Genomic DNA, 288,358 nt, shown 5'->3' with positions numbered 1-288,358 from the left:
TTCGGTGTGAGCCAAGACTCCATGTTGAAGACCGTATTTTGACGTATAAAGGTATACTTTTATAAATTGTGACTCGTTTTGAGAGTTGTCTCATTGTCACATATGACATCTTATCTATCTGTGGCTCAACCCGAAACGAGACGGGATAAAAAGGGATAAAAAACACACTTTTTTAATATATTTATAATGGGCTTAATATGAGTCAGAAAAGAGTAGAATAGTCGGTCGCGTTGGGGTATAAGCGTGACGCGGAATTGCCGATTTTTTTGTAAGCGTGACACGTGATAGTCAAATGATTGTGTCGTGAAAACGAGAAATAAAGTATAGCGGGACACGGAAAATTAAAAAAAAATGAGAACTGCATAGTATAAGCGGGATACGGGAATCTGATAAAGCAGTAAGCGGGATCAGGGATCAGACCCCCCCCCCCCTCCCAATGAGACCCCAGAATAAGATATTTTTTTTATCTCATCCTATTGTTACAGTCATGCCTTCAATAACAAATGTATCCCATGCATGCATTTTTATAGACGAAAGACCTTATGGATATTTGGGGTTCTTTGACATGCTGAATCTAACCTTGTATCCAGTTTGGGGATTTTTACCAAGTTACCGAAATAGCCCACATAGAGGTCCAAAGGGTCTAAGATCATCAAACATGAATTGTAGCATGCATGTTGTGTACAATTACCCAAATGTGCATTGTTTGACCTCTGTGGTAGTATCCACTCGCGGATCTAGAAATTTTTATAAGGTGTCCAATGACTACCTAAGAGGGGGCCCGCTCCAGTGATTCTATATAAAAGTAACCAAATGTTTTCCAAACGGGGGCAACCCCCTGTCCCCCTAAATCCTCCTCTGGTATCGAGCTGTTCATTACGGATATTTTTTTTGTATCAAGGTGCTCTACTTCACGTACCAACGCAAACAAAAAAGTTCGCCCACACCTTACATTTCATGTTATAATGACTGTGGATAATTTATGTCACATACCGTTTCACCTTATACAGTTAAAATCATACAAGCAACAATCGAGTCAAGAACATTTGTTCTACCAAAACTGTCTTTTTCAGAATATGGAAATTGAAGCAGTTGAGGGTACAACTGGGGAAAGTTAATCTTTTATAAGCTTTTCTGTCACCATTGCGTTTCAAGATGCATATTTCTCTGTTCACAAGTGTATTTATTGCGTGAAAGATAACGTCCTCAAATAAACTCGTCTCTATTTTACACAGACTGCACTTAAACTCCGCAATATCAATCTTTGACTTCAAAAAAATACAGAAATATCTTTTAATTTTTTTTTTCAAATCAAGGAAAAACGTAATTTGAAGAATACAATATGACATTTTGAGAAGCGTTTTTGTTACAAGTTTGAAAAGCTATATATTTGATAAAGAATGAATGAGGAGTTTGTATTTCAATTTGAAAATGCATTTATCATAAATTCTAAAGTCATCAACTAAGTTTTTTCATTTGTTTCAAGTGCATTTATCACATAATTTTACAATAAAAATTCCTCGCATCTTCGAAAATTCCACATCAGAAATGACTGCACTAACAGTGATAATTCATCGCATCTGTAGTTAAAATGGATCGCTTTCAAAAATCGATATGCTATATTATGTTGCTTTTATAACACTTATTAATAGAGATTTCCAATAAAATGACATACGTACCTAACTCGACGTACGCACGTAACGGGACCGGTTATTGCTAACCAATAAATTTTGTTAAATGCGTTACTCAAATTTTAACTAAGCATTCCTAAACTATGAAATCCATTCATAATAAATTTTATCAATATCAAATATTTCTAAGATGATGGAAAACGAAAGAAATCATGATTTTTATATATCACGTGATTATTGAGATTCCCGCCTAAACTTCACTGTCATAAGACCACGTATATATACGTATCTTTACCTATCATACGATTCATTTGAGTTTTCTTTCATGGTTTTGACAATGACTTTGATTTTCAGATATACTTATCTTTGCAAAATTTAATGAACCTTTTATTATTTGATATTTGTATTGATTTTGTTTGTCGTTATCAGATAGATTTTTCTTTTCGATTTTTAATGTTTTACAATATTTAATTTCCGTGGGTATTAATTTATATAGATTTTGTCGTAATTTCAGAAAAAAATGAACTCAAAATGTTAATCAGAACGTGTCTCTGTTAAAGTTGATAACTGGGATTGCATCATACTTTATTAAGTATCATTTCAAACGTTCTCTTCTTCTGCACTTAATCTCCTCAATTTACAACTTCTAAAAAAAAATTCAACAGGAAAAACGTACGTCAACGGGAAGTGAATATTTAAAAAAAAACCATTAATACAGGTCATGTACTTCTTTAAATTTTAATATTTGACATATACTTTTCTTTCAAATGAAAGTCAACGAACATTAAAAAAAAGGAAATTGTAGTTGATAATAATGTGTGTAAATAAATGTGTACACCAATTCGTTATATAAATTGTAATTTGGAAGGTGTACTTGATTAGCAAGTGATGACTAATAATCTGCATTGACCACTGTGGATAGTAAACTATCAACTTATCATAGTACATAGTAATTGGCTAAAAATATCCTGTACCCAAGTATTTCTGATTAAAAGTGGATGAGAATGTCTATTTACATAGTTGTTACATTTTTGAGACAACTATAATGTCACTTCAGTCTTTACGGGAATTTTCTTTTTACTCGTATTCATCCGATTCTAAAGCTATCGCACATATTGATTGAGTTAGCGAAAATTTTAAGTTTCAATTTTTGTCTCGCTTTGGAGGTATATATAGATATATATATATATATATATATATATATATATACAACTCGTCTAAACATCAACCCAACAATGTTAGATCTGTAAATTTGCTTTCGCAAATTTTTGGTTCTTCCCTCGCCGGGATTCGAACCCATGCTACTGTGATATCGTGACACCAAATCGCCTGCACTGCAGCCGTCCCGCTAGACCACACGACCACCTGGGCTCTCAAAAAAAGAGCTTTCGGTGGCCATATGTTACCTTTCCACGTCAGTTTTAATCTAGCGGCGTACTACAGTACATGATATATAAGGCATGAAGATGTTATTGTTACATATATACATTTGTAAGTGACAACTATGCGACAGATCCAATGACAGGATCACCAGTGAAGGTGTTACACGACTGAAAAAAAAAATTTATATTCATGATTATATACTTGTATATGGGATTGACTGGTAGCAGGCTAGCCTCGAATACAAATTCAATTATTTTGTTGGACCCTCTGATCGAATGACTTTAAGACTGTATTTTTCGGCTTCTCCACCAAGCATGATGCATTCACGAGCAAGAGCAGGTATTGGTTTACTCGTAAAAAGACTAGTGTGTCTTGATAGTGGTTACACTCTCTTGTTACCTAGCATATGAAAATGCGACTCTTAATTGTCGGGCATGTTTAGAAAGGTATATGTATTTATCATTATAATTAATTTTCATCATCCTCAATATATATGTAATATTTGTCGCTGGATATAAGACATACATCAGTATCATCATCATCATCATAAGTACTATAGCTTGAGGCTTAATCTTCGTCGTAAGTACATGTATTATATACAGCTGTAGGCTTCTTCGTCGTTAGTATAACGTGAGGCTTAATTCGTATCTAATATTTTAGCCAGATTATGTCGAGAACTTATTTTACGCATGCATCTCTATGATACATAGTTTTTATAAATATCCAAGTTAAAGCCAATGGAGATCGTTTATCAAATGACCATGTCACAATTAAAACAGATAGAAAGGGATTGACTCGTGAGACTGAAACGAAGCATAAAACAGCTAGCCATTTCTAGTATTTCCAAATAAGATCCATGTACCGAAATGATAGTATCCACAGCTGCTGAACACTATCTTAAAAACAACTACAACTAATAAATAAAGAATAATTATCCCGTTTATAATATTGATCAACTATGTCGTACTGTTACACCATTGTCCTAGTATGGATGTGACTGTCCCAAGTCAGGAACCTTTAATTCAGTGCTTATCGTTTGTTGTTGTGTTTTCGTTGATTTTTTTTAACATTAATTTGGCTGTTAGTTTTAGTTGTTTTACATTTGTCATTTTGTGGCCTCTTATAGCTGACTATGTTGTATGGACTTTTCTCATTGTTGAAAGCCCTTCGTTTGACTATAGTTGTTAAAATTTCTGTGTCATTTGGTCTCTTGTGAAGAGTTGTCTCATTGACGATCATACTACATCTTGTTTTTTGTACATCACAAATTAAGAATAAAACATTCATAGACAGTCTGGAAAAGCGAGACCTTTTGTCATGTCAAAAGTACAGAGTATCTGTAGGACCATTAGAGGTCATAACTGTTTAGCAGATTTTATGTATTGCCCATGTGTCCATTAGATTACACGTCAGTATCACATTTCTGTATTCAGTGAGCTACTTAATCACGGGAAAAAAATCCAATTCAGTATGTAGTCTTCAACTTTAAAATCACATGCGAGATGCCTAATGTTCAGACATTGTTGTTTTTAAAAAGTATTTATCAAAGTCAAACGACAATCATTTAAGTTTTTTTTTCGTGCAATACAATTTGTGATCATGGCCGGATCCAAGATATTTGAAAGAGGGTGTAGTTTTCTATAATTGAATTTATACTGACGAGCGGAGCGATGCAAAAAACAATTTGGACAATTATACGCTAAAAATGATATGGATTTTAAAACTTATTTAGCGATCGAAAAGGGGGAGTACGCCCTCTACCCCTGTATCCTCGGATGCAAGTTTAGGTATACTTAAACAAAAACCTCGCCCCATAATTTGGTATAGGAAAAAGACGAAAAAGTACTTTTGAAAAATATATCATTGATATGAATTTCTGCCCACATCAAATTATCTTCAATTAAATTATAGAAAAATATTATTTTGTTTTAAAAGTCGAGTACACCTTTTACATTCGGGTGTGTTGGAATCTACTTTAAACGTTAAATCTTTTTAAAACAATAAAAAGGCAACCTTCTCGCTTCGGAATTCGTTATTTTAATATTTGCATGCTAAATTTCGTCTTGGTAGTTTTTAAAATTCATAATTTGAGAAGAACTAAAATATGGGTCAAGTGAAATGACAAGAAATGATGGGTGTGTTTGATTACAAGTTGCTAATTTACTTGTTCCATTATATTATTTGTGTCAATAAAATCATTCAAAGTTTAATGACAAAATATTTAAAGAGTAAAACAATTAGTTGGGGTTGATTTTTACTGACGGTATATTCCAGCAAACAATGCATGTTCAAAGAGCAAAACATGCATGCAGTGTATGCTCCCCTCCGTCATGCTTCAATGCAGTAGGACGAAATACGTTGAGTTAGGTCGGTTATGTCGAGTAAAGTCATTTTATTGGAAATCTCTATTTGAACTTTAATGCTATGCTTGTACATAATAAAGACGTATCACAATGAAAATATGTAAAAACTTTCCTTCAAATCAATTAATTTGGTATTTTCAAAACGTAAACAAATACAGTTTTCCCATGATCCTTTATTCTACAATAGACATACCCGCATATGACAGTGAAAATGAACTAGCTGGATTCGCACTTTATATACACTGCAAATTATAATTTGTACAACATTACAACTTGTACACAACATATACATGGTTATCAAAGCTTGTACACAAGAAAAAAGGGGTGACATATTTTTTGGTGACGGTTTATATCTTATATGCTATGAAATGTTATGTGAAATTTGGCTGTAGTAATGGACAGAATACAATTCTGCGCATTTTTTTCTGTGCATTTTTAACAAAGATAAATAAAGGGAAAACAATGGTGGTATATAACACCTCAAATTCGACACTTCAAATCGTATAATTTCTACTTTAACTCGAAATTTGAAATTTGAACTTTTCAAATCGCGAAATTTTTACTCGTAAATATAACACCAAAATGACGCCATTACATGACAGGAACACAGTACAAATACATGCAGAAACATTTAGGACAAAGAATTACGCAAATAAACAATATTCAATAAAGTACTTTCGACAACGAAATAACAGAAACACTGAAGTGAACAAAAACAAAAAGACAATGCAACACACACTGAAACAAACTATACGATAACAGTTGCAATTTTCCTGACTTGGTACAGGATAATTTTTTAAAGAAAAAATAGGGATTGAACCTGGTTTTGTGGTTAGCCAAACCCCGCGTTTTAATGGCAATATTATATATAATATTAAAATGACAACATTACATGACAGGACTACAGTACAAATAAATGCAAGAACATTCAGGACAAAGAAATACACAAATAAACATTACAATAGGACAATTACGACATGCTAATAGTTATCAAAGGCACCAGGATTATTATTTAACACGCCATACATGCGTCTCGTCTACATAAGGCTCACCAGTGACGCTTACATCAAAGTAGTAAAGAAAGCAAAAAAGTACAAAGTTGAAGATCATTGGTGACCCAAAATTCTCAAAAGGGGTAAATAAAGTCGAAGTAAGCAACTATAGGTCATCTTACGGTCTTCAACAATGACCAAAACCAATTCCGCATAGACGTTACGCACGATATTGCGTCTCAAATAGTAACGTCAAAGTACGTTTTACGGCGAATAATGATTATTGGGAATATTTTGTTTATTTCGCTTACAATTTTTGTTTTGTACATCAATATGGATATTTCTTAATGTTTGGTTGTACTGAATATGCATGAAATATTTCCCACTGAAAGTAACGTAAGCAACAAACAACAAAATATATATCGTATTTGGGTAATGCATTAGTTTATATGAAATGAGAAGATATATACGGTATGATGAGTGCCAATGAGACAACTCTTTACCATAAACCAATTGACATAAAACGTAATAAAATGCAATGTTTGGATCCGAAAAGGAAGAATTAAGATATATATATATATTGTTTTAATGAAAAAAAAGTTTGTCGTGAATAACAAGTTAAACGAGTCTTGCTTATAAAATTCACTTTACTTTCTTTAATATCGGAAAAACTATAGATAAGAAATGAAACGATTATCAGAAAAAAAAAGGTTAATTATATTCATCTCCCAGGTTTACAAGCTTTGTATGATATGGAGAGGTATATATATATAACCACGCTTCGGGCCCTATTTTATTTTGACTTTCATATTTATATGAATCTTGTTGCAGAGAAATAACAAAAAATCGAAGTTTAACGTTTCCCAAATTTGAAAATTTGAAAAAGATGATTTTGTATCCTCTCGTAATACACATTTTTTTTAAACTTAAGAACCTCACCAAAACGAAAAACCCCAGTCATTGAATTTTTTTTTATACTGTGTGATCTTGTTAATAGTAACTGACTATCAGGAAAATTCTATCTGAGGAAATATATACAGATGATCCACCATAAATAGCGTCCCAAATCGACAACGCTGAAAACGTATTAAAATCGTTCAGTGGACAAGCTTGAAAGAAATTTCATTTCTTTGAAAACGAAGTCGTTTTGACTAAGCAAGTTATCAAAATGTGTTTAGCTGTTTTGTAATGTTTAAGTACAATTACGAAAAAGCACTATTTGGCATGCAACAAATCTAAATTTTTAAATAAATAACGTCGAAAATGACAGTTTATTTGTAAAAAGCGGCGAAATCCGACATTGGACATCTTGCAAGACATTTGCTTGAAGCCGTTGCATTTTTATATGTGGTGTGAGTGCTGCAAAAATTGGATTTTGATATGGTCTATCTATGTACTTTTGTGAGCATAATTTACACAAACGAAATTTCATGTAATCTTATATTTTAAAACCTATAAATTTTGATAACTTAACATTTTCCTAAATCTGACCATAATGAACACTATTTGTTTTTGCCAAAAAAATAGCATTGATCGTAACAGGAACGCATATTCAGTAATATGGTAATACTTTAATAATAAAGCATATCATGCATTCGAATTTTCGCGGATATAACACTGTTTTGAAGAACACAAACACCCCTGCTAAAGTTATTATGCGTATAGTCTGTTACGTCTGACACGCATATTTTTGATGTTTTGTTAACATGTTGTCCTTATCTTAGACTATTGTAAAATATGATAAAACAATTTGCAGTTTTTTTTCTCGAAAAAGTATTTACGTGTCTAGTCTATGGATATAAATTTTATATAACTTTGACAGTTCTGATTTAATAGAAAAGCTGTTTATTAGTGTGGACTGGTTGATTACACGGTATTGACGCAATAACGTGCGTAACGTCATAGCAATCTTATGAATTCAAATTCGCTTACAGGTCCAAAAGCAATGCTGCTGATATTTTGGTGTAAGAACGGTACTAATGATATTAAAGCACATTTATTTGAATTTAGGAGGTTGTATTCACTCGTACCTTTTACCTTTTTATAAGATCAATTGTAATAACTGCTAAAGCCCTTGGAGAAAATCAGGTTTTGCATTACACTTATAACATGTGAAGTCATCCCTTGTGTACTCATACGTCTGGAACATATACATGACTGTCAAAGAGTTTTTGTTTGTATTGTTGTTTAGATTTGAGCAGCTATTAAAGTGGAAACATGGATTATCCTTTTTGGCGTTACAAGAGCGGATTATTTCTTTCCACCAGAAAATATCTACATGACAAGGCGGGCAAAGCAATATGTTGTAATAAAAAAATTGTGAACACGTTTACAAAAACCGTGTTTTCGAATATTTAGTGATAACGGAAAGGCTCGATTAATCTTCTACCATTTTTCACATATGTCATCTTCGCTAGCCAATGGAGAGGAGGAGATCGGATCGTAATCCTTGGCTAGCGAAGATGCACATATGTATACTCGACCAATAAACTTTTTGATATTTTGCAACAAGGCAAATGTACTTTTTTTGTTACAAAATCTAATGATTGATTTGTTTTATTTGGACGTTTTATTCTATATTTATTGGATAAAAACAATTATATCACCATCAGAAAATGAAACAAAATTAATTTTAACATTTAATTTCATATCTATTTCACGTATTAATGGATAAAATTAATTATTTAACTATCAGAAAATGAAAAAATAATACATTATTACTTGTAGCAACTAGCAAAACTACTACAAAAGACAATCAGAAAGCACTAGTCGAAGGAAAACAAAATATATACTATTGAAAAGAACGACGAAACGACAATGAGTCTATAAAAAAGACTAGTATACAGAAAAATACACCGATAACGATATAAGGAAGGTGTAGCGGCGGAGTTTCAGATCATGTTCTATTAGTGCTCCTTTCATGGTGTATTGCGCAGAAGACTTTATAAATATGTTTAACTTGTATCTGATCTTTTTTGCTTTGAGCAAATAAGATATGTTTAAACTAAGCATATTCATAATAGTGAACCTTATCATAATGGCGTACATAAAACTTACCGAATGGATGTCATCTATTGTGCTATTGAAATCTTCACTTTAAAAATTTTTTGTAAGTCAACATAAGGGAAGTCATTTTGCCGCAGTGTTTTAGATAGAGAACTACTAAGTACCGATTGTTTTGTAGAATATGAAGTCTAAGTACTAGAAATAAGACATTTATCATTAAATATGACAGATCAAATTGTATTTGAACAAGAAAGAGTAACACGATGGGTGCCACTAATGGAATATGAACCGCTGATTTTTGGCCGGGTTCGTGTGGATCAATCTTTAATTCCTATGTAGTACCTCATAGCTCTTCATGAGGTAATGTGTTGTACATCTTTGCCAGTAATATCCCCGCCGAAAATTGGCATGAATATGAAGTCCACTTTGGGTTTTTAGCATTTGCAAATTGTACGATTATACTTTGCTTAGACTTCTGTCTATGATGTAAGGGATTAACACGTTGTGGTATAGTATATCATAGAGGACATAATTAGATCAAAATACATCATCAATATAACATACAATCAACTATTTATAAGATTATTTAAAATTAACACCAAAAATGTTCATTTCATCGGAAATCAAATTTGATTATATATATCGTTACTTGGCGTAACTGCAAAGCATTCAGAACAATTGAAGGGTAAATATTAAAATGGTAAAAAAAATGGTAAACATCTTACTTATAAATTATAAACAATGTTGCATTTATAATAATTGTTGTATCTTATGCGTTTACCTGCGTACTAAATATGACTTCAATCACTGATAGGTCGCTTTTATCTATCGGTCATGGAGTCCCTTCACATCTTTCATAGAATATGTTTATATTCTAAAATGTCATTGATCTTCCGTTTCTTAAGTCAAATTCTTTGGAACATACTTCATCCTTTCCATCTGGATTCGTTTTATATGCATTAACGTCATAAGTGGAATTGTTCTCTGTTGCATTGTCTTTTGTCGTTGTAACTTTCGGTTCTTTCATCCCTCTCATGAACAGTTGTGCATCCTCCTTATTTGGATATATGTAATTTTCTTGGAGGTCAAGATAAATTGGAACGTTATTCGTGTCTTTTGTTTCAGAAAGTATTTCCACTTGCTCATAGTCCCCTGTGTCAATGTATTCGTAGTCACTGTCCCCATTTCCTTCTGATAGTGTTTCTTTGCTTATACTTTCAATTTCGTAAACGTTTTCATAGCTGTTTTCGGTAACAGCTTCAAAACTACTTTGACAGCTTTTAACATCTATCTTTTCTCTTTGTGTAATGTTGTGTTCGATCTTTGGGGTAACAAATTTTCCTTTTTGTCGTCGATTATACCACGCATAAAAACATACCATTAAAATGACAACTACTAACACGTTGAATATTGTCGGTATTAACCACCAATTAGGAAGGTATTTGTGTTCATCCAAACCTACACAAATTATAAATATAAAAGAATCTTACATTTATAAAAAAGAAGATGTGGTATGATTTCTAATGAAACAAATCTCCACAAGAGACCAAAATGACACAGACATTAACATCTATAGGTAACCGTAAGGCCTTCAACAATAAGCAAAGCCCATACCACATAGTCAGCTATAAAAGGCCCCGAAATGAATTTGTTCTATTTGCATATAATTGTTTTTAGATAATTGATCTAGTTTTTGTATACTATTAGCTCAAAAGAATATAGTTTATATTTCTATTTGTTTATTTCTTGGTATTTGTACATGTATGATGTAAATCATTAATTGTAGATGGGGTAAAATTGAATAATAACATCTGTTGCACAACTAAGTGAAATTAATGGAATTAGTAGAAGACGTCAGTGATATACATGTGAAAAGTCATAAATTCTCCAAAGATATATAACCACAATATAGTAAGTCTTTAATATCTAATGGCAACCATGGAAATCAATACGATGTCAGAAAAGTTGCTGTTGATTGAAAAACAAACATCTAATTTTGTACATATAATAAAGATCTACCTTAAACAAAAGAATTCCCCATTAGACAAACACATAAGTAACCACTGGCCAGATTTAAATATAACTCAACATAGAAAGATAGGAAAACAGATTTTAAGATGATGAAAAGACAAATGAATGTAAAGAATAGTAACGATTGCGCATTCCCACCAAAAGCCGTTTGTAAACTCCGTGATGGTCATCAGTTCCTGTTCCGCTAATGAAAATCCCCCAAGTTAATCTTTCTAACATCCAATGAGTCTTACCAAGTGACAAGCCCAATGAGCAATAAATAAATGATACTCAGTATTCAGTTTGTTACGCTTACCGGTGTCCTATAGCCATTCTTCCCCCATGCCAAATTTTCCGGGGGGAAAGACTGGATCGATCCAATATTTCCCCCCGGAAAAATTGGCATGATCCTACTTTTCCCCCTCAGCGTTATGGGGGGAAAACCAGGATCAGGCCAATTTTCCCCCCACAGTTAGCGTGAGAAGCTAAATTTTCCGCCTTGTAATATAACGTCGGCGACGTCACGGTAAGAACTTTTTATGAAAAAAAAAGAATAGTCACTTTTCTTCTATCAGTTTATAGTTACCAAAGCTTCATCGTACGACTATACATTTGATAGGTATTTATAGAGATATATATGTTATATTTATACACAAGAAACACAATCTGATGTGATGATCACATCCATTCTCTTTCGTGAACCCTTGGTATCATTAACTAGATGAATACAATTACTTTAACCACTTATGGTCAAGTAGTAGATTTTCCCCAGGACAGACGTCTATGATGTCTCCAAAGTAATATGGTGAAATGACTTCACATGATAAATCATGCAAAGTATCATTACTAAGTAATAGAACTCACCAAAAGCACGGATAGAGATGCATACTCGTCGACTTAAAGCTTTAATTCAGGAGAAGAAGTCCGATACGGATGAAACTTAATCCAACCCAGAGAAGATATGAACACCCTCTCTAGCCAGTACGGGAGACGTAGAAGTACAAGGACTAACCACAGTATAGTTTGAGCTGTACAAGATCTACAAAAAAAATCCAACCTGCCCTACAGATGCATAGGGTCGAACACTTTCCAGCACTCATGATACAAATTCGACGTGGTAGTAAGTAATTAAAGGCCGCTGGTACCGTACGGCATTTCACAATGAGAAACCATCATAAATCATAGTCGGCTAAAATGCCCCGACCATAAAATTGTGAAAAAATTGAAACAAAACTAACGGACTTATTTATAAGAAAATAATTTACGAAAAAAAACATGACCGACATGAAACGACAACAATCACTGTCACATGTTCCTGGCTTTGGAATAACACATAAATAATGTGGCGGCCTTAAACTCAACCCTCTTCCAACCGCAAGAAAAACTGTAAAATATCATCGGCAATTGACTTCACTAAAATGTTAGTACGGTGCACCATAATCACTTACATAAAAACAATAGACACAAAGCACCGAAATGAAAGTAAAAAGTATTCGCTTTTTACACTGAAAGGTATTTCAAAGCTAGTAAAAATGTAGTCTAGTCGGACTAGGGGACAAAGACAGAATGGTAAACATGTAAACAGACTGTTGAATATGTAGACAGACTTGTGGACATATAGACAGACAGATTGACAGACTGATAAAATCGTAGACAGACTTGTGTAAATTTGAATGAACAACAAATTTGTATACAACTAAATATAATTCTAACACTGTTCGGTTTAATTTCCAGACATGCATATACATATATTGAAATCTATATCATCGGGGGGGGGGGGGGAGATTGGCATGGGGGAAAGTTACTATATGTATAAGTATTGTCAACTTTCCGCAGGGAAAGAATGACAATGATCCAAAATCTCCCCGGGGGAAACATTGGCTCATGCCAGTCTTTCCCCCGGGGGGAAACTGGCATGGGGGAAGAATGGCTATATAACACCGGCATGTTGTCTTTTGACAAATGTATTTTCAAATGCTCAATTGTTTTATCTATATTTTTAATCACAAAGCCAAAAATGAATTAAACAATAATTGATGCAAGCTATACTTTATTGTAGTTTTAACATGGGTTGGCATTATATTCGTGATTATTTTTGCCCGAACGATAGTGAACAGTTTTGCATCCTCCTTATTCGAATATATGTCATTTTCTTGGAGGTCAAGATATATTAGCACGTTATGCATGTCTTTTGTTTCAGAAAGTATTTCCACTTGCTCATAGTTCTTTGTGTCAATCTGTTCATAGCAACTGTCCCTTTTTCCTTCTGAAAGTGTTTGTTTGCTAATATTTTCAATTTCGTAAACGTTTTCATAGCTGTTTTCAGTAACAGTTACAATCTCAAAAGAAACAATCATTTACAAAAAAGCACAAAAACATCTATCAAATAAAAAAACACATTAATTGCTTCGCGTGTCTGACGTCAGAAAATGTAAACGTTACATATGAATTTCAATGTCTATTCAAAACAATTATAATTTCACATTGGGAATGGTGGTATACAGGGTTAAAAAATCAGAAATTATGTAGAATTAATTTCAGAAATAAACCGAGATTTAAAATTGTCCAGAAGTTCTTTAGAACTATTAAGAATCCACATATGGTTAATACCATTACGCGAGTAAAATAATTATGTCGTTTGTCGTTCAAAGTATTTTCAAATTAATAATAGAACAATAACATAATGTCATATAATATAACAATAACATAATGTCATATGATAGAACAATAACATAATGACGGGATCTTTTAAAGTACAGAGTCACGTTATAAGAACCAAAGAAACACAAAAAGTCGCATATATACAAAACACAACAGCAAAAAAGAACGATAATACAAACACATTGACAGGATGTATAAGTACCGACCCACGTCAAATAGATATCACACAAAACAAACCAAACAGTAAAAGTTATATAAATAATAGAACAAAGACAAATGAAAGAACAATACAACACGTTGTTAAGATGATAAACAACGTCAGTACGCAAAATCTATACATCAAGACCATCATTTATTATTTGTGAAGTTGATACGGAATATTTATCAACAAGGTCAAGGTACCTTCCGATGAACGTTTTTAGAAAAAGGACGAAACTTTCTTTGACAAACCCCTGCTTCGTCAACTTTCTGCTCAGACACACTGGTAACGTTTTACAACATTTGAATAGGAGCTGCACGCTCTTGAATATCGAATAAGTTGGGAAATGTATATCCCATATGCAGGTGAAGTTGGTATATTGCTACTAAGGTGGGAGACATTTATAATTTCAAAATTAAAATCGTCTCGTTTGTTATAGATTCTCGTACTGAGATGACTGTATATGTCAAATTCGAGATATAAGTCTAAAAATGAGGTGGAGGAAGCCGTGTCTGTTGTTGCTTTAATTTCTAGTTCTGGGGATATATTAATGGAACCCAATCAGAAAAGTTCGGATTGTTAATGGAAAGAACATCATCAAAGGATGTATTATAAACTGTATTTGGTTTGTTTTCCTGTGTTTCCTCTAAATAATCTCGTCTATTGAAATATAATTACTCTGCAGGGTATGATGTAAAATCTAAAGTATGCGTTCGTTTGACGTGCTTAAAAAGTTGTTGGTCGAAACACGTCAAAGCACAGAATAGTCAGTGTTCTTAAGTCTTTGGAAATTGTTAAGTTTTGCTCTCAAACGGTTCAATATAACTAATTGAACTGACTGTTGGAAAACCATCGACAATCGAAGATCTCACGTTATCAAACATACTTCCCGTTTGAATGGTTTTACACTAGTAATTTTGGGGCCCTTTATAGCTTGTTGTTCGGTGTGAGCTAAGGCTCCGTGTTGAAGGCCGTACTTTAACCTATAATGGTTTACTTTTTAACTTGTTATTTGTATGGAGAGTTGTCTCATTGGCACTCACACCACATCTTCCTATATCTATTAAAGAACATAAATAAAGAAAAACAATGATGGGTTTTCCTGCTTTCTACAGTCACATAATGATAATATGATATATCTTTGCATGCATATCATTTATTGACAAAACATTTATATATATAATACATGTTTATCCTGTTTAACAAAAATAAGTAAAGAAGCATACCTGGAATCCGAAATTCTGCTTTGCACATAACTTCTCCTAAGTCATTTGCAACTTTTGCTCCATAGTCGTTGAAGTCATCTCTTCCGATTCCAGAAATGATAAGCTGTAGTGTATACCCCTCCATTTGAACTTGGACACCATACGATATGGTCATTGTAACGTAAGACAGGTTTGTCGTCTGGTATTTATTCGGGTCACTTCTTATTTGTTCAGTTGATTTATACCATTTAATAGTACTTATGAAAGGAAAGCTGTGCAATTGTACTGTAACCTCAGCGGATCCATTCTTCACATTTACAAAACTATTTGTACAAACTGGTTTTCCTGTCAAAATACATTCACAAATTCCTGTCAAGACAGGTCAAAATAGGTCGAGGTAAATTCAAAGTCAGTACTTCCTAGTGAACGAAGTCCAAAAAATTAAAGTGAAAACAAAACACTAGATAAATTGCATGTGACCGAGGTGCTTTACTGGTTTAATTCCATAAGGAACAGTCAATACTGAATGCTTTAAAGTCAAGGATGCATAAGAACCAAGAAGAGTTGAGATATATAACCAAAAAAGAGCAGACTTAAAGATATAGCCAAATTCACCTAAGGTAAACTTTGTCTAAGGGAGTTGAAATCTAAGATTTTAAATAATTTATTACTAAAGGACTACGAAACTGATAATATCTTTGGGGACTGAAAGCAGCAGTATCAAACAAGTGCTGTAAAAAATTAAAACAACGCGATATAACGTGCATGCATCCGAAGCGGTTTTCTAGATTTGCCTTCACCAGGAACGATCAAAGCCAAAAATGAGTAAGAACTAAAACATGTGAAGAGCTTTATAACCATCGACTTAAATATGATAACCAAATTCATATATGGTCAACGTCAAGGTTATTAGGTGTTTTCATTTTTCTGGAAAAAGACCTACTGATTTTGTTGTGATTGTTTTTTCTTCTATTCCGCCAAACCCTTTTCTTGCAGTATCTACCTAAACACTGTTTTCTTGTTAGTGTATCTCCTTCGAAACCCCAAAAGATAACGACAAAAAAAAATTGTTATATTTGTTTATTACATCCTTAGATATTTTTCGCTGATTTGGATCGCAGTGATCTGGTGATATCTTATAGAAGCTATCTATCTTTACCAATTTATTTTGTCGTTATGTTTAAATTATAACTAATAAACCGTAACACGTATAAACCTAGAGTCTTTTTTATTTGAGGTTATTGGCTCGTAACTTAGAAAATGAAATCAAAGGACAAGGTAATGTAGACCATTTTGACTTTTGCTTGTTTTTGCATGTTATCTGATGCTTTAAAAGTTATATATATAAGCCCAGGAAAGTTGACCGCGGTATCCCTAGTTTTGACATTTATATCCATTATGTCTATTTTTTTATTCACACATCGTTGTCAATATAATGCAATTGTAAGCGACTGTCATGCTAGCTATTGAACCAGGTTCCATCCGCAACATTTTCTACAGTAGAAAATGTGTGTTCCAAGTTAGAAATATGACAGTTGTTATCCATTCGTTTGATGTGTTGGAGTTTTGATTTTAACTTTTGTTTACTGACTTTCCATTTATAATTTTCTTCGGAGTTCGGTATTTATGTTATTTTACTTTTTGCGAAATGTTGAGCGTCATATGAACTTGAATATGGCAAACCGGAAGCGACCTTGAATGAAACTGAAGTAGTCATTTTTACACTCATTTTATGGAAAAGTATCTAGAAAGCATATTTTTTTTATATAGCCATACATAACCCTATCATTCAGTGAGTTGAGACCGGAAGATACATCATACAAACCGGAAGTAGAAAAATAATGTAAATAAAGCTATCATTTGAGACTGGAAGTAATATTTTTTTTATTTTCGGAAGTTGACAATTATCTCCCTCATTTCTGGCAAAAGTATATAAAAAACATAATTTTTAAATTATTTATGAAGAAACCTTTGATTGGACGCCAGCATTATATTTGATTATATTTCTCTTATATTTGATGTGTTTCCCTCAGTTTTAGTTTGTAACCCGGATTTGTTTTATGCTCAATCGATTTATGAATTTCGAACAGCGGTATACTACTGTTGCCTTTATTTGATTTAACTGGACGTAGCTTCAAGTTCTTATCAATTATTCAGAAAATTAATGTAGAGAGACATACAATCGTTCTCTGGACAATTTGGGTTTTTTTTCTTTAAATTTTCTTTTATAAACGGTCATTTAGGAAAGGCATGTGATTACCGATGTAGTGTGGGTTTTAAACAAATTTATATGGTTGCATAATTTACAAAATATTGGTTTTACCTCGAATATTAAGAAGTATGCTTTTCTTTATCTCGGTAACATGGCCCTTCATCTCTTTCGATGCTGTACAAGTGTATGTTCCAAAATCTTCAGAACTGCAAGGTCCTACCTGAGCGGTTACTACATTTCCAATGACGCTGGAGTTTACCTGTCGTATGACGTTGTCCTTCACACTGTGAATCCAGGGTGACAGTTGGTATGACATGTCACCGGTTAGTCGACACGATAACGTTTTTACGTCGTTGAATTTGCATTCACGTTCATTGTCTATTTGAAGGACTGGTACCTCTAGAAGAAAGTAATGATTTTTTGCAGAGTAAAATGCATAAAGTTTGTGAGTCCGAACCGCCTTTTTAAACATTTATCTTCATCGGGAACGCTCCCACCCAAAAGTTTGAAAGCCAATGATGAACAAATATTTGAGGAACGTTATTACCAAATGGGTCTTATATTGAACCCAAATCCACCAAAGATCAACTTTGTCTCAGAGGGATTCAAATTAAGCTACATGAGATAATGCGCTTCATATGTATAGTAGGGTTTCAAACCAAACAAGTGAATCTGTGAGCTACTGCTCACTAATGATACTCCTGCCTGAATTTAAAAACAGGAAGTTGTTGATTGATGAATCTGAAAACGCTTCACAAGGTTTAAATAGCTGATTCATATTAATTCTGAAATCAAATTGCAGAAATCCTAGTAATGTAGTTCTTGAGAAAGATGCGACGAAATATATTCATGAGACGGACGGATGGACGGACAGACAGAGGTAAACAGTATACCCCCACTTTTTTTTAAAGGCGAGTATAGTTGGCGTGATCAAATAATTAGAGCCAAAATCAGTATGTGTTATTATTGAATTGAAATCATCCAAGGATACATAAGAATGGCTCACTTAATAATTCAAAGTTTGGTTACTATATAGAATGCATCTTTTAAAGCTTGTGTTTCCTATCATGATTTTCTTGACAGATGGTTGCTTCTGACAAGAAAGCAATGACAACTTAGGATTCCTAATAGTAAATTTGAGGACATTCATCTGAAAGTTTAAGTGATGCTACCACGAGTTGGTTTACTGTTATGGAATATCTGTGTCACATTTATGTTCCAAATGTCATAACCACAATCCATTCTCTTTTCCTCGAGTGTTGCATCACTGAAAGCGACTCAGTGTACGTTGTACTTACATGACAGTTGCCACTGGTGCAGCAAGATGTTCTTACCTTAGCTGTATTTGGCAAAACTTTTAGGAATTTTGGTCCTTAATTGTCTTCAACTTCGTACTTTATTTGGCCTTTTTAACTTTTTTGGATTCGAGCGTCACTGATGAGTCTTTTTTAGACGAAACGTGCGTATGGCGTGTATACAAAATTTAGTCCTGGTATCTATGATGAGTTTATTTACCGTTCAGGAACATTTTAGATTGTCTCTAGTTTTGGTAGGGTTCGTGTTGCTCAGTCTTTAGTTTTATATGTAGTGTTTTGTTGACTTATTTGTCTTTAAGTCGTCTTTCGGGTTTGTTTTTTTTTTTTTTTTTTTTTGCCATGGCGATGCCAGTTTCTCTTCGGCTTACAAGTTCAATCTCCAATTAGTATCTTCCTCAATTGTCTTTTTTTATATATACATACAGATTTATTCAAAATGATTAAAAACATATTAGGGGAAAATATAGAAGAATACATCAACCGGAACCAACTGTGCTCTTCGTCTTGTCAACTTGTTTGTTTTATTCATTTGAGACAGATTTCTAAAAATCCCAAAGCTCCTTATTATTTTATTGGATGGGAGCGTCTCACGAAGAATAAGAAGGAGCTATAGCATCATTTATTAACTTTGAACATATAAAAATGATGTTATATCACGCTATATAATTTAGATGACTTATATCCAATCTAACATCAAATAAAGGATACCACAGATATTATTAGTTACATAGTGTGCTAGTGACCTAATACGGTATATATGGGGTCAGTAAATTCCATATGGGGTGAGAGCGAAGCTCGAATCCCCATATGGAATTTACTGACCCCATATATATACCGTATTACGTCACTAACACACTATGTAACGAATTTATCTTACCGACTATCTTAACGTGTAAAATTCAGACTAGTGACCTATCAAAATGAGCAAGTCTTCAATACAGTTAGCATTAAAATGATGCCGACAATGACAACTTATTAGATTTAAATGTGTTTTCTGCATTTATTTCACTTTGTCATCACTTTCTTCGTCTGTTGAAACCTTTAAGATTTTTTTCTCAGTACTGTTTTGTTTTTCTAAAGGGACGTAACACCACTACTAACCGTGTATGAAATAAGCCCCGCCTCCTTATTACCTTATATGGAATATAAAGGGACGTAACTCCACTACTAACCGTGTATGGAATAAGCCCCGCCTCCCAACTAACCTAATATTGAATATACACGGTTTCCACGAGGACGCTTTTAACCAATCATATTCCTAGAAATGTATAGGAGGTAAGATAAAGTTTTATCTTCGCTGACATCGAGAAGTTGACAACGATGGTCTGTTGCGATTAAATGTTACGACAAAAGTGAATAGAACTTTTCAATTGATTTGTAAACTTTCAAATCGCCGAGTTTCATTCCAGCAATCACTACAAATGAACTATCAATCGCTTATTTGATTTTTTTTTTCAGAGCTTGCTGTTCCCATCATGATTTGTTTGATAAAGGGTTACTACGTACTAGGAATCTTTTGGACCATGAATTTTGATTGATAGAGAAGAAACGTGTTACGGACGCCATCGTTTGTTGGCCATTATGGAAGATTTTTGTCAGAAATATGTTCCACTCATAAATCTCATGCATTCTAGTCCTTGATTGAGAACTCTTGAGACCTGTCAACGAAAGTGTACTTACAACGACCAATACGACGAATGCCTCATACATAGCGGAATCTACACTTCCAGAGCACATGCTATCGTCCCCGTCATTTGCTGGGATTCGGGTTGCTTTCTTTGTATGTCTTGTGGACTTTGAGTTGTGTTTCGACGTTTTCCGGTTGTTTTTTGGGTTTTTTTGTTTGTCATGGTGTTTCCCGATATCTTTGGCTTGTTAATTTTGATTGTCCTAATTTTACAATAAGTAATATATTTTTCCTTATTTTACAATTAGTAATATATTTTTCCTTATTTTACCTTTTTCACAAAACTTCCCATTGAAACCAGTCTTGCACATACAAGTAAACCCGTTCACTTCATCCTTACACGTTCCTCCATTAACACAGGGATTAGACTTACAATCATCAACATCTAAATTTAAAAAAAATTGGCTGAAAGTTCAAACAAAAATGAATAACAGTTAGACAAATATAAGATAAATGCAGAACAGAACAGCGCTTTACCTTTTTAATGTATTTATACACTATTCGCTTCAAAATTTTAGAGAAAAATGTTAATCAAGAAATTAAATAAGCGCTTAGGACGCAAAAATAAAATAATATTTGTTATTTTGATATGATTTGATTTAATTTGATTTTGTTTTATGATATGAATATTAACTCTATACAAGCGTCCATACCATGAGGACGGTTCATAATCAACATACTCGCGATAAGCGTTCAAAATTTGAGGACCGTATGGATTCGCCAGACTCTTAGACAAGCGTCTTTACCGTCAGTACGGATCTAAATCGAAAGCCTCGAAACAAGCATCCATACCTTAAGATAGTTTCCTAATCACCTGACTATAGACAAGCTTTCGTACCTTGGGGATAGTTTATAATCGCAAGCTCTAGACAAACGTCTATACTTTATGAACGGCTTTTATTTGCCAAACTCTAAATATGTGTTCTTACTTTAAGGACGCTTTAATCGTCATACGTTAGACAAGCGCTCATACGTTCGAGGTGTATTTAAATACCCAGGCTCTAGTCTTACATCTATACTTTGAGGACGGTTCATAATCTTCAGACCCTCGACAAGCTTCCGTATATTTAGGACAGTTCATAACCTTGCAGACGATTCATACTTGGCATACTCCCGACAAACCATCGAACTTTGGCGACGGTTTATGAATTGCCAGACTCTTAGAGGACGGTTCGTAATTGCACTTGACGTCCGTACCTTTCAACCGTTTATTATTCGTCTGACTCTAGCACAAACTTATATAAGTCCATGTTTGGGACTGAGAAATCTAAAGAGATCACTGAGATCGTATTATAAAGTTGCAAGCACACAACTACATGCCCTGCAAAAGAAGTGTGGCTGAGTTTTGTCGGGCTGTTTTAAAGGAGTTGTGGATTTCTAAAGTGTGATATGGACGAAGACGATGCATAACTACAGAATTGATCACTATGTACATGTAGTGCTACTAATTTGATGTCAGGTGACACAATAAATGTGAAAATATATGAATAAAGGAAGATATAGTGAATGTGTTACTGAGACAACAACCAAACAGCATACAAACCGTAAAAGTCACCGTACCACCTTTAACATTGAGCTTATCCAAGTACGCTTATCTGATGAAATGGACAGCAACAAGTGATGTTTGAAGGGTAAAGGAATTGGGATATTACGGTTGTGGAATGGACAGAAACAGAACAAAAGAGTAGATAGAGGGGATAGAAAGTGGGATAAGCTCAACAAACGAAGAAAAATAACTAGAAGGTTTTATAAGAATGGGTACAGACAAGAGTGGATGGAAAGCTATTGTAGTGTGGTAAAATAACCACTGTTTTTGTTAAGAAAATGTCAGATTCATGCCGTTCATAAAAATATTGAAACACATCATGTTTTGATTTCAGACTACTGAAAAATATAGTCTCCATCGTTTACTTAAATAACACTAGACTCACCATACTGACAGTTTTCTCCAAAATACCCAAGCCTACACATACATGTGAATTTATTTCTTTCGTTTATACACCGTCCTTTATTCTGACAAGGTTCAGAAGCACATTCGTCGATATCTTTAAATATATAAATTCAATAAATTGTATTAATATTTACCGAAGAATTTTATTTTATGAAAGAAGGTCGTATAAACCGACTTATTATTTAACAACAACAAAATATTTTAAGCATTCTAAAATTAAAAAAAAAAGTGTTAAGCAAACCTATTTAAAGACCCATCAACCGAAATTAATCCTTTAAAAAAATAAAAAGAATGCAATGTTCTCCACAGAAAATAGTTCTAGTAAAAACTTGATTTTTTTGTATTCTCGATAAGTTTCATTCTTACCGATTTTTTTCAGTGGTATTTTTTTTAATGGGAACACAAAGTTGTTTTTTGTGATTTGTTAAGTAAGGAAATAAGCAATGTGTATAACCACTTGAAAAAATATGTTTGTTTCTCAGTTTGTCAGCATAAATTATACATAACAATACAAATATACTTAAATATGCAATGCTGCAACGAAATGAATAAAAGCAATACTTGTAAAGTGAATAACGATACCTTGTTCGCACTGAATACCAGAAAATCCAGCGACGCAATTGCAGTAATACCCATTCATTTCATTAATACATGATCCTCCATGTTGACACGGAGTATAGACGCATTCGTTTATATCTATAAAAAAAATAGATATACAACCATAAAATTGAGAATGGAAATTGTGAATGTTTCAAAGAAACAACAACCCGATCATAGAGCAGACAACAGCCGAAGGCCACCAATGGGTCTTCAATGCAGCGAGAAACTCCTCCACCCGGAGGCGTACTTCAACTGGCCCCTAAACTAATACATATACTAGTTCAGTGATAATGGACGTCATACTAAACTCCGAATTATAAACAAGAAACTAAAATTAAAAATGATACAAGACTTGCATATTTACCAGACGAAATTACAATTCGTAAAGGATTAATAAAAGATAATTTACCCTACTTTGTAACATTGGTATAGAGCAGTAATAAAAAAAAAAGATGATTTACTCCTTACCCCACGAATTATAGGTTGTGACGTCAGCATAATCTTTTTCCTTTACATTTCCATTACGACAAGTCCATCTTCCGTTCGTCTGAATACCTTGTTTGATCGGTACATAAAGGTCCGTATCGTTATTTGACATATCTTGCCAAATATCAAATGTGCTGACGCAGTTTGGTTTAGAGCGTCTGTTTACTGGTGTAAAACATATTGCAACTTTGTTTTCATCCGGGTTGTAGAATTCTACAGGAAAATCTAGCAATCTTTCCACTTGGCATGTAAGTTTAACTTTATTCCCTATGATTTTCCATTTTAAGAAAACGTTTCTGCCTCCCAACACCAGTACTGCAAGTATAATATATATTGAATAATGAGAAATTTTTGATATATTCTTTTATAGTACTAATGGGTAGTCGTTAGTGTCAATATCATTGGAATTGTAATGGAATGAAATTAAACGACACCGTGAAAGATGTATGGTCACCGGTGGTATGGTTTAACATGTGTATATTTATAGACTTCACTAGAAAAAACTGAAAATAAACTTTGAAAACAATCAAAACTGTTAAACTTAAATTCACATAATTTAATCATTATCGGATGTATTTGAGATTTTTAAAGTCTGATGTTCCTTTCCATTTTTACTGCCTTCATTTTTGTTATCTATGTGTTTTAAAATTCTCCTGATTTCAATAAAAAATATTTGCATTCTTTTTATATCAAAGTAGAATTTTATAAAACATTACCTATGTGCATGACAGAAAACAAAATCTTCCAATTCAAAACCATTGTACAAATCCAGTTTCCCGCAATGACTAAATTTGTATACTTCAAAGAATTATATACAGCTAATTATGTCCGTTTCTATTTCCTTGCAATACTATTGGATAATTGTTGTGACCTTAATTCTCTGTTCTGTAAACCAATTCAAGACCGTCCTTGTTGGCAGATCATTGGTCGTCCTTCTTAAATTCTTTGAAGAACTTTTTGGTCAAATTCATAGCTTTACAAACTTATATGTGTCAAAGGCTTATCAATACTGTGTGTTTATGATATTTAACTATTATCAATTTATATAGAGTTCTGAAAACTATCATGGTTGATCAATCATGTAAAAGTTCCGATAACTATCATGATTGAACAATAATGTAAAAGTTCCGATATTTATCATGATTGAATAATAATGTAAAAGTTTCGATAGCTATCATGATAGAACAATAATGTAAAAGTTTCGATAGCTATCATGATAGAACAATAATGTAAAAGTTTCGATAACTATCATGACTGATCAATAATGTAAAATTTTAATGATTTGTCAATTATGTAAAAGTTTCGATAACTATAATGTTTGACCAAAAATGTGAGTCTCGATAACAAGAATGATTGAGCAATAATGTAAAAGTTTCGATAACTTCGTGACTGATTTATAATGTAAAAGTTTCGATAACTATAATGATTGATAAGAAAAGTGAAAGTTTCGATAACTATAATGATTGATCAAAAATGTGAAAGTTTCGATAACAGTAATGATTGAGCAATAATGTAAAAGTTCCGATAACTATCGTGACTGAACAATAATGGAAAAGTTCCGATATCTATCATGATTGATCAATAATGTGTAAGTTCCGATAACTATCATGATTTATTTAGTTTAAACATATTTTATTTGCTGAATTAAAGCAAAATGGATTAGACACAAGTAAATCATACTTATGAAGTCTTCTCCATAATACAATATAAAGTTACAGTAATAGTATAATATAATGAACATGCATATAAAACAAACAATTTATACAATATAATACTAGCTTTCATAGGTGAACAAAGAGGATAGAAAGTAAAAAGAGAAAAAGAAAGTTTGAAAAGTCGTATAATTCTGTGACGACGACTTGTGAATTGATGACAATGATGACGTTCCGTGTCAGTAATAATAACGCTCTATCAAGGCATAAGAAATCTTTTTTACCTTTTTATGAAAATTTGAACATGTTTGAAAATTTGAATATTTTGTTCGTTCGAAAGTTCCAAGTGTCCGCAAATTAATAGTTTTGTATCTAAAACAAAGTTTTCAGATAGCCAGTTAAGGTTATGGAATAAGGTTTTTCTACATAATGTGTATTTTGGGCAAACGAAGAAGTAATGGTAGACATCCTCAATATCAGACCCACAATGGCAAGAAGGATCGGATCATCTATAATATTAGCTCTAAATAGGTCATTGTTTAAGAATGAAGCGGAACATCGCAATTGCGTTAAGACTATATTTAATTTCCTTGGGCCGTACAAATAAAACGTTTCAATTTTACATAATAGACTATCGTTTTTTAATTCTTTCTTAAGGGAATACGATACAGTAGCAGGGGCAGATAATAACGATTTCAAAACTGTTCGTGTTGTTTTCGCGACGTTGGTAACCAGAACGTTGTAATTTCGCGATGTTTCTAATAAGAACGTTAACATTTCGCGACGTCGCTTTAAAAGAAGTCATATTTCGCGGAATATTCACTGACGCCATTAATTTCGATTGCGCGAATTTCAAAAAAGTACCTGCTAAAAGAGTGGGCATGCCGTTTCTAAAAGACGGAGAAAACCGCCGAAAAGCAGTGAGATTAAAGAAAATACTTAAGATGTACAAAAATAAATCAAATACAATTTTGCATGACGAAATTGAAGAAATGGTAATAGACACAGAAAAGAGTACTGACTGTATAACATGGAAAGACGGAAGAAGAATTGTGGAGTTTTTTAGTCTGGCACTGAATAACTGCCAAAACTGCACGGCCCAGCGGAATCTGCTCAACGTAGAGAAAGAAAAATTGCACGGAATTGGGGTCTATCTTACTATTCGTTGCTTAAACTGTAACATGCTGAAAAACATTTTACCAATAACACAATTCGGAACAAAACGACCTGCAATAGCTAATTATGAGTATTGGTAGCTGCTTAACGTCCAGCGGCAAATATTTAATTGCACATTTATGACATCCAAATGTTATTTTAATAAAACCGAAAATGAAGTTGTAATATAATATTTCATAGGAAGTACAGCAGCCGGTATAAGAGAATAACATTGAACGATGTCTTTATCTATAGATAAGTTACATAACCTTTTTTACGGCGTATACGTATGAATGTCGGCGTACTTGTTTGTCTAGAAGTAGAGCTATATTTAAAACACTTTGTTCGTCTATCCGATCGTCTAACTATACGACGAGTTTTAACGTGTGTACACTTTCTGATTTGTCTGTCTGTCTGCAATTAGTGTACATTTGCCGATATTTCAATTTTTATCTCTCAATACATTGAAGTACAATAGGGACATGCTTATACAAATAAGTAGACGTGGTATGATTACCAATGAGGCAAATGTCAATCAGAGACCAAATGGCTAAACGACTATAGGACATCGGATGGCCTTCAACAATTAGTAAAACCCATACCGCGTAGTAAGCTATGAAAGGCTCCTACATGACAAATGCAAAACAACTCAAACGGGAAACTTACGGCATGATTTAACTACAAAACAATGAACAAAATACAAATATGATGAACAATACCCAAAGACATAATTTAATTACAAGCCCTTTTAACAGCATGTGAACGGGCGTTTTCTTGTTTTGGTCTATTACATCCAGTTTCATATACAAAAAGAACACAACCAATTAAACAAACTAACGTGTGACAATTCTGCATCTATTTGTAATATTTTGCTTAAATTCAAACCAAAAACGACACCAATGTATTTTTTTTAAATCTTTTTAACGGACTTTTATTGACAGTTTTTCTACATACACATACAACATTATATGTTTTTAAAATATCAATTAAAATCGGCATTTTTTTTATGTACCAATTTCAAGTCCAGAACAGGATGAGACACTCTCTTTATTGATTGAGGCAATAATGGCATGAGTTTAAACTGCACAAAACAGCTCTTATTATAAAACAAGAAGTACTGCTTACAATTTAAATTTGAAAGATGATTATCTTTTGAATGTAAAAAAAAATAAATCAAAGTACGTCGGGACCTTTTAAAGTTGACAATACGTATCGGTTTTGTCATTGTTGAAGGTTATACTGTTGTCAATGTATGGTATCGCCTCACTTAATTTATAGTTGGTTCACATTTTGTCATGTCAATAATGTTGTCTATCCTCTTACAGTACATGAAGCAATTAAGAACTAATGTCGGATGGAGATGCACCTTTATACTTCTATCAGATTTTCTTTTTTTCCCGTACATCTAACAAAGCAATCTGCTAGAATCCTTTTTATAGTCTTTTTTTTATTATGAAAAGGTTCCTGTCCAAATTTCGTTTCGTAAATGTTTAGCACAAATATTTTTCCATTTTATGATTAATCATCTTATAAATTTTTATGATAAGTATCAACGCTTTGAAAAACACTTGACAGCGAACTCGTGTACGGCGGGAATGATTATACGACGTTGTTGCGATTAAAACTTAATTTAACGTAATTTAGCGCCATACTGACAGACGTCGTAAATAATTAAGGTAAATGGCTTTTATTGAAAAAACAAGCACATGGACCCCAATTTTTTTCTTTTGCAATCAATCAAGTACTGTTTCAAGAACACTCGGCCGAAATTTCAGGAAAAAATCAACGATCAAATTTTTTCTGCACTTCCAGAAAGACGCAAAAATATGGTCAATTTCTTTATTTCGGATATAGCAATCTAAATCCGGAACATGATGATTTGATTTAACTTTAAACTTGTTTCAGCATGTTGATGCCATGGATCAAGGGAATATTTTACAAAAAACCCGGTTAACTTATGACTTTTCGTTCAAAAGTATTGTTACTTTCTTTAAAAGTCATAATTTATGAAATTTCAGGGATTTTCTTCCAAATATGCAAATTTCGAACCAAATTATCTCAAAAAGTAAGTCATGAAGGTACTTTTTTCTTTGCATATTTGAAAAGTACACATTGAAATTGACCTTCTATCAAAATTTTAAGAAAAAATCAACGAGGGATCTTTACTGTATCGTATGCCCTTAAATTTAGAAATATAGAATTTTTGGATCAAGTTTATTCCATTCACGTAAAGTAGAGGGAATAAACGATTCAGTAGTAAGGGAAAGTCTACAAAATGGAACAATAATATCATGACCATTTCGCAACGGGTAGTTGGTTGTACTTTGTACACAAGGAGGTACAAGATTACATAGATATTCTGGTGCATGCTTTTGAACTATCATGATTGATCAAAAATGTAAAAGTTTCGATAACTATAATGATTGATCAATTATGTAAAAGTTTCGAAAACTATAATGTTTGTTTAATAATGTAAAAGTTCCGATAACTATCGTGATTGAACAATAATGTAAAAGTTCCGATAGCTATCATGATTGATCAATAGTGTAAAAGTTTCGATAACTATAATGATTGATCAATAATGTAAAAGTTCCGATAACATCATGACTGATCAATAATGTAAAAGTTTCGATAACTATAATGATTGATTAATTATGTAAAAGTTTCGATAACTATCATGACTGATCAATTATGTAAAAGTTCCGATAACTATAATGATTGATCAATTATGTAAAAGTTTCGATAACTATACAGATTGATCAATAATGGAAAAGTTTCGATAACTATAATGATTGATTAATTATGTAAAAGTTTCGATAACTATCATGACTGATCAATTATGTAAAAGTTCCGATAACTATAATGATTGATCAATTATGTAAAAGTTTCGATAACTATACAGATTGATCAATAATGGAAAAGTTTCGATAACTATAATGAACTAAGGCAATAGGCCCTCTAATATGATGTCCACAGAGATAAATTGCTTTTGATGCAACTGTATATACGAGAGCTGCATTCGATAATGAATATCTTTACAGAATTATCTTCTTTTGTCATGCAAAATTATATAACGATTACTAGAACTTCCTGCTATGAAATGATTTGGACATTTATTCCAAGGTTGACGACCGTAGGTCGACGTCCTGTTGATTTATATGACAATGCTATTATAAAAACATTAAATCTGTTAATAAATCTGTTTTGAAATTTAGTCAGGAAGCATAATGTTAGTTGATCCTAATTTAGGTAATTGTTTAAATTAATTGAAACAAGAACTACTTGACACTTTTTCTATAATTACAATAAATAAATTATGCCTGGCGCCTGACCAATTTTTAAAGGACTACACAAAAAATCTTCAGTGTATAAAAATAAATTTTACGATAAAATATTCAGGACTTGTTAAGGAATATTTAAGACTTGCGATAAATTTTACACTTATGATTTTTTGTGAAAATGGCTACGTTTTAAGTTGAATCTTTTATGTTGCACAGAAAGTAAATACAGACTTTTTCTAAACGAGTCACTCCCATGTTTTAGTAGGGTTCGTGTAGGTCTAATCAAAAACAGCACCCGCTATCCAATTGCGAACTGGTTACGTAGGTTACAATTTAAGTCATAAGAAACGAGTGACTGGTGAAAAATAATGTTCTTCCAATTCTTGAACCAATGCATACAAACATCATAAACAGTCTTCTGTTCAATAATTTTTGATTTTTTTCGCATAAATTTCGTATAATCGTCAATTTTTTATTCAATCGGTCAGTGCTGTGAAAATATGGCAGGTAGTAATTAAAGTTCGTGTTTTGAAGCCGAAGTTTAACGATTGTCACCTGTTTGTCAACAATCAACAAAAAATCAACAAAAAAGCATGGAAATTGAGCACTTCCTGGAAGGAAGCAATTAAAATAAAGTAAACTTCTTCTAAATGTGAATAAATTAAAGAATTTTCTTCAGAAAAAGTATATGTACATAAGTTTTATAATGGTAACTATCCATTGAGTTATAATAAAAACATATGCATTATTTTTTTTAATTTGAGGTTTCTTATGACTTTGTCAATTCGTTTTCGACTTATGAGTTTGACAGTATATGGTATCTTCTACCTCTCTTTAAAGATAAAGGGTAAAGTTCTCTTAAATCAGATTTAAACATTAAGAAATTAAGAGGAGGTATGGAATTAATTGAATTTTAGTCACAAATAATAATTAAGATATGACTTAACTAATGTTTTAGATGTATTGTAGCTTTAAATGCGTCCTAGTGATGTATAGGTTTTAAATTATTTGGAAGTTAGTGGCCATATTCTAATCTTTTGAGGGGCCTCGGTGGCCGAGTGGTCTTTATAGTTACATGTACAAGAATAATTGACATTTCCAAGCGAGATAACCCAAGTTGTTTAAGACATTTTTATAAAAACTCTGATGGTTTTAAATTGCTCACCGAGATATAATTTTATTATGACACATGATATCTCGTATATGTATTTAAATTAGGTCTTCATAATTTTGGTAAATTGACATAACTTCTGTTTTGAATGTATCTGTGTTATTCTATTGTTCAATTTTTTTTTATCGATATATATCATGGCCACGGTATATCAAATGCGTCATTTTTATACATTTTTCTGCATCAAATATCTTAAAACACGATAGAACTTTCAATAACAACTGAAAGTGTTTGTCTAAAACAACACATGTAGGGTACATATAACATGTTGTCGTTCTAAAATACATGTATAAATTTGCCACTGGACGCTAAACCCTTATTCGTCAGCATCATCCAATTGGTTCTTTTGTTCTATTACTTAAGCATATGTTGTTTACAAATCATTCTAAAGAAGTAAATGGAATAACTCGAATACAGATATATATATATATGTTTATCTTGAGTTTTAATTCGTTTTATTCCATTTAGTTCATTTCTACAAATGCAGAGGAGAACTGCAGTTGTGCGCTTGTAAACTTCTAGCATTTGTCACCATGTTGAGTACATTGCAATCCGTTACTGTTTCAACCCCACCCCCCCCCCCCCCCCTCGAAATTTTGTTCTGTTTGCACTTTACAATATTTACTGAGCTCAGGGGCGGATCCAGGAATTTATTAGGGGGTGGTCACCTTTTGAAATCTTAAATCAAAATTCTATTTTTTTATGGCCCCTTATAGGAAGATTCTGTTTGCCGCAAATTAAAACACACTTGCATATAGATTCCAAAACAGTTCTGTTTGCTTTTATACGTTCATTCATTGCTTTATCAATAAAACTATTTAAATATCAGTAGTCCTTTGCTCAATGTTTTCAAGAAAAAGTTGAGCTTTTGCTCTAGCTTCAGTATGACTTTTTTTACATGATTTCTCATTAAGTCTTGTACTTGCATGTGCCATATCTGTTAGTGGTTTGCATGATAATGTTCCCAAACTATTAACCCCAAACAGAGAACAGTATATGCAGTAAGCTCCTTCTTGTGAAGGTGAGTACACTAGCCCATCATAGCGATTTAGTCAATTCAGCTGAAACAATCTGTTCTTTCCTGCATATTTTTTTACAGGAAAGTTATAGTTTATTCCAGGTTGGAAATGATTTCTTATCAAATTAAATTTCTCTTCGTTTGTTAATTTACGTGTTGATTGTTTTACAAAACCAATGTCGTTTGTACTTATATATGTAAGTCGGGGTTGTTTCTTTAATCTGATCACTTTTATTCGTATCAATGCTAGGTCCATTACAAGTCGTTGGTACTTCAGAGGGGGCTGATTTGTGGCGTTTCCTGAAGGAAAGAGGGTATAAGTTACTAAAAAATTGAAATGAATGAAACTTTTAGACAAACAGATGATAGAACGGGGGTATTCATTCAATATTTATGTGACTTTAAAACTTTAAATTATTTTTGAATTTTGGCATCACAGTAAAATATATTATTGGTCGAGAAAAGTTATTATACAAACTTTAAAAATTTAGATAAACGTAATGTAAAAAAAGTACAAATTACCTGCTAAAAACATCTAAGATTGAGGACTGTCTCTTAATTTTTACACCTTAACATCAAAGAAATCGACCAAGTAATTAGCGATTGTTGATTACATGTTCATTGTATAAACATACCTGTCAAGGTACATGTATTTAGCCTTAAGGTAAGAAATGACAACTTTATGACTGGTGATTACGATAGACAAATTGATTTGATTTTTCAAAATGTTCAAGGTGCACCATTTTTTGGTACATGGTGCACCACTTTTGCAAACCCAGGGGGTGGTCACCGGCACCGGATGACCACCCCCTGGATCCGCCTCTGGAGCCTCAGCCTCAGCTATCAGATTCAGTGGTTGACAGGAGACCAATGTTTATCGAGGGGTCTAAATAGTGAAAAAGGGGTGTTTCATTTCTGTATTCTTAATCAATTATTATTTTTTCTCTTTTTTTTTTATCATTGCATCGCTCTCTTCTGTCTTTGTCTATTATATATTCTGCGTCTCCATATAGATTCTTGTGTATACAATTAGGGGGTCGAATTTGTGGTTGCTGTTCATTTCTGTATTCTTTAAATTGTTTTGTCACTTTTCTCTACATTCTATTTATTTTACTCAATATTCTTTCTCTATTCTTTATATTTAAGCATCCCAATATATTATACTTACTGGTGTTTATTTTCATTACGACGTGTATCTCTGATTTATATACTGGTTACAAAAGAAGATGACAAATTGGTGTCATTCATAACAATGAAACAGAATCCGCATTATATATGCGACCATTCTTGGATGAAATTAGTATTACTTTAATATTACATTTTTTTAAACCATTTTTATCAATTTTCAATTTCCATTGTCTAAATTTATGTTTCATTGTTCATGCGTTGTTTCCATATACTTTGGCCACTCGTCTTGAGCCTACCCATTTCATCCGATAACACCCCATATTATATAGCAATCAAATTATACTTTTATTGTCATTCATAACTCTTAACAGTCCAATTATACATCCGACCCATTAACAGACCAGGTTTTTAATAACAATTATTTTATGTCATCAAGATACAGATTTTCGTGTAGATTTATCACAAAATGATTCATATATGGTTATATATAACAAACGTAATGCCTGTCTTTTTTTTTTCGATGTTCAAAATGTTGCATTCAACCAACTTGTCATTTTCTGTACATTTTGTGTGTAAAATGTGTATTTTATTGATGAGTAATTATAAATTGTTTATCGAAGCTAGAAAAAAAAAATTACTCCGCTGGATTCAGTACACTGGATTGTTTTGCCAGACATGAATATTTTTTATGATAAAAATATATTTTAAAAGCTATACAATGAAAAATACTACCCATGCAATGATTTTCTCGAGAACTTATTCACAAAGCATCCGTTAGCTAACGGACCCGTTAACATTTCCGTTAAATTTCCGCTAATTTTATTTCGTATTCATTAAGCCTCCATTAATTAACACCCGTTAACGTCTCCGTTAAATGTTCCGTTAAACCCAATAACTAACGGATACTTCAACGTATCCGTTAAACGAGCACTATGCATATGCATACGGATTATTTCAACCCACCATAAAATATGCTACTTTATTCAATACTGATTAGGGGGAAAACCCAAGCGTTAGCAATTTCTTTTGTTTTGAATAAAGCAAAACTGTTAGCTGAATGGCAATTCGTCAAGACCCTAACAATTATTTTTCACCCGTTAGGCAAAACTGTTAACTTTTTTTTTCTTAAACCCCTTGCTCTAATCATTGATCAGATTAGACCACTATTTTATGGAAATATTCTTTATAAAGCACAAAAATGTCAGTTTTCACATATCAGAAGCTAACAAAACCTTTAAATAGACTTATTAAGAAGGGATATAGTTACGATACTGTTTTAGTTTCTTGTGTACTATTTGGAGTTTAATATGGCGTTCATTATCCCTGAACTAGTATATATATTTGTTTAAGGGTCCACTGAGCTGAAGGACGCCTCCGGGTGCGGGAATTTCTCGCTGCATTGAAGACCTTTTGGTGACTTTCTGCTGTTGTCTGCTCTGTGGTATGAGTGCCACTGAAACGACTCTCCATCCATGTAACAATTTAAGCCATTATAGGTCAAGATGCGGCCTTCAACACTGAGCCTTGCTCACACCGAACAGCAAGGTATAAAGGTCAGTCTGGTTAAAAAAATAGACATCAATAACTTTGATAAACCTTTATGGAGTTTTAGAAATTAGAAAAATTTAAACATACATAAGCATGTTTATGACCAATATATAAAATTATAAAATCCATGCAGATCAAAACCTTCAGTGTATTTATTATCATTTTCCCGTATTATACTGATAAATGAACTGAAGTAGTTCACATTTGTATTAAGGGGCCAGCTGAAACCCACCTCCAGGTGCGGAATTTTCTCACTGCGTTGATGAGCCTTTGGAGGCCTTGAGCTGTAATCTGCTTTTTGGTCGGGTTATTGTCCCTTTGACATATTCCCTAGTTCCATTCTCAATTTTAAGCTTTTTTCAAAGTAAATATTCTGATTCAGTCTGATGTTATAGTTTTGAAGTCATCAATAACTTTGTCAAACCTTTCATGGAATTTAAGGCAATTTGAACAGAAGCTTATTTATTACCAACATATATAGGATTAGCGTTGACATCATCTGGAACTTCACCTGTAAGGACTAGTTAATTTTGCTATATGGTTCATCATAAGTTTCAAAATCTGCAGCATCTAGCTTTGTCTCTTAAAAAATAAAAAGAACAAAACTTTAACAAATTCAATCAAAGTACTGAAGTACTGTCTACTCGTATGACATCAATATCTGTTGGGTGAGGACAGGGATCTTCATGTCAGTGCTGTTATACTGACTGTATTTAGCCATCATTATAATCTGGATTGCTATTTGTTATCATATCAGTATAAGAATACCAGTGGTGTAGCAGATCATCATTTCGACCTTATATGCAAAGGTTTATTCATTGAATGCCCACAGTTTATTCTTATCAACATAGTTTATTGTACGAGTAAAGCAGGCACCTTCCTGTATTAATTCGTATTTTTAATGAGCTGGAGTTGTGCAGGCAACAAAATTTCTATATTTTTCAGCTAAATGTTTTAGTCTTCTTCCTATTTTAGTACTCAATATACTATGCAAGTTATTTGGAAACATGCTTTGTTTAAACTCGTTTATCTATTATGTATGTTCAGTTTTAGATTTTTATTAACCGGTCCTATGGACATTTACCTATTATGGTCCAGTATAAATTTGTTTTAGTTAGATTCAGCATATCAAAGAACCCCAATAATCCGATTTTTGATAAATAAAAAAAAATTACCCTTAAGGCCTCAGTGCAATACAGATACACTATAACTATTTCATAGACTAAAGTTAAGATTTTGAAGTTTAAATAATGCCTATCTATAGCATTTTTGAAACCCTTTGAAGTTATATTTATCGAAAAATTAAGTCGGGATATGCTAGTAATTATTCTGCAAAGATTAGGTGACCTTACTTGGTCTGAGCTATGTCAGGAGTTCCGGTTACCCGGTCACTGTATTGTGCAGTATACCTAACATATCGATATACTACCGATTTGATTGGTTAATAGCTATTTTAAAACATAGCATTATCAATTTATTTGAACATTTGGAAAGAAAAAATCGATCAAACTTATTTTAAAAGAGGGACAAAAGATACCAGAGGGACAGTCAAACTCATAGATTGAAAATAAACCGACAACGCCATGGCTAAAAATAAAAAAGACAAACAGACAAATAATAGTACAGAAGACACACCATAGAAAATGCAGACGACATGGTCAATTCACGGCCCATGAGAGATTTGTCTTGTACTAAGAAAGTGAAAATAAGCCTTTAAAAGAGGCATGCGGTTGGTCACTTGTAAATAAACGATTGTTTCTTAATTGTTGGGTCTATCGTTATTTGGGAACTGGGGTTTAATGAATATCTTTTATTGCTTCTGTTAAGTTCATCTGAAGTTTGTTTTTAATAAAGAATCGGGACAATTCAGAGCTAAACAGGATGACACCTCTCATATGTAACTACCTGAATATTTGCATCTATATGTCCTTTAGTTATTTTTTGCTGTTGAGTTCCTGTCTCATTGGCGTATACTCCTTATCTCATATTATTCATACAACTTTGGGGCCCTTTATAGCTTGTTGTTCGGTGTGAGCCAAGGCTCCGTGTTGAAGGCCGTACATTGACCTATAATGGTTTACTTTTATAAATTGTTATTTGGATGGAGAGTTGTCTCATTGGCACTCACACCACATCTTCCTATATCTATAAATTTCGTATGGTGTACCGTATAAAATCGGATCACAAAAATAATAACCCAAAGGGTAATGGAGACTAGTTAAAGAGCTTTTCTTTCTGTCAAAAAAATGTGCAGAGGAGGAATTAGTTCAAACTTGTTAGACAAAGTAAAAGAAAAGCAAAAAAAAGTAATATTTTGTTTTTTATTTTTTCAACACCATCCATTATATTTCAAGTGTATTCAGCTATCAAATTTTAAGACATGTTGCACTCATATGAAAAGATTTACCTTTATTGTTTAGGCAAAATATGCTCCTTATTTGGTCTGTTGTGGAGAGTTGTTCCATTTGCAATTATACCGCGTCTTCTTATGTTTTATCCTAATTAAATTTAGTTCAAGAAAAAGGCCCTGAACAGGACTATATATTAAAAAACGAGAATGTGTACATAGTACACGGATGCCCCACTCGCGCTGTCGTTTTATATCTTTAATGTGCCGTAAAATTGGGATAAAATCTCTAATTTGGCATTAAAATTAAAACGGACGATCGAAAATGGGGCATAAAAACACCTTGATCATTATAATTTAGCGCACAACTCATTCAAAGTAAATTTGGATAGTTGGAAACTTTAATTTTTCAAAGATTACAAGGCACAATTATCTAGTTTGACTTTAGGAAACTGACACTTTTTATTATCTTCGTCGATGTAGGAAGGAGCTTGTTGTTTGCTTCACGTCCAGTGGCAAATATTTAATAAATATCCAATGAATTAGTACAAATATATCTAATAAAAACGCAGACAAAGTAGTACTTTGTCAAGGATGAAGGGCTAGAAATTTACTGTATTAATTTTGTATTTATATTACATATATTTCTCTGTACACTTGAACTTAGTTTTCAGAGAATAAAATATTTAACTATCTAACATGCATAGAGCAAAACACTTTTCATACATGAAGCATCAGGTTTACTGCCCAAATTTTGACAGGATATTTTGTGTGAGCGTATATATACATCAAACTAAGCCAAAAGGATGACATACTTACATTTTTTTTTGTATGTAGGGGGGTCATACCCAGCACAGAGACACTGGGATTATTTGAATACACCTGGATAAGTTTGAAGTCCATCTAATGCCCTTCAACATCCTTAAACATATATACAAAAGATGCATTGCTAATACCAATGATAGGTTAAGCTTGAATTAATGACATGTACAGTATTTAGAGTTGTCAATGCAGGAGGTTTTTTTTATTTACCCCATGAGTTCAAAATGATTTTGGTGTTTTCTTCTGACCAGTTACATTTTAATTAGTAAGCATGCGAAGTTAAACCTCTAATCGCATTTCATATAATCATTGACCAATGATGTCGGAATCATGTGAACCCTACAGACAAGATTATCATGGGGTCAAAACAGAACAAAGTACTGAAGTACTGAACATAGGATGACCGCAAGTTCTTTTGGATGGTCACCAAAAAAAAATAACATCTCTATACCTAAAAGTGAGATGAAGGTACATAGATATATTTTTTTCTGAGACAAGTTCGTGCGTTCATGATGAATAAATGAGAGGGAATTCAACCTCGCCGCAATAACTATTACATTGTAGTGATACAAATGAGTATACTCTGGTTTGTTGTTATATATTATATAAATATTTGTATATAACAGTTACATGTTTATATAATTTCATCCATTTGTATATCTTTCTATTCAACTATTCTATTGATAGTGCCGTGTAAGCGCATGGTGGACACCCTTCTGTAATAATTCAATTTTTCTAATAGATTGGATTTGAGTAGGCATTCATATTTTCTCGCAAAACTTTCCTGTGATATTCTTCATCATGCGTAATCACAAATTTTTCGGTAATTTTGATTTGTTATAATATTGATATATATATTTCCCACGACAAAACATTTTCAAATTATTTGTCTATGTTCTCAAAAATAATTTTTATGCATGTTTTTGGTGAAATTGATGTATAACAAGTGATAAGGAATGTTATTTTGCGTTTAGTTATCAGTCAAAAACGAAAGCCACGTAGGTAGAAATGTCTGTGGCAACAATACACTGAAATGCCCTCACGGTCATTCGATGTAAAAGTCGATTTTACTTAAAGTACTATTTGCACCATTTACTTGAGTGTACTTTTTTGTGGTTTTCGTATTGCTTAGTGACTTACCGGTATGTTATTCACATTCGTTAAACCAAGAACATTTTAAGAAAAACATAATACCGTTGAAAGGTTTTGCATCCGAGTTGACCGAACGATATAAAGGGCGAAACGGTGAACTTCCTTAAAATTATAGCGTATGTGGATAAGAGGAGACATTTTCTTTTGTAATAGGCAACTTAATTTCAGACCACTCGTGCAGGGTGTGTACACTACTATCACAAGCCTATTAAATGAAATAAAACATATAAAAATAGTTAAATGAACAAATTAAACCTAAAACAGATGTAGACTTGATCGGATTGTTTGTTTTCGACTGAGGTTTTCGACGTATTGTATCCGATATTGTCTAGAATGCACAACCGCTGGAAAAAGTTACCACTATTATTATAAAAATGTAAACAAACTCTTTGATCATTGTAGTGTCGAGTCGATTTATAAACCAATGAAAACACCCGACATATCAATTACGTCTTATGTGCATACTAACGCACCCGTTAATAGCGCACCCGTTATCACAATGTTAACGGAAACGTTTGTGAATACCACGTTAAATTTTAACGGACGTACCCGTTAACGTCTCCGTTAAGTTAACGGGTCCGTTAGTTAACGGAGGCTTTGTGAATAAGCTCCCAGCTTAACAGACTTTAGCCAACCCGATTAACATACCAACGGCCCATATAGCCGCATACTCAATATAGTTTAACCGACTTATCCCTCGGTTAATCAAGTGAAGGCCGTGAGGATAATGAAAGGCTTGTTCATAGCAAAATGTCACAAATGTTCCAAAAAATAACAATTGATGTGACTGATTTGAAATTAACAAGAAAATTTATTGAGGTTGAGTGTTCCCCTCGATTGTGAGAGGTCGTGGGTTCGAACCCCGGTCGCCGGTCAATCCAAAGACTTTAGAATTGGCATTTGATGCTTCTCTGCTAAGCACGTACAGTTCATGAATAAGAGCGAAAACTGGTTCGCTCGGAATCTGAAAATAATTTTCCCCGCTAAGATGACATGTCCTCCTGTGGACTGTAATAAAATCAACGGTACCAATTTTGTTGCACCAGATGCGCATTTCGACAAAATATGTCTCTTCAGTGATGCTCGTGGCCAAAATATTTGAAATCCAAAGCTTATATAAAAGATGAAGAGCTATAATCCAAAAGGTCCAAAAAGTATAGTCAAATTCGTGAAAGATAACCTTGTGAACAGAAGCTTGTTAACAGCGGTATACTACTGTTGTCTTTATTTATGATCAAAAACTAGTATCTAGAAGGAAATTTTGTTCAAATTTTGTATCTGTGTATCTGTATTTTACTTATAAAGTCCCTATAAATGGACTTAGTTTTCAGGGGCGGATCCAGCCATTTTAAAAAGGGGGTGTTCCTAACCCAGGACAAAGGGGGGGGGGTTCCAATTACATGTCCCCATTCAAATGCATTGATCGTCCAAAAAAGGGGGGGTTCCAACCCCCGGAACCCCCCTCTGGATCCGCGCCTGGTTTTTCTTCTAGTTAACATTACATACAGTCTACAGTTTATGTTTTTAAAACATTTATTAGATTCATAAACTATCTTGGATTTTTACCAAACTTGGACAGAAGCTTTTTACAATCAAAAGATAGTATCGACAGGAATGATTTAATTGATTGTTTCCTCATTTTTGTTGAGCCTGTGATTAACAGCAAAAGTAGGCGACGGACACTGGGTTCCGCGGAACCCGTGCGAAATTTTTCAGTTGAGACTACTCAAGTCGGATTTGTCACAAGTATAGTGATTACAAATCCTTGGAATTAGTACTATCTGGGACTATTATACTAGTCCCTATTATATGTCTCTGGTAACATCTTACTATACAAATCCTTGCATGGTACTATAACCTGGGAACAGTATGACAATATATATATATGTTCCTGCTATAACACATTTGGTGTTTAACAGTTTGTCATAGTAGAGATATATAAAAAATTAAATTTAGATGTCAAGTCATAGTAAACATTCACAACAACTTTTTGTATATATCTATGGCCATATTACTACATATAACTTACACTTAAATTAAGGCAAATCGGGTCCGAGATCAATAGGGGACGAATATAAGTAAATATGTGCAAACTATATTTCCACTTCCGGTTCATGCACAGGTGAAGGCCAAAAATAGTGTGTGATTATTTTGACAACAAAAGACTAAAAGTGTATATATTGCCGTTATAATTCTTTGATTTTGAAGGTACAGCATGACAACTGTTTTGTTTCATAACTGCAAACGTTAAGCTTTATGCTTAAACTAATGCACATGTTTCTAAAAGTTGCACTTCACTGTTGAAACTGTTCTTAGCCTCTAAATATTTTTTTACTATCATGCTATAGTAAAGTCAATGTTTATTTTTATTTTGATAAAATATTAACTCTAAAAGATAAGAAAAATGCAAATGCTACATACAAACGAATAAGCCACAATTTCATTCATACAGAAAGGCTTATTGTAACGAGAATATTAAGCAAGTTTTCATATAAATTGTGATTGAGATTTTACCATGCTTACTATGACAAATAAGCACAAAATGAATATCAATTTATACTTGATACTGCATTAAAAAAACGGGAGTAGTTGAAAGCTTAAATAGTTAACCTGTTGATAAAAATTGCTGCTAATTTACATCTACATTTGTACTCTGGTATGTTTGATACTCTTAAAATCATGTTTATGGATGTACAAAAATAATAAGCACTGAGAATGTTGGCCTTACAACCATTATGTATCTGTATTAAAATCCTTACACCTTTCTTAGCTTGTATACTGATTGATTTGAACAGAAACACAATTATTACATGACTTTGTTTAAGCAATCATTTCAAATAAATTCACATTGTGCAATTTTTTTTTACTCAGAATGTTTTCAATAAAATACATGTATGCAAAAGACTAGTTTTATTTTGCTCAGTCAAGGAATTAATAAATCATCTGAAAGGAGTTGTCATTAAAAGCCTATTTCAATAGGCCATTTACTGGATACTGTTTTCAGACGACTATGTCATGTGACTTCAATCACCACTTGACAAAAATGTATGCATAGAAATTTCCAACACATGTTGAGCAAAGGGGTGAAATAGTTTTATTTTATACTGCACAAAATATTTGGTAAATTGAAATCTAAAAGGATGGCCATCCTCCCTCAGTGATACGGAAATCATGATAATGTACTTATGGAACATTAATTATTTCTATACTACCCTACAGAATGACGATTATGAAAGTGCTGGAAACTTTTAATAGAGCAGGGATACAGGCACACCTTCTATCTGGTAAATGACATCATAAAGGCGTGCGAAATTGACGATCTTTTTCCGGTGTAAGACATGATTCCAGAAATGACCTATGCACACTACAGTAACCTCAAAAGGAAAGATTCTCATACTCCAAATACTGTTTCTTTGGTTAAATAGAGTTTCACAAAAATTTATCCCCCATAATACTTCCAGTAAATATTCCAATCTGTAGGGATTTATGACTTGTTGATTGCAAGTGAAAGTAATGATAGTCAACAAAGTATAACTATATAGTCTGACATTGATATGTACATTGTACATGTAGTTATAGCCTATGGTCATGATGGTAGAAAAATCCATAAAAAAAAAATCGGGAAAATATTCCCGAATTTTTCATTCTACTAATGAACTCAAAATCGTTAACTTTTTTTTTTTTATGAGACTTTGAATAAAATGTATATTTATCAACATATCAACAAATATAGGAAGGAATTCAACACCAAATCATTTTTAATAATTGTTTGATATGAAAAAAAACGTTACCTGATAAGATCTGATAACAGCATTTCTTTGTTTACATTGAATATGACGTCATAACTTAAATAACGTCACAATATAAATCCCTAACAACAGAACCAATATCAGAAACGTTACGGTATTTCCGTTTATCAACATTTTTTAATAAAAAAATAATTAATGCAGACTTCGTCCCCATTCACAGGTAATGCCTGCCTCATATTAATTGCTTTGAACTCTTAATGACTTAATAAAGATATAAAATAGGAGTTTGTTTTCCTGCATCTATTCATTAGCAAGTTATAAACATCATAACAATTGAATATAAAGTAAACAACACTATGATTTATGTGTTTTAATATTTTTTCATTGTTTCATTGAACCTGTTAAAAGTTAAAATCATTTAATTACCATTCTTACATAATTTGTTTAATTTTTATTTCATTTAAAACATTTTACCAATTTACATTATTTTAAAGGAGCAATTTGGTAAAACAAGGGAAGTAACTTGAAATTTCTATTAAGTGTTGCAGCAATTTGCTAAATTCTTACGTAACATCAGTTTTCTGGTGATAAAAGATGTCAATTAATAGTACAAATGTATGGTTGACACCCAAAATGTAGTGTGAAATGATTATCCAGCTCTTTGATTTACAGGTAAAAATTACCTTCAAAATCAATATTATAGATTGACATTGATGGAAGAAAAAATTGAACCTGACAAATATTTTTGGGTTGAATTTTCATAAAAACTGAAAATTTTAATGGGAGGAACAGGAGATGGCTTAATAATCAGGAAATTTTGACTTAAGCCTTTTATAAGAATCACATGTGCAGTTCATCTCATTTCATGTTTTATTTCTAAAATATCTAAAAGAGGTAACTACACAGGGATGATTCCACTATATAGTTTAGGGCCGCTTAGCGGCCCTTAAATTGGCCAGCGGCCCCAAAAATATGTACATGAAAATGAATTCCCAATTCAGGAAAATAAAATAAAAACCGATATTTCTGGAAAAGTTTCTGTCACCGATTAAGGCAACTATAATTTTTCATAGTTTGTTGTCAAAACGTTTATAAATCCGGATAAGAATGCTGTTTACGATCGCTTTTTATTAACAACGATTTAATTACATTTGTATGTCAACATGTGGCAAACAATTTTAGCAGCCGAATTCAATTGATTAATATGTTATGGGAGTAAGCAGGCTGATAAAAATGGATGTCAAAGCAGACCTTGACAGAAAACAAATTCAAATTTTGATTAACATTGATGGATAAAGTTTAATGGGCGCCAATCTCGTAAAAGCAGATCGCCCAGCAGAGCCGGTTATATAATATGATTAAAACTTGTTTTGTAAAAGAAATTATTTCCTCAAAAAACAAAAGTTTGAGCGTTTTTTGAAAATAATGTTGATGATAGACCATTCATGAAATACGATGTCATCATTATGGAACTATTTTGAAAGTTTTGAAGACTATTCAAATAATTTTAAAGAACACTGGTTCAATGCTTTAAATATCTTATCAATTAAGTATATAAACTTTTGTTATTGCTTTTCTGAATTCGACAATTATAATTGACCAGTTCAATTTGAAATCCATTTGAATCAAGGTAAATTTATAGAGATGACCTGCTGTTGAAAAAATACCTGATGAATGATTTTTTTCAGTGGTTTTATGCTAGCTGAAATATGTTTTTGTAATAGGCCTAGGTAAATATAGCTAAGATGATAAACTAGAGCATCATGTTCAATGATATATTCATGTAATAACGGTAGCCCATCCAGAACTATTCAAAATGTTACAACTTACATGAACATCAGTGTACAGGTTAAACTTAATAATATACATTTTCCGTTTTTACAGGAAAATAATGTTATTTCGTCTTAGATTTTATGCTTAAAAAATTCCCAATGAGAATAAAAATTCCCAATTTGATGTTCAAGGGACCCATTTGAAAACAGCTGGAATCATCCCTGCTACACTCTATGTATGGATTTTTGTCATGTTTGTGTTTGTTTATTTTGTTTATTTGTAAAAAAAAAAAAAAATTATTTCCTTTCAAATGAATATAAACTGCAAAGTCAATATTTATTATACTAAGATTATTATTGTATTTCAAATGTAATAAAAAGTAATAATGATAATGAAATAAGTGAAATGATTGTTAAACCAATCAAATTACAGGATGAATGATGACAGTTCTCCCTAAATTAATCACAAATAAATAAAATAATTTATAGAAAACTGAAGAAATTTGATGTAAACAGTACATGCAGTAGTATAAAAATAGAAAATGAAAGTTAAAATTATAAATTTCTTTACTTCATTTATTTTTTGTTTTACAATTTAAAAACAGATTGAATAAATTCTGTAAAACAAATTATTGCGTCACTTTTTGTTCATTAGATGTACCTTTATTATGTAAAGCTCTGTCTTAAAATCAAATAGTTATACATTGTATATACTCCACTTAAAATGAAACATGAAATATTTTGATTGTTTTTACCCGAATCTGATTCTCTGAATCTACTGTGCCAAATATCTTCATACTTTAACTAAATGTTCCTTTTTGGTCGTTAGGGTATTTAGTTTATAAATTGTATCCAAAGTTTTGATCCTTCATCAAACTAGGTAGCCATGCCTATTAAAGTAGAACATAGGGGTCAAATGTAGTTTTTGGCTTACACAATGTACAAAATGTATATCTCAAAAACTGCAGTAGACAAAGCAAAAGAGACAGAAGTAAAAGTGATGAATAAGTCTAAATCTATCTTCTATGAATTTTCAGACCAATTGGACCACCCATTGTAGGGTTATTGTCCCAAATAGTTTTATTTATGAAATTTTACTGTTTTTACATTGTTCATACTCTTGTATCTGGGATTGGCTAAGCCTATTAGTATTATGCAACTATTCAGATTACATAATTACATTTTACATGTGCAGTTAAATTAGTTTTGAAAATAATATTATCTAGCTACATGTATACATGTGTCAATTAAAACAATGGCAATCGTATCCCTCAGAGCAATTTTGCTCTTTGATTGGTTATTATCTTTCATATTAAAATAGATAGAGAGAAAGTGTAAATTGCAAAAGTAATCATTGCTGAAAGATTTAAGCAAAGAATAACATGTGATTGATTTAGGCTCTTGAGAGCCTCTTGTTCTTCATTATCATTATAAGTCAGACTGTCATTAAATTATAGAAAGCACAAGAAATGATTTTTTCAGTCAACAACAACTCGTGCTACTGGTACACTCCAAAGGTAAATTACAAATGTATGGCATTAAAAAGCATGGTGTTGGGAGGAAAGACACCAAGATAATAAATAAGAAAGGGATTTAATGGAGGGATTACTTCCAGTTCCCTACCAAAATTTGGAACAGTTGCTCAATTTTTATTGTCTGACACCAAGTTTTTATACAACCGCAAAAAAAATATTTTGGGATCGTATAATGGTATGATGTTGTCTGCGTCGTCCAAAGACTCATTGGTTTTCCAGACAATAACTCTAGTTTAAATGAATTGATCTTCAGGAAATTTATTCAGAAGGTTCAATACAAATGTACCACTAATGGAAGGTTGGGATATATTTTGGGGATGCTGGTCCCAACTGTTTAGGAATTAGGGGCCCAAATGGGCCTACATGTAAAACGAGCATTTTTCTAGTTTCAGGATAATAACTTGTGTATAAGCATTTCAATTGCTCTGAAATTGTACAACAATATTTAAAAAAGAAGCTTGTTTGTAGTTTCCAGACAATGACTTGTGTTTAAGTGTATGGATCTATCTGAAATTGTACTACAAGGATTCATACTTCAAAAGGAAAGGATGGGATTGAGTTTCAGGATTTTTGCTCTAAAGGTGGTTTCAATAAGTTAGGGAGGGGGATTTTTTGTTGACAATTTTTTTAAGGGATTCTTTTTTTTTCAAAATTTTTCTGTTTTCAAATTTTGAAAAGTTTCAAGAAGAAATCTTCATTTACACAGTATTGTGCAATAGATTTATTAAATCTTTGACCACATTTATTTTATGACAAAAACCTATAGTATGTCAAAAATTTAGACAGTATCAAGCTTGAATATTGTGACCAAATTTGGCCCAACTGTTCAGGGTTCGACCACTGCGGTAGTATAAAGCTGTGCCATGCGGAGCACCTGTTAACACAGTGTTTGGATTATGAAAATCAGTCCTCACTTTCATTGACTGTATACAGTATATATATCTGTGTTCTAAAATGCATAAATTACAGTATTTTTTTTCTAGGAATACTGCAGCAGCTTTCATGCTGTGTGGAGAGAAAAGGTAGATCATTTTTTCACACACAAGCTTACCTATCTCCCAATACCGTTCTATTGTAACATATCTACAATTAATACAACAGCTCTTATTTCATACCCTACGCTCTACAGATACAAAATCAGATAGTTGAAGAATATTGTACATTGTGTGTACTGGTTTTCTTTTTGAAAATTAAACTAAATAATTGGTCTTTTTGCCATTACCGACCCTCTTTACCTACCATTAACATGCTTTTAAATCCTCTGAAACCCCAAATACATGTAGGTGCATGTTTCATTCAAAGTTTTTTATATGACAACATGTACATGCACATACACTTAAAATGTTTATAATTATACATTTAGCTTTGAGAATTGAAAAGTCAGTTTATTCCCATTCAAACAAAAGTTGATAAGCTTAAGGTTAATGACTTGTCCAAAATACAGGTAACTTTATTGTTATTGTGATATTGTTAAAGTATTGTGGTATTGTTAAAGTACAATATTTCAAGAAATTTATCGATGAAAGTTACAAAATGATATTTAAGTAATAACATTTATCAAGATAGTACTAAGATTGTGCTTGGTGCATGAATCTAGTACAATGTACATGTTCTAATTAATATAAATGATTTATATTTAGGATTAGAGTTATCTTCCTTTGTCCATTACTACAAATTTCCTACCATTGCTTAATACAATGATAGTTAAATTTTAAGTTGGCAGTGCAAAATGAATGCAATATTTACCTTTTAGTGCGGACAAGTGCCTTATTTTTTTACTCACTAGTACTGGGAAATAATATTATGGTCAAGTCATGTAAAAAAATATATGGGACACTTGTGCTGTACATGTACAAAGTACATACACATGTGCATATGTTAATTTGGCATAAATGCTCACACTATTAATCACTGTTTGCTTAAGTTTGATAAATTTACCTAATGAAGTCACTTTGAAGATGTGACAGTGTTTTATTTATTATCATGAAAGTTAAGCTAATAATTAATATTAATGAATCATATCATTGAACACAGCCAATCATCATGCTTCAGTGTTTTTGTACATCTATGTATTGATGCAGGTAATGTGAACAAATTATTAATGAAATCTAACCAGTACTATAATGAACTGCTTAATGCCTAAATGATTTCAGTGAATAGTGGACATAGTGATACAATATAACCAATTATTAACCATATCATGAAGGTTAAGCTATTATTTAATATAAATGAATGAAATCATTGAACACAGCCCATCATCATGCTTCTGTGTTTTTTGGACATCTGTGGAAGAATTCAGTTGCAGGGTGATATGAAAAAATTATTAATGATATCTTTTAAAGAAATCTTACCTGTACTATACTGAACTGCTTTTTGCCTAAATGATTTCATCATAAAACATGTAAAATAATGAACATTTATATAATGAAACAATGTAACCATTGAGAGAACCACAGAGCAGAAATGATAATATAACTTGAGAGAAAATATCATGTGAATAGGTAAAACAATTTGAGTGGAACTGCTTAACAATTTCAATAAACAGACTATCCTAAAGGGAGAAAAAGATGTAAAATAAACTTGTTCTCTCCACCATATACCAAACCTGGTTAAACACAATTTTGAAATATCTATATTGAGAAATTATAACATTTTATCGATAACAAACTATTTCAGATAGCATCATATTCAAGTGCTAAAGCATCACACAAGGTCCCTGGGGAAAACTCAGAAATACTGTCAGAAATTAATATAGAACTTCACCATATAACTACTAATGGTGCGAATTGGTAGTGCCTTTTATATTTTGCAAGCAATTGTTCATGTACATGCTCAAAAATATATTTGATTTTCTATAAGCATATATAATAAGTTTTAACCAAATTTATATAGTTCATTTATTCCAGTGTTACAATGTATTAACATGATCTGCATACAAATTTAAATAAAATTTATACTTTGTTGAACTGTTAATATCATGAAATCCATTTAAATAAGTATCCCTGAGTAGCTATGATTTCAAAGTAACCATGTCTATAAATGTTCAAGAAAAAGTAAAAATGATGGTTTATTCTGCTTTTAGATATATTGGTGGAAGTCAAATGTCCTACGGTTGGTCGTCCGATGAACTTGGTACCACAGGAAGCAAACGGACGAAAATGTCCCACCATAACATCAGTATCACAAGCTGGGACATTAATGATTCTTTGGCGGCTGACTTTGATGGTTCATTATCCGGGCTAGGAAATGACCTGGGATCAGGCACTTATAACATGAGGTATTTTTTAACTATTCCTTGAATTGATATATTTTGACTAGTTGGGATGAATTTATGTATAAGTATTAAAATAAAGAAGATGTAGTATGATTGCCAATGAGACAACTCTCCACAAAAGACCAAATGACACTGAAATTAACAACTATAGGTCACCGTACTCCCTTCAACAATGATCAAAGCCCAAGTCAGCTTTAAAAGACTTATTAAGTAAATTTTAACTTGCTTAACTGCTAAAATTTGGATACTTATAAAGTATATTGGCACAATGTATAATCTTACTGATATCATTATTTTTATGTACAATGTAAAGTCAATATATCCACATATGCTGTAACTAATTCAAATTCTGCCCGTACATTATTACTTGAATTGATCTTTCTGCTTATATTTGTAGCAACATGTTTGGATTGTATTTGTTATTTTATTGAGTCATTGTTTTTAATTTAAATTTGGAACACCATGCATATTGCTTAGATATGGAGATAAAAATTGAAAAATGCAATCAAATCTCTTATGTCAGGTTTTATAGCTTTATTTCAGGTCTCACATCTACTTTTGATAGAACTAACAGCATAGTGCAGGGGGGGGGACATTCTGTAGATCAATCTACCAGGAAGTTAACTAAAGGCCCAGAAATGATCAAATGTCAAACAATTCTAACAAAAAAACAAAAGCGACCTTATATATGTACACTAAAAAACAAATAGGATAGACAGCATCAAACAACACTGAATGGCAGCTTCCTAACTTTGGTCTGAATGTGGCAACATTAAACAATTTTGTTACATATCAGCGAGTTTACAAACCTCCCCTAACCTGAGATGATGGTATAACACTACAACATAGAAACTTACTTTTACATCATTTGAAAAAAGCCTTGTTTCATCAATTCAATAGAAAGCATAAAAAATAATTTACAGTACATATTTGTGTTAAGGGGCCAGTTTAAGCCCCCTCTGTATGTGGGATTTTGTCACTGCATTGAAAACCCATTGGTGGGTTTAGGCTGATTTCTGCTCTTTGATCAGGTTGGTGTCTCTTTGACACATACCCAATTTCCATTCTCAATTTTAAAGACACACAGTCCTTTTAAAGCATACACATGCACCCTTTTACTGAAAACTAGTTCAAAGCCATCTTTAACTTATAAATACATGTAAAGTCCTGTTTCAAGACTTGTGTTTCTCAGAAGTTGTGTTGTATGTTGTTTTATTTCTTTTCAGTGAGGCATTGCTTGCATTACCAGTCTTTAAACAGGAAAACTTGGACACTGGGTAAGATAGTAAGAGTACATAATTATTGATGAGACATTTGTTCACCTTGAGAAAATTAAGTAACATTGTTTTTAAAGTTTATATATGTAAAATATCACTATCATAATTTATCAGAAAATTATTAAATATATGTTTATAATTAGGCTTTTAAGTAGTTATAAACTGAAAATGTCTAAATGATTAATTGCTTTGTTTTGGGTGTGGTGATCACCTGTGATACATCACTTGTATGTACTTGAGCCTAAGGATGGCCAAAGTTTTTCTTAAATATGTGAAATTACCTTTAGTGAAGAAAAAGTATTTTAATGAAATTTCATTTTATCACCATTATTTGATTATCAAGAAAGTTCATTTCATGCAAACCTTGTCTGGCATATTTGAAATCTTATTTTTTTTGTTAAACATACAAACTTTATGTGATGAAATGTACAAAGTAATCCCCAAACATTGATTATTGGATATATGTTTCTGTTTATGTCGGTTTGATGGTATCTGCTTATTGTAAGTCAATGATATGTGATGTGTTGTTGCATCAGTATTAGCACATCTCATATCCACTGAGTTGATCTCCCCAACCCCCCATTTTTAGTCATGGTGGTTTTTGTCTTTATAACCTATGCATAGTTTACATGTTAAAATAAGTCATGGTCTCTTGACCTTGAAACTTTGGCTTAGTTTGAATGTTTCTGATCAGGAAAATTTATGGGGAACTGCTTATTGTAAGTGAATGCTATATAAAGTGTTGTTTTATCAGCATAAGCACATCTCATATCCCCTGAAATTGTAAGTGAATGCTATATAAAGTGTTGTTTTATCAGCATTAGCACATCTCATATCCCCTGAAATAGTAAGTGAATGCTATATAAAGTGTTGTTTTATCAGCATAAGCACATCTCCTATCCCCTGAAATTGTAAGTGAATGCTATATAAAGTGTTGTTTTATCAGCATTAGCACATCTCATATCCCCTGAAATAGTAAGTGAATGCTATATAAAGTGTTGTTTTATCAGCATAAGTACATCTCATATCCCCTGAAATTGTAAGTGAATGCTATATAAAGTGTTGTTTTATCAGCATTAGCACATCTCATATCCCCTGAAATTGTAAGTGAATGCTATATAAAGTGTTGTTTTATCAGCATAAGCACATCTCCTATCCCCTGAAATTGTAAGTGAATGCTATATAAAGTGTTGTTTTATCAGCATTAGCACATCTCATATCCCCTGAAATAGTAAGTGAATGCTATATAAAGTGTTGTTTTATCAGCACAAGCACATCTCCTATCCCCTGAAATTGTAAGTGAATGCTATATAAAGTGTTGTTTTATCAGCATTAGCACATCTCATATCCCCTGAAATTGTAAGTGAATGCTATATAAAGTGTTGTTTTATCAGCATAAGCACATCTCATATCCCCTGAAATTGTAAGTGAATGCTATATAAAGTGTTGTTTTATCAGCATTAGCACATCTCATATCCCCTGAAATTGTAAGTGAATGCTATATAAAGTGTTGTTTTATCAGCATTAGCACATCTCATATCCCCTGAAATTGTAAGTGAATGCTATATAAAGTGTTGTTATATCAGCATTAGCACATCTCATATCCCCTGAAATTGTAAGTCAATGCTATATAAAGTGTTGTTGTATCAGCATTAGCACATCTCATATCACCTGAAATTGTAAGTGAATGCTATATAAAGTGTTGTTGTATCAGCATTAGCACATCTCATATCCCCTGAAATTGTAAGTCAATGCTATATAAAGTGTTGTTGTATCAGCATTAGCACATCTCATATCACCTGAAATTGTAAGTCAATGCTATATAAAGTGTTGTTGTATCAGCATTAGCACATCTCATATCACCTGAAATAGTAAGTGAATGCTATATAAAGTGTTGTTGTATCAGCATTAGCACATCTCATATCACCTGAAATTGTAAGTCAATGCTATATAAAGTGTTGTTGTATCAGCATTAGCACATCTCATATCACCTGAAATTGACTTTTGATGGTTTGGAATATTAACGTATTGTCATTATACTATTTAAATTTTATACAAAATTGTGATTTAACAACAGTGTTGTTTTAGTGATATATTAAATGTACTTATATATTTTTTCAATGAACAGGTTCCAGTATATATTAGGGGCAGCCACATCTCCAGCAGTGAAACTTAATGAAGAAACACTAACCTACCTCAATCAAGGTAATTAACTAACACTGGCCCCAATATCTAAAAAAAAGAATATAGCGGTCAAACTACAGTTTTGGCTAATATCTCTATAACTGTGTGAATTAAAGGAAAACTGACATGGGTTATACTCAGCATAGCAAATTCTCTCTACCTTGAAAATTTGGGACAATCTCCTCCTGTTTTTATACGCCTGTCAAAATTTTGACGGGACGTATTATGGTATACAAATGTCCTGTGTCCGTCTGGCGTAAACATGTCGCACGGTTACTTGAGAACGACTTATCCAAATTTCATGAAACTTAACATAGTTGTTTCTTATGATGGTCAAATGATCTGTATACTTTTTTGGTGAAAATAAGATTAACACTTTTTGAGTTACGGCACTTTGTAACTAAAACAGGGGTGTGTTTTTTTCACATGTCTCACCGTATCTCAAAAACGATTCTTGATTATGGCTTAAAACTTTAAACATTTCTTAGTTATATTAATCTCAATATCTGTATACTTTTTGGTGATGATTCAAAATTTTATTTTTGAGTTATTGAGTATTTTGTAAAAAAGGGGGAGGTTTTTTTTACATGTCGCACCATATCTCAAAAACGATTTCTGATTATTGCTTCAAACTTTATACATGTCTTTGTTATATTAATCTGAAGATCTGTTTACTTTTTGGTGATGATTCAAAATTTCATTTTTGAGTTATTGAGTATTTTGTAAAAAAGGGGGAGGGTTTTTTTACATGTTGTGCCGTATCTCAAAAACAATTTATGATTATTGCTTAAAACTTTACACACTTCTTTGTTATATTAATCTAAAGATCTGTATACTTTTTGGTTTTGATTCAAAATTTTATTTTAGTGATATTTAGTTTTTTGTAAAAAGAAACAGGGTTGGGGGTTTCACATGTCCCGCCGTTTCTAAAAAACAATATATCGTTATTGCTTAAAACTTTCTCAGAAACTATTTATGATTATTGCATAAAACTTCCACACAAGACGTCGGGCGCATCATGCGCTCATGGCGCAGCTGTTTATTGAGTGATGGAGTTGATATGTTGGAAATTTTTAACTTTTTTTTCCATTTCCTTCCCGTTGTCATGATTGTTGCAGAAGTTTGGAGCTAGATTTAAATTGTATATTGCAAAAAAGATCAACATTACAAGATGCATCTACTCTAAAAAAATCCTCCCTGATGAAATAATGATTTTTGGTGTATCAGCCCTGAAAATTTGAGGTAAATCTATAGACCTTTTTTTGAGTTTTAGCCCTTGAAATATATCAATTTTTGTTGAGCCTGCGAATTCGTCACAGAAAGCTCGACATAGGGATAGTGATGCAGCAGCGGCGGCGCAATTAGCTTAATTCTTAAAAGCTTTATATTTTAGAAGGTGAACGACTTGGGTACTTAATACTTTGTATATGGATGCCTTATGTTATGAAGTTTCCGTCAGTCACATGTCCAATGTCCTTGACCTCATTTTTATGGTTCAGTGACTACTTGAAAAAAAAGTTATTTTTTTTGTAATGTTAAATTTTCTTTTATAATAAGTAATAGGATAACTTTGTTTGGTATGTGCATACCTTGCAAGGTCCTCATCCCCACCAGAGAGATTCACTTGACCTCAACCTCATTTCTTGGATCAGTGAACAAGGTTAAGTTTTGGTGGTCAAGTCCATATTGCAGATACTATAAGCAATAGGTCTAGTATATTCGTTGTATAGAAGGACTTTAAGGTGTACATGTCCAACTGGCAGGTGTCATCTGACCTTGACCTCATTTTCATGGTTCAGTGGTTATAGTTTAGTTTTTGTGTTTTTGTCTGTTTTTCTTATACTTTATGCAATAGGTCTACTATATTTGGTGTATGGAATGATTGTAAGGTGTACATTTCTAGCCTGCAGGTGTCATCTGACCTTGACCTCATTTTCATGGTTCAGTGGTCAAAGTTAGGTTTTTGAGTTTTGGTCTTTTTTTTCTCATCTATATGCAATAGGTCAACTATATTTGGTGTATGGAAATATTTTATGATCTATATGTCAGTCGTGTGCAGGTTTTATTTGACCTTGACCTCATTTCATGGTTTATTGATCAGCGATAAGTTTTGAGTTTTGGTCTGTTTTTCTTAAACTTTAAGTAATAGGTCAACTATATTTGTTGTATGGAAAAATTATTAGCTGTACATGCCTGCCTGGCATGGTTCATCTGACCTTGACCTCATTTTCTTGGTTAATGTTAAGTTTATGTGACAGTTGTAATAAAGCTTTGTATTTAAGACTATCAACATAATATCAATGATTAGTAAAGAAGGTGAGACATTTCAGCGTGTGCACTCTTGTTGTGAAAAATATAGGAGGTAAAGTGTTAATTGCAAAATTGATCAGCATGACAAGATCTATTATCCTTGAAAAAGATTAATTATAATAACTGTTTACAGTTGTGTTTAATACGCATCTCCTTTACCAACCATATATGTCTTGAGTAAAACAAGTGTGTATTATGCACAAATCAAATATGATATTTAGTGTTGGTTGTGTTGATAAAACTTTATAAATATTTATATAAAAGTTCTTTTAAGTGTTTTTTTTTGTTTCATTTGTGATAAGTATTCTTTAAACATTTTCACATTTATACAGGACAGTCTTATGAAGTCAAAATGAAGAAACTTGGTGATTTATCAGATTTCCAAGGAAAGTATCTAAAGGTATATTAATAAATGAAATATCTTAAACAGTATCATTGTTACAATGCATGTTAATATAAAGGATAGCCAAAAACATTTAAACACTAAGAAAAACAAATCAAAGAAGAAAGAATGGTTGTCTGAAAATCTGATAGGTCATTTATCAACTTGAATTGTAAGAAAAATTAGAGTTAATTTATTTTGTCACTCTTTAAAATAGTTTTGTGAATACAAAAAAAATATTTATTTTATGGATCCATCCAGTAATTGCTATTAATTAGCACATGCTTGTTTGCCTTGCTAACCCTTTTATTACTCAAGATTTCCACAATATAGTTGTTAAAATAATAAAATAATGTGAATTTTTTACCTTACTTTTTATGCTTTTTAAAAGATTGATATTTTCCTTCTGTAAAATAATGTATAATTTTAGAGTATTATACGAGTTTGTTTCCATGAGAGAAGATTACAATACATGGAAAAAGAACAAATGGAATCTTGGAAACAGACACGACCAGGGGAGAGAATTCTAGAGCTTGGTATGAAATAATAGTCCTAAATAGATATATTTAAATTTTCATCTATGTAGATCCCTGCACAATAAATTTTGATAATTATACCCCTGCTTTAAGAAGAAGGGATAAACAGTTTTATCTCTGTTATCAGTTTGTCCATCCGTCAGTTTGTCCACCCGTCCAATCAATATTTTTTCATTGCATCTTTCTCATTACAAGAATTTCTGATATTTGGTTTCAGGGTTTATAGAACAGTAGAAGTCAGCTATATATGTGATGAGTTTTCAGATTTAACTTTCAACAATTCTTGGAGTGAACTTCTAAATACTGATATTTAAAACATTCTTCTCATTACATTATATTCAATCTAGACAATAAATGTGATAGTTAAATACAATTTAGTTTATTCATTAATTAGAATGTTCTATTTAACAAGATTTTAAGTAATTTATCAGTATTAATCGATTGTTAAATTTGTGTAGATCTTATATGTGAATGGTCCGAATAATTAGAAGGTCCAGAACATTCAAATATTAGATATTTATTATAGGATTGAATTTTCCATCTTTATTTTCAGACATTCCACTATCATATGGTATAATTCATTACAAAAAAGACACACCTAGTTTAAATACAATAGACTTTGTATGGGATCCTACCAAAGAATGTGGTATATATATAAAAGTGCATTGTATAAGTACAGAATTTACTCAGAAGAAGCATGGTGGAGAAAAGGGTGTGCCATTCAGGATACAAGTTGAGACACATACATATGGTGATGAAGATTCTAAGTTGTTACATTGTGCCTCATGTCAGGTCAAAGTGTTCAAGGTATATGGTATAAATTTAAATGTCGTGCCTACAAAAGTAGAATGGCATTATATTATCTATTCTGTTTTATAATTTTGGTTAAATGTAGTTTGTGGTCACATCAAATTGAAAATTACTATGGATTCATTAATTTTCATTGGATACCATTTTTCGTGGTTTTCATTGGTACAGGGGAACCACTTATTTAAATGTTCAACAAAATATAATTTTTTAAAGAAATGTATGTAGACTTTGCTAAAACCACATGCCAAAACCATGAATTTAAATATCTATGAATATGCAAGATTTCTTCAATTCACAAAAATTGGTAACCACGAAAAATATTAATCCCCAGTTGTATACATGATCATTTTGAAGTGAACTGTATAATTTATACACCAATATAGGGTTTTAACCCGGACTTCACAATTAATTGAACTGGAAATGTGATAGTGCTAGTATGCCATTGTGTCCTGTGGACACATATTCTTTTTGAAATTCAAAAAATAGAATGTAAGGAATTGGAAAGTTTACAAGTAGATGAAGTATAATTCATTTTAATTTGGAAAAAAAGTACAGTAGACTTGACTGCCTGTCCTGAGCTGAAAAATTATTTAATGTATGTTGACTTAGACTTTTTAAAACCATTATTTTCATTACAGCCTAAAGGAGCAGACAGAAAACATAAAACAGACAGAGAAAAGATTGATAAATTAAATGAAACAGATAAGGTATGTTGTAGTCTAAATCAGTAAAGTGTATCTGTTTTAAAATAGATATAGGAAGATGTGGTGTGAGTGCCAATGAGACAACTCTCCACCCAAATAACAATTTAAAAAAGTAAACCATTATAGGTCAATATACGACCTTCAACACGGAGCCTTGGCTCACACCGAACAACAAGCTATAAAATGCCCCCAAATTACTAGTGTAAAACCATTCAAACGGTAAAACCAAAAGAATGTGTAAGAAAGTTCCTATTTTTTATCTTTTAAAGAATTGCTGTACATTTAATGAATATATATGGAACCTTTTAAGTTCCTATTTCTCCTATGTATTTTTACCCAAAAAGTAAAAGTTACCTCTTATCTTGTACTTGTTGACATCAACATTGGTTATATTGTCTGCTCTTGACAAAATATCTTAAAATGTGATGTTTATTTTTATTTTAAGATAATGTTACAGAATATATGTATAAAGTACAATAAGTTTCATTATTGTGTCTCTTTTAATGAATAACCTTGAGGTGTTATTTTTAGTTATCCTGTTTCAATGACATTTATTTTGTATCTCCTTTCATTGTTAGTATATTGATTACCAATAGAAATGCAAAACCTAAATTTCACTGGTTCTTCATGTTAGATATAACTTGATAATGAGGAAGAGGCTTTAGCAGCATAACCTAGAGTTATTGGGAGATTTTAGAAATGAAAAACATTACTTAAAAAAGGAAAAACTTTTATACACTAAAGTTGTGCCGAATTTAACTTCTAAATAAAACACATTGTCATTAGGGTTGTACATATAAGAAAATCCCATTTTTTTTATTTAAAAACCATTTCAGTTTATTAAGCTAAGTAACTTCAGATGACAAAAATGAATTGTCCTATAATAAGCTTAAATTGTTTTGTAGTTACTAGTTTTAGAAGTAGCATTCAGATTTATTGTCTTTTAATTGTATTTAGCATCAGGAACTGATACAATTTGTAAAGTATATTCTTTAATTTCTTATTTTTACAGGATAAATATCAGCCTTCCTATGAATGTACAGTATTAACTCAGGTATGTTACCTTTTTACATTATGATTTATTAACAAAATAGTTGTATCACAATGTGAATCTGGTCTCTCGGTCATAAAACTTTACTCAGTACTCATGTGCTCGATAACTTCAAATTTACCATTTTGATTTGTTGAATTCTGAGTTTAAGTACAAAAATCAAACTCCAAAATTCAATGACCAAGAGGGGTGGTCCTGTATTTAACTTAACATTCCCAATATGTAATATGCTATTATAAATCCGGATTCTTTTATATAAATTTTTTCAGTTGTCTAAATATTTGAATCTTTAAGAAAATTATTAAAACTAATTCTGAACATCTGCTTCCATCAGATCAGTGAAAATATTAATTTGTGTTGAATAGATTTGTGCTAGAAAAATAGTACTGATATCTATGTTTAAACATAGCATTGCCCCAAATAACAACCATTACAGTAAATTTGAGTAGACCAAGATCGTAGTTTAAATTGTCTTTATCTAATTGTACCTATGTTTGATTCTTAAGTCGAACTGCATTTCACAACTTTTTAAGAGGAATCTTTATGTAGGGTTTTCTACTGATTAAATAAATGGAATCATGATTTGATAAAAATATAAAAGCTGTAATTCTTCCCATCTTTTGACCTGTAATTTCTTTCAATTTGATTTGTATATTTCAGCTTTTCCACATGAAATATAGTAACACTACATATCACATATCTTTTCTTTACAGATAAATGTAGACCAGATGGCATCCACAATATTACAGCCAGGACCTTCAACACCTAGTAGTAGTGCTGCGCTGGGTGAATCTAGTTTTATTGGAAGAAATGGTTCTTTTGCCAATTTGAGTGAAAGTTTTTCCCAGATCAATACAAATTCACCGTAAGGTTCTTTATATCATTTAATTGTTAATGTACGAAGCAAGTTCAGTGCTTAAATTTTTTTTTATAAAGCAAAACCAGCATAAGAATCATTCTGCAAATTATATGGAACATCATATGTTCTTGTTCAAAAATTATGTGTTAATTTTTTATTATTGTTAATAAAAAGAACTGAACATTAAATTAATATATGTGTATTAAAGGGACACTAAATACATTTGTTAATTATTATTGTAGCACGCCTCCATCAATGTCAGCAGCCTCTTCACCATTCAGATGTAATAGTGAAGAAGACAATGAAAAGAAGGTCAAAAGTCCAGAGATAAAAACATCAAAGGAGAAAAAAATCTTAGATGGGGTTAGTTTGGTAGATTTCTTATGATATGACTTAGACATTGATTAACATTGAATGTTACTTTAGAAAAGGCATGTGTATGTCAAGAAGTGCAGAACCTTTTTTTGTGTGATCAACTCCACCTTCAGATGTAACTCATTGTAGTACAAACTTGAAACTTAACTAAAAGATTGTACACTGATTGAAGTTGTACACTTACTCATGGAATTGTACGAATTTTTCTCATTTCTCATTTTTCCAACTTAATTGAAAAATGATAGGTAATAATAAGAGGGAGGGTATGATCTCAAATGAGATGACAATCCATCAGAAACCAAAAGATTTTACAGAAACTATAGGTTTCCCTGCCATCAAATGCTTCTTCAGAAATTTATCTTACATCATCATATATTTTTTTTTACTTTAGATACCACTGCCATCAGATGCTATAGCAGATACTGTTTCAGCATGGTTACAAGCCAATAGATTTAGCAGTCATGTTAGAGTGTTCCAAAATTTCTCAGGTGTGTATAATAATACCTTTTATTATATACTTAGTAATGAATACAGATAAATTGTATGTGTAATACAATCAATGGCAAGCGTGCTGTATCAGCCACCCGTGATGATATCGATATCAGCACGGTTGCAAAAGCTTTATCACACCTTTAATCTGTATGATGTCACGTCATCGATTGCAGTCACTCAGTTGCAAAGCTTTATCAAATCCCTAATCTGTATGATGTCATGTCAAACCTATAATCTGTATGACGTCATTTCAAAACTCCTTATCTGTATGATGTCATGCACAAGACTGCAAATTAAAGACAGTCCATAGAACTGGTTCAAGGAGATATAAGTGCTAAATCTGTACAAAAACAAAACAAAGATGTGGGTTACTTCACCCAACAAAGTAACGAGGGTACCAAGAAAAGAGTTCTCCAAATGCTGTCACATTTTGCACAACAATCCAATTGTTAAAACAAATCAATGAAAAATTTTACAAGTGTCACATCAAAATATTTATTTCATGATTTGGAAGGAAATAATGTATGAGTGGTGAAAATGATGCATAGGTTTTTAGATAAACAGACAGACTACAGTAAAGTGAAGAAGTACACAATACAGAGGTAATCTCAAATAAGAATGTCATATTAGCAGTTACCAGAAGTGTAACCAGTCAACAAACATATATTTTCAATGACATTGTACTGTAAATTCACAAATTATTGGCTGCATTTATTATTGCATTTTCTCATTTTAGACAAAATGCAATTTTGATTTTTGCTGTTTTATGAAAAGTCCTGTTAAATTCATATAAACCATTTCATAATGCGAGGTTTAATTTATTATACGACCGCAAAAATTGAAAATTTTTTGGTCGTATATTGGTATGACGTTGGCGTCGTCATCGTCCAAAGACATTTGGTTTTCGCACAATAACTTTAGTATAAGTAAACAGAAATCTATGAAATTTTAACATAAGGTTTATGACCATAAAAGGAAGGTTGGGATTGATTTTGGGAGTTTTGGTCCCAACAGTATAGGAATTAGGGGCAAAAAAAGGTCCCAAATAAGCATTTTTCTTGGTTTTCGCACAATAACTTTAGTATAAGTAAATGGAAATCTATGAAATTTTAAGACAAGGTTTATGACCACAAAAGGACGGTTGAGATTGATTTTGGGAGTTTTGGTCCCAACAAGGGTCCAAAATTAAACTTTGTTTGATTTCATCAAAAAATGAATTATTGAGGTTCTTTGATATGCCAAATCTAACCGAGTATTTAGATTCTTAATTTTTGGTCCTATTTTCAAATTGGTCTACATTAAGGTCCAAAGGGTCCAAAATTAAACTTAGTTTGATTTTAACAAAAATTGAATTCTTTGGGTTCTTTGGTATGCTGAATCTAAACATGTACTTAGATTTTTGATTATGGGCCCAATTATCAAATTGGTCCACATTGAGGTTTAAAGGGTCTAGATTGAACATTATTTGATTTCATCAAAAATTAAATTATTGGGGTTCTATGATATGCTGAATCTAACCATGTATTTAGATTTTGAAAATTGGACCATAATAGGTAAATGTCCAATTTAAAATTTTTTATTTTTCAAGTTTAAGTTATTAGACCACATTCATTCTGTGTCATACAACTTTTTCTTTCATTGATATTAAAGGTCCAGATATATTGAGGTTGACAAGAGATGATCTCATACAGATTTGTGGTATAGCAGATGGTATACGACTCAATAATGCCTTACAATCCAAGTAAGTTACAGTATATATAGCATATTATTTTTAAGGGTTGTAAAAGAGGGACGAAAGATACCAGAGGGACTGTCAAACTCATAGATCAAAAATAAACTGACTACACCATGGCCAATTTTATAGCGTACATGCAAAGGTATTGATAAAAGTTTGAATCTGCCAAGATAATAAACACCAAAATATTTAGTATACTTTTTTCAATGAAAATCGCAATTTTACACCCTCTAAAATAACCCGCTATATCCTTTTGATAAAACAAGTCCAGTAAGCTTACCTCATCACATTTAACTTTTTAATAGCTTTCTTTCTTTATCTACTGAGCTTTAAGCTTGTGAAAAAAAATCTTTCTTCTGCACATGTCTTGTCTAAATTATTTATACAACCAAAACCATAAACTTGTCAATCTGTTTTCATGCAAATAGTTAAAAAAAAACTGTGATTCAGATTTACCAAAGTTCCACTTAACAAATTTTGATTTATCTATCTTATTTTTTTAAACAAATGTAAATAGAATGAAACAGAATTCATCTAATGTATGAAATTTACAAACTCTGGAAGGAGTTATGGAAAGACTGATGTCTGATGATCTGTCTGTACAAAATGTACATCTGATTATTAGTTCAACACACATGTAATAAGTGCCCTCGATCCTTTAACTCACATTGGACTTTGATCAAATTTAAGTCAATGGGCTGATGATTATGATCAACGGACTTGTATGTCTTGGAAATGTAAAATGATAATTATGGAGAGTCTTTGTTTTTAAAATGTTAATTGAATTTTTTTTAAACATGCAAAAAGGTCTCAATATATTGCTAAAGTTTGAAAATCAGCAGTGATCAATTAATTTGGGGATGTTATAGCCCTTTGACAGCTGAATAATAACGAAAAAAATCAATAATTTAAATGCTTGTATATATTTGTAAAGGAGCTATAATTGGCTAAAGGACATTTTTTTTTTATTATAGAGCCGTGAGGCCTCGTTTAACAATATTTGTATGTCAAGAAACAGATTCAGGTAAGTTCAGTACATACACAATGTTGGAATTTATGATTAGACAATAACTGTTTTCAGCAAAAAAGATCTGCAATACAAGATGAACAAAAATGTTAATATGACTGAAACCATAAGTAGACCCCTTAAAGACTTGGAAGATTTTGATTTTTTTTTACTGATTTTTGGTTAAGGGAATTAAATACAGTTCATAATTGACACTTTTTACAACCACAACCAAACTTTGAATATTCTGTTGTTACAGGGTTATTTAAGAGGTTGTAATGAAGGGGACAACATAAGTACATGTAACATAGAGAAAACTGATAAAGTGGTCTCTCAATCTAAAAGATGCAATCACTTGTACAATAAATATCCAGCTTAATTTTGAAGCTTTTGGTTATGATGGTAATGGTTGGATATTTGCTGCAGTTATATATCCATTTAAAGAAAATATCTATTCTGATTTTGTTGCTTATGAAAACCAATGCATTAAAATTAAATGGTTCAATATCCAATAAGGATATTTGTTCTAAATTGTGAACACCTGTACAATGATAGTTTAGTCTTATTAATGTGACTTTTGATAATAACATGGATAAATCATCCCTGTTGGAAAATTGTTGATGCAGTTATTAATCTGTTTGAAAAAATTATTTTGTCTGATTTTGTGGATTACGCTTAAAAAATGTTTCTGGAGAAAGAGTTGTCTTTATCATGACAAGGGTGAATATGAATATCAAAATGACATATTTTTGCCAGGTAAGTGATTCCTTCTCTGCAGAGTCTAATGTTATCAGTTTTCCATGCCCTGCACTTGATGCAGTTTCCTTGATATCAGAGTTCAATTGTGACATACTAGCTTTTACTTTTCAGTTTACCATGCCCTGTATTTAGATACATTCACAAGTCAAGAACTAATTGGAAAACTGGCAAAGTTGTACAGTGTATCATCACAACAGATAGCAGAATTATACTGTTCTGGTCCATCAGGGATTTATATACTTATCACAAATGAGGTATGGATTGCATCAATAAAACAGACTGCCACAATATAGATAAATATGCTCAAAGTCGCATTTTAAAACACCAATTAATCAATCAAAATGCATGGGGAGACAGCAGTTTTGGTTAGATGAAATTTGTTTATAATTATATGTTTATCTACACAACATTTATAACTGAAGACTCATTTTATGCCTTGTTCACATGTACATTTAATTTGAATTGAATGCAATCATTTCGCTAATTGCGTTCACACACTCTTCTGTTTTAATTCAAATTGATTCGAATTGGCATATTCGAATAAACCAATTCGCATTAGATTTGCGTTTTTGTTAATACAAATTAAAAGTAATGTCGTTAATACAGTAAAGCGCGCGTATTGCAATTCGAATTACGTTAGGACGTAAAACGTTTCGAATACGAATTAAACTAATTCGAATTAGTTAATGCGTATCTAATTCGAATTACGTGTGAACTCGGCATTAGAAACAAAAGTACAGTAAATTTTTGTTAAACTTGAAGTCAGCCAGACTATAGAAACATTTTGAGATGCCCTTAGTTCGACTGAAACGAAAACCATAAGTTTGACTAAGGAAGGGACACAACTCTTGCTTAGCTTGCTTAGCTTGGTAAGGCTAAAACCTTTAGAAGGTAAAAAATAGTTATACAATAAAACAAAAATCATTATTGAACACATATTTCTTTTTTAGGTTGTTCAGAATTTTAAAGACCAGGCTAGATTTGTAGTTGAAGCCATGAAAGGTATTAAGATTAAAAAATAGTGGATATGTTTAAAACTGAATGTGCTTTCATTACTTTGAACTGTCATTTGATCTCTGGCAGTAATAAAATTGAGAATGAAAACAGGGAATGTGTCAAAGAGGTGACAAGCGGACAAAAGAGCAGAAAACAGCCTAAGAATACCAATGGGTCTTCAATGTAAGAATTCACACACTCAGAGAAGTGCTTCACCTGGCCCCTTAACAAAATGAATACTGGTTCAATGAAATGGATGCCAAACTTCACTGGGAAATATATCAATGAACCAAATAAAAAAAACACAAAAGAAACTATGGCAGGAGGTTCTTAACTTAGGATAGGCGCAAATATGTGGTGAAACATGTTTTTTTGAGATCTCAACCCTTAACATTTTATCATCTGGTTTAAGACCAATCTGTCCATTTGACCCAAAATGACCAGAAATAATAAATGGATGGTCCTTTCATAAACATTTCCCATTTAATTGTGAACAGATAAATACAGTATTTGATTCTGCTACTTTTCAGACATTGACCAAGGGGAAAGTTTTGACACTTCAGGAGATCAGAGGGGATCAGAAATTGAAAGATCCTTTTGCAAACATGGTACAATTGTTGACATAAGGTTCTCAATGGGATCCATAGGAAAAATGTATTTACATATTCTTGTTTGAAAAAATCTGGTTTACCTATGTTAAAGATGAATACCAGACTTTAAGATCTCGTAAACCAGTCCTTGTGACTAAAATTCTTATTCAAATTAATAAAATAAGCATAATTATTTCATTATATCAATACATTATTAACTATCAATTTTTAGGTTTGATTCTGAATATAACAGATTTTAATCTGCTTTGTTTTCTTTTCTTTCAGATGAAAACTCAATGCAGTACAAAATACTACTCAAGGAAATGAGCTGAAAATGTGTAAAATAGTTTGTTGAGGATAAAGACTTCAGACTGTAAAGTGTCACTATTGCCTCTTATGTCACAACTATCACATGTGTTGGGCAGCATACTTGTATCTCTGTTACAGTTATATGTAGCAAGGATTTGTTGTAATGTCTGTATTTACCTGGTATGACACATTGTTTATGATAATGAATACACTTACTGTGTACATGTGTAATATCTGTTATTACCTGGTATGCTACATCGTTAATGATAATGAATACACTTACTGTTAACATGTGTATTTACCTGGTTTGTTACATAGTTTATGATACTGAATACACTTACTATGTATATGTGTAATATCTGTTATTACCTTGTATGTTAAATCGTTAATGGTAATGAATACATTTACTGTTACAGGTATAATCCATTTATAATGGTTATGACAACTTGTATTTTGTTTTCAAACTTATTAAAGGTTCAATGTGTAATTCATCAGATGAAGATTTAAAACAGTTTTGATTTGAAGTAGGTTCTAGCTCTACTGGTGTATGTTTTCTACAATAAACCCAACAGAAAGAAGTGCTAGTTCAGGTTGAAATGTATATCACTATTCCATTCATAAAAAAGTGCTAGTTCAGACTGAGATGTATATATATATAATACAGTTTCTTTGAATCCAGTTTTTGCTCTTTCTGTTTTTATCATTATACTTTCATTTGTTTGCCTTACTTAAATGTATATGTTGTACAGGTTTATTAAGCAGACATCTCATGCTCAGATGTGTATTATATGGTTTCCACTGCTACTATGTCTTAATCTGGCTCTAGATCAGAACTTTTGATATTAAGTTTAGATGAGATTTGTTGTTCTACATTTTTATGCAACAAAATAATTTGTATATTTTTTACACCCGTCACATCTTATCCCATTCTGTTTCCTTGATAAGTACATTTGTAATACAGTTGACTCTCTTTATCTAGAAAATACCACTGCTAATTTTCTATCTCCACCAAGAAGCATGATATGAAGAATTATCACAAAAAGATCAAATAACGAAATAAAAAGAACTAGGCATTGTTTGTTTCTTAGTTGTTTTTTTTTAACATTTTTTCCTTAGGATTTTAGCTGAGTGAATAATTTCTAAAAAATTGTACTGGGTTTTGACATAAATTATGTGTATTGTATTGGTTTGTGATCAAGATGATACAGCAATATAAATGCTTTGGTTAACCTTGGTACTTTTAATTCGGTTCGAGACAAATAAAATTTCAACTCACCAGTATTCAAAATACACATATTTATTTTATATGAGACAAAGTTTAAGACCACTGGAAAATTTCAACATTTGAGTCAACCCAGTACAAGATAATGAGAGTTAAATGTTATAAATGCCTATGTTATTAGATAATCGGAACATCAAGTTCAGATGTTAATTAAATGGATTACACACACTACTGTGTGTTTTAGTTTCCATTCAATAACTTGCATTAACATTGCTCTTTTTACTGTTAATTGAGAAATTATTGCATGCATTTATTATTGCGAATTTTGAAGACTGGACAAAAATGCCAGATTAAAATCATGTTCAAATTAAAATACTTTTAATTTTAGGGTTGTTTAATATCTTTAAAATGATTGAGTTTTATACAATATTAGTTAGTACTGAAAAATTGAGTTCCAATACGGCATTCCATAATACTTATTACAATTATACCATAATTTTTTATTTTTCACATTTTACACAAATAATGAGGGTTTACTTATCCCCATTCATCTGATGAGAGTGGGCAAGTAAATATGGTCCTCTGAGCCCTTCAGGGGTGCAACCTTGCATCAAATCCTGGCACGCCCCTGTCATGTATTAGTTACAAATTTGGCTTGCATTTCATTTCATACTGTTTGAGTTAGAGATCAAGTTTGTTTTTTGTTTCAATTGAACAACTTTTTATGCCCCACCTACGATAGTAGAGGGGCATTATGTTTTCTGGTCTGTGGCTCCGTTCGTCCGTCTGTCCGTTCGTCCGTCCGTTCAGGTTAAAGTTTTTGGTTAAGGTAGTTTTTGATGAAGCTGAAGTCCAATCAACTTGAAACTTAGTAAACTTGTTGCTTATGATATGATCTTTTTAATTTTAAAGCCAAATTAGACTTTTGACCCCAATTTCACGGTCCACTAAACATAGAAAATGAAAGTGGGAGTTTCATGTTAAAGTTTTTGGTCAAGGTAGTTTTTGATAAAATTGAAGTCCAATCAACTTAAAACTTAGTACATATGTTCCCTATAGTATAATCTTTCTAATTTTCATTCCAAATTAGATTATTACCCAATTTCACGGTCCATGGAACATGGTAAAGGATAGTGCGAGTGGGGCATCCGTGTACTTTGGACACATTCTTGTTTAAAAATGTATTGCTATCATTTAAATGTTATTTTCAATTGTTTTTTTTTATGTATCTACACACTTTTGGTACACTGTATTTGGTATATAGTTGTATAGAGATAAGTTGAGATGGAGTGTGCATTGGGTTCTGGTATAGGCCTTCTTTTTATGATATGACAATTTTTTGTTGAAATTATATGATGGTCTTAGCTGTCATCATTATATTTATAGCAGACATAAATTGTTGATAAAGTTTTACAGTAAATTGTATCTCAGAGTCCTTTGCATTACATTTTTTTCCACATGCCATGCAGATTATTCAGTTCGGCCTTGTCAGTTGTAAATATTACAACAGTTACTGTATATTAGGGATATTTCTTCCTTGTTGTTATTATAGTATGATTGAAATAGGGCACAGTTTTATGTTATGTCACATTCTGTACAATTTTTGCTGTTATTTTTTAAATCTTTCTACACTACAATGCATTTTACAGTAAAACATCAGATTAGTTAATTCTGTAGCTATAGTTATATATGTATTAAGCTAATATTTTATGGTTCCAGGATGAGATCTCAAAATACTTGCATTGTAGGAAAACTTAAAAGATGAAGTTTTGTGTTCAAGGGAAGTTTCAAAGCTGAATTTCCAAAATATCATTATCATATTTGATTGTTAAGTTCATATTTATAAAAAAAAATGTCTGGATTTTATAACTTTATATATGAACCGATTCAAATGGTTTATTTTTCCGCCATCATGTGTCATCCATCATCGTTTTCCCACAAAATTTTATAAATTCCTTTTTTGAAAATTTACTTTAGTAAACTATAAAATCACTCCAGGGTAATGTTTGTGTAATAGTGAAATATGTGGAGCAGGATTTGTTTACCCTTCTGAGACACCTTAAGGTTTTTGATGGGGTTTGTGTATCTCAGTCCACAGTTTTCTGGTACAAAACATATTCACTACTATAAATTATGAAATTAAGTTTTTATCTCTGATACTCATTGATGCTATTAATAATATGTCACAACAATGATCCAATTTGTTTTTGTTGGGGATCCTATTGCTCAATCTTTAGTAATCCATGTTGTCTTTTGTTTACTGTTGTTAGTTTATTTTTCGACTTACGAGTTTGAATGACCCTTTGATACCTTTCACCTCTCTTTTACAATTTTATGTTCTACCTACAGAAGTTGTTACCCTTACTCCTCAGTATGATGATCCATCCATCTGTCTTTTTTACTAATATTTAAATAAAATATTCCTCTTGTATATATCTACTACATTAGGTCACTTTTATCTAATTTTATGCTTGAGTGACAATATTTGAAATAGGAATTTTCTATCCCTGATGCTCATTGTGGTTTCTTCTATAAACAATATTATGTCACAACTATTATCCCCTTAAGGTAGATGGTGGATCTAAATTATAAACAATAGATTTGTTTTTCACTTTGCTAAAATGTAGTTTATATCATGCTATTTCAAAAATTAAATTAAAATTAGGGTCATCTTACTTTTTTTAAGCTATGAGTTATTCTAAATTATCAGATTTCGTGTGGGTTATATACAGAAAAAGTCATTTTGTTTACATAAAGAGAAAACTAAACAATAGAGTTTTTCGATAAGATTTGAAAAAATAGCTCCAATAATCTGCTCTAAGAAATAAAAAGAAAATTTAGGTACACTGAACTTGCTTTCTTGCTACATAACAAAGAAGGTAAATTTACTGTTTTTTTTTTTTGTTAAATTATATTTTTGAGTACATGCTGATTATCATATTAATTGTAAAGACATGAAATTTCATCATACAATCATGTGTATTGTAATCCACTAATGTAACAAAAGTTGAAATTTTTGGATATGATTACAAATTTATCTTTTTATCAAAATAAAAGGTGTAACGGTAAGATAAATATCAAATTTATTTTCATTTGAAAGAGAAGTCCAAGAAATAAATTTCTAGAATATTGAAGTGACTACATTTTACACATGTAAGTGAAATATTTTTTAGGGGGATACTTGCTCCCTGTCCAGAAGACTGAATATCTTTCTTTCAGCATCAATATCAAACAAAGACTCCAGGTGATAAATACAGCTTTCTAGAAACCTCTAGATTTTGTTTGTTTGTAATTTGGTAACACTTAATGTTTTTTGTTGTTTTTTAACACATATAACATACAGACATTGTACAGGCTGATAATCATATTGATTGTAAAGACATGAAATACCATCATAAAATCATGTGTATTGTAATTTGTTCATAGATCAGATGGGATATAAGTGTTTTATACAAAAGTCAGATGTTGTTTCTGGCATTTTGTAATAAAGAAAACAAGAGCTTATGAATTGTTGTTTCAATGCCATTATTACAGTCTTGACAATTTAAAAAACTAACTTTATGAAAGTAGATTGAATGGCAACATTTTCATGTGCCTGTCAATAGCCTGGAATGTCAAGCAAGTTGGTTATATCTATGTTTTCATACTTCGACCTTCACAACTTTTCTAACTTCTAGGTGAATAATAGCTTGAAACATTGCATATTTACTTTAGTTTAATGATCAGGACTGTCTATGGACCTCTGGTTGCTGACTTATTGATGTATACCCAATATCTCCTTTATATATGATGTTTTCTTTTATGCGTTTTTTGTCTACTTTTACATACTCTGTGTACTAATAGGAAAACAAGCAAAATAACTAAAAATGTTTAGCCCAAACAGTTATGAAAACATGGTCGTACTTCTTGTCTACAGTTTAGTTCTACAGTTTAGTTTATAGTTACAGTAATATCTATATGGTTTTGCATTGCTTAATTTCACTCTTTATTCAGACAGTTTATTTAGTCTTTAAGTTCGGTTTGGTTGTTAATTGGCAGTCATTTCAAGCTTATTTTACAGTCTGTTCTTATGTGGAACTTTTATCTCACTGTCAAAGGTTAGGAAATGGTAGAACACTCACAAACATGTTTAACCAGCCATATTCTTGTGCACTACCCCTAGCTATGAGCCTGTAATTTAGTTGTTGTCCTTTGGAACTGTCTGTCATATTATTTTTTTTTTGGTCATAAATCAGGACATTGGTTTTCTTATTTGCATTGTTTTACATGTTGTTATGTTGGGGCCTTTTGTAGCAGACTATATGGTTTTGGTTTTGCTCATTTTAAAAGGTTGTACATTACATTATTGCTTACATCCTTGTCATTTGGTCTCTGGTGGAAAGTTGTACCAAGTTACGAATATAACAGTTGTTGTCCAATCGTTTGAAGTGTTTGAGCTTATGATTTTGCCATTTGATTAGGAACTTTCCGATTTGAATTTTCCTCGGAGTTCAGTATTATTGTGATTTAACATTTTGCTTCATCGACAATCATACTTTATCTCTATTTTTATTTACTCATGAGGAATTATAACCCACTGCCTTCACAAACGAAGTTTTGAGATTGATACCTTTACTAAAGCATGAGCATAGTTAACCAGAAAAAAATATTATTTTTTGTTTTGGCGAACTTGAAGACATACAAAGGCATATTAACAAGTAGTCACAAATTCTCAAAATTATATGTTTTAATATGAGGTATAGAATATCACTTCATGGTATGTTATATATTTGTGTGAACATATAAAAATCGTTCTACACCTACCAATAATATCACTATAATGCGCAAAAGGTCCATAATCACATAAGTTATTTGTGGAATTTTGCATAGTATTATTATAATTTTGAAAGAGACTTTAGAAATAAAACATACTGTAGGTCGTTTCCACAAGTACATAATGCCACAAAATAACAGCTAAGGATACTATAAATAAGGAGAATATTTATTCTATTTGTGAAATACTGGGGTTATTTTTTAACAAGAAATCTTCAACAATTTCAACTTTTGTGCTATGCACCTTAAAGATTCCTCCTCCTACTTCAACCAATATGATAGAAACTAATGAAAGTATCTTGCCAATATCTAGAGTAGATTTATCAAGATGCTGTATTGCTAAGATCTTCCCTTGTTGTATATTTGAGAGTTTCCCTTCTTTCAATTTCATTCAGTATTTTTTCAGTGTCTCGATTGAACTTCAAAGCAATCATCATCTAAAACGAGAAGCACATTTATTTTTAAGTGAGGTATAACATAGCTTTTTTGCTCTGTTAGATTTCTGGATTATGTTAACCAATGCTTTGGGCTTAGGTTAGGTAGCAAAAATTGGATTAATCCATGTTCATATATCACATTATATATATATATGTTATAGATAATACAATGTTTTTCTTGTAGAACACACCGAGGGGTGGGTGTCAGGATTGGTCAAATGAAATTAGTTATCAAAGATACCAGGATTATAATTTAGTACGCCAGACCGTAGGGAGGTCTTTCTTTGGGCAATCCTGACTTCCAAGGTATGTTCTATGACAAGAAAAACTTTAAAATATGCATTATCTGACTTATATAGCAAGCACATATGTTCTTTTTTCTTATTAAGAATTAATTTCGAAACTTCGATACAGTAATCATATTTTTTACATCCTTTCAATCTCCACAACCACAATTCCATCCTGCCAAATTAGATTAAAAAAAAGGTATGCCTAATTTCAATAACCGAAATACACAGCCAGTTTCTTTATGCATACCATTCAATTTGATATTTTGAGCTTAATACCAAATCCTTAATAGTTACCTTTAGTTTCAATACAGTGTGTGGACCAATAGCCTGAAAAAAAACATAATTATTTGCTAAGATTATTTTTAAATGTCTGTTATTGAACACAGACTACAAGAGTACAATACAGAGATGTGTTTTGAGGGGATACCCATTTTCAATTGCCATAGTTAACATATTTTCTTAGTTGAAAAAGTGTGATATCAAAACATAGCTGCATGAGAAAAAAAAACCTATTGATTTAATTGTCTTGTCTAAGGTAAACATGACTGAAATCATTGCTTTGGTACCTGCAGCAGCGAAAACATATTAAACTATAATCAAGAAACTTTGATCTGTATATTGATATTTATGTGTACATGACAATCCCTTTTGGGATTCTGTGTCCTGAACTATTTTTGATTTAGCTGCCACCAGAGCGACCAGATCTAAAAATAGGTCCGAACACAGATTAACAAAAGGTATAAGAATACATGATTATCTGATCGTCTTTGAGAAATCAAATTAACTTGTGACCAAAATTTAAATGGAAATATGAAGTTTTAATCATAAGTTAGTTTCAGGACCAAAATACTACCCTTTGCTCTTATATTCTAGTTATATCACCAAATGCAACTTATAACTTGACTATTGGAGTACAGATTATATTAAGTACAATCAAAACCGTATTGTCACTGGCATAATAGTTATATCTCCGAGGTCTCATTGCTACCTTTTAGGGCACAGACAACATAGTACAATGCGGATAACATTCTTTATATCCTTTCAATGTCCATGTCAAGATAATTATTGGGATCTAGCATCTAAAACATTTTTGAAACAACTTTTTTCCCTCAGAAAACGGCAAATTTTGAGAAAATATCTAGATTTGGAACCGTTATCGATTTTTGTCTTATACGCTTTCGCGCATAACAAGTCGACGAACTGCCCGCGAAATATTAAAAATCTTTTGTTTTGGCCCAATTGACCCCAATTTTGCGGGCATCTTCTAGTGGCATGATTGGGATCCAGCATCCAAAACTCAATTGTATAAACAGACATCACATTCATAATTGACAAAACAATACCAGCATACAAACACATAAGTACGTTGTTTTTTTCGTACATTAATTAGGTCCTTTGACCTGTTTTAAATTTGTGCTTTCATGGTCTTTTATAGCTGACTATGCGGTAGTGGCTTTGTGCATTTTAGAAGGCCGTACGGTGACCTATAGTTGTTAATTTCTGTTTTATTTGGTCTCTTGTGGGGAGCAATCATACCACATCTTCTTTTTACTATATTTCCATTTTACAGCATATTGATTATTTTCCTTGAATCCCTTCCATAAAAATGGTAGAAATTGGACCCATCAGATAAGCCAGTTACGCAAGATATCTACATAATTTCTAATCAACTTATAAAATATGCCACATAGGCCAGATATATACATAATCACTAATCAACTAACAAAAAACGTCACATAAGCCAGATTTATACATAATTACTAATCAACTTACAATATATGCCACATAGGCCAGATAAACAAATATAACTATAACAGCGATTACATAAATCCACCATTGATTTCCGGATCCCTAAGAAAAAATACAAATCATTTTAGATCATTTCCCCTCAAAATTGCGAGTAAACTGCTTTATAATCCTTCTCATAAAACGCGTAGACTTGCATTATGTGTTATCTAACGTAGTTTGTTATTTTTCAATTATAATCATGTATATTAAAATATATCATGTATTGTATGTTTCAGTAAAGTAGGAAATAAATTAAAGTGAAAATGTATCTGCCACCCAACAGTTACAACCATCCAAAATGTCGGCTATTATACAGATGTTTTTTTCTCGAACGCTTATTATCAAATTCATTTGAGCACCTGCATTTAATCTGAATGACTGTATGGTATACCTGTCTGTTTGCATTAACTACAAGGAGGACAAAATACTATTTTTTTAAAGCAATAAGTGTCCTTTAAGCACTTGACTATGGTGACTTTTGCATTTATACAACTTTTATATTTGTTAATTGAGATAAATTTAGGAGAGAACTTAAAAAACCAAAATCATTTCATAATTGATATGATTTGGCTTAGGGACTGCATGATAAAAACACAATGAATATTATGGTAGATTATTAACCCATATTATATTCTAATTTGAGCTAGTTTTTCGTATATCTTATGACTATTGCGTATACTTATCGTTTGTTCTGATTTTACCCATACTAGATCGTTTATTAGATAAACAGTTATTGTGTTTTAAAAAAGTCGAATTGTTCATTTTCACATTTGGGTGCACTTGTATTTACCTGTTTTTCAAGCACATGCATGCATTCATCTTAAAATGGAATGTTCATGGTAATATTTGGATTTTAATGTTTCTAAGTTCAATTGTTACATTTGATGTATTCATGAGATATTATTTTCATGCGAGATATATGCAACTTACCACAGATATTATTACAAGATAAAAGTTAATTCCCATAACTAAAATAGCTAAACCCCAAACAGTAATCTTCATGACTCTACAACAACAAAAACAAAAATGTCATATGGAATGAATCATGTGTTCATTGATCTTTGATGATTTACAAAATGAAGAAGAAGAAAAAACGGAATTGTTGTCATCTAACTAGTCGTTAAAATGTTTTACTAAACATATTTCTAAAGTTCTGATCGCCATTTCAATGGTACATAACCTTCACCAATATGTAATGCAGAGTCAATCCGATTTGGATTCTTACAAATTTCGGAGATCTACTTCAAATCTTCAATCACAATTTTTACAATCTTGCTGTAATATCAAAACTTTTTTGATTTTTTTACACTTCCTCATGCTCGATTTACAGATACAATACATCGTCTCGTTCAAACGAACCTTTTCTACGAAAGCGGGAATCATAGATACCAATTGTCTGTTAAGATTTTTGAACAATCATTCTTTGAAAAGACATATATACACCGAGGGCATCAAAATTATCCTGATGAATGTAAATTTAGAAACCGCATGATCGGACGCATGAAATCTATATAGTGGTTGTTTTAATTTTTTGATAATCTTCAGTATTTGCTTGCATCTCTTATATCCCTATGAACTCAAGATAAAAAAAAAATACTGAAACTAGAAGGTCTGCTTTATATATTGCTCTTTTTCTCGATATTGCCACAGATGTAAGACTTTATTCAGAACCTTCTCAATGATAGAAAGATGTATTATCTTAAAAAGTTCATGAATTTCCATTTATCGACGCACCCGACATTGCTAATATTGGAGTTAATGTGATTCCCTCAAATACCAATTGTAACCTTGATTTGGCTCTTCTTGATAGAGATACTAAATACGAAATTTGAACATCGGTTAATTACTATCGCCTACATATATACCCTATTGTCAAACCCGATCTGGCTCCTTTATAAGTTCTTGCGATTCCTCCTGTTACTATTTGTAAACTCGATTTGTCTCTTTCTAATCGATTGAGATTTGAACCTGTTTAAAATTGTTACCATTATCGTACAGTTTAGTAATGACGAGTAAACTCTTTACACTTGATCTGTTAGAAGTGTATTGATTGACACTAAAATATTGGAGAACTTAGTTTGTCCTTTACAAGAGAATTCGAGTACTCATAGCTCGACACTTTTTATTTTTAGCTCACTTGGCCTAAAAGGCCATGTGAGCTTTTCTCATCACTTGGCGTCCGTCGTCGTCGTCGTTAACAATTTTTCAAACATCTTCTCCTCTGAAACTACTGAATGGATTTGAATGAAACTTAAAATGATTGTTCCTTAGATTATCCTGCACAAAGTGTATGCTTCGATTTTTGATCCGTCAAAAAACATGGCCGCCGTTACTTAAAATAGAACATAGGGGTCAAATGCAGTTTTTGGCTTATATCTCAAAAACGGAAGCATCAAGAGCAAATCTGACATGGCGTAAAAATGTTCATTAGGTCAAGATCTATCAGCCCAAAAATTTTCAGATGAATCAAACAAACCATTGTTGGGTTGCTGCCACTTAATTGGTAATTTTAAGGAAATTTTGCAGTTTTTGGTCATTATCTTGAATATTATTATAGATGAAGATAAACTGTAAACAGCAAAAATGATCAGCAAAGTAAGATCTACTATATTTGGTACGTGCGTTCCTTGCAAGGTCCTCATGCCTGTCGGACAGTTTTCACTTGACCTCGACCTCATTTCATGGATCAGTGAACAACGTTAAATTTTCGTAGTCTAGTCCATATCTCAGATACTATAAGCAATAAGTCTAGTAGATTTGGTGTATAGAAGAACTGTAAAGTGTACATGTCCAACTGGCAGGTGTCATCTCACCTTGACCTCATTTTCATGGTTCAGTGGTTATAGTTAAGTTTTTGTGTTTTGGTCTGTTTTTCTTATACTATATGCAATAGGTCTACTAAAATTGGTGTATAGAATGATTGTAAGGTGTACATGTCTAGCTGACAGGTGTCATCTAACCTTGACCTCATTTTCATAATTCAGTGGTCAAAGTTAACTTTTTTAGTTTTGGTCTATTTTTTTAATACTTTATGCATTAGGTCAACTATATTTGGTGTATGAAAATATTTTATGATCTATATGTCGGTTACGCAGGTTTTATTTGAACTTGACCTCATTTTCACAGTCCATTGCTAAGTTTTAAGTGTTTGTGTTTTGGTCTCATTTTCTTTATTTATAAACAGTAAGTCATATATATTTGTAATAATTGAAGAATTGTTAGCTGTACATGTTTGCCTGGCATGGTTCAATATGTTCAATAAGGCATTGTTTACCAGGTGAGCGATTCAGGCTCTTGAGAGCCTCTTGTTTGTCTTGTGTCTTTCTATTATTTTTGTTGTGTTTAGTACCGATCTGATGATTAGAGCTATTTTCAACCAAGTTTTACAATTAGTTCTTGTGTTGCATTGTTACATCACTGTCTTAGTTTAAGGCTTTCAGTGCTAACAAATTTATTAATGCCCATCACCTCCTTTATATGCATGACCCAAGCCAGGAACATGTTATAAAGTGTTTGTCACTGATTGCGTCTGCCATATATATGCCGTTCTTACATTGTTGGTATACTCATAAGGTAGTTGGTTCTTTTATATTTTTCTCGCACTGGTGCTTTTTATATCTTGCGATATGGTATAAATTTTGTTCATTGATTTCCAAAATGTTAGATCTCTAACTGTAATTATTTCCAGTTTTATTCTTTTGGCCCGTGGATAGTTGTCTCATTAGTTATAATGCTACATCTCTTTATTTTTATATGTATACTGAGTTAAAAAGGGTATTATATATGTAAATTAAATATTTAGGAAAATTTATCCTATTTGTAAAGATATTTTATAGCTTGGGGTGTGAGGCAAACACTACTGACTAGTTGTATAATTTTCTGACTTGGTATACTTTTACCTTCCATTTTTAAACTCTCTCATAATAGTTTCACTGCTCGTAAAGTGTAAAACAGGTAGTAAAGCAAACGGAAGTTGTACACTCTGGAGGACATTCAACCAGTTGTTCATTGCATCAAGGTCATTGGTTGCTATGAGAGCCACAATAATTGTTGGTACCATGGCAATAGACCTAGTCAATAAAACCCGTTTCCACTTTGACCATCTTATATTCATAAATCCCTGAAAAAGAATTGAAGCGATATATACTTTTAAAAACTCGAATACTTATATGGCTGGTCTTAAATAGACTTTCATTTTTTATTGGGATGGTTAAAGAAATGAACACTCGTTTGACAAGAATAAATTTTTCCAGCCAAAAAAAAAGTCACCATGCAAATAATATTTCTTAAATGAAAATGTCTCATACTAACCTCCATTACAAACTGCCCTGCATAAGTTCCCTGAAATATTACCATGTAAAATTAATTTCAAAATATTCTGCAGCAAATGAACAGATTGATGTTCTAAAAGAAATATACAAGACTGTATCAAGATATGGAAAGTGATCAGATTTTATCAATATTTTGAACAGTTGACGTAATGTGACATATTATATATACACTTTGCTTTTTTTTAGGAACGTGTGTTTACTTCTAGTTGTCTTTTTTTCTGTCGATGGGTTCAAATGCACCACACATCATATTATATTGTATCGCATATACTATATACTATTGTATCGCATTACTATAATATGTGTGTGTGTGTGCATATGTATTATAATATTAGTATATTGCTACTATACTATCAGACCTGAGACTGCTATAAAACGTAGGACAGGCTCATTTAAAGACTGGCCTTTATCTATATTTGTGCCTTTATTTATATAAATTCATAATCTTAGGGTTAGACAGACAATATTCATTTTCCTCATATCGAATCTATAAATCAAAAACATTTATAAATCAAATATGATATTAAATATCAAAGTTTTAGTATCCAATAAGTATAGTCCAGAACCATGTATCACTTTATTAGTATACGCCCCTTAATGACTTTATACTGTATATTGTAAATGTAAAACTGTGCTATTGATGTGGTCTTGTGATATTATATGAAACCATATATAACAATTATTTAACATTATTATTTCTTGTGACTTCTATTATACTGTACCGTCATTGTAGAACTTTGACCAGCAGACAGGATACCTATTCCCCAAATGATCTTTACACCAAGGCCGTATTGTTCGTATAACCAAATGCCCTAAAATATTGCAGTTTGAAAAGTCTTACAAAATATATCTAAATGATGCATTAAATAGAGTAATCAAGAATTAAACCTTAATTCACAACTGCAATGTTTTCACTGAAATTTCATAGATATCAATCAAAATTATGCGCTTATAATTTACTGCATTGGTTTTAATCATATGTCTTAGTTAATGCAAAAAGATTTCGTTTAAGGTTTATCATAGAAAATATGTATAAATATAATGTACTTGCAGCATTATGTAAACTGGCTTCCTCTCTAAAAGTTGGACCCGAGAAAGCTGCAGCAAATACTGCTAGTACAAACAGATTGATGATAAAGGATACAAACAATGCTATTGCTGAATATATATAAAAACAAATATTGAGCGTATAGATGAGAAGTATTTTATAATAGAGGCACTCAACTGATAGTTATATAAATTGGGTGCAAACAATATCAAAAATATTTATCAAATATATATTATCTGTAATAGTATGTATTAATTTCAATGAACAAAATGTAAAATCACAAAAAAACTGAACTTAGATGAAAATCTAATCGGAAAGTCAATAATCACATGGCAAAATCAAATAACAAAACACATCAAAAACGAATGGACAAGAACTGTCATATTCCTGACTTGGTACAGGCATTTTCAAATGTAGAAAATGGTGGATTAAACCTGGTTTTATAGCGCTAACCCTCTCACTTTGATGACAGTCTCATCAAATGCCGTTATATTTACAATGATGCGTGAACTAAACAGACATAATAAATAAAATAGTCAAAATATGGGTACAGCATGTATTTTCTGACATACCACGCAATTGAAACCAACTGTGTGAAGTTGTTTTTAATCTTTTGAAATAGTGCGATTATTGTGCAAAATAAAGATATACAGATATCTACTACTGAATATAAGGCTTGCTTAGAAAACGTCATCTAGAGATCATTCGTTTACGTAATAGGGATCTGGGTTGGCTATATATACTTATGTTAAACATATATCGTGTATAAAGATTCCACTTTGTTTAAGATTTGTAATTTAGGGAATTAATTTACCTGATTCTATACTGTTGTACTTGATTGCCTCGGCCACCTCATGTTTGTCAGTTCTGTCAATATTCCTTGTCTACAAAAACAAAGTTTTACTTTAATAATTTCATGAAAAGTTCCAAACTTAATTCAAACATAATATATACTTTTAAATACATTTTTGTACTAATAATTAAAAAAAAATCAAAATTGATAGCCTGTCAAGACCGTCACAATCATGATAATTATTTAGACTAAAAATGTGAAAATAATTGTAAATCTTAGAATCTTATTCCATATAGTCGTGTGAATTTTAAGATTATCTATACGTAACTTTTTGTGGTGATGAACCATTTATGTGATCCGCAGTCTGTGGCGTCCTAATGTACTATTATATTGTTTGTTTATTTCTTTGTGCTGAGTGTTCTTGCGTTTGTTTATACTATCATCTATTGTTGTCATTTCATCGAAATTTGTAACATTTCCGTGTAAGCGGGAGGTTTGGCCATTGAACCAGGCTCAATCCACTTTTTTTCTAAAAATATCCAGTACCAAGTCCGGGAATGTGGTTGTTGTTATCAAATATTCCATTTTTATGCATGTTGGCGTTTGTTTTGTTGCAGTTGTTTTCCTCTCATCGTTGATGTGTTCTCCTCATTTTTAGTTTGTGACCCGGATTTTTTTTCTCTTAATAATTTTATGACTTTTGAACAGTGGTATACTACTGTTGTCTGTATTTAATGATGAATGGTTGTGCGTACTTATACTTAAGTTTTTTTTCTAGTTTTTCTAGTTTTTTATTGAAATTTCTATGGATTTACTAAAATTAATGGAATTTTTTTATTTTTACAATGTATCTATCTTAGAATTATTTATCATAACATACTAAAACTAAAGCACTATGGAGATATATATTGTGTGGCATGATGACTGCTCCCACAATTCCTACTAACTGTACAATGGAGTCCTTGTCACAATTCTCGCACCATGGAAACCACATTCCAATTAGAATGTCTCCTTGGTTTGGCATAATTTTCACATACTAAAGGAATAATGAAATGTATAATTGCAAGTCAAAATCATTTTCTCTGTAAAAGGTTGAACTATATTGTCTATTGTTAAGGGAAATCGTTTGCAAGATGAATAGAGTATTCGAATTAAAAACGGCCGAGTATTGGATCTTTTGCCATCCACATTTTTTGAACATATTTTTACGAAATTGACAGATATTCTTACTGCAAAACTAACTTTAAAAGAGGGACGAAAAATACCAAAGGGACAGTCAAACTCATAAATCTAAAACAAACTGACAACGCAATGGCTAAAAATTAAAAAGACAAACAAACAACAGCACACACGACACAGCATAGAAAACTAAAGAATAAACAACACGAACCCCACCAAAAAACTAGGGGTGATCTCAGGTGCTCCGGAAGGGTAAGCAGATCCTGCTCCACATGCGGCACCCGTCGTGTTGCTTATGTGATAACAAATCCTGTAAATGGTCTAATTCGGTAGGTCACATTCATGAAAGGGAAGGGGATTGTAGTTACGACGTAAGGAACATATCCGATATCATTTGTGAAACGGTTATTCCATAACGGTCAAACAACTCGTGATGGAGTCCGTAAAATTTACGAAGGGATGATTTCAACTTCACCATTTGGAACTCTTGGTTTAATAGCTTCCTTGTGAGCAGCAACCCTCTATCAAGAAAATCATGATAGGAAATGCAAGCACGGGAATATCCTATCAACTGGGAGATATATACCCCGTATGCAGGTGCTGCTGGAATGTTGCTACTTAGAAATGGAATGTTCACAATTGGAAAGCTGAAATCATCTCTTTTGTCGTAAAGTTTTGTTTTCAACCGATCCTCATTGTCAATTTCTAGATGTAAGGCCGACGTAACTGTATCTGTAGTATCCTTTATCTCTAGCTCGATTGGATAGATGCGTTCCACATAGTCACCAAATTTTGAATTATTTAGTGAAAGAACATCATCTATATAGCGAAAAGTAGAGTTAAAGGATATTGCTAACTTCTTATCTTTCTTCCTGAGAAGTTCCTGTATGAAGTCAGCCTCATAATAATAAAGAAACAAGTCAGCAAGGAGAGGGGCACAATTCGTTCCCATTGGAATGCCGATAGTCTGTTGAAAAACACGTCCTCCTAACGTAACAAATATGTCAATCAAGAAATCAAGCATCTTGATAATATCAGTTTCAGAGAATTTTTTGTTCGAATCAGAGTGATCCTTTACAAAGTAGGATTTATCCCTGCCCAAGACAAGATATTTGTATCTACGTTGGCGATTCTTTTTTACGAAGCAAAGCAATACCAACTCTTTCAATTTGTCTTTTAGTTTGGAATGTGGAATACTAGTGTACAGAGTAGAAAAGTCAAATGTTGTAATACTGTTACAAGATGAAAGAGAGTTAGATTGTATGTTCTCTAAAAGATCTTTGGAATTTTTAAGTATCCACATCTGATTCACGCCCCTCTAGAATAGGCAGTTTCACAATAACTCTGAAGCCCGTCTTTGATTGCTGATAAAATAGATGTTAATAATTTAGAAAGAGGTTTCGTGTAGCTTCCAGTAAAAATAAATAACATTGTAAAGTGCCTGTATTATGATCGTAGATGTTACATGAAATCCTTTTTTTTGTTCTTTGTTTACACTACTATTCCCAATGATCAACTGATAGATCGACTTCACTGCCTCATTTAACACAGCTCCTTTATTTTTTAATTGGAATCGTAGTTATAAATTTCTTGTTTCGAGTTATAATAGTAGAACCACACTGCTTCAATCAAAAAATATACTGAAGATGATATTATCAAAATGCTGGAGTTTTCGATTGACATTATATTTGTTGAGTTTGGATGATTAATATTTAAACAGACAGTCGGTAGTCCAATGGGTACGATTTGTGCACACCTCCTGGTCGATTTTTTTTTTGTACTGCATAAAACAGAATTCACGCAGAACCTTCTATAGAGACAAACAGAAAAAGCACCTTTCTTTAATTAAATTCTTTAATATTGTTTTCAGATATATTGATGAGGTCCCTTCACTGAATAACTCATATTTCAGTCAGTACTAACATCTGATATATCTCAGTGAACTTGAAATTAAGAATACTACTCATACTAGAAAGGCTGCTGCATACCTTGATCTTTTCCTCAAAGTTATTGTGAAACTGCCTATTCTAGAGGTGTCGTGAATCAGATGTGGATACTTAAAAATTCCAAAGATCTTTTAGAGTACATACAATCTAACTCTCTTTCGTCTTGTAATAGTATTAAAACATTTGACTTTTCTACACTTTATACAATTATTCCATATTCCAAATTAAAAGACAAATTGAAAGAGTTTGTATTGCCTTGTTTCATAAAAAAAGAATACCCAACGAAGATACAAGTATCTTGTCTTAGGAAGGGCTAAATCCTACTTTGTAAAGGATCACTCTGATTCAAACAATAAAATTGAGAATGGAAATGGGGAATGTGCCAAAGAGACAACAACACGACCATAGAAAAAAACAATAGCAGAAGGTCACCAACAGGTTTTCAATGTAGCGAGAAATTCCAGCACCCGGAGGCGTGAAACTTACAAAATCAAAATGCTTGATTTCTTGATTGACAACATATTTGTTACGTTAGGAGGACGTGTTTTTCAACAGACTATCGGCATTCCAATGGGAACGAATTGTGCCCCTCTCCTTGCTGACTTGTTTCTTTATTATTATGAGGCTGACTTCATACAGGAACTTCTCAGGAAGAAAGATAAGAAGTTAGTAATATCCGTTAACTCTACGTTCCGCTATATAGATGATGTTCTTTCACTAAATAATTCAAAATTTGGTGACTATGTCGAACGCATCTATCCCATTGAACTAAAGATAAAGGATACAACAGATACAGTCAAGTCGGACTCATATCTTGACTTACGTCTAGAAATTGACAATGAGGGTCGATTGAAAACAAAACTTTACGACAAAAGATATGATTTCAGCTCTTCAGTTGTGAACTTTCCATTTCTAAGTATCAACATTCCAGCAGCACCTGCATACGGTGTATACATCTTCCAGTTGATAGGATATTCCCGTGCTTGCATTTCCTATCATGATTTTCTTGATAGAAGGTTGTTGCTCACAAGGAAGCTATTAAATCAAGAATTCCAAATGGTGAAGTTGAAATCATCTCTTCATAAATTTTACGGACGCCATCACGAGTTGTTTGACCGTTATGGAATAACCGTTTCACAAATGATATCGGATATGTTCCTTACGTCGTAACTACAATCCCCTTCCCTTTCATAAATGTGACCTACCGAATTAGACTATTTACCGGATTTGTTATCTCATAAGCAACACGACGGGTGCCACATGTGGAGCAGGATCTGCTTACCCTACCGGAGCACCTGAGATCACCCCTAGTTTTTGGTGGGGTTCGTGTTGTTTATTCTTTATTTTTCTATGTTGTGTCATGTGTACTATTGTTTGTCTGTTTGTCCTTTTCATTTTTAGCCATGGCGTTGTCAGTTCATTTTCGATTTATGAGTTTGACTGTCCCTCTTTGACACAGATGGACGACTGTGCACTAAAATCTATGACGAAAGGGACGATTTCAACTTCCCAATTATCAATTTACAATTTTTCAGCAGTAACATACCCTCTGTCCCATAGTATGGTGTTTACATATCTCGGTTGATACGTTATGTTCGTGCATGCTCACACTATGTGGCCTTCATATACAGCAGATTTATGAGAAGGAAATATCAAAATGAAACTTCATAAATTAAATGGACACCACCACGAATTGGTTGATCTATACGATGTGTCCTTGTCTAAACTAACTTGCGACATTCTTACCACGTCTTATATTAGGGTTTAACAACTTCATTAGCTGATCTGCTAAGTACCTAATGTGGCCTATTCCCGAAAGTGACTGTTTTGCTGATTGTGAATTTGCATTGTTATCATACGTGTCTCGGTATTTATACATCCAACATTCATGTATTTAGTTATGATGTTCTTTTTGAAACTCTGGTAGGATATTGTGTTATGACTGTTTTATTTCCATTTTTAGTTTCTATATGTTTGCCGTAGTTAAGATAAATAATCAGCTAATTGATTCAGATCATTTTTTTTCTTTTAAACAACTATATGCAGAGGATTAATTTGTTTTTACACAGTTTTGATTTAGAAGTAGCACCTACTATATGGATGGAAAACACAAAAAATATACCAGTTCTAACACAATTCTATATTAATATTCAGAAAATACATGAAATAACATCTTTATAAACTTGATGCAATTGTATGTTCTATTTTTAGAGATTTACATAAACTCATCGTAGATACCAGGACTAAAAAATATCACTTACGCCAGACGCACGTTTCGTCTACAAAAGACTCATCAGTGACTCTCGAATGAAAAAATGTTCAAAAGGACAAATAAATTACGAAGTTGAAGAGCATTGAGGACCAAAAATTTCTAAAAGTTTTGCCAAATACAGCTAAGGTAATATATTCCGGAGGTAGAAAAGCCTTAGTATTACAAAAATCCCGCAAAGTTTTGTTAATAGTTAATTTATCATTATGAACATATCAATGATAACTCAAGTCAACACAAAAGTGCTGACTACTGGGCTTACATAAACTCATCATAGATACCAGGACTAAATTTAGTATATACGCCAGACGCGCGTTTCGTCTACAAAAGACTCATCAGTGACGCTCGAATCCAAAAACGTTGTCGAATCAAAAAAAGTTATGATGTCACTTTTTGTGGCGTTGAAACTTTCGTGTGTGACGCACTATATAGTTGATGTGTTTCTCTCTCTTTTTGTTTGTGACACGGATTTGATTAAACTTAATCGATTTATGACTATTGAACAGTGGTATACTACTGTTGCCATTATTTCCTGCTCTTCTTCTCTTTGATATTAACAAATATTACTTACAATATAGAGAAATGTTACAGCCATTGTTGTGATGAGAGCGCCAAAGAAGGCTTCTAATTTCCTCAGCCCTGCACTTTCCAGAAATAGAAATGTGAAGGTATCAACACCAGTTATTAACACACCTGCCCATATAGGTATTCTGAAATAAAAATTTGTAAAATGAATAAAAGGACATACGTGTTAAAAATTAATAAAACGCTAACCAAGCACACAAAGACGCCTAGAGGTGAGCATATTTTGGTTGAGACATATGATCATGTAGGTACTGCAATATGATTATTTGTAACTGCACATCGTGGATAACAGGTTTTTTCGTAATAAATCACATTTTATGTGGAATTCTGTGAATTGATATATTATTTCAATTATAACTGTAGTATTATGTGCTGCTAACTATAGTTCCGTGTTCTGTCAAACTTAGCTTTTATATCTCGAGCTGCTAATTGTAGTATCATTTTTTGCTGATAATAATAAATTATGTGCTGCAGCAGACTGCTAATTGTAGTAGTATGCGCTTCTAATATTTATCAGCACTTACAGAGTTAATAGTTCCTCTATTTCGCTAATGGTAATACATTGTAATGCTGATTCCTTCATAAGAGTGTAAATTCATCCATTGATATGTGTATTTAAGCAATCAAAATAGCTAACAATATGTCTTATATGTAAATTAAAACGATTATCATTAAATAAATAAAATCATTGCTTACTTGTGATTGGATAATAGATTTAAAGCAATAGCTGATCCTATGACTTCTTGTATATCGCTTCCAACGATGGCGATTTCTACCATTAACCACAAAGTAATACGAGGAAACATTGGATATTCTAGATGACACACTTGTGCTAGATTCATACCTGAAAAGTTCATATACAAAATGTTCTTACTCATTGAAGTCAAGCTTATACTACTATTTCCATATACTAGTAGTAGTCTCAGTATGGTGCGTATCAATTTGTTTATTTGAGTCATGGCATTTCTTAATATTGATAAAATGAGGTGTGATTTACTCAGTCAGAGAGAAAGACAACAACCCTTTGATACAAGAAGTCAAACATCTAGGTAGAGGCCAACATACGCGCTATTCAACAGCAGACAAGTGGATTTTCTTATGAAGTAAATTTTGTTTGTTGACAGTCTCATGATTTTCAAGTATCTTACAATCTTTACCGAGATATACATCGTACACTGTAATAAGATCACATTTAGTATTAACATGAAATCACTATATAATTAATTAGGTATTATACAGCAAAATTGTGTCGATCATACCTGTAACGCATCCTAATCTTGCTGCCAAAAGTTGAAGTATCAGCCCGAGTACTGTGGACCACATTAACACCCATATCAACTGAAACAATTAACAATTCTATAAATAACTAAAACACATAGTAAGTGATATTCTTCCTTCGGCTTTTAATTTAGTAACTTGGTTATTAACAATACACAGAATGAATTGTATATAAATAGTAACATAACCAAAATACAAACTCCGAGGTAAATTCAATCATACGGCAAAATCAAAAGCTTAAACACATCATACGAATCGTTAACAACTGTTATATTACAGACTTGGTACAGGCATTTTCTTGTGTATAAAACGTCGGATTAAACCTGGGTTTGAAGTTTGCTTTACCTCTCACGTGTATGACAGTCGGACAAATTGCATTATATTTTGACAACATTATGTGAACAAAACAAACAGACATAATAGGTAAAAATGTCAAAAAAAGGGGTACAGCAGTCAACATAGTGTTAAAATCCTAATCATTATCAAAACAAACAAATTTGTCAGCAAAGAAAAACAAAATTTTAAAAGGCATATACAAAGCACATTAACAAAAACGATGACAAGAATACAAACATTAACCATAGCACATTCACACAATGACAGCTAGGATGTATAAGTACCGAGCCACGTATAATGGATATTACTAAACAATGAACTAAACAGTAAAAGTAATAATTTACACAAAGACAAATAAAATAATACTATAAAACGTTATTAAATTGAGAAACAACGTCAGTATCAAGAATCTATACTTCAAGACCGTCCTGTTTTATTTGTGAAGTTGATACTGAATGTATATAAACAAGATCTTGGTATCTGCAGATGAACTTTTTTTTTAGAAAAAGGACTAGACGTCTTTGACAAACCCCTGGTTAATAAACTTTCTTATTAGACACTGTTGATGTAAGTAGCAGCTGCAAGCTCTTAAATACCGAATGAGTTGGGAAATGTATATCCCATATATAGGTGAAGTTGGTATATTGCTACTAAGGTTGGGGTGATTAAACTCGTCTCGTTTATCATAGATTTTGGTACTTGGATGACCGCTTATGTCAAATTCGAGTTATAATTAATAACATTATGTATGATCTTTTGCGATATGTATTGAAGGGTTTCTATAGAAGTTCTACAAATTCTACAAAAAATGAGTTAGCTTTAAAATCATAACATTTTTTCAATTAACCAGATATTATGCGACAAAATGGTTGCCTAAGTACCAAACTCATACATAATAGAAACTTCTTAATAATATAATATATACAGTTGCTTACTTTTAAATTATGCGCGTTGTCTCATAAGCAAAAATACCACATCTTTCTGATATTTATATAAAACTGCTTGCTTACTCGCGGTTATGTATCAGTGCTATACAATAGTTAATACATGTATATTTAAGTATTTTGATAGAAAATACCATTTTACCTTGTATTTAGCAATAGCACCAGCTTGTAAATCAGATTCTATGTTACCTGGATCAAGGTATGCTATACTCATTAGAAACCCCGGTCCTGTAAAGGCCCACAATTTCTTAAAACTGAAAGATTTCTGAAAAAAAAAAAACACATTTAAAAAAAAAGATGATTACATTATAACTATATATTCAGATCTTTAAACAAAACAAACCTTATGTATTGTTAAAAACTAAAAACTCACCAATAAAACAACGTTTAATTCAAAAGAAATCAAATGTGTACACGTTCTAGTCAATTTTATCAACGTGTGTGTTTTAGTTGTTTTGTTTATGCTTCCATTGATATTAAATTTAAAAAAAGGCTTTTGATAGCATAAATAAAAATACATGTATTTCGAACGGGCTTAGCACTACAGAATTTTTTATGGGTCCTCATATACAGTGTAATTATACAAATGCGATTAAGTAGGAAATTTTACTATTTCAACATTGGTTTTATATTATTATGCTTCCATTGATACTTAAAAAAACATGTAATAGCATAAATAGCATAAATAGAACTATACGGGCTTGGCATTACAAAATTGCTGATGGGAGCTGATATACGATGTATTTATACAATTGCTGATATCTTCTTAATAGATGTCAAGATATTTCATACTGTATGATTTCTTTACAGTGAACTTAAATCATATATTATAGTCTTTTATAATTTTATATAAGAAATTGTGGGCTCTCTATTTTTTTTATATATATAGTCTGCACCTAATGTAATGTTGCACAGTTAATGATTGAGAGATGAGACTTTAAAATGAAACATAGAACTGAAAAGTGAATCATGTTAACGTACTGACTCAAAGACCTTGAGATCTAAACATAAACTTTTGAGAATATGTGAGAGTTTTAGGATTTTGTCAATGCTTGTCTTAAACTACTTACATCCTTTGTTACAGGTATTTTGACCTGTCCTGGAGTTATTTCAAATCCTTTTGAAGCTTCATAATCATTTGCAGGGTTTTGCACATCTAATGAACTTATATAATTATTAGCATATATTTCGTTCACTATCGGAGTTCTATCCTCTTCTGCCATGCTGAATCTTAAACTTTTCAGCTAACGCAATATCTGTAAAAGAGATGGATTTCAGTTTTTCAGCTAGTAATATTTTCCGAGCAATTTGTATTCATATAGTTTTTAACCGGTCCGTCCGTCAACCATTTTGGTTTCCTGGTGTTAGAATGGATAATTGTTATATAATTACTTGGATAATAGGTCATAATAACTGAAATCCGAGTATTTTTTATTTTGTAATAAATAACATGAAAGTCCAAAACAATAACAGAAAAGAATCATTCAGGTATAAAAGTATCAAAATATGGTAAAAGGTCTTCCCATCTATTAGGGAAAAGTGGTCGTGACATTTTAGTATCAAATGAAAATCATTGTTTTATTTAATTCTCTGCAGTTATTTCACAAAAAGAAAGAGAGATAGCATGCCTGGTACACATAAAAAAAAGAAGATGTGGAATATATGATTGCCAAATGAGACAACTCTCCACAAGAGACCAAAAGACAGAAAAATTAACATGTATATTAAAATAAACAATACTAAAACTTTTAAACTAGGGTGAGCACATACAAGTTAATCACTATATTTGCAAGAGTTGATTTGCATCGTCGTCGATGAAAGATATAATGTACGTATGTATCTCTTCTTAGGAAAAACGTCATCTTCATATGATAACCCTCAATCTACAACACATGTCGCTATTGATTAGGATATCTTCCCAGAGACGCTCAAATAAAAGTAAGTAAGAAACATACATATAGATAGTCTTAATTTTATATTATTGACAAAGGTGCTTATAATTACTTTTAATTACTTTTAAAATGTCCCGAAGTACCAGTAACCTGACCAGTTTTTGACCACATGCAGTTTGTATGTTGTCCAACTTCCACAAAGAACATTGATTTTTTATTTATTAGTTGTTATTGGCTTTGAAATAACTATCAGTCACTGCGAGTAGTGCCAGATATGTACCGTGGCTTGGTGTTATTTTGTGGTTAGGGATGGGGGTAACTATCCTGCAACTCTCGTTTTTGTTTGATGTTTTTCTCTGTATTGATTTAATGAGTTAATCCTCTTTCAACTGATTTTCATAGTTTGTTCTTATGTTTTGCTATGACACCACTGTAACCAGAAGAGAAGAATAGTGTGCTCACAAACAGGTCTTATATTTAACATTATTGTGCCTGTGCCAAGTCAGGAGCCTGCAGTCCAGCGGTTGTTAGTTCATGCCAGTTTGTCATATTTGTTTTCCAAAATTTTGTATTGTTATAAATTATGCGGTTAGTTTTCTGAAATGAATTGTTTCATATTTTTCATGTCGTGGCCTTTTATAGCTGACTGTACATTATGGGTTTTTCTCATTGTTGAAGTCCTTGCGGTTGCCTATAATTGTATACTGCCACTTAAATTGTACGTAGATGGATAGTTGTCTTATTGCCAATCATACTACATCTCCTTATTTAAATAACCTCAATCATAATAAATGGCATCTGTTTTTCATTTGTGGTAGTGTAACAAAACCTAGGCCAACTTATCGATCTTTTTAAGATTTGATTTATTCGGGTCTACGATTTTCTTAGATCGACTGGCTTTGTGAGTGTAGCTCAGTATGGGTGTAACAAATCCTCAGATCGGCATATTCGTGAAAATCACAATTGCATTTCATAAAAATTGAGCAATTTTGTAGTCTGAAATTTCAAATAGCTTAAAGTATGCATATGCAAAAGTAAATTACTGTAAAGTTATTCAATAGCAATGCAAGGATGATTATTTTTCTAAAAAAAAAAGAAGAAATGTAGAAATATTCTCAGTTGTTCAAACAACTTACCTCAGAGTTCACATCACTTCACAGAAGGTCAGAATCCAATCTAATGATATATTTTGGAGGTAAAATATTAAAAGCAGCAAAATCCGACAATATGTAAAACTTCAGTTATGCTTATCATTAAAATAATCAGCAAAGCAAAATAAAACAATAAAAAGTTTAGTTCAAATATCGACGACTGAATACACGTGATATCGGTTATCTAGTACACTGGTTATATCACTGGTCATTTATTTGCATAATCATCACAGATCAAAGTTTCATTTGTAATAATCTCAGTTACTCTGTCGCTATCGACAAATTTAGGTTAATCTACCAAAACAGTAAAAAATGGTGAATAAGTACAAACAAAATTGCGTCATAGACAAATATGTAGTCTTATTTTTCCATACCTTTCATATTCGTTAAAATCGGGTGGTTTCATATGCACATAAAAAAAAAAATTGAAGTCATTTTTGTTTTCAAAAATATTTATTTTCATGATTTTTTTTAGCAATTAAGCTTTTATCTTTGATGATTTATTGCGACAAAGAATACATATGAACAAATACAGAGTTCGTCTTTGTATTTACAGTGATAATATTCTATAACATGCAAAAACATCATCTATAACATAATAATAGTAATGATAACAATAATAATATCTGGCGGCTGTTTACGTTAACAATGTTGTATGGTTATAAAAATGTTACTTGTGCTATTTGGTGATGCCGATCTTTCTACTCTGTATCTAGTGCCGTATACCATGCTTTCAACTATCCTGTAAAATGTTGCCTGTGTTAAGTGATGCCGTTCTGCCTGCTCGGTATCTAGTGCCGTATACCATGCTTTCAACTATCCTGTAAAATGTTGCCTGTGTTAAGTGATGCCGTTCTTTCTGCCTGCTCGGTATCTAGTGCCGTATACCATGCTTTCAACTATCCTGTAAAATATTGCCTGTGTTAAGTGATGCCGTTATACCTGCTCGGTATCTAGTGCCGTATACCATGCTTTCAACTATCCTGTAAAATGTTGCCTGTGTTAAGTGATGCCGTTCTTCCTGCTCGGCATCTAGTGCCGTAAACCATGCTTTCAACTAGCTTGTGCAATGTTGCCTGTGTTAAGTGATTCCGTTCTTCCTGCTCGGTATCTAGTGCCGTATTCCATGCTTTCAACTATCCTGTAAAATGTTGCGTGTGTTAAGTGATGCCGTTCTGCCTGCTCGGTATCTAGTGCCGTATACCATGCTTTCAACTATCCTGTAAAATGTTGCCTGTGTTAAGTGATGCCGTTCTGCCTGCTCGGTATCTAATGTCGTATTCCATGCTTTCAACTATCCTGTAAAATGTTGCCTGCGTTAAGTGATGCCGTTATACCTGCTCGGTATCTAGTGCCGTATACCATGCTTTAAACTATCCTGTAAAATGTTGCCTGTGTAAAGTGATGCCGTTCTGCCTGTTCGGTATCTAGTGCCGTATTCCATGCTTTCAACTATCCTGTAAAATGTTGCCTGTGTTAAGTGATGCCGTTCTGTCTGCTCGGTATCTAATGCCGTATACCATGCTTTCAACTATCCTGTAAGCCTGTGTTAAGTGATGCCGTTTTGCCTGCTCGTTATCTAGTGACGTATAACATGCTTTCAACTATCCTGTAAAATATTGCCGGTGTTAAGTGATGCCGTTCTGCCTGTTCGGTTTCTAATGCCGTATACCATGCTTTCAACTATCCGGTAAAATGTTGCCTGTGTTAAGTGATGCCGTTCTGTCTGCTCGGCATCTAGTGCCGTATACCATGCTTTCAGCTATCCTGTAAAATGTTGCCTGTGTTAAGTGATGCCGTTCTGCCTGTTCGATATCTAGTGCCGTATACCTTGCTTTCAACTATCCTGTAAAATGTTGCCTGTGTTAAGGGTTGCCGTTCTTCCTGCTCGGTATATCTAGTGCCGTATACCATGCTTTCAACTATCCTGTAAAATGTTGCCTGTGTTAAGTGATGCCGTTCTTCCTGCTCGGTATCTAGTGCCGTATATCATGCTTTCAACTATCCTGTAAAATGTTGCCTGTGTTAAGTGATGCTGTTCTGTATGTTCGGTATCTAGTGCCGTATACCATGGATTCAACTATCCTGTAAAGTGGTGTCTGTGTTAAGTGATGCCTTTCTTTCTGTTCAGGTTTAAGTGCACAAGACCACGCTTTCAACTATCCTATAAGATGTTGACTGTGTTATTTGTTGATGCTTAGGGCAGATAGATCTTGACCTGATTAACAATGTTACCCTGTCATATTTGTTCTAAATGCTTTAGTTTCACAGATATTAGCCAAAATCTACATGTTACCCCTATGTTCTATTTTTAGCCATGGCGACCATCTTGGTTGCATGGATGGCCGGGTCATCACACACATTTTTTTTAAAACTAGATACCCCAATGATGAGTGTGGTCAAGTTTTACTAAATTTGGCCCAGTAGTTTCAGAGAAGAAGATTTTTGTAAAAGTTTACAGTCGACGGACGACGGACGCCAAGTGATGAGTAAAGCTCACTTGGCCCTTCGCGCCAGGTGAGCTAAAAATAAACAACTCCTGACCTTGAATCCTCTTTCGAAACTTTTGAAACCGCTTTGCTGTTGAAATTCATTTATGGTGTAGATATGAGAGAGGATGCATTGAAGAGGGTTTTGACACATTACTACCAGTGCAAATAAGATTCACCCCAGTTAAAAATTTATTCAGAGATATAGTATCGAATTCATAACAGTGTGGCTATGGACATTAATTGGCGCACTTTAATATCCCATTGACTGGGACAGATTAGGTGAACGTTCGTCTATAACGCCCATTGCTCACGACGTCCTTAATATAAACATTTAAACCGTGGGGTCACCAAAGGTTCTCAACGCCTATATAAAATAATTCGAAATACTAATCAGGAATTTGTGTTTTGATTTATATTGATTAATTAAACGTCCTTTACTTGTGTTTTTGTTATGTTTCGACAATCAATTTTCATAATAAGATATCGCAAAGCCATGTTCTTTCAGAAAAAAGAATGACTTACTGAATGCATGTATTGATTGATTATCTTTTTCGGATTTAACAATTGCGATTGTCGAGTTATGTAATCTTTTAACTTTTATCTGGTCTAATTTTATTTTAGAACGAATGCATAATCCACTTTCAAAAGTTGTGCAAATACGAAACATAAAGACAAAATATACTTCTGCCCTGTCTTTTTCGTACTTGAAAGTTATTGGATAGTAAGAAAGCTATTTGGATTAAACCTTGTGAAATTTGCATGCATTTACGTTATTGTATTGGCAAAATGTATCATTTGGTGTATACTAGTATAGGAAACTTAAACCGTTCTGCTATACTGCTACTATACTTGTGAAAAACACTTGGCAACAGAAACGCATTCATCTTATCTATATATAAAAAATCGACCCAATTTACATAGAAATGGACGTCTTCGTGCATTTGTGATCGCAAATAAAATGTGTTCCGGACCTTATGAGTATTTGGACCATATTAGTATACCCTTGTGGTCATGATATATGCGTATGGTCCAAATACTCATATGGTCCGGAACACATACATGATATTCTGTGCGTTGTCGGTCGTCTATTAATTTTTTTCTTTTGTTGATGGATTTGACGTTTTTCTGTGAGTGATTATTTGTTCATGACTTAAAGACTTGATTTATAAAAATGTCCAAACAAACCATGATTTTTTTTTAAACATACATCACATCCATTGCAAAAGGCTAAAGTTCGCCAGGTCTTTAATTTCAACTAAGTGAGTTGACTAAATTAATGTTGCGGACCATTTTCCAATTTCCATGCGGTATCCCTATTTTTTTTCTCGTTCATCTTTTATGTTTGTTTTTTTTTTCATCCCAAGACCTCTTGGAGCTTTCATTCTATAAAGTGTGTATTTTGCTAATGGTCGAAGGCCATACGGGGACCTATAGCTTGATAACGCCTATTGGTCCCTGGAAAGAATGTGTCTGATTGCCTATCACACTTCATATTCTTATTTTAACATGCAGTTATATCTATGATAAGAATGAAAATTGAATTGTCATTGAGACAAAAACCCAACCAAAGAGCAAGAAAAAAAGGGGAAAAAAAGCCCAAGGCAACATGTAGATCTTTCGTATCAAGGGAATTGCTATAAATATATTTATTTCAGGTTAATAGTATTAGGCCATACTCAAGTTATAAAATAGATCTTGTCGTCAACTTTTGCAACCAGCTTCTATGTTTCTATAATGCACTGTTCATCTTTTTTGGGCTTCGACTTTTCCATTGGACAGACAATTTTGTTTTCGACTGTTTTAAAAAGATGCATTTTTTTACAAAATCATACAAGTAAGGAGTCTCTGGCCTTTGCTAGTGTTGTATGTTAATTAATGTTTGTTTATTTATTTGTTTAGGAAATAAGTATGACGTACATTTTCACTGAACTAGGACACTTTTTATAATAGTTTTTCGATATCGCTCGGGCAAAAATAATCACGAATATAATGCCTACCCATGTTAAAACTACAATAAAGTATAGTTTGCATCAATTATTTCTTGAACCTACCATTTTTTTTGTCTGTGTTGGATTTGTGTGGCATTGAAAAAAACGGGTATAAACTACACAGTGCAGCTTCCAACAAGAATACAAGATTTATTGATTTTCAAAATGCGACCAAAATTAAAAATTTGCTCGCAGCGGAAAAAATTCAACAGTTTGATTTTCATTGAAATAAAATAATTGTTATGATTTACACACCGTTACTTTTTCCAATATAAATAATCGAACTATTTTGTTTGTTGTTTCCTTTATAAATTTACATCATTTTTAAAAAGACCACGCGTCTTCGATATTTAGAAGACTATAAAAGCGATGTTCATTATCTTTCTTCTGCTGTGAGTTTAATTTAGTTATTTTGTGTCATAATTGCCATCTCGTATGTTTTAAATTTGAATAAAGAAGATTCAGGTTGTCTTATACGTCAATGATACACACAAAAAAAAAAACGATAACAAATAAAATAAGGTGCAACATTCATTCTCCATGAAAAGAATACATCACATGAATGTAATTTTTGTAAGAAAAATACCAATTTCGTGAGAAGTTGTGTGTTGGACTTGAAGAGCCAAGGCAAACTGACAAATATCTGAATGAACGAATCGATTTATGGTATATATAAAAAAAAAACAAAGCCCACATGGTTAGCATTGTCTAATTTGAATAAATAGAAGGCCACTCTTAAATGATCACAACGTAGAAGTTTTTGTTCTCTTAATCAATAAGATATTTTCTGAAATAACGCGGGTCCCTATTAACTTAAAAGTTTTTTTGTTTTTTTTACCATGAATAAACTTTTTTTTTTTATTATTATTTATTGATATCAGCTCTGGACATTAATATTCTTAAAAGTGAAACTGTTGTAAGTGATGGTATAACAATTATTTAAAATAAATTCCTTAAATGATATGTGAAAAGAAAGTTTTATTTTATGTATCAAAATGTGTAACAAATGATTATTTAAATCCCCACTTGAAGGCCTCCGATAGACTGAGTGAGCATAAAATCATCGCCCACGACAAACAAGTTAAAGGTAAACTTTTCAGTACAATTACTAATAAACGTTTTACTGTCGACCACACTGTTATGAATTTCGTTCTATAAAGAATCTACCACTGCATCGAGTGTGATACAATATTTATCCACTCGAGGCAGATAAATTTTCAAATTTAAAATGCGAACCTCGCCTAGCGTTTTAAATATCTAAAATTTAACTGTGAAGAGTTGATTAAAACCGTATTTCACGAGATTTGGTGGTGGAATCTGCATCTCTAACCATTTTTAGCTTACCTGACCAAAAGGGCCAAGTGAGCTTTTCCCATTACTTTGCGTCCGTCGTCCGTCGTCGTCCGTCGTCGTTAACTTTTACAAAAATCTTCTCCTCTGAAACTACTGGGCCAAATTAAACCAAACTTGGCTACAATCATCATTGGGGTATCTAGTTTAAAAAATGTGTCCGGTGACCCGGCCAACCAACCAAGATGGCCGCCATGGCTAAAAATAGAACATAGGGGTAAAATGCAGTTTTTGGCTTATTACTCAAAGCATTTAGAGCAAATCTGACATAGGTTAAAATTGTTTATCAGGTCAAGATCTATCTGCCCTGAAATTTTCAGATGAATCGGACAAACCGTTGTTGGGTTGCTGCCCCTAAATTGGTAATTGTAAGGAAATTTTACTGTTTTGGGTTATTATCTTGAATATTATTATAGGTAGAGATAAACTTTAAACAGCAATAATGTACAGCAAAGTAAGATTGACAAATAAGTCAACATGACTGACATGGTCAATTGACCCCCTAAGGAGTTATTGTCCTTTATAGTCAATTCTTAACAATTTTCATAAAATTTGTAAATTTTTACTAACATTTTCCACTGAAACTTCTGGGCCAAGTTCATTATAGATAGAGATAACTGTAAGCAGCAAGAATGTTCAGTAAAGGAAGACGTACAAACACCTCACCATCACCAAAACACAATTTTGTCATGAATCCATCTGCTTCCTTTGTTTAATATTCACATAGACTAAGGTGAGCGACACAGGCTCTTTAGAGCTTCTAGTTAAACAATATGCAAAAACCAATGGAAAACTGAGATCAAACGAACCACATGTTGATTAAATAAAAATAATCAACATGTCAAGAAAGGGATAATTCGTGTAAAAATTACAGAAATAAAATTATAGAAAAGTTTTTGAACAGCGGAGTGTTCACTAGAGCCAACGATAAAATATAAGGTACTGCTTGCGATTACGTTGAAATTTAACAATAATAAAAAGTTATTGTATCATTGTTCACTAATTACCGTAATGTGATTTGTTTAGAAACCGTATAAAAAAAGAGGGACGAAAGATACCAAATTAAGGGACAGTCAAACTCATAAATCTAAAACAAACTGACAACGCCATGTGATACTTGTGTCTACGGTTACGTTGTGTTATTGTTAACGCTCTGCAATGTGCGCATATTTCAATGAAGAAGAGAAAGTTTACAAAGTGTTTCGTGTCGAGAGTGTATCAAATTTGATTCTTGCTATTGTTTTAGTTTGTATTCAAACGCATCTAAAAAAATGATTTTTCAACGAAAACAAATTTGTAATTTAAATCACTTCATCCATTGCAGTATTATATACTATAATGACAGCAATATGGGTAGGTGTGAAGTTCAATACATAGAAAAGAAGAATTTTCTACCAAACATCGAACCATTGAAGAAAATTGAGAATGAAAACGGGAATGCTCAAAGAGACAATAACCTGATCAAAGAGCAATAAACATAGTTTTTTTGGCCTTTAACTGTAGTGGAACTGTTTATGTTGCTTATTGCTGCATCACTCGTTTTTAAGGGCTGTCGAGAGTGGTTTCACCAAAAATGCGTCCGACTAAAACATGCTCCCCAAATCACATCATGGCTGGATGTGTAGAAGCTGTCATCAATGTATATAATAATAAACAATGTGTATGCAATATATTCAGCATTGCAGTGTTTACGAATACAATGTATACGTATTGAAGTTGTAATTTTTTTAATATGAGTACTACAATCACTCATTGAAGTGCACTAACCCCTACCTGGCATTTCAACATTTTTGTCCAATATAACAATTCCTATAATCATTGAGTATCGTTACATTTCAACGTTATCTTAGTTATTGCTTAAATAGTATTAGCTCGAAGGACACACATATGTAAAAACAACGCAAATGACCAATGAAAAAAATAAGCGAGTATGAGTATATACTCGTTTGGTTATATATGGACTTGATCATATGTGTATTTGGGTCATATAGGTATTTTTTTCTAATATGCAATTAACTGAAACGTCTCAATATTACGATAAACAAAAATGATGGTTTCATGAAAATGTATTAATTTGCTACACAATTAAACATTAAATATTGATGCCACAGATAGTTTTCATAGCTAGGTGTATTCTTGATTTATGCTTTATGCTTATGGTGACATTTACCTTCACATGGTATCGTAGCTTTTCTGCATTTGCAAGTCTTGATTGTGCACGATCCTTTGCAGGTATAAAATGTGTTTACTATAGTTGATCTATAGTTGTGACAAGTAAGAAAAAATTAACTGTGTGAAACTGCTAATTTTATTCAGATAAACTTTTATATTATAATAATGTCATAAAATGACCCTTAATAGCACATATTATATCATTTTTCACAAATATAGACTTCATAAATATTAAAATATACACCTTTTGCAGATATGTTCTATTTTTGTGTTGTTTACTTGTAAAATAGGCAATGTAGTTAAGGAATGATCATTTAACTTTAAGGTGGGATAAGGGGGCTGGGGTTATGTTTTTTTTTTCTAAAAAAATATTATTCTAATCCGCAATTTAATTCTGTTCAAGCAGTTGACAATTGTTTTTAATTTGAATGCAGATTCCCCCATACCTTATTATAGTGTTATATTTTGATAAATATAATTTAATTGATAGTGTCGAAAAACTAAATAGATCTATCCGCGCTCTCATATATACATAAGCTATCTATATTTTAATACATGTATGTTAATTCTGTCTATATGCAAGATTGTGTTATACACGTATATATCATATGTATCTTATGTTATTACATATATGACCCCCCCCCCTAATAAGTAAGTAAGTAAGTAAGTAAGTAAGTAAGTAAGTAAGTAAGTAAGTAAGTAAGTAAGTAAGTAAGTAAGTAAGTAAGTAAGTAAGTAAGTAAGTAAGTAAGTAAGTAAGTAAGTAAGTAAGTAAGTAAGTAAGTAAGTAAGTAAGTAAGTAAGTAAGTAAGTAAGTAAGTAAGTAAGTAAGTAAGTAAGTAAGTAAGTAAGTAAGTAAGTAAGTAAGTAAGTAAGTAAGTAAGTAAGTAATGACTTTATTTAAAGAGGGTGACTCAATTAGCTTTCGCTAATCTACCTTGAGGCCCTCATTAAGAACAAACAGTACAAATATTACAAAGCTTACAATGTTGAACATATTATGTAGAAGCAATATTCATGCTAACTGTGGAACAAGAGAAAAACAAATTCATATATATATATACATAAAAATTCATTAGAATATTTTAGTGAGTTGTTGTAATCATTTACAGTCAAGAAATGTACACATTTTTGTTTTTAAAGTGTCAATGTTTTCACAACATTTTATTTCATTTGGTAGTTTATTCCAAAGTATTGATGAGCTATATGCAAAAGATGTCTTCATTGAATTTGTGTTCGGTCGTACAACGGCTAAATTATTATTTGCAGATTAAGATTTCTACTATGGAGGTTAACAATTGGACAACATAGTTCTTTTAAGTAATCATGTGCTTTATCGTTTAGAATTTTATAAACAAGAATAAGTTAATGATATGAAATTCTAGCCTTGAAATTCAACCATTTTAGCTCTTTAAATAAGTTTATACTAGGTGTTAGTATTGGTGCACCTATATCTTTTGTTGTTCAATATCAATGATTAAAAGCTCTTATTAGCTCATGTTCCTTGTTATTATGTGTATGCAAGTCGACTTTTAAAATTCATAAAGATTACTTAATTTACTTAACTTTACTTTGTGTACTATTTTATTTTATTTTGCTTTTTTCCTCTGCGTCAAAATAGCTTTGTAATAGTATTAGATAGTCTTTTGTTTTGCTGAAATGTAAAACATAAAAAATCTATCGAACTTTTAGTTTCGAAATCAAAGATCTATATTTATCATTTCGCCGAATTTTATTCTGTTTACATTTCGAAGAAATACACGTGGTTTCACTTTCAATTTTTGTTACAAGATATTTGATTGGCCAGTAAATAAAACATTGTCCAATCAAAATTAACTTGTCAAAACAAACACAAATGCGTCAAAACCTGGAAATTCCCTTTTCCGACATTTCCAAGAACAGCTCGATCTAGGAAATATCAGACCAGTTTACCAAGGCACTTTGTAACGTAAGTTATATCCGGTGTCATGTGTGAGAACTTTTGTCAACAAGACATAGAGCACGCAGTATTATATTGCACAAAGACATACGTCGTTGATAAAATCAAATGCATGTCAATGTCCAGGTCTCAAACATATTGCAAAATCACAAATCTAAGAAATGTTTTGCATTTTTTTCTATTTATACCCAAAAAAAAATGTCACATGTACCCCCAAATATCATTGCTGCTAGGTTTTTCCACAGGAAGTTTGTTAAGTGGTTTAGATATACTCATCTTTAGATGAAAATTACTGATAAATATTTAAATTATTCATATTTTGGGGACATTTGTAAATTGTTATATCTATAGAAATTACAGATATTTCATATGTGAAGTAGATTGAGCTTGCTGAATGTCATGACCTTGTCCCAAATTTATTTAAATATTGTGTTCGCTGGTTTTGGATCGGTGCAAATTATGTGTGGTAAAGCTATGCAAATATGAGTAAAAATTCCAAGAGGAGTAAATTGCAATCTGAAGCATATACATTTGAGATGGATGAGTGTAAGATAACACCAAAAATAGAACGACAAACCAGTGCTGAATATGCCAGTAATATGGACACTGCACAATATGTGACACTAGACAATGTTCCTTCTAATCAAATTCATGTTGGCCATGGTGTGCTGGCACAAACATGTAAAAAGGTGGGAATATATTATTTTTTTAGCATTCTCAAATAACATTGTATTTTTAAGTTACATTAATGATTTTACAGATACTTGTGTTTAGATTGTAAATTGAAATTGAAAATACCTTGAACAAACTGTAGAATACATTTGTATGTTGTCATGTACATGTACAATGTATGTGCATGCTCTGGTCTTGCAACTGAACATTTTCCTCAATAACATGCAGTACATGAACAGCTTGTACATGTAAATTGTTCAACACTTTGAAAACTTTTACATGCTGCATGGTTTTTTTTCCAATTAGTTAAATATTCAAAATCAGGTGATAACAACACTGAATCAATAAGAGAAATTGTATACAATGTATGTAGATTCTAATAAAGTATCAATACGGGTAAGGAGGGTAAAATTAGGACAGCAACTGAAAATGGCATGTTGGGTAGGAAATGAATTTTTTACCTTCAACATGTCACACAGAATTCTCATTGAGCATGTTGAGTTACTGTAACAAAAGGTCACACAGATACCTCATAGAGTTACTGTATACTGTAGGTCTCACAGATTTCTTATTGAGTTATTTATTCAACAGGTCATACATATCCCTTATTGAGTTACTGATTCAACATGTCATACAAATAAATCCCTTATTGTGTTACTTATTCAACAGGTCATACAAATCCCCTATAGAGTTATTTATTCAACAGGTCATACATATCCCTTATTGAGTTACTGATTCAACATGTCATACAAATCCCTTATTGAGTTACTTATTCAACAGGTCATACAAATCCCCTATTGAGTTATTTATTCAACAGGTCATACAGATCCCTTATTTGGCTTCTGTTTCCAGAGGCGGATTGGGGGGGGGGGGGGGGCTTTTTTGGGAAAAAAATTGTTTGCTTATATAGGGAATCATTGAAGTGTGACTGGAGCGGCCCCCTCTTAGGTCAGTCAGTGAGCCCCCACTTATGAAAATTTCTAGATCCGCCACTGGTTTCAACAATTAACTCACATATTACCATTAAGTTATTTATCAACAAGCCACAGAATAGAAGTTCCTTCATAATATATTTTAAGTTCCAAATGGAAAATATATTCTGGAATATTATTTCCAAAGGAAGAAATATTATAAATGGTATAGAATATTTGTTCCAACAGGAAAAGATATTATGACAATGTTTATAACAAAGTTTCCAATGGAAATTTTGTTAGGCAGAACAAATATACGTTGACAACACAGACCTGTCATTGGGATTCTGTTTCAACGACTCACCCACAGATTTTCATTGAGACACACAGGTCACACTCTCTCATTGAGTTACCGTTTAAACAGGTTATTTTAATACAATAAGGGATAAGGGATGTATCAGTCATCAATACATATAATTACTCTTTAGTCCAATCCCGAAAACTTGGACAACTTCCTGTGTGTGTCAAGTGTTACAAAAACAAAGGTCATCAGTAATAAGCTGACGGAGGAAAAGTTAAGAAAGTGGACACATTGCAACCCTCTTTACATTCACAGGTTAATTTATTTAATATTTTATTTTACTGCATTTTGTACATATCATGCATATTGTATACATAAATAAAGAGCTAGCTTCTGAACCAACATTTATATTATATTAGGAGTTATTGAGAATTATTTGATTCAAAATCAATAATACCATTGCTTTTTGTAGTCTGGTCTTTGTGCACAATATTGACTTTTGTGTCTTGCATACATGTGTTTTACATTTTGATATTTTGTTTTCAGAAGTCTCCAATGATTTTGTATTGCAATATTATCTCAGGAAATAATAACTCTTAATAGCGCTTTAAAAGATATGTAATTGTCTGTTACAACAAATTGAAATCGCTTCCAATTTAATAATTATTTTTGTAACAAAATCCTAATGCATGTAATAAAGTTTTCTATAGGGAAATTGAAAAATTCAATCTAAATAGATTAAAATATTGCTTTTACTTTCTGTTTGAGGTAAAGGTGAGTTTACTGAAAACCATTACTTTTGTTATATATTTGTTTGTAGCTCCATAAACATACTTAAACTCATTTATAATGTCGATAGCCTTGTTACCATGGATAAAATAAAGTAATGTGTTTACATTTTATAATATTCTGTAGGGTAATTGTATCTAAATTCAAACATAACAATAATTTAGTTTATGTCAGGGTTATAAATTTGACTCAAATATATTGATATTGCAGTCCATTTTTTTATGGTCACACTGTGTATTTTTATGTATTTTTTTTTTAAATCATTTGATTTATTGTAATAACATGAATAAATCGATAAACCTCCAACCAATGTGTTTCAAGGGATAAGTTTGTTATAAAAATTCCATCTGATTGCTGTTTTTCAGCATTTTTAAAAATATGACCACTTGGTCTGTTTAAGTATACCTCAATGTTGAATGTAGGGTGACCATCAATAAGTTAATTTATATGGATTGTGATTACTTACACATAAATAAATCCAAATATATATTGTTCATATTTTATTTGACACAGAATTGTTATACTTTAAGATTAATTTGTGATGAATGTGTATTTTGACTAGTCCTGAGCTTGAAAAAAGAGAAATCTGTGTGTAATGTTAGTTCATTTTCCTTACTTTTTGATATTTTTAGTTTGTTTTCCCTTTCCCACTCTCTCTTTGTTCACATTTGTATTAGTTATATATCTATAAGTCGGTCAACCATTGCACTATTATAAATGTGAAATTATTGCTTTAAATACCCCAAATATTTATAGTTTGAATGGGTTTTATTTTTAAATGTTATTAATTTATTCTTATAATATGGGTACATCTTTTTTCCAGGAAATGTTTATAGACCTTGTTAAATCTAGGTCAAGGTCACAATGATAATTACATGTGTCAGTCACGTCACTGTCTTATCAGAGTGAATATCTTAAGATGATAACATACAAATAAAGTACAAGTCATACAAATGAAATTTTATTAGCATATTTATATTTTTATTTGATAGTTATTTACTCAACACAAACTTACAATGTACATGTGACCCTGGGCATTGACTCATTCCAGTAGCTTTGATTTTTTAAGATGCAGGAGAGTAGCATAAATAATCAACCAACATAAATCTTTATGGAGTTTGACATATTTTGCACCCTTTTTGTACCTATGTATCTGCAATGGTTATGAGAATAAAGATATTGTTATTGACATAAATCTTCATTAAGTTTGACATAAATACTTCATGGAAATTCTTTTAAAACTAATTGGATGGTTTGGGGTTACATGCTTTTGATGGTCCTTTCAATTTTGTTGACAATTTTGATTGTTGGTGCCTCTACACCTCACTTCTAAACACTCTTATCAAAGTGAAGTTTATTAAATTAAATCAAATGGTCCTTTGAAAAAATCTGATAGCAAATTTATTTGCTACAACTCAAATGAATAAAATTGAGAAGCCTTGGTCATGTTCTTTCTTGATAACAAAGGAAGATATACTATAAACTCTTACTGGAACTGTGATAAATGAAAAGTTAATTGACAGTTTAAAGATATTCCTTAAAGGTACTATACTGTGTCAAACTTGTTCCTATATTGTTATGAAGCATGGTAAATGGCAAATTTCAATGTACAAATGTAAATTGTTTCAAATTTATTATGTTGAGGTCTTTAATATATAGCTGACTATACACTATGGGTTATTCTCATTGATGCAGGCCATTTACAAATATTGAATTTTATACATTTTTAGCTCACCTGTCCCGAAGGGACAAGTGAGCTTATGCCATCACTTGGCGTCCGTCGTCGTCTGTCGTCGTCTGTCGTCGTCGTAAACTATTTCAAGAATCTTCTCCTCTGAAACTACTGGGCCAAATACTTTCAAACTTTAACTGAATGTTCCTTAGGGTATCTAATTTATAAATTGTATCCGAAGTTTTGATCTATCAACAAACATGGTCGCCATTGCTAAAAATAGAACATAGGGGTCAAATGCAGTTTTTGGCTTATAACTCAAAAACCAAAGCATTTAGAGCAAATCTGACATGGGGTAATATTGTTTATCAGGTCAAGATCTATCTGCCCTGAAATTTTCAGATGAATCAGACAACCCGTTGTTGGGTTGCTGCCCCTGAATTGGTAATTTTAAGGAAATTTTGCTGTTTTTGGTTATTATCTTGAATATTATTATAGATAGAGATAAACTGTAAACAGGAATAATGTTCAGCAAAGTAAGATTTACAAATAAGTCAACATGACGGAAATGGTCAGTTGACCCCTTTAGGAGTTATTGCCCTTTATAGTCAATTTTTAACCATTTTTCGTAAATCTTAGTAATCTTTTACAAAAATCTTCTCCTCTGAAACTACTGGGCCAAATACTTCCAAACTTTAATTGAATGTTCCTTAGGGTATCTAGTTTGTAAATTGTATCCGAAGTTATGATCTATCAACAAACATGGTCGCCATTGCTAAAAATAGAACATAGGGGTCAAATGCAGTTTTTGGCTTATAACTCAAAAACCAAAGCATTTAGAGCAAATCTGACATGGGGTAATATTGTTTATCAGGTCAAGATCTATCTGCCCTGAAATTTTCAGATGAATCAGACAACCCGTTGTTGGGTTGCTGCCCCTGAATTGGTAATTTTAAGGAAATTTTGCTGTTTTTGGTTATTATCTTGAATATTATTATAGATAGAGATAAACTGTAAACAGCAATAATGTTCAGCAAAGTAAGATTTACAAATAAGTCAACATGACGGAAATGGTCAGTTGACCCCTTTAGGAGTTATTGCCCTTTATAGTCAATTTTTAACCATTTTTCGTAAATCTTAGTAATCTTTTACAAAAATCTTCTCCTCTGAAACTACTGGGCCAAATACTTCCAAACTTTAATTGAATGTTCCTTAGGGTATTTAGTTTGTAAATTGTATCCGAAGTTATGATCTATCAACAAACATGGTCGCCATTGCTAAAAATAGAACATAGGGGTCAAATGCAGTTTTTGGCTTATAACTCAAAAACCAAAGCATTTAGAGCAAATCTGACGTTGGGTAATATTGTTTATCGGGTCAAGATCTATCTGCCCTGAAATTTTCAGATGAATCAGACAACCTGTTGTTGGGTTGCTGCCCCTGAATTGATAATTTTAAGGAAATTTTGCTGTTTTTGTTTATTATCTTGAATATAATTATAGATAGAAATAAACTGTAAACAGCAATAATGTTCAGCAAAGTAAGATCTTCAATTAAGTCAATTTGACCAAAATTGTCAATTGACCCCTTAAGGAGTTTTTGCCCTTTAAAGACTTTTTTCACAATTTGTTCATCATGTTGACTTACTTTAAAAAATCTTCTCCTTTGAAACTGCTGTATCAATTTCAGCCAAACTTAGGCTAAATGAGTTTCAGAGTATCTAGTATAGATTTTATATTTTATTTCCTTGTATGTCAAGAAACATAGCTCCTATGGCTAAAATAGAACATAGGAGAAAATGATTATTTTTTTTGGCTTTTGAAGAAAATAGGACGATCCAAAAAACATTTAAATAAATTGAAAAGCCAAAATAATCATTGATGAGAGATTTAACCAAAAGAATTAAGGTGAGCGATTCAGGCTCTTGAGAGCCTCTTGTTTTAACTGCTAAACTTAAGAAGTATTCAAAAAACAAAAAAATACACGTTGCTTCTGCTTTATCATCCTGTTTTATTTATTTTCTTAGTGCATATGTTGATAGTTATAAAATATTTTTTGAAGTCCAATTTTGCAGAAGGTGTAACTATGTATTATATATCAATTCTATATATTTCAGCAAATCTGTTCCGGTATGTCCCTTTGGGCCAAGACCCAACTACTACCTCCAGAATACCTGAAACAAATAGAGACAATCTATGCCACAAAGTTTCCCATAGAGGTCCGTCATTATTTTGCAGAATGGATAGAAGAACAGCCATGGTAAGCTTATTTCTTAGTTACTTAATATAACCAGTAATACATGATGAGACCGAAAAAATAAAAGAATCCATTGCACGTTTATTATTTTACTATTTGTATAATTTGTTTGATAATTAATATCAAATTTTTTATCCATTATGTTAAAACTGAATTTAACAAATTGTACCACCTTATCCATACATAAGAATGCTACTATGCCATAGGCACAGTAAAATGACACCTGCAGCATATTATATATTTTAAAAGTCTGGTAGTAAAAAAAGCGAAAAAGGCTGTACACATTTAACTCACAGTTAGAAGCAATTGTAATTATTCAATTTTGTGTTTCAATTTCTTTGCAAAAGTGCTTTAAAGTAGTTATTGCTTGTTAAGGGAATTCTGCATTATACACATGTACATTTCAAAGGACGGCTTATTTCAAAATTATAACAATGATGGCACCACAATTACTTAAATAAATATGATGCAGAGATTTCAGATTTAAGTTATAAAGACCCCACAGGAATTTGTTTTTGATTCAATTTCAACTACAATGTATTATAATTGAAAGACTTGATTTTATCTTAGGTTTCTACTGGATGAAAATAATTCTGAAAATTGTCAGTTTGTTGCCAAGAAAGCAGTTATTTCATCAGATCAATGGGAGTCAGTTTTGTTTTGTTTTTGTTTTTTAATTTTGTTCACATTTCATATTTATTCCTCATCATTCATTATATTATTGTTGTTTGTATGTCAAGTTATTTCAAATGTTTTATTATTCTGTTACTATTTATTCAAATTAAGAATTTGGGCTCTTTGGACCTTTGTTCACTTTTAAGCATTATATTTGTCAATATTTTTAGGCCCCTCCTTGTATTGTAGGGGATATCATGTTTTGTAAAAATTGTCTCTGTCCAAAAATTCTGTTCTCGGATCCTGTATCAGGTTATAGGTTTTGGTTAACTGCCTATAGGGCTAACAGTGCTTTGATTGGTTAAGGTAGTTTTCAGGGAAGTATACCTCAATTAATAACTTAGTACACATGTTTATTATGCTGTGGAAGTTAACCAAATTGTTTTTGGTGGAAGAAGACCTCAAGTCTCCTGAAGACCTATGGTGCCGACTTTAAAATCATTGAACCTCTGTATGCCGCATCCGTTTCTGTGCATTACAATTTCATAACAACTGCCAATTCTTGACACCAATTTTTACACATGATTAAGCATCTGAATCATTTAGTTTGTAAATTAGGATTGAAAAACAATCACTATCGTAAATATGTACCCTTTTATTTATGTAAATTATTAGATTTCATCTCATCTACATGAACTTTGTTTGTTTACTTGTAACCGGATGTTTTTAATGTAGTACGCATGCGTGAATTTGGTATCGGGTTGACTCGCCCTGTTTACATGTTCGCCCTTGGTCTGTTCATCCTGAGTTCTTTTGACCATATAGTACGTTCACCCTGTGTTCATTCTCTTCACACTTATCAAGGACGTTTTATAATACGTCCTTGCATTTTTTTTAAATATTAAAATTAAGGGTATCGTTAAAAAACCCTCTAAAACACGATTTAGTGAAAATCATCTGTTCCTTATTTTGTTCCCAAGGTAAAACAATCGTGTTCAGCCAATCAAATTCTGTGTTTCTCATGATCAAATTAATAAGCTAATCAAAAACGTTTTCTCTGAAGATTATTCTAACATGCTAGATTTTGAACTTTGTTGTTTTCATCTAGTTGTAAAATCGTGAACATGGCACTGCCGCAGGTGAATTTCCATCTGCAAAGAGGGTTCTTGCACAGCTTAAGGATAAAAGCTTGGCTGATTGACAAAATTCAATGATGCAGTACTACCATAAAGATAATACTGAATAGTAGTTTTTTCACTAACTTATTGACATAATACGTTATTTTTGTATTCAATTAAATCATTTAAAGCACAATGTACTATTCTTTTTTTCACAAAGACCAACAAACAGGTCCATTGAACATAGGAAATGATTGTACGGATGGGAAATCCATGTACTTATGACACATTCTTGTTTGAAGAAAAAAAATTATGTCATAACAATAATGGAATAAAGCAGGCTGGGTTATTGGGGCTGCTTTTATGGTAATTCAAGTAACCTTTTATTCACCTTCTTCCACCTCAGAGCTATCAGCTCTTTGATTAGGATTTTGTAGTTCACTTATCACATTCAAGTTTTTTGATTTTGGTAAATGTAGTTAGCAATGAGATACGGTAACATCCACCTGAAACATTCGTTCAAAAGTTTAATATGTTGTGAATTCTATACCACATTATTTAACCAAAATTTTGCCATTCGCTGAAAATTGAAATGTGATAGTTTAGACAAGGCATGGTGTCCTACAGACACACAGTTTTGTTTTTATCTGCACTTTTCTGAACATAAGGCTTTCAGTTATGAAAATAAAACACTTTATGGAAATGCAAGTATAAATATTTATTTCAGATTAATTTGAATTTTCTCCTAATGAGGGTGTAGAGAACTACTAAATATGTCAATCTGAAATTAAATAATACCTGCATTCCGATGAGTCTTGAGGCCTTATTTATTTGTTTATTAGGACACTCTCTGGTATCAACCTAAATAGAACCTGATATTCCCTGTTTAACCAGTCATGTGTTCACAGGTTTATAATTTGATAAAGCTTTCAAGTTTAATACACTGTTTTTTGGAAATTATTTATGTATTTTGTGTGTTCATATATGAATGTACAAGGTATGCTGTTTCAGTGTAAGCTTTTCCTTATACCGGTAAATACTTATTTATGTCACAAAAATTAATTAGTGTCACTAACTTTTTAATTAGTTTTGATATATTTATATATATAGGAGTCAGGTAGATGAAACCAACAGCCAGCATGAACAGTATGCTGTTACACTACTTGTCAGCCTGTTACAACTCATACAACAGAAGTCAGATGAGCTTCCTACAACAGGAGATTATTTTTTACTAAAGTTACGTTTCCAAAATGTGATAGACCAGTTACGAGTATGTATTACATCGAATTTTTTACTGAGTTTGCATTTGGCATTACTGTTACAGTTTATAAAATTAATAAGATGTGGTATGCTTGCCAATGAGATAGCTCTCCACCAGAGTCCAAATGATGTAGAAGTTAACTTTGCATTTGTAGGTCATTGTACAACCTTGAATAATTATCAAAACCTAGGTGCATAGCAAGCACGTTAAGTCCCTGAAATGACTTATTATATGTAATAATTTAAATCAGAGGATTAATGACCTGATTTATGTACAAAACAAACAAAAAGCAATTCTTACAATGATAATTTGTAGCCATCGCGTTGTCAGTTTGTTTTAGATTTATGAGTTTGACTGTCCCTTTGGTATCTTTCATCCCTCTTTTGTATACATTGTTAAATCTTTTTTTGTAATGTTTTACTGTGGATTAATTATTATTTGTTGGATTCCAATTTTCATGGGTAATGGTGAACCAAGAAGTTAAATGTTCAACAAATGACAAATTTTCTAAAGACTTGTTTAAAGACTTCGACAAAACCATGAAATTAAATGTACACCAACCTGTAAGTTTCCCTTCATCCACGAAAATTGGTGCCCACGAAAATAAATGAATCCATAGTATGTTTCTAAAGATGTATACTTGAAACAGTGAATATCAGTGTTAAGGTAACAGACAGACAAAACATTTCCTGCCTAGATTCAAAATTTTAGATAAAAATTAAAACAGCTTCATGAAATTGATTTGGATGATATATCTCATGCTCAAAAACTATACTGTCATGACTGTTTAACTTTGTAGGAAACATATGAGCCTTCACCATTAGCATTTGTTAAAACTGTAAAGAGTTGTCTAACCTTAGAAGAATCTCTTGTAAACCAGGCAGAGAATGTAAGTTTAACATTAACAGATGGTGTTTTGTTGAAGGGAAAGTTTGATTTTGCTTAGAACTGTTTATACACTTTTATGGCTTAGTATGTAATTGTTATTGTATGATATTCAAGATTTTACGTTTACAAGGACCTGCATCTCACACTTTATGGAAATTGGTGTTGTTCTTTCTAGTTTAATTCTTGAATAATAATTGTTGTATAGTCATACACTTATCATAGTACAGTCATGCACTAACAATAAATGTTGTACAGTCATACACTTATAGTAAATGTTGTACAGTCATACACTTATAATAAATGTTGTACAGTCATACACTTATAGTAAATGTTGTACAGTCATACATTTATAGTAAATATTGTACAGTCATACACTTATAATAAATGTTGTACAGTCATACACTTACAATAAACGTTGTACAGTCATACACTTATAGTAAACGTTGTACAGTCATACACTTATAATAAACGTTGTACAGTCATACACTTATAATGAATGTTTTACAGTCATACACTTATAATACTATATCATATGATGTGTTTTTCCCTCTTTTTGTAAGATTCCTGTAGTTCAAGAAAATTTAGAAAACTTTAATCTATAGTTGTCAAGTAATACCAGGACATGCTAATATTCATTTTGGGAGATCGGGTTTGATTTCTGGTCAGGTCAAACCAGAGACTTTAATTCTTAAATTGCTAATATTTGCATAGCACACACATTATGGAGTCAGAAAATAGACTGGATGGCTCAGATTAAATATGATGGATTCGAGTACAAGTACATGTACATGTTTTATGTATTGAGTGTTCAAGTGGGATAAAACAAACGGGTTCAGCGCGGCTATCTATAGTACCAACTAAGCTGGATACATTTAATTTTGTCAAATATACTAGTAAACTGTTCATGTCATGTTATAGCTAAAATATTGTGCACAACACTCATTTATCTATTTATCTGCTATCATAACAGTTTAAAAAAAATAAAAACCACCAAGTACATTTTTATTCGACTCATGGTGAGACGTGTCACTTTTTCTGTCAAAAAGCTTAAGAATAAGCCATCTCTCCGCTGAGTATCAGAAATTGAAAAGTACACCAAGTTTGGAACATTCAGCAACCATTGCAGGAGATTAATACTGTGAACACAATAAAATTATTGCTAAGTTGGAGATTGCTTGTTTTCTTACAAAGCAGGCTTCATTTCAAGAATAAAACAAAATTAAAGCTTAAAAAAAAAATTAAAACATTTTCAAATAATTAATTTTATTTTATGGTCAAGGTGTTCACACAAAATCATGTTATGTATACTTGAAGAGAATTTAAAATCGATATTAAGATCAAAACATTTGATTTGTCTTACAAAACGTTTGGGGCATGCATTAAACATGCTTCCGAACAATGGTTAGCTCATTTGCAGACCAAGATCTGCCTTGTTTCCATGGTTTGCTGTCTGACTTAGTTTTACACATTTTGTAACCTCCACCTGTAATTCTCAAAACTGTTCGGGACTTGAATTGTTTGTTCCTTTATGTTTTCTTTCCTTTATACACATAAAACCTTCATCTACAACGCATGAAACCTTCATCTAAAAATCTTATTCTCCCACCTATGAACAATTTAAATTAATAATTTTGTATTTGAAACGTCACAATGTCTAAACCTCATGCAAAACCATCGCACTTCAGTGAAAGAACCATCGCTCTTTTGCGTAGACCATTGCATTTTAGCGTGACCATCGCACTTCAGCGTCCCCATCGCACCTCCGAGTCCTACATATGAATTAAATGTCCCTGGACAAGATTCTGACCATTGTCTCCCCCATTAAAATGCATTGATTTCTGCTTTGTAGTAAGGTGAAGTTAAGTTATTTAATATTATATAGATCAACAGTCCTTTAAAGGGATGCAAACCTTATAGCCACTGTTTTCTTTTGAACATAATCAAGTGGCTAATTAAGACAATTAAGATATGGAAAATTGAATAAAAATAATGTTTGAAAATATGCTGAATAAATTTCTCTTTTTGGAGGATTGTCAAATATAACATTTGGTCTAAGTAGCATATTTTTTGCTGTTTAAATTAAAAGAAGGGCACATGCTTTATCTTATTATTCTCTACATATATTTTTTAATTGAAAAACTTTTGATTTTATAGCCTTCACTAGTTATAGAAGATCCAACAGTGCAGCAACTGGCAACTAACAAACAGATATCTAAAGACATAGACACCCTTCAGACATGGACTTCGGTAAGTTATATTTTAATTAACCGTAATCAGAAGATTAAGTCAGATGTCCTGGTCAGCATGGTCAGAAGAGCAAGAAAAAAAACTCAGGAATAATCATTCATACATTATAATCGAGAAAGCACTTGAAGGAAACTTTTGATTTTTTTCCAATTAATTTTCTTTATAATACTTAAACATGGACTGAGTTTATTTTTTGCAGGCATATCACTGATAGCAGCAATAGTGTGGGACTTCCAAATTGTTTAGATTGAAACCGTTCTGTGCATCTGCACTTTGAATAATTTCTTGAGTTCCCTATACCAAAGCATGCACATTGAAATTTCTGCTTAATTAAAACTACTAGGAAAATTCAATCTTATTTGTTTATAATGAGTTGTTTATTTTTACTGTATTGTTGATTGCTTTATTAGGCAATAATTATATTTTGTAACTTTACCTTTTGAAGATAATTTTGACACATCTAAATCAGAAGTAAATAAATAGAAATTACAATTTTTGCAGGTTAAATTTAAAATTTGTTTTCTATCACACAACACTAGATACTGTAAATTCAGAAATTATTGTGTGCATTTATTATTGCAATTTTGTCATTTTAGACTAATATGCGATTTTAATTTTTGCAATATTGAAAAAAAACCAGTTTAATTCATATAAAATTTTTAGAATGGGAGATTGAATTATAGCGATTATAACCCTGTCGCATTTTTTGCAATAATTAAAAAATCGCAATCATTTCTGAATTTACAGTATTTGATCTCCTGAGTAAATTCTGAGTGAAATGACATCTGTAAGAAAGAGTTATTTGTGTGCTATTACAGGTGACAGACACAGAAATTAAACAACTACAAGATAAACAGGAAGCTTTGATTATACACTGGAAAAATTCACCAAATTTAACAGGTACATTGTAATTGTACTTTATACCTTGAAGTTCATAGGAAAAGGAGCTTGTGTTATATTATTGTCTGCCAATAACTATTCCAGTGTTTAATTGTGATATTGTAAAACAGAATGTGCACACTGGTTTTGTTTCTTATCCTTATAAGTTCATATATATATATATACATCTAAGTACTGCAGACAGGGAAATTTTACATCAGTTATAATTTTACTTCTTTCACAGTAAGAATTGAAACCTGAAAAATCAAATGACCATAAAATTTTCACGGAAATTTATACGTAAGGAGAAAGGCAGGGGGCAGATTGGAGGCTGCCGAAAAGTGGCTGTTCAAAATTATATGAGTTTTTTACCACATTCATTTTTAGTCACAAACCTATGCTATTTCAAATATTCAATCACATTCCAAATTCAGAGCTGTTTTTAGCTTAAATGTTGAGTTCATACTTGCTGAACTGTTCAGGGTTCGACCTCTGCAGGAAAAATTGGTTTGCTATCCCTATCTGACAGCTTCTTGTATCACTTGATTAACAAATAAAGCTGCTCACTTTCTTAATCATTTTATATAAAATTTATGTTGACAAAGGAGATTGTGTTCGTAAATTGTGAAAAAAAGAGGAATCAGGAACATATCTAAGTCTACAGTAATCTTATACCGATTCCTCGATATTTGGATATCTTTCAATTAAAACAATGTTTTATTTAAAAATGTATCACAGTGTAATTTACCTAATCCAACACCTGAGTATTCTAACATCCTGCTTTAACAGACACATTTTCACGGTCCCAAAATATGCCAATCCTTGCAGAAAAAACCTCAGTATTACAACACCCTTCTTGATTCAACATTTTTTTCTGGTCACCCAGTGTATCTGATTACACAGGTTACACTGTAATGTGCTTTATATAGACTGAAATGTGGGTCTATGTACTTTTGTTGAGATTTCATTTTGTATGTATCTCCAGCACAACTTGGTAATGCCTTAAATCAGTTACAACAGAAATTGGAGTTTGCTAAAACCCAGATACAGCAATGGCAACAAGCGGGAGATAATCAGCATGAGTTAGAGAAACTGAGGAATGAGAAAGAAGAGCTGATGAACAAGGAAAAAGAAATTTCAGCACAGCAAAAAAATGTTCAGACAGAATTATCAACCAAGGCTCAAGAAGTTATGGAACTTCGTTCGGTAATTAGAGGAAATAAAATTTTATAACCATTGCTTGAAAGTCATATGTTATTATTTAAGTATACTTTTTACATTTGTAGATGGTATTTTATATTAATTGCAATTGATATATTTGTTACTTCATGGTTTCAATTTAAAATTTTGATCATATTGCTTAAAATTTAGCAGAAAAAAAACCATTTCAATTGTTGGTATTAGCTTCTTATAGTATTATGTACTTAAAACATAATCTCTTATTATACTTTTTTAAGTACAAAAAAATACAACACAAAAATTATTGAATTCTGAAAGGGGCTATTTGCTATCCAACTCTTAATATCCTTTAAGAATTGTAAATGATTACATCTAAAGCCAACAAACATTGCTGCCAGCTTGCCACATTACTAGAATTATAAAATTTTATCATTTAGACGTTACTTAACAAATACAAGAAATCATTCCTGTTTTTGGAAGATGTACAAAAAAAAGTGATTGATGTAGAGTTGATTGCATGGAAACGTAAACAACAGTTGTCTGGGAATGGTGCACCAATAGAGGAGAAACTTTTAGACAGACTACAGTCATGGTATGTTATTTTCTCCAAAAACAAACAACAATTTTTTATTTAAAACCATTTTGCTTATTTTACAATTATTTATGATATAAACCTTTGATCTTTGCCTTCAATGTCAAGTTAATGTAATGCTGCAGAATGCAAGATGGGTATGCTAGTCTGTATAAAACTATATGATTATTGACATTTTTCATTCAGATTTTTTATAACTTTTCAAGTTATGTTTTACCAATTACACAAAAGATTTTATTAATAGCAAAATTTACATGAAGTTAAAGAGAAACAATATGCATATTAAAATAACACCCCCAAAAGGAGGTTTATTTTACTCTGTCTTTGTTTCACTATTTTTAGCGCATGCAAAATCTAAAATATGTCCATGTTACAGGAGTGAAAGCTTGGCAGAAATCATCTGGAAGAGTCGACAACAGATTTTACAGTTTGAAGTATTACGTACTCGTCTCCCACTGAACACCTCAACAGAGAACCAGTCTGACATATTACCAGACTTGAATCAGAAGATTACAGCACTATTGTCATCTTTAGTTACAAGGTATTTAAAAATTATAAGGTCACTGGAGACATAACTTACATATTTATGTTAGACTTTTTATGCCCAACCTAGGGCATTATGTTTTTCTGTCTTTGTGTCTGTTGTTCGTTTGTTTGTCCCGCTAAATTTTTTGGTCAAGGTAGTTTTTGCTAAATCAACTCAATCCAATCAAGTCCAATCAACTTGAAACTTAGTACACATGTTTCCTATGATATGGTCTTTCTAATTTTTATACCCCCGCTTTAAAAAAGGTTATACCCCCGCTTTAAAAAAGGGGGGGTATACTGTTTTACCTCTGTCTGTCCGTCCATCAGTCCGTCCGTCCGTCCGTCAGTCAGTCCGTCCCATGAAACTTTCGTCACATTTTTCTCAGGAACTACACATCCACCCTTTCTGTAATTTGGTATCAACATTTATATATGTCAGCCATACCGTGTGATGCGTTTTCAGATTCATCACTCGACAACTTCCTGTTTACCAAACACTTGTATGATTTTACACATGATAGCCAAGTTGAAAATTTTCGTCACATTTTTCTCAGGAACTACAATACAAGGATTTCTGAAATTTGGTTTCAGGATTTATATAAGTCAGCTATACCGTGTGATGTGTTTTTAGATTCATCACTCGACTACTTCCTGTTTACCGAACACTTGTATGATTTTACACATGATAACCAAGTTGAAAATTTTCGTCACATTTTTCTCAGGAACTACAATACAAGGATTTCTGAAATTTGGTTTCAGGATTTATATAAGTCAGCTATACCGTGTGATGCGTTTTCAGATTCATCACTCGACTACTTCCTGTTTACCGAACACTTGTATGATTTTACACATGATAACCAAGTTAAAAATTTTCGTCACATTTTTCTCAGGAACTACAATACAAGGATTTCTGAAATTTGGTTTCAGGATTTTTATAAGTCAGCTATACCGTGTGATGCGTTTTCAGATTCATCACTTGACAACTTCCTGTTTACCGAACACTTGCATATTTTTACACTATTAATATTATCCACTTGCGGCGGGGGTATCATCAGTGAGCAGTAGCTCGCAGTTTCACTTGTTATACCAAATTAGAGTTTTTACTGCAATTTCACAGTCCACTAAAAATAGAAAATGATAGTTTTGAGTGGGGCATCCGTGTACTATGGACACATTCTTGTTTACTGTCAATAATATTATGTTAACCAAAACTTGTGATAATTTTTCTGAAAAATGATTAAAATACATATAAGCTGCGTCGGATAGAAATCTACCTTATGCAAGTGTACGTTAACATGTAGATCTATAAGACATGGAACAATTTTGGTACATTCAAATTCAAAACCAAAAGATGACTGTTGGTCTGTTTTGTAGGTTTCTAATAACAAATCAATTTTCAAACAGTTACAGACTTACCTTGATATTTTTTCAATCCAAAAGAGGATAAGGGATGTATTGATATTTATTTGAATAAGGTCCATATTGTGAATACAGGTAAATTTGATTAAAGTTTAAAAAATATTTAATTTTTTCAGTACATTTGTGGTGGAACATCAGCCTCCTCAAGTGTTGAAGAAAGAATCTCGGTTCACGGCTAAAATTAGATTGTTGGTAGGAGGGAAACTAAACATCCATATGAATCCACCTACAGTGAAAGCTTCAATAATCAGGTAATATATGTTATCTATATGAAACAACCTATACACCATATCCCTATTTGTCCGCCACTACTGGACATCAAAAATGTTCCTGTAAAATTTTGACGTCATAATAGAAATTATCTGACGCCACAATGGATTGTTGTATGACTTCAAAAGGTCAAGCGGGACAGATTTCCAAAAAAGCCATAATGTGTATTGTGAAAACTTCTATGCTCAGGTTATACAATTTTCTCCCCAGTCTGTTTAAGAATTGTTTTATTCATCCCTTTTGTGTTTCAGTGCTGTGCTATTGGACAGACTGCAGTACTGTTCAATCACATCACCAAACTATTTTTGATTTTTACACCCCTTTACAATAGAGAAGGCAAACATTAAATATTATTTTAAATCAATACTAATAGGATTGCTTGGATTTTACATACCATTAAAGATTTATTTACAGTCATAGTGTCAAAGTTGGTGAGAGACAATTTTAGTGGGAGAATGCTATAAATCCAAATCTGGTGCAATAATTCAATACTATAAGATTATCCCACATTATCTTTATATGTATTAGTATGTTTAGCTGGCAAGTAGCATTTCTATTTGCAGCCCTTATTTTTTAAACACACAGAATTGTAATCCTTTAAAAAAAAAAGGGTTTATGGAATGTATTAGCCTTTTTATAAAAATTTTTATACAACACTTTAAAAATACTTATTATAATATGATGTTCTCCTTTTGCTTTGGAAACAAAGCAAGATTCTAATTCTTTTAAAACATATTAGCATTTTTATGCCCATACCGTAGTGGAGGGGGCATTGCATTTTATCTTTGTACATCTGTACGTCAGTCCGTACATAACCTTAATTGGTTTCCGTTTTCTAACTTCAGTTTGCCTCAACCAAATGTTATGAAACTTATACACAATGCTTATTACCACAAAACACAGATCAAGTTTGAATTATGGTGGCATCAATTTCACCATTCAAAAACTATGTCCCTTTTCAATGTCTGAATTACATATTTTTCTGTTTCCAATTACAACCCTAAACAATGTTTACAGCAGAATAAGACAACTAAAATCTCTTTTAAACCTGCAGTTTTTACAAAGACTGCACATATGTATTCCATGGATATATTGGCATTATCAACTAATAAATAAATTTGGTGTATTTACTGTCTTCTGATTGGTTAAAAGCGACATGCCCACTCTGACGTGATATATTCATACTCCAACATGTTTGACGTCGTTATTGTTAATATAAATAATATAAAAAGTTCTTTGAGCCTTATTTTTGATAGAAATTTATTTATAATGAATGGCAATAATTTGTTTGAAATGATTTATCTTTCTACTACAAATGTATATAATTTCAGTAATATAAACTTTTATTCCTAGATTTATCATGTTAAATTTGGTTTTTGTTGTGTTTATTTTAGTGAGGAACAGGCTCGAGGATTACTGAAGAGTGATGTGACAGCCAAAGATGCTGATAGTGGGGACATATTGAATAAAGAAGGAACAATGGAATACCATGATGGGAAAGGAGAACTGAGTATACAGTTCAGGAATATGGTAGTGTATTATAGTTTACATCACAGTTTGGTCATTCATTTTCAGTGCTTATTTGGTTAAATTGCTCTCCTGTATGTTTTAATTTTTTTGACAACAGTGCTTGACAAATAGACCAGTAAAGTAAAAAAAGTATAAATAGACCAGTAAAGTAAAAAAAGTATTATAGAAGTAAAATCTGAAAGTCACTTGACAATACATTTCATTTTACACTTTGAAACAGGATAAAACCTGACAGTGCAGTTTAAATATATATTTGGACAGGGGGGTATTACTTTTAATTGAAAAAAATGCTTAATTACACATTTCATTCAATTACTTGAGAAATTGTAATTAATTACGGTCAATTTCAATTACATATTTCAAGTACCCCATGTCTGCCCGGTGTAACTAGGAATCAAATAAATATTTTTTATATTATTAATATTTTTTTATATTTTTTATATTTTCATTACAGCAACTGAAGAAGATTAAAAGAGCAGATAAAAAAGGAACTGAAGTAAGTTTGTAAATTTTGTGTTAAACTTAAGTCCGTAAAGATTATATTTCTTTAGAAAGTTGCAATAGAAAAATTGAAAAAAAATCAATTCAGTCTATATAAAAGAGGATACAACTTTTAGATACTCTGTTTAAGGAAGCTGGCTTGTTATGTTTTAGATTTTTTGTCAGATTTTGGAATCCTCTTCTTTTATCCATTTGAATGCCTTGCAAAAATTTGCCTGGTGACCCCCATTTTTTTTTTTGTATATCTTTTACATGTATGATGATAAGCCATCTGTAAACGTCTTATAAAATTTTAATTACTTTTCCACAGTTTTTGAGAACTTCAACTTGTCAATGATGAAGCTATGAAAAGTCAAGAGAGAATATTTTCCCGCCAAAATTTCATTGGCTAATATCTCGAAAAGAAGCACGGTGACCTATATATTTTTTTTGCTCTTTGGATTCCTTTATTAATCCCCTATCTATATAAACTACTGTGTTGAAAAGTTAATTACTTTGAAACTGAGAAGCGAACTCCCTTAAGAAATGCAATGAAGGATAAAAACATGTATTTGTATGTTGTTATACTTTTAACACTTTTTTTTCAATTGTAAGATTGGATCTGCAATGGAATATACATGGTAGGTTATCTGATATGACATGTTCAGGTTATCTCAATAAAGTGCCCTTGAATTGTATTATTTGATATATTAGGATTTCAATCATTTTAACCAGTAATGTTATAGATGGTATCCAACGAATTATAATGAATCCACAGGAAGTTCACTGAGAAAAAGAGTGGATGTCAAAATGATACAGAAAAAAAAATTGTTGTAAAGCACATCATACCATTACATTATCCATGATTACATTGTTCCTGTGTTTGTCATCATCTGTAAATGTATCATGTGAATCTACTGTATATCCAATCTTTTCCAACATAAGTTTTCATTTGATTTGGCCATCATTCTACACACAGGGTGGAGGATTCTATCAACAAGGTCATGTCATTTATATGGCTTAACAGGTTTTAAATTCATATATCCAACACCAATATATCTATTCAGTGAAATGAAGGATATTTATTAGCCACTGTTTTAATTTAATAGGCTGTAACAGAAGAAAAATTTTGTATCCTGTTCCAATCCGATTTCCAGCTTGGCATTAATGGTGAACTGATGTTTCAAGTTTGGGTATGTTTGATTATTCACTTTTAGAATGTCAAGTTAAAATCATGATTAGTGTTTTGTTAAATCTCTGTGTAAACATTTACTTTCTTTTATAGTATTTGTCAAGGCTGTGGTGAGTTTCCTATCCCAAGGAAAACCACAAATATGGTAATCAACTGAAATTGTGTCAACTATTAGTATAAAGCTGACATTAAAACTTAAAGAAGATAATGCCAACCTATGAATAAATAAAAACAAACAGAGTACTTAAAAAATAAAAAAAAATGTAGGTAAAGGAGCAATTTCCTATTGAAAACTGCTATCTTATCACCTACAGCCATTGACTTTTCATGTCTTGTATATTCAATATTTGCATTATACATGTATTATCAACATAATAAAAAGGCAAGACATATTTCTGTGTCATCATTTTATATGAAATCACTGTATAATTATTTTTTTTTAGACATTGTCACTTCCTGTTGTTGTAACAGTTCATGGAAACCAAGAATGCAACGCCTTAGCAACAGTGTTATGGGACAACCAGTTTGCTGAGCCAGTAATTATTAGTAGTTTTCAAAAGAATGTAAATTCTTCATAAGTTTTAAGCATGCATGTGGTATATGGTAAATGGTAACGTACCTTGCATGCCATTGCCTTATGGTCTTTGTTGTTAGGTACAGTAAGGTAAGGTAATGTCAGGTAAGGTAAATGGTAACGTACCTTGCATGCTATTGCCTTATGGTCTTTGTTGTAAGGTACAGTAAGGTAAGGTAATGTCAGGTAAGCTAAGGTAAGGTAACTATATGGTAAATGGTAACGTACCTTGCATGCCATTGCCTTATGGTCTTTGTTGTTAGGTACAGTAAGGTAAGGTAAGTTTAATGAATGACCTTTGTGGTATATACGTTCATTATGCTATGGAGCTGACCTTGTATGGAATAATTACTTTGCTTTGGGTAACATATCCTTTAGAAAAGAGAAAGTATGAGGCACTTTTTTTGGCATCTTGATCCTTCATATGTTCATAAGGCAAAACTGTTGGACATTGGCATGGACAAATTTCTCATGTATTTTTCCTAATAAGTCACTTTGCTGAATTTAGTAGGTGAGGCATTTGTGCTCAGTGCAGTTGTTGTGTTTTGTTTTTGAAGAGAGGTAATAACATTTAAAAGTCTTACTGTAGATAATAACTACAGGCTTTATCCAAGATTGCTTCTTTAGATTTTTGGTAAATAGTTTAACCGATTTGTAGCAAGAAAACCCTTAACATTTATACACATTTCATATGGCTGCTGGTAGCTCTAGTTTGTTTTGCAAATGACATGAATTGTTTTGACAATTTGAAGAATAGTCCTTTCCAAGTTATTAGATTTTAATCATGAAAAACTCTGCAATTTAAAACTTACAAAGGTGGTCACAATAACTATTTTTCAGCCTTATTTTTAAAACAAAAATTATTTCTGCAAGTAAGTAGAATATTGAGTAGAGAACAGTGGTATTGTAATATGCATGCTTGTATACAGTGTAGTACCGTTCAATATGTTATATCATGCTTATACATGTATGTATAAAAAAAGGACTATTGTTAAACTGTACATATGTATAAGCATTTAGTGGTAAGTTATTTTTTTGTATGCCTGTCACATTATACGGCTTAAAGCTTAATGGATGGTACGCTAAATCATTGTTCTTTGAAATAAATGTTCCATGCATGAATGTTAAATGTATAGTTAATATAGTACCAACATATAAACATTTTTGTAAAAGATTTTGAAAAATCCATTTAGTTATATTTAAAAGCATAAAGTTCAAACAGGTCGTTTTTAGGCTGTAAGACAAATCCCCTGATCATGCTATATATTTTTAATTTATGTATTTGCAACCTCAGATTAGAATTATTTGCCCTTTAACCTAATAAATTGACATTGATTTTACGCATTGTTCCTGTTCTTGCAGCTAACAGTTAAAGTTAAAAATATTCAAATTTTCATTTAACTGAAAAAGGAGTTGACATTATATATAGAACACATGAATAATGAATAGAAATATAAAACAAGAAAAAGAAAATATCATTTTATTAACACAAGTAAGTTATTGAAATTTGTTAAATATTTTACAACCAATTTAACTTAAGCTTTAAAACTGACATCTTCTTTATGCAGTTTTCACCAAATGACTTCATATTTGGTCAACAGCTTGACACGATGGATTCATTCAATGGATCTGTTATACGCCTTCTCCCTGCTTGACAGTGTTAGATTCAAGGTGTGAAGGCTCAATTGATCTGTCAGACACCTTCTCCCTTCTTGAGCCACTGTACCTTAAGCAACCAACAATTTATCAATCTCCCTGCTTGAAAGTGATGGATTAAAGGTGTGAAGGCTCAATGGATCTGCCAGACATCCTCTTCCTACTTGCCAATACTTTGAATTTTTCAATATGTTGAATGAGCATTGCATTTTAGTCGCACAATACTATATTACTGAACAGAATTACTTCATCTGCAGCTTGAGAGTGATTCCTTGTGATTTTTAAGCACTTTTCAGATCCACCAATATCTTGTTTTCTCATACTTAGAATTATAAGTGGGGTATGCTTAACATAGAAATATGCAAATTCTTGTTTCAGATGGTTATACCAGAGTTGCTACACTTAATGTGACATAATTAATTAATTAAGGCAAATTGTACAAATTTGTTTCACAAAATTTAATTGTTTATTGACCAGTGCATATTTTGACAATTCTACATGGAATCCATATTGCTTATCATCAATTTTCATCTTTGATATTGTAGGAATTAGCTTCAAGGAAATCTTAATAATGAAGGAACCATTATTTATTTTTAGGGAAGAACACCATTCCAAGTTCCTAGTCAGGTGTCATGGACGTTAATGTCACAGCTCCTCAACACTAAATTTCAGGCAGTGACAGGGAAAGGCCTCGGCCCAGAAAACCTCAACTATCTGGCATCAAAAGTGTTTGGTAAGCATAAATTTAGTCCTAAAATTATCCAAACAAATTTTGTTCTGAAGGTTGTATTTCTGCTGATGACTACTGTAAGATTAGATGTGATACTTTTATTCATGCTTTGACTTTAAAAGTGAAACTTTTTGAATATTGTGCATAATTTGTCTTGTAATAAACTATTATATAAAGTTTTATCATTCAGAAGGTAGAAGACAAGATGCTTAATACCTTGCATATAGATGGCTTTACAGCAGAATCCATTGAGTGTTAAGTTAAAGGTAATATCTTTGGTTAGCTTGCTTTCTAGCTGAACCGTGAAGTCATTGTTAGGTTAGATAAACTACCCTCCTTTAAAAGGTAAACTATAGTCTGACAGATATGCCATCTGTCGGTAGGACTAGACTACCCTGAAAGGAGAGTAGTATACATAACCTAATAATGACTTCACAGTTCACCTAACAAGCAAACTAACCAAAGATTCTACCATTACTTACTCACTCAATGCATTCTGCTGTAAATATTTTACGATGTTTCTGTATGTCTTATGTCATATTTATTTATTATTACAGGAGGAAATAATAAAACAGATGAATATTCAAATCACAACATAAATTGGTCTTTATTTAACAAGGTATGGCCTGTTTATTTGTTCAAGCTTAGTGAACAATTTTGGTTTTTTGTCTATGAACAGCTGATATATTATTCGAATAAAGTCATATTAAATGTGTAATTTTTAAGTGTTCATATATTTAAAAAGGAGAAAGTCAGGATAACACAACAATCTTAAAAGTATTTTGTGAAGGGTGAAAAAAGCTGAAATAGAACTGTCAATATTCTTAATTACCTGGGCCCTTCAACCTTGATTATTTCAGAACGACCTTTGAAGTGTTTGACAATTTAGAATGATTATAAATATTTAACAGATGTGGGACAAACATCAATGATGCAGTCTCCTCCTAAATATTAAATAGGTTAACAATATTCCTTTTTATAATAAACTCATTTCAGATATCTTGTATAATAAATAATTAAAGATCTTGTATTTAACTCATTCTAGTGGACCAAGTTTATTGGACGGAGAAATTTCAGAAAAAGAGTTTTCTGCTGTTTTATTGATAAAAACGTTATCTGATTTTTATGTTGACAGGATACATTACCAGGGAGGAGTTTTACTTTCTGGGAATGGTTTTATGCTGTTATGAGATTGACTAAAGATCACCTGAAAAGTCTTTGGTGTGATAAGTGAGTATATTTTTGTTGCTCAATATGTTACTTTTATAGTTAGTTTTGTTTGTAACAGTAAATGTTTTTATACGCCCGTTTACGGGACGTATTATGGTATACCTTTGTTGGTCTGTCCAGTGTCAACATGTCGAAACATTAACTCAAAAAGCTTTAACCAATTTGCATAATACTTTGGTGAATTATATCTATTGAAGTGAGCTCCCTTTCGTTTTTTATCAATATTAGATTTTACGTTTCCGAGTTATGGATTTTTATTCATTAAAAAAAGGTTGGTTTTCCTGTTTTTGGACAATTACTCAAGAATGTTTTTACCAACTTTCAAGAAATTGCGGTAATTTTTTTAATCTATTGACATGAGCTCCCTTTAGATTTTTATAAATTTCAGATTTTATGTTTTCAAGTTACAGGGTTTTATTCATAAAAAAAGTGGGATTTTCCAGTTTTCAGACAAAAACTCAAAAATGCTTCCAGCAGTTCTTATGAAACTTTGGTGAATTGTTTATATCTATTGATATACAGTTTACATTTCTGAGTTATAGGTTTTTAATTCATTAAAAAAGGGGGGATTTTCGAACAAAAACTTAAAAATTCTGTCAGGAATTCTCATGAAACTTTGGTGAATTGTTTATATATATTGATACAAGCTCCCTTTTGATTTTCATAAATTTCTCATATGTCATTGAGATTTAATTGAACTTTATTTGTTAATAGTCTGACAACAGATTTACTAAGTATTGCTCAACAGCGAAGTGTATTGCACAACAACAAGAAAACTTAATTGAATATAAATTCATGTCATATTTCTAAGTTCTTTGGCTACATTTATTCTGAAACCTATAATATGTCAAATATTTAACTACAATCCAAATTTAGACCTGTATCAAGCTTGAATATTGTTTCCATTACTGCCCCAACTGTTCAGGGTTGGACCTCTGCGGGCATATCCAGCTGTGCTCAGCGAAGCAGTTTATTATATTTAAGCAATAATGAACCGGACAATCACATGATTAAATGTCAACAAAAGTAGATCCTCTTTGGTATATCCATTAACACTGTTGTAAAGTGTGACAACACTGAAAATGATAACCCTAAATAAGTTTAAAAAGAAAACTGTATTGTAATGTACCAACTATACCATGCAAATTATCAAACTAATTTGTATATTTTCATGAAAGACTCCAATAAAAGCTATCACTTCAAGATATATATGTTCTATTATCAGGTTTTCTTTCTTATCACATTAACTATGATTTATATGCCTATTATAGACAGAACATTATTATAATACGCCATTGTCTTTCCATCTTTCCACACTCCACACATCTGAACAATTTTCATTGATTTTAATTGGAATAAATGAATTAGTGAAAGAAAGATTTGATTTTTTTATATAACATAGTAAAAAATTATAATAGTTTGCTTGGACAGATTTACTTGAAATTTATGTTGTTGTGATTGATAAAAGAAGGTGCACATGATATTTAAAAACTTCCTGGTTTGTTTGAGTTTTGGGACATTATTTATCAGATTTAACTTTTATGCCCCTGCCACAGCAGAAAAGGGGGGGGGGATTTAGTGTTACCCTTGTCCATATGTACATCTCAAATACACAGTGCATATTACAAAATAAACACAGATTCAGTTCTACACAGAACAAATTCTAATGTTACTGTATAAAAAATCTATAACTTGTTAATGAGCTTAAAATATTGTATAAAAACCATTGATTGTAATCATTGTACGTTTAATTTTGGGTTTTTCTCCTTTAAACTTCATTTCATCAAAACTTGTAATCTTAATTTCAGGACAATTATTGGCTTTGTCAGTAAACAACAGGCTCAAGAATGGTTACAGATGAGGCCTGTTGGAACCTTTCTATGTCGATTTTCTGATTCAGAGTTAGGTGGTGTCACTATTGCATGGTCAGCTGAGGACCCAAAGACACCTGGTAAGTTCATTCATAAATACCTCATCTAAATTGCAAAACTTTTTTTATGCCCCACTTACGATAGATAGTAGAGGGGCATTATGTTTTCTGGTCTGTGTGTCCGTCCGTGCATCCATACGGACGAAGGGACAGAGGCACGGAAGAATGGACAAACTCACAGACCAGAAAACATAATGCCCCTCTACTAACATCTGTGTGTCCATCCGTGCATCTGTTCGTCTGTCTGTCCCATGTCAGGTTAAAGTTTTTGGTTAAGGTAGTTTGTGATGAAGCTGAAGTTCAATCAACTTGAAACATAGTACACTTGTTGCTTATGATATGATCTTTCTAATTTTAAAGCCAAATTAGACTTTTGACCCCAATTTCACGGTCCACTGAACATAGAAAATGAAAGTGAGAGTCTCCGGTTTAAGTTTTTGGTCAAGGTAGTTTTTGATGAAGTTGAAGTCCAATCAACTTGAAACTTAGTACACATGTTCCCTATGGTATGGTTTTTATGCCCCACCTACGATAGTAGAGGGCATTATGTTTTCTGGTCTGTGGCTCCGTCCGTTCGTCCGTCCGTCTGCTTCCGTTCGTCCGTCCGTTCAGGTTAAAGTTTTTGGTCAAGGTAGTTTTCGATGAAGCTGAAGTCCAATCAACTTGAAACTTAGTACACTTGTTGCTTATTATATGATCTTTTTAATTTTAAAGCCAAATTAGACTTTTGACCCCAATTTCACGGTCCACTAAACATAGAAAATGAAAGTGGGAGTTTCAGGTTAAAGTTTTTGGTCAAGGTAGTTTTTGATAAAATTGAAGTCCAATCAAATTGGGGCATCCGTGTACTTTGGACACATTCTTGTTCTAAATTTAATGCCAAATTATATTTTTTATCCAATTTCACGATCCATTGAACATGGAAAATGAAAGTGGAAGTGGGGCATCCGTGTACTTTGGACACATTCTTGTTTATCTCTACCATAGATAGATAATGGGGAGTAAGAATTGTAAGTAATTTACATAGTAATTTAACTGTTGATAGTGGAAAACTATTTTATTGCAAGAGTTTCTGTGATGGAATCTGCTTGATGATTTCCAGACCATATATAGACAAACTTTTTTTGAAAGATTATTTGTTTAATGTGAAGTCATCAGGCATGGTTGCCTTTTTTTAGTGCACATTTGCTGATAATGCCCTTGTCAGATATTTTATTCTGCTGTCTTGATTGATACTCAAAGTGACATGAAGAGCATGTTCCAAAATTAACATTTTACTACCAAAACAACAGGCAAGACTATCTGTAACAACAATTTATTTTAGGAAAAATGTCCACTGTTTTAATGTTAATTGAGCAATTATGCTTCTAATTAGAGGCTTTAGTTTATCAAAAAAAAATCAGGAACTGAAATGTTTGCTGGACCTAGTATTTGATGAATCTATTGCCCTCTTTTGTTTTAGGAGAAAGGCAAGTGTGGAATTTGGCTCCATATGGCACAAAAGAGATTAACATACGTACCCTTGCTGACAGAATCAAAGATCTTCCACAGCTTACACACTTGTTCCCAGATATACCAAAAGATCAAGCCTTCAGTAAATATTACACAACAGACGCCTGTAAGTTATTATTATCAGTAAATAATGATAAAATTTAAATAAAAGAGAAAAATGAACAGAACCACATGTGTGCATGTGTGAGTTCTGAATATATGCATCCAAATCTTCAAAAACATTTTTGATACCTTTAAGCAATTTCTAAGAGAAATAACATGGAAAGTATTTGAACTCAATTGTGCTTTGTATTAAACAAACACAAACTTAAAATATCTGTCTCAAGTCAGTGTTTTACCATTGTTAAGTCAACAAGTTTCTGACAGTAATAAAGAGTTAAACACAGATATATATAAGTATGCTTGTGTTTGAAATTTCAAATGTATGCACTGTCAGTGTCACAGTTTATGCCAGAACATCAAATTTATATCAAAAGTCTGAAGTCATATTGTTTTAATATCAATCATTGTTATGATCCTCTGATTATATTAATGATTGCCTTTTGTTTCTTAGTCTTACAGGTTTATATTTTTTGGAAGATAGATGTTTACATTCCTTTCCTTAGGTCTTTGGTTGATAGTTATCTCATTGGCAATCTTACCATATCTTCTTATTTTTATATAGGATGAGCTGTAATAAATTCATTTAAAATTTGAAAAGTTTGGTACTTCAAATACAAAACATCCTTGCCTAAATTATCCTGTTCTATGCCAAAGTAAATTGGCATTGTATTCCATTGAGTTAACTGATTTGAATTTTTATTTTCCAGTGCCAGAAATGAAAGACCCAGAGGGCTATATAAAAACCCACCTGATCAACACACTGACTACACCGTAAGTATCTTTATAATTACGGCAAGTGGAAAGTTTGTTCCATCAGGGATTATTATACCCCATGCAACGAAGTTGCGGAGGGTATAATTTTTTTGACCCGTCCGTCCGTCCGTCCGTCCGTCCGTCCGTCAGTCCGTCAGTCCTGTTTCTTGTCATCGTAACTCCTCTCAAACAACACAACAGAATTTCACGAAACCTTTTCAGATAATAAGGACATACTTTGTAGTTGTGCATATCGACGAGAAATTACGATTCAATTTTTTTTTCTAGGAGTTACGCCCCTTTGAACTTATTTACTTTAATGTACTACTGCAACAGTTTGTCATCTCAACTCCTCTCAAACCACACAACAGAATTTCACGAAACCTTTTCAGATAATAAAGACATACTATGTAGTTGTGCATATCGACGGGAAATTGCTATTCAATTTTTTTTCTAGGAGTTACACCCCTTTGAACTTATTTACTTTAATGTACTACTGCAACAGTTTGTCATCGCAACTCCTCTCAAACCACACAACAGAATTTCATGAAACCTTTTCAGATAATAAGGACATACTATGTAGTTGTGCATATCGACGGGAAATTGCGATTCAATTTTTTTTCTAGGAGTTACGCCCCTTTGAACTTATTTACTTTAATGTACTACTGCAACAGTTTGTCATCGCAACTCCTCTCAAACCACACAACAGAATTTCACGAAACCTTTTCAGATAATATGGACATACTATGTAGTTGTGCATATCGACGGGAAATTGTGATTCAATTTTTTTTCTAGGAGTTACGCCCCTTTGAACTTATTTACTTTAATGTACTACTGCAACAGTTTGTTATCGCAACTCCTCTCAAACCACACAACAGAATTTCATGAAACCTTTTCAGATAATAAGGACATACTATGTAGTTGTGCATATCGACGGGAAATTGCTATTCAATTTTTTTTCTAGGAGTTACGCCCCTTTGAACTTATTTACTTTAATGTACTACTGCAACAGTTTGTCATCTCAACTCCTCTCAAACCACACAACAGAATTTCAAGAAACCTTTTCAGATAATAAGGACATACTATGTAGTTGTGCATATCGACGGGAAATTGCTATTCAATTTTTTTTCTAGGAGTAACACCCCTTTGAACTGATTTACTTTAATGTACTACTGCAACAGTTTGTCATCGCAACTCCTCTCAAACCACACAACAGAATTTCATGAAACCTTTTCAGATAATAAGGACATACTATGTAGTTGTGCATATCGACGGGAAATTGCGATTCAATTTTTTTTCTAGGAGTTACGCCCCTTTGAACTTATTTACTTTAATGTACCACTGCAACAGTTTGTCATCGCAACTCCTCTCAAACCACACAACAGAATTTCACGAAACCTTTTCAGATAATAAGGACATACTATGTAGTTGTGCATATCGACGGGAAATTGTGATTCAATTTTTTTTCTAGGAGTTATGCCCCTTTGAACTTATTTGCTTCAATGTACTTCTGCAACAGTTTGTCATCTCAACTCCTCTGAAAACACACAACAGAATTTCATGAAATTTTGTAGATAATAAGGACATACTATGTATATTGACAGGAAATTATTATTCAATATTTTTTCTTATACAATTTTTTTTCTTATACTTATTTAATTTCTCCAATGACAATGTGGGGACATGGGGTATGTGAGCGTGCTCACTAAGGTTCTTTAATTACTACTGTTGTAATTCTGCAGGGTTTTTTTCTGAAATAATACATTTTATACTTGAGCTGCCTCGGATAGAAATTGATCTTATGCAATTGTACGTATACATGTACATGTATAATAGTTTGACAGATTTTGGGAAATTCACATATGTAATAAAAGATAAATGCTGGTCTGTAAAGTAGATTTTCTTAAACAGTTCAATTTTCAAACAGTAACAAACTTTCTGTAGAGATTTTTTCCTACCTGTAATTGGTTAACAGATGTAATGCTATTATTTTGCATAAGGTCGATTTCTATCTGATGCAGCTCACTTCATATATTTTTTGAAGCAAGAAGCTGCTTCAGCTTATAAAATAACTTCCACAACTTGATTTTATACTTTGCTATCTTCTTGGTGGTAAAAAGATGAGATATTGATCAGTCCTCTCTCCCAAATTTCTTGTGCACATTTCTGCCTATGTAAATCTTTCTGTTTTGGCAGTTTTTATATCTGCATTTATTTAAGAAACACTTAAAGCTTCCATCTGTGTTTATTTTGTGGATGTATCCTTATTTACTATATATCACTACAAATATAATTTTGAATCCATACTGAAAAATTCCAAAAAAGGGAAGTCCACAACACTGAAAAAATCAAATGCTTTAAATCACTGGAATGAATCAAAAACCAACTATCATATTCCTGACTTAGTACAGGTATTTTACAAAGAAATGGTGGGATAAACCTGTTTTTTATAGCTTTATATATAGAAATAATAGAAAAATTGGTTTGAACTGACCTTTAAATGATCCAAGATTCTGTAATGAGGAGTACCTTAAATGCACTCATGCTGAACATTACATCCTTAAACATCATATTACTAATGTTTGGTTTTATTTTATACAATTTATGCATTTTGTGTGGAATGAAGGCCTGTAACATATCTTAATTCCTCACTTTTAAAAAGAAGACTATCTGTAAACATTGCGTGCAACATGTTCGTAAATGATAATTTTTCATGTTTAATTAATTGGTTTCTGTTCTCTATCCTAAGTTTGCCTTAACATAATGTTATGAAAGTTATACACAATGCTTATAATTGTAAACCACTGATCAGGTTCAAATTTTGGTGGTGTCACTTTTACCATTCTAGAGTTATGCCCTTTACGAATTGAAACATTGCTTAAGTTTTCGTTTATGTACTTTTACTTAAGTTTGCCTAAACCAAATGTAATGTATCTTATACACAATGGTTATAACACAACTTTGAATTTTTGGGTCATCACTTCTACTGTTCTAGAGTAACAAATGAAAAAAATGCTGATTTATTTGTTTCTCTTTTCTAATTTAAGTTTGCCTCAACCAATGTTATTAAACTAATACAAAATGCCATAAAACTCTGATCAAGTACAAATTTAGGTAGCTTCCGCTTCACTTTAACCATTCTTGAGTTACATCCCTTTATAATGTTATGTGCAGGCAGGGGACATCATCTATGTCCCATTGGACGTATTCCATATTTATTAAGATGTTAACATATGACTTTATTTGATGATATATGATGTGACTGTTTATATATTCAAGAAAATAAGCTATGTTGAACAACATTGTGTTCAAAATGGCAAATTATAAAATACAAATTGTTAGTCTCTAAAAAAATATCAGATTTTCTCTGTCTTTTGGCAAAATAGATGCAATTTGAATACTGTGATTTCACAAATTCTTCAGATAGAATTCACAGCACCATATTAACCTGATTTAATGGTTTTATAATAAATATTCAATTGTTTTGGTTATGTCAGTTTTTCAGAACCTAAGTAATAAATGTATGAAATGTGGCCTAAACCTAAACCTTAGCTAATTTAAATGATACATTGAGTAATGTTATTAAAGTAATTGTGATAAATTCCCTGATGCTGTGAGTATTAAGGTAAATCAACCATATATTAGATTGTCTGTCAACCAGGGTTCACTGGAGCCACTGTTATTAATCAGATTGATTTTTGTTTGCTTTGTCAAAAACAAAGCAAAATATTTCAGTAAATGTCAGATTGATAAACCTTAAAAATAGAAGCAATCTCTTTAGAGGAAATTTTTAAAGATGCAATTTTTATAGAACCTATTTACATTTCTTTTGTAAATATTTTATCTTATTTTTTATCTTGAATTATTAATGTTTACAAATGGTTTACAATCATCATTAAATTAGATCTGATCATGAATGACTTCATTGTAAAGTATTATGTCAGGTACCGTTGACAGTTGGCCACAGATCTGTCAACACTCCTGATTTAGTTGGGATTTCTCCATGCCGAGTATTGATACGATTCTAGTAGTCATCTGTTATACAAACAGAATATTTCATAACAAGGTAATATGTGGAAAAATCGATCTGAATAACCAAGTGGACCCCTGGCAGACAGATATATGTCCTTACAGTAAAATCTGAATAACAACGTGGACCCCTGGCAGACAGATATATGTCCTTACAGTTAAATCAATCTGAATAAAAATATGGACCCCTGGCAGACAGATATATGTCCTTACAGTAAAATTAATCTGAATAACAACGTGGACCCCTGGCAGACAGATATATGTCCTTACAGTAAAATCAATCTGAATAACAACGTGGACCCCTGGCAGACAGATATATGTCCTTACAGTAAAATTTGAATAACAACGTGGACCCCTTGCAGACAGATATATGTCCTTACAGTAAAATCAATCTGAATAACCAAGTGGACCCCTGGCAGACAGATATATGTCCTTACAGTAAAATCTGAATAAAAATGTGGACCCCTGGCAGACAGATATATGTCCTTACAGTCAAATCTGAATAACAACGTGGACCCCTGGCAGACAGATATATGTCCTTACAGTAAAATCAATCTGAATAACAACGTGGATCGACCCCTGGCAGACAGATATATGTCCTTACAGTAAAATCTGAATAACAACGTGGACCCCTGGCAGACATATATATGTCCTTACAGTAATATCTGAATAACAATGTGGACCCCTGGCAGACAGATATATGTCCTTACTGTAAAATCAAAAATCAAAGAAGATAAAACCTCTTGTTAAGTTCATTTTGAAAATTTTGATTTTGTTCTGATTTTAACGGATAACAATATTATACTGTTATGAGTTTCTTGATGAATCATGTAACCGCTAAACCAGCAAAAAATTATTTTGGTTTTGTTAAATTTCCAAATCCTACAGAATTACTCTGTAAATAAATGTCAAAGGACAGCAATCTCAAAAATGTGATTATGGTCATTATGTCATCAAAATGTTATAGTGGAAATTACCTAATGATTATGAAAATATTATTGACTTGTTAGACCATTATAAAATCATCCAACTGACCTTGGTCAATATAGTGTCAAAGACTATTTGAAAATTTCTTGATAATCCTAAAAGTTCTTTTCAAATTATTGTACATGTTAAAAAATTCTAAAAAACAAGTGTTTTGTTGACTGCATGCTGGTGTCTATTTGATGATTTATTTTGTTCAGTTTTTTTCTTTCACGTCTAACCCTCATCTCCTCTTACAACCTAACTTGTAAAGAACTCAAAATTACTTATAGAAAATACTATACAGATGTCAACATTTGTTTGACATCTAAAATATATATATATAAAAAAAATGGTATTGGTGAAAAGTAAAATTAATTAGATTTGAAATGGGGAATATGTCTAAAGAGACAACAACCCACCCAAAAAGCAGACAACAGACAACAGGTATATCATCCATGACATAAAACCAGTACTTTTAATTAGAAAAAAAAGCTAAGGACCATTGTTTCATAAGACTTTAAAGACATAAATTCATTATAAAAATCCATGATATCAGTAAAGCAGATGAGACATCTCAGCACGAACCCCAATGTTTTATATCTGCTTTCAATTAGCATGTTTTACAGACAATATTTTGTGAAAAATATAAAATTTTCATAATTATCAGACAATTTACAAAATTATCCTTAATTCCATATTGACCAAAGTCAAGAGTGATGAGTTTCATAATGATTTGTTATGTAAATAAAATTTTCATAATCATAAGATAATTACTGTAATAGAATTATGACATCCCACAGACTAAAGTCACATTTTTAAGACTGCAGTCATTATCAAATATATCAACCAGATATATGTCATGTAAGTGTGTAGCATTTAGCAATTTAATGTAAATAATTAGACTAGAACAGCTTTTATTGACATGAATGCAATTAAATATGCACATGTAAATGAACGTGGAGATAATTGGAGTCTTTGGGTACTGTAGTACCAATTATTGAGGTGAAATGAAACAATTTACAATAAAACCTAAAATACTTGTTTCCTAAGCTTTTAAGGTAAACTTTTTCAGTTTCATCCTTTATTTAAAAAGTTTGTATTTATAGTTAGCTTTGCCTACAGCAAAATAATGGTAAAAGATGAGATTTCTCTTCTGTGGTTTGACCTTTCCAGAGCACCTAATTACACACTGGGAATGTGAGGCTCCATCTTTGGTCTTCTGTGGACTGCTTTCAATTATAATTTGAAATTGTATAATATTAAATTTTGTAATCAGAGGAGTTTTAAAAATTCTTTGCAAGTCATGTTTGATATACATTATAAAACTGCATTTTTGCTGCAATTTCTGGCAACAGTTGTTTGTTAATAATAAAATTGAGAATGGAAATGGGGAATGTGTCAAAGAGACAACAACCCGACCAAATAAAAAACAACAGCAGAGTGTCACCGACAGGTCTTCAATGTAGCCAGAAATTCCCGCACCAGGAGGCGTCCATTATATGTACATGTATGCTCTGATCTATAAATTAATGTCTATCAGTATTATTATCACTCTATTATTCTAAACATTATTTGTATTTTCAAAGAGTCTTTTTTGCTTGATGTGACCATTGGTCAGGTGTTATTTTAAAATGCCAGTAATTTACAAATCCTAGTTATGTGACCTATCAGGTTCTAGTTTCATTTGATTGACAGATTAAATCACACATCTTGCGACTTTTTCCTTTCTTTTCAAGATGATATTGTAATTTTTCCAGCAACTGGCTATTTATTGGATTTTTAATATTTGCTATATGGATAACATCATAAATTGTGCCACTGACAAGATTATAATTTGAAAATTTTATCTTGGAACCGAGACTATTGATTGGACATCATTAATGTTTACATAGACTACAAATCATTTCATGCAATGGTATACGCCAATATTGCTCAATGCATTTGTCGTAACTTCAACACTTCTATTTAAGATATAGCTAAAAGTGTTAAAACATTTCTTTATTGATAATTATTCACAATTATTGTCACAAAACAGCTGTTGGATTTCAGTCAATGTCTTCTTGACTAAAGAAGTTATCAGACAATATTTTAACATTTGAAGTTGCATGGTTTATAAGGAATGAGCTTTCATATCATGGAAATGACTTATGAGTTTAAAACTGAAAGTGTTAGACTGGATATGTTGTGGAGGACAATTCAAAACACATAGCAGTAAGATCTTATGTATGAACTACTTACATTGTTTTTTTTCAATTCTGTGCAGATTCATAAGACAAAAGGACTTGCATAAATATATCGTGATGCAGAGTCTTCATTAAAGAAGCAGCTTCAATATCACATTCATTTGACAGTATAATAGCTTATTTACCTGTTGCTTGTTTTAGATAATTTGACATGAACTGGAGTGATCTTTAAAAAGGAATATGATAATATCTATATTACAGTGAATATAAATACCAGTATATATGGTATAAGGTGAAATTTAATGACTGGAAATTTTGCAAAAAGTTACAAGGCAAAGGTTTGAGTTGTGATATTTTGCTACCGGTTCTTGGACTTAAATATCTCAGACAATAAATCTGAAGTAAATTATTACTCTATCGCAGATTACAATAGACAGTGTTTGCATTTATAAAAGATGGATAAACCTATAGTTATACCATTGAACATTTCACAAATCCAGAATGATGGATTGGACTTTAAAGATACAAATTATCACTTTCCAGATTATTATAAGGTGTTAGCCACTGCGTATTTGGCTATTATTGACATTTTTATCATAATTGGGAATGTGTGGGTTATTTTTATAATTCTATCCAAACTTCGTAAGAGTATGTATTTGTTGTCATCTCTGGTTGTTTCTGATCTTCTGACTGGTATTACCTCTATTCCTTTGTACCTTTTGTGGCTACATCATGTTGATCTATTTATATCACATCCTATGTGCTTTGGTTCATTAATGACATCATTGTTTCTAACTTCAGCCTCAATTTTGAATATTGTTGCCATGACAACTGAGCGTTACATTGCTATTTGCCACCCAATGTTTCACAAGTCTTTTGTTAAGGTCAATTTCAGAGTTATACTTTCAGTAACAATTGCTGGAATTTGGCTGACAAGTTTTCTCATAAGTCTGTTTTCTTTCATTTTTATGAAAAGAGATTTCCTTATCTGTTCCTATTACAATGTTTATAACGGTCAGTTTCTGTTTTGGGCAATAATATTAGGAGTATTCACCCCGTTCTGCCTTTTGTCAGTTATGTATGTAAAAATGTTTCTTTCTGTAAAAAAATGCTTTAAAAGACAAATTGTACAAAGAATCAGATTAACAAGCTCTAGTTCTCAAAGTCGTCAGAAAAACATTTACAAGGCCCTTAGGAAAATGGTGTCAACTCTATGTTTGGTTTTGACTTGCTTTGTGTTTTGTTGGTTTCCATTTTTTATTACAATAGCATTACGAGTGGTATGTAAAGAGTGTGAATTGCCGATATTGGCTTATGAAATCATACTGTTACTTGGTTTGACAAATTCTTTTACAAATCCTATCATTTATTGTCTGAGACACAGGTCATTCAGATTGTCATGGAGACCAGGAACATCTGCTGAACAGGAAAGAAGTAACAGTCACAACTTTTCAGATTGATAAGTACTTAACTTCAGGTGGAAAGTCAGTGGTTGTTCTTGCCCAAAGTGATTGATACACATGAACCAAATGTCCCTTTACTTTATTTAAGTTGCTTCAACAATAATAAGTAGTGATGCCCAGATCTTAAGAGACAATTTTTGTATATTTTTTTTCAAGATTATCCAAAATTGAGGGTTTCATAGTATAAGTCAACTGAAGGATGTATGTTTTGATATGGGTTTGATTGCTCTCACAATGCTTTTCTCCAAGTTGCTGTCTGTCTGAATTGCTCTTTTTTGTAGTGTTTGGTTTAAATAGGTAAATCTCCAGGTTTACAATTTATTTCTTATTATCTTGCATTAATTTTAATTCATGCAACACAACCCTCTTTACAATCATCATAGGCAAATCCAGGGGGGATACAGGTCCCCCCCTTTTCATGGGAAAAAATTGGTTGATTATATAGGGAATCATGAAGCATGACTGGAGTGGGCCCCTGCTTACAAAAAGTTCTGGATCCACCACTGATCATTTTATTATGGTACTTTATATAGATTAACTATCATATACTTAATTTTGACCTTCTAATAGATCATAACTTTGAGAATGTATGTACTATATTTATAATCAATATTTCTCCTATCCTAAATCATTTGTCAACTTATGGCTGAAGTTTATGAAGATTCATTAGTTATTAACTGATGCAGAATTATTAAACTGAATATTTCTCCTTAAATAATGTCTAATAAAATTGACATTGATATGCTGTTTTGTTTGATAGAATTCTTTGATAGCACCATTGAAAGACAATTGTCATGAAAGGGAAATAAAACATGTGAAACAGCATTAGTAAATTGTTTTTGGTAGGATTAGACCATTGGCAATGATTGGAGTTTTTGGATAGAGGATATTTAAATGTTAAAAAAGTCGTAAAAGTATAAATTGGCATTGCGTTGTGCATAGAACTATTCTTTTTGTAAAGAATATTTAAGCAAAAGAAATCATTTTACTGTGACTTGACTGTTTGTGGTGCAACCTATTGCAGTTCATTAAAATTCTGACCAAATTGCAATTTGTTTTATTAAAGCAAACTGTGCAACTGGTCAGAAATGTTAACAAACTGCTATAGAAAACCACAGTAAAGTGGTAAAAGAGCAAAATGAATGCGTTGCAAAATGTTTATGGTGAACATTTTAAATGTCATTGCAATAAATCGGATTTAAGGTGGATATTTTCCTAATTATCTGATAATTGTTAATACTTTATACATTATTGGTTTGTTATCAGTATTGTTAAATTACTGTTGATGTTAAATAAAATGTTATATTCTGAGCTTTTTGGTTTAGTGTCATTTGTAATGAAATATTTTTATTTACTTAATTTTGCATACATTCAACATGGTCCAAATTTTATCTTTGAGAAATAAATAGTTATATAAATAATTTTTTTTTAATGTCCCTCCTAAGGGCATTAGGTTTTTTAGTCTGTACATCTGTTTGTCCATTCATCTATCTGTATGTCTGTCTGTATGTCTGTCCGGCTACAGGTTAAAGTTTTTGGTCAAGGTAGTATTTGATGAAATTGAAGTCCAAACAACTTAAAATTTAGGACACATGTTCCCTATGAAATGATCTTTCTCATTTTAATGCCAAATTAGGATTTTATCCCAATTTCATGGTCTACTGAACATAGAAAATGATAGTGTGAATGGGGCCTCCATGTACTATGGAAACATTCTTGTTTGTTCATCTCGGATTGATTGTTTAATAATGGTAACTGTAATGTCTTTTCTCCACAAATCTACTCATGTAAAGAATGATGGAAATATGAAGAAGAAATTTGATTTCATCTTTATTTCTAGTGTGTTTTGTAAGCAGTAAACACACAACCAAACTGCAAACTAAAAAGGAAACAATTAACAAAGTAGATTAAAAACATGATAGGCAAAAATGGCAGCATAAAACTTTGCTGCCTTCCTCATATGATTGCCTTGAACATGCATGAAATATTTGCCACTGGATGTTAAGCAAATGTTTCCTTTTTTTTGGCTTAAAGGAATGAAGGTATTTTTTCTTTCTGTTTTTGCTTACCAGTATGAATTTCTTTTATTTTATTATTTTGAAAGAAAAGTAAAAAAAAATGTTTGTAAGTATTAAAAAAATTAGTACTGTAATAAAATAAGTCAGATATAAACAAAATTATTTTTTAACATATTGAGAACTTACATTTTATTATTGACAGTTTATAAATAATCAGATATCGTGCGCCAAAGAAAGACCAGTGAAAATATATCAAATTGGTGTAGACTAATCAGATGTAAGATGTAGCAGCTAGAAGCTATTTTTGTTATTCTTTTTATCAAATTTCCTTTTTGATGAAATTCTAAGACTTAATCCCATCAGACTTCATAGGTATGATGATAAAGAGACATAAAGAATGATCAGATGGCACATGGTATTAATTAACTCATCCTTGAATTTCAGTATTGATCAAGTGTTAATTTGATTTCCCCAAGAAGATGAACTTAAGTAATTTCATAAAATGAACTGTACAAACATTTTATATAACGTACTGGCTTAGTTTACGTAAATTGTTGGACCTGAACATGAATAATGTAAAAATTAGGAGATGTGGTATAGTTATCAAAGGTACCAGGATTATAATTTAATACGTCAGACAGTGTGTTTCGTCTACATAAGACTCATCAGTGACGCTCAGATCAAAATAGATATAAAGCCAAACAAGTACAAAATTGAAGAGCATTGAACACTCAAATATTGGTATGATTGTTAAATAGTAAATAGACAACTATCAACCAGAGTTCAAATGAAATGGATGTATGCAATTATAGACTACAGTACAGCCTTCCTTCCATAATGTATAGTCGGCTATAAAAGGCCTCGACATGAAAAATGTAAAATAATCAATTTGAGAAAACTAACTATAAGTACTTATTATCTCCCAGTAGAGGGGTAATAGTAACTATCTCTCATTGGTGGATATTTTTATACAACCCACCAACTGATATTATAGAAGGATTTAATAATCATAGGGTTAAATTGTTTGCAGAATTAACCAGTTATTTCAGGTACTACAATTGGTAGCTTATTTATTATTATGTCAATTTATTGGTAGTTTGTTTGACAAGAGACCAATTGTTGTCCTGTCATATCATGGGGGTGTTGCACAAGGGAAAAAAATCAAACAAACAAAAAACAGAAGGGAGAGAAAAATTGTCCCTTTGTTTGGTGACATGAATTACAATGTTTCTCTTCTCTCTTTGAACTTCATTAGCTTGACCAATATAGATTGTGCCACCTTGATACATTTTTATGCCCCATTTATGGGCATTATGTTTTCTGGTCTTTGTGTCCATTCGTTCGTTTGCCAGTTTGTTCGTTCATCTGTTAGTCTGTCTGTCCTGCTTCAGGTTAAAGTTTTTGGTTGAGGTAGATTTTGATGAAGTTGAAGTCCAGTTAACTAGAAACTTTAAGTACACATGTTCCCTATGATATGATCTTTCTACTTTTAATGCCAAATTAGAGATTTCCCCCCATTTTCAGGGTCCATTGAACATAGAAAATTATAGTGCGGATATCCGTGTACTAGGGAGTAGGGACACATTCTTGTTATGCATAAATTTGCAGCATCAACAATATGTGTTCAACTTCATTTCAGTGTGAATTAATTTTTTCCTCGACCAAAAACTTTAACCTGAAGCAGGACAGATGGTCAATCAAACAAAATGAACGGATTGACGAACGAACGGAAAGGCGAACCAATGCACAGAACAGAAAACATAATGCCCATAAATGGGGCATAAAAATCAGTTTATTACCTCTGCTAAATTAAATTATTTATTTTCAGTGGTGCTGCACCTATGAACTATGATAACCCTTCAACACCTCAAGCCATTTACAATGGTCCAGACTCGCCAGCCAGTATATACAGTCAACCTATCTCAACACCAGGATCAAATGTAACCAGTACCAATAACAAGTAAGTCATACAGTTGATATATCTCAACACCAAAAGCTCATGTTACCAGTACTTACATCAAATAAGAAACAAACAGTCAATATTTAGTCAACCATCTCAACACCAGCATCTATTGTAACCAATACTAATAAGTAAGTCATATATATCTCCACCAGAGATCAAATGACATAAAAGTTCAAAAAATCTGGGTAACTGTACAGTCCTCAACAATAAGAAACTTATGCTGCATAGTCAGCTATAAAAAAAAAAACCAAATGACAAATGTGAAACAAATTAATTGGTATAAACCATTTTTATACGACCGCAAAAAAAATTGCGTTCATATAATGGTATGAATGATGTCGTCATCGGCTTCAGCCAAAGACACATTTGGTGTCCGGACTGTTGGCTCCTCTATTTTTTTAATTTATGCCAGATTTTCCGAATCCTCTGGTTTTATCAATGTATTAACATTAAAAAAAATGCTCACTAACCCCTACTTTTCTTTTCATATTTTTATTACATATTGTTTAAAAAGCTATATTTCAAAATCTTATGAAATCCTTGTTATTTTTTCATAGTTTTTTAAATAAAAATGGTGCCAATGTTAAGTGAAAGAAAAATCTAGAGAATTATTTCCCGCCAAATTTTCAATGGCTTATATCTGGAAAACAAGCACACGGACCCTCCATTTTTTTCTGCTTTTTTAGTTTCTTTATTTATAAACTATCAATTTATAACAATCTTTTAAAAAGCTTGTTATTTTTAAACAGATTAGCGAACATCCTTAAGTGAATCGATCTCTATGAAATTTTATAAAAAGGTTCAATACCACAAAAGGAAAGTTGGGATTGATTTTCTGGTTGATGGTCCCAACCGTTTTGGAAAAAAGGGGCCCAAAACAAGCATTTTTCTACTTTCAGGATATTATCTTGTGTATAGGTATTTTAATTGCTCTGCAATTGGACCACAATGTTTTATACCACAGGTAGAAGGTTTGGATTGATTTTGGGGGTTATGGTCCCAATCGTTTAGGAATTGGGTAAAAAAAGGGGCCAAAATAAGCATTTTAGTAGTTTCCAGTCAATAACTTATCCTGACAATAACTTTTGTTTCGGTGAATGGATCTCTATGATATTTTATAAGAAGGTTCAATACCATAAAAGGAAGATTGTGATTGATTTTAGGGATGATTGTCCTCATTGTTTTGGAATTAGGGGCCCAAAAGGGGTCCAAAAGAAGCATTTTTCTACTTTCAGGATATCAACTTGTGTATAAGTATTTCAATTGCTCTGAAATTGTACTACAATGTTTAATACCACAGGTAGAAGGTTTGGATTGATTTTGGGTGTGATGGTCCCAACCGTTTAGGAATTGGGTAAAAAAAAGGGGCCAAAATAAGCATTTTAGTAGTTTCCAGTCAATAACTTGTCCGTACAATAACTTTTGTTTCGGTGAATGGATCTCTATGAAATTTTATAAGAAGGTTCAATACCATAAAAGGAAGGTTGGGATTGATTTTAGGGATGATGGTCTTAATCGTTTTGGAATTAGGGGCCCAAAAGGGGTCCAAAAGAAGCATTTTTCTACTTTCAGGATATCAACTTGTGTATAAGTATTTCAATTGCTCTGAAATTGTACCACACTGTTTTTAAATACCACAGATAGAAGGTTTGGACTGATTTTGGGGGTTATGGTCCCAACTCTGTAGGAATTTGTGGCCATGAAAGGGGCCCAAATAAGCATTTTTGTAGTTTCAAGTCAATTATAAACTTGTGTTTTAAGTGTATAAACCTCCCTAGTTATACCTCAAGTTTACATACTACAAAGGGATGGTTGTGGAGGGTTATAGCTCAAATCAGTTAGCAAAAAGGGGCAAACAAGGGGTTTTCTAGGACAATTTAGACAATTCAAAAGCAGTGTAAGGGAGGTAAGCCAATTCCATTTAAAAAATACTGTTATATATATGTTTGATTACCTCCCTTACACTGCTTGAAAATTATGTATTAAGAAATGATGATTGTCTTGAGATGATTAGCTGTAAATTTATATTTAGTCATGTTAGAAGTTACTATTAATTAATACTAATTTTAATCATGAGTGTATGTCATTTTATATTTTATGATGTATTAAAATGACTAGGTATTTTTGCAAACTCTTTTTGAGGGGATTAATATTCAACAGCATAGTTTATTGCTCAAAAGCAAAAAAAATTTTTAGGTTCATTAGACCACATTCCTTCTGTGTCAGAACTGTTCAGGGTTCGACCTCTCCAGTCGTATAAAGCTGAGCCCTGCGGAGCATCTGGTTAAAATATGTTCAAGACAATGATAAAAAACACCCATAACACTACTTTTCTTGTAGGTATTACTTCTTTGCAACCGTGAAAGTTTACAACAAAATTATTTCACCAAATTACTTATTTTATTCTCAGGTTGTTGTGAATAATGTTGTTTCCTTATTTTAAGCAAAAGTGTATAGAAAACATATATTTTTGGAATCAGTTTTAAGTAAACTATCGTCGTACACCAGAAATGACATTATAAACCGGCTTTTAAATTGGAAGCAGCAAATTATCCACCTTATTTTAGGCAAATGTATATAGAAACCATATATTTATTTTTTAATCAAAATAAAGAAAGCTATCGTCTGACATTCTAAACTGCCATAAACAGATATTTTTGCGTGTGTTTACTATTGGAATTTGTTAAACAATGGACAATGATGCAAGTTTAGTTATTAAAAGAATTCAGAAAATGTTGTATACAAATAATATGAAATTGAAACCCCATTATTTGATTGAGTGAAGGTGTAGTAAAATGATATTACATATTTGTGTAATTGTACATGGAGAACAAACAAATTTCACCAACAAACTAAATAATACTGTACTAATTACCAAGAACATAATAATGTTTACTTTTATAAATTGTGACTTGGATGGAGAATTGTCTCGTTGGCACTCATACCACATCTTCTTATATCTATATATTAAATATACTGTTCCCAGATATTACATAGAATGTATTGGAGAGCTTTATTGATCACAATTTGCTTTTTATTTTAGTTTAATGGATCTTGGTGCAATTGCTGAGGCAAGTGAAGATGACATGCTGGATGCATTCATTAGTCTGGATTATAATGCTGATAATCTGAATGACATGAGTCTCATGGAAATATTGCCTAGTATGATGGCTAATAATTAACATTATATATATGGTATCTGTGTTATTAAAACAATTATCAAAATTGGATTATGGTGAAAGAATGTACCCAGTAACAAGAAAAATACAGCAATTACTGCATGCTTTAAGAATATTGAGTCTTTGAAAACTTATTATTGTTTGTTGAATTAGTGTGATATCTGTTCCTCTTGTAGTAAAATGTAACCAACAAAAATAACAATAACCATCATTATTTCATATGTTATTGTTCAGTCATTCACATTTATCAAATTTATTTATGATGACTATAAAAAAAAATGTCCATTTCCCTCATCCCAAGTCATGGTTTTAGAACAGACCTTGCAGACATGTCAGTCCCTTTAAGGTTAGTTGATTTCAAGCCAGACTGCAGTTTTAAGTTGCTAATACTAAAGATGAAATTTGGTTAATTTTGGAGTAAAAATTGTGAAATTTTGAGACATAGATTTTGAATATCTGAGACTCTTAGTGGTGAAATTTTGAGACATAGATTTTTTTTAATATATTAGACTCTTAACGGTGAAATTTTGAGACATTAATTTTGAATATTTTGTGGTGAAATGTGGTGCTGAGATGAATTAATATAATAGGACACATTGTGCATTCCCAAAATTTGCTACGGATGATATTTGTTTAACCCTAGATTTTTATGAGGTCTGGATAGTGTTTACAGAATAGAGTATTATTGGCAAAGTAATATAAAAGAGAAATATGGATAAATAAACAGAAATAATGAGAATACTGGGTTAATAAATTATAGAGAATAAAAATATTTGGCAAAAAATTAAAGAATAGAGAAAAAGGTTCAAAATATTTCAAAAAACCCTGACCATGAAGATACAAAAAAAAAATTAACATTTACCTTTATTTACAGTAAATTCACACAATAGGTTATTGATATCAATCAAAATAATATAATGTAATGATGTTTAAATCAATTCTGTATGCTGGATACATGTACAATGTTTTATTTTGTGTAAATACTTATACAATGTTTTATTTTGTGTAAATACTTATACAATTTTAACCCAAAAAAAAGACAATACAGAACTTTTTTGTATGAAAGCACTGACTGAAGTTTTATTGTGCTTTGTTATTTATATTTAATTTCTTGGTAAAAACAAGGATATATGTAGTAAGAATAACAACCAAAATCCTTGTTTAAAACAATACAAAATTAATACAGTGATTTTCTTTTTAGCTGGTTTTGAAAATTGTTATAAGTGGATTCTGTAATAGACATGCTTAGTTTTTAATGATTGATAAAGCACCACCATGACAGAAAATGGCCATATTATAGAAAGACAATCTGTTTTGAAGTTTGTTTTCACTTTATTATATTTGCATTGGTAATACATGAAGATGTATCATAAATTTTTTACACTGTCCATTTATTATGAATTCAGTGATTAAAAAAAAAATTAAAGTGATTTTAAATGAAGAGTTATAATTATATATTGGAACTTTTTAACATTTTATCTGTGTTAGTCATTGTATATAAATTCAAATGAAGATAGCATAATACAAATTTTTAAGTATTGATGGAAGAGATATGATATTGTTATTGTTTATGTATTATAAATTGGGAAAAAAATATCTACTTTGGTTAGTTTGGTAACTGTAATGAACATAATATTCTATACATATAGGATTTAAAGAAGCTTTAATTTTTTTCTATAAGGTATATTTTATTGATAAATTACCATCCATTTTATGCAACTATTTCAGTTCTGATAACCTATATGTGTACAGAATATTGTATACAGGTTTTATAAACATTTTTAGGATCTTTTTTTTTCTTTTGAAAGAAAAATTGTGTCTTACAAAAAAATAATATTAAAACTTGAATATTGTCTGGGTCTTATAGTATGTAACATACCTTGTTATACTCCCATGTACATGTAAAGCAGACAAAGTGGTGAGTGTTTTAGTCAAAAGGAACTTTGAACAACAACCATACATAGAATTTAAATATTATGTATTATTTGTCTGCAGCTAGATGACCAACCCACTGTTAAAAAACTTTTGTTTAACGGTTGCAAGGGGAGATAATTGACAAACCTATGTTAGTGCCTAGACAGATATATAATCATATTTCCCTATTCTTTTTTTTTAATTGGTGCCATCTAATATGATTGTTGTTTGACAATGTATATGTAGAAATATAGGAACTCTTTTGTGTTTGAAATAATAATGCAGTTGGTTTATTGATTAACAAGATTTCACAAGCACATATTTTTACATTTTTTGTCCATAAACCCCCAATACTAGCTTGGCATTTTTATTAGTGACTTCAATTATTGTTTGGTTATTCTATGAATGGTATCTGTACATAGATGTTTACCATACACCGATCACTCTAAGATGATTCATCCATGATTCATCCATGTTGTAGATGAATTTCTAAGAATCATAAGAAGTCATGTTTCAGATACTCACATGAATCATTGGACCATCCATTCATCTATTGTGCTTGCTAATTTATTATGGAGCAAAATAACAGTTGTCATCAGGTAATAGATAAAAAAATTGTTTTGTTAGGATAATTAGTTGACATACCGGTACTTCATTTTACAAATTTTTCTTACTCCGTGTGATAGCAATACTTATAATCATCCTTAGGTTACCTTGATTCAAAACAATTATCAGGTTTTTTGACTCATTAATGTTGTATAATACACAATGTGAACCCTTTTGGGTGTAAAGGTAGGGAACTATCAAAAAAGACTTATATTTTACAATATCTTTTCTCAGAAAACCTAATAATCTATTTATCATGCTATTTCTGGTCTTATTCACCTTTTAAAGACAATTTACAAAATGTATTCTCCTAATACAAATCACTTTAACGTTCTGCTCATATATACAATTTACAATATATTTACTTAGAAAACCTGATAATCTGTTTATCATGCTATTTCTGATCATGTCTCAAAGCTGTGATATGAAACTTAAGAAGTGAGTGAGCAGGGTAATGTTAGCAAACATAATTGTATTCATATTTTCTCTTTGACCTGTATGAACTGTAAAATGTGAAGACAGAGGTTTCTCTGAATTTGGACTTCATATGATTGAAAACAACATCTTATGGTATATGGTTGTCTTTCTGTTGTATTATTATTTTTATTTCTAATAAGTAATTATTAGAAATTTGTGAGATATCTTTACTATTTTAACATATAAAGTTGGTGTGTGTTTAATTTGCAAAAAAGAAATTTATATACTCAATGTCAAAATTATGAATTTATATATATTATATATCAGTTAATGAACTTAGAATACAGTTTTTCGTGCCACTCATACCATAACAATGTATTTATTTCACAAAACCATATGTTTTAATATGCTTTTCAAGTTGTATTGAAGTCTATATTATTGTATGATGAATAAATGAATGAATATAGTTGTTTTTCCATGGTAATTTTACACACACATTTATTTAGATGATTTTTTTGGCTTGAAAGATGACCATTTACTGGTTATAAGCATTTTATGAGCTCACTTGGCATCTGTCGTCCAATAATTTGTACAGAAATGTATCCTCTGAAACTAAATGGCCAATTATAACCAAACTTGGACACAAATCACATATTTGTACGACTTTGAGCAGACTTAGTCTATGCTACATACATGACCCATGTTCTTGACATCTTTACCAACAAGAGTGCACATGATGAAAAGTATCTCTTGTTTACTAACCATAATTGATTTTCTTAGAAATAAAGGTTTTACCAAAGTTTCACATGTACTGAACATTATCATTGTTCAATGACATTAAGGTCAAGGTCAGATATCCCTGACAGACATTTACACCTTACAATCATTCCGAACACCAAAGTTGATCCTTTGCTCATAGTATCAAAAAAACAAACCAAACCATGGAAAGCATTTACCAATGATCCATGAAAATTAGGTGAAGGTCAGATGATAAAAACATCATTCATTACACCAAATATAATAAAGCCATATTGCTTAAAAAAGTGGGGCCAAACGTCATGAAAGATACCAGAGGAACATTCCAACTCATAGATTGAGAAAAAAAACTGACAACATGGCTTAGAGTACTGTGAATTGGTTTATTTATGTCGGTTCCCATTTTCTTTGATTGAGGAAAACTATGATTATTTATTCATGGTTTTCCAAAAAACTTCAAATATTCATAAAGCAAATTGGTAATTCATTGAATATTTCAGTTTGTGGTTTCCCTGGTTCCATGAAATAAATGGAAATTGGTGTCCAACAAATTACAAAGAATTTACAGTATCTAAAAATAAAACATAACCAGGAAAACTGAATATTGAACCAATGAACTATGAAATTGAAGTCAAGGTTAAATTAATCATGCCCGACAGACATGTACACTTTAAATGGCATTCCATGCATAGAATATAGTAGACATAGTGCTTATAATATCTTGGAAACAGACTTCAGGAAAATTAAATAATGACCGTAGAACTATGAAAAATGTGGACCTTGCAAGTCGGGCATGTAATGCAATCATTCCATACTTAAAATATAGTTGGATCTATTACTATTATTATTAGTTATAGTGACTGATATAGCTGTTGCAAGTTCAGGAAACCAAATACCAAATATAGCAATGCACAGAAACTTTTTCACATAACTTCTTGCAAACAAGGTCTGAAGCATCCAGTTCTCAACTTTAGTATTGTACAAATAGTTTATGCCTGCAGTAGATGCTGGATTGTTATATCGGTCTCATAATTGGACTTTCATTGCAGGCAAGACAAAAAAAATAATCTAAGTCTTTGGTTCAATCCTTCTTGCTTATAAAGTTTTAATTCATCTTTTATTGTAAATAAAATCAAAATAGAATTTCCTGTATGGTTTCAATGTCAGCTATTTCTATACAGCAGCTTAAGTAACAACCTTTTTCTCAAAGAAGTAAGATAAATCTATGTGTACCAAAAGGTACAAATACCGATAGATTTAACAGTAATTAAAGTCAGACCATAGACACTAGAACAGGTCAAAGTCACAGTTTGTTGAAGACAGAAAATCCTAGTATTTTTGTTTTATTCTGTTTAGTGGTTCCAAAATCATGATCAAAATATGAAATATTCCCGATAGATGATGGTACTGCTAAATGTCCAGTGGCAATTAAAATGTATATTCAGGAGAACATGATTTGATATGAATATGAAGCTGCTTTGTACTAAACTGACACCATTTATCTGGATTTTTAACCAGCTACTTCACAACAAGTCAGAAGGTGGACATGTCACAATATCAGACATGTTGTTATTCCTCTAGACTGATAGGCCTTTGCTCTTACTCTCACATGTCTCCTGATCTGCAGAGAAGCAGCAAATATTGATTTTCAAGTCTTTGGTTCGACATGGCTAGGAACATACCCACAACCTTTATAAATTATGTATACAATGTAACTGATTAACAGACGAGATTAAATAAAATAAAAACATGTTATGTAAAAAATTTGATCTTTAATAGATGTAGTATCATACAAAACAATACAAATAGCACTCACTCATCACAGACAAAAAAGGATTCATGTTTCACTGAAGTTTGCAGATGCACTGTAGATTTTAAGTATACAGAATTTTTTTTCTGAACTATCAAAATGATCAATTTACTATGGATTTCAAGAACTAAATTTTGTGAAATGGGAAGGAAATGCATTTAATTTTGAAAAATAATGATGCAACAATGCACCTTTAAGCTATTATCTTCCATGCACTGAAATTATTAAAATGAATTTTAATCAAGCTTAGAAAAACATAAAGACTTCAAATACAAATGGACAAAGTAAATATATAATGATTTAATAAATAGAAAGGTAATGACAGAACACAATACTTATATTATAGTTTTCATCCCTCGATGGTGTTGAATAATTACAAATCTGATAGTTAGTGGTAGAACTTATGCATCATGTTCTTAAATAATACATTTTGCTTTGAAAATTGTTATTTTTATTTATTATACTTCATAAAAGTTAACATACAAGATGACATTGTTTGAATGGTTCAATGTTGTACTTCGAACAATGAAGTATTAACAAAAGGTTCCTGAAACCAACTCAAACTTGAGACATTTTGTTCATTACTACCACATGATTTATAAACTGTTCACTTCTAGTTTTTAATATGACAAAACTATGCAACACCAGGACTCCTACTCATATCAGCATTCAAAAGTCTTCACCTTTTTGCAGTTCAATATTAATTAAAATTCTCTGAAAAATAAAAAATTTCATAAAATAATTTAAACATATTAAATGTATTATATATGGTATACAACCAAGAGGTCCTAAAGAGTTGTTGCCCACCTGATATATTTGCATCTTTGACAATGGCCACCACTAAAATATAATAGACTACAATACAAGTCATGACTGGTGGTTGTATTTGAAATACCAAAATGTCAAAGGAGTGTTGTTTTAATCTTTACTTTTATTTCTGTGGGTGGTGGTTGGGGACATTAATTTCTGGAACAGCCCTCAATGTCTATCTGATCACATTTACTTTTTTATGTTTTTTTCCATTTATCGTAATTTTTGAGATAATAGGCACACTAAAATCATTAAAAACTGTCAGTTTATAATTACCTTGATCTTTACATATAGCCTTGATCTCCTCCTCTAACATCATCTATTTTTAGAATCATTTTAGTTAATTGTACAGCTAACAATATCTGTGCTCTCTTTGATGATAACGTTTCTATAACATGTTGATCTTTCATATCTATAAAATAGTATTCATATTGAGCAAGTGTTATTAACTTACTATACAGATAAAAAAAACTATGTAGAACTTCATCACAATTAATTAATGTTCACCCCTGTGTCAAAACTCTTTTATTGTAAGACATTTTCTAATAATTGGTAAACATTTTGACATTTAACATTTTCATACATTTCTAAACGATTTTGTATCATTAGTTAGATGATGTTTACCCTTTTAGAGAATTCAAGATAAATCTTTGCTAGGAGGTGAAACAGATCTTTTTTCTATCATTGCTGCTCAGAGTTTTTCCCTTAAATTATAACAAAGTAGAATGTGTTACTTCTCACTATACGGAATAATATTTGTAAAGGTTTCCACAGTGGGATACTTGTACCACGCCTTCAATTTATAGTTTTAAGTGTATAATATTTCTATTTATTTCTATGCCCCACCTACAATAGTAGAGGAGCATTATGTTTTCTGGTCTGTGCTTCTGTCAGTCTATCAATTTGTTTGTTTGTCCGTTTGTCCCGCTTCAGGTTAAAGTTTTTGGTCAAGGTAGTTTTTGATGATGTTGAAGTCCAATCACATTGAAACTTAGTACACATGTTCATGATATGATCTTTCTAATTTTAATGCCAAATTAAAGTTTTGATCCCAATTTCACGGTCCACTGAACATAGAACATAATAGTGTGAAGTTCAGGTTAAGTATTTGGTCAAGGTTGTTTTGATGAAGTTGAAGTCCAATCAACTTGAAACTTAGTACACATGTTCCCGATGATATGATCTTTCTAATTTAAATGCCAAATTAAAGTTTTGATCCCAAGTTCGCGGTCCACTGAACAGGGAAAATGATAGTGCGAGTGGGGCATCCGTGTACTATGGACACATTCTTGTTTTAGTGAGTAATTTCATCTGTGACAGTCTATATTTGTAAACCTTCATTTCTGTTGAGATATACATTTTAAATATGCATCAAGTATTTGCCACTAGACAATAAAAAACAACCATCAGTCAATGAAATAGACCAATGTATTACTACACCAACAGTAAACAATCATACTAATCACACTTATGCACAGTGAAAGATTGTTCATTACATTATAAACAATGTACAGATAAGTTGATAGCTACAAACCATTGCTACCTTTACATTATATAGATTTGGAATAGATCAACAAGTGAATCCATCAGCTACTGCTCACTAATGAGACCCCAGCCCTACTAAAAATATAAGGTAAACAGGAAGTTGTTGGATTAAATCATTTAATTCTCAGTAACTTCCTGTTTACCTTATATTTTTAGCGGGGCTGGGGTTAAAATCTGAAAATGCATCACATGGTATAACTGACTCATATAAACCCTGAAACCAAATTTAAGAAATCCTTTAAATGCAGTTCCTGAGAAAGGTGCAACGAAAAATATTCATTTGATGGATGGACTGACGGACAGTCAGAGGTGACAGGTCAAACAGTGTACCCCTTTTTTTATAGTGGGAGTATAATGACAGCTACATACCATTGCTTCCTTTAGCGAGACAATCAATTCCTAGACGTGGATTGTTTTCCTTTATTTGTCTTGATTTAATTTCTGCTAATGTATATATTGGAGACTGTCCACTATTTTCTGCTAAAGCTAATGGTATACTTTCCAAAGATTCAGCAAATGCTCTCATGGCATACTGTTCTAATGTAGATATCTGTAATATCATAACCAATGATTAAACATGTGTACTTAGATACAGTTAGGGAATATGAGATTTCTGGAGCACTTCCAATTATAATTATCTAACAACAGGGTTTCCGCTGGCGGTCGCCATTTTCGCAATTTGCGAAAAAATAATAATTGTGGCGATAAAAATTCGTCATTTGCGAAAGAAATATATATAACTATTTATTTTCCTCCATCTTGTTTATTTACTTTTTTTCGAGTTTTTCAGACTTTACCCGATCAGACAATACTCGGAATTGACCTTGAGCTCATTTATAGTCTAGTCAAAATAAAGTTTAACGTCAAACAAATTGCAACAAAAGAAATTTTTGTGCAATTTGAATAATAAATTATGTCTAAACGACATATCAAAAATCGACAAAAATCGATCGGCTTGTTTTTTCTTAAAATCGATTACAAATTTGCTGATAATTTCCGTGTAAATAACGTAACGTTCAGGCTGCCGTAGAGTGAAAGAGTTCACAAAAGGGAAATAACTGCAATGTAGCAGACGAATTCGCTGTTATAGTATCAACGATTTTGCCGGTATTGGTAAGTATTTAAATGAAATAAAAGACAATAAGTTGTATAATAGGTATGTTTATAATGTTCAATTCATATATAGATGTTCACGAATCCCGATTTTTTGTCAATAAATGTTATTTGTCTACGATTCACACACTGGCTCTGCCGACGCCTTTTAATGAATTAATTTTGAATGTAAGCCGAAAAACTCTGATAAATCCTTTGGTTATAAATAAAACCAATTACCCTTTTATAAAATATATCTAAAACAACGAAAAACTACATTTTTAAGACCGCTGCAAGCCAAGGCTATTTCGGGAGAAAAAAAGTATGGAACGCCGTTGGCGTCATTTTATACTTTTCATTAACGGAATGACAATGGAATTTAAGGGCATTTTAGATTATTTCAAGTTATTTTTTTCCATCAGTATTGTATTATGATGTACAACAATTAACATTAATACACTTTTATGCAACAAATTAGTGGAAATCGTCGTTTTCTTACCGTTTTAAGCCATTTATTTTGTTTATTACTGTATTCAATATAACCGACGATTTATATTATATATGTATATTAATCTAAATATTGCTTTTTATCAAATGTGTTGTAGTACATGTAGAAACTTGTCATGAAACAATATTATATTTTTGTTTTATATAAATTTGAAATTCATGCCTATAATATAACATCATATATATTCAATTATTAATTAAAAGGATGAATTTATAATATATTTTTTTTTTACAGATGGCATCATGGACAGCTGTATCTTTTGTGATAAGCTCCTGGAAAACGGTGAACCCACAGTAAAACTTGGAAAGAAAGGGTGTGATAACATCAACAAAATCAGCTCCGACAGACACAGGGAAATATTTACTGCTCCTGGCCAAACAGTTCACCATGATTGTAGACGAGATTTTATAAACCTTAAATCGACGAGATGGAAAATAAGTTTGAATGTAGACCCGGAAATAAGTGATACTGAAAGAGATTTAAGGTTCAGCAAACCACTTTTCAAATTTAAAGATAACTGCTTGTTCTGTGGGCAAACTGCAAAGAATTACAAAAGAAAAAGAGGATATGACGTTGTTTGTGTTAGAACTTTGGATTTTCAGTCATCGGTAGAAACTGCATGTAGAGAGAGAAATGACAAATGGGGAGAAGAAGTTTTCAATAGAATACAGATGGCTCATTCTGATTTGCATGCGGCAGATACAGTTTATCATGCTCAATGCAATTCAAACTTTAGAACTGGGAAGCAAATGCCACAAACTATAGCTACAACACCGGAGGACAATTTGAAAAAAAGAAAAACATCCTTTGCAGGAAGACCAAAGAATGATACTGCAGAAAATGGTTTCCAGGAAATTATGTTGAAAATAGAAAAGAATCGGAAGCAAATATCTATCGCTGATGTAGTACGTGAGATGCAAAAAATATGTGGCGTAGAGAATACTTATTCAATTGTCCACATGAAGAAAAAAATCCTGGATTATTTTGGTAAATCAGTATTGTTTACAGAAGAAGAAGGAAAACCAAGTATCCTGACGTTTCGGGACAACATTTCATCGATATTGCATACTTTTTATAATCGTAGAGGAAAAGAAAATAAGGAAGAAGAAAAGAAATCTATCATATCAACTGCAGCACAACTTATAAAAGAAGACATCAAGCTAATAACGTCTAAAGACATTTATTATCTGTCTGCAGAAGAAATGGAGTCAGAGACCTCAATTGCTGACTATGTCCCTCGTTCACTAAGAATATTTTTGAACTCGTTATTTAGCGAAGCAGATTGGATCACCAAAATTTCAGCAATTGGATATGCAATCATACAGGCAACAAGGCCACGAAGTGTTATAGCACCATTGCAGATTGGCTTAGGTATTCAAATGCACCACCACTTTGGTTCCCGTTTCCTTGTCGACACACTGTACAATCTTGGGTTTTGTTCATCCTACATACAGTGAGGTACAGAAATTCGAGATGAACGCTGCTGCGTCAAGAAGCACAGAAAATGAAAATGACAGTCAATCATTTGTACAGTTCGTTGCAGATAATGTAGACCACAACATACGATCTTTAGATGGGTTTGGAACTTTTCATGGCATGGGTATTATATCAGCCTCCACTCCTGGCATCAAGACAGCAAGAGCTGTACCTTGTACGAACCCAAGCATAAAAGAAATTACTGCATTAGCGAAAATAAACATCAAATTCTACAAAGAACAATCCAACTCGTTCAGGCAATTAAAATATGAAGTACTCAAGAAAAGAGAGATGGGAAATGAGATTTGGAAGCTTGATCTATTATCCAAAATTTGTTGGCCTCTAAAGTTAAGTGCGAGTTGGTCAGCTATAATGCATAAAACTAGTGGATCTTATCCCGGGCAGTCAAATATTACATTTCTTCCTATGATCGATCTTAATCCTAGCGACGAGTCCTGCATCTATACAACACTTCATTTTGTCTGTAAAGAGGCCAAGAAAAACAAATGCACTCCTATATTAACTTTTGATCAGCCTTAAAAGTAACATTTACGGAGACCACGCCTTTTAGGTCAAAAAAGGAATTATTTTTGGCTAATAATGAAAATAAACAGAACTTTATTGAAATGTTGAGTAGACATATGCATTTAAACGGAATTGAAACAAAACATGCTTCAGCAGATGCAGACGTTCTGATCGCTCAAACTGCAGTAGAATCTGCCATTTCGCACCCAACAATACTCCTTGGTGAAGATACGGACCTGTTGGTACTTCTGTTGTACTATATCAATTTTGGATCTATGAATCTGATCTTTAAACCAAATCATGATAAGAAGACAAAGTCAAAAATATGGGACATAAATAAAACGAAAGGCGTTCTTGGACAAAACATTCACGCAATAAGCGGTTGTGACACAACATCAAAGCTGTATGGTGTAGGAAAGGTAGCAACATTAAAGAAATTTATCGACAGTCAAAAATATTGAAAGATCTTGCTGAGATATTTTTAAAAGGAGCTCTTGTTGAAGAAATTATAAATGCCGGGGAAAAAATAATTACGTTTTTGTACGGAGGTGCTCCGATCGAAGGACTTGACGTTCTGAGGTACAAAAAATTGGCAAACAGAGTTCTAACTTGCAAAGAAGTGATCCAAATACACACTCTTCCGCCAACTACCGAGACTGCTACATATCATAGCTTAAGGACTTACTTACAAGTTCAGACATGGATCGGAGAAGAGATAGATCCTTGTAATTTTGGTTGGTTACTTGTAACTGGAAGACTTATGCCTATCAAGACAAAAAAGCAACCCGCTCCACAAAGACTCCTTTCAATTATACGTTGCAACTGCAAGACTAATTGTGATACTCGTCGCTGCACATGTAGAAAACATGGTTTAGAATGTAACATTTCGTGTGGCGAATGTCGTGGTCAGAGCTGTATGAATTCAATGCATGTTGACATTAATTTAGCAGCTGATGAGCTTATGTTTGACTCAAGTTGAAACAAATATTAAATATACTCTCAGTTATATTTTCTAGATTTCAAGAAGGCAACTACCTTTTTTCTCTTAAAATGAAGATGTGACATTGTTTCTTTGACATAAGCTCTTTATAGTTTTTTCCTAACTTTCGAATAACGTATTTATTTATTCAAGATAAATGGATTAGTTATTATAGTACATTTTGATAAAGTGATTATCTTAAATTTCAGTTTACCTCGATTTTTCACTAAAAAGTAACTATTTCACCCAAAAATTTGTATGTTAATAAAAAAAATGCGATATTATTTATAATGATATTTTATATACTGTCTAAAGTGGAAACCCGATTTATTTATATATTTACTAACATTTAATGTTTAATGTTTAATGTTACATTAAAAGAAAACTATCAGTTTTTGCCGATTTTTGTCACAAAAATGCAGTTTTTAACCCAAAATTACTCTTTTTCAAAACTTTTTCCCCCCAATATTGCCACTATTATAGGTAGTTCTCATAACTGTTATCTTATTTTTACACTCATTTCTTATCGTTTTGTCATAATAATAAAATATAAGAATTTTTCCTGTTTTCAGCGATTTTTGTGCAAAAACCTATATTTTGACCCAAAAATTCCCGAAAATTAGCCCATCGATTTCTGTCGATTTTTTATATGTTCAATAGGATATGTCAATAGATCGAATTATATCAAGAAACCTTTTATTGCAATTTGTTTGAGGTTGAGTGATTTTTTGGGCTAGATTGACTGGACTATTAGTGTTAGACAGAAAATCCATAATCAGCTGATTGCATTTTATAGCTATCGACAACAAAGGACTAATTAATAAAGGTGTTGATTGAATTGTTTGACAAAATGATATGGTCAAATTGCTTCCGCTAAATGTCACATAATTTATTAACATCTTTGCGACGCACGTGTATAAAGCAAACTTTTGACGTCTCCTCTCCCTTTAAAGATAGTTTAGAAAAGACAGCTGTTGTTGTGACGAAAAATGTTCAAAAGTAAGAAAAATCACCGATTTAAAACTTTAATAAAGTCGTTTGAGTTACACACGTGTTTCAAGCATAGTTGTATGTCTCAACTTTTTCATTTACGATGGTCAAGAAAAGAAAACTGTCGTTATGAAAAAATCTATCCAAAAGGTTGGGAACAACCCCTCGAATGAGAGTAACCCTTCAATGTAATGACTACACATGAAATGAGGGATCAATTTCAGGTGATAAAAGCTTGTGTTTTGTTGTAAAAATGACTTCATAATACAAAAGGGCACAACAGTATTTTCTTTTAAACTTTCCCTACGAACTATACTGGTATTATATGATCAAAACATGTCCATTAATTTTGTTATATCCATGACTTATATCTTCTTTATTATTAAAAGTATAGTGGCCCCCTCATTTTGAAAAGTTTTTTAAAATACAATGAATATTTTTCCCTTTTAAGTTAAAAGAAATTCTGTTGTTTTAAAGTAAAATTAATGTTTAGTGTTTATTCATTAAAATGTAGACTCTAAACTAAGTTTGAAAGAATAACCAGAGACACAATGGGGCAAAATCATCTTATTTAAGGGAGGAGGTGGAATAAAAAGGTCAATTTTAAACGAAAAATATATTTATGTTACTTGGCGAAAAAAATAATAAAGTGGCGAAAAATATATTGTTTTGGCGAAAGAGGTGGCGAAAAAAAATAATTGACCCAGGGGAAACCCTGTCTAACAATGTAGAATTATGGCTCGCTGAAAAGGTGAATATACAGAATTGTCAACAGGAGAAGGTCTGCGCCCTCAGTGAAATAACTTTTTAAGGGTTGACAATTTTGGATATTCATCGATTCTAAGGGCCACAATTGTTTTATTGCACGGAACTAACAGTGGAAGGGCCTTTTGAACACTTACTGTTTAGTTACAAAAGATGATGTTTGAAACTGAAAGTACATTTGTGTTCTAGAATTTCTCGAATGTACAATAAAGGTAGAATCTTTTTGTAATATATTGATGGCCCTGAAAAGGACTGTTTAAGAGAAATATAATCCACTGCTGCAGTGCTGTCACTATATTCATGTCTGAAGCCTTATTTTAACATTTTGATGGGCTTCCAGTGTAACGGGAATGCTGCCATTTTGTTTATTTACATCTGTGGCGTCATTTTCATGAAGACAACTCGTGTACAAATCTAGAAACTCAAAAGGTTATTCAGGTGAAAATTTTAAGAGTTATTCGTCCTTCCTTGGAATTCAATGAAAATAACTGAATAATTCCATGTCACGTGATAACGTATAACATAATTGGAATTGTTTGTAATATATGCAAGGTAAAATAATTAAATTCATTGTACATGGATGCTCCCTTCACACCATACTATGGTTAACCTTTAATATCTGCTGATTAGATACAGATAGGGAACATGAGATTCATGAGCACCTCCAATTGAAAGTGTCTAAAATTTATTTTCATGTACATGGATGCTCCCTGCACACCTCACTTTTGTTTTACCTTATCTGCTGCTTTAGCTACAGCTACTGAGCATGAGATTTCTGGAGCACCTCCACCAAAAACAATTCTGTTATCTCTAACCAAGTTACGTATCACACATAATGCATCATGTATACTTCTTTTTCCTTCCTCTACAATCTGAAAAAATAATTATACATTACTTTTTTCATTTATACATTCAAAGCCTTTTCCTTTTTTACTGTTTAAACATTTTTAATGACATTGAAGTGTTCTGGAATCATTTCCGGTATTCAAATTATTTCTACTAAAAATACACATTTTTTCACTTGCTAACACCTAAAACAACCATACAGGCATTTCAACTAAAAACATTTATTTCTGAAATACAAATGCAAATTGACATATTATATTATAAGGTTGATCTTCAAAATTTTATAAATTTATTTATTTAATATTAAGTAGCAATGTAGATCTATTCTAATGAAATAAGATGATACATAGAACTTGAATCTTTTTAATAGCAGAATCTTATATGCAAAGGGAATTAACAGTTATTCTCATGCATTTCTTTGTATGCTCAATCATTAAGGAAAGTAATTTTTCCACATTTTTGAAGAAAAAAAATATACTTGGTTTGGTTCGTGTGTGGTTGTATTCTTTTATACAGTGCTACAACAGATAAAATCCTAATACCCTGCAATTGTATTATGCAAGTGTATCAAATGACTTAAAAATACCTACCATCTTGTTACCTCCCCTGATAAATATAGTAACAGCTCTAGAGTTCTGACATTCCTCAATCACTAACATTCTGTCTTTGGTGGTACCAAATTGTAATTCTTTAACTATTCCTGCTTTCCCTAATTTTTCTTTTGTTAATTCTTCAAATCTTGGAACAATTCTTCCACCTGTAGCAATGGCTATTAACTGTCCAATAAAAATATAAAATAACAACTTTACTTACATTAAATCTTTTGTTGTTGGTATGTTATTGCAGATGGAAAAAAATATAAAAAATAGTTTTATTAAGATCGGACAAAAAAAAAAGTAATTTGGAATATATTTGTGGTATCTAGCCTTTTAAATAAGAGAAATTTACAAAAACATCCATCTCATATCAAAACATCCTAAAAATTCTACATAGGGCCACACCAATTTCATTTCTTGTTCTACGTTTTTTTTCACCCAAAAAAGTTGGGCAAGCGAGCAATTAGAAAATTTTAATAAAAATTTGAAAAAAAATTTGAAAAGTAAAGGCGAGCATTTATATATTTTTTATGTAAACATAAAATCATAGGTTCACACAATATTAATCATAACAAGATGGCATAAACTTGATTTACCACTTGTGTTTTGACATTACTTTATCAACTGCCCAGTGCTTTTTTTCCCTGTTCACCAAGACATGTAATGCAATAACCATTTATTGTAAATGTGTTTGTGCTAATAAATATTGTCTTATTGTCTTATTGCCTACTTTTATTTGAAGCACATTTATGACTTCATGTATTAGACAACCATTTGACTTCAATGTGTGTATATGGGTGAGGTGGGGGGGAGGGCAATGGTTTTTTGTCTGAGACTGGTTTTATTATTTCATGCAAAGCACGGCCAGTTTTATAAAGTTTTTCAATACTTTTTTCAATCAAATTAAATTTTTCAATATTAAACAATATAAGGTAAGGAGATAATCTGAATTGTTGTTCGCTTAATATATATTAGTTTCTGAGACATCATATCTTGAACTGAATAATTGAATAATTATTTCAACTGCTTTATTGATCTCCATTGAATTGCCATGTGATAGAAACTTTGCTCTTCCAAGGCCAGGAAATGACCTATAACTAGATACACGGCCATGTCTTTTTTTGTTCTTTTTTTTTGTTCCGCCAGCAAACAATATTGCAGTTAAAGGCAACACTTCTCCTCCTGCATACTTAATTCTAATAATGAACATCCAACAGCATTATTTATTTGTTGACTTTGATAATAAATCTGTGTCAATGTCTGAAACAGTTTAAAGGGCTACATTTGACGTTGACTAAAACGCTCTTGCTATCGCTTTTCATCTTTTTGATGTTTATAAAAAGAGTGGCATGGGAAAATGACACGAATACATTTCTGGATGTGGGAAGCGGGAATATTAAAAAAAATTGTGCTGGCGGGTCCATCGAACTAGGAATTAAATTGGTGTGGCCTAGAAAACCTATGTAAATATCAAAACACCATGGACCCAGTTAACAGATTTGAACAAATTTACTTAAAATGTCTAATTATACAATGTAAAACTGTACAGCAGAGGAATAAAACATTTAAAATATGAACCAGTGGGATAAAATGTTCTGTATAGTAGCCAACCAAAGGAACAGATTAAAAATCTGACATCTTCACAGAGCCAAAGGACAAAAGATGCATGTTCAAACAATTTTTTTTAAATGCCGCATGTGAACATTAATTTTATTTCCCGCTATAGTGGGGGCATATAAGTATAATTTTTCATGATAGACTGTTGTAGTTATTGACATTCTAATCCCAATATTCAAGTTGTATACACACATTCTTTTTCTTTTGGTAGAAATTGTGACTCGTTCAAATCAAGAAACTGATAAAAAAATTCCAGATGCCATTTTACAACAGTAGTTACACTGATAGCAACCAAAAAGGTCTTGTCACAGATAAATCCTTCGACTTTAGTTACAGAACTCTGCAGGTTATAAATAACAACCTATTGTTATTATTAATTCCTATCCGTTACTTCCAAGTTAAAATCTATCCAATATTTGCATTAATATAAACAGCAAATTCCAAGTTATAAAAAAAAGATCAAGTTCTTCCATCAACTCAATATCCAGCATTTTTATATAATGTTGAATGAAGATACATAAGTGAGAGAGAATTCTTACCTCTATTTCTGGTCCTCCAACCCATCTAACAGCAGGCAATTCTTTTTGTAATAGTAAATGATTAGCTTCATCATCAAATCCCCACTGACATATTACTAAGTTTGAACCAGCATCTTTAACCTGTAAAAAATTAAGGGAACTTTTTAATTCAGGTGTGATTTTTCTCAATTACATTCTATCCTGACAAAAATTCCTTACTTTGGTAACAAGCCAAAATTTTTAAAATGAAGATGAATATTTCACAAACTTATCAATATAGCTTTATAGTTTACAACAATATTTCAATCATTTTCCTAACAATACTGCACATTAATGTTGGTCAATGAACCATGCTAATTTCACAAACATGTATACCATGCGGTGTTTTACTGACCAAATATAGACAATGTATCATTCAAAGTAAATGAAAAGATGAACCAGAGCAAGTCAAAATTGCCCAATAATATTTTTCCGTTTTTCGGAACACCTCTAGACTTGTACATGTGGAACTGATTAAAAGGGTTAAATTAATCAGCTGTAAAGGTTCAACATTTCTAAATGTTGCCATTGTTGGGTAAATTTTGGGACTAGAACTTAACATAACAAACAAACAAGATTGAGCTAATTTAATGTGCAATTTTTAAATTTGACAAAACATAATATACTTGTAAAAACTAATAGTGATATTAATAAGGTGTAATTAAAGCTGTTTCCATAGAGCAAATTATTATTTTTGGCTGAGGAACAATAAAATGAATTAAGCTGAAATGAAAATCGTTGAAAAAATCAACAATATAAAAATCTTTTCAACCAAGTGAATTCCAGTACCTGCTTGACCATGAGGTCAAATTTTTCCATTTCATACTGTCTAAGTTTTCTGTAATCCTCAACAGACTTGACCTCTAACCCGTGTTTGGTCTTTGGTTTAGGTGGTTCAAAAGGACATGTTAAGATAGCTATCTTAGCATCCTTCACAACCTACAATATAACAGTTCATTTTAGAGAACAATGTGTACAAGTTCATAGAAAAGGTAGGTAATATCACAATAGAACACACTAAAATATTGTTTATTCCTGAAATGTAATTCTTTAGCAAACATGTTTGAAAGGTTCTTAACAATCTTGTATCTTCATTTGTAATGCTTTAAAGTAAGTTCAAGACTTTTACCACGAGTGCTTACATTTTGCTTTTGTACCATTTTAGCATAAACAGTGATGATTCATAACAAAGTGAATCATTTATTGTAAAGGAATTTATAGCTAAACCTATTTTGTTGACAACTTATCTCTGTCAGAACTTTACCTTGGGCATTTGTGGATGGCTGAAGTCTTTGTCAACAATCACACCTTTGACCAACATGGTATCTTCCATTTTACCACCAACTTTGCCTTCCACTTTTATCAACTCAAAATCAACATCTTTCCTTTGCAGATCAGCCACTGACAAAATAGCATCAACAGCAATCTCTGCCATCTGTCTATGGCATCTGTTCACTCTGAAAAATTAAACAATATTCAGTCATTTCACAGTCCTACTAGTATCATTCAGTGATTTTCCTGGTGTTTAGGGGAAGGGTCCTGGGGCCCATGCAATTGGGGAAAAAATTATGGTTTGGGAAAAATATGATTGGTCTTTACAAAATTCCAAGTTTTCCTTCGTGTTTATTTTTAAAACATGTCAACTAGTTGTTCCAGTTCTGTATCTGAGAGTCGGTCTTTTCCTTCTTTCACTTGTTTCATCAGAAGGAAGTAGAAACGACTTTTTGAATCCAAAAGCTTCCAGCTTCCGGCATTTACTACCGTCCGCCGCCTTTAGCTTCTTTGTGTAATATTTGGAATTACGAGACATGATCTACGTTCATTTTGTTTACATTATATCTCATTTTTTTGCTTTGTCATTGAATTATTCATTTGGATGTTTCAAGCGCAAACGTGACCAGAATATCGTAGATTGCAATGCAATCCAAAAAAGATTGCAAACCAATCATCGTCTTAAGTGAACGATAATGATAACTCCCGAAATACCCCGAACGCTCAGAGATTTGTCAACAAAATAATACATGATGCGGAGATACGACAATAACAATATCTCGCGACGATGTCCATATACGATTGGGAATTTTAGAGCTGAAAATTGGGAAAAAAAGAGCATATTTCTCTTTGGGAAAGGGGCTGAAATTCGGCCCCAAAATGAGGGTTGGAAAATCAGTCATTACAGTCATACTTTGACAATCATGACTATATATATATCTACGTTCATATACAGTTGGGATAAATCTGAAGGTGCTTTTCAGTTGAGTGCAAAGATTTACTTTCACAAATAGTGATTTGGATGGAGAGTTGTCTCATTGGCACTTATACCACATCTTATATCAATATAGGTAAAAAGATAGAGCATTAAGAAGAATCAAAGTGATGGAAATCACTCATGGAAAGATTGGAAGAGTAGTTCGAATAATTTCATACTAAGGTATGGTGGGGGGGAAATGAACATTAATAAAGAACTATTGCTGAAAATTGCATTAACAGCAGGTCTTTAGAAGGAAAAGTGTTTTTCCCAGTATGAGGATTGAATGAGCTCAAATTAATTATCATTTCTGTATTCAATTATGAGGTCAAATATTTGTATAGAGTTGTATATTAGAGTATAATTATGTAACACAGAGGTTGAAAGGTAATGTGGTCATTTTGATTGACAGTTTAGGAGGTAGGGCATTGTAATTAAAGGTCTATCTTGTCTCTGATTGTTTGTTGATAATGACAGTTGTCAATCATACTAGTTTTGTATGTATCAATACTCAATTACCAAATCAAAATGTTTTAAAAAAGCCTGCACATCAACACACCTTAACGACATAAGATTCTTAAATGAATTGCTCCAAAAATATACCCATTTTTCAGTTTATATGTGTATTATGTGCACATACATGAGAACTATAGGGAACTATATTTTAGTGTGAATACATTTAGTAATAGAAGCTAACCTGTCATGTTGTTAGAGAGGCCAGTGCCTGAGTAAAGATTTAGAACAAGTTCTTATCTTTCCAAAAAAATAATAATACACTGCAACTGTGTAACATTCAAGTGTTGCCAGCTATTATGGGCATCTGTTTTCTCTCATGATTCTTAAATAAGTTATACATAATATGTTATCTATACATGACATCATGAGAGAAATATTGAAACAGTAAAACATTTTTGTAAAAGATGTTGGTTAAATATTTACAATGTCTGAGCTTACATTTTTGAGCCAAGTGTTGTCATGGCCAATTGAATTAATGGTTCTTTGTTCTTCAGGTCTAACTGAAATGTTTCACCAATGGTGTCAAGATGAGCACAAGCTACTTTTGCTGCCATTTCATATCCGTCAGAAATTCTGATTGGATGTATTCCACGGTCTAATAACTTTTCTGCATGTTCTAACAAAGCTCCAGCCAGTACTGTAAAATATAAAGTTTGTTTAGCAAATTTCATTTCAACACAATTAAGAATTTTGAATGAAAGATAAATTGTTATGTATAAGGCATACAAGTCATTTATAACTAGATCACTATATATATGCAAGTCCAGTACATTTATTGATAAGCAGTTTATTTTTTGGTTACTTAACAATTAAAGGTTTATCTGAATGGCAGTAGGAATAAGCTTGTGTAGTAGTGACGTGTCATTTATCTATGATACAAAGAAACTAGAGGCTCCAAAGTCCCAAGAGCCTGCATATTTGACAATAGCCGCATTTTGGAAAAAAATATTAAAGGGCAACGACTCTGTTAAGAGTTCACATCCAATTTCACATTGACATAATTGTTGATCTTATCCTGCTGATAACTTCGATTTACATAAAAGTTTGTAGACATTTGAATCTAATCTTTTGAAGGGCAATAACTCCATTAACACTCTGCTTAAGATTTAAGCTATGATGGCTGGTATGTAGATCTTGTCTTGATAGTCATATGATCATGAATGTATATCTTTCATTTGAGATAAAAGACAAATACAAAAACATAGCCAAAACAGATTTTTTTTCATACATGTATTTTAATACTTGAAAATAAATTCAATATCTAGTCATAAAAAGACAAACTAAAAACAAGTTTGGCCAGATACACCGTATATATATAATAGACAACTTACCAACAACTCCTGTGGTTCCGTCTCCTATTTCATCATCTTGTGACTGTGATAGTTGTACCATTAACTTAGCTATCTGATGTTCAACATCCATCTGTTTCAAAATGGTAGCTCCATCATTTGTAATTGTTATGTCACCATCAGGGTTCACCATCATTTTATCTAACCCCTTTGGTCCAAGTGAGGATTTTATAACATTAGCAACAGTTTTGGCTGCCATTATGTGACTCTGGAAAAAAAACATTATACTTTGATTATGAAATGTTATGAATTACAATTTCTCAATTACAAAATGCAGTGCTTTATTAGTGTTTCAAGACGCAATAATATGGAGTGCATGATCTTTTTTTATGACAATGTAAATTATTGTAAAGCAATCATTCACTCAAAGTTATAAAATTCACTATCAACTGAGATATGCTTTAAAATATGAAAATTATATAACAATTAGAATATAAAACAAGAATGCACACACTGAAATGTCTCTCTTTCTTTACTAACCATTGATTTAATGTTGATAGTCCTAAATATAAAGCTTTACCACAACTATCACATTTATAACTGAACATCATCCAAGAAAATGAGGTCAAGGTCAGATAAACTAAACTCTATTTTATGAAATTTTCATTTGATCTTGCTGACTGATAATTTCCTTTCTCAGCAGAGTTGAGTGATATGAAAAAGAATTATTGCTAGAAACTAATTAGGGCGTAGTGCCAGTTGTCAATGAAATTAACAACATTGTCATAGGTAAAATAGCGATAATCAAATTAATAATATCTCAACTGGATTGCTTTTCGCACTTTCTCTACTGTCTCAAGCAAGAAAATCAATCTAGTTGAGATGCTCAATGATTATCTATAAGTACACCTTAAGCTTACAATCATTCCCTTCACCAAATATAGCTGACCTTTTGCTCATAGTTTTTAAGAAACAGACTTTACCAGAACCCATACAAAATGTGTCACATTAACAAATGATTAACTAACCTGAGGTGGTACATAGAAGAGATAAACAACCTATTCTCAGGAACCAGGAATTGTTACCAAAATCCTACAGACACTTGGCTGGTAAACCCTAGCAAGAGGCAGAAAAGGAACAAGGCTTATACTCCTGTATAAGATCTTACATGGAGAAAAAACAGTCATCATTCCAGAGTGCATCAAGAGACCAATCGTTATAACCAGACAACATGGACAATATCACAGACAGGTTTTCCCGAGACCTCACTTCATCGTATGCCTATAAATACAGCTTCATCCCAAGAACAATTGTCGACTGGAATAAACTACCTGGTGCCATCCCCGCAACTAACGCCTTGTGGGTCTGTGTGTAAGAGTTTCTGACCATACTATTGATACCTGATTTTAACCCTGTACAACATAAAAGCGAACACCACATAATCTTATTTGTTTTTGTACCTGAAATGGTTTTTGATTATTTCTAACTTGGCGTGTACTGGTTGACAAACGCACTGTGTTTTGAGTTATGGAATTTTCGACTTCAGATAAACACATAGAAGAAGGTGTATTGACTATTTGTGTTGGACATATGTCAAAGGTCTTCATTCATTGTACCCCACTAGTCCAAATAATTATGACGTCTTGAAAGGCTATTATATTTTTTTTTCCTCGATGCCTTACTTCGACGTCATAATGCTGAAGCCGCCATTTTCGGTTGGACTTTGAGAGCATATTTTGCTCTCAATTTAATTTTGGTACCCAATTAAGCCATCAAATTTTCATTGAAAGCTAAAAAATATTGCATATATAAAAATTCTTACCTATTGTGTGTTTGTTTGTGCAAAATATTTCCAATTAATCCCTACAGAAATAATAATATAAGTAACAATTCCATCCGAAGCGGGAACATGTTGACTGTATTTATTAAAACGTTTATCTGATTTCTTTATAGGAGATTATATAATAATTTTTACACCAAACTCTGTAAAAATTGACAGAGCCGAATATCCGGAACCTTTGTTTTACATTATCCGGAAATTCAGGTCCGTCAAAATGTACAGAGTTTTGTTCAAAAATATATTTTATACTCCTAAAATGAAGCATTTTGAGGAGAAATCAGCTGAACATTTTAATAAAGTAGTAAACTGAAAATATGAGTTTGGCGTTATACGTCTAAATAAGGCTTTAAGGAAAAAAATCATAATAGCCTTTCAAGACGTCATAATTATTTGGACTAGTACCCCACAAGTTTCTGTTTGATGGGCTCTTGTGTACAGGTTTGGATTTAATATTTACTTTCTCTTAAATGGATTTTTGTTCCAACCTTGGCTTAGGTATATCATTAGAATGTAGGACAGAAAGTCACAGGACAAAAAGTCACAGACAAAAAGTCACGGACAAAAAGTCACAGGACAAAAAGTCACAATTCATTTTTTCTGATTATTTTCTTTGAATAAAAAACGCTTATTTCTACAAAAATATTTTTGTATTGTTCTTAAACTATTGTATATAAACCAACTTTTAAAACAAAATATATCAAAAAAATATCAAAGATTATCAAATAATTGTTAAAAAAACAAAATGTCAAAATGACTTGGCACTTAAATGGCTTCATGGTGCCAAGAAAAACATCTTATGCATGATTAAAATTAAATAAATCTTCATTTTTCAAGTATACTGACACATTTCCTAAACTTTAATATGAATATATGTATTTAAACGTAAATATTTCAAAATTTATTCTTATATATTAAAATAATGGTCAATAAATTATTTGTGACTTTTTGTCCTGTGACTTTTTGTCCTATCAAATTTGTGACTTTATGTCCTGTGACTTTTTGTCCTGTGACTTTCTGTCCGTTTACCTATCATTAAAGTCTATAAGAATAATTTTTGAATATTGCCAATTAACTAAATTGTATATTCAACGACAATCAGACAACTCTAGTGACAGTGCGATGTATGACACACTCATAAGTGATACATATTATATCCAAACTTTTATGATCTACATTTCTGTAGAAAATTGTGAGGCCATTAATTGTCAAATGTGTATGCAAGTTGGGGCACAGTCTTATTTTTCATTTGTTTACCTTGTGGGCCTCGGAACCCGTCAATCTTTTCTTACTGCCTTGGTCTCGTATGATGATGAAAGGGCGACCATATTCATCAAATGCAACAGAACCTTGTGCAGACATTTTTTTCTATTTATCCTTGTGATGGAAGTAGATTGAAATGGCTATGTTTTCAGAATTTTCTAGATTGTTTTTCTTCAACCGGAAACCATGTGTGTTTCAAACTTCCGGTAAATGATTTATAGAATTTTCAAACTATGTTTTCGGAAAATATCTTGAATTCCAATCATATAATAATACGAAAAATCGAGCAATCAAGTACAATAGTGTATAAAATAGGTATTCTGCGTTGTTATAAAAAATAAAATAGAAATAATAGTGCTATCTACAATTGATATTTTTCTTTTCCCTCAAATTAAACGACTTTTCTCTAGTTTCGTTTTGATAAAATATAAATTTTATAATCTGGATATTTAACCGAAAATGTCAATGTAAACAAACTGCATAGCAACTTCTGACTGCTTCTGACAGCTAGACGGGCTCTCGTCTTATAGTTTACAAAATGTCTTTTTTCGGACTCTCTCAGCTAGGGTACCAAAATACGATACGAGAAGGCTCAGCTCGCTCTAAGGCTGATCCCCTAAGGTCAAAGACACAACTGGGATTTATTGCATTGCCGCCGTTACAGGACAAAAACCCTGCAAAAAGATCCATTGTTCCAATAAACCAAGTATCCGGATATGGTCCAGGACCACAAGGCTCACACGTAGAACATACCCGCATGAGAACGAAACATATCAGAAACCCACAAGGTATTTTGATATTTAGACCTCAATAAGTAAATTTAAAATCTGTACCGTACATGCACTATATATAGTCTATCACTCTATTGAACGAATTCTTCTGTCCCTATAATGCATATATTTTACTAAATTCCATTTGCCTTTTATTGATTTTGCTATTTGCGATTTTTGTGTGTGTGTCATATATATACAGCAGTGTCCATTCAAAACAGAAGATTCGCATTATTTATATATATATGGTATACAATTTAATTGCATGTTTACTCCATTTTCGCTGATTTTATACATTTTTCAGCCATACGTTTCTATAGGCAATAATAAATAAACGGGTTTCTATATTTTCATGTGCTATAACTCATTGGCGGATCCAGGGGGTTCCGGGGGTTGGATCCCCCCTTTTTTGGCCGATCAATGCATTTGAATGGGAGCATATAGTTGGACCCCCCCCCCCCCTTTTACTCTGGGTTGGGGACCCCTCCTTTTTAAAATGGCTGGATCCGCCCATGTGAATATGAATAATGATCTTTCTGAGTCTCGAAAATCCAGCTTGAATGAAAGAAGCATACATGTATGTAATAAATGTTAAAAAAAAAGTGTTGTTTTTTTTTAATTTATCTAGACTCAGAAAGAATTCGGGTGACTTCGACGAAAGGTGATTCTCCCCAACTGTGCCAATTTGACGGGCATATGCAGATGCCGAATTGACGAGGTGTCGATTTGATTTATTTCGATTCTAGTCAATTCGGCATCTGGTCACTTAGTCGGTACCCGGTATAGTCAATTCGGCACCTAGTCAATTTTAGACCTGATTAATTCGGCCCCCATGCAATGCCATGATTATATATAATTAATATAATTGTGTTTTCAAGTCAAATATTGAAGACTACAGGTTTTTTTGTATTTATTTTTTTATATCTGTCGATGTGTCAACGTACATTTGCCAAGCATATCTAACAGAAGTTCCAACGCACTGAAGGAACTTCTATTGCTTTAAAACTTCACATTGCTAGTAAACATGTTACATCTTTACAACTGCACAGTCACATAGCTAGTAAACATGGTGTCAGTCGTTTACTGTGCAAGTAAACAGGATGCAGAAAAAAACTATTTGATTACTATAATTAAACTTTACCCTTATCTGTGGGTAAAACAACAGCTAATTTGATGGCTTCTTTAATCAATTTAATTGGTCCCGCTATGACGTATCATATAAGTGCCGATTTTACTTGTACCCTAACACTATTATAAAATTCTAAATGAAGAATTTGATAGCCTTCAAAATGAATGAACATCGTTCTATGCATGTTTTACCAGCTATCATTGTCTATCAGCTGTCGATCCTGCAACATTTCTGTCGCAAACGCGATACTTAGTGGCCCTAGATTCCGTCGACGGAGGCGTTTACAGTTAGGTGCAGCCAGTATGTGGTTGAAGTTCTATTGAACATAAATCTCCAATTCAGATCTATGAAATTTGTACAGACTGAGAAGCTTGTTTATTACCAAAAAAAATAATGTATCCAGTGCGTCTGCGAAATTTGGGGATTTTTTTTTTTTATTTCTCCGTATGTAAATAAAGGCAACAGTACTGTAGTATACCGCTGGTCAAAAACTCGTAAATCTATGGACAAAAAACAAAATTGGGGTAACAAACTAAAACTGAGGGAAACATAAGAGGAGAACAACGACACAACATTAAAATGTAACATACACAGAAACGGACTAAAGCATTAGACAAAATCCGATATATATATATGTGGACTTAGTGACCATTATCGGTCAGCTCAGGCTCAATCCACCATTTTCTACATTTAAAAATGCCTGTAACAAGTCAGGTATATGACATTAACTGTTTTTGACCGTTCGTTTGATGTGTTAAAACATTTGATTTTGCCATTTGACTACGGACTTTCCGTTTTGTTTCCTCAGAGTTCAGTGTTTTTGTGATTTTACTTTTTTTTTTTTAGGTTAAAGTGTTTCAGTAGTTTAGTCATTTTTAACAAAGTTTTATTTTATAACAGAGCCATATGACATATACAGAATACCTCTAGGCACTTCACAACAATATGGATGGTGGCGAACTCGAGAACCTCTTAAACAAAACGAACCATGGACTTATGTCAAGCGTCAAGTTCACGTTAACAGTGAGATGACACGGTAAGATATATGATACAATAAAGTAGTAATCATCATAATACTGCATATAAATTCATACTTTTTTTTCGAAAATTTTATTATTGCGGACATTGTGCAGGGATAGATTTCGTAGACATACAAACTGGCATTCTTAGTGTTGATAGCATCTATTTTTCTATTGTATGTACCATTGCCTCACATCGAAATAATCAATCTCACATGCTCATCAAATGTTCAACATTCGCCATAGTTAATGCACGCAAAAATTGTCGAAACAACAATAATACTTCACTACTATATTCCATAATTTTATTATTCTAATGTTACACAACGCTTCATGTAGTAGTCATAGTCACTTTCGGTGTGAATGTACTCAATTGCGGACACTATAAAGTCTATGTAATATGATTTCAATAGATTTTAATTTTGGAAATTAATTTGAGTGTCTAAAAGCTTCATTCCGAAGAAAATGAAAGCATTAGTTGAAGTTGTTACTAAGAAAGTACTAATGATGAAGGATATATGATACGACAACTTTTTTTAAATCTTGTGTGTTGTACTCGTAGAGTTTCTTTAAAGATGATAATTAGGAGTTGGTTCACTAAAAACAAAACTTATGACTAAGATTGGTCGTATGTCCTGAACAATTCAGTGTACTCACGATTCAATCTTAGTCTTAAGTTTTTTTGTGAAACCGACTCCTGATGTTTGAACTAGCGAACAGCTTATGTTATTCGTGGTCAAGAGATGAATGTAAAAAAAAGAAGAAATGATTCGTGGCATAAGTTGGCTGTTTTATCAATGGCATTGTCAGTTTATTTTCGATCTATATGAGTTTGACTTTCCTTCTGGTATCTTTCGCCCCTATTTTTTGTCCTTATCAGCTTTCAATATTTAACAATTTTACGGCGTTGTGTACTAGTTTAATGCTTGAAGTATTGAGAAAACTATTGAATATTGCTTATTACGTATGCCTTTGTTTATATCATTGTTTAATAGCTGATGCAGTCTTAACATATATATACTAATCGAAAATGTAGGTCCTACCTCTTTAAAACATAACAGTATTGTAATGTCCAGATTAAGACCATTTTATTTTTCAAAGAGAATCGAAATTTTAAAAAACAAATGAGGGTGTATTTTTTTTTTCAAGCAAATACCTACTAGCAACTATATATAATACAAGTAAACGGAAACTACTCACCAACCGACCAGTAAGTAAAGATCTGAAAATGTGATTATGCATTTAAATCAAGTCGAACTATGTCAATAAAGGTTACATTTATTTTAAGGATTGTGCACACTTTTTATGCAATTTTACTCGCATTCTGTAGTGTAGGTCTTATCTATAAGAAAGAAGATGAGGTATGATTGCCAATGAGACAACTCTCGAGTGACCAAATGACACAGAAAATAACAACTATAGGTCATCGTACGGCCTTCAACAATGAACAAAGCCCATACATGTCTATATTCATCGGAGTTACACGTGATTGAAAGAAATTGTGTTAAAAAAACACAACACACCAACCGCATGACAAAAACACTGAAATAAAAATACTGTTTATTGAAGTTATCTTTATTATTTTTTCAGATTCGTAAACGAGATGAGCCTAACCAACAGAGAATTTACATTGTTCTAGGAAGTAGTTGATAGCTTTATTCGTCATTCTATATGTGTTCATTATTACTCATGTCAAAATATTTCTGACAGTATTGTTTATATCAGATTTTATTTCTACATTTGTTGTTACTTCACAGACTCAATATATTTGCCGTTTTTTTTTTTCTTTTCTTTTTGCTCAAGACCCTATGTGTGTGAATTTCTAAAAATTAATGTCTATATATTTTTCTCTTTAGTAGTCAGTAGTGAATATCGTTATTGTTGAAAGTTTTCCAACAACAATTATATATATGTTTTCTGCTACTGGAATAAAATTCCCATAGTGCAATCTTACATGTTGTAATACAGAAACCATGTACATAAGTTTGAGTTTTGTTCTCTTGTTCATTAAAAACAAACCATTACGTACAGTATTAAAGCTTTTACATATTATCAATGTACAAACTAAAATGCTTATAGTTTCGACTTTTGTAAGTTTAAATACTTGAACAGTCATTTTTTTATAGATTTTAGTTTGTATTTCGTTTGTTGACGTACGGTTATATTAAAATATTTGATAATTAGACTTTTATCTTATTTTACATATATTTAGAAAAATGTGTTTAATACCATTTGAAATTCGACTATACTAATCCCAATTGGGAACGGAAATTTTTAGGTGATGTATATTTCTTCTTCTTTCAGTTTCTACCGATCCGCCAATTATTGAAGATTATTCGCTGGGTGTCGACTATAAAATTTTAAAATAAATTACATGGTAACCAGAAAAAAAGTCACAAAATTAAAAATCTAAATAATGTATATAGATAAAAGAAGATGTGGTACCAGTGTCCAATGAGACAACTCTCCATCCAAGTCACAATTTATAAAAGTAAACTATTTTAGGTCAAAGTACGGTCTTCAACACCGAGCCATGGCTCACCCTGAACAGCAAGCTAGAAAGCTATAAATTCTGCCAATATAACAAAAAGTTAAAGTGGGTGTCATTGGGATCTTAGCGTGACGCGGGAATGCCGATTTTTTGTAAGCGTGACACGTGAAAGTCAAATTATTGTGTCGTGAAAACGGGAAAATAGGTCTAGCGGGACCCGGGAAATGACTAAAAAACGAGAATTGCTTACGTACATAGTGTAAGCGGGATATGGGAATCTGACAAAACAGTAAACGGGATCCGGGATCGGAACCCCCAAATGAGACCCCCGTTAAACACTTTAGGCATATTTGAAAATTGACATGAAACATGTGTATGAAATCATAGAGAAATGTGTGATCACCGTGTATCATCAGTACACCGGATATTGGTACCAAGCGGGCATGATCGATTTTGACCTTACAAGGTAACAAAGATCTTTGTTTTGCTTTATCAATATTTAATGTACATTTCTCAACATTTGAAATTCCTGCTCCCAAATAATTTTTGCATCGATTTTTTCTTATTCATAAAACAACTTTGATATTCAAATAAGAACAATTAACTTGTTCATGCGCAAATAGTTGTGAAAGTCAACACCCACTTTCAATTTCAATACAGTTGTTGAGACATTTACATGTTTTATCTGAAAGAAACCTAATACAGGGCAACAGTAATAGTTACCAATCATAAACCTACCTGTGATTACTTATTCCTTGAAACTGTTTGGGTAATAAACGAGTATATATATATAAATAAAGTTTTTGTGTACGGTGTACAACAACTTAACTATGCACCGGACATAAGAATTTATGTGGTCAGCTAAACACCGTACACGACGCTTCTTTAGGGATAAAATATCAAATAATAACATATGTATGAAAGATTTCAATGCCAATTATTGAAACAGCTATACTTATTACACACACACATTGACCTCCTATCAGAAAAAGAGTTGCAATGAATATAGAATTATATCGGATGAGACGAGGGCCAGCTTCTTTTACACATGCTTTTAGTAATCCCTCTTGTTTTGGGGAAATAATGAGACATCTCTAATCATCAACCTACGACTAAATCATTTCTTAAAACAGCAATTATGTTTAGATTGAAGTACACATTGATATTATGTGAACAAAACAAAAATGTTTCGTTACCGTGTAAGATCAAATCGCTCACGTCCGCTTGGTTAGTACCTATATCCGCTGTACGATGATACACGGTGGTGATACTGCTTGTTAAAACCGGTCGATTATAGATATGTAACCTTTAATAACAAAAAAGTGCATCTGATTTTATGTTTACTCTGAAAGATATCAGAAACCGTTTCATGAGTAACGAGATACAATTTTCAATGAAAGACTATGGAGTTATCTCGCTTACAACGATTGACTACTTGGTTGGCGAATTTACACTGATTAACTTTTCTAACGGAAGATTGACGATAAGTGGAGGTATGATTATTGTTTATGTACTTCCATATATGTTTTAAAATCTTTTAACTATACGGTTTTTTTTTATCTTCCATAAAAAGATGACCGTGATTACAAATTTTTGTCGAGCCTGCGACTTTTGTCGCAGAAAGCTCGACATAGGCATAGTGATCCGGCGGCGGCGTTAGCTAACTTCTTAAAAGCATAGTATTTTAGAAGGTGGAAGACCTGAATACTTCATACTTTGTTAGCGGCAATAAGTGAAATTAGGCATTAAGCTTAAATCCTAGGCAATAAGCTAACGCCTAGGCAGTAAGTCTATAGCCTAAATGTTTCGGGGCCTTTTATGGTTGTCTATGCGGTATGGGCTTTGCTCATTGTTGATGGTCTTACGGTGACCTATAGTTGTGAATTTCTGTGTCATGTTGGTCTCTCTTGTGGAGAGTTGTCTCATTGGCAATCATACCACATCTTCTTTTTATAATAACATATAGTAGTCTCAGGTTTCATATTAGAATTGAACAAACTAATTGTAAATAGTTAAAGTTAGATATATAATCGTGCATCTTTTATAAAATACTGAGTACTTCAAATAATTTATTTTATTATTGCAATTACAGTAACATACTAGGTTTGAAAATGAGAAAAAGAAAAAAATCTTGTTTTACCGATGCAAAATTACAGGGCCCATTTTCATCATTAATATAAAACAAAGAGCAGATTGCTCTGAGGGATACGATTACCATTGTTTCATTGACACATGTATGCATGTAGCTGGATAATATTATTTTCAAAACTAATTAAAATGACAAAGAGACATGTAAAATAGTTACAAAATAGCCAAACCCGGATAAAAGTGTATGAACAATTTAATTAGGTCTATTGTGTTTTATTTTTGTACTATCAATACCAAGTTTACTTTCCACAGCAGTCACTGACTGACTCAGAGTGAGAGATGTCAGAGAAGGTATTTTATTTCACTCATTGGTTATATTATATTTTATTAAGTGTCTGTTAGCGATGCGCCGACGTATAGTCATCAATGTGCTGATTGATCGTCGTATGATGTAGATGTAGATTTCAATTCGTATCTTATCACCTTTTTTCCTACGTTAATTCTAGGAGGAACCCCATTCCTAACTCTTTAAATATTTAATTTCCTTTGGATCAGTCATCATGGCTCCTTTCCGAACACATTTATCGGTTTAAATTGCATTCGTTTTTAATATAATACGACGTTTATTGACAGAACCAGCTAATACTCGACGTCTTGTTTATATTCAGAATTCACGGAAGGTTAATTAGTGTAAATGTGTATTCATATGGTTTTTTGTTTAAATGTACTTTAATCATTCTAATCATTTTCTGTGCTTTATTTTGTAATTCATTTGATTGTATAGCTCAAATTTTGATTGGTTAATAAAAAAAAAATTATCTATCTACTGCCGGAAGGGAGACAACTCGAAACGATAATATGGAAGACTCCATTTCGCCTGAAGGGGTGTTGTACGATGTGGAATATATTTATTTTAATCTAAATGATGCATATGATCTAAAATTATTCAACAACAATAACCCTCAATAGCAGACATACATAGAAAAGATCCCATGAGTTATAAATTAATTAATTGAGTGGGGAATCCAGAGCAACCATTCAATCTAAAACCCCTTAAAGTCAACAAAACTATACGCATGCGCATAATTTCCAAATCAAACCCTGGGGCAAGATATATTAAATGCTTATCAAACGACCTAGATGGTTCTCAATTTCTTTATGGAAGTACAATCTCAAATATCAGTTTCATAACGGTAACATATAAGAAAAACTCCACTTCAGTTCTTATATGACAGAAATAGATTTATCGGTATTCAGAGAACTCTCGCATTTTATCAAAACTGGGAATTCCCTCTGACGTGTTTCTAAATTAATAACTACACTAAATATAAATACTGCTTAATTCTGATTTTCCGTGTTGTTAAAAACACGCATCGAAGTCAAGGGAATTATCAAACATGAAGATTATGAAAAGAACATTATAGGAAAGTTGATTAAGTTCAATCCCTTTGTTTGTTTTTACCTTTTAAAGCAAGACAATCATAAGAATCTGAGATGTTCCTTAATGTTTAGAATAAAACGATTGACGTGAGGGAAATTGCTCTGAGCCACCGGTATAAGTCTACAGATTGCTTGAAAGCAATCGTATCCCAAAAACAAGATGTGGTATGATTGCTAATGAGACAATTGTCCACAAGAGACCGGAAATAAAATCACTAATAAAATATGTTATTTATATTAAAACGCATCGAATAATAATTTAAAAATATGAAAACTTGATAGAAATTTGTGTTAAAATCATTTTGTTATCACAAGTTGTGGAACTGTTAACAAAGAAAATTTACTTATCCAATACAAAATATGGAAAATGTTGTGAGCACAAAATCATATCTTAATTTTGTCTACTTTTGACCAGTTTAAACTAGCTCGTCTAGTGAAGTGTACAAATTTTGAAATAAATATTATAATTGTTCTATAGAATCTCTCCCATTTTTTAAATGGATACAATCACTTTTTTTTTTTAAATCTACTTAATATTTTGTAATACCAAAAAAACATGAAAAAAGTATGAATTAATTCTGTTTTTTAACTATTAAAATTACTAAATAAACTTACTTTTGAAGATCTGTCAAATGAATGTATATTTATACATGAAATTTTCGAAATATAATTAAGAAACGACTTTATGTCCAGAATAAATCACCAAATATACATGAATTCCAGAGTTTACTTATTGCCTAAAATTATGTTCGGCAATAGGATGAATAAACATCATCAGATTTCAGGAAATAAGCTTAATGCCTGAAAATTTCAGGCAATAACTTAATGCCTAGGCGTTAGCTTATTGCCTAGGATTTAAGCTTAATGCCTAATTTCACTAATTGCCGCTAACATATAGATGCCTCATGTTACATGCCCAATGTCCTTGACCTCATTTTCATGGTTCAGTGACTACTTGAAAAAACTCGTTAAGATTTTTTGTAATGTTAAATTCTCTTTTATTATAAGTAATATGATAACTATATTTAATATGTGCGTACCTTGCAAGGTCCTCATGTCCGTCAGACAGTTTTCACTTGACCTCGACCTTATTTCATGGATCAGTGAACAAGGTTAAGTGTTGGTGGTCAAGTCCATATCTCAGTTACTATAAGCAATAGGTCTAGTATATTCGGGGTATGGAAGGACTGTAAGGTGTACATGTCCAACTGGCAGGTGTCATCTGACCTTGACCTCATTTTCATAGTTCAGTGGTTATAGTTAAGTTTTTGTGTTTTGGTCTGTTTTTCTTATACTGTATGCAATTGTTCAACTATATTTGGTGTATGGAAGTGTTTTATGATCTTTATGTCAGTCGCGTAGGTTTTATTAAACCTTGACCTCATTTTCACGGTTCGTTGCTCCGTGTTAAGTTTTTGTGTTTTGGTCTGTTTTTCTTAAGCAATAGGTCAACTATATTTGTTGTATGGAAGAATTCTTACCTGTACATGCCTGCCTGGCATGGTTCATCTGACCTTGCAGGGGCGTAGCTACCCGGACGGCGGAGGCACGACAGCACATGCATCCACGTCGTTTTCACAAAAAAAAAAAAAAAAAAAAAAAAAACAGAAGAGAGATGAGTTGGTCAATCGGAATCAGACAGCGTGATGCATGTATTATCATGATTATGATATTTATTTAACGTTTGGAGACTGTTAGTGTTGGTGTCTTTTCCGTCTATCCTGGATATTAGTTTGACAACCTAGATACAAGTGTTGATGAAGCTGTTCATGCAGAAAAAGATCGTAGCTCCGCAGTTGCATGCACATTGATTCGGCATGCAAAAAAGAAATGGCAAAATATTTTTTTTTATAATATTGAATGCTAAAAGAAACACCTATGTTGTCATTTTTTTAATTGATGAAATATCATTAAATAAAAACATTTGGTTTCAAAAATTTTTTTTTTATTTTTTTTTTGAGATTATGACAATATCGGAAGGTAACTTGTATCTTTTACAAGATTTGAATTTGTAATACTCAGTCTAAGATATGTAGTTTTGGGGCACATTTTACAGTGTACAGTTCATCAGTTTGCAGTTTGGAATGAGATGTACCAATCGACATTAGAATTATCAGATCCCTTCGATATCGTTGAAAATATGCCGAGGCGATGTGGTTGACAGACTACCGGAGCCAATCACCCTGCAACCGTGCTGCAACCACGCCAAAACAGTATTGGAAAGTCTAATTATTTTTTGCGTTCATAGACCATATGATAAGGGAACTGGAGAGTGGAGTCGCGTCAAGTTATCAGAAAATCACTTCTTTGCGCTGTATCTGCTTCATCGTGTTGTAGGAAATATCACAAACGAACAAATCTCAATATTGTCTGAGACATACGAAACTGACCTCTGGCATGTAATTTTGACGAATTCAATTTGGAGTTCGCTCGATGCCGAACAAGTAGGCCTACGCTGGTTTATAACATCTCGCGAGTGCTACCATGCCATGATGGCCCTGAGATCTATCAGTCACGGTACTACGTATGTAATTGAAAACAAATGTACGATCAACAATGAACAACGACATTTACATAGCATTACTACATATTCATCGGGATTTCAGTGTGAATGTTGACAATAGAGAAGTTTGTTTCTGCCCAGACCCGAAGAGCAGATTTTGGACAATTTTGAGTAAATTCTGTATCACAAATATGTGTTGTTTATGTATTACTATATTCAGAAGATTTATAAATAGTTTTACATTCATAAATTTTTATCTACATATAGCTCCTCTTTTGACCGTCCTATGACCGAAAACAGAAAAAAAAAAAAATTCTGCATAATAGGGTCCCAAAAATTACTTGCTTCCATCTAGCTACGCCCCTGCCTTGACCTCATGATCGTGGTTCATTGGTCAATGCTTTGTTTTCTTGGTTTATGTTAAGTTTATGTGACAGTTTTATATTTAGGACTATCAATACAATATCAATGATTATTAAGAAGGCGAGACATTTCAGCGTGTGCACTCTTGTGTTTGCTCCGTTCCATTTTATGATGCAGCTGAATTTCCTCTTATAATTAAGATTGTTATAATAATTACGTTTTGAAATTTTTTCTTTCCGAAATTGCGAATGAAATATTCTGGTTATCAGTAGCTTTTCCCTTCAATATTCAATATGATTATTTCAAGAATGCCAAAGAGTAAGGTTTGAAACGAGACAATTTTTTTTATCATTGCAATGAAAGCTCATTATAAAAACTCAATGTATTCCTTCTCCATGTAAACGTAAGAATCTGGTTTTTGTTGACGTAACTTAATCCATATTTGACACAGTACGTTTTCTACAGTTGGAATAAAGAAAAGATGGGCATGCACCATAAGTAAACTTTTGTCATAGTTATCTTGTGTGGATAACAGGTAAACATTAGATAAGTGAAAATAAGTTTAAGATATGAAAGAATATCAACAAAAACAAAATAGACCAAAATGCATCCATTCACCAACCGTCTGTAAACTGGACAGTTTGTCTCTTTTTATGGTGAAAATTTCAAAATAATAAGTCATGATTACAATCACAGTTCAATACTGTCAAACGACCAATCATAAGACCATCCTGCCATCAGTAAATGGTTACCATCTCAAAGGTATCTAGTTATTGTTTCAATTTATATATGTGATCTATATAAAAAATACAAAAATAAGGAGATGTGGTATGATTGCCAATGAAACAACTATCCACCAAAGTTCAAATGAAGTGGATGTAAGCAATTAACGCTAAGGCCTTCAACAATGATTAATTCTTTTAATAATCTTAGTTAGTTGACTTTGGTTTTATATAAAATTGTTTATTCTTAGGTATGCATGTGGAAGTACAATATCTTAAGACTAAATCTGTGTAAAGTTCATGGGCTACATTGGAGGGGTTATACACGAATCCGAACAAGAGAAAACTGCTGACAACGTAAATGGTCGTTATAACTTATCGGATACGACCTTTTTATATATTCAATACAAACCTGTTAAATGCTGAAATGTCGTTGTAGTATTCCCCATGCACAGGGTACTTACAATTCAGTTTTTTTTTTATCAACATGATGCAAAACTTCTTTTTATGGATGCTGAATTTTTAATGTATTTTTATAAACAATTTATATTAATTGAGAGACATTCTTAGTCAAAACAAACAAGCTATCGAACTTAAAAGAAATAAAATTAAGTAGAGAAAAAATATGAAAATTGCTGTTGTATTATTCAACTATATCATTTATAGATTTGGATATGTTTTTTTCAAACTTTGTACAAAAATTACAGCAAATGAGACGATTTTTTTTTCATTATGGTTAATTTCTCTTTTTGACGGTGACGTTCCTTTGGTACCTTATGTCACTGGCGTCAACGTGATGATCGTAACTGCAGTTATGTTGTGTATATTTCTCAACTCATTCTCTGTCCGTCAGGGTTTCAAGGGTAGGGACGTTCATTGAATGTCATCTGAAGTTTATTTAACTACCACAATCAAATGTAAACTTTTCAGAGGCGGATTTAGGGGGGGCCAGGGGGCCCGGGCCCTGGTCCCCCCTTTTTGGAAAAAAAAATGGTTGCTTATATAGGGAATCATTGAAGCGTGACTGGAGCGGGCCCCCTCTTAGGTCAGGACTTATGAAAATTTCTGGATCCGCCACTGCTTTTGCACTAAAAGAATTTCACAGATACAAAAATCATTGGTTATGAAGATTTGCTGTACCTGTAAAATTCTTTTTGTCAAAAGAATATCATCATTCCTTTTTTTATTTTTTTTATTTTATGTGGTTTATAAATAGAGCACATAAAATATGTGATCTATATATGTAAACTCATTGATCCTTTGGAATATTTTTTTCTATTTCTGAATTTGGTTCTGCTGGGTGAAACAAATACAGAGGGAAGTATCATTAATTTTTACGAAAGTTGTTGAAAATACTACAATTAATTTTTTTTCTCTAAAACAAGAACCTTATTGAATGGCAAACGATTCTTCTATTATTGCACAGCCAGCATGCTGATTCTAAATATCTATTTTTTGTTATTTGCATGGTTGCCACTCAAATATTCTTTTATTACAGTTTTTCTAATAACAACCTTTAGCTTCAGCTTGGTGGTAAATGATAAGCATTGTAAAAACATGTGTCATTTTAACCTAAAATGACACGCTTAAAGGATCAAACAGCTAAATGTGGATTTATAGTTTCAATATTATGTGTAGAAAATTGTCCCCGTGGGTGAATTTTAAATCTGAAAATATTAAACGATAAATTCATACATATGCTTATTTGTAATAACAGTAGAATATTTAACACGAATCGTATTTTGTATATCGAACCATATTCGAATGGTTATAGTAAACTGATTATTTCTGCCTAGGCTTCGAGTTCTAATGGGACATATATATGGGTGCGCAATCAGTTATGGAAGTTTACTGACCCATGCACAAAGCTACCAGTGTAATGTTAAAGCAACGAATTTTTTTTTATTGCAGGGTATAGTTTGATTGAAAAGTCCACATTTTCATACATTTTTACCGAATGTATACAAATAGGTGCCTTTGATCAATTTTATGACGAGACACTAGACCTAATCTAATTTGGCACCCAGTTTCTCGTGCAACACATCATAAACGGCGAGACTTCAGCGTGTCTAATGGGTCATATGCACAACCATGTCAGAAGTCTCAACTATGGACACCGTGGAAAAGTGATGTTTTTTACTCAACGTTTGATAAAGTTGAATATCATTGATTCACATTATACGAAAACCCACATCTACCGAATACAGAAGAAGTTGTCAAAGATCTGCAAAACTATACCACCTGTTCAAAATGTACTGAGGGTCGGCCGCCACCAATCAAGGAGACGATATTAAACAACAACAAAAAACGATCAGACACAGAGTACAATAAACATACTAAATTTAAAAGGGAAAGACATACATCTTCATTTGACATCCACGCAAAAAGAACTCTGGTGTAACAAACCATACAGTAAATGTTGTCTAATGACAATCGTATCACATCTCCCTATTTAAAAATGTATGTCCAGATGCATTCAGTTACATTTCAGGCATACATAGACATTGAAAAAGGACAAAATTATACGATCAGATCAGGGGTTTTTTTAGTTTAGTTTAAATATATCTTATTTGTTTAAAGAAAAATGAATCAGACACAAGTAAAACATACTTATAAAGTCTTCTTCACAATACAATATATATATAATAATACAAATTGAACGTGAGTATTCATTATATGATAACAAACAACTTAAATATTTCTAGACTATACTGAAAAAAGGAGAGAACGATAGAGATTAGGAAAATGATAATGATGATGATGTGCGTTTTACATATGATACTATACTACGAGGAATCTTTTTGATATATTTTGAAATTGAATACTTGTTTAACAATTTGCACATTTTGGTCATAGGACAGAGTTTCTTTTCCAAAACCCAATAGTTTTTAGTCCAAATCGCAGCCTTCGGGAAGCCAGCTGAGACTATTAAACAGAGTATATAGCCCTTTTATTAACTGATTAAGATATAGAAAGGACAATCAAAGAAATAATGGTACATGTCCTCAATATCCAAACCACATTTACATTTTGGATCACATATGATGTTAGCTCTAAACAAGTCACAATTCAATTTAAAAGGATGCCGAACATCTAAATTGTATTAAGATTATATTCAATTTTCTTGGACCATATAAATAATGTTGAGATATATTGTCATTTCGAATGTCGTGGTTTGTAAATTCTACTTGAATTTTGATAACGAGTCTACATTTTGTTTGTTCGCAAGGGATCTTGTATCGGTAGACGCTTCAATGTGTGGCCAGACATCAAAAGCGTTTTCTTCTGTGAGAGCAGAATCGGGAACAACAGGACTTTGCAAGAAATACGATTGCCGGAGAGTTGCATCGTAAAAATAAACAACGAATAATCTCCTGTTCAAACCAAAAAGGTAAAAGAAAAGGCGAGATAAGCCCCAGTCCATACTCCCAATCAAAGAAGTATAAAGGGCAAGGTGAAGTCCCCTGTACAACAAAAAGATCAATTTGCCAGCATAGACTCATATTAGTATAGTTTTCTTGGTGTTATCAGCTGGATGTAAACATGCAGAATTTTACAACAGTTTTGAAAATTCATACACCCTGAGGCCCTGCCCTAACTCGACGATAAGCTTTATAATGTGAATTGAAGCTGATATTTAACAATTTCAATATGCAGGCAACCTGATAATTTGTATTAAGTAAGTTAACGTTAGCCAATGAAACGGTCTTAGGGCGCGAGAAAAGACCATGCAGCATATAACTGTCGAAGAACCAATTTTATACATCATGGCAAATGAAAACGATAAGATTTTTTCAATAATGTCTTAGATTGGAGTCTAAATTATCCTGTTTACCGAAACAGTGTGAAGTTGTTCAGATTTTCACTCAAGAACAACAAAACATGTCATATTCCCTATTTTGAACTAGTCTGGATTTGTATTTAGTGGCGGACGGTGCATAAACAGCATCAGGCGCTCTGCTTATCGACGCACCATGCAGTCTCCATTGCGTTGGTGTTTTTTTTTATTCTGTTGGTCATGGTTGGTATTTTCAAAATAGATTAATGGCATTAATGATTTGAACAGCGATTACTACAGTTGTCTCTTCAAATTATACAAGATAATTTTCCCTGTCAATTTTCAATCCATACAAATTTCGGAAGTGGCCTCAGTTTTATCTCGGTGGTGTCCGAGGATAATATTTGTTTGAACGTATATATAACTAGACGACGGGCAACTGATAGACGTCAAATGATGATAAAGGCTCATATTCGATATTTTGGGCCATAAAGTCGTTCTTTTGAGCCACTTAGTCAATAAAAAGTGAAGCGTGCATTAGACGTAAGCACATCTATAAAAACAATTACAGATGACACGGAAATGCCTTCACCAACAAGCAAAACCAATACTGTATATGGTTATCATTTAATACATGAAAAGCCAAATATAATAACAATATCGTTATCATTCTTTTTTTAAAGTTATTTAAAGCCAAGTTCAATGAAATAAATTTAGAAAAATATTACTGCATGTACCATGATAATATTATTTTTCAAGTAAAATCCATCAAATGTGTACTAAAAAGTTCCAATATCGTTTTGGCGATACTTTCTTCCTTATGTCACAAAAGCCACTATGAATAGATTGAAATTCAGGCGCCGGGCTCCCTATACGCTAACACGCAGTTGCGTGCACATCGATTCGGCATGCTATGTTGTTACTTTTTTTAATTGATGAAAGACATTAAATACCATCAAATAACGGCATTAGGTTTCAAAATGAAAGTTATATTGGAGAGTATGACAAAATCGGACAGTAACTTGTATCTTTTACAAGATTTGAATTTGTAATACTTATTACTCAGTCTAAGACATGTAGTTTTGGAGCACATTTTACAGTGTACGGTTCATCAGTTTGGAATGAGATTTACCAATCGGCAATAGAATTATCAGAACACTTCGATATCGTTGAAAATATGCCGAGGCCATGTGCGTTCATAGACCATATGATAAGGGAACTGCAGAGTGGAGTCGCGTCTAGTATTACCAGAAAATCTTCTTTGCGTTGTATCTGCTTCATCGTGTTGTAGGAAATATATCAAACGAACAAATCTCAACATTGTCTGGGACATACGAAACTGACCTGGCATGTAGTTTTGACGAATTCAATTGGGAGGTCGCTCGATGCCGAACACGTACGCTGGTTTATAACATCTCGCGAGTGCTTCCACGGAGATCTATCAGTGTACTACATATATTGAAAACAAATGTACGATCAACAATGAACAACGACAGTTACTAGCATTACTGCATATTCATCGGGATTTCAGTGTAAATATTGACAAAGTAATAGAGAAGTTTGTTTCTGTCTAGACCCGAAGAGCCGATTTTGAACAATTTTGAGTAAATTCTGTATCTCAAATATGTCGGTTGTTTATGTATTACTCTATTCGGAAGATTTATTAATAGTTTTACATTCATAATTTTTTTATAAGTCCTATCTACATATAGCTCCTCTTTTAACCGTCCTATGACCGAGAACCGAAAAAATAAATTTCTTCATAAAAGGGTCCCAAAAAGTTTTCGACTCGCTCCGCTCGGCGGTACTTCCTAGGCTTGCACATCGTTTCATTCTAGCTACGTCCCCGGAAAATATGAATTCGCTCCATTATTAATTTGCACAACTTCTCGGTATTCAAGTGTTATGAGTTTTAATGTTCCCTTTGTAAATATCTAACGTTGTGAATCAAAGTAAACTATTTCTGGGACATAATAAAGGTATACTTGTCTATTCCCAGACTATACACGGTTGTGACAATTCTTAATTAAGGGAAGTTGAAATACTGCTGTCCACGTAGATTACAATGAAGAAGAAAAAATATAATAAGACGGCCGTAAATGAATTGGAAAATGTATTTTGATAAAAATAGCAAATCCAAGTGTGAATCGGGCCACCGTGACATGTTTGACGAAAACTTAAACACAGGGACTTTAGAATTTTAATAATTAACTTTAAAACTTTTTTGAATCAGAATCTTTCATGAAAACAAGGGTTTGAAAAACTAATGATGATATATTGGTGTATGCACAGAAAATAAACGAAAACTAAATAATACAATGCTTGTCAATGAACAATGAACCGTATATATTAAATACAATTATCACGTGGTACTGTTATCCAATCGTTTTCTGTAATTCTTACATAGTCAGGATTGTCATTAAATGGTGTATTGAGAGGTCTAAGGTGTTATCAAAGTGAAACAGTACATGAATTTTATACATATTGGAAATGTATTTTTCGCGACATAAACTGTGGATTTTATCAAATTAATTCAATGTATTTTCAATTAGTAACAAATCCCAGGTGAACAGGAAAAACAGGAGTAAATCAGGTTTTTATCATCTGTGTATTGCCTTGTGAATTAGGTCACGTGTGTTATTGATACAAAATAGTGAAGATGATGGAAATAGAACCTGTTATGTCGGTAGATAATACTTCTCTGACACAAGTAAGTTTGCTATTGTAGTTATTAATGGAAATAATTTCTTTATATATATTAATCCAAGGGTTCATTACATTTTCACTGGGAATTTGTGTGATCTTGTGTGACCCAGTTTTGTAAAATGTCAATTGAAATATAGTGATGACCGGTGTGCCATATTATACTTTATTTTTAGACAATTTTTTTATATCATCAATTTTTTGGATTTTTGAAATATAAATGGGAGGGAAATGAAGCGTAAAGGTCATTAGAGGCTCTGTATTTTAATCAATTTCTCGGTTCACCTGTTTGTTACCCGGAAACAAATTAGTAAAGGTGAGCGGAAGTTGTCCTTCGGAGTATCTCGAACTTTTTATTGTTACAAATAAAAATCTGGAGGATTCCGAACTACTTGACGTCATTTTCTAATTCGCTGAATCACATTTGTTATGAAGATTCTAGAAGAAACAGAGTGTTGCACGAATTTTAGTTGAAATCTCGCACAATATCGATACAAACATATATCAATACAATCCAGACTACACAATTTATACACTTATAACATCAAACTTTAACGAAACTGGTCTATTTTCTCCCTGTAGTAGCTGTCAGTGTCATGGCAGCCGCGTGCGCTCCCTGTTAAAAATGGGAACAAAGGCATTGTTGTTATTAGCTTTATTTAAAAACTAATAATCATTTGAGATGTTTACCAAATTATAAGAAATTATGGATTAGCAATTTTCACCAGCTTATTGATAAAAATTCACAAAGTGAAGGACAAGAAACCGAAAAAAACCATTGTACACAACTTTTGAAAGGAATTCCACAAAGTACTTCCTGTTGTATCGACAAGATGCTTAAAGACTACTTTGTTGATGGACTTGTGCAAATTGCCATAGTTCTGAGTTTGTTGAGGACTGACTTGAATAACTACATGAACATTCACTATGTAAATTACCCAGAAGTGCAAGAAATTATTCTAGGATCATCAGCTGCATTAGCTCCAACTAACTTCATCAATAACAACATCAATTCTTTCTATGGCAGTGGTAATCCTAAATCAATTTACAGTGATTTGACATATCAAAATCTTATTCAAGATTTACGTTCTTTAAGGCGTTTTTCTGTTTGGCAAAGATCTCATTCAGCTCAACAAATAGAAACATTTCTGGTTGGTTTGAATAATTTACCAGAAATTGCAAGAGCACCAGCTGTAGAGCAAAACAACAATAATAATGTACAGTCAGAAACAAACACTGATGACCAAAGTGATGTTGAATCAAGCAACAACAATCAGAACTTAGATAGCAATGATAATGTGCAATATGAAGAAGTTGTTCTTGGTGTTGACAGTACATGTAGCACAAGTAGTTCTGTCTCATCCAGTGTAAATAGTCAATATGACTTTCAGTTTGATGGTCTGTCAAGGGAGGTATGAACAGTTCTTTAAAAATAGATTTTCTAAGCATTATGTACATTTCCTTCTGAATACCTATACTCCTTGCATTTTTCATCTTATAAAAAAACCATGTACACTGTGATCTCCCCAGGCCGATATGAAGCTGAGGTGCCGCAGCGCCTTCATAATATTTTTGTATATCCTGCAGCGTCTTAATTGGCCACTGTCCCTTGATACTTGATCCCGCAGCGTGTATATATTCACATTTTCATAATAAATGTTTGTTAAAATTGTCAAGTTGCTGATCATCGTTGAGAGGTCGGTCAGTGTTACGCAATATCTGTTAATTAGTTTTACCTGAGCCATGCTAATCTCAGCCTTATTGGACTCTTTATCATGTAATAGCGTAAATTATCATCAAGAAAATAGATATTTTTAGAAGAAAATTTAAAAATTTAAAAACTTCAGTGCAGAAAGAAATAGATGACCATAGATCGCAAATACATTGTATTTACACATTGTGTGTGTGATTACTTGACCGTTTAAATAATGATTTTTTTCATTGGTCGAGAAGAAGAATCTTTTTAAACACGACCAAAGAACGTGTTCAATACATGTGATAAATTTGAATACACATTTCTAAAGATATTTACGATGAAAATTATGAATGAGAGTATTTTTAGTTGAAAAAATTTAAATAAACTTTGATTAACGATAACAAGGAGTGATTTATTTTAATTGAAAGTGAAAAATGTTGCTTGCAAGGTAAATTCGTCTCAAACTGTCATATTTTTAGAAAGAAAATAATCTTTGAACATCAATCGTGAATCCGTGCGGGAAATATGTGACAATCAACACGGGTACGGAATTGCCGCAGCTTCTGTATAATGTCACCAGTAAATACTTTGAATGGTCTTAACTTTAACGAAGTTTCATTTATATCTACCTGTCAAAGATAGGTTTTAACAATAATGCACACAGAAGCGAAAATAAATGTCAAACTACGGAAAATGGTCAGCTGTTCATTAAAATATTTTTGTTTTAAAAAGTTGTATACCAAATATCTTAACCATATTCGATTTTATTAATTCTGAATGAACATGCTCTCTGCAAATAACAAAGGGGTGAATTCTAAGCAAAAGGCAGATGATGAAAGTAGATGTATTTTTTCAGACCAATGACTTCTAATGAAAAGGGAAATACACCTCTGATCCGTCTACACTCAGCTGTCAGTATACGCAGATATTGTTGCTTGCCCTAATCCCAACCGAGCTAAAGTTTTAGCAAGTGATAAAAGCAAGCACCATGTTTCTGGTTTCAGTGACAAGTCACTGACAGAGTTTTCATGGCTTAGAAATGTTAAAGGGGTATAAGCAAAAGTTATTTTGAGTAGGGGTTTTCAACCCCTAAAGAGTTAAGGAACAGACTGTCCATCAAAATAACATTATCTTGAAAAAATATCCCTAGAAAGAGTAGAGAGTACAGAGATGAATATTTTTATTTTGACATCTTTAATGGACTGAATATAAATAACTTTTGTGTTTAAATCAAATTATTTCATATATATTCTTGTAATTCATAAATACTTTGCATTATTAAACACACAACACAAAGCATTATAACTCATATTGCATGTCATTATTTATGACTGATTGATTCAGATCACAAAAGTTCACTATAAAAAAGAGTTATGGCCCTTGAATTTTGAGCCTTAGAAAAATCCTGGGGAGAACACTGGTCATCGTGTAGATGCAGTTGCCAGTCTTTCATTTAATCAGGGATTGCCATTCAAATTTCCATTCTTTTAGTGTTCAAAGAAAGACAGAAAAAAGACAGAAAAATATTGTTTATAAATACTTTTATATGCTCAAATACAGTGAAATACTTGCAGTTACTGTTTTTTTATATGACCAAATCTCTTTGATATTGTACCGCAAGGTTCCATTTCACAAAACTAAGAAAGCTGCGATTGAGTTTGAGAGTAATTACTCCAAGGGGGGATAAAAAAGATTGGAGAAGGGTTCTAATTTTTCTGGGGGTTTATATTTCTTTTTTTTTTTAAGTTTTTGAAATTAAATTTTATGAATAGTTTCAAGAAGAAATCTTCAATTGCGCAGTATCAAACTTAAATATTGTGTCCAAAATTGCTCCAAATGTTCAGCGTTTGACCTTTGTATTTTCGTATCAGGCTGCACTCAGTGAAGCATTTTAGTTTCCGTTGCTGTACAGTATGACAGTATTTGAAACCATTTAAGGTTCATGAACCCTTCTAAAGGCCTCTGTGGAAATTTTTTAGGTGAATGTGAATCGGTGGTTGCGGATATAATATGAAATTAAATAGACCTAGAATAATCCAACAGCATGAGTTTGGTTAATCTACATGTATTTACATGTACTTCTATATTTACATGTATGTTTACATTGCTTATACATGTATGATCATCGGATGATTTTAGAGGTCAACTCGATAGTTAATTAGATGGCATCTTGACTAAAATACACATGAAACGAAACTACGTATTTGCATGCCTGTGTCCTGTTAATTGTTTATTTTAGACTTTTAAAAGTTTGGATATACATTGTATGTTTTACATTGTTGTAAATCAGATATGAGAATTTGATTAAAATCGGTGAACATAAATTTGACAGCTAGTGCTCCTTTAATAAAAAGTAGACATTTTCAATGTGCAAATCAATCTAAGATTTTCATTTGTTAAACATTGAAACAACAGAAGGGTATATAATCCAAGTTTTCCTTAATATTTTATATTAATTACAGCACTAGTATGCAGTTACATTTTTTTACTTAACAAAATCTCTTCTCCAACTTTCAAGATACTAATTCATTCTGTATAACTTGAAAGCTGGATGAATTTTTGTACTGCTACATGTAGCTCTAAAAAACTTCCTTGTAAAAGTTTATGTTGCCCTAGATTTTCAGTAAAATAATCAAATATCGCCTCTGACATGTCTGAGAATGACATGATATTTAAAATTGTACACAGTTATGATATTGGGCGAATTGAAAATGTTCCACACAAATTTTGGTTTCGGAATTGTCCCTCGTCTTTTACTCCAACATTTAAGTAGCAAAATTCCATACCAATGAAGGCAAAGGAGACCTCATGTTTGAACTCCTACTGTCTGTCGTCCATCTGTCAGAGTGGCAAATCAATTTTCAAAACTTTATTTCTTCCTGTTAGAAGATATTGATTTGATATTTGGTATATTGTTTAATCTTGACAAGCAACTGTACAGATTAAGTTCATATTTTGTTTTGGTCTGAAGTTTTTATGCAGAGTTATGGTTCTTGAACTTCAAAATTCAAGCTAATTATCAGTTTCCAGCTCATATTTTTTTTCATGCTTGAAGATTATGATTTGATGCTTCTGGTTAAATGGTTTATGTCAAGGTAGTTTTTGATGTTCAATCAACTTGAAACTTAGTACACATGTTCTATGATATGATTGTTCTAAATTTAAGGCTACATGTACATTAGAGATTTTACCCAAATGTCATGGTCCACTGAACATACAAAATGAAAGTGCCCGCTACAGGTATAAGTTTTTGTTCAAGGTAGTTTTTGAAGAAGTTGAAGTATAATCAACTTAAAGTTTAGAACACATGTTGGCTATGACAATGTAGGATATATGATCTTTCTAATTTTAAAGCCAAATTTGAGTTATGACATCAAGTTCAAAAAATTTCCGGGTTAATGATTTTGACAAGAGTTATACTATATTAAAGTTCTTGGACATAGAAAATTAACTCAAATAATAAATTTTCCATGTTTTTCTTCTCATGTTTGAAGATATTGACTTGACATTTGTTATGTAGTTTACACCATGACAAGTTATAGTTCATGTTAGTATTTTGTTCCAGTACAATGAATTTTAAACCGGTAGGTGACTACAATGTATGAAAAATTAATGCCCCTGAATAATCAATCAATATATAGAAAATAGCATTATAAGCGCTCTTATATTATGTTTTCAATTTTTACCTGGATTAAAGAAAACAAAAAAGCGGGGAGCTAAAAAAAATTGGCATATCTTTAAGTACCTATGCCTTTTAATGATTATATAAAAATGGGTCCGAGGACACCAATTATTTAGCGGAGGGTGCATTTAGTTTTACCCTTGGATGGTTTCCGTTCTATATTACTTAAGTTTGACTCAACCAAATGTTATGAAACTTATTCACAATGCTCATTACCACGAAGTGAAGATCAAATTTGAATTTTGATGGTGTCACTTTTTCCCGTTCTAGTAGAGTTATGACTTACTAGTAACAGCTAAAATATTGCTGAATTTTTCGTAACTTAAGTAAGCCTCACTCAACCAAATGTTTTGAGACTTATACACAATACTTATTACCTACAAACTCAAATTAAGTACAAATTTGGGTGGCAAACTCCTCTGATCAGAAAGTGGTGAGACAGATTGATTTTAAAGAGTGCAGATTTTATGGAGTCATCTTATTGAGAACCTTTGCAATGAAATTAGAATATTGCCAATTGGGGTATAAATATTGAAAGTTTTTTTGAAAAAAAAAGAGAAAAGATTTTGTTTAAGAAAAAAATACAATAATTTTTTGAATGTACACATTATACATTGTTATATGGAATATTATTGATTTGAAATATTACAGACTAAATGTGTAGATAAGATCTTGAAAATTATCTAAGAAGTTTTCTCAAGTATTTTGCATATTATAATCAGTTTGATATAATATGTTCAACAGCAAAGAATAAACTACATTCCATTGTTTCCAACATTTTCTACTCAGTTACCCTGCTGTGAACCTTGAGAGAAGAAACCCATTTAAGTTTCAGGTTATATAATATGCAAGGCTTTTGTTTGATTTACATTAAATGGTATTGACTAGATCTTATCGTTTTTCATACAGAAAATAGAGTTTTCAAGTACACAAATCGACATAATGTGTTGAAGTTTCTTAAATATTATTCTTATACAAGTAAATCAAACAAAATGGAGTCCAAAGTCTGATGTTTGGAGAGACATATTTTATTTAATAGATAATATTCCCTAGGTTTTTAATAATGACAGTTTTCAGCACTGTTCTTTCAAAAAGTATTTTGTAGGCTGAAGGTGGATCATCACTATATATTTCCTCAGATAAAACTTTCTTATACTTAGCAAAAATTAAGATTTTGCCTGGCTTTTAAAAAAAAAAAATCAGAAGCATGGGTCAGTGTGCTATTTTCAAAACTACAAGTCCTTCAAAATTGAACCAATTTTGCATAAATGATTCATGAGATTGAATCACTCTTGAGCAAGTTTAAAAAGTTTGAAATCACATTTTGACACAAAGACCTCAATATTCTGATATTGTTTTTTCCTTCAGGTCAAAATGACAAAATAATGCCCAGATGTAAGTGAGAACATTGGCAATGAATTTCAGAGAAATGTACTATTTATATTACATGCATATCAGGATGATAAAGTAGTTATGTGAGGATTAACTCTGCTTTGTGCCAAACATGCTGAACTATATTGGAGACTATATATGTTTCCCTGAAAGTCATTGCCAAGGTTCTCACTATTGAAGCATTGTAAAGATACAACGGAAAGTCATTGCCAAGGTTCTCACTTTTAAAGATTCAACCGAAAGTCATTGCCAAGGTTCTTACTATATTAAAGATGCAATCGTAAAATATTAAGTGAGTGCCATCAATGAAGTTCTTACTGAGGGGACATCATCATGTATTAGATCTGCTCATTTAAGGAGGTTTATCCTGACTTCAGTCACAATTATCAGGTTTCCAACCATACTTTAAAAGACTTGATACTAATTTTATGTTATTCAAATCCTGTAAAATTAGTGATATTACCATGATATTAAATAGACTTGGTTATAAACCTGTATTTGGCCTTATTTACTTATTTCACCAAATCATGTTATTTATGATTTCCCACTAATCATCAGTGTTTCAATAATATAAAGTGTGAGACCAGTGTTGACAGACTACGTTGAAACAGTCAAAAGGGAGATGGTTGTTAATTTTAGAATATTTTGTAACTGTCAGGTGAACCTTAATATTAGGTTTATTTACTTTTAAAGGTTTTTCCATCCACCTCCATGCATAATAACTTTGTTTCTATGGAGACAACCACAAAAAGTGACTCACATGTTTGTTACTTCCTCTCATGTTTCATTTACATTGTGTTCATTTAAAGTAAATTTAAGGGAAACAGAATTTTTTAAATAATTGTTAGGTGTGACACTTTTATTGGTAATAAAGAACAAATGAGTTGATATACCAGTAGTTTAACTTCATAGTGTTGTTGTTAAAATGCTATCAGTTGTAGAAGCATATAAAAGAAAAACTTGCACTGTACTTGAATAATCATATGTTTTAACATTTACTTATAATCTAACAAAAGTTAAAAAAAAAGTAAAATATTTGAAAAAATATTTTCATTTGAAAGGAATTAAGAAAGTATTTACTAGCTTTATCCAAGGCGCCATCAAATTGATTCAATTAGTCAGGCTTCAGTGAGTGAACTTGATTTTGTGTCCTGGGGCTGTGACACTGCGGGTCAGGTTAGAGCTTTGTAATTGAGGTCATACACCTACTTACCTGAACACACATTTGATTCAAACTTATTGTTCCATGACAAAGAAGCTTTTGTTACTTCATATAGGTAGACAATTTTGTTTTGATGTAATGGTAACTTAACAAGGGTATAGTTAGAAAAAAGATGGGTCATATTTCATTTGGATGACGGTCGTATAACATTTGGATGACGATTGAAGTTGATAGATTAATTAGTAATTCATTTTGCCTAGGGTTCATAAAATGGTTATAGTATGCTAACAAGTAAAAAAGATTTTTCTATTTGACTTGCAAAAAGGAAGGTTTTTCTTTCTGTTTCACAAATATGAATACTATTCCATCATCTGCAAATCTAGTTCAAAAATAGAGATTATAATATTATGTTATTAATTTACTTAACCCTTTCCTCCATGGATACTTTTTTTTTAAATACTTGATTCGCATAGGATTTTTACGTCAAAAGGTGTCATTATGGAGGAAAGGGTTAAAGCATATACATGTACTAAGTGAATGTTGAGTAGAATTGTTTTTGGATAGGCTTTGAATAGCTGTTGTGTTGGGTCCATTTCTCAGATGATAAGCAGTAGGTTGTTTGATTGGTGTATGGAATAATTGCTAGTTGTACATGTCTGTCCAGCAGGGTTCATCTGACCTTGAACTCATTTTCTTGGTTCATTGGTTAAGTATTAAGTTTCTGTTATACCTGTAGTATGCCATGCATCGTAAAATTCAATCATTGCCATTGGTAAAGCTAAAAAGCTGGCAAGATATTTCAGCTTGTGCAGTCTTGTTTTTGGTTGCTTTCTCATTAATATTTCTTCATTTTATTTTGTTTTTTTTCATATTGAATGGTCAATATCATGGTCACTTATGGCATTTCAGATTTCTCATGCCTATGTATTGTTTTCATGTTTGAAAATGCTTTCAGATTGGATCTCCCAAAATGGTGCTTGGTTTTATTGGGTGATACTTTTTATGGCTTTGAAACTTTTTCGTTGTGAACCATTAAAGAAAAATGTTGATTGTACAAGAGAATAAAGTTGAATTCAATGCTATTGGTAACACTCCATCATGAATATTTTCTCTTCTAATTTTGCAGGTGTTCATATCAAATGTTGCAGTATAAATTGTAACATTACCATATGGTGTTGATTTTTTAGATTTTGGCCATAGAAATGAAACTCAATATAAAACACAAACTGTAATTGAGAACAATATTTATTGTAATTTTACTGTTGGATTACATAATACAAACAAGACAATAGTAATATATATCATTCTACAGTATAAACACTTGTATTTCACAACTTTAAAATGTGTCCAAAATACTGATTTAAGAAAAAGGGGCAATTTACAAATATGTGTAGTACACTTGAAATTGAGAACATCTTAATTACAGGGTGTATACAGATACAAGAATGTTGAAGGTACATATGTACTAGTTAAGTCAGTGTGCTTGAGATTTCCAAAAATGGTAAAATTAATGTTGTGTAGTCATTAAAGTACAAGTTTATTATATAAATATATTTATATACATGTATATCTGGCTCATGTGTTTTCATTAAGCACGACATTATCATTTATTTCCTGTGTTTATAGGATGTGGGTTATATTTTCTATTATATTTGTATTTTCCAGGATCTTGATCTCATTGAGGTACTATGGAGACAGGATATAGATCTCGGGATAGGAAAGGAGGTGTTCGACATCAACCTAAGGAAAGAGCTAGAGAGAGAACGAGAGATTGAGATACAAAAAGAACAAATCAAAGTAAGTGGTCAGTCACAATGGCTGTAAAATGCGATTTGTTTCATAATTTCCGTAAATTTTCTTGTACAGCAAGATTGAAAAACTTAAACATATTAGGAATGGTAAATATCAAGCTATCAATATTACTGATGCTAGTCTTAAATTTACCGATGAACATCATGTGTAGATTCCTTTATTCACAATAGGGAGACATTTTGTTGAACTAATGTAAATTCATCTTATTTTCCTCAATCCAAAGATTACATTGGAAGTGTGGATGATATTTATAACAAAGTTGTAATTGATTCATTGAAATCTTTTTCTTCCACAGAAAAAAGAGGAAGAACTGTTGAGAATAAAACTTGAAGAACAGCGGCGTCAACAGGAACAACAATGGAGATCAGAGAATTTTACTAGAGATGGAGAAACTGGTATGTTATATTGGCAATATGGTCTATTTCTTGATCGAATTTCTAATTAGAATTGAATGGCCTTAAGATAACAAACAGACGAAAATAGGTCTATAAAAATGTACAACTGAGTCTTCCTGTTATAACTTGAAAAATAGTATAAATGTCAATTGTCATCAAAATTCATTGAACATACATGTAGGACAACTTTCATCGGTTTATATGACAAGAAAATTCAAAAGGGTGTTCTAATAAGAATACATCTTTCAGCATCTTATAAATTTGTTATAATAAGATGGTGAATGTCTTGAATAATAAGTTTCACTCAGAGTAAGTCTGTTTCCTAGACATAACTGTCATTACTACATGTATGGTTTAAACTTAGAATTCGGATGGGTTTGTCAACTTTTACCAAAATCTAATTTAAGATTATTTGGGGTGTAAATTTCAATAAGAAAAGCTTGACTGAAACTGTTTTCTATTGATTTCACTTGCTCATATGTTTATGCATCACATGGAAACATATTACATCTTGGAATAAGACCTTATAATTATATACCTTGCTGCTGAAATGCCATAGGTAGAAAACTATCGCTAATGTATATATATGCTATACAATACACAAGCTTGTTGATCATAGTTGAAAATTCTAAAATAAAGTTGTTTGAGCTGTAAGAAAAAACTTATAATGTATGATTTTAATTATAATTTGTTGCTAAACAATTAAGATTGATAAGATCTTGTCAAGTAAATAGAATATTTAATATAAAACAGTTACCTTGTAAAAATTGATCAGGTAATTATCTGGCGCACACCATACTAGGATTTATGTTTAGTTAATTGAAAAAAGAAAATCAATTTCTATGTTTGAAATCATTTGACCCAGAATATAGTAATAAGGAGGAGTTGTTAGGAAGTCTGTAATGTTTCTAAATTATTGGACATAAAATTGAGATGGAAATGGATAATGTGTCAAAGATACAACAACCTAACTAAAGAGCAGAAAACAGCCAAGGCCACCATTGGGTCTAACACAGAAATAAAAATTCAGCACCCCAAGGTGTGCTACAGCTGGCCCCTAAACAAAAATATGCACTAGTTCAGTGAAAATAGAAGTCATACTTAACCCCAAAACATATGAATGAACTGTATTAAAAATCATACAAGACTTAAAAAGACCAGAGGCTCCTAACTTGAGACATGCCCAAACAATGCAGCATTGTAAGATCTCAATCCTCCCCTATACCTGAATGGTACACGACATAATATTTCAAATTAGAAACTAACTTCATGTACCATTATAATTATTGCTTTTTTCAGATTTAATTTCAAAGAAAGGTTTAGGGTTTTGCAATGTTTTTATCTGATTGTAGGTGAATGGGTGCCTGTAGGTGGAAGAAATAGAATTCCCCCACCCCCTCAGACTTCTCAACAACTGCAGCAAGTCCCACAGCAGCAAAATGTACAGAATGGTCAATACCAGGTAAATGTTCTTTCAACAAAGACGGTATATCAATATAAATAGATGGTGTGTAAATAATGAATTTGTACTTTATAGGCAGTGTAGAATAGGGAAGGATACAATGATCTTACAAAATAAGCTTAGAATATAAATATATTTGAAATCATGTTGTTTTGTTACCGATATCAGAAACTGACCGCTATGAAATAGCACTGATCAATCAAAAATAGTAAAAAAAGAAGATGATAAGTATCTAGCTTGTGACAGTGATTGATCAGCATCAACAATTTGATTTAAAATTCAAATTACTTGTGATATTACACTGCGAAAATTGTTTGAATTGTTTGAAGTTTTTTTTTTTTTTTTGTAGCCATGAAATGTCTATTTTACTTGAAAATGTTTTTTCTTTTTTCTTGATGTTTTTACCTTTTATTACATATACATTGTACTATGGAAATGAATGTAAAGACATCATATGTAACTGTTCATGTTCATTTTTTGTTAATAACCTTCTATAATAAGGAACATTTGTAACTTAATACAGAAAAACTATCATTACATCTGACTGGCATTCAATCAAATATTTAGTTACATATTTATAATAATACATAATTGGCAACAATAAGGTGTTTTATTTGTTCTGTATGTTCCGAGTCAATACACACTGCATCATTATAATTGTCAACAGACCTTTAATTATACCATAAATCATCCACACAACAAAACATTAGGATATTAAGATAGCTTTATATTTGTTCTTTTTTAGGGCTAGTTAATTATTAATTTGAAACAAAAAGTAGATCAAAATGTATTATATTATTGGTAGTTTCTCAAATAAGAAGACTTTTCACATATAAGATTGTAAAGTTGGTCCTGCAAGGTGTTCTAGGTTACTTGTCAGCTCATCTTAATCATTATAAAAGGTTCCATTGAAGTTAACTTTTTATTTTTTTTACATCTTGTTTTATAGAAGAAACTAATGAACTAATTGCTTTAATTTAGACATGATAGAAATAAGAAGATGTGGTATGATTGTCAATGAGACAGTTCTCCACCATAGACCAAATGACATAGAAACAACTTTAGGTCATAATATGAGCAAAACTTGTAAAGCATAGTAAGCAATATTAGGCCCCCTAAATGACAAATATGTGTACTTTGATCAAAAGCTTTGACTTCATTGTCGACAGCTTTTGGAGCTATTTCATATAATTTAAAAAAAAGTGATATTACAAAGTCCTTTAGAAATTCTAAAGGTATCCATTAACAATCTACAGTTATTGTGCAACGGTATCAATACAACAGTTTATTGTTGGAAAATACAAACCATTAAATATCACTCTCTATATAAAGAGAACCAAACAAGTTTAATAAAAAGAGTATTTAATCAATGCAATGGGAGTGGCTCCATACAATCATTGATATTTATAAAGCCTTTGTTGTCAGTCATTTTGTGTGTATTGGACACAAACGTATTGATGTTGCTACTGATTTATGTATGCAATATTATGAATGTAAAAGCAGTTTTATTGTATTATTTATAATATATCAAGCAATTTAAATTATTTTATAAAGAAAAAATTTGAAATGAAATATGTCGTCGTCTGAAAATCTGACTTGTTTAATTGAGGCTCTGACTGTGTTTGCTTATTTTGATGTATTATTTAATGGCTTTCTCTGGATAGCAATAGTTTTAAATAACCAATCACAAATGTAGTGTAGGTCAACACTTTCCACTAAAGTAGATTATGTTGTCCTTGAACTTATTTTCATTAAATCAGTTTCTTGACTATCTATGATCGTAAGGTGGGCATGTCCATCATGATTTTCATGATCAATCAGTTGCTGGTTTATCATGTTTATACTGTGATAGGTCAATTACATTTTGTCTATTGAATGACTAAACATTTACCAATGATTGTTTGACTGAGATTTAAAAAAAAAACATAATTTTCACTGCATGTTTATTTAGTTAATATATCTCTCAAAGCTCCAAAGAGCACCTGAGATCACCCCCAGTTTTTGGTGGGGTTTGTGTTGCTCAGTCTTGAGTTTTCTATGTTGTTTCTTGTGTACTATTATTTGTCTGTTTGTCTTTTTCATTTTTAGCCATGGTGTTGTCAGTTTATTTTCGAGATTTGACTTTGACTGTTCCTCTGGTATCTATTGCCCCTCTTCTCCTATTTGATCTGTTATTTTATAAAACCAATCACATATATCTATGCTATGATTGTGAGATTTACTTCTAATCATTTGCAATTATACATGTATCATATCTCCTATTTTTACTATATTTTGAACATACTCAGTTAGAAAGTGGATAAGATGTCTCTCTGTTTGTCAAGTTATAGTTAAAACTGGCAGGAAAACTCAAACATGCAAGACATAGATCCATTTGTTAAAAGTTAGGTAACAGATTAATATATTAAGAATGTTAATTAAGTGTTATAATTTTATATTAGAATATTTTGAACACAGATATTGATTGTTTCAACTTTTCCTGCATATTTAACTCTCTGTAGACCCAGATAAAAGGTCATGTTTTGAGGTTACCTGTAGCAAAACATTGTTTTCAGATCAATCTGAAAACAGAGTTAAGTTTTTGTGTCAAAAACATTTTAAAACTTCTGTCCAGAAATTGGCAGAATTCTTTTGCATACAGATAAAATTGAGAATGGAAATGGGGTATGTGTCAAAAAGACAACAACCCGACCATAGAGAAGACAACAGCAGAAGGTCACCAACAGGTCTTCAATGTTTTTGTTTTTAATTAAGAAGATTCTTTGAAGTGGAAAAAAAGAATAGAATATGGGTCTTGCATTTTCTTCAAAGGATTCTACAATATTTTCTACACAACAGTAAAATGTTACTGAAGTCATAAAAAACATCAGAAGTATAGGTGGCCATCACTATGTATTTGATTTAGATAATTGTTTGGTTTTTCTAAGGATAACCTCAAAGCTAAACCAATTCTTCTAGCATCAATAGATTGTCTTTCTAAAATTGTAAAATATATTAAAACATATAACAATTAATGGAAATAAAATATTGTTGACTAACATAGACATTGCTGCCACCTGAGCATGCATGTGCTAACCTAAATAACATTCTTGATTTTTATTTTGACAACAATTTTAATGTAACTGTCTTCTGATTTCAGAACTATATGCCCTATGAAAACACTATGCCTGTGATGAATGAAATGCCGCAGTCCTCAGGAGAATATATGATGCCAACCCATGTAGAGCCTCAGTATCAGTCCCTTAGGATACCTCATGAGAATGTAGATCAGCAGCAGCCACAGCAGCAAAATATGACAAATTTCATTCCACAAACAAACTATAATCAGGTACATTGTTGTCAACTATTTCATTGCCATTGATCGTATGAGTTGATTGACAACTGTTGGTCAACTAATTAATTGCCTGTCATAATTGTAGTTTAACTTAAGAAATATGTATGCTAATAGAGAGATGCCGTGTTAATTATTTGTTTAAACTTCAATTTTTATTGGTAGAATAACTACCAGCAGGCGGTATATGTATATGTGTCTTGTATTGAGATACTCTTTGGTCTGAAGTTTCTGACTGGCATATATGCCAATCAGCATTTACCTCATATATATGGTTCAATGACTTGCCAACATATGTTTTCATTATTAAGATGTAGTTAAATTATATTTGGGATATAAGTATATCTATATATATATATAAATCATTGTAATTGGTAAATATCTCGCAGGGGACAAGTGCCCTTGACCACATTTTCATTATTCATGTGATTAGTGGTGATGAGATTATCTTTACTTTAAATAAACTGAATTGACGAACTAAATTGGTCTAAAAAAGCAATGCAAGGGGTTCATGCTTGTCTCACAGGTGACATACAATTTGGATAACCATGACCTCATTTTCAATTAATTTATTATATGTACATGATGTCTATCTGACAGGAGTCACTTGAGCCTCTTTCTCAGAAGATCGGTGATACTTCTCCCATATTTTAACACAATTTAAATACCTTGAAGTAATTTTAAACTGTGTTTGATATAAGATTTATGTTTTTCCCCTGCATGGCAATTTCATGGGACAGACATACTGGTGTTGGTCAGTCTGTCCAGTCTCAGGTGTACAATACTTACCAGATTTTCATAAAACTTATATCATATCAGTCTTGTCTACGATGAGTTCAAAAATATGAAAAGATCCATTATTTTATTAACCTAAGTGAGTTATCCCACCTATAAAATACATTGGAAAAAACTTATTGTCCTTGAACAGAATACATATGTGAAACACAGACTTCATAGGAAACTCAGTTTTTAGCTCACCTGGCCAAGTGAGCTTTTCCCATCACTTTGCGTCCGTCGTCCGTCGTCGTTAACTTTTACAAAAATCTTCTCCTCTGAAACTACTGGGCCAAATTGAACCAAACTTGTCCACAATGATCAATGGGGTATCTAGTTTTTGGTTATTATCTTGAATATTATTATAGATAGAGATAAACTGTAAACAGTAAAAATGTTCAGCAAAGTAAGATTTACAAATATAAATTCTACATGACCGAAATGGTCAGTTGACCCCTTTAGGAGTTATTGCCCTTTACAGTCAATTTTTATCCATTTTTAGCTCACCTGGCCCACAGGGCCAAGTGAGCTTTTCACATCACTTTGCGTCCGTCGTACGTCGTTGTCCGTCGTCGTTAACTTTTACAAAAATCTTCTCCTCTGAACTGGGCCAAATTAAACCAAACTTGGCCACAATCATCATTGGGGTATCTAGTTTAAAAAATGTGTTCAGTGACCTGGCCATCGAAGGAAGATGGCCGCCATGGCTAAAAATAGAACATAGGGGTAAAATGCAGTTTTTGGCCTATAACTCAAAAACCAAAGCATTTAGAGCAAATCTGACATGGGGTAAAATTGTTTATCAGGTCAAAATCTATCTGCCCTGAAATATTCAGATGAATCGGACAACCCGTTGTTGGGTTGCTGCCCCTGAATTGGTAATTTTAAGGAAATTTTGCTGTTTTTGGTTATTATCTTGAATATTATTATAGATAGAGATAAACTGTAAACAGCAATAATGTTCATCAAAGTAAGATTTACAAATAAGTCAACATTACTGAAATGGTCAATTGACCCCCTAAGGAGTTGTTGTCCTTTATAGTCAATTTTAACAGGTTTCATAAAATTTGTAAATTTTTATTAACATTTTCCACTAAAACTACTGGGCCAAGTTCATTATAGATAGAGATAATTGTAAGCAACAAGACTGTTTAGTAAAGTAAGATGTACATTAAACAAACACATCAACATCACCAAAACACAATTTTTTCATGAATCCATCTGCTTCCTTTGTTTAATATTCACATAGACCAAGGTGAGCGACACAGGCTCTTTAGAGCCTCTAGTTTCTTTTTATGGCCCAGCAACTAAGTTGTCGGTGCCATATAGTTTTAGCCTTGTCCGTAATTCCAAAATTTCGTTATTCCATCATTCCACAACAAACCATTATACAGATTTTTTTTCTAAACGCCTTCAGATATTAGGCTGATTTTTGGAATGTGAATTAACCATGATGAGTAACAGATCAAGTTTAAGTTTCATTCTGCTCGGCTAATTTTTCTGAAATTACGGGCTTAGGACTTTGATAAATTGTTGAAAATCACTGTTATACATACTTATTTTCCTAATGCTTTCAGATACTGGGATGATTTTTGGCATGTGAGTTAACCAAGATGAGTTACAGATCAAGTTTAAGTTTTGTTCTGCTCGGCTAATTTTTGCTGTAATTTTGGGCTTTGGACTTTGATAGATTTTTGAAAATCACAGTTATACAGACCTTTTTTCTAAAGGCTTTCAGATATTGGGATGATTTTTGGTATATGGGCTAACCATGACGAATTATAGATCAAGTTTAAGTTTCATTCCGCTCCACTAATTTTTGCCAAAATTAAGTGTTTACAACTTTGAAAATTGTTGAAAATCACAGTATACGGACAATTTTCTATACGCCTCCAGATTTTGAGCTGAGTTTTGATATGTGAGACTACCATCATGTTTGTGTCCACATATATTATTGAAAATTGCAGATTTTTCAACTTTTTGAGACAGCTATTTGTGTTGCTTTGACACATCTAGTTATTATTAAATTTTGTCTTTTGAAATGCATTTTTTTTTTTTAAGTATTTACTAATGATACTATCTAATTTACAGACAAATCCATACAATCAGGGAGAAAGTTTCGAGGAACGATGGCAAGATATTGTCAGTATGCTGAATTTGTCCCAGAATAATTCCGGAAACATGTTCAATGGTATGCCTCAAAGTATGCATGCTATGATGGGTCATAATGCTAGCATGTACAACCAATCAGATATGTCATCACCTCTTATGCAGTTAATCCAGTCAGTACCAGCAGCAGGTAGAGACAACCAATCATCTGCCATGATACAAAATATTACCATGCCAACAACTGGAGACAACCAGTCATCAGTGTTATTGCAGAATGCTTCAATGCCCGTTCCACCTATGAATAATTCCATGAATCCATCTTACAATGCATTTGACAACTCAGGTATAGTGAAATTATACAAAGTAGAACTTCAAAATTATTAATCTTGAGAATTTGCATGAAGTACTGGCAAATTTACCTATGAGATGAATTGAAATTAAAGTGTATCAAATGACAGAATTAAAGATGAAACCTGCATAATAAAATATGAGCAGAGATAAATATATTTGCAGTGTATTACTTATGTGTTTGTTCAGCAAATTAGTTTGAAAACAATATATATATATACTAGATGGCGACTTAAATTGAAAATTATTAAAAACTAATTTATACTCTTGTATTGGCAATTTTCATTGTAAAATATACGCATTGTTTGTATGAAGCACTAAATTTAAGCTTATATCTTTTACATATTTGTTATTTTATCAAATTAGGTACTTGCCAGCAAAATGGTAATTTCACACCCTCAAATCCAGATTGTGGTATGACAAACCAGCGTGATTTTGAGACTGGTGATCTTCTTTTCCTCAATGATAGTAGTCCCATGAATCAAACAGAATCCTTGAAAGAAGTAGAAGAACTACTGCCTGACATCATTAACACTGAAAATTTAACAGATTACAACATAACTGAGATGGCATTAAATGATGGCTTGCGTTCCATGCATATGCTTGATGAAGAGAGTAGTGAGTCAGGAGTATCTATGGGTAGTTCTGGATCACCAGTACATGTAAATATTTAACATTTCTTAATTCAAATTTAGATAAGGATGGTTCATGGGATAGTATGAACTTATATTGAGTAATAGTAGAAATGAATTTATTTAGTAATTAAGATGTTATAAAATTATACCAGTAACTCTTGCAGTGGACTCTCTATCAAATTATTAAGATTCACTTTATTCATTGCAAAAGCACTGGCACATGATAGAATAAATAAATGGTATCCATTATTAATATTTGTACTGGTAAAGTAAGTAAAGACTCGTGTGAATAGAATTTATTGTGCGATATATTTTGTTCCCTTATTTTGGTTTTAGCTTGTTTTTCTTTTTTTGATTTACTACCAGACATTTGAAGTAATTTACAGGGTTGGTTTGAGAGTGAATCAAGAAATGTCTACAATTCAAGAGGACTAGTTTTAAGTGGCTGTTGATTGTGTCTTGAATCAAGTGAAAATTCCAATACAAATGTTTTATAATTATCATTGAGATATATTCTATCGCTATATTACATTGTTTGAATTATATATATTTACTTTTTCAGGATAACTTCAGTGACTCAGTTATGTCTCCTTTTGATGGTGCAGGTGGAGCAACTGGGGGTCAAGATTATGGTGAATCACCAAATTACAAAGGTCCCAATTTTAATAACAATAATAATAACAACAAAAATTACAATGGGTACAACAACAGTGATAGCCAATCAAATTGTTCATCTGTATCTAATGATACTGATTACCAAATAGACATGACAAGATCCAAGCATATTCATCATAATCATTCTTACCCACTACAGCCAGGACAGGAACCGAAAGAGTACAAGAAATATACATTCAACAACGATAAACCTAAGCAGAAAGGACCACACTGTCGTGACAAAAAACGCATTGCAGAATTGAACATTCCACTAACTCTTGATCAAGTTATTGAATCACCAGTGGAAGAATTCAACGAAATTTTGCAGATGCATAAATTTTCTGATCAGCAGCTTCAATTGATCAGAGATATCAGACGCAGAGGCAAAAATAAAGTTGCTGCCCAAAACTGCAGGAAACGCAAGATGGATGTGATTGTAGATCTTGAGGACAATATGTCTTCCCTACGTGAGAGAAGAGATCGACTTTTAGCAGAGCGACACATGATTGACAAGCAAGCAAGGGAAATGAAAGACAAATTTGGAGTCCTATACAGAGAAATTTTTCAGTCCTTACGTGATGAAAATGGAAGACCATATGATCCCCAGTTTTATTCCTTGCAGCAATCCAGTGATGGCAATGTTTTCCTTGTACCAAGAAATATGACAGCAGATGAACAACAAGCAAAACTTAACAAAAAAGTAAAGAAAGAAAAGGAAAAGTAGTTTAACAATATTAGATTTTAAGACTATGGAGGGACACTACCTCTAAAAATGTGATAAAAGCAAGCCTTAAATGAAGCACAAAAATCAGGGTTTTTGATGGTGTACAAAAAAAGAGGAAACTATTTGGCATTTGGTTTTTAGTGCATTTTGCATTTGAAATGATAGGATTTGCATTTATGGGTTGCACATATTCATTTTTACTTGCAAATTCATTTATAGAAATTTTAAACTGGCACTATATTTATTAGAAGAAAATCAAAACTTCACTTCATTATTTTATGATATAGAAATATCAAGAATGAATTTTATTTTCAATATAAAATTATTCAAATAATTGTTGATCTCAAATTCAAGCACTGTCAGTGTTTAGCATAATATAGAAATAAAGGTGCAAAGTATGAATTCAGTTACCCATCAAATTAACCTCATAATTAATTAAAATGTAACATCATACTAAATTTATCTTTAGAAGAAACTTGTTACACCCAATATTCTTTCATTAATACAAAAAAAAAATGATGAAAAAGATGAACATTTTTAATTGGCAATTATTTTGTCAAGCATATCTTTTGTGCGTGTGAATTTAATTTACATGATAGTTACATTCCATTCTTGTATAAGAGCCAGGTCATTAGTACTGTTTGTGAGATATGAAGAAGTTTGGGGAATTAAACATTTGTTGTATAGGGGTCATACATTGTAAAATGTCAGAACTCTAAAATATAATGGTTTTTTAATTTAAAATGCTTACATTTTGACATAAATTATGTTAAAGCATTGTATCAGGTGCCTTGTTATTAGGAATGTTAAAATGAATTATTTTATGGTTATATTCTTTAAATGAAAACCTTTCCCATGTAAAAGGGGGAGGGTTCAGGAGACATGTTTGTTTAAGCCACCAACATTTTATTTTATGGTTCTTAATGTTGTTGTCAAAGAATACATTCACCAATCAAATTGAATTTAAGTTTCTTTAGATCACACATCACACTGTCAATTATGGATGAGTCCTGAGTTTATAAAAACTGTCTCTTCATACATCTTACAAATGTCTACTCAAGATGCAAAGCTTTAAGCAAAATAAATGATAGAAGTTTGATTGTGTAGAAATAAACATACGATTAAATCCACTAGTATCATATGTAAAAGAGCATATACTAGTGATATGTATTTGTAGAATATAATAACTTTTTTGTTGAATTATAAGTGTCTATGTGGTGCTTAATGTATCCTTCATAGTAGAAACGTGACAGTAAAAAGTGCTAAAAAAGGTCATTATAAAAATATTACTCTATTCCTTCATCATCTGCTTTCTTTTTTTTTGGAAAGAAATATTAGATTTTCAAAAAAGTGTAGAAATAGAATATTTTCTATTATTGAAGAAAAATAGTTTTGTAATATTTTTATTATGGCCTTAAGTATTATTTTTTTTGTATTTATTTATTTATCTCATTTAACTTACAACATGATCAAAAAAAATTATATATATATAGTGTAAAAATGTTTACTTGAATATTTAAGGGAATTCGTGTTTACAGTTTTCTATTAAAGCATGATCCTAAGACAATGTAAGAGGAGGGGGATGCATTTCTCTGGTGTAGCTAAGGGTTTGTGTGCAAAGTTTGTTAAACTGGAACTGGTTCTTGTTTGTTTAATGTTTTATGTTGTTGAATTATTGTTATACACTTGTTATTATTGACTAAAACTTAATTTTTACACAAATTATTGTTTTAAATATTTGATGTTTTATTTTGTCATAAAAGAAAAAAAAATTGAAATAGGTATTTGATATATAATTAATATTGTTTGTCAAATCTGCAAAATACCAATGATAAATTTTTCAAGTAAATAATTTTCCTTTAAACAATGATGGTATAATTTAAGTTTATAAGGTATTAGGACTTGAACTGATGCCCTAAAATTGCATGCTTACCATTAGGTGGACATTATCAGATTTTCTGTTGAAAAACCTTAAAATTATATTGTTTTCCTGTAAAAAAAAAAAAAAAAATATTACGCAGCGTTACATGTTTTATTGTGTTGAAAAAGGGGGGGGTTACATTTCATTAGTATGGGTTCTATTTAAGTTGTATGCCAAAGCATTCTAAATGGTTGTTAATTCGTATTTCAAAGATTGTATTTAAAAGATTATTTCAAATTTCCAAAATATCACCACTGATTCTAAATTAATGATTCAATTTAGTAATAATTTTTAAGGAAAAAGAGGATAGTTTCTATTATAATAATTTACCTACATAATGTAGTACATGTAATACCATTGACATGTGAAATCACAGGGTTGGCTTATTTTTGTCCAATGTAATGTTGCAGTACTACTTATAATTGTTTACATGTCTGATAGAGAACAATAAATTTTGGGCTTTCAGTAGAAGGATTTATAGTATAAAGTTAAGCAGGTGTGTATAATAAACATTCTATAGAGGTGTTATTGTTTCACTTATAACCATTGTTATGTTTTTATATCACATATTATGTCATAATAGTCTATAGCAAATAAGTGCATATTGTGTGCAGTGTGAATGATAATTATATGGTGATGAAACAAATCTTAAGTTTGAATATAAGTAATTAAATTAATTTCAGATATTTGTCAAAATTATAGGTACTGATTATTGCTTTGCTTCATAGATACTTCAATGGAAGGTACTAGTCTAAAAATAAACTTAGTAGGTCGGTTATCTTATTATAATCTTGTTACCAGATATGTCACAGATGATAGGATTTTTATGACTGTTTTGAAATACAAGAATATTTGCAACTTCAATTATAATATATATCATTTAGATTTAAGTACATATCTATCACAAAAAAGTATGTGTGTGTATGTGAATAATGTTATATAGAACAGATTTACCAAGTGAACCTATATGTAATTTGGTGACATTCCATGAACAGAGATTTATCACAGTTGGTAAGAGGGATATGCTGTATATATTTGTTTGAAAATATATATAATTACAGCATAGTATTGGTATTAAAAATATTAACTAACAAAGCCTTTTACAATGTATACCCGTGAGTCATATATTGTCATGTAGTCCGTTCATCATCAAATAAGACATCATCTTGTACATCATATCATTTATTATTTCACATCCTTTACACTAGAACATTTTACATCTATTGATTTAAAGGTCTGTTAAAGCCAATTATGGATATTCACAATGATTTAAATTAGCTTCCTGCTTACCATTTAAGTAATTTGTATTTAAGTTTATTCAAACAAATTATATATGAACATTAAGTTTTCAATACATACAAATTGCACATGATCATTGGCCTATTTAAAATACTAATTGAGGTACTGCCTTTTAAAGCATCTTTTGAAAACATTTGTTGTTTACTCATTTCAGTACAATTACTGATTCATGGAGATCTTTATGGTCGTGCATGACATATCAAAGCAAAATGTTTTGTTAGCACATTTTTATTTCATATTTTTTTCAACAATTAAAATCTTATCATCGACTGAAAATTCTACTGGCAGCTCACTATTGTCATAATAATCTGACCGAAAACTTCAGAATTGACCTTTGAAATTTGGAAAATTATTATGTCAGGTGAAAATAATGTGTTAATGATGAAGTTTTGTCAAGTTAAAATACTTAGTTTTGAAGAAAGGATGGAAGTTTGTGTAGACTTTAGGTATTGAAAATAACCAGGGCTAATGACCTTTGTCAATGTTAATATAGGTCTAACTTCATTTATTGGATATAAAAACTGTAAGTGTGGTGAAAGTAAAGTTGGTAGAAAATTGGTATTGACATAAAAATCATGAGTTTACAGCAATTATCTGCAAGCATTTAAATCAGCAGGATCAGATGTTCAAAGATATATTAATATAATGATAATATTAAGGACATAAATTCAACAAATCTGTGATAAATACCTATTTGTTAGTATTTGCACTATATTTTCATTTGACATAGTTATACTAATTTGACATAGTTACACTAAACCATAAATGGGAAGTTATAAATAATAATAATTATGGGAAGAACTGTCAGCGATGATATGATTTAAGTAGTTGTAGCTCCATCATTGTACATAATGGATTGTCTCATTATGGTTGTGTATCAGATATTGTCTGAACAATAAACTTATTTTATATTGATTCTTAATTTATTATGTTGCCATTATTTTCTCAACAAAATTGTTGCACACTATTAATTAATAGATAATGATAGACACTAGAGGTTGTAGTCTTAAGATGGATAGATGAAGAGTTGGATGTTTTAACATCTAGTGGAAAATCCAATCAGACAATATCTCCACCAGGAACCAAATGAAGTAAAAGAGTTCATTTCAGTGAACTAGTACACATTTTTAGTAAGGAACAGCTGAGGCCAACCTCCGGGTCTGGTATTTTCTCACTGCATTGAAGACCCATTGGTGTCCTTCCACTGTTATCTGCTCTTTGGTCAGGTTGTTCTCTCTTTGACATATTCCCTATTTCCAATTATTTTTTTTTCATGTACAGCAACAAATGACACCCACTAGATTAAAGGCTCCTGACTGGGGACAGGAACTTACAAAATATAGCAGAGTTAAATATGTTTGAGAGTGGCTAACCTTCACTCTAACCTAGGACAGTTGTGTAACAGCACTACACAATGTTAACGAACTATATGAATTATTAAAGGGCATCAGATCAATACAAAGCCTAAAACAACATTACCAAAAACACATGATACAAAGTACAGAACTGAGATTACTAGCAGTTACTGAAAACCAAGTTCAAAGCCATAACAAATAATTAAAAAAAAAGTATGATACTAAAATAGTACACATGGACATAAAGTGTAAAGACGTCATTAACAGTCTGAGATAAAACATGACCTTCTGCATTCTAAACTGTAGATATTGACAAAACGTAGGACTGAATGTGCATAGGTATATATAGCAATCATATTGTATTGGGGTTTAATCTATTGACATAAAATAAATTTGTATCCATTAAAACAATATTCAAAGATATAATTATCACCAAATTCATGATAATAGCAATAATGTTAGTACGCGGTCATGTTCAGTTCTTCTACAAGACATTTTGGTCTTGCATGACATTAAACAACACTCATTATGTCTATTTATAAACTGCTACACACGTAAACTGTTAATAAGTAATAACAGATGCTAAATTTACTACCAAGTTAACTAACAAATAGTACTTCACCAGAAGTTACAGTTATCGGAATTGTAAATCAACAACTCTACAAGGTTTCAGAGTACCTTTGCTGATTGGTATATCTCGGGTGAAACTAAAGGGAAGATTAATAGACATGTGTACAGTCATAAATTAGACATCAATGACTTGTAGACCAGCTTTTAATCAGCCAGCTCATTCAATCTGATCTATGCAAGTCCACATCATCGAGAAAATAAACATATTACAGGACTTACAATCCTCATCTTGCAACACTTCTCCGTAGATAAAGGTACGACTGGCGGATTCGAGAATTGTGAACTACACGTATGTTTTAGGGTATTATGTATTAAACTTGATGAACATTTTCTACTCTACTCCTCGACGTACAGCGCCGTTACTTCTTTCTCTGTAGAACTTTTGTTTGAAAAAGTAAAATAACAAAAATACCGAACTCCGAGGAAATTCCCTAAGCAAATGTCAAAACTGAGACCAATATAACACAGAGTCCTTAGGGAAAAATCGAAAGCTAAAACATAAAACGAATGGATACTGTCATATTCCAGACTTGGTATATATAAGCATTTTCTTATAAGTACATGTGAACAGTTACACGACGGGTGCCAAATTTGAAATAAAATCTGCTTACCATTTCGGAGCACCTAAGATCACCACCAAATGTTTGTTGGGGTCCTAGTTGCCTAGTATTTAGTTTTCTATGTTGTGTTTTGTCTACTTTTGTTTGTCTAGGTATTTTTCTTCTTATATTTTGGCAAGGTGCTGCATGTTAGTTTATTTTCGACAGATAAGTTTGAATGTCCCTTTGGTATCTTTCGTCTCTCTTTTAGATACACCCGTGTTGCAGAATCTCAACATTGACGATTTTAAGTCTAAACCTCCTGATTGCATCTGTGCTTGATTCCCATTAATCCGACTGGGCTGGTGACCTTAACAAAACTTCTCTGCGAAACTTGTTATCCAAAGGCCTGAAATAGCGTTACCTTTTGTCCAATCCCTTTTTTTAAATGTACGTTTGATATTTGAAGAATAAAATATTTTAAATTGAATTGAATTTGTCAGCCAAAGGACGAAACACGCGAAAGAAGACGTAAATACCTTTTACGCATGGATTAAGGCTGTGATGCCGTTGATACAAATCAGTGTAATAAAAAAAATTGAAAAGGTCTATGAAAACACATGCTGCACCAATCTTTAAAAACCAAAATTCAAATGATGCAAAAAAAAACTCTCCTACTTCCGAATATTATATTTTGTTGTCGCCGCAAATAATTCCCCAAACAACATCGTTTTTGTGTGTAGATCACATGCTTTATAAATGAATTAGTATTTACAATTCACTTGGAAACGCAACATATGCTCCGCACTCGACACTTAACAAGAAGGAACTGGATAATCAAAGGCCTGTTCTATGCTCCTTTGAAATTTCAACCAAAGAAGAACAAGATCTTCATTCACTTATTGAATACCGAAGCTACTGAAGTGTCCTTAAACAGTGTTATATTGCTGGGTCTTCCAAGTGCTTCACGAAACCTCTTTCTAGATTAATCATCAATTTTACCAGTAATCAAATCTGTGCTTCAAAATTATGATGAAACTACCAATTCTAGGGGTGTCGTGAATCAGATGTGTAAACTAATCTTTTAGAGTGCATACAGTTAAGACTCTTTCATCTTGCTTTAGTATAAGAAAAACATTTGACTTTTCTACACTTTACACAGGTATACCCAAAATCAAAACTAAACAAATTGAAAGAATTCCTTAACTTATATGAGGCTGACTTCATACAAGATTTTCTTGAGAAGAAAAATATGAAGTTACCATTATCTTTCAATTTCACATTCCGCCATAGAGATTATGCCCTCTCACTAAAAAATCAAAGTTTGGTTACTATAATGAACGCATCTATTTGAGATATTGATTGATAGTTTGATTGCCGTTTTACGGCACTTTCAGCACTATCGTGCTATATTGTGGTTGTCAGATTTTGTCGTTGGAGTAAACCGGAGGTAACTACCAAATGAGCGCCGGTTGAAAACTAAACTTCAAAAAATATTAGTTCAACTTTTTCAGATTCTTATATAGCATAATTTGAGAGCAGCTTTAAAGAAAATGATAATAGGAAATACAAGCCCTGGAATATCGTATCAGCTAGGAGATATATACTCCGTATTCAGGCGCTGCTTGGACGTTGCTACATAGAAATGGAAAGTTCACGATTTGGAAGCCGAAATCATCTCTGTTGTCGTAGTGTTTCCTGTGTAAAGTTGAATTATCCAAATCAAGGAAAGGACAGTTTTTGCTGTTTATATTTAATTTTTTCAATACAGTAAATTTCAGCAGTATATTGAGAGAATTCTTGATTATTTACTGTTACTTTATTTTAAGTGTTTCTCTCCACTTATTGCAATCATTTAAAATTCGGACTCAATTGTTATTTGTTTTATCAAACCAAACGTTCAACTGGTCGGTCAGAAATTTTAGAGATGTCAAATTCATGTTCACCGATTTGACTCAAATTCTCATATTTGATTATAACAATGTAAAACATTTATTCAAATTATTAAAAGTATAAAATAAACAATTTACAGAGTATGGGCTCGACAATATGTAGCTTCGTATTTAAATTTGATGGTCTATCGAGTTGACCTCCGAAAACCTCCGATGGCCATAAAAGGTATATAAACATAAACATAGATATAAATAGATTTTAGCGAACTGGTACAATTGGATTTATCTAGGTCTAATTAATTTCATATCATAGATTAAAAATATATGTTAATTATATTTTTTAACTGTACAAGAATGTTTTTTGACGATCGAATCAGTCAATCTAATGGTATACCTTTGTTTCACTTTTATTATAAAAAGTTACCAACACTGTACTTGATTTTGGTTATATTGATATATAAAACAAGGCACACTTGGCGTAATATGTTTATTGTAAAGTATCATAGTATGCCTTAATATATATATATATATATATATATACAACTCGTCTAATCACCAACCCAACAATGTTAGATCTGTAAATTTGCTTTGGCAAATTTTTTGTTCTTCCCTCGCCGGGATTCGAACCCATGCTAATGAGATATAATTAATGTAAGATACAGTCACAGAAAATATTTATATTTATAAGTACGTCTGAGCCAGTGACAACTCTACAACAGATTTATCCATCGGATCACCAGCAGTGCTGGTGATACATGACTGTGTACATTATGTATATAGAACTCGTCTAAACACCAACCCAACAATGTTAGATCTGTAAATTTGCTTTCGCAATTTTTTTGTTCTTCCCTCGCCGGGATTCGAAGTCAAGATATCTCAGTAGCATGGGTTCGAATCCCGGCGAGGGAAGAACAAAAAATTTGCGAAAGCAAATTAACAGATCTTACATTGTTTGATTGGTGTTTAGACGAGTTTTATATATATATATCACAATATATATATAATTACTTTAACCTGTTCTAAACGATTGACACCGAACACGGACGATTTAATTAATGATATTCCAGACATCTACTAATAAATCCAAACAATATCTAATAAATGCGTGTTATCATATTCCCAAATTGACACATAATGAAACATAAAATTAAAACATAACAATTTAAAACAATTACATGTAATTAATCTTTTAATTTGATTCTAAATTGATAACTAAAGATGATATACATATAGATCTATAACTGTATTTTCTGTTTGCATTTAGTGAGACTTATAAATAAATTATTGAAATAATTTGAATAGATTGTATGTTATCCTCAAGACTAGAATAGAAAAAAAACAAAATTAAAGCACGACTCCAAATTGTATAAAAAAAAGGTGGAAGGTCCATAAAACCTAACAAAATCAAACACTTAACTGCATAAACAAACAGAACGAATGAAAAAAAAACCCTGTCATATTCCTGACGTGGTACAGGCTTGTTCCTTAAAAAATAATGGTGGGTCAAACTTTGCTGATTGTTTAGAGACTTTTCAACTTTCCAAACTTGGTCCTGGGAAATCATAACTTACTAATAGCCTAACCGTTCTAAGGTCTTAACACCATGCATATATTTCTAAACATCTGACATATTTATAACACTTGTTGAAATCTAAACACTTGTTCGAATCTAAAGTTAATATGTTTAGATGCTAAACGTGTTTCAAAACGTACACAGAAAAAGTGTTTAGATTAGTGTTTAGGATTTAAACACTGTTTTTACAGTGTATATGTGGAAGCAAACTGATTTGAAAATGCACACTGAAGATTGACTCAATTTGTTGTAATCTGTAATTTAGGAGAGCATTTGGGATTCTGATTAATTTATACTACATGGTCACAGGCAGTCTATATAAAGGTATAGAGGTAAACAAGAATGTCAGACTACTGTGTGCATAGTCTCGAAATACTGAATTTGATATAAATAAATGCTATCACAGGGGCGGGTTCAGGATTTGAGGTAAGGTATGGCAAGCCGTTCTCGTCAAAACTATGTTTAAACCATTTTTCGAAAAATTTACACACTGAGAATTACAACAAAGCACACTGAGATTTAAAAACTTCAAAACGCACACTGAGAATTGAAAATTACACACTGAGAATTGAAGATTACACACTGAGAATTAAAAATTACACACTGAGATTTCATAAAGACGCACTGAGATTACAAAAATGAAAAACGCACACTGAGAATTGAAAATTACACACTGAGATTTCAAAAAGACACAATGAGAATAAATAAACTGAAAACACACACTGAGAATTTGAAATTACACACTGAGAATTTTAAATTACACACTGAGATTTCAGTGCGCACTTTTTATGCGCACATATCTAATTAGCATACTTAATCTGAATCTATTACAAGCTTAAAACAACAAGGAGACAGAACTTGTTAGTCCTTCGATTTGGTTCCAAATTATTAATAAAAAAAACTTTAGAAATACAAAAACAAGAAACATACCCACTTACTCTTATTACAAAATATAACCAAATGGTGAAAAACTTTATTAAAATTATAAGAAAACATTGGAACAATCTGCAAAAGAATGCAGTGAAATTTTTACTCAAAGGTCTATTATAGCATATAAACGTAACAAAAATATGAAAGATCAACTAGCGAAATCAAGGAAACAGTTGGAAGACTTTTGAAAAGGGACACATGTTTAATTACTGGTAGTAATGATCTGAATTATAGGCAACAAACTTATGAATATGAGCGATGTTAAGTCTTGAAATTTATAACGAATGTTGGTTGAAGGAATCGCATTTCCGATTATAATGACAAGAGTTCTTGAGATCAAGATATGAATCTGTTGAATTATTCATCTCATGAATATTCATTAGTAATTTGCATATTAATCTCAGTGTGTATTTTTTAAATCTCAGTGTGTAATTAACAATTCTCAGTGTGTGTTTTTCAGTTTATTTCATCTCAGTGTGGTTTTTTTAAAATCTCATTGTGTAATTTTGAATTCTCAGTCTGTGTTTTTTATTTTTTTTTAAATCTCAGTGTGTAATTTTGATTTCTCAGTGTGTTTTTTAGGTTTTTAATTCTCAGTGTGTATTTTTTTTCGAAAAAAAGGTTTAAACATAGTTTTGACGAGAACGGCTTGCCATAGTAAAGGGTCGCATCGCTACAGCGGAGGAAGACGATATTTTTTAATGTAAAATTATCGAAATAATCTATTACAGTGGGTGCATTATCGATATCGCCAAGCGAACCTGAGGACAACTAATCTTATTCAAATAAAGATCCCTGATTTGGCTATGCTTATTAGAATAAGCGAGTTATGAAAGAACTGTATATGATTTTGGATTTTGGATAAATTAGGAGGGATAAGGTTAACGACCTTAGTTACCCTTGATGGTCTTGCACGGTCGGTATCTGTATTTTTTTTATCAGATAGTTCATTAGCTTTCGAGGGCCCTCATGGGGTTTTTGATTATGTGATTACTTGGCCGTTTTTTTTAATGATTATTTGATTATTAAGCCAAATATTTCATGATTATTTGATTACCTAGGACTGTATTTTTAGTTTATGATTATTTGATTACTAAAGATAAGCAAATATTTAATGATTATGTGATTATATTGGCAAAAAAATGGTGATTATGTGATTACTAGGACCCCCCCCCCCATGAGGGGCCTCGCTTTCTTTACAATAGTGACCGATATGTTGAAATTTAAACAGTTTTAAATCATCCATTGCAAAAAGACTGCATGCTTGGTTCATATTAAGCCTTCTTCTCTAACGGTAAATAAAGTATGTCGACAGGTTGTATGTATTGCTGTATGTACATTTTGCGCCCCTTTTTATTTGTTGGATGTGATTAATGACTATCTTTGTCTTACAAGCTTTAGGTTACAGCGAGTTAATTAAACCCTTTTCAATTGATTTTTTAAGTTACGCTTATGATATGCTGTTCACCACTGTTCAAGGTAAGGGAGATGGTTTGGCGCAGGCAAACATGTTTAATCCAGCCCCTTGCAATTCTGTATGTGCCTGTCCAAAGTAAGGAGCATGCATGCAATTCAGTGGTTTTCGTTTGTTGCTGTATGTTTCCTGTTTTTTGTTTATTGATTTGTACATTAATCAATAAGTTGGTTTTCTCGTTTGATTTGTTTCATATTTTTCACTCGATACCTTTTATAGTTCACTCTGCGGTATGGATTTTGTTCATTGTTGAAGTCCGTAGGATGACCTAAAGTTGTAAACTTCTTCGTTATTGGGTCTCTGCAGGTGATGAGTTCTCTCATTTGCAATCATGCCGTATCTTCCTTTAGATATGACAATATTTTTTGTGTGTTCTAGGTAAACTGTTATTTTGTTTGCCTTTTGACCAAGAACATGATTATTATATTTATTCTGTGAGAATTCCAATTGCGTAATACTATTACTTGTAGTTCAAACTTTCGACCTCCCATACCCTAACAAATGGCCCAGCTTAAATGGTGCAATTTGTCGGTTATTAACGTGTACTTTAACGATGCTTCAGAAAAAAAATGTCCATATGCGTTGGAGTAGTTAGACAAGAAAACAGCTATGTTTGGCTTGCTTTTAATTTATGTAGTTGAACAATCGAAAGTATTTGTCTTATTCTACCTTTTCAGTCGCTTAAAGCGGCAAAAAAACAATAAGAAATACAAACGGGGAAACCCCTTTAATACCCAACATGTCAAATAACACTGTATTTCGTCAGGTTTATGTCAACAAAATAACCGCAATCCAAACGTACCACAAATGATATTTGTTTCCCCTTCCGCAGAATTTTTCTTAAGACTTCAATTTAAAGGTTATTTTGTTTGTATGAGCCTATTTTTATTACAGCGCCATATATAATGTGTTAATATTTTTATTAAACAAGTTTAATAGAGATCATTATACATATATTTACGGATTTTAATGATGAATATAATGTATCATATTGACAAATATAACGTCACAACAAATTGGTTTCGTCAATGTCAGTAGCTTTAATCATGCAATAACTAAATTGTTTGGAACTAGTTTGATAGTCCCACCCAGACAACATGAGTATGTTGGCCCAACATTGGCACAACGTATATCATTGCATTGGCCCATCGTTGTATTTTAACGTTGGCCCAACGTATAAGTGCAAAGTGGGCCTACGTTGGCCCAACATGATGGATTCGTGTTGGCCCAACGTTGTACGGTTATATGCAATACATAGAGCCAACGTTGGCCCATTGTATGAAAAACGAAATCCATGTTGGCACAACGTTGGACCAACGTAGAAATATCTTTTCTTATGTTGGCACTATGTTGGTCCAAGGTAGGTATTTCTCATTTTTATGTTGGCAATTCGTTGGTCTATTGTTTCAACCAAATCACAATGTATGCTGCATGAGTAGCTGTATATGATAAATACTCCGGAGCGCATTTGATCTTTTTTCGTATTCCAAACTGCCAAAGTTTAAGGTAGCAATTCTGTATTTTTGTATTACCCATTGTTGTTACTGTCCTTGTTTTTTTCATGAACTTTGCCTCTTTATTTTATATTTTGTGTGACGCTAAGATATTTCTTTGGCAATGTTTGATGGATCGACCAGATAAACTCTGTGTCATTTGGTGTCTTGTAAAGAGTTGTCTCATTAGCAATCATACCACATCTTCTTTTTTCATATCAATTTCATTTATTTCTTTAACAGAACAAATGACGTATGGCTTATGGTTAGGCGATCATACAAATAGTTTTTTCAGAGATGTAATTTTAGTTGTATTGGTTCCAGATCCAGAATGAAAATTAAATAATTCAGAAGATGAAACTTTATTTTAAATTTGATATCATTGGTCGTCACCACAAGAAGTGTCCTTCTCAATTTGAACTTCAACAGTGTCATTATTATTTATATATGTTATTCTTTTTTTCCCTTCTCTGTTTCTTGCCACCTTCTCTGTCAAGGCTTAAGCGCCGTCAATCTTTAGCTGCATCATCTATCTCCTTATCCGAAGACTCATTACAGCTATGTTTTTTTTCTAACCGACTCTGTAATAAAGTTATAAGTAAATTTGAATTGCGTATTTGTCTAATGCATGCGTGCATAATCTCCCTTCTAGATATGTAATATAAATTAATGTATATTCTTAATAGTTTAAACACTATTTAATACAAAATAAAATCTTAAATAACCATTTTTTTTTATATTGGTTATTTGTCTAATGGTCAGAAATTCATTAGTATTAGACGGATTTATGGGTATAACAAACCCTTAATTATTACTATTATTTCAGAATTCGGCATCATACTTTATATATTCGTAATTTACATGATATATAAAGAATAATTTAGATGTGTATTAATGAACAGTTATATATTTGATATATAAAAACACAGTTACACATTCAAGTGTGTATATGATCAGATTTCACAAATATATCGTATCTGTTTGCATGCGATTTAGAAATACAATAAAACTAACACATTCATTTATATTTTAATGAAGTAGAAATCATTATACCACATTTTTGAAATATTACGGAATAAGGTTCATCTTAAGACAATTTTATTCCATTAACTTCAGTAATGATCATACATGTTGTGGTTATAGATTTAAATAATTTGCCATTTGTTTGGAGATACTAATGTTCAGTGGCAAATATTTCATGATAATTAATAGGATTGAAATGATTTAAAATCTAGAAAATTTTTCTTCAAGATCAGCATTATAAAATGATGGAAATTAATATATGTTTTGATTTATAACAACATCCCTCAGATTAAAAAATCATATTGTATTTGTCATTCTTAATCCACGGCCGACACTCGGCTAACCGAGAGATTGGTCGGTTAATCTATATTGAGTATGTGGCTATATCGGCGGTGGGTCTGTTAATCGGGTTGGCTAAAGTCTGTTAATCAGGTGTTATCGAGGAAATCATTGGAAATTCTGCATGTTTCATTGTATAACTTTTTAAATATATGTTTATCATATAAATTATTCATGTCTAACAAAACAATTCAATGTACCGAATCCAGTGGTGTAATTATTATTTTTCTAGCTTCGATGTACGATCTATAAAATGAAAAGGCGTGTTACTCATCAATAAATTTATACACATTTTACACACACAAAATGTACACAAAAAGACACGTTGGTTGAATTTACTTGCATACGATATTTTGAACATCGAACAAAAACAGGCATTATGTTTGTCAACCAAATTGATATCATTGTGTGAAAAATCTACACAAAAATCTGTATTTTGGTGACATAAATCAATCTTTATTTAAAACCTGGTCTGTTAATGGGTCGGATGTATAAAACCCGGTCTGTTAATTGGTCTGTTAAGAGTTACGAATGGCAATAAAAGTATAATTTTATTGCTGTATGGGGTGTTATCGGATAAAATGGGTAGGCTCAAGACGAGTGGCTAAAATATACGGAAACAACACTTGAGCAATGAAACATAATATATACGGAAACACTGACATGAACAATGAATTTAGGCCATGAATATTGAAAACTGATATAAAAAAGTGTAATATTAAAGTATTATTATACATCATGTTAAAATGCCATATTTCGATTGCCTAATACGAAGGTTTTAATTTACTCTATCACATGGCTGAGCGGGTGACAATTTTTTTGGAATGTCACCCTCTCGGCTAGACCAATCAAAAATCGGCATTTAAACGACAATGAATTGAATCTACATCAAGTTATTTTATAGACAATGCTTAAAGTTCTAATTTACTATACAACGAAGCGTGGAACGACTCAAACTTATTTCTTTTACAATTGTTGGAAAAACGTATTTCACTTGTTAATATTTTTACTTTAAAACCTATAAATCATTGTGTGTTATGCTTATTGTTGATATTAAACGCATTCGTTCACCATCGATGGGTTTCAACTGGTGATGTTCATTTCATCATGTTCATTGTGATGTATATTTCTCAGCCAGATACCCAAAATTTAAATAAAATAAATAACAATAACAAAATAACAACAATTGAAAATATTTTTTTTCTTGATAGCAGAGCTTTTTTCCCGTTTCGGGCCTAATCCTTGTATCGTTTATATGTCAAGTCAATGCACTACTATTGTCTATTTACTTCACTTCTGATGATTTTTCAAATACCCGTTACGCTGTCAAGTACGTGACTACATAGAAAATACTTTATAATAAAACTCATCTGTTAAAGAAAATGATGATAAGACATTCATTATAATAAATCAAATATCACATAGCTGAGAGGGTGCTAGAGCAGATCGGTATCCCTCGAAAAAACATTGTCAACCTTGGCTTCGCCGCGGTTGACAATGTTTTCTCGGGACCCAATTTGCTCTATCACCCTCTCAGCTATGTGTTATTTATATCTTATCACATATTTGTTATGGATACGGATACATTTTTAAGATTTACCTGTTATGTTTCATTAAATTGTTATAATTGAACTTTTTCCCCTCTTTTCTGCAACACTTAAATATGTGATAAATAGCTTTAAAGATTATAACATGTTTTTCCATATTTGCCCTGGTATCATCCCTCAATCCATATCGGCCCTCGGCTAAAGCCTCGAGGCCGATATGGGAGTCTCGGGATGATACCAGGGCTAATATAGAAAAGGGCATGTTATAATCTATACATATTGATTTCATCCAAGAATGTTCGCATATATCATGCGGATTCTGTTTAGGTTGTCATGAATGACACTAATTTGTATCTAAATTGGTATTAACCAGTATATAAATCAGAGATAAACGTCGTAATGTAACTAAACATCAGTAATTAAAATATATTGGGATGCTAGAATATATAAAGAATAAAGAAATAATAATGAGTAAGATAAAATAAAATGTAGAGAAAAGTAACAGACAATTTAAAGAATATAGAAATAAACAACACCCCCAATCCGGACCCTCATTGTATACACGAGAATCTGGATGGAAACACAGAATATATAGAATAATAGATAAGGACAGTAGGAAGTGATGCATTAATAAAAAAAGATAAAAAAAATAATAACTGTTTGAGATTAATGACATGAAACTTCCCTTGGTGTTGAAACAGTAACGGATTGCTATGTACTCATATTGGTAATAAATGCTAAAAGTTTACATGCGGACAACTGCAGTTCTCCTCTGCACTTATGTAGAAAGGAACTAAACGGAATAAAATGAATTAAAACTTAAGATAACCAAATGTAGCTGCATTCGCTCCTTTCCATTTACTTCTTTAGACTGATTTGTAAACAACAGATGATTCAGTAATAGAAGAAAAGAACCAATCGAATGATGTTGACGATTTAGAGTTTAACGTCCAGTGACAAATATCATGTGCATATGAGAACGACAACACGTTATATGTACCCTGTGTTGTATTAGAAAGACACTTTCGGACGGATTTGAGAACGTGCTACTTTGAACAGACACACAAATAAAGGCTGAAGAAAACGTTAATAATAGATTCATGCATATTCCAGCAGGCAATCCATATCCATATATTGAAGTGACACACTCCTTTATAAAATGCAAAGGAAGTCAAAATAAAAATGTTCTTACTAGAAGGATACTGTTGCAGCGTATTGTCATTTTTTTTTTACTCAAGAGCATCTCATTCTTAACTTTTTCAAAGGGAAAATATAAAGGTAGCACAACTATTGTCGTGACTAAATAACTCTTAACTGACACAATTTCAATTGTCCAACCCATTAACAGACTTTATTCCCATAATGTTCACTAAAACGTGGTATTACTGACGTTATATTACAATTATGAAATATTTACTAATTTCAATTTATATTTTAGAACCAAAGTACGATTTTGTGTCCTTTAAATGATATCTAAAATTGTTTTTTTCGCCTTTCATTACAAAAATTGCTATGCGTATAAGCATAAATACTACATACTTGCGCGACGCCTTTTAGTTTTACTGAAAACTGCGCAGACTATGAAATGTTTTTACAGTTGGAAACTGTTCTATGATATATATCATTTTGTCAGACACTTTTCTTTTTTTGATTTGATTCTTATAATGTACCTAAAATCTGTATATTAAATAGATTTTAATATTAAAATTGTGCGTTTTACTCTTAACAGACGTATAACCAACCCGATTAACAGACCAACCGCCGATATAGCCGCATACTCAATATAGATTAACCGACTATCTCTCGGTTAGCCGAGTGTCGGCCGTGTAATCGTATATATATATATATCAGATTTTTTAAAGTTACAACTTACATGTTACTATCTTTCTCGTTGAATCTCAGATGACATGATTTTCTCTTTTTGTTTTCTTCGTATCACTGCTTTCTTACAAATACACAACAGGAAATAATCACAAAAGTGACCATCCCATTACATTCAGATTTCCTATAAACTTAATTACCATAGCAACTATCTTTGAAATTTGTCGAACATATGTTCAAACCTTATCAGAATGGGCTTGATTAACAGACTGGCTGTATCAAATATCACTCTGCATATAATTGCTATTATTTTGTTTCACAAAGTTTAATGAATAAAGTTATTATAAATAATGATTGCAATAAATTTTAATTTTTAACCAGGCAATCTATGTTTACGATATACATTTTTTTTATTACAGTAATGATATTCCAGTATAAATTTTACCTGACTTAATTATATATAGAGTATAATATATGATCACGCAACGTTGGGCCAGTATTGGCCCAGCATAGAGTTGTAAATGTAATTTCAGTTGATAAACACTTTCGGTATAACATTAACTTTTCATAAAGCTTGCTGCAATCGAAATTATCCGCCTCCCAAGAGAAATAAAGCGCAAAATATTATATAATCAATTCTATTAACAAAATTTCATATCGGCCCTATGTTGCTACTAACATAATGCCAACATTTGCCCGATTATTTATAACCAACATGAGATAATAATATGAATTTACAACAACAGACCAACGTTGGGCCAATGTTGTGCAGCCGACACCAACGTGCGACCAATGTACCGACAATTTGCCAACGTTGGGCCAATGTTGTGCAGCCAACATAAACTTGCGACCAACGGACCGACAATTTGCCATCGTTGGGCCAATGTTGTGCAGCCAACATAAACTTGCGACCAACGGACCGACAATTTGCCAACGTTGGGCCAATGTTGTGAAGCCAACACCAACGGTCGACCAACGGGCCGACCATTTGCCAACGTTGGCCCACTGTTAGTCTGCTGACTGGGCAGTGATTGTATAATTTCATTTGGATAAACTTTACCAATATTTTCTTGTTTCTGTGCAGTATCATCAATTATGGTACCTATTAAACTTATTGATATTTTTCTTGAGAGACTCATACACATATACTTTTAAACAACTGATGTCATATATCATAACAGACAAGATTCAAATTTATATGTTAATGCACTGGTCAGACATTTATAGGTTAAACAAGTACATAACCTAAGATATATTTGTTGTCATTTTGAATGTCAATGTTTACAAATGACTGATTCCATACTGGTACCACATGCCACATATATAATAGTAAATGTAGTAATAGATCATACAATTATTTATAAAATGATAAGTTTGTGGTCAGGTATTTGTAGTACATCATTTGTAACCTTAAGTTGTGACAGTACTATATGATTCATATTAGTTATTATTAACTAATGGGCAAATCATTAGGCTAAATAACTGTTTCTCAATTGCACTAGCAGAAAACAATCTTGTATACCGGGATATTTCACTCAAGTGAATTTCACCTCAAACGAGCTTGTAATTCAGTGGTTGTCGTTTGTTGATGTGTTACATATTTGTTTTTATTTCATATTTTTGTACATAAATTAGGCCGTTAGTTTTCTCGTTTGAATTGTTTTACACTTGTAATTTCAGTGCCTTTTATAGCTGAATATATTGTATGGTGATTTGCTCATTATTGAAGGCCGTACGGTGACATATAGTTGTTAATTTCAGTGTCAGTTGGTCATTTGGTCACTTGTGGAGAGTTGTCACATTGGCAATCAAACCACATCTTCGTTTTTTATATAGTATACTACGTGGAACTCACTTTTCATGTATGTTTAACCTGAAATTCACTCACGTGAATTTTTTACACTTGAAATGCACGTGAATTTTCAATATAAAGTTATTCAATTAACATCTAAGTTTTTAAATTAAATCAAATTCATGAAAAATACTATTTTCAGTATCTTGTATAGTTCACGTATAAAATTTCATTTCAGATATCTAATGACATGCGTCTTTTGATTTCATACAAATTCTTCCAAGTTTTCCTCAATCGTTTTTTATTATGCACATATAGAATGAAAAATAGAAATTGATTTTTTTATATTCATTTTTCTCGATACCAATTAATAGTATTTGTATCCTAAAATAAAAAAACAACAACATTCTTTTATATACGGGGAGATTTTCCAGCTACAAGTGGAATCAAAGTGAAATCTACCCTAGACGACCTTATACCGGCGTGAATCCTACATGAAAATTTTCACGTAAATTCCACGTGAATAATGAGTTTTAGGGAGCAACCATTTAGCTTCAAAAGGGGATTGGGTTTTGTCGGGATTTTTTTTTACATTTAACACTATAAGGAATGGGGAGAATCTGGATTCAGACATTTGTTTTTGTCATCTGCTTGACCACAATATTTTTTCATCAAACTGGGGATCCATACCCTGCCCCCTTTTTTTAAGTTAAATTGTCGTTTCTTAGCATTGTCTGTTGCTTTTAATAAGTGATCATGTAGTGTGTATGTAAAGATGATTGCTTTCTTGTTACGTGGATGATTTAAGGGTTTTGCAATGAGCATGTGATGATATTGTTAAAAACACAATGATGTCATCTGCAAAGGGGCGAACATTACTTTTGAGGTAGGCAGGCATGTTAGCATAAACATGTAATTGTAAAAATGAATCACGGCTTCTCTTTGTTATTTTACTATGATGGTATTTTAAAGAGTTGATCATGCACACATTTTCCAATAAAGCGATTTCATACAAAATCTGATTCGGTTAACCAGGGACTTTCTGTTAGTCAGTATAGAAAGTCCCTGTGACAACACTTTTGCATCCCAAATAAATTACAAAACTTGAGAAGAATTTATTTCTTTGAAAATACTGAATCAGGGAGTACGTAAAAACTTAGTGATATAATATATCGATGTCAAGTTGCAAGATCGTTACGTTATTCATATATGATTCGAACCTTCTGTGTTTGACAAAGAAAAGGTCGAGTCGAGAATAGGGCGACTTGTCCTTTTCACTTATCAAGGGGACGTAACTCGGAAAAACAATAAGAACCGGAAGTCAATATAATTTTGCAATGCGACATTGACATGGTTTGAAAACAAAAACAAACGTGTTTACATTCACAAAAAACAGACCTTGTCCTTTTATATGTTGTGATCAACAGAAATGGCAGCAAAACAAAAAAGAATAGCTTTAATGGGCTTCAGATCTGTTGGTTGGTTTCTCTGTATCATATAAATTTTCTTTTCGTTGAATCTAAAAAAATGTACATTTGTAGCAGTGCCCAGATATTTTGATAGTAAATCGTATACCCCATTCATCTTACATCCCAATTGGTATACCTTCATATGACAAAATGTAAAACACCTTACAAATTACTGAAGGAAGCAAGTACTCCCTGTTAGCCTTTTGATGTTTTATACTGGAACTTTGATGCTGAACATCATGACATCCCTCAGAGCGAAGCCAGTTGAATACACCTTATCGCTATTTAAAAGTCTATCCCGCTCAAACTTTTGACATACATTAATCACTTTTCTATTGTGAGTTCAGATATTTTCTTTTATTACGTCAAAATTTTATGGGAACTTTTGTGATGTCCAGTAATGGATGAAAAATAGCAATAAGATGTACATTTGTATTGTAACTGGATGGCCAGTGGGGTGTTGTCCAATTTAGAAATGAACTGACATTTTATGGTCCACTATCATCATTTCTACAAAAATGCCACTAGAAACCTTGAGCTCCCTGAAATCAACTACACAGACGTGTGAGAATAGCGGCTAACGACATTGATAAATAACTTTATTGACTTACTTTAACTTTTAACTTACATGTAACTAGATTCTTATTTAGTGTTCTAGCCAGGATTTTAAAAGGGCAAGGTGCTAGTCAGAAAAAAGGCAATTTTTGCATGAATGTCATTGAAAAAGGGCAATTATTTATGCCTCATAATTAATAAGAATATAACTTAGGAACTATGGTAAAATCAAGTTTTGGTTAAGGTTTTTGTGGACCCTTTTGCTAAAATGGCTGCTTATAAAGGAAACATTCAATAGAAAATAAACATACCTAAAAAGGAAAAATTAATGATATGACAAAATAAATCATTTTGCAGTGAATTTCATAATGATTAAAGCATAAACAAAAGATAAAAGTATGATATTAACAAATGTTCTGGAAAAAAAAGTTGTTAGATAGAATAAAGATAAAGAAAATTTAAAAGTATAAGGGTACTACATTTTGTATAAACATGTTACATTCAGATGGAAAGTTGCAGAAAAACCACTTTGAAAGACAATTTTGACATCACACGTTTACATTTACAACAAAATTTATGTCGGTAAAAAACTCCTGATCTGAGACCTAATCTGACCAAAATTTCCCAATCTCCTGATCTGAGTTTCAAAGTCCATCACATGTATGATAATCATTGTGACTTAGAGATCGAAAATGCCGACCCAAGCTAAACACACTCCAAGCTAAACACTCGTTGACACATTCATCAAAAGTATGACAAAAAGATACATTGTCCTAATTAAATTACCTAGTTACATTTGTATTAACACCTTTGAAGTCTTTATCATTGTAATTGATTGTAATGACATGATTAACCTGGGGGCAATCACACAGGTGTCATATATGTAATTAATTTGGAGATCAGAAATCGATGAAACAAAATTTTACCAAAACGGCGCAAGATAATTTTGGAAAAAGACGTCAGGGCAGAAGGGCGCGGATGAAGGCACCCAGGGCGCGGCTGAGGGCACCCAGGGCGCGGCGCCCTTCTATTTCGGGCTAGCGAGACCACTGTGATAAGATGAAGTGTTTATTCCTAATTGGCGACTATGGAAGTTTTAGAGGACCTTGTCACCAATTAGGAATTCATACTTCATCTTATAAAAACTGCAATATAAAATGTATAACTAGTATTCCTTCAATCCACTTGATAGATCAGTTATAAATGAAAATTAAGATGAAACAAATAATTTTCAAAATGTTAATTTTTTAGGTAAAATTAAGAAATTCCGGTGAAAAAATATTTTAAGGTTTATGTACCCTTCTGTAGTCATTTTTGTACGAACTTTTCAAACTTCAATTGTATCAAAACTACAGATATAATGAATAATAGAGATAGGCCATTTTGTACATATTCCAAGGGGAAACTTGATGCAAAGCATTATTTTTTACTGTTCCATTGCATTTAATAGAAAAAGAGGACTTTGTGGCAAATAAATCAAGATTTTTATAGAAAATCCACAGCCTTTATCCTTGTACTCTCATATTTGGCAATGTGATGACTGATAGATATAGGATTATTGCATGCAGTGCTAGCATTGATTTCCTTAAAACAAGTTTATAAATGTAGTTATTGGTTAAGACAAGTATAAATATGGCCAAAATCAAGTACACCTTTTAGGGTGCGCTCGACTTTAGTGACTCAGCACGAGGTGTTTTGGAATTTACAGGTTACTTAGAACTTTTTGTAAAAAATAAACACTAGCACATCATAGAAAATCAAGTGAGTAATTTATGTTTCAAATTTTATAACAAAATTCTCTGTATTAAAGGCTGTGGATTTTCTATAAAAATCTTGATTTATTTGCCACAAAATCCTCTTTTTCTATCAAATGCAATGAAACAGTAAAAAATATTGCTTTGCATCAAGTTTCCCCTTGGAACATGTACTAAATGGCCTATCTCTATTATTTATTATATCTTCAGTTTTGATACAATTGAGGTTTGAAAAATTCGTACAAAAATGGCTACAGAAGGGTACATAAACCTTAAAGTAATACATGTATCTGATATGCATTTGCATTCAATTTATTAAAGTTTGGGTTTTTTTTACGAAAAAGAACATTAATGTAAGGAGTATAACGTGAAAGGTGATATAAAAGAGGAAATAAATCAAATTTGTTTGTCAAACATTTTTGAAATACATAAATTATTATTTACTTAAAGCCTAAGGTAATTGGTGTTAATTACCAATGTGTTTGACACCAAAGCTGTCAGGTGAAGATATGCACTTTTTTAGAGAGTTTACACAGCTAACTGAACTTTCTGTTCATAGAAGAATTACAAATTTGCCAGCATTTCAAAGGCAGAAAATGCTAGATTTTAGTGCTAAAAACGGCGGGGCCCTTGAGAAAACAGCAGATAAAAGGCATGGCCTTCAATAAAAAAGGGCCAGTGCTGCGCCATGTTCAAACTTTGTAGCTAGAACACTGTTATTTCACTTTCTATTTATATCTGTAACTTTGTCATAACAACCTTTATTGTAACATTATTTTTTGTACTTCACTGTTTGATTTCTAATGTTATATTGTCCTCAAGACACTACGCTTGTTGGCGAAACATGTAAACCAGAATAAAATCTTACCATGCTGTAATTATTGGCTATTGTCTTTATTATCGTTTTATGTTTTATATTGTAGGAAAATCATCAGTTACCATTCAGTTTATAGAAAAACAGTTTGTTGATTCATATGATCCAACAATAGAAAACAGTAAGTATGAAACTCCAATCTCATATTCCAAATTGTAATCAGGGTTTTCGCTAACATTATTTGAAGTCCTAGAGTAGAGCTCATCTCTTTTTGCAGAAGTGAGGCTCAATTGATTTTGGTAAGGTCTTATAATATTACATTTGTAACTCAAATAATTCTTATCTGGATCAGCTGTTGGTCTTGAGCTTTACATCAGTGTAAATAAAGTTTAATCAGTGAAATGATCACAGTTAACAAACCTAACCACTGGAATATTGAGGATTATTATAATAGTTGTAGTAAATCATTTACAAACTAGCAAATGTTCAATATGATGAAAAGAGATGAATCCCCGAATTCACCCTAAAGATATCCTTGTGAGAACCCTGGGTAGTATTAAATGAAATGTTTAAAAGCATATCAGATTTTATCAATTTTTGAAGTTTAATTACAACAATTAATACTTTGTTAAAAGGAAAAATAATGTAAATTCACAAACGCAAGTTAACAAGTTTTGTGTGAAGGACATTTATCGGTAAAATATTTTAAAATCGGAACATCTGTATCACAAATAAATTTAACCAAAATTGCACTGAATATACAATAATAAAGTTTCCTGTTTTGTATTTTATAGCCTTCCACAAGAATCTAAAGATAAAAGGACAAGAGTATGCCTTAGAAGTTGTTGACACAGCAGGACAGGTTGGTTACACAAGGCTCGCTTCTATTCAGTGAAAATTATTATAAAAGTGATATTAGATAACTCTGTGCATTGATCAAAGTTAGATTGTTGTTATGCCCAATTGTACTTTAATTTTCTGTTTTGATTCTGTAAAATTATACATTCTCCTTGAGAAAAAGTTGTTTTTGGTATTTTTTTGGATAGGATTAGAGTAAAAGAATTATAAATACATTTATGTCTGCAAAAGTTCATGAACAAAATAACAAAATTGTTTTTTCTTTGAGAGGATTAATTTTCAACAGCATAGTTATTTGCTCAAAAGCAAAAAAAAAAATTAAGTTCATTAGACCACATTCATTCTGTGTCAGAAACTTATGCTGTGTCAACTATTTAATCACAATCCAAATTCAGAGCTGTATTCAGCTTGAATGTTATGTCAATACTTGCCCAAACCGTTAAGGGTTCAATCTGCGGTCATATAAAGCTGCGCCCTGTTGAGCATCTGGTTTTGTATATACGTATACTTTTATTGAATGGAATTAAAATCTGAAAGAAATTTAGTAATCATTTGCCGTCTATGATTGAACATAATAATTCATATTATTTTATAATCTTTTTTACAGGATGAATATTCTATTCTACCTCAGAGTTATTATATTTCTGTAGATGGTTACGTTTTAGTGTATTCAGTAAATTCTCGTAAAAGGTAAGTTTTGATTCAGCATTCTTTTAGAGTATGCTTGGTGCAGCAAATATCTTGTTTGATCAAATTTCACTGAATGTTGCAATAGGTATGTTTTGACATAAAAATTGAAAGGAACTTATTAACTTTGAGAAGCACACAAAATATAGGCTATTACCTAAACACATAATGGTTACTAATATGATTGAGTGAGCTGTGATTCTGTGTTTCTTTTCTTATCCATCTCCATCATCAACTATTACTATTTATTGAATTTATGCAGTCTGTTAATGAAAACAGTTATTTAGTCAAGGGGTAAAATAATACCAATACTTTATGACTACTCATTCCTTTTTATACGACCGCAAATTTTGAAAAAATTTTCGTCGTATATTGCTATCACGTTGGCGTCTGCGTCGTCGTCGTCGTCCGGCGTCCGAATACTTTTAGTTTTCGCACTCTAACTTTAGTAAAAGTGAATGGAAATCTATGAAATTTTAACACAAGGTTTATGACCACAAAAGGAAGGTTGGTATTGATTTTGGGAGTTTTGGTCCCAACATTTTAGGAATTAGGGGCCAAAAAGGGCCCAAATAAGCATTTTCTTGGTTTTCGCACTATAACTTTAGTTTAAGTTAATAGAAATCTATGAAATTTTGACACAAGGTTTATGACCACAAAAGAACGGTTGGGATTGATTTTGGGAGTTTTGGTCTCAACAGTTTAGGAATTAGGGGCCAAAAAAGGGCCCAAATAAGCATTATTCTTGGTTTTCGCACAATAACATTAGTTTAAGTAAATAGAAATCAATGAAATTTAAACACAATGTTAATGACTACAAAAGGAAGGTTGGTATTGATTTTGGGAGTTTAGGTCCCAACAGTTTAGGAATTAGGGGCCAAAAAGGGACCCAAATAAGCATTTTTCTTGGTTTTCGCACCATAATGTTAGTATAAGTAAATAGAAATCTATGAAATTTAAACACAAGGTTTATGACCATAAAAGAAAGGTTGGGTTTGATTTTGGGAGTTTTGGTCCCAACATAATAAGGGGCCCAAAGGATCCAAAATTAAACTTTTGTTTGATTTCATCAAAATTGAATAATTGGGGTTCTTTGATATGCTGAATCTAACTGTCATGACTGTGTATGTAGATTATTAACTTTTGGTCCCGTTTTCAAATTGGTCTACATTAAGGTCCAAAGGGTCCAAAATTAAACTTAGTTTGATTTTGACAAAAAATGAATCAGTTAGGTTCTTTGATATGCTGAATCTAAAAATGTACTTAGATTCTTGATTATTGGCCCAGTTTTCAAGTTGGTCCAAATCGGGGTCCAAAATTAAACTTTGTTTGATTTCATCAAAAATTGAATAAATGGGGTTCTTTGATATTCCAAATCTAACTGTGTATGTAGATTCTTCATTTTTGGTCCTGTTTTCAAATTGGTCTACACTAAAGTCCAAAGGGTCCAAAATTAAACTTAGTCTGATTTTAACAAAAATTGAAATCTTGAAGTTCTTTGATATGCTGAATCCAAAAATGTACTTAGATTTTTTATTATGGGCCCAGTTTTCAAGTTGGTCCAAATCAGGATCTAAAATTATTATATTAAGTATTGTGTAATAGCAAGTCTTTTCAATTGCACAGTATTGCGCAATGGCAAGAAATATCTAATTGCACAATATTGTGAAATATCAAATTTTTTTTTAATTAGAGTTATCTTTCTTTGTCCAGAATAGTAAGCAAGAAATATCTAATTGCAAAATATTGTGCAATAGCAAGATTTTTTTTTAATTGGAGTTATCTTTCTTTGTCCAGAATCAACTTAAATCTTTGTTATATACAATATACAATGTATATTCACTTTTTACTACCAACTGATAAATTAAAATAATCTTTACCATTCAGTGATAACAAGCAGTTTTTTTACATCTTAATATTTTATGATGTATTTAAATGAGTAGTTATTGTTGCAAACTCCATTAGAAATTTTAATTGAGATTAGTTTTGGAATAAGGGAAAGGGGGATGTGATTAAAAAAATTGGGTTCAATTTTTCTCATTTGAAATTTCATAAATAAAAAAGAAAATTTCTTCAAACATTTTTTTGAGAGGATTAATATTCAACAGCATAGTGAATTGCTCTAAGAGAAACAAAAATTTTAAGTTCATTAGAACACATTCATTCTGTGTCAGAAACCTATGCTGTGTCAACTATTTAATCACAATCCAAATTTAGAGCTGAATCCAGCTTGAATGTTGTGTCCATACTTGCCCTAACCGTTCAGGGTTCAACCTCTGCTGTCGTATAAAGCTACGCCCTGCGGAGCATCTGGTTAGGCAAATGTGTTGTTTTGCCTTGCAAAGGAAGAATTTGAGCTTGCTATTCACAGTAGCACTTACAGTGCCCTTAAGGGTTAGCAGTGTCTGCTTCACTCTTGGTAGCTGGGCTTAAGATGCATTTAAAAGTCACATTTAGGGATCCCATAAACAAGGAATGGAGATTTGTTGGATTGAGACAATACATATTGTAACGTTTTAGCGTTTACACTGTTCCCCCCTTTTCTTAACTATACCGTTCTTTAACAGGTCATGTTCAGTTTTAGTCACCAAGTTTTCTTTTTAATGATATTCATATATATATAATCATATGCATAGAAACTGTTTAAAAACAGATAACCTTCTAGTAATTATGGACGTCAAATGTAACGTAAAAGTCAAAGCATGCTCTTACCTGTTTTGTATCTTTCTGATTATTTCCGTGATTTGAAACGTCATTGTTAAGATGATTTTACATGTAACATTATCTCTATATCATGCACATTTATCATTACTTCGTAGGGATACCTGGTCAATCAATTTTGTACGATTGTTTACATTGAAAGGTCAACTTTGTCATTCCAGTACAATTGCCGTAAATCAAGTATCGATTGTCGTTAAACGTGTCAAAGACGTAACGTTTCGAGTCTTTTAGAGTCGAAACGTCATTTTCTAGTCGAAATTTAGGTATAAAAGAGCGTGCGTTTTGCATTGTTTCAGTTGTGGTTCAACTGGGCATAAGGCAACAGCTAGCCAAAAGCCTACTTCTAACTGCTATAATAAAAGCAACTTTAGGAGTCTTTCTGACCTTTTCCATTATAAAAACAACGTGATAAATTTCAAGGTTAGCTTATTTAAAAGGCTTTTTCGAGTCATTAAAGTCAATATTCTGACTCAATTTCTGTTGACGTAATATACTTAACGACTCGTTACCAGAGTCTTTAATTTAATTATAAAATAAAAGACACTATTCAGTTTTAAAGAACTATTAACGGTCTACGTGACCTTCCGGCATATTCACACAATACTTCCATACATATTTTTGGTATAAAAGTTTATGCTTTCTAATCCGATTTCTATACGAAAAGGTATTCAGAGAAACGTGTAATTTAGGTATCCAATAGCAAATAGCTATACAGATCTATTGAAAAGGTCTCTATTGTTTCTCTATACGCGTTCGATTATTACATAGTTTAGGAACACATCATACTTAATTGTAATTCCGCCGATTTTCTAAGTTAGGATATAATAGTTCAAAGCTAGTCATTTTTCTATTATATTGTTAAGTATTGATATTATTTGTATTGTTTGACCAGGAACATCCCTACGATTTGCTTGCTTAATCTTGGTGACTATTAAAATATTAAGTAATCAGTTACATTTGTTGAAGTTAATAACATAATATCTTATAACATCATAAAATATTTGTCTCATAAATTAAATAATTAACTTCAATTGGTATTACTAATTTTAGCCAAAATATGTCAACATCGGAACTGAGTCCGTTGAGCACTGCCCGAATGTAAAAACAGTGTTCAGGGATCCAGTCCTGTTACTCAGTTACACTCCTCCCCGCTATTACAAAAGAGTAGCATATACACAAGAGGTTCTTCTTCCGAGTCTATTACATTTCGAAAGTTGCAGATTTCACACGAGGCGGACACGTTACAATATTTTATAAAGCTCAATCAAACAATTATAGAATTTATAAAACTTTTCAAGAGTTGACCTCAGCTTTACCATTTAAAAACTTGTTTAAAGCTGATGACACAGTGTTGCTGTTTTAATTTGATATTTCTTTGTATATTTTCAGTTTTGATGTGATTAAAATTGTGTATGATAAGCTGTTAGATATGAAAGGATCTTCCAAGTAAGTTTTGACTAAGGGGCATTTAGTTTTACCCTTGTCTGCCCATACATACGTCCCAAAATTGGTTTCCATTCTCTAACTTTAGTATTGCTCAATCAAATGTTAAGAATCACAATGCTTATTACCACAAAACAGATCCAGTATGAATTTTACTGTTCTAGAGTTATATCCCTTTACAAATAAAACAAAAAATTGCTTAATTTTGGTTTCCGTTCTCTAATTTTAGTTTGCCTCAACTGAATGTTATGAACATTAAACACAATACTTATTTGTGCATAAAATAAACATTCAAAGAAAATATTTTAAAAATTTCAGTCAGACTGCTTTACGAGCAGCTTTGGTAAATTATTATATTGAATCTAAAAGGTTATAATTTAAAGTTGAACACAAAAGTCTTGTTAATATAATGTTTACAGGTTCTGAATTGATGGGATTTCTTATACAAGATCAAATTAGAGTCAATATAAAGTTACTCCCCATTCCAGTAGAAGACAACAACATCATACTTCATTTGCCATTTGCCACAGTATTCATAGGCAGATCCAGGGGGGGGGGGGGGGGGGGGCTTTCATGGGAAAAATTTGGTTGATTATATAGGGAATCACTGAAGCATGACTGGAGAGGCCCCCTCCCCCTTAGGTCAGTCAGCGGGCCCCCCTTATGAAAAGTTCTGGATCCGCCACTGGACTATTGCCATAAAGCATAAAACTGTAAGTGAAAGGTTTGTAGAGTTTTTATTCCATTAATGTCCAGTGGTTGCTAACAAATGTGAAAATACATGTATTTAGAATATATTAGCTATGATTTGTATGTCTCTTTTATTCATATAATATATTTAAATCAACATTTTTTATCATTTTGTGTGCAACAAATGTACGGGATAATAGAAATAAATGTTTGCAGTAACAGGTTCTATTTGTTGTTGTAGTATACCTGTAGTGCTGGTAGGAAATAAAAATGATCTACAAAATGACAGAGTGGTGTCAGTGGATGAAGGAAAGAAACTGGCTTCAGAATGGAATGTGAAATTCTTGGAAACTTCTGCAAAAGAATATCAGGCAAGTTCATATACAAATTTATCTTCTCAACCTCACTTGTTTTCAAACATATCATTCTTCCAAAATATTGTATATAAGAATAAAACGATGTTGTATGATTGCAAATTAGAAAAATATCTCAAAAATTCTAAATGAAGTAGATTTAGGTAATTAACAATGTGCAAATTTTATACTGTATAGCAAGTTATAAAAGGCTCGATAATTTGAAAGTCCACAATTAAAAAACAAAAACCAAATATGATAAGACAGTGACCATTTACAACCACTAAGTAAAAAACTCCTGACTTGGGAAGACACTTCAAGAATGTATGAGGCGCCGTTTTACTATTTATTACTTATTTTCTGATATCGAAAAATGATTTTCTGATATCAAAAAATGATTTTCTGATATCAAAAATTATATTTTTTGATATCAGCAATTCGATTTCTTGATATCAAGAAATAAAACATATTTTCTGATATCAAAAATTCGAATTCCTGATATCAAAAATTCATTTCTTGATATCAGGAAATCTATTTTTTGATATCAGAAATTCGAATTTTTGGTATCAGAAAATAAAAATTATTTTTTGATATCAAGAAATAGATTTTCTGATATCAAAAAATTATTTTGTGATATCAAAAAATCGAATTCCTGATATCAAAAAATCATTTTCTGATATCAAAAAATCATTTTCTGATATCAAAAATCATTTTCTGATATCAGAAAATAAGAAATAAATGAATATATGAAGGCTCCCTGTGCGTCAATAAAAACATTCAAACTCACCCATGAGCCCAAACATCAGGAAAAATGTGAAATAATGTTTCCGGATATACCAATTATTATGTGGAATGTACCGCTACGCGATATTTGGCATTTTATTTATGGCAAAAGGTCCATTGTTACAAAAACAAAATGCTTATACATTTCAAGTTTTATAAACATGATTTAGACTTTAAAGTCGCTAGAAAAATTTACAATATTTGAAACTAAGCACAAAATTCGAGTCCGATGCACAACAAGACAATATATTGAAGATTTTAGAAATTATTATAAAACATAACACAGTATTTACTTTCGAACAATCCCAATCGAAGGAATTAGTCCACCTAAGAATTAACTAAATACTGGAAAATGTTTAACAAAACTTGACTTATCGAAAACATATATTGATGTGTTCAAGATTTAGATACGATTTTCTTCTTGGTATTGTTATACTTCCACGTCCGGTGTGTGTTTTTGTTAGCTGTTTTTGTTCTTTGTATCGATCTGATGAATAAAGACCATTTCAACTGATTTTTATATATAAAAAAGAAGATGTGGTATGAATGCCGATGAGACAACTCTCCACAAGAGATCAAATCACACAACAATTAACAACTATAGGTCAATGTACAGCCTTCAACAATGAGCAAAGCCCATTCTGCATGGACAGCTATAAAAGGCCGAAACGACAATGTAAAACAATTTAAACGAGAAAACTAACGGCCTAATTTATGTAACAAAAATGAACGAAAAAAAAATATGTTACACATACACAAACGACAACCACCGAATTACAAGCTCCTGGCTTGGGACAGGCACATACATACAGAATGGTGGTGGTGTTAAATATGTCAGCGGAATCCCAACCCTCCCCTAACCTAGGACAGGGGTGTAACAGTACAACATGAGAACGAACTATAAAAATCAGTTGAAAAAGGCTTAACATATCAGATGAATACAAATACAAATACTACACAGAGGGGACGTGGCCGGATACTTCTATATCCAATATACAAAAAGACAATAATATTCAGTTTGCTTTGAATTTACTGATAACAAAATCAATATTAATACCAATAAAAACATATATTGTTTGTTCTTACAGTATGTTGTGACAAAACACTGGTGTCCCAGGCCGCCACATTCGTTAAGTGTCTGTCCCACGTAAGAAGCCTGTAAGGATGTATAATTGTCGTTGGTTCGTGTCTGTCATATTTATTTTTCGTAATATTTTTTTGTTATAAATTAGGCCGTTAGCTTTCTAAATAAATCTTTTCATATTTTTTATGCCGGGACATTTTATAGCCGACTTTACGGTATTGGGTTTTCTCATTATTGAAGGCCGAACTATTGCCCATAATTTCTTATATCAACTGCATTTGAACCGGCTTTTGTGGATAGTTGTCTCAATGGCAATACTACCACATCTCCTGATTTTTATATACCAAACAGACCTAAAAAACGATATTACCAAATACTTAAATTCACAAAAACCTAGTGGAACAAATCTGTTTCAGAGGAAACTAAATAATTGCTTATAAAAGAAACCTTGCAATGAAGAAATTCAATTGTTGACTACAAACCTTAAAATAATTAATATGTGAGATACACAAACATACAAAACTTCTTATAACTAATGAAGCCAAACTCTGTGATATTCTTTCCTTAAACAAGACCGAAACACTGTACCAAATGTAAGATCTCATGGGTGAGCTCGGAAGCTTTTATTGACACACAGGGGGCAATCATTTTTCTTATTTTCTGATATCAAAAAATCATTTCTTGATATCAGGAATTCAAATTTTTGATATCAAAAAATCATTTTCTGATATCAGGAAATGTATTTCTTGATATCAAATAATCGTCAGTATTATTTGATATCAGAAAATCTATTTCTTGATATCATAAAATGGATATTTTGATATCAAAAAATGATTTTCTGATATCAAAAAATCTAATTATTGATATCAAGGAATAAAGATTATTTTTTGATATCAAGAAATCGAATTCCTGATATCAAAAAATGATGAATTTCTTGATATCAAAAAAATGAATTCCTAATATCAAGAAATATTTTTTGATATCAAAAAATATTTTCTGATATCAGAAATTCAATTTTTTGATATCAGAAATTCAATTTTTTGATATCAAGAAATATTTTTTGATATCAGAAAAAAAGGAATAAATAGTAAAACGGCGCCTCATAAGAATGTGTATGGTTTAAACATGTTTGTATCTCAGACCTTTCCCCTAACCTATAACAGCGGTGCCAAAACATAGTATATATTGAGACATGTTCAAAAATAGGATAAAAATGATAGGTCAACAAACATATTCTCAAGCTACTGGTTGTGACATAATGACACATTTTATACAGGAAAAATATCATTGTGAAATTAGATCCTAAACTAAATAATAGAATTGTAAAATAAGATACGAGAAGATAGCTTTTAGGAAATGCTTTGAGAATATCAAAAGAAAAGATAGGATCACAGTATGTTTTTCACGGCTCAAATCGAAAATTTCATGTAGATTCCTTCGGAACTTCAGAAAATGAACTATTTCTAAGTTACTTATAATTGAAATGCAAATAAAAAATAAAAATGAGGCAAAAATAATCTTAGCTTGTACAAATATTAATATTTATAAGTTAAAATCTTATATATTTATTCATTGAAATGAAAATTCACATTAGTTATCTGCATTCCTCATCAAATTTTGTTTATTTGATTATAAATCTGGACCTAAGGTTCTCTGTTATTTACAATCCAAGATGGAGAAAGACACCAATACTACCTTAAAGTCCTTGTCCAATTTCACAAGGATGATCTCCCAGCCATCGTCTTCCATATTTCATCAGCTAAAAGTTTATGAAGATAGGCGATCAAATCATCATTATTTGGGGTCAAAATTAAGAAAAATGGTTATGATAAAGTGGGCTATAGGTCAAGGGAAAAACATGTCTGAAATGTTAATATAGGAGGCTAGGATGAAAATGAAAAAAAATAGGCAGGATATGAGTTTTGAGTAAAAAAAAGGCATGATGAGACACTTTGCATAAAGAAAAAGGCAGGATATCAATTTATGTAAAAAATGTCAGAATAAACTAAAAAAAAGGCAGTATCGAAAGAGGTGAAAAATAAAAAGGCTTGCCGTGTAAACACTCTCCTGTTAAAAATTTAACATAATTTGTACTTCACAAAATAATATTGATCAGACATTAACCTTCAAAATGATAAGCCGTATTTACACAAAATTACACAGACAATATCATTTGGACACCTGTCTGTCAGAAATTCCAAGCATGCATATTTAACACTAGAGTTTCTGTGTTTATAGAATTATGAATATTCATTGTTTCATGATTTGTATGTTTGTAGACTGTGAATGAAGTATTTATACAGATAGTATCTGCTATAGAGAGGGCAGAGGGTGGAGGTACTCCTGAAAAACAAGGAGGATGCTCTATATCTTAGGAGCTGGAATGTCTACAGTTTCCATGAATACACTGGTCTGCACATAACTGTTGCTGTATTAGTGAAATGATATTAACTGAATGGTTGTAGAGGTTATATGGGAATAAGTTTGAATGCTTTATCTTTCTTTGTTTTTTATAAACTAATGAATTATAAATTAAGTAATGGTAAATGTTATTGACTAAATCCAATTTAATACAGGTAGGCATGTGGATTGCAGAATTGATATCTGTTCTTATAAAGAAAAATATATATTTAATAGTTATGACAGTTTCTGCATTCTGTTCTTTGGGAATTGTGCATTCTGTTGGACATAGACATTTATAATTTAACATTTCTCTCAAAATCCATGAAATTTTTTATCACCCAAATAATAAAGAACATATAAGGACATGATGTATTATTAAAGTCATGCTCTTTCAGTATGACATATTTATATAATTAATAAGTATTTCAGATGACAATAAATCAAGGTTTGAAAATAATTATATTACTTTTAATTGCAACTTTACAATTGCTACATGTAACATAAGTCATTTACTTGTAATTTTACTTCAAAATATGGATTTTAATGTGAAAATTGTATACTGTGGATTCATTTATATTTTTGTGGGTTCTAGTTAAAGTTGATAGAAGGAAATTTCATTTTTTGTGGATATCTGATTTTGTGGTTTTGCCAAAGGATACGTAAAAGCCTATAGTAATTTTAAAATTCTTTGAACATTTAAATTTGTGGTTCACTGTTATCCACAAATCCATGAAAATTAGTATCTCATGAATAATGATGAATTCACGGTAGTGTGACTGATTGATTGATTGAGTGAAAAATTATTTTGTGTAATTGAAAGAGTGTGTCATTTTGTATTATTTATACAATCACTTTAACTTGCTGTTTAATATTATTGTTGAAATAATAATAATTTTGATTATATAAGTAACGCTAGTGTTACAGTTATTTTAATGTATATAGATTGTATGTATTAAGCTGTAGATTGTTATGTATTAGATAATACTTTTAAAAGTTACTTATAACGACCTGCAGTGTGTTACATATTCAGAGAATTTAATTTTACTTTTAATGATTTGAACTTTAAACTCTCTTGAAAAAATGCCCAACTGAATTTATTTTCCTGCTGATTATGAAACCCTGAGGAAGAGACCAAGTTGTTATCTTTCTTGCAATGAGGTCAAAAATTTGAAATACATTCATATATTATCCTATTTTTCATGAGCTTGGCCTCTATTTGCAAAGAAGTTGTTAAATAGTAATAACAATATTTTTAAGATTTTTTTTAGTAAATTGTTGTGTTCAGCCTATTCTGGTCAAATTTGCATGGAGTTATTTTTCTGATTTCTCTTATTTGAAGAATTTATGTACAAAAAGATCCAATTTAAAGTTGTAGTGTTGACTTACATTTGTGTAATTTTGTTATTAGAAAATCGCCCTTGGATAAATCTATGATGAAAATTAGTTTTATTACTGTATTTGGATAAGTTGCGATGAGTATATATTGTCATGGCCTCAATTGCTGTAAATAATTTAACTGTTGCAGCATATGAGACAGTTTTGTGTGTCAACTTTTGTTTAATTTTGGGCATTTCTATGATAATAAACATAATAATTTATGTCTAAATGATAGACATTGATTTCTAAAATTATTCAATATTACTAATAATAAAGGCATTACAAATGTGGTGGATTATACAAGGAAAATGTGTTTTTAGATTGAAATATTACTGAGGAGTATTTAACAATAGTACTAGTGTAGTTATATTTATCTTTTCCTTTGGGATAATATGTTTGAATAAATGTTAAGACATAGAATAGTTGATCATTAGTTATTTGATACTATATATATATTGTGTCATTTAAAGACATGAAAGTCCACTTATAAATGTGCCAGGCTAGTTATGAGGGTATGAATGCCCTTTACCATCAGGCATATGAGTTGTCAGAGGCCTAAAATAATTATTTGAAGAATTTATGTACAAAAAGATCCAATTTAAAGTTGTAGTGTTGACTTACATTTGTGTAATTTTGTTATTAGAAAATCGCCCTTGGATAAATCTATGATGAAAATTAGTTTTATTACTGTATTTGGATAAGTTGCGATGAGTATATATTGTCATGGCCTCAATTGCTGTAAATAATTTAACTGTTGCAGCATATGAGACAGTTTTGTGTGTCAACTTTTGTTTAATTTTGGGCATTTCTATGATAATAAACATAATAATTTATGTCTAAATGATAGACATTGATTTCTAAAATTATTCAATATTACTAATAATAAAGGCATTACAAATGTGGTGGATTTTACAAGGAAAATGTGTTTTTAGATTGAAATATTACTGAGGAGTATTTAACAATAGTACTAGTGTAGTTATATTTATCTTTTCCTTTGGGATAATATGTTTGAATAAATGTTAAGACATAGAATAGTTGATCATTAGTTATTTGATACTATATATATATTGTGTCATTTAAAGACATGAAAGTCCACTTATAAATGTGCCAGGCTAGTTATGAGGGTATGAATGCCCTTTACCATCAGGCATATGAGTTGTCAGAGGCCTAAAATAATTATCATTTTTATTTTTTGTAAAAAAAATAACGTGATTTGTCAAATTTTTGATTTTTTTATGGCCTAAAAGAAAGTGTACATTTTATAGTCATGCACCAAAAATGACCTTTACGTCATTTGGCAAGAAGGTACACCCATTGCAATCCTTGGTTGTAGTCAAGAAGGTACACCCATTACAACCCTCGGTTGTAGTCAAGAAGGTACACCCTTTACAACCCTCGGTTGTAGTCAAGAAGGTACACCCATTACAACCCTCGGTTGTAGTCAAGAAGGTACACCCATTACAACCCTCGGTTGTAGTCAAGAAGGTACACCCATTAAAACCCTCGGTTGTAGTCAAGAAGGTACACCCATTACAACCCTCGGTTGTAGTCAAGAAGGTACACCCATTACAACCCTCGGTTGTAGTCAAGAAGGTACACCCATTACAATCCTCGGTTGTAGTCAAGAAGGTATACCCATTACAATCCTCAGTTGTAGTCAAGAAGGTACACCCATTACAACCCTCGGTTGTAGTTTAAAATGTTCAATCAAGTGAAATCTGAAAAAGAAAATGTTAAACAGGAAATAAATGAAGTGAAATCTATATCAACAATTTGGAGAACAAGAATAATCATCCAGTGTTTTAGAATATTAAATTATTTCTGAAAGATTTAGACAAAAAATGTGACACTTGGTGACTAGTTCCTTCACACTTTGTTGTTGAGTATTTTATCAATGTTAAGATATTCCTTTTACACTTTAGGATTGAATATTTTCAGGAGTAAATACATATATGATTGTATATTTTGTGAAAAATTCGATGAACCTGTAACGTGACGGTACCCAAATTGCACCTATTTTGACAGTTTTTTCACCTACGTTGTTTTATGATCAAGAAAAAAATGTCCATCCTGGGTTAATTTGGTAGCCCTTTCCTTCTTTATTGTATAGGTACACCAATTTCATTTTTAATCCATATTGAGTCATAAAAAAATGGGTTTGAATCAACCTCCAAACTATCCACGATTCTGTAATGAGGAGTACCCAAATTGCATCCATGCTTAAATTCACATCGTCAAAAGTCTAACAACCGAGTTTTTGTTTAATTTCTTCAAATATTTGGAACAATTGGATATTAGTCCATGCTTACTCTGCATATTTTACAAAATGGATACTAATAATATATTGTATTTGCTAATTTTAAAAATATGACGTTTTGATGACGTTGCATGGTGACGTTTTCGTACATTTTGCTTTTTCAGTAAACAGTCCATCTGTTGATAAAGACTGAAAGTTTTGTGTATATCTCAATATGTTTACCTATGTTGAAAGATGTGCATAGTATCAAATCATAAGAATACAAATTGTTGAGTCTCTAGGAAATCTTGTGAGATTTCCGTTGCTATTTTTTCTAAATAGGTGCAATTTGGGTACCCTTACGTTACCTGTTTGTAAGTGTATTAATTAGTTTCTATGGAAGTAACATTACCAACAAGGCTGACTTTCTAGGTACAGTATGTGTAGAATATCATGAAAATTTGTATCTACAACTAGTCCAGTGTAATTTGATACATATCCCAGAAATAACAAACTTGTACTTCTATCTTATATTAAAAAACGCATATAACATATAAGTTCATAAGCTGTTCAGCTTTTTATAATTGTTTATGTTGTAACAGTTTATTACATAAAACTGCATATTAAGCTTGTTGAGTTAATTTCATGTACAAACATACTAGAATTAGTCATATTTTAGATTCTCAGACCTCTTGTTTTCTTTTCATTTTAAGAAAAACATATATTCATATTTGTGTAATAACAATATTACAGTATTTTAATTACCCCGTTTTCAACAATATATTCTTTCAGATTTATGAATGAATTTCTTTGGTTGAACATTTTATTTTATTTTTGTCCTTTCCTTATATTAAAAGTAATGTATTATTAAAAATTGCAGTTTTATATGATAATAATTTTCTTGTCTGAAATAGGGACAACAAGTATACAGTTGAAATCCAGTATATTTTACATATTCCTTTTTGAATAAACAAAGAGAATTAATGGTTATTCTTCCTGTAATTTGTCAAGTTAGACAGGTATTACTAGAAAAGACAAATAAAATTGAGAATAGAAATGGGGAATGTGTCAAAGAGACAACAGCCCAACCTAAGAGCAAAAAAACAAAACAACTAAAGGCCACCAATGGGTCTTCATTCTCTTCATTACTGCCAGAAAATCCGGCAGCAGTCCTTTTGCACAAATTACTGTTTTTCAGGGGTATCATTTGCGCCAATAATTGAAACTCATTTGCGCCAATTTACCTGTACTTATATCTATCATAAATATTAATGATTAATATTTATTCTTATTTTTGGCTTAAAAAGTATCATATGATCAGAGATATATCACCATGAAGATGAGCATCTGGAGAGAAATGACTTGAAATGCCGTGAGTAGACAATCCATGTACAGAGAGAGAAGAAAACGTATTGCTTTTCTGAATATTTGATACAAGATATGCCAAAACAGAAGAAAATATAAGCTTTTGCTGATTATGTTTTAGCCACATACGTTGATGACACAGTGCTTTGCTCCCACCATCCGTATGGGCTGAAACTCTATCTACCGCAAGACGTAAATAGTAATGGAGCAGAAGCATTCCACGGGGAATTATAATGCACTGTTTTATGCATTTCATCCTTCAATGTTTGTCTTTTTGGACAATAAATTGAAGTTACAAGCTACTACATACATTAAATTAGGAAATACTCTAGCAGCAGCAGTAAGAAGAAAGTATGTTTCAGAAAAAGAAACATTTGCCGTGTAAACTGCCGGTTCCAAGTCAGAATAAAGGTGGAGGGAATTCATTTTTCTTCTAATTGGCGCATTCGTATGTTTTATTTTTGGCGCAAATGATACCATGTAATTTTAAAACAGGTGGTGCAAACAAAGCATTGGAAAAAAAAGTTGTGGCACAAAAGGACGCATTTTTGGCGCCAACGGATCTCTCCTGAAAATCCTGCACCCAAAGGTGTGTCAGCTGACCCCAGTACAAAAATGTGTTCTAGTTCTGTATTACATTTTCTGGTGTGGAGAGCTAATTTAGTTATGATTCTATTATGTATTGAGGGCACACCTGCTTCCTCCATCAGTAAAAACTGACTGTTACCAAATAGCATAATAGTGTTGAAAGTAGTGCATGTCACCCAGTCGCATTATTGCCAATACTTAAAACCTCACATTATTTTCTGAATTTACAGTAATATCATTATATATATATTTTAAAAGGATTTTCATTATAACTACTGTTTTCAATAGTTTAATATTTTGATTTTGGTGCATAGTATAACCATATTTTCCTTTAGGCCTTTGAATGTGTATTCATCATAAGCAGTACAACTACACTGTCAACAAGTTTAGAAGCATGACTGAAAGCATTCTTTCACAAAGTATTATACAGAATTGATTGGCTATAATCTGTGCTTCTTTTAAGATAGCTATCTTGTCAGTAATTGGCGTCCTTTAAATGTACTAGTAAATATTTGATTTTGATCAGAATCTTGATAACTTTATTCACAAGGTTTTTTGGTCAAAACCTGGCTCTTTGAACTTTGAATTTATTTATACATTGCAGGAAAGAAACATTTTGTTGTGATTCATCATTTCAGTTTTTGATGATTTCGAAGAATTAAAAAAAACAACACTAAAATGTGATATGCGTCCCTAACAATCAATTTCCAAAGAATAATATGAAGTCATTTTCCATTTGCCTTAAAAACAATTATTTTGCTAACAATATTGTATGTTCTGAAATATCAGATTTTTAGTTACAAGTCTTTCATAAAAAAAAAGATGGCAGTGTTCACAAAATATACTCGAGGTACAGGCAAACCGGTGCTGTTTAAATGTTTTAAGTCCTAGCTTCCACTAAATATATAGAATTTAAAAAAGAAAATGTTTTTTTTTGGATTTGATGGGCATATTTTTCTCATTTGTGCATAAAGTGTGAAATATACTCAGTTTGGTTAAATCTTTGAGATGCCCCCTTTCAGGTAACATTGTATTTTTGTATTGTATTGTTTGATATGGACAATAAATATCTTCACCACAATAACAGATTTTAAGGGAATTAAGATTTTACTATGCTTTTTTCAAACAATAATAAAAAGTATGGGTCACAGCGCTATTTTTCTAGGTACGAGTCATTCAAAATTGCCAAAATTTGCTTAGATTGTTCATGAAAAAAACACATTTTTGTGCATAAAAAGAAATCTATAACACTGAATTTTGAAATAAAATATGAGAGATAGGTTTTGTAACATATTTTAAGAAAATAAAAATAAAAAATGGTGCTTTTAAACTTGTTTTCTTCCTTAAAGTAAAAAATGAAAATTTCCCTATATGTCCAGTATAAATTTTGTACTGTAAGAGCTATCTCCCCTTAAATGGCTTATTTACAAAAATTGATTCTAAAAACACAAATATTTGGTATTTGTTAAAACATTTTCAATAATGCAATGAGTCACTAAGTTTTCTTTTTATGGTAAACAGTGTAACCAATAAATTGTAAAATCTGTCGCCAAAATTTGCAGATTTGGGCTAGGAACTAGATCGATTATGTACTGTGATTGTTCAATTCAAGATGGCGGTATATACCCCTGAACTATCTTAGCTGAGTGGACAGCTGACCGTGCGAGGGCTGTCAAAGGACTGTATAAGCCATTTGAGTGGACAGTATCAAATGTAGTTCATATAAAATTGAGAAAGGAAATGGTGAATATGTCAAAGCGACAACCACCCGACCATAGAGCAAACAACAGCCGAAGGCAACCAATGGGTCTTCAATGTAGCGAGAATTCCCGCACCCGTAGGTGTCCTTCAGCTGGCCCCTAAAATATGCATAATAGTAGTGATAATGGACGTCATACTAAACTCCGAATTATACTCAAGAAACTAAAAATTAAAATCATACAAGACTAACAAAGGCCAGAGGCTCCTGACTTGGGACAGGCGCAAAATTGCGGCGGGGTTAAACATGTTTATGAGATCTCAACCCTCCCCCTATACCTCTAGCCAATGTAGAAAAGTAAAAGAATAACAATACGCACATTAAAATTCAGTTCAAGAGAAGTCCGAGTCTGATGTCAAAAGATGTAACAAAAGAAAATAAATAAAATGACAATAATACATAAATAACAACAGACTACTAGCAGTTAACTGACATGCCAGCTCCAGTTTGTTTCTTTGTTTTATCACCATCTGCAATTGTGATAAAAAAAAATTAAAAAAAGCCCATCGAATTCCAATATTATCTTTCTTAAAAAATAAAATGAATTTAACTTTTTTATATCTCATAGATGCTAGACCTTAAGACTTTTCCAACTGCACTGGTTTGTTTGTAATTGTGAGTAATTTTCCAGATGTTAATTCAACCATTTTTGTCGATTTGCTATGATGAACATCAATCAAATAATACTAGATCTAATACTATTAAAATGTCCGATGATACAGCACACAACAGCAAACAACACAACAAAACAACACCATGCAAGGCACGACACACCACAACATAACAATTCTATTGTCAATTAAAGATGTCCGAATGAATGGGTAATAGCAAACACTAAATTACATATATTTTTTTAAAGAACTTGCGGATTCTCACAGTTCATTAGCCAATAAACAAATAAGATATTTTTATGGATTGCCGTGAATATTTACAAGTCATTTTTTTTAGGTGATATCTATTGCCAGAGATAAACAACACTTAATCTATCCATTTCTGAGTTTTTTGTCAAGCCTGTCGCCATAGCGATCCTACATTTTGTCGTTGGTGTCATCGGCGGAAGCGGCGGCTACAAATATTCACTTTGTGTGTGGTAAAGTTTTCAAAATTTTAATAACTTTCTTAAATTATCCTGGATATCTCCCAATCTTGGACAGAAAATTGTTTATGATCATAAGATAGTATCCTGAAGTAAATTTAGTAATCAAAAATTCCTGTTGATCCGTATCCTACTTATAAATGGACTTCGTTTTTCTGCAATTAACAATACATTCACTCTGTGGTTAAAGTTTAAAATTTTTTAATAACTTTCTTAAACTATCCTGGATTAGTACAAAACTTTGACTGATCTTTTATGATCTTAAGATAGTATCCAGAAGTAAATTTTGTAAAAATAGATTCAGATTAACCGTATTTTACTTATAAATGGACTTAGTTTTCCTTCCAGGTAACATATTAGATACAGTTTGCAGTTAAAGCTTTTAAAACAATTATTAGATTCATAAACCATCCTAGATTTTTATTTCACTAACTGTAAATCTGTGCATTCCGCTATCACACTGACAAAATAGACAACAGCAAAAGAAGCCTAGACAATGAGTTACGCGGAACCCTAACACAGTTTTGCAAATGCTGTATTTTCTGTCCACTGTAACTGTGGACTGTGAGCTTATACGTAATAGTTATACAGTGAGGGATAAGTGTGTTTGGATATGAAACACCGACGGCCGGAATAACAAAAACAACAACACCATGCTACTTGTATGCAGTTGTCAATATATACGGGTATTAGATTGGACGGACGTCCTTTTGAGTCAGGCGTTGGATTTGGAAGAAGAGACTAAAGATAAAGGCAATATTTATAACCCAAAGTACTTACAAGTCTATGTGTAAGTTAGTCATCAATGTATTTTATATATTCTATATATGTTACGGTTTTATATTCCCCCTTTTCTTCTCAACATCAAACAAACATTCAATTCGAACATACTGATGAATAGATGTGTATGTATTAGAACCAGAAGAGAACCGACCGTGCAAGGGCTGTATAGCCAGTAAAGGTCGTTAAAAACTTCTTTTTGTTGTGAACCAGACTACCGGACACTCATAACATATAAAATTACAGATTGCATATTATATTTAGGAACCCCTCCTTTTGGGTGACCCTTTAGGTGCGGTGGAATTCAGGGGCTTGGAACCCGGTATGGTATGACTATTCACTTCTGTTCTCGTACTATGAACAACAAAATTATTTATTCTTTAAAAAATATTTCCGTTCTCCATTTAAACTGTATACCTTACTACAAAATTATTTTCATTTACCTGTGTATATTATTCTATTTAGTGGCATTTTGTTCGATATTACGGTTGTTTTTCGGAAATTGTTTTTACATCTAATCCCTTATTTTATTAATTTAGTATTTACATTGTATCATTGATCAAATTTATTCGTTCAGTGTATGATTACTTGTGTTAATATGACTCTTGATTGAGTTAAACTAAAATTGAGATTGGAAATGGGGAAAATGTCAAAGAGACGACAACCCGACTAAAGAACAGACAACAGCCGAATGCCACCAACATGACCAATTGGTCTTCAACGCAGCGAAAATATCCCGCACTCGGAGATCGTACTCAGCTGGCCCCTAAAAAAAATAGTGTACCAGTTCAGTGAAAATGGACGTCACACTAAACTCCAAAACATATAAATGAACTATACAATTTAAAAAAAAAATAAACATACAAGACTTACGAAGGTCAAAGGCTTCTGATTTGGGAGAGGCGCAAAAATTGTTTTGTTAGATCTCAACCTCCCTCTATACCTCTAGCCAATGAAGAAAAAAGAAACACATAGCAATACGCACAGTAAAAATCAGTTTAAAAGAAGTCCGAGTCTGATGTCAGAATATGTAACAAAAGAAACTAAGCAAAATGACAATGATACATTTATTAACAAAGGACTACTAGCAGTTACTGACATGCCAGTTCCAGACCTCAATTAAACTGATTGAAAGATTTTGTTTTCATCATATGAAAATCAAGTTCAATCCCTCCCGTCAGGACTCTGTCAGATGTTCAGTAGATGTCGTTTGTTGATGTGGTTCATAAGTGTTTCTCGCTTCTCGTTTTTATACTCCCGTTTACGGTCGTATTATGGTTTACTGTTGTCTGATGTGCCGTCGGTCCGTCGGTCCGTCGTACCGTCTGTTCGTTCGTTCGTTCGTTCGTTTGTTTGTTTGTTCGTTTGTTTTGTTTGTTTTGTTCGCTTTCATGTCGATCTGGCCCCACGTCGATCCGGTCCATATTTAAAGTCGATCCGGCCCTAAAAGAAAATATATTTATAAGGAATAAAAATAAAGATATATATTAATTGTAATTCATAAATGTTTATGAATTTTATTATAATGTAAAATGTGTACGCTAAAAAAGGGCTTTGACAAATTTTCTTCAGACGAATATAAACTGACAACTTTCATTACAAGTTTTTAAGATTATTGGGTATAATTATATCGAAAACGCTAGCCAGGAGGACAAACAAAAATATCTAAATATTCTATAAATAAACAAAGTTTCTTCAGGACTGGTTTTCGTGTATTCGACAGAAGTTCCGAGAATTTGTATGTATTATGTCGTTGTATAAAATAGGAGGATAATATTCTGTACGTTTTTGATCGAAAAAAAGTACATTCAAATATAAAGTAATATTCGTCACCATTTTCTCACAATACGTTTAGCCACCTTCCTGTTTCACTCGGCTATTTGTTATTAGTTGAAATCGATAAAGAATAACGGCATCTTTACTGAAGTCCAAAATATTAAAATTTTCCTCAAATTCCCAGTTTTCTTAAAAATTTTGTAGCTAATAGCTTTTTATATCTATGTCGACCTAGTTCCAAGTCGACGATATAATTTGGTGTTGAGGATTTCAGATTTAAAAGTAATTTACAGAATTTTAAATGTATCTTTTTTAATACCTCACTATTACTATAAAACCCCATACTTGACATACTTCGCACCCACACAACAAAATGGGCTTGGCAATTTTGTCAAAAAGATCTAGCTGACATTTTATGGAAAGCTGCCGGATACTTCCTTCCCATTTTCAAGACTTCGAACATGGCTTTAAAGGCATTATCGGATATTTTTTTTTGTTATTTTGTTAAAGAATCCTCTGATGTTACCTAAAAAGATACAATTAATTATTATAAGACATAACAGAACAAAAGATCAAACTACAAAGACCTTGTTTATTAGGCGTAACTTTAGTCCATCAGGATTTGATTAAATTAGGTGATTACAAGTGGCATTACCCTAGTTCACAATCATCAAACAATTGTTGAATAAACACACCAATTATTATAATAGACTAATATTTTGATTCTGAAACAAGTCATTGTGTGATGAGTTAAATTTTATAGGTTCCATTGGATTGAAAATATTATTTATCTCTTCTAAGTGTGGTTTGAATAAATAAAAATCGCCATGAAATTCAAAGGTATCAAGGAAAATAACTTAATATTAATATGCTGAAGCTGCTATACAAACAGACACAATCACAACCATTTTCGTATTGACTTACAAGATCTTAGACGGATCGTTTGATGTTGTCTTACTTTTCGATTGTATTTCGGTTGTTAATCATATTCCCATGCCGAATTGTCCAATGAAATGTAACGTTACAAAACAGGCCGGTCAAGGTTGGGTCTGATGAAAGTTCCATAGACCATACTTCGCATATATCATCATCAGCATGTTGTCTAACAGTATTTATCAACCACAGGTAACAAATTAGTTTATTGATGATAAAGTGAGAAATACACCGTTCAAATGCTATATTTGTGTGCACAATTGACACTTGTGTCTTCATTCTAAACAAACTGGAAGACTCTCATGTGGTTTCGTAATCATAAACGAATTCGGCATAAACGTCATAAAATGATAAAGTGAGGTAGAGATCACCACATCCTCTTCATTATGACAATAGTAGATTTTTGGAACACCCTATCTTGAATATCTTTCACAGCCATTTAATTTATTGTTACAACCTCGAGGATTTTCTTGAGTCAACCATGATTATGTAAACTCACAATTGGCATTGAATTATATAAACTAAGGAATGAAAGGATTAATTGCTAATTGCTGAACTGTGTCTATCTGTATTGTCTATCTTCTGCCAATCTAGGCACACCTCCACAATAGGAGGAAAAAGTCGCAACTATCCACCAATATATATAAAAAAATAAAAACGGTCAAACTATTGAATTATTTACAGTTTTATCATAATCCTCTACCAATAAAACAAATTCAATGTCAAGGTTTATTTACACACACAAAAGAAAACAGATTGATCAGCTATAAAGTCTATAAATGTCATCTAAGCACACTGTCTCTTATTTGCTGTAAACTGAGATTCGCTGGGATTTTGAAAACGTTAAGATATTTATACTTATTAAAAAAAAAACTAGATTAGATAATCTGTACTATTTGAAAATAATTTATCCATAAGTATAAAAAAATTTAAGGGAAACTGGGAAGTACCAAGATGCGATCAGTCCTCAACAAGGAAAACTATTTAACAGTTTTTGACTTCTGTGTAATGTCCCTTTTAAATTATACCTTTTCAGAGTTTTATTACTTTGAAGGTTGGAATAGTTTTTAAATGTTTATGGTGTACCGATATATACAAATGTAAGAACCCCTTTTTCAAATTCTTTTGAAATTTTGATGGAATGTTATGGACCACTAAAGACAGGTAAAATCCAATTTTTGTCTTTCCTTTTTTCATAGTGGTAACGGTACATGATTGCTGAAAATTTAAGGTTTCCTAGTTTTTGTAATTGTAATTGAAAAATTTGGACCTATAATATGTTAAGAGTGATTTTTCATCATTTTCGTTTTTGGTGATGGCAGGGTTTTGTATTCACTGGACCCCTCTAGTTTTCATGAAATTCATCATTTTCTAAAATTTGAGATAAAAAACAATGAACATGTACTGTTTCAGGTTGTTGCAGCATTGTCACAGTTTTCTTCTCTATTGAGCTCTGCCAGAACAGGATCTAGTTCTGGTACCTATAGAAGAATAAATACACAAAGAACCAACAGAAAGACAAAACAAATAGCTAGTCAAGCAGCCAAACAAACAGATCAAGTTAAAAAGGCAACAAAGGTATCATTAGTACTTCAGTTCAATTCAGACCATACATGGGACTTCTAAAAGTGATTATTTGTTTATTTTCAGACCTTCAGGACTTTCATACATGTATTGGGAGAAGATGGGAAAAAAGGCCCTAAATTTTATTTAATATGTGTAAACAATTCCTGCTTAAATTTTCAACCCAAATCTTTCAAGCATTTTAGTTTGTTTCTTTTATCATGTTTATATACCAGAGATGATTCCACTATATAGTTTAGGGCCGCTTAGCGGCTCTTAAATCAGCCAGCGGCCCCAAAAATATGTACATGAAAATGAATTCCCAATTCAGGAAAATAAAATAAAAACCGATATTTCTGGAAAAGTTTCTGTCACCGATTAAGGCAACTATAATTTTTCATAGTTTGTTGTCAAAACGTTTTAAAATCCAGATAAGAATGCTGTTTACGATCGCTTTTTATTAACAACGATTTAATTATGTCAACATGTGGCAAACAATTTTAGCAGCCGAATTCAATTGATTAATATGTTATGGGAGTAAGCAGGCTGATAAAAATGGGTGTCAAAGCAGACCTCGACAGAGAACAAATTAAAATTTTGATATAACATTGAACGATAAAGTTTAATAGGCGCCGATCTCGTAAAAGCAGATCTGGTTATATAATATGATGAAAACTTGTTTTGTAAAAGAAATTATTTCCTCAAAAGACAAAAGTTTGAGCGTTTTTTGAAAATAATGTTGATGATAGACCATTCATGAAATACAATGTCATCATTATGGAACTATTTCGAAAGTTTTGAAGACTATCCAAATAATTTTAAAGAACACTGGTTCAATGCTTTAAATATCTTATCAATTAAGTATATAAACTTTTGTTATTGCTTTTCTGAATTCGACAATAATTGACCAGTTCAATTTGAAATCCATTTGAATCAAGGTAAATTTATAGAGATGACCTGCTGTTGAAAAAATACCTGATGAATGAATTTTTCAGTGGTTTTATGCTAGCTAAAATATGTTTTTGTAACAGGCCTAGGTAACTATAGCTAAGATGATAAACTAGAGCATCATGTTCAATGATATTCATGTAATAACAGTAGCCCATCCAGAATTATTCAAAATGTTACAACTTACATGAACATCAGTGTACTTAATAATATACATTTTCCGTTTTTACAGGAAAATAATGTTATTTCGTCTTAGATTTTATGCTTAAAAAATTCCCAATGAGAATAAAAATTCCCAATTTGATGTTCAAGGGACCCATTTGAAAACAGCTGGAATCATCCCTGTATACATATTGTGCATTGATGATGAGCACCATAGCTAATTAAATTTTTTTGCTGAATACGGTTCTGTTTAAAAAAAAAAAAAATCTCAAGAGGTAGACAAATAACAAAAAAAAACTATTGCATTTTTATACTTTCAAACTAAATTATCTTAATGGCACAAGTTTCATTTGATAACATTTATTTTGCAGGAATTTGAGATAGATATCAATGATGTTGTTGCACTGCCATCACAGATCAACATTCAGGAGTTGTCTCCCCACATGTCTTTGATTCATAAAGGTTGTCATGTGTCCCATGTATCAACTGACACATTTTTTGAAAACAAATCAGGTAATTAAGACATGTAATATATACATGGTTAACATTTCAATTACCAAACACATTGTTTTACTATTTACTTTTAAACAAATGGTATCTTATGTTATTCTATGTAAATATAGGTAGAATTTAGAAATTTCCTAATCATACCTTCTGGTTGACAGGCTTAGTGGGAAAATTTCATCAAAATTGTACTGTTGATTCAGATACTTTTGAATACATTTATTATTTCAATAATTGAAGAAGACTAACATGCAAGACCTATAATGGTTTACTTTTATAAATTGTTATTTGGATGGAGAGTTGTCTCATTGGCACTCACACTACATCTTCCTATATCAATAGATTAATTATTTGTTTTTAAGTTTTTCTTATGTGGAAATTGAATCATAATAATTTTACAAAAAAACACTGAATTTGACAGTTTGATCATATTGTTGGCACTATAAAACACATTAACACAGTATTGCCTGTATTCATGTATGTATCTGATTGACTTCATCTTTCACATGAACTAAGAGACACACCAATTTAATGTGTTTAACCATGAGAATGTGTAATTATACCCTTGCATTAAAAAAGTGGGGGGTATACTGTCTGTCCATCTGTCTGTCCATCCATAAGTCAGTCAGTCCCATGAATATTTTTTATCGTATCTTTCTCAGGAACTACATTACAAGGATTTCTGAAATTTAGTTTTAGGGTTTACTGTAAACCAACTTATTTTCGTGACTACTTTATTTCGCGTTTAGCCCTTTCTAATCAATTTTGCTGCGATTTAATTTTGCAATTCTCAAACCAACTTGATGAAGAAACATTCAAGTTTTACATAATCACGACAAATAATATTCATGTTATTTTTCCACTCATGAAAGTCGCGAAAATTAGTTAGTTTACAATGTTTTCTATTGACTACTGTCAATCACTTTGTAGACCTACTAAGAATATACAGAACTGATAGGTCTGTTTAAATACATATGTCATTCATGATTTTGATTTATTTAGCAATGTTGGATTTTAATTTTTAAGTCTTGTGAGATTTTATTTTGACTTTCTATTTGCAGGATTATCAGAAAAATTTGTAAACAGTGATGTCCATCAAGAAGTTCAAAGAATTTTAAGAACAGAACCTTTTAGAAAACTGCTGAAAACATGTACAAATAATCTCTGTAAGATCATTTTTCAGTTGGGTAGCATTTGTTATCTTTTCTGTCAGTAATTGAAATCACATGTTTCACTTTACAGCTGTGGAATTTGTTAATTTTTTTAAACAATATCAGGTAACAGTTTTGTAAATTGTAAATATTTGGCTCATCAATGCCAGAGAGAGAGTTTAATGAACACTCTCAATCATTGTTGAAGAAGCTACAAGCAATCAGAAAATAAAACTTTTAAAGAAAAGAAATTACTATCAAATTTGGCTACTGAGTCGCTACTCTCATGTAGCTAATAGCATTGAGCAATTGAGTGAAATTCACTTTGGATAACAGTTTCAAATGACAAATGAAAAGACAGAAAAAACAGAGAAAATGTATTGTATAACATGTATAAAGAAATAAAAAAATGTTCAACAAATAGAAATTCTATGAAACTTTCCTGGCAGCAAAAAGATAAGATAGATAATAGTTTATTCAAGTGTCACATATCGATCTACGATAAAATGAGCATAGAAATGATTAATGAATAGACTTAAGATTGCAGTTTTGTGTTAAACAATAGCTTTATTTTTCTTTGTTAATTTATTATTAAATATGTCTACTTATGTTTCATTAATCAAATTTATTTCAACAGATTATCAGCAAACAAGAGGATTTAAAACACAAAGATTGAAAACTGTAGGAATGGGAGGACAGAAATCAGAATCTGAATTAAATAAAGTTTGTATTCTTATCATTTGTAATAAAAAAAAAAAGTGGATACATACATCTGTGTAATTAATAAATTTGTTCCATAATTCAACGATAATTCTTGGCAGAACTTATAAAGGGTAATAGGAACTTTGAAAAAAAATTATGAATTGTACAATTGTTTCTATACTGTTAATAGATATAAGAAGATGTGGTATGAGTGGCTGAGTGCCAATGAGACAACTCTCCATCCATGTCACAATTTGTAAAAGGGAACCATTGTGGGTCAAAGTATGGTCTTCAACACAGAGCATTGACTCACACCAAATAGCAAGCTTTAAAGGGCCCCAAAAAATGACTAGTGTAAAACCATTCAAACGGGAAGACCAATTATGTGGTCTAATCTATATTAAAAATGAGAAACAAGTCCAGTTTGATCTTTACATTTATATACTGGTCAAAGTTAAATTTTAAATACACTTTTATTATCTGTTCATTGCAGATTTTACTATATTTTCAGTGACAATTTACAATTTAATATATTGTATTTTTTTTGTTCCGCCTTCCTTAAACAACATTAACATGTATATATTGTTTAATAAAAAAAATCACATGATCATTCTTCAGTCTGATAATTTGTATGAAAACTAATTCTTAATTTATATTTATGTTTAATTTCTTTTGTAGTTTGTGAATATATTGTTTCAAGATAAAAGTGGACAAAAACCAGTTGAAGGGGAGAAATTTAAAGCAATGCATCAAAAGCATTCAGGGGACCATGCAACACAACAAGAATTAAAAATATCTTTTGCTGATGGTTATCTGGCAAGGGATCCTTCACACAAGAAGCATTACTTTGATAATGTTATACAGGGATTATTGAAGTCAGCTGTCTATCTTTTCTGTTTGTATGTCATACTCAAACTGGTTGCCAGCAATTTAATGGGTAGAGGTTAGTGAAGATGTACTTTTGATATCAGTTCTTTTTTCAGAGACCTGCCATTTACATTGCTTATCTTTTTTTCCCACTTGATAATGAAATAAAAAAAGGCACATGCAGCATAGTTTTACAGCATGTTAACATGAAACATCTGTTCAATACATTCTTCACATCCAATATTTTCAGTTAAGTTGCTGCTAATAAAGAATAATAGTAATCCATCCATCATGGCTATTAGAAAGTAATATTATGGAGATGAATTTGAGTAAAAGTTGATATCAAATAGTAAGAATAGTGTTAAACCATCATGTATCTTAAGAATATTGCTTTTGTTTCAAATAATAATGTTAATCATTTTGATTGCTGCTGGAGACAACAATCAAACTAAAGTAGTGAGTTTTAAATGAGAAAAATGTCCTACTTCAATTCTGTTTATTTCATTATTTAATCAGAGTATCATGTCCAACCTAGTTATAGAACCCATGCAGTCGTTGAATGATGACAGGAAAAATAACCAGACTAACTTATAACTGTTGTAGGTTCTGGAGTAGGTGGACTCAGTATTCTGAAACAGGAACCATTTGAAATAGCACCTGAAGATGTACATGTTACCTTTGATGACGTTAAAGGGGTAAGTTTTATAGCTCATTAAGGTTACACAAATGTTTTGTGCTGTAATTTTGAATGTAATTAAATAAATTATACCCCACTCAAGAAGTGGAGGCTGTATTTCAATCACCCTGTCAATTTGTTTTTCAGTTAAACCAACAAATATTGCCATCACACTTTTCTCTGAAATTACATACCACTTAAAATGTTATAAGCAGTTTGACAATAAGGAGTTATCAGTCACCTACTTCCTGTTTTCTGATATTTGAAATGACAAGCTTCACAAGAAAACACTTGTATTCTAGTAATTTCTATTCATACAATGCTATAGATATTTTGGTTGAAGTCATATTTTTGTGTATTGCACCTGAGTTGAAAGTAGTGCCAAAAATGAATTTTTGACATTTGTCCATGTATTTATGAAACATAAAGATATATTTTGAAAGTTATATGCATAGAGATATTACTCATCTCTTTCTTTGTGTGGGTAATCTAAAACCTGCCTTCTAATAACACTTTTAAAATGCCATCTATGTGCAGACAATTCAGAAGAAAATAATTTCATTCTCATTCATAAAATCAACCGACTAAAATTATATTTATTTTTCATAAAGAAGGCTTAATATTCAAGCCAATCAGCTAAACTGAGACATAACAGTAACGTAAAAGAGCCAATCAGCTAAACTGAGACATAACAGTAACGGAAAAGAGAGACAGAAGATACCAAAGGGATATTTAAAACTGACAATGCCATGGCAAGAAATCAAATGATTTATATAACAAAAAAAGTTAAATAAAGACTGTTGTAACATTTGTTGAAATTTGATCTTAATTTAGATTTACATAATGTCGATTGTAGATTGATACAGCTAAAGATGAGTTGATGGAGGTTGTTGATTTCCTTAAAGATCCTGATAAATATACAGTATTAGGGGCCAAACTCCCAAAAGGTATGTAAACTCTGAGTCAAATTCACCAAAGGTATGTCAACACTGAACTGTACATGAGTGGTCAAAGTCACAAAAGTAATGTCAGCAAAGAAATGAACAGAGCATTAGAGGTCATATTCTGAAGAAATGTTAAGAAACTCCTTAAATGTTTGTTTCGACAGAGATTTTCATATCAGCGGGCAAATTCAAGGAACAAATTGCAATGCACATATCTTCAGGTGGTTAACTAACAGAATTGAAATGAACACAACATAAAGCGCTAAACTCCATAAAAGTTTTATAACTTGTGAATTATGATAATACAGCATCAGAGGTCAAAATCAAACGTAAAATGAGATGAGATGTGGGAAATTATTGTTTCTCCCTATAAGTACTTTATAAATTGCATACTACCGTACTTAAATTACTTATTGTAAATAAATATGTCCCACAGAGCATATTATTGTACAGAAGATTAGCTCACAGCAAAATTCAAGAATTTAGATTTTTTTATTCAAATAATATATTTGTTGATTTTTACCCTTCATCATGTTTATGGTATGATATTATTACATTTACAGGTGTGTTATTGGTAGGACCACCAGGAATTGGTAAAACTTTGTTAGCCAGAGCAGTAGCAGGTTTGTAATCTCACTTATCATGCTTATAATATCTCTGTAATAATTATAGTATACACCAGATAGAAATACAATAAATCACTCATAACTGATAACAAAAATTGAGATCTAATTTTAATTACAAAAATTGTGTGAAAGACAATGGTTTCTAAAATTACATGTATGAATGCAATTTTCTTGTTTACCTGGTATTGTCAACCTGAGTCTCATTTTTAGCTATAATGCATTCACCTTGTCTAACAGTCTGCTCGTCAATCTTTTCAACCAATTGATTAACTGTACAGATTTCATTGCCTAGTATTTTATCAAAATAGTTGTAGACTAGTTGCAAGGATATTGGTATTAATATGTGTGGTTTGGTTGTAAAACTGATTTTGTGCTGTGTTTTACCTGTGAATATTACTTTATATTAATATATTTTATACAGGTGAAGCAGGTGTGCCATTCTTTCAGTGTTCTGGATCTGAATTTGATGAAATGTTTGTTGGTCTGGGTGCAAAAAGAATCAGAGACTTGTTCAGTGAGTATTGTCTATGTCAAAGCATTTATTGTGTTTTTATACGACCGCCAAAAACATTTTGGGATCGTATAATGGTATGATGTCGACATCGTTGTTTGGGTTGTTGTCCGAGACACATTTGGTATCTAAGGTTGAATACCATAAAAGGAAGGTTGCTATAGATGTCGGGGATGATGGTCCCAACCGCTTAGGAATTAGGGGCCAAAAAGGGGCCCAAAACAAGCATTTTTCTACTTTCTGGATAATAACTTGTGAATAAGTATTTCAATTGCTCTGACATTGGACCACAATGTTTAATACCACAAGTAGAAGGTTTGGATTCATTTTGGGGGTTATGGTGCCAACAGTTTAGGAATTAAGGGCCAAAAAGGGGCCAAAAACAAGCTTTTTGTAGTTTCCAGACAATAACTTGTGTGTAGGTGTATGGATCTCTCTGACATTGTACCACAAGGTTTCATATCACAATTCGAAGGCTGACATTGAGTTTGGGGGTTATTTTCCCTTTCATGTAAAAATAAGGGGCCAAAAACAAGCATTTTTCTAGTTTCCAGACAATAACTTGTGTTTAAGTGTATGGATCTCTCTGAAATTGTACTACAAGGTTCCATACTACACAGGAAATGCTGGGAGTGAGTGGGGGTAATTCTCCAAGGGGGATTATAAAAAAAAATATGGGAAGGGGGGGGGGGGGTCCAATTTTTATTTCAAAATTTTTGAAAAGTTTCAAGTAGAAATCTTTAATTGATCAGTATTGCACAATATATTTGTTAGAACTGGACATTTGTTTTGTGTCAGAAAGCTATATTATGTCAAAAATTTGATCACAACCCAAATTCAGACAGTATCACGCTTGAATATTGTGTTTAAATTTGCCCCACCTGTTCAGGGTTCAACCTCTGGGGTCGTATCAGGTTGTGCTCAGCGAAGCTTTTTATTATTTTTAGTTAACATTTACTTCATCTCAGCTTTAACTCATATTGTTTAACTTTGATATGTATGATGTCTGAAAACACGTCTTTTGATCTCCTACAGCCTATTAGATTAGTCCATTTTTATTTGTTCCATGTGGTATACAATTTGATAACTAGAGCAAGATTTGTTGTCTCTAGAGTTTTAAAGCTAATATGATATGCAATGTTTTATATCATGCATTTTAAGGGACTTGACTCACAATACAGTCAGGGGTACTACTTGTACAAGTGTATTTTATTTACTTGAAAAAGTGAAAAAAAATATACACATATAAGTAAATAAATAATGTTTGAATAATCTCCCTTTAATTTTCTGAAAAATTTACTTGTATAAGTAAATTTTTCTTACAATCCCACAAAAATCCTCAAGTTTTGAGATGTAAAATCATGCCTTTAATGATTTTTCCCAGGTTTGCTCAAATTTTTTCATTTAAGTTCAATGTTTCATCTCATTAATTCATCAAAGAAACTGATTGAGCAAAGATCTTGTATATTTGCGCAAGGCAATCTAAAATTGCTCCTTTGGGGCTTGTAAATGAGCAGTGTTAAGAAGATAACAGACAAATGGGACTTTCATTGTCCATGAAATTACACTTAAATGATTAGTAAAGACATCTGCAAAGGGTACACAATTTAAAATTCTATTAGAGCAAAGAAATCTTAAGAATTCAAGAAAAGAAGAAAGGATGATTTTTTTACTTATACAAGTAAAAAATTCTGAATGCCTAAGGGACATAACTAAGCCAATTTTTTTTTACCTATACAAGTAAATAAAATTCACTTGTATAAGTATCCTACAAATTTACTTATATGTGTATATTTTTTTTTACTTCTTCAAGTAAATAAAATACACTTGTACAAGTAGTACCCCTGACTGCAATAGAGATAAGACAAGTTCCAATTTAGAACTGTGGAGTTCAAGGTTTGAGTTGAAGTGTCCTGCAAAATCTTTTTAGATTTGGATGTTGTTGATTCATATATTTTTGATATTATTTGTAGGACAAGCCAAAGAAAAAGGAACCTGCGTCATATTTATTGATGAAATAGATAGTGTAGGAGCTAAGAGAACAAGTTCTGAGTTACATCCTTATGCTAATCAGACTATTAACCAGCTCCTGGCTGAGATGGATGGGTAAGAACTGAAAAAAAGCAAAACTAGAGTCAAACTCAACTTCAAAGAAAGGCTGACAAAAACTTGAAAAAAAATAATGAAAAAACAACTGTCTACAAAACATCACATGGAAAAGTCAACACTAAGTAAACAATAACACCACAAAAAAATGGAGGTCATCTCAGGAGCTCTAGAAGGCTTAGCAGATCAAATTTCAAATGTACCACTCATCAGGTTATTCATATTAAATATGATGAAAAGTTACATCAAGTGATTATACATTACTCCATAGCAGATTTTCTCTTATAATGTTTATCTAACCATAAGACATCAGCAAATTTGTTAACACTCAGTAATTTAAATACTCTTACCTTAAAACTTGACTTAATGAGAAATTTTGAAATTCAAACACGTTTTTCAAGTAAAAAAATATTGATGAATAAGAACAGATTGTTTGTTTAATAATAATTCTTTTTATCCAGGTTTGCCCAGAATGAAAATATCATAGTATTGGGAGCAACAAATAGAATTGACCATCTAGACAAGTAAGGATTTAATATGTAATGAGAGATATTAATTATTGGGATCTTTTCTTTGTGTAGTAAGTTTTGAAATTTCAATAACCAATAATCCAATCTTAACTAAGAACCAATCTTAACTAAGAACCAAAATGGCAACAAGTTTTAAGTTGTATTATTTTCAAGTTGATGTAAAGGGGCCTTGGTGGCATAGTGGTCTAAGTAGTTTATTCTACTGTAATCATTAGCCAGTCAACACACTGAGGTAATGAGTTAGAATCATGATCTTGCAGGTGCACTCGACTCCAATCTTATGAGACAACTGTCTACAAGAGACCAAAATGACACAGACATTAACAACTATAGGTCATCGTACAGCCTTCAACAATGAGCAAAGCCCATACCGCATAGTCAGCTATAACAGGCCCCGATAAGACAATGTAAAACGATTCAAACGAGAAAACTAACAGCCTTATTTATATAAAAAATATGTTGTTTTAAAAGATCTGGAAACTTTTTTTAAATTATTTTATAATTTGTTTGCAGGGCATTACGGAGAAAGGGTAGATTTGATGTTGAAGTAAGAGTTTTCCCTCCAGATCTGAAAGGAAGAAGAGATATCTTAAATCTGTATCTTGGCAAGGTTAAAGCTGACAAAAGTAAGACTTATTATAGGATAACAAATTAACAATTACTCAAGTTAAAGTAAGCGCACTGAATTGCCTCGTTTCAGCCCCCCTCTACTTTCATTTAACTGCCTTAGCTTGTTGGCCTCTAGCATAAGGTGGTGGGTTTAAACTCCAGCTGGGTCAAACCATTAGCTTGTTGGCCTCTAGCATAAGGTGGTGGGTTTAAACTCCAGCTGGGTCAAACCATTAGCTTGTTGGCCTCTAGCATAAGGTGGTGGGTTTAAACTCCAGCTGGGTCAGACCAAAGACCTAAAATTGGTATTTGCTGCTTTTCTGCTTAGAACTGAGCATTATGGAGTAAGAGCAAAGACTGGTTTGCTCGTATTTAGAATAATGAGCAGGGTAGTAAGACAGGTCTTCCTGCAGACTTTTAGCTTGTGAACTAGCATGTTGAAAATTAGGCTCAGTGTGTCAATTTAGTACAAAGCAGGGGTCATATTCATATTGGATTAACACATTTTTGCCCTAAATATGCATTTGATTAGCCACTTGAAGTTTAACAACAATCATCCATCCATCCATACACTTTCATTTCAAACTGGAGCACTGCAATAGTGTATAGGATGATATTAAACTTGAACATACAATACTCATCTGTTTTGTTGATGTATAGCAACCAACTGTATGGAATGTGAAGTGGCTTTCTGTTGATGGTTGCACAATTTTAGGTTATCTAAACTTCTTGCTTAATGATGGTAATTTTCTACAGCCTTGTTTAGATTTGAAAATTAAACTATTTTAAATACATGCAAGAACCATGATTATACGTGTAGAAGTAATTTTTTTTTTAAAGTTACTACTTTTAATATTTTTTCAGATATAAAAGTAGAAGATATAGCCAAGGGAACAACAGGTTTTAATGGTAAGAAATATATAGCACAATAGTAAAGCAAAATAAAGATTATTAGATCATTTAGATAGATTTCACTACGCGACAGTGTTAAAGTTGTGTGGTATAGCTTCAGAGGATGGAATTCATGTTAACTTTAATTTTAAAAGTAACAATATATTTATGAATATAATTTAGGTGCTGACATACAGGACTTGGTAAACCAAGCAGCTTTAAAAGCAGCCATGGAAGGAGAAGATATGGTCAAAGAAAAACACTTATACTGGGCCAGGGATAAAGTTTTGATGGGTAGGTTTATTAAGGGGGTACCCAACACTATACCCCAAAAAAATCCTGTCGTTTAATTTTTCTTAATTTTTTTTCCTTGATAAACTAGGACAACCTCAACATCTTGTAAAAATTTTAAAAGATTTGAACCATAGGTTTAAAAGATTTGGCAACTCAAATATGGCATCTTTTACATACTAGTATCGGCCAAAATTGGAAGTTTCTGAAATATGGGTATAGGGTTGAATTTGTTAAAAAAATTTAAATTTAATCCTAAATTGACAATAGCATAGCTAATAATGATAGCTGAGGTGAATATTAGTTCACTGATACCCCTTCCTTGTAAGTTTTTTATTCCGGATTTAAAATTTTGCCAGAACTTTCATAGGGCGTATCAGAATCAGCCCCGAAAAGTGAATGCTGTGCTTCTAGTATATGAAGAAGATTTTTTTTTTTGAAAAAAAATGTGTCGTTTAATTTTTTTATAAAACTAAGCATTTGGAGTGCTATACTAGTCGGTTGTTCTTGCAAAATTATTTTAAAATTTAACCGTTAGATTTTTTGGTATTTAAGTTTAAATTACGCCCCACCCTCAAATTGGTTCATTAAATAAGAGCAAAATCTATTCAAAAAGTACATAATGGCCATATTTTTGTTCGTCTTTAATACTAGGCCTTAGCTATTTGGCATGTTGATGTATCATCACAGGGTTGAGTGTCTTGCATCATGATGACCTTTGTGTGACCTTCAAATGTGACCTTCAAATGTGACCTCAAGGTCAACTTTATGGTTTTTTTCCCGTGAAAAACACAACCATGTAGGCCATAACTTCTTTGCCTTTTGACCTAGGCCTTATATCTTTGGCATGTGGATGTATCATCATGAGGTGGTGTGCCTTCTTAAAATTTTGACCTTCACATGACCTTGAACTTTGACCTCAAGGACGATAAATATGGTTTTTGGTAAGAAACACTTGTACGGGCCATGACTTTTATGTAGTCAGTATGAATTCATATTTATTTTAAAAAAATCATATTACACAAGCTTTAATCGACCATACAACAACATAGAAAGATTTATGACATGTCAACCCATTCAATGCACACGGAATAAATAATGGACATGTTTGAAAAAGGGAATCGTTTCTATTGAAGCGCAGCGTACGTACTTAACTACTCAACAGACAGCAAAGTGAAAACTTCCTAGAAATCAAACCGTAGGAGGAGTTATGCCAAAAAACTATATACCAATAATGGGACGGACGGAAGGACAGACGGACAGGGGTAAAACAATTACCCCCCCCCCCCCCCCGACTTTCAGTTGCAGGGGCAAAAAAGGATGTAACTGATTTTTCATTTGAGATACGAGCTGTTGAAATTTAAAGCATGACACGCCAAAAATACACATGATTCATAGGGAAAAGCTAAGTTGGCAGATGCTTTACATGATCAAGATTTTCAATTTATTGGTCTTTTGGCCTGATTCAAAAATATACAATTCAAAACTTAACGACAAAACCATTGGTGCAAAGAACCACGGCTCATAAGAGATGAAATAGAGCTATCATCCTTATACTGTTAAATTAAGTTCGTTAAACATAGAATGTTTTTAGTATTTCTGCAGAGGTTATGAAAATTAGATACAACTGGTTTTTAGTTAAAAGCACGGCAGTTACAAGTTTCACATTATTTTTGGGGCCTCTTATTATTATAGAGAATGATTACTCTTTTCAGTAATAATCTTGAATTGAGACTAAGTCTTGAGAAGAAACATTTTCACTTGTCACTTGCAATAACACCACACTTTCTTTTTTATATTTATTTCAAAATTGCATTTGATAAAAAAAATTCGGAAAGATACACAAGTTAACATGACAAATGCACAACAAAAGAAAATAACAAATTTTGCTATCCCTTCGAAATTTTAATTTGATAAAGCGAAAATGACATGTTCTATTTATATCATACATGTGTAGTTTCAGTTTCAACTATGATTCTAAATATAGACTTTACTTTCCCTAAAATTGCGGACGGAATAGAAGACACCCGTTAATTTTCTACACCAGTCCTGTCAGGATAAAGGTTGGAAAAAGATACTAGAAAGATATAGTTTTTTTTATTCAGATGAATTAAGAAAGCAAAAATATGTGTAGTGTTTTTTGGACTGAAAAGGACGTTTTTTTCCTTCTTTTTGCCTTCAAGTTGTTTCGTGACATGTAAATGATGCACTGTTGGTTGATTATCCGTCTTGGTATCTTCTAACTTTTTACATAAATATAAATCATGCAATAAATATTAATTGCACTTTAAAAAATATGACAGCAATTATAAAATTTTAAATTATTCGTAATCTTTTTTTTCCATTACTACATGTATTACTTACTAAGGCCATAGTGTATTTCCTAAAAATCAAACCTCATGTTTTGTTTAAAAAAAAAAGTATTGTGGAGTCAATTCAGTTTTGATGAAATTTGAAAAAAGGCAAGACAGGCTTTTGAACAAACAAAGGCAGGATCAGTAATTTGGCATAACAAGCAGGATGACAATTTATGAAAACAATTTCAGTAAACTAATGAAAATTGCAGGTCCGTAAAAGAATGAAAAATAAAAAATGCAGGACATTAATGATGATTACATCTATAAAAAAAAATGCTGGACAAAATTTTAAATCCTAGCCCTCCCCCCCCCCCCCCCCCACCCCCCCTCAAATCAAATGGTAGCATCCTTAGACTTTTGACTTTTTGTACTTTATTTCATTTTATTTAAGACCTAGGCATTGCCAATTAAAAAACGAAAACAGTTATGGTACTTTCTCTTTCTGTTTCCCTAGCTCCTTTTCTAACGTTCTGGTTTTCTTTTGGTAAATTTATTTCACTTTGAAATTTCCCTTTTAATAGTTTATGTCTCATTGAAGATTCATTTATTGGAAATGAGTAACTTTAAATGAATTAAAAGATTAAAAGAATAACAAAGGGTGTACAGCTGGTCTTAGCAATAATGTAAACATTCTAATCATGATCTTTTAAAAGCTTACATATTGCACATAATTTTAAAACGTAGCAATGAATCAGACTATGAGTAAGAGTTATCTTTTCTTAGGTGCTCTGTACCCCCTTAACTGCAGCTTTTCAGGTATGAAGTTGAAGAGAATGATAAAGGAACAGCATATTAATCTGGTGTTTTCTATATATATATATATATTGTTAGAATGTACAGAGAACCTGTTTATAGTGTTTATAAATTAATTGCTGTACAAAGTAGAAAATACATACATTTGTAGGTTGTCCTTTGAAACATATGGTATGTAGGGAAGGCACTTTGAAAATGAAAACTCTTATACAACATGATATCGACATGCAGTACACCATTACTTTAATAAATATTTGACACACAGCTCCAGATGAGAATTAAAAGTACCCTCCCTTACCTTATCTTTTCATGGAACATCACCATTTTGAAGATAAAAAAATATTCATGACTAAAAATATCCTTCTAAGTTTAAAAGGAAATTTAAATTGCAAAACCCCTCCACTAACAATTTTGTGAAACCTAAAAATGAGTTCATTTGTTGAATGTTTCAGGACCTGAAAACAAAAATAAGATACCAGATGAGAATACCAATTGGAATACAGCTTATCATGAAGCAGGACATACCATTGTTGCATACTTCACTAAAGAGGCCACAGCCCTTCACCAAGTAACAATCAGATCCAGAGGTGTTTCTCTAGGTCATGTAAGTAGAATAGGCCACACCCCTTCACCAAGTAACAATCAGAGCCAGAGGTGTTTCTCTAGGTCATGTTAGTAGAATAGGCCACAGCCCTTCACCAAGTAACAATCAGAGCCAGATGTGTTTCTCTAGGTCATGTAAGTAGAATAGGCCACACCCCTTCACCAAGTAACAATCAGATCCAGAGGTGTTTCTCTAGGTCACATAAGTAGAATAGGCCACACCCCTTCACCAAGTAACAATCAGAGCCAGAGGTGTTTCTCTACGTCACGTAAGTAGAATAGGCCACACCCCTTCACCAAGTAACAATCAGAGCCAGAGGTGTTTCTAGGTCATGTAAGAAGAATAGGCCACAGCCCTGCACCAAGTAACAATCAGAGCCAGAGGTGTTTCTCTAGGACACGTAAGTAGAATGAAATGATAACATGTTGTTACTAAAGACAGTTTAGGTTAAGTTAAACGTTTTTCAATGTTGCTGTTCAAGAATTGTAGTTCTTGATTGAATAAAAAATGGCATTTTAAGTCAATTCTGTGCAATTACTTAAGAACTTTTTTGGTCAATGCTCTTGTTTTGTCATGTTTTCACTGATGAAAATGATAGAGGTCGTATGGCCAAAATTGCTGTAACATATATGATAAATGGGATAAAATCCTGGTTTGACAGCTTTTTGTATTGATTGATTGGCAGGGTGAAAAAGAATCAGGAAGTTATTGTATTAAATCTAATTACAGACCTCCTTTATCCCTGAGACAGAGGAATACAATCAGACCAAGGCAAAACTTACAGCAGAAATGGATGTAGCAATGGGAGGAAGAGTGGCTGAGGAAATCATCTTTGGAAGTGATCATGTCACAACAGGTTTGTATGCTTTATTGTCTCCCATTCACTGGTAAAAAGTAAAATCACAAAAGTACTGTACTCCGAGGAAAATAAAATCGGAAAGTTCCTAATCACATGGCAAAATCAAATGACAAAACACATCAAAAATGAATGGACAACAACTGTCGTATTCCTGACTGGTACAGGCATTTTCAAATGTAGAAAATGGTGGATTGAACCTGATAAATTAGTTCCAAATTTAAAAAAAAATCTTACCATTGATCATTTATGTATGTTTTGTTGTATTGGACATTTAAGAAAAATGACTGTCCTCCATAGTATATCTAATTATTGTGCTTAGATCTGCCCTATTTTTATGCCCCATTTATTATACCCCATTTATGGGCATTATGTTTTCTGGTCTGTGCGTCTGTTCGTCCGTCTGTCCGTCTATTGGTTCGTCTGTTCTTCCGTTCGTCCCACTTCAGGTTAAAGTTTTTGGTCGAGGTAGTTTTTGATGAAGTTGAAGTCCAATCAACTTGAAACTTTGTATACATGTTCCCTATGATGTGATTTTCTAATTTCAATGCCAAATTAGAGATTTTCCCCTATTTTCATGGTCCACTAAACATTGAAAATGATAGTGCGGATGAGGCATCCGTGTACTGGGGACACATTCTTGTTTATTGCAGTTATGAAACTATGAAAAAGGTAACTTTAATGACAGGATTTTTTATATTTGAAAGAAGATACATGTATATATGGAGAGACTTTCTAAGTTGCATAATCCTATTGTCAATGTTTAGGACATTAAAATATGTTATATTGGATATTTTTGACACATTTGATATGACAATAAGCACTGTGGGCTTGCTTGATATTCTTGCAGATAAAGTCTGTGTCAAAAACAAAAATCAATGACTGTAGCGTGGGTAATGCTGATTCTTTTCAATTTTCATGATCATTTTGCAGGTGCAAGCAGTGACTTTCAGAGTGCTTCAAGGATAGCAACAGCAATGGTGACGAAGTTGGGAATGTCAGATAAGGTAGTAATAGTTAATTATAGTATTCAGAATAAATGTTAATATTCTCTTCACTTATAGGTTTATAAGAAAGAATTAATAATTGTTAGTTGCCTATCATGTGGAGGCAATTTTAGTAAGAAAAGTTGTTGCTTCGGCTGTCAAACTTGCAAGGATTTGAAATGGATTGCCTGGATACAACATGCCAAGTTGGACTGGATGTGTTAAAACCAAGTTGCTCTCTTTTTAATTCTGTTAATAGAGATTATCACCTTGTCATTGCAGCTTTATTTCGTAAAATAAAGCTAAATTGTGATTTGGTATCTGTCGAATCAGGCATAGACTTGTTTGAAATATAAAAATAAGAAGATGTGGTATGAATGCCAATGAGCCAAATTTCCATTAGAGACCAAATGATATAGGGGTTAAAAACTGTAGGTCACCATGCAGTCTTCAACAATGAGCAAAATCCTTACAGCTGTTATAGGCACCTAAATGAGAAATGTAAAACAATTAAAACATAAAACTAATATGTTATACAGCAACAACTGACTTGAGAAAGGCACATACAGAGTGTGGCAGGGTTACACATGTTTGCTTGGGCCAAATCCTCTAACCTAGCGCAGAGGTGTAAAAGTGCAAAATAAAGATTCCAAAATAAGAACAAAGTATAAAAAATTCATAGAAAAAAGTAACAAAAAATGTGGTATTTTTATGCCCCCTTTCCTCCTAGGATAGTAAAAGAATATTTTTCTGTTCTATATTCCGTTCTTTCATCCTGTATCAGATTTAATTTTTGATAAAGATGGTATAACAGGATGTTGAGGTAAAAAGAACTTGAAACCTGGCGCACATGTTCATTATGATATGAATCTTAAGATCATATCCCTGATTGTGGTTTTGACATTAATGTTTTAGATTGTATCCCAGATTTTGATTTTGACACACAGTTTCCTGTTAACTTATCATTGACATGTGATAGTGTGAAACCAGTACATTCTCAGGTTAAATATTTTGGTTACGGTAGTAAACTACATCAACTTGAAACTTAGTACACATATTTATAATGTTGTGATCTATTTCAATTATATGCCAAATTACGGTTTGATCCTGATAACATGGACTATGATAATATTATGTTTATGCAACTGGGGTATTGTGTCCAATGGACAAATGTTTTGTTTCTGAACTACTTTAAATACAGAAATTATCGTGATATTTTTATTATTGAGAAAAATGTAACGGGGTTAAAATCGAAATAAATTAAACTCGCATTTTGAAATTATTTTGAATGGATAAACAGTATTTTATCTCAACATCACAATTTTTTTTATCGCATTTTAGTCTAAAATGACATAATTGCAATAATAAATGCTAGCAATAATATCTGAATTTACAGTATATTGTTTGTATTTACTTTAAACTTTACAACATTATGTTTATTCATGCCTTCCCAGGATTAAATATTGTTTGTCTAGTTAAGCATATTTACATATTTACAATAAACTTCATGCTTCAAATGATGGTTTATAGGTTTTTGTTATGACAGGAACAGGATAACGTACACAGAGAAAATAAACATAATTCCATATTAAAATGATTCATAAAAGTTAATTTTCATTGATAAAGTTAAACATTGCACAATTGTAGGGTGGAATAAGGTAATATTTCTTACAACATTTTACTTCATTTTATACAATAAATTGGTTTTTTTTAGTGAAGAAATTTCATTAGAGTGTACAGTATGATTGAAATAAACAAGGGTCATTACATACATATACATCATGCATTACCTCAGATCAAAATAATTAACATTATCAGATAAAGATCACTGTATTAGCAATAACAAAAACAATTATAGTACTAATTATTTTCTTGCAGATTGGAGTTCGTGTGTTTGACATTCAGCAACAAGATGGCGGGCTAGGTTTTATAATGGTTAATCAATACAGTGAAGCTGTGACTAAAGAAATAGATTCAGAAATAAAACGTCTTCTTCAGGTAACAAGATATTACCACTATCATTACCAAGATATGTCATTGAACCCCATCCACTCTCTTATATACACACTACCACAGTTGTTAAGTATAAATATAATCCTAGTCTTGACTGTCCATCTATGAACCAGACATGGGGTAATTGAAATATGTATTGTAATTGACTGTAATTAATTACAATTTATCATGTAATTGAATGTAATGTGTAATTGAGCATTTTTTCAATTACATGTAATTGAATGTAATTAATTACATAGCCAAAATTGCCTGTAATTGACAATTACTTTTCAATTACAAGTCAATTACATTTGAAATTTTGGATCAAAAGATTAAATCTTGTGTTTTCTCAAAAAATTATTAAAAGCAATAATCTTAACAAATGTTGTAAGCTGACAAAGAAAAGCCTTCACAGTATACTTTCTGTATTAACACAACCATGGTAGATTCTTCATTTTGTATTGAATGATAAAAAAAATGTAGACACATGCCATAATTTTAAAAGAAACCACTAGGAAGTCACTGTCTTGACCTTAATTAGTAGATTTAGATAGATATTTTAAGACATTGATTTAACATAATTAACTTTATTCAAGGACTTAAATAACCAATAAATATAACCTCTGGCTATTTGTTTTATTACAAACTATATAATGACTGTTTTATAACAGTTATGTTAAACAGATATAAGGCTAATTAGAGAGAGATAAATATACCCCTAGGGCCTATAGGTACATGTTTAAATTCTTGAAGGGATAATGCATATGACAAAATCTCACTTGCAAAATTTGTTCACTATATATATGAATGTTGAAAGAAAACATTTTATCAGATTTAAAAATGAGCTCCAAGAGTGTACTGGAACATTTTACTGTTCCTGATGACTTCCAAAATGGAAATACTTTCAAAGGAAAATGTATGCATTGTGGCACCCTCATTAGTGGAAGTTATAAAGTTACATCCAACTTTGTTACACATATGAAGGTAATACTATATAAGAATTTTAAAAATTGATAAATTCATAATGCTTCTTTTTCATTTCTAATCAGATTTCATTTATCTTATATCCTCTAATAGCTTACATTTAAAATTTGGAAAATATTTTGTTTATTAAATTAATTAGTTGTGATTAAAACTGAAGTTTATTTTTGTTTTAAGAAGTCAGATTTCTAAATCACTTATTTAAGATAAATAATTTGAATAAGCTGGGATAAAAATGAAAATCATTTCAAAAAATAAAAAATAGTGCTCTTTTTTTGTATCATTTACAATCAAATAAATTTAAATAAATGTAAAATTTCAATAGGTAAATTAAAACAATTTAATATTTTCAAGATATTAAATAAGGCCTTTTGTAATTTTCAGAGAAAACACAGAGATTTGTACATTCTGCATTCTGAGAATAAAGAAATTCAACCAACATTGACACAATGCATAAAAAAAAGTGTAAAATATTCACCGTCTGATCCAAAACAGTTAGAAATGACAAATGCTCTTATAATGTTCATAGCTGGGGATCTTTTACCACTCTCTATTGTCGAAAGTGAAGAATTTAAAAACTTGATGGAAAAAGCTGACACTAAGTATCAAGTGCCTAGCAGAAAGCATTTATCTTCGAAACTTCTACATGAAAAATCGGTTGAAATAAAAAATAACCTTGTAAATACTCTTAAAAGAGCTGAAAGTGTGTGTTTAACCATTGATCTCTGGTCTAGTAGACAAATGAGAGGATTTTTGGGAATCACAGGCCGGAAAGGTGCAGACTGGCTGATGGAACATTTGAAAAGCTGATGATGGTCAAATGTAATGGGAAAATGCTTAAATAAGTTATATGACACAATACAAAAATGTATATACTAGTTGAACACTGTCTAATTGTTATAACTATAGAGCAATGTATAATACTTATGTACATATCATAGAATAAATGCATGTTTTCAATGTTTTATCTTAAATTTCCTTTCAAATGTAATTGAAGTAATTAATTACATTTGCCAAGTAATTGGAATGTAATTAATTACATTGGTAAAAAAAGTCAAATGTAATGTGTAATTTAATTGAAGATTTTGTAATTGTAATTGAATGTAATTAATTACTTTCAAATGTAATTGACCCCATGTCTGCTATGAACCAATGATATCCTGGTCATTTCTTTAATTTAAAACCAAATTAGCAGCTTGAATATATATTTGAAATATTTGCCATTTCACTAACTACTTTTGATTGAACCAGTTTTGTCTCGCCTTGACGGAGTCAAAAAGTGAGACATAGGTATGCTGTTTCCGGTGGTGACGGTGTCAACAATGTATTAGTTTGTGATTAGGTCTAGTTTATGGTGAACGGCAAGTGGTAGGTCAATCATATTTTGTATGCAGTTGTATAAGCATTGGCACATCTCATTTCCATGGGGATTATTTGGCCCTGCCCCCTCAGTCATGGTCTATTGACTACGAAACTTTTGCTTATTTTACATGTATAAGTTTGTGATTAGGTCAGTTTATGGGGAAACAAAAGTGTTAGGTCAATGATATTTGGTATGTAGTTGTATAAGCATTGGCATATCTCATTTCCATGGATATTATTTGGCTCCGCCCCCTTAGTCATGGTCTATTGACCTTGCAACTTTTGCTTATTTTAAATGTATTAGTTTGTGATTAGGTCAGTTTATGGGGAACCACAAGTGGTAGGTCAATGATATTTGGTATGCAGTTGTATAAGCATTGGCATATCTTGTTTCCATGGAGATAATTTGGCTCCGTCCTCTTATTCATGGTCTATTGACTTTGAAACTTATCTTAGTTTACATGTATTAGTTTGTGATTAGATCAGTTTAAGATGAACTGCTTATGTTAAGGTAATAATATTTGGAATGCAAATTTATTGGCATTTGCAAGTATTGTTTCCATGGAGATTATATAGCCCCACCCCCTCTTCATGGTTCATTGACTTTGAAACTTTTACATAGATTACAAGTTAATGTTTGTATTTAGATTTGGGAACGACTTATAATAAGTCAATGGTATTTGGTATGCAGTTGTATTAGCATTGGCACATTTCATTTACATGGAGATTGTTTAGCCATATAACTCAGTCATGGTTCATTGACTTTGAATATTTGCATAACTTGTGTAAGATGTTAGAGTATTGCTATTTGGATTTCAACATTTGCATAATCAAAATTACAAAAAGGCTAGACATATTTCTGTGATAACAGTTTATTTAGATGTAGATTTTTGGATCAGATTAAGATGTGACATAATAAACCCTGTTTTTCTCTAGGGGCTACCTGACATAAAGTTATATCGGTCTTTGATGTTGTTCTTATTGGCCTCAAGCACAACTTAAGTGTTGCAGGGGACATATATATGCAGGGTGTCCATGCATGTGTCTAGTCTTGTGTAGCTCACTTGTGTGCAATTTATGCAGAATTTTCTGAAATGTACATCAAAGGTTAACATAAGCAATATCTTGGACCTTTTAGAAATTCAGTGCTGTTAACTATTTTTAAAAGAGTAAATCCCTTGAAATATAAAACTACAGTGAAACCTGGGTAGACCGAACCCTGATAAAACCGAATTTCAGTTTAAACCGAACAATTTTCAAAGTCCCACAAAATTTCCCTATCAATTAACGTTAATTTAACCTGAAAAAACCGAACCCTGTCAACACCGAATTCCGAACGCTTTTTGAAGGCTCGTTAGAAAATTTGTATCTAAAAATTACCTGTCAAAATCGATCAATACCAATCAAAACAATAAAATATAATTAATTATTTGCATGATTTAATTAAACAAACACAGGATGGCAGAGTATTCCCGAAGGTATTTGAGGTTTAATGAACTTGTGAGTTGTTATTACAAACTAATTAGCATGTCTGTGTCCATGTATAAAGTAATTTTTTTGTAAAGAAACGTTAAACTGGTCAGCTACCCCCATTGCCGATAATAACAAGAAAGGAACTTTCCCTCAGATCAATTAAATGCACCTTACTCAAATAATTACGGCCACAAAATCGAAACTGCCATTCTGTAGCTAAACTGTTTAATCAAATAATAGTTTTAAAGCCTTTCACCGGATTAAGAAGTCGTGCAACACAACAAGGTCAATGTATTTCGATTGCTGGATTCCCTTTAGAGGCCCTATATATTTGATTCGAATTCTCCCGAAGACTTCCGTTAGCTATTTAGCAACGATAAAGTGCGAGAATAAACTGGACCCCTGCTGTTATTTCACTGTTATCGTTTGCCGAAGTATCAATCAGGGGGTGACCAGTTTAGTCCGAGAACTCGTGTGTACAATGACATTCCCGATTCAACTACGGAATCGTCATATGACAGTGACTGTGAATCTGAATTGGTCAGTGAATTAACGGATGAGAAAATGATTATAAAAAGCAAAATCGCTCCACGTCAGACATCTCCCAACGACGACCGTGATTGACGGAGTGGCGTTTGATTTATAAACAAAAATGTAGCAAAACGTCTATCTTTTATCTTTTTTTACATTTACATCTAAATCAACACAAAAATAAACTGTCGGCTGTTGTGTCACCTATTATTGCTGCCAAAATTATTTTGGTGTCGACTTCCGTCTACCTCTACAATCCGAACACCTGTGAAAACCGAACAAAACGCAAAGTCCCGTGGGTGTTCGGTTTGGACAGGTTTCACTGTATATGGAAAATTGCATTTTAAGCACTCTCAAGCTTACATTTCTTGTCAGACTTTATGAAATATATCAGTAATGTCTTATACAAGTTTGAAAATTAAGAAATAATTGATGCAAGCTATACTTTATTGTAGTTTTAACATGGGTAGGCATTATATTCGTGATTATTTTTGCTCTAGAGATAGTGAGGGCTAAAATAACACGAATATAATGTCTACCCATGTCAAAACTCCAATAAACTATAGCTTGCATCAATTATTTTGATTATGATTAGGACAATTAAGGTAATTTCTATGTCTGACGTGTATAAGTGTGGAACGATTGTGTAGGATCTTCAATGAACCTCCCTTTTTTGTTTGTAAACAAACAAACAAACGATTAGCAATGTGATTTTTCAGAGAGGGGAGTTTTGAACAGCAAGCATGAACAGTTGTCGTATTTAGGTCAAATAATTCAATTTCGAATTGCAACATGTTACAGTCATAATAAATGAATTTGTTACAACATGTGCATCATTTAAGAGGTTGGAAGTGTTTTAAGTTAATCAAATAAATTAAATGCATGCCAATTTGAAAAAAATCATTATTCTCCAGTAGTGCATGTGCATTTTAAAATCTCCAGTACGCATGTGCATACAAATTTTATTGGATTTAGAGTATTGGTTTATTCATAAAGCGAATGAAGCACGTCATGTTAGAATAAGTGTCAATCAACAATTGTTTCAGGCATTATGACCTTTGAAATATTAATAATATTGGAGTTATTGCCCTTAGAAGTACAAAAGTTACATTGGCTGTGGACATGGAAACACTGTAATTTTATTCAGTTTGTAATTTATTTTTGCAGGAATCATATGACAGAGCTAAGAAGATCTTGACAAACCATTCAGAACAACATAAAGAACTTGCTAAAATGTTAATGAAATATGAAACATTAGACAAAGACGAAATTAAACTTGTGATGGACGGCAAAACACTCAACAAAAAAGTTTTCAGTTGATATTAGTTATGCAGCATAATTTTATAAAAAAAAAATTCTGGTCATTGTGATTTCTTGATTTGGTAGTTCTTGAACAACAGGAACTCCAGTGTACACATAATCATTCAGAAAATGTGGTGTCAGAACACTATTTTATAGTTTTGAGTGTCTGAACTAGCATTTTATTGAACTTTATGGTTGTTTAATTTTCTGAGAAGACAAGATAAATGTAATTCAGGGATACTTATGTATAACAGTAGAGTTATGTGTTATCATGGTATGGCTATTTGTCTTCATCATTGTTGTAAAATACCTTTTAGGTGTTCGGTTAAATATTGCTTACCCCAACAGGACAAATAAAGTTTACATGCATTTTATCATTTCATACTTATTGAAATTCTCATTTTATTCTTAACATGCACTCTGTATATGTGTACAGCTTTATAACCACATTTAAATTTTTTGTAACACTTGCCACTACTAAAAACTGATAGAAGACACATTGTAGCAGAAGATATTTCCACCTTTATACCTATAAGCAAAAATTGATACAAACAGCCTTATTGTATAATTTTATAGAGTTTTTTTAAGAATTTATAAAAATTAATAAATAATATAATATGAAATACCAAGACATGATTCTTATATTCATGTTAAGAATATCGTTTTAAATATCTGTTCAATTAAAAAAAGATTCAATTGTATTCAGTCTTGATTTTTTTTTACTTTTTCAGTCAATATTAATTTATGAGTAAATCTGTCCTGATAACCACAGCAACAGCCCTATTGTTGATCTTATTGAATGTTAGGTCTTAAGAAATAACACACAATATATGTTAAGTACATTACTGATCAATTCATCAACAAAAGGAATGACTTGTATTGAAAATTGAAATATTGTCAAGAAATCAAAGTTTGGCTAATGTATACTTTTTATTATTTTTATTATTTTATTTTGACTCACCTTTCTCATGTCTCATAAAAATGTTTTATGTTTTATGATGCTGATTAAGTTTTACCTAAAACGTACCTTTTATATATATTACTAATACTTTAGTTATCTATTTCGATGGCATGCTGATAGAGTGATATATGTTCTAATAATAGTAGGGAATGTATTGTTATCCGAATGTTTTATCCATTGTGTATCCATTCATTTATTTATTATACTGTAATTTTTTGTGGTTATTATTTTTACTCCTTTCCTTTAATATAAGTTCAAATGACCAGCAGGCTTGAATTAATGATGGAGGATTACCTGTAAAACGTTTAGTCAATACTGTATAGAAATCTCTGACGATGCAATCTTTTTTAGTGAGTTATGTATAAAATTTCAAAAGGTGTTTTGGTCAACAAATATTGCTTTTTACTTGTATATAATTCTAGTAAGAATGAATGGTTTGCAGATATAACAACATTGCTGATTTCCCCAAATAAAATCACTTTTTCTGCATAATGTCATTTCATTGTTGCTAACATGTCCAACTGTAAAAAATTTCACAATGTATTTTTGTCAGACATTGCAAAGCTGGGTTAAACCGGAAAATGAGAGGTTTAGGGATGTTGTGCACTATTTAACTATCAGAGGGTTCCATTACAGTATCATTGATATAATGATATTATGTGGATATTTGTTAGACCAGGCAGTGTTTTTGTTGACAATAAAATCATTTTTCATAACAAAAGTTTTGTGGTTATTATTTTTACTCCTTTCCTTTAATATAAGTTTAAATGACCAGCAGGCTTGAATTAATGATGGAGGATTACCTGTAAAACGTTTAGTCAATACTGTATAGAAATCTCTGACGATGCAATGTTTTTTTAGCGAGTTATGTATAAAATTTCAAAAGGTGTTTTGGTCAACAAATATTGCTTTTTACTTGTATATATTTCTAGTAAGAATGAATGGTTTGCAGATATAACAACATTGCTGATTTCCCCAAATAAAATCCCTTTTTCTGCATAATGTCATTTCATTGTTGCTAACATGTCCAACTGTAAAAAATTTCACAATGTATTTTTGTCAGACATTGCAAAGCTGGGTTAAACCGGAAAATGAGAGGTTAAGGGATGTTGTGCACTATTTAACTATCAGAGGGTTCCATTACAGTATAATTGATATAATGATTTTATGTGGATATTTGTTAGACCAGGCAGTGTTTTTGTTGACAATAAAATCATTTTTCATAACAAAAGTTTTGTGGTTATTATTTTTACTCCTTTCCTTTAATATAAGTTCAAATGACCAGCAGGCTTGAATTAATGATGAAGGATTACCTGTAAAACGTTTAGTCAATACTGTATAGAAATCTCTAACCTCAATTCTGAAATAACTGCCAAGTATAGCCAAAACTTCGCATATCGAGATAATTGCTAGGGCTAGAGATTATGAGGTTGCAGTATCTCAAGTATTTGAAAAAAATCTTTTCCAATTCTTATGGCCTCCAAATAAAAGCAAATACTAGCATTACTGGTGTCATTTATTAATCCCCTTCCCATGAAGTCTAAGGGGACTTTAAGTAATAAACAGGAAACCTAATTTTTCTGTAGTAGGGAAACATTAAACAATGTATTCGATAAAAAATTCAATAAGATACATTTTTTTTATACTGACGAAATATCTAATAAAAATAAGGTTTTCACAGGCCTCACGTTTTTGAAAAATAAAAAAAGAGTTCAAATTGTCCTACCAAATTCAATTTAAGTATCTGCCCTCCTGTTTAGAAGGAATTTATTGGTCAGAAAAAGACACCTGATCTACCTTGAGGGAATACCAGAATTATGTTCGCTGTAGTAATGCCCACTAATTTTTATAGGTCTGTTTAAGGGACTTATGGTATACCGTTGTCAATACTTTGAAAAATAACTCAAAAAGGCTTTATGGAATTTTAATTGTTGAAAAACCGTTGAAATCTGACTTATCATGGGCTCATGGTGCCGCTCTTCTTTTAGATAATTTCAGAGGACACTATCACTTTGCCAATGATATCTAGTCCAAATAACAAGCACAGATAGAATTTTACAGGAACAGATGTCGATTTTGACAATAAATGGCTCCTTAGTGTTCTAACTATATACCCAATCAGAACAATTAAACCAGTTATTTAGAGGGAGGTACATTTCCGTGATTTAGAACGATAACAATTTCATACTAGTATCAGATAATTTCTTTAGTACATGAACTTTTTTCATGCTAATACCGAATTACTGTACCTTTGGTAACATCCTTCCATGACTTAATAGTCCACAGGGAAGACTTCAATCAAGAGGTACAAACAACATTAACTCAGCAAGTTTTACTGTACCAGATGAGCATTTTGACAATTGATGTCTCTTCAGTGATTCGTGAGACCAACCTATTTGACAGTTCATATTAAACCGTATACAAACGTTAAAGAGCTGATAATACCAAAAAGGTTGAAAATTTGAGCAAAACCCGAACATATCATCCAAGCTACCCATTAGAAAGAAACAATCCTCAATTTAAAATGATTTTCAAAACTTTACAGCAAATTCAGTACGACAATATCCATATGTTCATGGCAGTACGGATCCTTAAACATTGTTTTGACTATTTTTAGACTTCAGATCTCTGTTAAAAAACGTCATCTATCATACCAAGCTAACGACAGACTGGCGAGTGTCGTCTTCAATTGGCCCCTCTGTGAAACAAATCAGAAGCTAAAAGCCAAATACGGCACTATGTCGAAAAGCATTGACAAGACAACATTCCGAAAGGTTTTGTCAAATGCAGCTAAGTTAACATATTCCTGCAGG

The 288,358-nt window shown here is 31.9% G+C and overlaps 10 protein-coding genes across 15 annotated transcripts; 7 read left to right on the top strand and 3 right to left on the bottom strand.

Moving 5' to 3' along the window:
• Positions 1-8,995: 8,995 nt before the first annotated feature.
• On the bottom strand, positions 8,996-24,479 carry LOC139512896 (uncharacterized). The gene is made up of 8 exons (XM_071300851.1): positions 24,419-24,479; positions 23,685-24,017; positions 23,199-23,312; positions 22,597-22,710; positions 20,937-21,050; positions 17,774-18,061; positions 15,472-15,795; positions 8,996-10,833 (listed from the first exon to the last, which is right to left on the bottom strand). Exons 1-8 carry the CDS (start codon positions 24,459-24,461, stop codon positions 10,250-10,252), a joined length of 1,914 nt encoding a protein of 637 aa, XP_071156952.1. The 5' UTR covers positions 24,462-24,479; the 3' UTR covers positions 8,996-10,249.
• Positions 24,480-41,075: 16,596 nt separating this feature from the next.
• Positions 41,076-70,407, top strand: LOC139512895 (transcription factor CP2-like). 2 transcript variants are annotated; one of them, XM_071300849.1, is made up of 18 exons: positions 41,084-41,184; positions 47,016-47,054; positions 49,115-49,309; positions 50,533-50,583; positions 52,712-52,788; positions 55,410-55,477; positions 55,890-55,995; positions 56,549-56,802; positions 57,444-57,512; positions 58,522-58,563; positions 59,274-59,425; positions 59,662-59,782; positions 60,186-60,282; positions 61,937-62,027; positions 62,996-63,045; positions 63,898-64,040; positions 64,737-64,788; positions 65,658-70,407. In XM_071300849.1, exons 2-18 carry the CDS (start codon positions 47,035-47,037, stop codon positions 65,702-65,704), a joined length of 1,635 nt encoding a protein of 544 aa, XP_071156950.1. In that variant the 5' UTR covers positions 41,084-41,184; positions 47,016-47,034; the 3' UTR covers positions 65,705-70,407. The 2 variants fall into 2 exon arrangements, with proteins under 2 accessions (XP_071156951.1, XP_071156950.1); XM_071300850.1 differs by lacking the exon at positions 47,016-47,054 and having other exon boundaries at positions 41,076-41,184.
• A 1,204-nt stretch (positions 70,408-71,611) lies between these two features.
• Positions 71,612-92,098, bottom strand: LOC139512902 (natural resistance-associated macrophage protein 2-like). Its single transcript, XM_071300863.1, has 16 exons — positions 91,968-92,098; positions 90,010-90,195; positions 89,082-89,204; positions 87,641-87,719; positions 87,078-87,225; positions 86,368-86,506; positions 81,283-81,438; positions 80,424-80,493; positions 79,613-79,719; positions 79,284-79,373; positions 78,542-78,571; positions 78,130-78,350; positions 75,161-75,236; positions 74,216-74,293; positions 72,737-72,769; positions 71,612-72,152 (listed from the first exon to the last, which is right to left on the bottom strand). The coding sequence occupies exons 2-16, from the start codon at positions 90,160-90,162 to the stop codon at positions 72,039-72,041; spliced, it is 1,617 nt and encodes a 538-aa protein (XP_071156964.1). The 5' UTR covers positions 90,163-90,195; positions 91,968-92,098; the 3' UTR covers positions 71,612-72,038.
• A 9,706-nt stretch (positions 92,099-101,804) lies between these two features.
• On the top strand, positions 101,805-150,414 carry LOC139512900 (signal transducer and activator of transcription 5B-like). Of its 4 annotated transcripts, none has more exons than XM_071300860.1 (22): positions 101,805-101,932; positions 108,385-108,527; positions 111,368-111,527; positions 112,318-112,407; positions 114,561-114,653; positions 115,472-115,553; positions 116,518-116,738; positions 117,149-117,303; positions 117,680-117,844; positions 119,367-119,501; positions 120,915-121,050; positions 121,505-121,546; positions 122,640-122,723; positions 123,166-123,258; positions 125,550-125,685; positions 126,240-126,301; positions 126,818-126,912; positions 128,721-128,863; positions 130,305-130,460; positions 131,164-131,227; positions 143,697-143,828; positions 146,875-150,414. In XM_071300860.1, the coding sequence occupies exons 2-22, from the start codon at positions 108,400-108,402 to the stop codon at positions 147,011-147,013; spliced, it is 2,511 nt and encodes an 836-aa protein (XP_071156961.1). In that variant the 5' UTR covers positions 101,805-101,932; positions 108,385-108,399; the 3' UTR covers positions 147,014-150,414. The 4 variants fall into 4 exon arrangements, with proteins under 4 accessions (XP_071156961.1, XP_071156960.1, XP_071156959.1 ...); XM_071300859.1 differs by having other exon boundaries at positions 123,166-123,285; XM_071300858.1 differs by having other exon boundaries at positions 101,873-102,612.
• Positions 138,748-139,972, top strand: LOC139512901 (adenosine receptor A1-like). The gene has a single exon (XM_071300862.1). It carries the CDS (start codon positions 138,843-138,845, stop codon positions 139,845-139,847), a length of 1,005 nt encoding a protein of 334 aa, XP_071156963.1. The 5' UTR covers positions 138,748-138,842; the 3' UTR covers positions 139,848-139,972.
• A 2,041-nt stretch (positions 150,415-152,455) lies between the features above and the next one.
• Positions 152,456-172,187, bottom strand: LOC139512893 (T-complex protein 1 subunit epsilon-like). The gene is made up of 11 exons (XM_071300846.1): positions 171,967-172,187; positions 168,915-169,140; positions 168,022-168,220; positions 166,084-166,276; positions 165,609-165,758; positions 164,802-164,921; positions 162,640-162,825; positions 161,938-162,075; positions 155,238-155,418; positions 153,600-153,735; positions 152,456-153,227 (listed from the first exon to the last, which is right to left on the bottom strand). The coding sequence occupies exons 1-10, from the start codon at positions 172,069-172,071 to the stop codon at positions 153,608-153,610; spliced, it is 1,626 nt and encodes a 541-aa protein (XP_071156947.1). The 5' UTR covers positions 172,072-172,187; the 3' UTR covers positions 152,456-153,227; positions 153,600-153,607.
• Positions 172,188-172,412: 225 nt separating this feature from the next.
• LOC139512894 (sperm microtubule inner protein 11-like) lies at positions 172,413-177,075 on the top strand. The gene is made up of 3 exons (XM_071300847.1): positions 172,413-172,760; positions 174,772-174,907; positions 176,481-177,075. The coding sequence occupies exons 1-3, from the start codon at positions 172,511-172,513 to the stop codon at positions 176,527-176,529; spliced, it is 435 nt and encodes a 144-aa protein (XP_071156948.1). The 5' UTR covers positions 172,413-172,510; the 3' UTR covers positions 176,530-177,075.
• A 13,585-nt stretch (positions 177,076-190,660) lies between these two features.
• Positions 190,661-215,289, top strand: LOC139512892 (nuclear factor erythroid 2-related factor 2-like). 2 transcript variants are annotated; one of them, XM_071300845.1, is made up of 8 exons: positions 190,661-190,985; positions 200,576-200,707; positions 201,018-201,117; positions 202,470-202,579; positions 205,719-205,907; positions 208,776-209,136; positions 209,508-209,803; positions 210,339-215,289. In XM_071300845.1, the coding sequence occupies exons 1-8, from the start codon at positions 190,935-190,937 to the stop codon at positions 211,152-211,154; spliced, it is 2,055 nt and encodes a 684-aa protein (XP_071156946.1). In that variant the 5' UTR covers positions 190,661-190,934; the 3' UTR covers positions 211,155-215,289. The 2 variants fall into 2 exon arrangements, with proteins under 2 accessions (XP_071156946.1, XP_071156945.1); XM_071300844.1 differs by having other exon boundaries at positions 190,685-192,390.
• Positions 215,290-232,076: 16,787 nt separating this feature from the next.
• LOC139512891 (GTP-binding protein Rheb-like) lies at positions 232,077-248,190 on the top strand. Its single transcript, XM_071300843.1, has 7 exons — positions 232,077-232,260; positions 235,484-235,555; positions 236,169-236,236; positions 236,840-236,922; positions 241,030-241,086; positions 242,015-242,144; positions 246,273-248,190. The coding sequence occupies exons 1-7, from the start codon at positions 232,212-232,214 to the stop codon at positions 246,366-246,368; spliced, it is 555 nt and encodes a 184-aa protein (XP_071156944.1). The 5' UTR covers positions 232,077-232,211; the 3' UTR covers positions 246,369-248,190.
• Positions 248,191-258,351: 10,161 nt separating this feature from the next.
• On the top strand, positions 258,352-286,776 carry LOC139512890 (ATP-dependent zinc metalloprotease YME1L-like). The gene is made up of 20 exons (XM_071300842.1): positions 258,352-258,498; positions 259,720-259,884; positions 261,351-261,492; positions 262,545-262,649; positions 263,272-263,357; positions 264,015-264,279; positions 264,807-264,898; positions 265,736-265,826; positions 266,387-266,446; positions 266,871-266,963; positions 268,934-269,066; positions 269,528-269,590; positions 270,110-270,222; positions 271,070-271,114; positions 271,280-271,390; positions 274,950-275,101; positions 275,831-275,957; positions 276,891-276,964; positions 278,822-278,941; positions 284,450-286,776. Exons 1-20 carry the CDS (start codon positions 258,469-258,471, stop codon positions 284,600-284,602), a joined length of 2,220 nt encoding a protein of 739 aa, XP_071156943.1. The 5' UTR covers positions 258,352-258,468; the 3' UTR covers positions 284,603-286,776.
• Positions 286,777-288,358: the final 1,582 nt, after the last annotated feature.

The sequence above is a fragment of the Mytilus edulis genome, chromosome 2 (assembly GCF_963676685.1).
Source record: "Mytilus edulis chromosome 2, xbMytEdul2.2, whole genome shotgun sequence".
Taxonomy (NCBI): Eukaryota; Metazoa; Mollusca; class Bivalvia; order Mytilida; family Mytilidae; genus Mytilus; species Mytilus edulis.
This window is presented reverse-complemented; position numbering and strand designations above follow the sequence as displayed.

Coding starts and splice junctions, on each gene's coding strand:
- LOC139512891 (XM_071300843.1), top strand. CDS start 232,212: ATGGCAGCAAAACAAAAAAGAATAGCTTTAATGGGCTTCAGATCTGTT. Junction 235,556..236,168: donor TGATCCAACAATAGAAAACA/GTAAGTATGAAA, acceptor TGTATTTTATAG/CCTTCCACAAGAATCTAAAG. Junction 236,237..236,839: donor TTGTTGACACAGCAGGACAG/GTTGGTTACACA, acceptor TCTTTTTTACAG/GATGAATATTCTATTCTACC.
- LOC139512893 (XM_071300846.1), bottom strand. CDS start 172,071: ATGTCTGCACAAGGTTCTGTTGCATTTGATGAATATGGTCGCCCTTTC. Junction 168,221..168,914: donor CGGAACCACAGGAGTTGTTG/GTAAGTTGTCTA, acceptor TATATTTTACAG/TACTGGCTGGAGCTTTGTTA. Junction 162,076..162,639: donor TCAGGGGAGGTAACAAGATG/GTAGGTATTTTT, acceptor TTATTTTTTCAG/ATTGTAGAGGAAGGAAAAAG.
- LOC139512890 (XM_071300842.1), top strand. CDS start 258,469: ATGTTGTCTAACAGTATTTATCAACCACAG. Junction 263,358..264,014: donor CAGAATCTGAATTAAATAAA/GTTTGTATTCTT, acceptor TTTCTTTTGTAG/TTTGTGAATATATTGTTTCA. Junction 265,827..266,386: donor AGGGGCCAAACTCCCAAAAG/GTATGTAAACTC, acceptor TTACATTTACAG/GTGTGTTATTGGTAGGACCA.
- LOC139512892 (XM_071300844.1), top strand. CDS start 191,812: ATGCTTAAAGACTACTTTGTTGATGGACTTGTGCAAATTGCCATAGTT. Junction 205,908..208,775: donor CACAAACAAACTATAATCAG/GTACATTGTTGT, acceptor TCTAATTTACAG/ACAAATCCATACAATCAGGG. Junction 209,137..209,507: donor CAATGCATTTGACAACTCAG/GTATAGTGAAAT, acceptor TTATCAAATTAG/GTACTTGCCAGCAAAATGGT.
- LOC139512894 (XM_071300847.1), top strand. CDS start 172,511: ATGTCTTTTTTCGGACTCTCTCAGCTAGGGTACCAAAATACGATACGA. Junction 172,761..174,771: donor ACATATCAGAAACCCACAAG/GTATTTTGATAT, acceptor ATTTTATAACAG/AGCCATATGACATATACAGA. Junction 174,908..176,480: donor GTTAACAGTGAGATGACACG/GTAAGATATATG, acceptor TTATTTTTTCAG/ATTCGTAAACGAGATGAGCC.
- LOC139512901 (XM_071300862.1), top strand. CDS start 138,843: ATGGATAAACCTATAGTTATACCATTGAACATTTCACAAATCCAGAAT.
- LOC139512902 (XM_071300863.1), bottom strand. CDS start 90,162: ATGGCAGAAGAGGATAGAACTCCGATAGTGAACGAAATATATGCTAAT. Junction 87,720..89,081: donor GTGCTATTGCTAAATACAAG/GTAAAATGGTAT, acceptor TAATTGTTTCAG/TTGATATGGGTGTTAATGTG. Junction 86,507..87,077: donor AATCTATTATCCAATCACAA/GTAAGCAATGAT, acceptor TTTTTATTTCAG/AATACCTATATGGGCAGGTG.
- LOC139512895 (XM_071300849.1), top strand. CDS start 47,035: ATGCTGTGTGGAGAGAAAAG. Junction 56,803..57,443: donor GTCAGGTCAAAGTGTTCAAG/GTATATGGTATA, acceptor TTTTCATTACAG/CCTAAAGGAGCAGACAGAAA. Junction 64,789..65,657: donor TGTAGTTGAAGCCATGAAAG/GTATTAAGATTA, acceptor CTTTTCTTTCAG/ATGAAAACTCAATGCAGTAC.
- LOC139512900 (XM_071300857.1), top strand. CDS start 102,406: ATGAGTAAAAATTCCAAGAGGAGTAAATTGCAATCTGAAGCATATACA. Junction 123,286..125,549: donor TTAGTAGTTTTCAAAAGAAT/GTAAATTCTTCA, acceptor ATTTATTTTTAG/GGAAGAACACCATTCCAAGT. Junction 126,913..128,720: donor AAAAGTCTTTGGTGTGATAA/GTGAGTATATTT, acceptor TCTTAATTTCAG/GACAATTATTGGCTTTGTCA.
- LOC139512896 (XM_071300851.1), bottom strand. CDS start 24,461: ATGGTTTTGAATTGGAAGATTTTGTTTTCTGTCATGCACATAG. Junction 18,062..20,936: donor TGGGAAGTTTTGTGAAAAAG/GTAAAATAAGGA, acceptor ACTTTCTTCTAG/AGGTACCAGTCCTTCAAATA. Junction 10,834..15,471: donor AGCAGAATTTCGGATTCCAG/GTATGCTTCTTT, acceptor TAATTTGTGTAG/GTTTGGATGAACACAAATAC.